The sequence below is a fragment of the Bufo bufo genome, chromosome 2 (genome assembly GCF_905171765.1).
Source record: "Bufo bufo chromosome 2, aBufBuf1.1, whole genome shotgun sequence".
Taxonomy (NCBI): domain Eukaryota; kingdom Metazoa; phylum Chordata; class Amphibia; order Anura; family Bufonidae; genus Bufo; species Bufo bufo.
The window spans coordinates 440,481,064-440,764,566 of NC_053390.1; the positions used below are offsets into that span (position 1 = coordinate 440,481,064).

Genomic DNA, 283,503 nt, shown 5'->3' on the forward strand with positions numbered 1-283,503 from the left:
CTCTGCTCGGTCCCCCCCTCCTCCCTTACATACATTGTGTGCACAACACAGTGCACAAACAGCGATGTCCCTGACAGCCAGCCCTGCAGCCAGGTGAGCGCTCGCTTTCCTCTGTCTGCTGGGGACTGCACTGGCCAATCAGCATTTAGCAGTGCTAAGCTCCTGCTGCTGATTGGCCAGTGTATCGCAGCAGCAGACAGAACTGAGCACGGCACTGCCTTGCTCAGTGAAGCCACTGCACTCCAGCCCCCAGTGTCGCCGGCAAGTTTCACTGCGTGCCACAAAGTGAGTTGTGAGAAGTGAGTGCCTCTATGTTTAAAAAAAAGTTAGTGGGTGGATGGTTAGTGTGGGGAAGTGGTGGCTCTGCTGGGGCAGAAGCAAGCAGAGTTCCTGAGCGGGGGTAGGGGGGGTTGGTCACTCTGTTCTGTATAAAAGGCTTATCATATAGAGAACAGTGTGTCCCTCCCTCCAAGAACTCTGCTTGCTGTTCATACTCATATGGAGGACAGTGTGCCATAGGGCAGTCTCCCCTCACCATGAACTGTGTGGGGGGTGGGGGGCTGGTGCACACTAGTATCAGCAGCAAAAATCTTCAGATGTGGGGGGATGGTCTATGTCAAGCTTTAGCACAGTGGGCACAGGCAGGAGGAGCGATATGTATGCGGGCCCCTGCCCTGCACTCGCTCAGCTGTGCTCACATACATATGGCTCCCTGTGCCCACTATGCTGGGGCCCAAGCCCCAATGCATATGGCCCAATTCTCTAAGTCAACCGACCGCCCCAAACACTAGCACTGAAGACATTTTACTGTATTTGCTATACAGATATACAACAGCAGATACCTGTCACATCCAGTGCCTCCAGGTGACGTCTCTGATGTAGATCTTCTCTGTCATCATCTTCTCCATTCGGTCCGGATAACTTCTCTCAGCGCGCGCCTCGTCTCTGCAGAGTTTGACACACAGACATCTTGGCTTCCTCACTTTTCTGTACCCCAAAATACTATGCTGAAGAAATGAGTGCCTCCATAGTAATAGTGCTCCTCATAGTCCCACCAATAGTAATTCCCTTCTAGAATGCCCCCATTAGTAATACTGCCCCCTACAGTGCCCCAACAGTGATAGTGCTCCCCAAGAGTGCCCCCATCAGTAGAAGAGCCCTCCAGTATTAATCATGCCCTTACAGATCCCCCAGTAGAAATAAGGCCCCTAATTGTTCCCCCAGTGGTAATAAAGCTCTCTACAGACCCTAAGTAGTAATAAGGCCCCCCATAGTGCTCTTAGTAGAAATAATGCAAATCTATAAGTCCCCCAGTAATAATAAGAACGCCTAATGGATTTAAAATGCCCCCCACATTGTCCCCAGTATTTATAATGCCCCCTACTGTTATAATGCTCACCCTGAAGTGCCCCAGTATTTATATCACCCCCTACTATTATAATGACCCCACAGTGCCCCCAGTATTTATATTGCCTCCTACTATTATAATGCTCATCCTGAAGTGCCACCAGTATTTATATTGCTCCCTACTGTTATAATGCTTGCCCTGAAGCGCCCCCAGTATTTATAATGCCCCCTGCAGGGACCCCTGTAGTTATATTCCTCCATTTACTGTCCTCAAAAATTATAATTCCTCAGCCCCTCCAAAACACAGTCCCATGTAAATAACAGCACACCATCTCTCCTGCCCCCTCCAAGATACAGTCCCACGTAAATAACATCACCCACTCCTCAGCTGCCTTCAACATACCGTCCCATGTAAAGAACATCACCCCTCAATATTCAGTCCCATGTAAATAACATCACTCCCTACCCCAGACCCCTTCTACATACAGTCCCATGTAAATAAAACCACCCTCTCCCCAGCCACCTCCAACATGCAGTCCCATGTAAATACCATTACCCCTTAACATTCAGTCCCATGTAATATAACTCCCTCCCACAGCCGCCTTCAACATATACTCCCATGTAAATAACATCACCCTGCTCCAGCCACCTCCAACATGCATTCGCATGTAAATAACATCACCCCCTCAACTTTCAGTCCCATGTAAATAACTTCCCTCCCTTCAGCCCTAGCATACAGTCCCAGTTAAATAACTACAACTCCCAACATTGCTCTGCTTCTCACACTGAGTAATCTACCCCTTCACTTACCTCTCCTCATGTTGCAGACCTCATCACAGCTTCTTCCCAGGACTTCTCTTCACTGCTGAGCCGTTCTCTCCTGCACTGGTCACATGACAGTGACATCATCGCAGGTCCTTTTCAGCTACTGCATTAAGAACTGATCACATGGACTGTGATGTCATCACAGGTCCTTCAGATCTTGCAGGGCTTTAGATTTAATTGTATTGCCATTGTGAGGATGGCAATACAGTTGGACCTATCTGGCAGGCAGTACATTCGGGTCCTGGGACAAAACATCAGGGGCCCAGGCCCTGAATGTTTTAACCTAGCAACGCCCCTGATTAGATGTATATAATTAAGTTAGCAGGTGAGGTGAGTATTATGATGTGTAGTACCAGTTTAACAGTAAAAAACATTTTTTATTGCGTTGAAATAATTAAGAGCAGATATTAGAGGAATAAAGTCAGGAGAATCTTCCGACATACTGTATACCTCAGGCTGTGACATTGTATAGGCATATGGTGGGATACATCAGTAATAGGCTCCCATTAAAAATATGTATACTAAGCAGTGTATATACTTTTGTATGGAATAGCATAGTCGACTACGCTATTCCATATAACAGAAGGTATACTGATGTATGCAGGGTTGATGGAGGGCAAAATTTCAGTACATCACTTCCGTCAAGTTAATATTGCACTATGAATACATTTGGCATGGTGACATTATATATACAATTAATAGCTGTATTATCTGTGTGTACAGTATATTTAAGACAGTAGGTCTAGTGTTGCTACTTGCACTTTTTTAGCACTATTACATACACACTGCAACACTATCATGCCTGCAGTGTATGCCCCCATTTGTTGAGAACGCTGCTATTATATACTGCAGGTTTTTATTCTCTTTCTGCGGTGCTTAAATACTTCAAAACCAGTAATCAGACAGTTCCTGTATAAGAACCATAACTGGTGTATACGCTCTGCTTATCAGATTCTGCTCCCATTTATTGGCAATACTGTGACATATGAAATTTATGAGCAGCATAGAAGGAAAATGATGCTTCAGTGAGCATCGAGAACCCAGTTCAGACATTGATTATTCAAATCTGAAGACGTGTTATTTTTGTTTAGGTTGCGGGTGGTCCCTCAGAATCAATTCCTCTAGTGGGTCCTATGTATCCCAGTCCAACATTGATGATACCCTTTTTAAGAAGCACCACATTTCCTATTTTCTTTTACAGGGATGTCTCTCCTGTGTCCTTCTGAAGCTTTTTCTTTTGCAGATTTTGGATTGTTTGACCAAGTTTTTGTAGCTGTCGCTGTTGTTGTTGTGACATGGATTCAGCCTGAGACTCCAGTTTATACTGCTGCTCTTGGTACTTCCTGCAAGCATTCTGGTATGTCAGAAAAAGATTCCTGCAATTAAAAGGTATACAACTAAGTACAGACAAGTTTCAAAGAATAGACTAGGAACTGTTTATGATAATAGCTAATTACACCGCTAATAAGTTGTTGTTATTATTATTAATATTTATTATTAAAGCGCCATTCATTCCATAGTGCTGTACATATGAAAAGGGGTATACATACATAATACAGACAATTGCACTAAGCATTAACAGGACGAGTTACAAACTGGTACAGAAAGAGAGAGGGCCTGCCCCTGAGGGCTTACAATCTACATGGTATGGGAGAAGGACACAGTAGGTGAGAATGAAGCTGGTCATGGCGGTATAGAGGCAGCAGGGTCACTGGTTGTAGGCTTGTCTAAAGAGGTGGGGTTTTAGGTTTCTTTTGAAGGATTCCACTGTAGGTGAGTAGGGGTTATTATTTCAGAAGACTTAAAGGTAGGCAGACAATGTCATAGAGCAGCAGGAAATGCTAGCAGAATGCTTGGGTGTATAAGGAGAGGCATTACCAGTAGAAAGAGGGAGGTGCTCATACCGCTCTACAGATCACTAGTGAGACCCCATTTGGAGTATTGTGCGCAGTACTGGAGACCATATCTCCAGAAGGATATTGATACTTTGGAGAGAGTTCAGATAAGAGCTACTAAACTAGTACATGGATTGCAGGATAAAACTTACCAGGAAAGGTTAAAGGATCTTAACATGTATAGCTTGGAAGAAAGACGAGACAGAGGGGATATGGTAGAAACTTTTAAATACATAAAGGTAATCAACAAGGTAAAAGAGGAGGGAATATTTAAAAGAAGAAAAACTGCTACAAGAGGGCATACAATGGGCCCCTACACAGAGGAAGGGGGGAGTATACTTATTTAAAATATAACTTTTAATATAGTCTAGAAGTGACAGAATAATAGGACTCACTACACATTGTAGACATACATACATGGATAAGACCAACTTAATGGTGCCTAGCTGGTATAGATAAAAAAATTCTGCTCCCTCGGTGAGGACGCGAACAGTCTTACCAGACCCTTTGTACATAATGGGAAAGGTTCCTTGATGACAGGAGGCAGGAAACACTGGGTGTATGCCGGGCAGGAATAGGTGCTTCTGCTGTGTGGCCGGGTAGATCAGACAGTAGGAATGGTCCTATATAACCCTAACAAGGTGAAGGGGGTTATTATGCTTCTACCTGTCTACACAGAGCACTCACCTTTGAAAAGGCGACCCCGTCCGGTAGCCTGTCCCTATAGTGGACCTGTACCCTAGAACTACAGATAATTTACCAGTGATAGATGGATGATGATACTTCCAGTGGTCTCCCGACGTGGCACGTTTCTGTCCGTGACTTCTTCAGGGGAATGACTGCAGGAGGTAACAGGATAGCCGCAGGTATCTGACAGGATAGCCGCGGCTGGTTCATTACACTGTCACCCTCAACCATAAGGGTCTCATTTGTTTGGGATTACTATATCCCCCAGACCGTCCTGTACAGGACTACCCCTCCTGTGCCACACTGCATCCCACCCTGGGATTGCAGAATACAAGCTTTTATAGCTTGTCCTTTTCCCCAGTGTCCAATCAGCCTAAGGTCAGATACCTGCGGCTATCCTGTTACCTCCTGCAGTCGTTCCCCTGAAGAAGTCACGGACAGAAACGTGCCACGTCGGGAGACCACTGGAAGTATCATCATCCATCTATCACTGGTAAATTATCTGTAGTTCTAGAGTACAGGTCCACTATAGGGACAGGCTACCGGACGGGGTCGCCTTTTCAAAGGCGAGTGCTCTGTGTAGACAGGTAGAAGCATAATAGCCCCCTTCACCTTGTTAGGGTTATATAGGACCATTCCTACTGTCTGATCTACCCAGCCACATAGCAGAAGCACCTATTCCCGCCCGTCATACACCCAGTGTTTCCTGCCTCCTGTCATCAAGGAACCTTTCCCATTATCTACAAAGGGTCTGGTAAGACTGTTCGCGTCCTCACCGACAGAGCAGAATTTTTTATCTATACCAGCTAGGCACCATTAAGTTGGTCTTATCCATGTATGTATGTCTACAATGTGTAGTGAGTCCTATTATTCTGTCACTTCTAGACTATATTAAAAGTTATATTTTAAATAAGTATACTCCCCCCTTCCTCTGTGTAGGGGCCCATTGTCTGCTCGTCACTTCGGAGTGTTCTCATAGCCTGTATTGATTCAGTGCTCTGATCAATCTTTACAAGAGGGCATAGTTTTAAATTAGAGGGGCAAAGGTTTAAAAGTAATACCAAGAAGTATTACTTTACTGAGAGAGTAGTGGATGCATGGAATAGCCTTCCTGCAGAAGTGGTAGCTGCAAATACAGTGAAGGAGTTTAAGCATGCATGGGATAGGCATAAGGCTATCCTTCACATAAGATAGGGCATGGGGCTATTCATAGTATTTAGTATATTGGGCAGACTAGATGGGCCAAATGGTTCTTATCTGCCGACACATTCTATGTTTCTATGATATGTTGGGGTAGTGAGTTCCAGAGTGTGGGGGATGCACGGGAGAAATCTTGGAGGTGATTGTGGGAAGAGGTGAAAAGAGGAGAGGAGATAAAGAGGTCTTGTGAGGATCAGAGATTGAGTGTGGGGATGTGTCGGGAAAGTAGCTCAGAGATGTAAGTAGGGGACAGGTTGTGGACGGCCTTGTATGTATTTGTTAGTATTTTGAACTGAATTTGCTGGGCAATGGTGTGCCAGTGAAGGGATTGGCAGAAGGGAGAGGCAGAGGAGTAACAGGGTGAGAGGTGGATTAGTCGGGCAGCAGAGTAGAGGATAGATTGAAGGGGTGCGAGAGTGCTAGATGGAAGGACAAAGAGGAGAATGTTGCAGTAGTCTCGGCAGGAGATGAGGGCATGTACAAGCATTTTCGCAGATTCAGAGTTGAGGAAAGCGTGGATGCAGGAGATGTTTTTGAGTTGGAGGTGGCAGGTGGTGGAAAGGGCTTGGATGTGCGGTCAGGAGAGGGCAGAATCCAAGGTCACTCCAAGGCAGCGGACTTGCTTGACTGGGGAGAGTGTGCAGTCATTGATCGTGATAGATAGGTCTGTTGGGGGGGTTGAGCAAGATGGGGGAAAGATGATGAATTCCGTTTTATCCATGTTAAGTTTTAGAAAGCGAGAGGAGAAGAAGGATGATATAGAAGATAGACATTGTGGGATTCTGAATAATTAAGTGGTGATGTCTGGACCAGAGAGGTAGATTTGTGTGTCGTCAGCATAAAAGTGATACTGAAAGCTATGGGACTCTATGAGATGTCCCAGGTCAAAAGTGTAGATAGAGAAGAGCAGGGGTCCTAGGACAGAGCCTTGCGGGACACTAACAGAGAGGGAATGAGATGAGGAGGTGGTGTGAGAGTGGGAGATGCTAAACATCCGGTCTGTGAGGTATGATGTGATCCAGGAGAGGGCCAGGTCAGTGATGCCAAGAGATGAGAGAGTTTGCAACAGGAGGGAGTGGTCGACAGTGTCAAAGGCAGAGGACAGGTCAAGGAGATGGAGGAGAGAGTAATGTTTTTTGGTATTCGCTGTTAGTAGGTCATTGGTGACTTTGGTAAGGGCAGTCTCAGTCAAGTGGTGGGGTCGGAAGCCATATTGTAGCTGGTCAAAGAGGGAGCAGAAAGAGAGTTGGGAGGACAATTCTGAATGGACATGTTGTTCAAGTAGCTTTGAAGCATACGGAAGAAGTGATATGGGGCGATAACTGGACAAAGAAGATGGGTCAAGTGAAGGCTTTTTGAGGATGGGTTTAATGGTAGCATGTTTAAAACCAGAGGGGAAGACACCATAGGTTAGTGATAGGTTGAAGAGATGAGTTAGGGCTGGGATAAACACTGTGGTGAGGTTAGGGATTAGGTGTGATGGGATTGGGTCAAGTGCACAGGTGGTGAGATGTGTTCTGGAGAGTAGAGTGGTGAGTATTTCTTCTGTAATGGTGGAGAAGTGGGTTTTGGGAAAAGAGGACTGAGCAGTTGTGTGGAGGGTCTGTGGGGACTGTGTACCGAAGCTTTCTCTGATGTTGACTATCTTTTGTTTGAAGTATGCAGCATTGTACTCAGCTGAGATGAGAGGAGAGGGTGGGGGCGCTGGGGGACAGAGAATGGAGTTAAAAGTGTTAAAAAGTTGTTTAGGGCTGTGGGCCAAGGAAGATATGAGAGATGAGAAGCAGGCCTGTTTTGCATCAGCGAGTGAGGATTTGAATATCAGCAGGGATTGCTTGTATGCGGTAAATTGATCTTTAGAATGGGATTTCTTTCATCACCGCTCAGCAGCCCTGGAAACTTGTCTCAGTTTTTTGGTCAGGTTGGTGTGCAAGGGTTGTCTGATGATTTTTCGGGTTTTGTTGTGTGTGTGGGGCGCAAGTCCAGAGCTGTACTTATTGTGGTGTTATACAGGGTGGTGGCAGCCAGGGCCATCTTTAACGCGGGGCAAAAGGCCCCAGTTGCTCCTGGGGGGACAAGGCAGCTGCCTCTTCAGCCCCGCGGGCCACTGGTGACGTGGGGGGCGGCGGCAGGGCTCATGGAGATGAGCGCTTCCATTGTGGAAGCGCTCATTTCCATAGTCACCTATATCGCCGTCCTCAGGACAGCGATACAGATGGAAGTGCTGCCGCGGGGCAGGGGAGGGAGAGGCTTCTTCCTTCCCCGTTCCTCTGATAGGCTGCAGGCACTAGGTCTGCAGCCTATCAGAGGCTGGTGCAGGCGGCGCAATGACGTCATCGCACCGCCTGAGTCGTACAGCACGGGACACAGGCCGGAAGAGGCCTGCATCGCATCACTGCCAGCCTGATGGAGGTTAGTATACAGTCAGGTCCATAAATATTGGGACATCAACACAATTCTAACTTTTTTGGCTCTATACACCACCACAATGGATTTGAAATGAAACAAACAAGATGTGCTTTAACTGCAGACTGCTTTAATTTGAGGGTATTTACATCCAAATCAGGTCAACGGTGTAGGAATTACAACAGTTTGCATATGTGCCTCCCACTTGTTATGGAACCAAAAGTAATGAGACATAATAATAATCATAAATCAAACTTTCACTTTTTAATACTTGGTTGCAAATCCTTTGCAGTCAATTACAGCCTGAAGTCTGGAACGCACAGACATCACCAGACGCTGGGTTTCATCCCTGGTGATGCTCTGCCAGGCCTCTACTGCAACTGTCTTCAGTTCCTGCTTGTTCTTGGGGAATTTTCCCTACAATTTTGTCTTCAGCAAGTGAAATGCATGCTCAATCGGATTCAGGTCAGGTGATTGACTTCACCATTGCATAACATTCCACTTCTTTCCCTTAAAAAAACTCTTTGGTTGCTTTTGTAGTATTCTTTGGGCCATTGTCCATCTGCACTGTGAAGCGCCGTCCAATGAGTTCTGAAGCATTTGGCTGAATATGAGCAGATAATATTGCCCGAAACACTTCAGAATTCATCCTGCTGCTTTTGTCAGCAGTCACATAATCAATAAATACAAGAGAACCAGTTCCATTGGCAGCCATATATGCCCAGGCCATGACACTACCACCACAATGCTTCACTGATGAGGTGGTATGCTTAGGATCATGAGCAGTTCCTCTCCTTCTCCATACTCTTCTCTTCACATCACTCTGGTACAAGTTGATCTTGGTCTCATCTGTCCATAAGATGTTGTTCCAGAACTGTGAAGGCTTTTTAAGATGTCGTTGGGCAAACTCTAACATGGCCTTCCTGTTTTACATCTTGTGGTGAACCCTCTGTATTCACTCTGGTGAAGTCTTCTCTTGATTGTTGACTTTGACACACATACACCTACCTCCTGGAGAGTGTTCTTGACCTGGCCAATTGTTGTGAAGGGTGTTTTCTTCACCAGGGAAAGAATTCTTCGGTCAGCCACCACAGTTGTTTTCCGTGGTCCTCCGGGCTTTTGTTGTTGCTGAGCTCACCGGTGCATTCCTTCTTTTTAAGAATGTTCCAAACAGTTGTTTTGGCCACGCCTAATGTTTTTGCTATCTCTCTGATGGGTTTGTTTTGTTTTTTCAGCCTAATGATGGCTTGCTTTATTGATAGTGACAGCTCTTTGGATCTCATCTTGAGAGTTTACAGCAACAGATTCCAAATGCAAATAGCACACTTTAAATTAACTCTGGACCTTTTATCTGCTCATTGTAATTGGGATAATGAGGGAATAACACTCCCCTGGCCATGGAACAGCTGAGAAGCCAATTGTCCCATTACTTTTGGTTCCTTAACAAGTGGGAGGCACATATGCAAACTGTTGTAATTCCTACACTGTTCACCTGATTTGGATGTAAATACCCTCAAATTAAAGCTGGCAGTCTGCAGTTAAAGCACACCTTGTTCGTTTCATTTAAAAACCATTGTGGTGGTGTATAGAGCCAAAAATGTTACAATTGTGTTGATGTCCCAATATTTATGGACCTGACTGTAAGTGTTTTTTTTTTTATATTGTACTACTAATGGCACATGATTGGGGTGCATTTATGGGGCACCTATTACTGGCAAATGATTGGGGGGGGCATCTATGGGGGAACCTGTTACTGGCACATGATTGGGGGGCATGTATGGAGGGACCTGTTACTGGCACATGATTGGGGGGCATCAATGGGGGCACTTGTTACTGGCACATGATTGGGGGCATCTATGGGGGCACTTGTTACTGGCACATGATTGGGGGCATCTATGGGGGCACATGTTACTGGCAAATGATTGGGGGCATCTATGGGGGCACTTGTTACTGTCACAGGATTGTGGGGCATCTATGGGGGCACTTGTTATTAGCACATGATTGGGGGCATCTATGGGGGCACCTGTTACTGGCACATGATTGGAAGGCATCTATGGGGGAACTTGTTACTGGCACATGATTGGGGGGCATCTATGGGGTACTTGTTACTGGCACATGATTGGGGGGCATGTATGGGGTACTTGTTACTGACACATGATTGGGGGGCATCTATGGGGGTACTTATTACTGGCACATGATTTGGGGGCATCTATGGGGGCACTTGTTACTGGCACATGATTGGGGCATCTATGGGGCACTTGTTACTGGCACATGATTGGGGGCATCTATGGGGGCACTTGTTACTGGCACATTATTGGGGGCATTTATGGGGGCACATCTTACTGGCACATTATTGGTGGCACTTTTTACTGGCACATTATTGGGTGACGCTATGGGGCATCTATGGGGCACTTCTTACTGGCATATTATTGGGGGCACTATGGGGGCATCTACTGAGACCACAAAGAAGGGGTATTTTATATGGGGGAAGGGGGGAGAGGAACACTATGGGTGCTACTACTGAGGCCACAAAGAAGGGGTATTTTATATGGGGGGCTCTGTATAGGGGCATTTTATACTGGGGCACATTATGGTGGGTACTATGGGGAAGGGGAGAGAGTAGTTCTATGGGCTCATCTATGGGGGCACTAAGAAGAAGTATTTTATACTTGCAAATTATGGGGGACACTGAGGGCATCTACTAGGGCACTATACTGTATATGGGGCATTTTATACTGGCACATTATGGGGTCACTAGGAATAAGGGGGGAGAGGAGCACTATGGGGGCATTTACTGGGGGCACTATATAGTGGTATTTTATACTGACATATTATGGGGGCACTATGGGGACATTAGCTCAATTGGGGGCATTAAAAGGGGGTATTTTTTGCACTGGCACAATATAAGGAGAATTATTACTACTGGGGGCATTATGATGGGCTTTATTACTACTGGGGGTCAATGGGGAACATGATTACTAGTATGGGCACTATGGGAGCATTATTACTTCTGGGGCACAGTGGGGACATGTTGGGGGCACTGTATGAGCACTATTACTACCATGTGTGCTCTAGCAGAGAATTATTCCTATTGGTGGGACTTTTGGGAGCACTATTACTGTGGGGGCACCTTGGCACAGTATCAGCTTACCACAATTATTTTTGGGGGACGTTATGTTTACACTATTAGTGTCAGGAGCACTATTTGCTGGGCGCAGTTATTTTAGGTCACTGCGTGCCACTAATTATTGAAGGGCACTATCTGCATGGTACTACTATTATCAGGGGGTTTATCTGTTTCTGCAGTATAGTATTGGGGAGCACAGCAGCACAGTATTGGGGATGGTAGGATGATTTGTCCAGAAGATGGGAGGATGATGGAAAAGTAGTAAACTAGGATTTTGTTTGTCAAACTGAGATGAGAAATGGCTGAAAAATGGTGGTCTGGTCTGAAGGTCTGAAAGGAAAAGATGAGGAAAGAGAACATCTACATCAAAGAAACATCACTGGATGTAAGAGGTATGTGGCGCTGTATTACCCTGTATGTAGGGGTGGATGGAGGGGTTAGTAGTACAGTACTATCTGCACATTGTAAAAAAAAATAATAATCTGCAAAATACTAAATATTTGTGTCAGAAGTTGTGCTTTTTTAATTTTTAGAATAATGATACAGCCATTTTATTTGATACTTTTTTTTTCTTCTCTATATTAAGGGACACTATAGTCACCAGAACCACAACAGCTAAATATAGTAGTTCTGGTATCTATAGCATGTCTCTGAAACCTTTTTAATATAAAGACTGCCTTTTCAGAAAAAAAGGCAGTATTTACATTACTGTCAAGGAACACCTCTAGTTTACTACTCTGCGAGGTGTGTGGATTTTTTTTTGTGTGTGTTGTGGTGGAGGGCGTGATAGCATGCTAGGCTGTGGGAAAGCAGGATCCAGGAGGCCCAAGTAAATTCTTGCCCAGGGTCCAATCAATATTAAAGACGGTCCTGGTGGCTGCACCTGGGTCTTGGAGAGAACAAATAGCAGAGAGTGGCAGAAGAGAGTCAGAAAACAAGCGAAAGTCGAGATGTTTAAGGTTCCTGCGGGGGGGTGCTAGTGTGTGGACAGGGGGAGCAGCAGAAGAGACCAATGAAAAGAAGGTGAATAGGTTGTGGTCAGATAGGGGCCGAAGGAGGAAGAGAGTGATAGGAGTTTAGAGGCGGCTAAGTGGCAGGTGTCAATAGGGATGTTGAAGTCACCCATGATGATAGTGGGGATGTCGGTAGAAAGAAAGTGTAAAAGCCAGGTAAATGACAGCTATTTGGAGGATGCAGAGTAGATGCGAACAGAGTGTACTTAAAATGAACTGAGCGTAATGAAGGGTGGCAGTGGATTTGGGCTGTAGGAGCAGGTGTCTGATAGGAGAAGACCAACTCCTCCACCATGTTTTCACCCGGGGTGGGGGATGTGAGTGAAATAAAATCCACTATATGAGAGTGCAGCAGGGGAGGAGGTGTCAGCGGGTGTCAGCCATGTTTCTGTGAGACCCAGAAAGGAAAGTTTTCGAGAGATAAAAAGATCATGAATGTAGGACAGTTTATTACAGACAGAGCGTGCATTCCATAATTCTCCTGCAAGAGGAACCAAAGGAGCAGGGGTCAGAGGAATGGTTATTAGGTTTAAGGGGTTGCAGAATGTTGTAGAAGGAGATTTGTAGTGGGACGTTGAGGTGATAGTGGGGATTTGCTGAGGGGGGGCTGGATTTGGAGAGATATCACCAGCAATAAGGAGAAGCAGAGAAAGTGTTAGTAGGTAAGAATAAGAGAGGGCATGAGGTATCTGTGTGTGTTTGGGAAGGAAGTGTTTTACGTTGCCAAACAGGTTTGTGCAAGTGGTCAGATAAGAAGGTAAGATGGAGGGAGAGATGAATAGTTCCTTGCTAGGTGAACGGATGTAGGGGGTTTTCAGGAGGTTTTTGGAAAAGTGGGAAGAGTAAGATAAAAGATTGAAACATTTTTTGCATTAACCACTTCAGCCCCCAGTGCTTAAACACCCTGAAAGACCAGGCCACTTTTTACACTTCTGACCTACACTACTTTCACCGTTTATTGCTCGGTCATGCAACTTACCACCCAAATGAATTTTACCTCCTTTTCTTCTCACTAATAGAGCTTTCATTTGGTGGTATTTCATTGCTGCTGACATTTTTACTTTTTTTGTTATTAATCGAAATTTAACGATTTTTTTGCAAAAAAATGACATTTTTCACTTTCAGTTGTCAAATTTAGCAGAAAAAACGAGATCCATATATAAATTTTGCTCTAAATTTATTGTTCTACATGTCTTTGATAAAAAAAAAATGTTTGGGTAAAAAAAAAATGGTTTGGGTAAAAGTTATAGCGTTTACAAACTATGGTACAAAAATGTGAATTTCCGCTTTTTGAAGCAGCTCTGACTTTCTGAGCACCTGTCATGTTTCCTGAGGTTCTACAATGCCCAGACAGTACAAACACCCCACAAATTACCCCATTTCGGAAAGTACACACTCTAAGGTATTCGCTGATGGGCATAGTGAGTTCATAGAACTTTTTATTTTTTGTCACAAGTTAGCGGAAAATGATGATTTTTTATTTTTTTATTTTTTTTCTTACAAAGTCTCATATTCCACTAACTTGTGACAAAAAATAAAAAGTTCTATGAACTCACTATGCCCATCACGAAATACCTTGGGGTCTCTTCTTTCCAAAATGGGGTCACTTGTGGGGTAGTTATACTGCCCTGGCATTCTAGGGGCCCAAATGTGTGGTAAGGAGTTTGAAATCAAATTCTGTAAAAACTGACCAGTGAAATCCGAAAGGTGCTCTTTGGAATATGGGCCCCTTTGCCCACCTAGGCTGCAAAAAAGTGTCACACATCTGGTATCTCCGTACTCAGGAGATGTTGGGGAATGTGTTTTGGGGTGTCATTTTGCATATACCCATGCTGGGTGAGAGAAATATCTTGGCAAAATACAACTTTTCCCATTTTTTTATACAAAGTTGGCATTTGACCAATATATTTATCTCACCCAACATGGGTATATGTAAAAAGACACCCCAAAACACATTCCTCAACTTCACCTGAATACAGAGATACCAGATGTGTGACACTTTTTTGCAGCCTAGGTGGGCAAAGGGGCCCATATTCCAAAGAGCACCTTTCGGATTTCACTGGTCAGTTTTTACAGAATTTGATTTCAAACTCCTTACCACACATTTGGGCCCCTAGAATGCCAGGGCAGTATAACTACCCCACAAGTGACCCCATTTTGGAAAGAAGAGACCCCAAGGTATTCGCTGATGGGCATAGTGAGTTCATGGAAGTTTTTCTTTTTTGTCACAAGTTAGTGGAATATGAGACTTTGTATGAAAAAAAAAATGAAAAAAAAAACATCATTTTCCACTAACTTGTGACAAAAAATAAAAAATTCTAGGAACTCGCCATGCCCCTCACAGAATACCTTGGGGTGTCTTCTTTCCAAAATGGGGTCACTTGTGGGGTAGTTATACTGCCCTGGCATTCTAGGGGCCCAAATGTGTGGTAAGGAGTTTGAAATCAAATTCTGTAAAAAATGACCAGTGAAATCCGAAAGGTGCTCTTTGGAATATGGGCCCCTTTGCCCACCTAGGCTGCAAAAAAGTGTCACACATCTGGTATCTCTGTATTCAGGAGAAGTTGAGGAATGTGTTTTGGGGTGTCTTTTTACATATACCCATGCTGGGTGAGAGAAATATCTTGGTCAAATGCCAACTTTGTATAAAAAAATGGGAAAAGTTGTCTTTTGCCAAGATATTTCTCTCACCCAGCATGGGTATATGTAAAAAGACACCCCAAAACACATTCCTCAACTTCTCCTGAATACAGAGATACCAGATGTGTGACACTTTTTTGCAGCCTAGGTGGGCAAAGGGGCCCATATTCCAAAGAGCACCTTTCGGATTTCACTGGTCAGTTTTTACAGAATTTGATTTCAAACTCCTTACCACACATTTGGGCCCCTAGAATGCCAGGGCAGTATAACTACCCCACAAGTGACCCCATTTTGGAAAGAAGAGACCCCAAGGTATTCGCTGATGGGCATAGTGAGTTCATGGAAGTTTTTATTTTTTGTCACAAGTTAGTGGAATATGAGACTTTGTATGGAAAAAAAAACAAAAAAAAAACCCATCATTTTCCACTAACTTGTGACAAAAAATAAAAAATTCTAGGAACTCGCCATGCCCCTCACGGAATACCTTGGGGTGTCTTCTTTCCAAAATGGGGTCACTTGTGGGGTAGTTATACTGCCCTGGCATTCTAGGGGCCCAAATGTGTGGTAAGGAGTTTGAAATCAAATTCTGTAAAAACTGACCAGTGAAATCCGAAAGGTGCTCTTTGTGATATGGGCCCCTTTGCCCACCTAGGCTGCAAAAAAGTGTCACACATCTGGTATCTCCGTACTCAGGAGAAGTTGGGGAATGTGTTTTGGGGTGTCATTTTACATATACCCATGCTGGGTGAGAGAAATATCTTGGCAAAAGACAACTTTTCCCATTTTTTTTATACAAAGTTGGCATTTGACCAAGATATTTATCTCACCCAGCATGGGTATATGTAAAAAGACACCCCAAAACACATTCCTCAACTTCTCCTGAATACAGAGATACCAGATGTGTGACACTTTTTTGCAGCCTAGGTGGGCAAAGGGGCCCATATTCCAAAGAGCACCTTTCGGATTTCCCAGGCCATTTTTTACAGAATTTGATTTCAAACTCCTTACCACACATTTGGGCCCCTAGAATGCCAGGGCAGTATAACTACCCCACAAGTGACCCCATTTTGGAAAGAAGAGACCCCAAGGTATTCGCTGATGGGCATAGTGAGTTCATGGAAGTTTTTATTTTTTGTCACAAGTTAGTGGAATATGAGACTTTGTATGAAAAAAAATAAATAAATAAAAAATCATCATTTTCCACTAACTTGTGACAAAAAAAAAAAAATTCTAGGAACTTGCCATGCCCCTCACGGAATACCTTGGGGTGTCTTCTTTCCAAAATGGGGTCACTTGTGGGGTAGTTATACTGCCCTGGCATTTTCCAGGGGCCCTAATGTGTGGTAAGTAGGTAAATGACCTGTGAAATCCGAAAGGTGCTCTTTGGAATGTGGGCCCCTTTGCCCACCTAGGCTGCAAAAAAGTGTCACACATGTGGTATCGCCGTATTCAGGAAAAGTTGGGGAATGTGTTTTGTGGTGTCATTTTACATATACCCATGCTGGGTGAGAGAAATATCTTGGCAAAAGACAACTTTTCCCATTTTTTTATACAAAGTTGGCATTTGACCAAGATATTTATCTCACCCAGCATGGGTATATGCAAAATGACACCCCAAAACACATTCTCCAACTTCTCCTGAATACGGAGATACCACATGTGTGACACTTTTTTGCAGCCTAGGTGGGCAAAGGGGCCCAAATTCCTTTTAGGAGGGCATTTTTAGACATTTGGATACCAGACTTCTTCTCACGCTTTGGGGCCCCTAAAATGCCAGGGCAGTATAAATACCCCACATGTGACCCCATTTTGTAAAGAAGACACCCCAAGGTATTCAATGAGGGGCATGGCGAGTTCATAGAAAAAATAATAATTTGGCACAAGTTAGCGGAAATTGATTTTTTTTCTCACAAAGTCTCCCTTTCCGCTAACTTGGGACAAAAATTTCAATCTTTCATGGACTCAATATGCCCCTCAGCGAATACCTTGGGGTGTCTTCTTTCCAAAATGGTGTTATTTGTGGGGTGTTTGTACTGCCCTGGCATTTGAGGGTCTCCGCAATCATTACATGTATGGCCAGCATTAGGAGTTTCTGCTATTCTCCTTATATTGAGCATACAGGTAATGAGATTTTTTTTTTTCCGTTCAGCCTCTGGACTGAAAGAAAAAAATGAACGGCACAGATTTCTTCATTCGCATCGATCAATGTGGATGAAAAAATCTCTGCCAAAAAAAGAAAAAGGAGGGGAAAGGCGTCTGCCAGGACATAGGAGCTCCGCCCAACATCCATACCCACTTCAGCTCGTATGCCCTGGCAAACCAGATTTCTCCATTCACATCAATCGATGTGGATGAATAAATCCTTGCCGGGATTTTTTTATTTTTATATATATACAAAGTGTTTGCCAAAGCATAGGAACACCGCCACCTCCTCAGCTCGTATGCCTCGGCAAACGTATCTTTTACTGCAGAGGAGAAATCTCGTCTTGCAGCGCCGCATACACCGACTTGCGTGTAATCTGACAGCAGCGCAATGCTTCTGTCCGAATGCACATCAGTGCTGCAGCTAGTCGATCGGTTGGTCCACCTGGAAGGTAAAAAAAAAAAAAAAAAAAGAAAAAACCAGGCCGCAACACAATAATTTTATTAACTTTGGAAGAGAACATATTAACTTTTACTTTTTGAACTAAACATTAACCTTTTTGCTTACTGGTGTTTTTTTTTTTTTTTTTTTTTTTTTACCTTTATAGAACAAACCTCTCCTTCCCCATGGGACAATGTGCAAAGCGCAAATCGCCCAAAGATGTGGCGAAGTACGTTATGCACTTTATCCCAGGTGAAAGGAGAGGTTTGCAGCAGCTGTGAGAGAAAGGGCCCTAATAGCCCTGTGTGCCTGTCCTGGTGAGATGTGATCCCTATGCTAGGTGTACCTGTGTGCGGTACTTCCGGAAACACTCTCCTAAGCATAGGGCAGGGTGGTCCGGACAGTCAGGACAGAAATAGCGGGTGTCACGCCTTATTCCACTCCTGCTACAGACACGACATTTTTTTCAGGGTGGCGGTTGGGTTGAGGTACCAGCAACGACACTGGGGAAATGTCGCTCGTGTAGACGGCTAACTACACTGGTGGATGGTGCCACGGAACCTCCTGGGTAAAGAAGGTTCTCGATGATCTCTTCCTCGAATTTGAGGAAGGATCGTGTTCTCCCAGCCTTACTGTAGAGAACAAAACTATTATACAGCGCCAATTGAAATAAATATACAGACACCTTCTTATACCAGCGTCTGGTTCTGCGGGAAACTAAATAGGGAGCCAACATCTGGTCATTGAAGTCCACCCCTCCCATGAGCGCATTATAGTCGTGGACTGAGAGGGGCTTTTCAATGACACGAGTTGCCCTTTGAATTTGGATTGTCGTGTCTGCGTGAATGGAGGAGAGCATGTAAACGTCACGCTTGTCTCTCCATTTCACCGCGAGCAGTTCTTCGTTACACAAGGCAGCCCTCTCCCCCCTTGCAAGACGGGTGGTTACAAGCCGTTGGGGGAAGCCCACGCGAGTAGTTCGCGCGGTGCCACAGGCGCAAATCCGTTCTAGAAACAAATGCCTAAAGAGGGCCACACTTGTGTAAAAATTGTCCACATAAAGATGGTACCCCTTGCCGAATAAGGGTGACACCAAGTCCCAGACTGTCTTCCCACTGCTGCCCAGGTAGTCAGGGCAACCGACCGGCTCCAGGGTCTGATCTTTTCCCTCATAGATCCGAAATTTGTGGGTATAGCCTGTGGCCCTTTCACAGAGCTTATACAATTTGACCCCATACCGGGCACGCTTGCTTGGGATGTATTGTTTGAAGCCAAGGCGCCCGGTAAAATGTATTAGGGACTCGTCTACGCAGATGTTTTGCTCAGGGGTATACAAATCTGCAAATTTCTGGTTGAAATGGTCTATGAGGGGCCGAATTTTGTGGAGCCGGTCAAAAGCTGGGTGGCCTCTGGGACGGGAGGTGGTGTTGTCGCTAAAGTGCAGGAAACGCAGGATGGCCTCAAATCGTGTCCTGGACATAGCAGCAGAGAACATGGGCATGTGATGAATCGGGTTCGTGGACCAATATGACCGCAATTCATGCTTTTTGGTTAGACCCATGTTGAGGAGAAGGCCCAGAAAAATTTTAAGTTCGGAAACTTGGACTGGTTTCCACCGGAAAGGCTGGGCATAAAAGCTTCCCGGGTTTGCGGTTATAAATTGTGTGGCATACCGGTTTGTCTCTGCCACGACTAAGTCCAAGAGCTCCGCAGTCAAGAACAGCTCAAAAAATCCCAGGGCCGTACTGATCTGAGCCGTCTCAACCCGAACTCCAGACTGCGCGGTGAAAGGGGGAACTACAGGTGCGGCTGAAGTTGGTGACTGCCAATCAGGGTTTGCCAGCACCTCAGGGATTCTAGGGGCTCTACAGGCCTGTCTGTGCGGTGGCTGCGACGGGGTAACTAGTGCACGTGCCACCGTACCAGCTTCAACTGCCCTTCTGGTGCTCGCTACTTCACCATGTTATACGGCAGTGCTGGTACTAGGTCCAGGAAGGGCTGCGCTGCTGGTGTATGCCTCACCACGTGATCCGGCAGCGACAGCCCCACTCTGCTGCTCTTGAAGCGGATCCTGCATAACCTGTGGTCTAGCGACACGGGGCCGGGTACGCCTGGTGCTGCCAGGGACCTCAACCTCCTCGTCCGAACTTTGGGTCAGAGAGCCACTGCTGTGACCGAAATCTCGCGTCTCGCGAGAGGACGCGCCGGCGCGTCCAGGAGGAATGAAACAACCACCTCCAGGACGCGTCTGTGCGTACAGCGGTCCGGAGGTGGTTAACTATGTCTGTAATTACCTTTGATCCCCTTCTGGTTACATTCTGGTATAATTCAGTATGCGCACTTAAAGAGTTGCACTTGAAAGATGTTGCATTTGGAAAGACCAAGGTCTGGAAGACCTACGAACTTAGATTTATACCACTCAGTGTTCAATCAGGTGTGACCAAGAGGGGAGGGGGCTACATTTGGCTTAATCAAGGGAGGACCAGATACAGGGGTGAAATAGTCAATGTAAACAAATACTCAATAAATCCAGCAGGGAAAGAAACATTAAAGTTCAATGCAGACATACCAGGGAATGAGAAGGAAAGATGAGGGGTGTGGACAATATCAGACTGTGGAAAAGCTGGGTGCAGTAGTTAGCAGTTAGGTAGTTGTTATCAAAAGATTTACCTCTCACTACTTCCTAATACTAGTTAAAGAGAAATACATGGCACACCCTATCAAAGTTATTCCACAATATCATAATTTACTGCTCTATTAAAAATGTGCCCTTTTCTATGGGGTTCAAGAGGAACAGTTATAGGAGCAGATGAATGAAAATAACTGAAGTGCCAGATTCAGCACATAACTGACGGGAACGGACCCTACCATATTCCATCGACTAAATGGGATCCATTATGTTTCCGTTGGGAGAACATTTTTTAAGTAGAGAAAAAAGTCCTGCATGACGAACTCTGTGACGGAAGCTCAGAACTGAGCCTCCAATGCAGATGTGAATGTAGCCCTATCCAGAAGGTTTGGGACAGTTCCCATTTTTGACACTTAATACAGAACTCTTGCATACAGCAATTATACATTTATGTGAATGAATAAAGCCTAAAAGTCTTCGCAGTGAAACATCAGATTAAAGTTCTTGTGTCACAGAAAAGGTTGCAGAGCCATGACCACAGCTAGATCTACTGTAGATGGATACATTTAGGCTACTTTCACACTGGCATTTTGGCTTTCCATTTGTGAGATCCGTTCAGGGCTGTCACAAGCGGTCCAAAACGGATCAGTTTTGCCCTAATGCATTCTGAATGGAAAAGGATCCGCTCAGAATGCATCAGTTTGCCTCCATTCCTTCTCCATTCCGCTTTGGAGGCGGACACCAAAACTGATGAAACTGAGCCAAACGGATCCATTCTGACACACAGAGACGGATCCGTTTTCTATGACACAATCTGGCACAATAAAAAACGGATCCGTCCTCCATTGACTTTCAATAGTGTTCAAGACGGATCCGTCTTGGCTATGTTAAGGATAATACAAACAGATCCGTTTTGAACGGATGCAGACGGTTGTATTATCTGAACGGATCCGTCTGTGCAGATCCATGACGGATCCGCACCAAACGCGAGCGTGAAAGTAGCCTAACGTTACATTTTGTCCATACCCTAAGGAACAATCAAGTTTTTAACTAGTCTGATGCCATGCATTTCCAAATAATTGACATTTAGGAGACTACGTGTTTCATGATTAAGGGTCATTGTTTAACCCGAAACGCGTAGACTTTTTGCTACTTTGGATTTTAAGTCTTGGAATAATAAAGGCAGAATTTTTACCTTTGGAAGCTGGGCTCTTTGAACTCTTTTCATTTGGACTAGTGCCTTGTTCCTGGGACCGCCCGTGCATCCACTTTGGATTCAGGTGAGCGCAGCTACTACTTCTTTTTCCTAACCACATGTATTCATACTTATTTCTTGTCCTCTACTAATGGACAGCAAGAGGACAGGCTTCTTTCAACCGTGCAATATACAGACAAAAACTATAACAAAGTTTATCTGTACTGTATGTATACCTATGAGCTTTGAAGAAATCTTTGATTGTATGTGCAGACTTGCCATTCTCAGCACAGACTTTACAGGATAATTGCTCCACTTCTGAGATGAGACCTTCAATTCTTACTTTTATGTCACTGCTCCTGAAATGAAAAGACACACAGAACAGATTATGTAACCCCTTTATCCTAACCCACAAGCAGTACAGACATTTCATGAATTAGGATACGACCACAACGGTCAAATTTTCTGCAGCAGGAAAGTCCACTGCAGATTTTGATGTGTTTCCACAGTTGAAATGTTGCCGCGGATTTGTTGACAATTTTTTGCCGCAGATCTTCGCTGTGAATGCTGCGGATCTTACACACAAAATCCCACTGCAGATAATCCACAGCAGTAGCTGTATGTACCCTTTAAACATATTAGGACCCTGTTTGTTCATGAAGCCCCTGATTTTAAAGCACTGCGGAATATGTTGGTGCTATATAAATAAAGATTATTATTAATGTGGAAAATAATATACATTATCTTGCAAAACTGAGTACATTTTTGTAAATATTTTATTCTATCTTTTCATGGGACAACACTGAAGATATGACTTTTTTTTATATTCGCTTTATTGAACACATAAAGCCAATTATACTGACATTGTTTGTACATAAGCTTTCACATATAATACATCAGCATATTAAAAGTGAATTGTACAAATAACATATACATAACTTAGTGGATAAAACAATTAACACCTGTGCCGTATCGGTGTGCTTACTTCTATCTCTAGAGGGAAGGTTCATATTACTATCAAAGAGAGCAGCAAAATTAGCAACTTAAAGTGGTATATCTAGGTCCACCATGACCCACCTTCTCCGTTCTGTCAAACCTTATAAAAATCTACCTTGTTCCACCCGCAAAGCCTCTGTTAATCTGCGAGCTGAATAGAGCGTTTGTGGTGATGAACACCATACCCCCCACACCTTTTGAAACTTGGGCATACAGCCCCTATTCTTGAACACAATATTTTCATATGGGATAATAGTGTTGACCAGTTGCTTCCATTGCGCTAAAGTGGGTGTTCTATCTCCCATCCATCTAATGGCTATTGCTTTTCGTGCTAAAAATAGTGTTTCTCTCAGGAATATCCTTATATAATGAGAGTAAAGAATCTCATCCAATATTCCAAAGAGGCAAACCTTAGGGTGGAGTGGCACTACACATCCCAGAAAATCTGAAAGTAGAGTCACCACCTCCTCCCAAAACTTATATATGGAAGGGCATGCCCATATAAGATGCCAGAAATCAGAGCGTTCTGACGCACATCTATGGCACCCGGAGTGGGCAAGCCTGCCCATCCTTTGTAACCTTTGTGGGGACATGTAGCTTTGATGTATTATGCATAGTTGAATAAACTTATTGTTTATGGCAGGTGATACTAGAGTGGGGGGATTCAAGAATATCCTCATCGTCTTCATTAGACAAATCCGGAATCATTGCTTTCCATTTTGACAGTGCTTGCATCGGGTTACCTCTCAGTTTGACACAAAGGAGATGGGTGTAAAGTGCTGATATAAAGCCACGTGGTCTTTGAGAACGTATGACTCCAATCATCGGAAAAGTGGACAATAGGGGTATCACGATAATGCGTTTGCATGGTGTGTCTTAGCTGTAGGAATCTGTAGAATGCATTCCTCGGCAACTCATGTCTATGACTCTGGACTCAATCATTAAAAACATTATTACTGTATAGGTTCCCCAACGTGACAACCCCATGTTCCTTCCAGAATGCTCCGTCCCGCAGTACCATCAGGTCAGGAAACATGGGGTTATCCCAAACCGGAGTCTCCAATAGGTCTAGCCCTACATTATGCTTACAAACTGACCATATCTGAACAGCCACCCTATGAATCGGTAACAGCCTACGTGGAAACAATTTAGGTTGTTCTAGAACTGGCCATAGATTAGTAAGGTCTAGGTATTCTGCAAGATGTCTTTCCTGTCTGCAGAGAGTGTCCCCTGGTAATATCCATGTTTTAATATTTCTCAGTTGCTCAGCTGGATAATATAAGTGTATATCAGGCAGGGACATGCCTCCTTCCTTTTTAAAACGTGTCATATTTAATATAGATAACTTCGGTCTATTCGCGCCCCATATAAAGGGTGACATTAAGGAAGTAAGTTTCTGAAAGAATGCCTTTGGGACTATATATGGGGCATGTTGCAAAACATACATATACTTAGGAAGAATAATCAATTTTATCAGGTTGATTCTGCCTGGCGCTGATAGAGGTAATCCCTGCCATACCTACCCTAAATTTATCTTTGCAATACTCTATAAGGGGTTGGATATTCAGAGTGTGAAAAGATGCGGCATCCTTTGTTATATATACACCCAAGTATTTATAGCTAGGCACCACAGGTAATTCTCCCTGGGGGAATGTATCGTCTAGTGGGTATAAAGGACATAGGGTCGACTTGGACCAATTTATCCTTAGTCCTGAGTAATGGCAAAATATTTCAATTATGGTGATTTCTCTAGGGAGTGTGACTTCCGTCTGTGACATGAAGAGCACCATGTCATCAGCATACAAGCCGACCCTATCTTCCTGCTCTCCTATTTTGACATGAAATTGTGAATCCGCTCTGATTTGCATAGCAAGAGGCTCTATAGCTAGAGCGAACAGTAATGGTGACAGAGGACATCCCTGCCGTGTACCTCGCCCGAAGCTGAAACTATCCGACATCAACCCATTAACCAATATACCCGCCTTGGGATGTTTGTATAGCATGGCTATCCATTGTATAAAGTTAGGACCAAAACCAAATTTGTGTAGAACCTGAAACAAATAGGGCCACTCAACAGAGTCGAATGCCTTTGCGGTGTCCAAAGACACCAAGGCCCATCTCTCTCCTTTCTGTATTCCTATCTGGGTCACCACCTGCACCCACCTAATATTATCAGTGGTGAATCTCCCGGGCAAAAATCCAGATTGGTCCGGATGGACCAGGGTACTAGCTACTCTCCCAAGACGCATGGCCAAAATCTTTGCTATAATTTTATAGTCGATGTTCAATAAGGATATTGGCCTATACGACCCACACTCGTCTGGTTCCTTGCCCGGCTTAAGGAGGACCACTATGGTTGCGTCATACATTGATGGCGGTAAACATCTTTTTTGGAATGCATCCTCATACATGCGAATCAGCAATGGGTTGATGTGGGTAGCATATTTGACGTAAACCTCTAGAGGTAGTCCATCGGGACCGGGAGATTTACCCCTAGCCAGCTGTGCTATAGCATCTTCTAGTTCCAGAGTGGGTATAGGGGCTTCTAAACTATCTATTGCCTCCTGTGCTAATGTAGGGAATTCCAGGTCTTCAAGATACTGCATGACATCATCCGTCCCATAATTTACTTTGGTCTCATATAAATCTTTATAGTACTCTTGAAATCTACTCGCTATAGCTTCCGGGTCTGACCATCTAAGGCTTTGATGCGTAATACCATTGGGGGTGCCTGATTCTGTCTGACGATGTGAGCAAGTAATTTGCTGGATTGGTTGCCCAATTCAAAATATGTTTGTTTTGTACAGAACATTTTTCTTTGAGCCTTTTCTTTGAATAGGGTCAGATATTGACTCCCTAATGTTAACCAAGACTCTCTATTCAAGTCATTGGGATCAGCAACATACTCTGCTTCTAATCTAGAACATTCCGCTGCCAGCCTTTCCTCTTGTCTAGCCGCTGACTTTTTAATAAAAGATATAGTAGATCTGAGGCATCCCCTAAGGTATGCCTTCATACTTTCCCAGAGTAGCGTATAATCCATAACCTCTCCATGCCCTTCCATAAAAACCTTCAATTGGTCAGGAATGCGATCAGAAGGTCCAAACAGGGACAGCCAAAAAGGATTGATCCGTGCTGAGCGTCTGATCACATCCCTTCCCAGTCTCAACACCAGCTGTATTGGCGAATGATCAGAAATGCTCCTTGGTCCGTACTCTATACTGTATGTCAGGGAGCACATAGCTGAGTTACCAAAAGCATAGTCTATCCGTGATAGTGTATTATGGCTAGTTGAGTGACATGAGTATTGTCTGATATCAGGGTATTTAAGGCGCCACATATCTATGCATCCTACCTCTCCCAGTAATGCAGCCAGAGAAGTCTTATTACTAGGGCGATTATCAGAAGCCTCAGCCAAGTGGTGTCTGTCAAAATTCTTGTCTAAGGTCATATTAAAGTCACCAAGACTTACTGCACGGGCCGTTGGATATGAGGCTGCAAAACTCACTGCCTGCTGAACAATCTGTAAGGAGAAAGGCGGTGGAATGTATATACCGAGTATAACATATAGTATACAGTTAATGTATGCAGCTATGAACACAAATCTCCCAGCCGGATCTATCTGACAGGCCTCCATTTCCCACCTAAGGGATTTGTGCACCAGCAGCGACACTCCCCTTGACAAGCTGGTATAGCATGAATGTTGTGCCCATTGAACCCAGGGCTTTTGGGTGCGCCTAGTAGTGTCTGCCGTTAAATGGGTTTCCTGCAGACAGAGTATATGTGGATTGAATCTTCTGATTGCAGAAAAGACCATAGTGTGTTTCCTGGCAGTGCCCAGTCCCCTAACGTTCCAGGACATTATACGTATTTCCGACATGTCAATCTTATGAAAAGGACCTTGTTTTCCTCCTGTCTCCCTCTCTGTACCTTACCCTTTCCGATACAGCACAGAACATATAACATTTGAACCATCAGGTGTACACTGATATAGGCGGTGAGTGCCTGCAAGGTGAAACCTTAAACCGTCTATAACACTTTTGACGGTTAAAGACAAAATACTTTGCTTATTGTGTGGCACTTCAGATGAACGGGGTGTGCATATGGTGAGTTACCAGTAGTACCGTATATCTTGTATCTTATATATAAGAGAACTATAACATAGTTACTAGGGACCCAATCCCCAACTTCCAGGCCTAGTACCTGGGTAGTTAGTCCAGAAGGGACCTCTTTTCATTCCCATTGACTCCGCATTTACTAGGCAATAACTGTAGCATATAAGACCTTTACCTTATCATGTCCAATTCCCCTCCTATCCCACTTTCCTTTCCTTTACTAACTATGAACTTGATCATACTATGTCATGTGAGATTTAGCTAAGAACTAGGAGCAAAATAAACAAGAACATTCAAGAGGTCTGATACTTAGTCAGTATAAGCGTCCCCGCAGGTCCCGAGTCCAAGTCCTAAGACCCCCTTTCCTTGCCGTTGGCAGTGATGGACTAAACTGGCTTTCATCTTGGAGGTCTAGCGTTTCTGCCTCTGCCATCCAGCCAGTTTGTGGCCTCTTCAGGATTGTTAAAGAACCGGCTCACTTCCCCATCCACTACTCTTAATCGGGCCGGATACACCATGGAATAGGATAGGTTCTTCTCCCGGAGTCTTCTCTTCACCGTGCTGAATGTTGCCCTGCGTTTTTGTAACTCGGACGAAAAATCAGGGAAAATCATGATGTTGTTGTAGTCATACTTTAATTCCTGCTTGTTGCGTGCCATCTGCAGCACATGATCTCTGTCCATAGAGTTTAGCAATCTCGCAAGTAGAGGTCTTGGAGGAGCCCCCGGTGGAAGGGGTTTGGCGGGAACGCGATGTGCACGCTCAACGATGAAGGCCGATGAAAATGTAGCCTCTGGGAAGGATTTACGGAGCCAAGTAGTTACGAATGCACACGGGTTGTTACCCTCTGATTTTTGAGGTAAACCGATTATCCGCAAATTATTGCGCCTTGTGCGATTCTCATAGTCGTCACATTTCTGTTGCCAAAAATTGACCTTCTGCTACAACTCTTGTATTTTCGTAGGAAGCGGCTGTAAGCGGTCTTCCACTTCTGAGATCCTATTTTCGGTCTCTTTGACGCGTTTACGCATGGCCTGCATGTCATGGCGAAGTAGGCCTATATCCACCTTCACCTCCTCCAGCTTGCCCACCATTGATGTGCGGCAGGTGGCTATCGCTTGCAGCAGCTGCTCGGTGACCTGTTTTAAAGACGGCTCAGCAGCTGCACGCTCCGCTTCTTCATGTGCAGGGCCATCCCTAATCCCATCTGGGGGTGGTGAGCAGGAGCCCACGCCATCTTGATCTTCCACGCGGGCAAACTCTCAGGGTCGGTCAGCGGCCGACTGCGCTCTATTTCGGGCCATGGTTGTACTGCGGGTCTTTCCCGACCTCCTGCGAGATCTGGATGTAATTTTTGCGGCAGATAAATAACAGGATTAGCTTGAAGTTAGGGTATTGGGTCCGGAGCTCAGTTAAGTGCGACCACTCATATCAGCTTCCGGCCACGCCCTGAAGGTATGCCTCTACATGTGGCAGCATACTTTTTGCGGATTAAGCAATGATCAGGTGATAATCCATCCAAGAGCCATTTTTTAAATTTACCCTTTCAACTCAAGTAGCCTCTTTCGACCACAAATTGAGAAAATTTTAGGGTCGAGAAATGAGTGCAAAGGTCATGTTTTTCCTCAGTCTAACACAAAAGTTTAGCCTTAGACTTTTTCATTATCAGAAAAGAAGATTTCCAAAATTCAAGAAGAATGTTAGCATTCCAGACAAATCAAGATAACTCCTCCTCTGTCAAAAGAAAATCAGGTATCCAGAAGTCAGGTATCCAGAAGTCAGAAGATATGACTACATCTTGGTGGGACCTCAGGTGTGAGTCTCAGACTTCCTCAAATGCATGGGTGTCCTCAACCATTCCGAGAGAATTTATCCAGGTCAAGCAGTTCATAAATTGAGCATGTCCCTTCATTCTTCATCTCATTGAAGAATTCTTAGACAAAGGAGCCCTGGAATCAGTTCCACACGATCAGAAACAGAGTGTACTCCCAAAGTATTCTAGTTCCAGAGCCAGACAACAGATGATAGTAGATTTCACTTATCTCAATAAATTTAGTGAAGTAATTCAAAATGGAAACTATCCATTCAGTTTTGTACACTCTTCAACATGACTGTTGCATGGCATGAATAGAACTCACAAATTCATATCTTCATTTACTCATCCCGGAAAAACACAGAAGGTTTCTGAGAATTGTTGTTCAAACCAAGTTAGTTCTTCTTCACTGCCAATTCAAATGTCTGCCAATTAGCATTACATAAGCTCCTTGTGTATTCACAAAGATTGCAGTAGTCCTTATGGCAGCTCTCTATTTAAAAAAAGTTTTTATAGTTCTGTACATAGACGACTGGCTGATCATTGCACCTTCTAGACAAGAACTGCTGCAACATCTACAACTGACCTTCTATTCCCTGAAAAACATTAGTTCCTGTTCAACCTGCAGAAATCCTTTCTTCATTCAGTCCAGGAAATAAAATTCCTGGGCTCTTTTCTCATCACATGTCTATAAAACTGTCACTAGACAGGAGGAGGAAGATCTTTGAAGAGGTGAATCATATGATTTAAGTCCCCAGAGCCACTGTCCATACAGCCATGAAGGTGTTGGGCCTTTTAACTTCCGCAATAGATGCAGTACCTTGGGCCAAGGCTCACATTAATTTCCTACAAGCCAACATCCTTGTCTCATAGGACAAAAAAAGGACATCACTGGACTCTCCAATGTCTGTGATTGCTAACAACAGGAAGGACCTGGGATTGTGAATCCATCCAGTTAGTCCACAAGGGGATACTGTGTTTTCACTACAAACTCACCACCAACAGATATTCCTCACCAAAGATGCCTCCTCCTTGGGTTGCGGTGCGCATGTAGAGAGCCTTTGGGTTCAGCAGGTCTGGCTTCCCCAAGACAAGTTTCCATCCTCCAATCTGAAGAAACTGAGAGCCAAATGGAATGACTTTGTTTAAATGCAGGCAAATCTGGCATCAGTTTATTAAATTAACAGCAAATGGGGTCCTGGGAGTTCTCTTCTATCCAGAGTGTACAGGAGTATAATGTATTGGGCCATATCCAATCTCCTAAGCACCTCAGCTGTACATTAGTGTTGATCACGAATATTCAAATTTTTATCGCGAATATAGGTACTTCGAAAATTCACGAATATTTCGAATATAGTGATATATATTCGTAATTTCGAATATTAGATTTTTAAAAAATTAGATTTTTTTTTTTTTTATCAGTACACATGATCCCTCCCTGCTTCTAGCTTGTGGGCCAATAAGAAGGCTGCAATATACTTGACTTTAGGAGTAGTGTTGTTTTGCTCTATATTCTTTTTTTTCGAATATTCGTTATATTGCTATATATTCTTGTTTTAGCAATATAGTGAATATTCGAAAAAAAACAAATATAGAGCAATTTAGCTAATATAGTGCTATAATCTTTTTTTTTATAGTTGTAATTTTTGTCCAATCTGAACTTCAGATGAGAAAAAAATTACAACTATTAGACAAAGAAGATTATAGCACTATATTAGCTAAATTGCTCTATATTGTTTTTTTTCAAATATTCGCTATATTGCTATATATTCTTGTTTTAGAATATTACGAATATTCGAAAAAACTAAGTTATAGCAATATATAGCGAATATTCAAAAAAAAAACGAATATAGAGCAATTTCGCTAATATAGTGCTATAATATCCTTTGTCTAAAAGTTGAAAAATTCGCAATAAAAATGCGAAAATTCGAATACGAAAATTCTCATATTACACGATCATTATCTTGCCGATTTTTTTTGTAAAAAAAATCGTAGAATATAACGAATATTCGAATTTGCGAATATTCAAAAAATATTCGCAAATTATTGCGAATTCGAATATGACCCCTGGCGCTCATCACTACTGTCCATATATAAGGTTCTATCAATACAACTATGGATTGGCTCAGCTGCAATTTTCTCCACCCAGGAAACTGGAGCCTGAACCCCCTTATCTTCAATCAAATGTCTTGTAAATGGGGGATTTCACCAAGACTGGTGTTCCACTAAAGAAGAATCCACAGATGCTTTAACTTCTGTGCTGCTCCAATTTTTGCAGGAAGGCTTTGACAGAAGTCTTAAGTATAATACTTTGAAGGTCCACTTCACAGCTCTTAATGCACAGCTTAAGGCAAAATTCCCCAATCTTCCCTTAGTAATCTAAAGTCTAATCTAATCTAAATCTAAAGCTGGTCTTGCATAAACCCATTTTTCCTTGGGATCTGTCTCTCATTCTACAAGTGTTTATAGGACCACAATTCAAACCTATGTTGGACACCAGTCTAAATGATATAAAAACTATAAAACTATAAAAAGAGCTGCATCTGGGAGACTATCAGTACTCACTCATCCTCAGTACAATGCCTGGGTTCTGAAAAGTGTGTTCGACAAGGAAAACCCATATCAACCAAGAGATTGCTATTCTGATGTTCTTCACCAATTCAGTGGATGAACAACAAAAAATTCTTCATACTTTTGTATGTTAGGATGGCAGTCCTAAATTATCTGCTAATTACTCAGCCTTTATTTGCCCAACTCTATGGTGGTAAAAAAAAAAGGGTCAAAGGTCCACCAAAGCAACTTTAGCATGCTGGATTATAGCAGAAAATGCTGCTCTATTTCAGGGCAGGAGTCTCCTATACAACTCAGAGCTCTCTCTACTTGTGCCACTTCCACTTCTTAGGCAAAGTTAGGACAAGTACTCCCACATACCAAATATGTGAAGCAGCTACATGGGCTTCTCCATCAAACACTACAGGTAGGACATCTTAACTTAGACATCTTAACATCTTAGAGTTCAGCCTTTGGCAAAAGGGGGCTCAAGAAAGCTGCTAATATCCATTAACCCCTTTTGACTGCCATACGGCTATATACGTCCTATCTGCACATACCCCCTGCAGCTAGCACGTGTATAGACATCATGGCAGCTCTTTAATCCAAGCACTTCAAAACACTTGGATTAAAATTTCTGCCCCTGCTGCTGTCACAGACAGCATACAGTTCAGTAATGCCGGCAAGGGACCAATCAGAGTGGTCCCTTGCCGGCAATCGATCCAATTGGTTAGTCTGTGCAGACTAACCTATCGGATCGCGGCAGTGTAAAAGTGCCTGTTCCAGGCTTTGATCTGTGCTCTGCAGATCAGAGCCTGAAGTCAGGTAATGTGTCCTCGTGCCCCCTGATCTGTGCCCCCTCTGTGCGCCTCCAACCCCGCCCCCTGTGAGCCCTGCCTCTTTGCCGGGCAGGCGCTCTCCCGTTCCGCCATCTGTCCCCGCCTGCCCCTGATGCGGCCCCCTCCTTTCCATATATACTGCCCCCAACTGTGCCCCTGATGCGGTCCACCCCCCATCCATGTATCCTGCCCCCATCTGTGCCCCCTGCCCCTGATGCGGTCCACCTGCTGTTTTTGATGGCAGCGGCTCCGTTCCTGAGCTGCCGCCATCAGCAGCGAGTGTCAGCAGTATGCTGACAGGGCTGGTGCAAGGATTTTTGCCACCCTCGGCAAAAGCTAATTTTGCCACCCCTTGACTCCGCCCATTGACCACGCCCCTTTACCCGTCCCTTTTTTGGCCACTTATTGCATGCAACATTTTACTATGGTCGTGTACCCTGTGCCAGTCTATGGTCATGTACCCTGTGCCAGTCTGACTATGGTCATGTACCCTGTGCCAGTCTATGGTCTTGTACCCTGTGCCAGTCTGACTATGGTTGTGTACCCTGTGCCAGAATGACTATGGTCGCGTACAATGTGCCAGTCTGACTATGGTCATGTATATATAATATCCAGCCATTGTCTGCCACCTAGTACCATGCCAGTGATGCCAATCACTCTGCGCTGTTCAGCAGGTTGGCACACCAAACACGAGCAGTGCCACCTATTTACTGCAAGGCGCCATTCAGCCACTGTCTAAAATCCTGTGCCACCAGGGCAACATAAAACAGTATGCTGCCTTGTGCCCTCTGCCAGTCTGGCACTGTCCTGCACCCTATACCATTCATAGCCCTTTAGACAGTCTGTGCCACCTCCATGTGCCACTGCTGGGCACCCTGTGTCAGTCAGAATCTATGGCCCCTAGTCAAGCAGCAGGTGCGCCCTGACCCCTGTACACAAGTGTGTGCCACCCTGCTGCTCTTAGTCACTGTCCCGCAGCCTCTGACACCCTAGTGCTGGTTGTTAGAGTGCGGTTGCCAGGGATGCTCACCAGGTTCTGCTCCTCGCTGTGCTCCAGGTCCACATTGCCTTGGTTTTTGCTCTCGGAGTCGCTCAGGCCCCCCACAGACAGTGCACAGTCACACTGCCTCCAGCCAGGCTCCATTATGTAATTTTAAATTGCTGCCACCCCCGTACGTACTTGTGTCGCTCGCTAATGATCCTGTAGTCTACTCTGTACTTGCCGCCGGTGTCCCGTGATATTTCCCTACCCGTAATATTTCCATACCCTCGTCACTTCCTATTGTGACGTACCGAATATGACGTTGCATAAGATCATGTGTCTTCGGCGTGTGATCCCGTGAGACCCACCTCGGGAGGTCACGGGTCTCGCGGGATTGCGCGCCAAAGTGACTGAACAAACTCATGCCCGCGCAGACTCGCCCTCGCAGCGCATCCGGCCAGCAAGTACAGGAACAGGAGTCAAGAAGATGATGTCAGATGGATCACAAGTAGGGGGCGGGGCGCGGGCGCTCTACAGCCATAAGCAGAGTGCGCTCTACGCGGTGGCCTACTCTGCTTATGGGTGGCGCCGGCCCTGTATGCTGACACTCTGCTGTAACCTCTTAGATGCCGCGGCAGCGGCATCCATGGGGTTAATAGAGGGAGGGGGCTCCCTCTCTCAACCATCGGGGCTGCCGCGCTGCAATGGCAGTGCTGATGGTTGCCATGGCAACCGGACGCTTTGCAAAGGCGTCCGGTCTTGCCATCTACAGGAAATCGGATATCAGCTTCAAGATCCAAGATAAACTTGATAAAAAAATTTTTTTTTAAATAATAAAAGTTTAAATAAATAAATAAATTAAAATGTCTATAAAAAAAATCAATTGCCTTTTCCTATAAAAAAAAGAAAAAAAAAAGACATATTAGGTATACCCGCGTCCGTAAAGACCGGCTCTATAAATATATCACATGATCCACCGCGGCCGATAAACACCATAAAAAAATAAAAATAAAAACTGTCAAAAAAAGCTATTTTTGTCACTGTACATCACAAAAAGTGCAACACCGAGCGATCAAAAAGGCGTATGTCAAACAAAATGGTACTAATAAAACCGTCACCTCATCCCGCAAAAAATTAGACCCTACATAAGAAAATCGCTCAAAAAATAAAAAAAACTATAGCTCTCAGAACATGGAGACACTAAAACCTCATTTTTTTTACTTCAAATATGCTATTATTGTGTTAAAGTGAAATTAATTGTATTAAGTGTACATATTAGGTATCACCGCGTCCGTAACAACATGCTCGATAAAAATATCACATGACCGTAACAACATGCTCGATAAAAATATCACATGACCTATAAAAAATAAAAGAAAAACAATGCCAAAAAAGCTATTTTTATTACCTTATATCACAAAAAGTGAAATACCAAGCGATCAAAAAGGTGTATGCCCCCCCAAAATAGTGCCAATCAACTCATCTCGCAAAAAATGATACCCTACTTAAGACAATCGCCCAAAAAATAAAAAAGCTATGGCTGTCAGACTATGGAGACACTAAAACATCTTTTTTTTTTGTTTCAAAAATGCTATTATTGTGTAAAACTTAAATAAATAAGAAAAAGTATACATATTAGGTATTGCCACGTCCGTAACGATCTGCTCTATAAAACTGTCACATGACCTAACCCCTCAGATGAACGCTGTACAAATAAATAAATAAAAACTGTTCCAAAACAACCAATTGTTTGGTCACCTTGCCCCTTAAAGTGTAATAATTATCAAAAAGTCCTATGTACCCAAAAATGGTACCAATAAAAACCTAAACTCTTCAAAAAACAAGTTGAAAAATTAAAAAAAATATGGCGTTCAGAAAATGGACACACAAAAACATAATTTCTTTTTCAAAAATGCTTTATTATATAAAACTGAAACAAAGTAAGTAGACATATTTGATATAATTGCATCTGTAACAACCTGCTCTATAAAAATAGCACATGAATCTTGTAAAAAATAGAAAAAAGGTGCCTATTTTTTGTTTACCTTGCCTCACAAAAAACGTAATATAGAGCAATTAAAAATCCTATGTACCCCAAAATAGTACCAATAAAACTGGCACCTTATCCCCTAGTTTCCAAAATGGGGTCACTTTTGGGGAGTTTCTACTGTAGGGGTGCATCAGGGGGGCTTTAAATGGGACATGGCATCTAAAAACCAGTCCAGCAATATCTGCCTTCCAAAAACCATATGGCGCTCCTTTTCTTCTGCGCCCTGCCGTGTGCCCTTACATCAGTTTACGACCACATGTGTGGTGTTTATGTAAACTGCAGAATCAGGGTAATAAATACTGAGTTTTGTTTGGCTGTTAACCCTCAATGTGTTAAAGAAAAAAATGTATTAAAATGGAAAATCTGCCAAAAAAGTTAAATTTAGAAATTTCATCTCCATTTTCCTTTAATTCTTGTGGAACACCTAAAGGGTTAACAAAGTTTATAAAATCAGTTTTGAGTAACTTGAGGGGTTTAGTTTCAACAATTGGGTCAATTATGGGGGTATCCACTATGTAAGCCCCACAAAGTGACTTTAGATCTGAACTGGTACTTAAAAAGTGTTTTTTGGAAATTTTCTGAAAATGTTTAAGAATTGCTTCTAAACTTCAAAGCCTTCTAACGTCCTAAAAAAATAAAATGACATTTACAAAATGATGCCAACATGAAGTAGACATATGGGAAATGTTAAGTAATAAATATTTTATGAGGTATCCCTCTCTGTTTCTCTGTTTAAAAAGCAGAGAAATTGAAATTTTGAACATTGAGAATTTTTCTAAATTTTTGGTAAATTTGGGATTTTTTTCATAAATAAAGGTGAAATATATTGACTCAAATTTATGACTGTCATGAAGTACAATGTGTCACGAGAAAATCTCTGAATGACTTGGATAAGTAAAAGTGTTTCAAAGCTATTACCACATAAAGTGACGCATGTCAGATTTGTAAATTTTGAGCTGGACACTGGGGCATCAATGACCCTTGGTCACAGGGGCGGACTGGGAACTTAAAGTGGCCCTGCAAAAAAATACTAAAAGTGGCCCCATTTTCAGAAATGACTCTCCATCATTTCCGATGGGTGAGCATGTGAGCGTCTGATGTAGGATGCTAGGCTCCGCCCTCCCTCCCCTCTGCTCCGCTAGCCTGCTCGTGTGCTGCTGCCGTCTGGTGTAAGGTGATTGATGGAGGACACCACGCTTGTTGCCGATGACTGAGGTCAGCTGAGGACGCCGAGTACACCGATACTGGGTGGTGAGATCCCTCGACTAGAGGAACGTTGGAGTGTTACCACCTGCTCAGTGTTGATGGGGGCCGGTGTGTGAACGTTTTGACTGGGGTCCGGCGTCCGTAGAAGTTGAAGTTGAAACTTGAGCCTGAAAGGCAGTGTCCTCAGTGATTTCCTGCGCGGTCTAGTGTGGGATCGAGTGCTAAGATTGCTGACCGCTGGTGCGTGGTGTGCTCAGTGAAGAAGATGGTGTATGCGGTGTTCATCTTACAGTACAGAGGCCTCGCTACAGCCGTGTTATACCGCAGATGTTGTAAAGGAGTGGGGCTGGAGACTGGAAATTGGAGGCAGCTGGACATTCTGTACTGTACGATGTACTTATAAGATTATTCCCTGTTGAAAGCAAAGCATGGGAGAGAGGAGGGAAAACGAGGAACAAGGGGTGAAGATATGTTGATGGCGGTGGAACACTTATTTTTTATACAATGGGTGGACTGTGATATAATCACCTTTATACTATGTTCCTGGTTTTGACCATAAGTCCCCTTTGGAATCTCTTGCAGGTCTAATCCCTCCTAACCCTCTGGATTAACCAAGGACTAACTTTTTTGTATATTAACCCTCTCCTGCACCTCTTGTGTCGCCTTAGACATGGTGGATTCGTGGTCTCTTCAATCTTCATCCTCGACTAATATACAGAAAGATTAAGAAAACGTTTTCCGGACAGGTTTTATTCTATTACCTGTGGACACTAGGAATTGTAACAACAACCCCCTAACTGGATTTTTTTTTTTTTTCGTCCCCTGTTTATTAATACTCTGCCGTTCTAAGTAACCTCCCTTCCTTTTTTGGAACCAAGCCGTATGAACGGGTTTGATTGGCTGGACTAACTGTTTGGACTAATTGCTGATAATGTATTAATATTGATAAGTCACTAATACTTCTCAAACAGAGTTCTTATGCTGGTGATAAGAGAATCTGTAATCTAGAGAGAATCGCTGAAAAAGAGCTGAAATTGTTGTGAGAAAGGGAGGGGGAAGAGTAGCAGAGGAGGGAGAGAGGAGAGTAGGAGAAGAGAAAAAGAAAAATATCACAAAAAATACAAGATGCCCCCAAAGAAAAAAGATGAACAACGCGCCCTTACCAGCGCCAGTAGTAGGAGATCAATAACAGGGTTAGAGACTGGGCAAAAACAGCACAGTTTAAATAAATATCTAACTCCTAATTCCCCAGTCTCAACTCCTTCACAGAAAGAAAAAATTACATATACAGAGGCACATATCCTGACACAGGAGAATGGGATTGCAGGCATTACGGGGGATTCAGGAACCCCCGAATTAGCTCCAGAGATGGATGTAAAAATGATGAAGGATATATTTCATACCGTCTCTAGGACGGAAAATATAATGGGGAGCATGGTGACACAGATTGGGGCAGTACAAACTGATGTTAGTATAATACGAGGCGATATGGAGAAAATAAGAGAGCGATTACACGAGATGGAAAAAAGGATTCCCTCTTTGGAGTATTCGGTAGAGAAGTTAGAGAAAGAGGTTGTAAGTTTAAAAGAGATAAATAATAAGATGGAACAAAAAATAATAAATCAAGAAGATAGAGCGAGGAGAGCAAATATAAGATGTGTAGGGATCCCAGAGCGGGAAGAAGGGAATAACAGTGTAGATTTTATGGAGCGGTGGATAAAGGAGAATTGTAAGGAGGGTATTCTCTCGCCCACGTTCTCCATTGAAAGAGCACATAGGGTCCCGGTGAAAAAGAGGGTCCCAGGGGATTATCCCAGACATATGTTGGTGAAATGCTTACTTTCTAAGGACCGGGACGCAATATTGTCGGACGCTAGAGTCTCGAATAAATATCAGATACATGGGGTAAAGATAAGACTATTTCCAGATTACTCAGCCGATACTAACGCACGCAGGAAAGAGTTTATCAGTGGAAAAAGGAGATTAAGGGAGGTAGGTTTGAAGTATAGTCTACTCTTTCCTGCAAAGTTAAGGGTGGAGTATAAAGGAAAGGTTGAATTCTTTCAGACACCAATAGACGCAAATAATGGTTGGATAGGATCGATAGCTGAGGGGGTTGGGGTATGGGGGAAGGTTGGGGAGCCATAATGCTGAGTAATGGAGCTGCCTTGTCTGCTGATCAGCGGAGGGGGAGCTACTCAGAAGGGGGGTGGGAGGAGGGGGGTATTTCGTAGAAGGGAGAGAGAGGGGGTTCTTCTTTTTTTGTTGTTTTCTTCCCCCTCTGCTAGATGGTTAGGTTTGTCTCGCTGAATGTGAGAGGTTTGCGGGAAAGGATAAAGAGATACGCGGTCTTCGAGTGGATTAGGAGGTTCTTGCCTCCAAGAGACACACTTAGTTAAAGACTCCCTCATATGGATGGAGAAGGGATGGAGTGCGGAAGGGTACCATTCCAGAGGGGTTTCAATCTTGGTGCATAAAAAGATCAAATTTGAGTGTGTTAAATGTGAGGCGGAAAACATGGATAGTGGCAATTAAGGACAATAGAGATGAAATAGTCAGTTCACCCGAGGGAATTAAAAAGGTCTTCGTTGAATATTTTGAGGAACTCTATAAGTTTTCATTTACTTTACTGATTGGTCATAGAAGGTTCTTCTATCCACTCATTCCAGATCTTGTCAAATTTCTGTGGGCATTTGTGGTTTAAGTAAAGAATTTTGTAGTAGGGAATGTATGAATTAACCATGTTCATGCCATTATTTTAAGTTTGTGGGCACAAAAACTTGGGAAGACAGGGCTCTGTAAAACTATATTGGGTATTCAGGAATAGTAGAGTGGTCGACCAGAAGTTTAGAGACCCTATCAGAGGACAACACTTGACATGTACTCTGTCCAGTTTGACAGTGAAAGCAAAGGCAGGAATCGGATATACCCAAGGTTCTTAATCTAACATGGGTACAATTGCCAAAAGCACTTGTTATAGACTTTATGCAAAAATGTATATTGAGTGATAAAATATATTTAGGGTACCTGCACACGGATGCAGGTCAACATGCAGAAGATATGCATGCATTTCTATGTGAATTTCTGCACCCAAACCACAATTTGTAATGTTTTTTGGTGTGGATTAGATGCGGTTTTGCCGCAGATCTCACCCTTCATTAGAAAAGGGTGAAATCTGCCGCTAAAACTGCAAACATAATTGACATGCTGCAGATTTCTAAATTTGTTTAATCTCATAAACATTGCTGTTACTGTACTATGCTGTGGTTTTTCCACACGTGAATCGAAGCGGAAAAATGTGTTTTTTTAATCAGAAATTTTATAAAAAATACAATTATTAAGACTCAAGCCACAGAGAAATCCCAGATTGAGATGGTTCTATCCCCTGCTCTTAACATCCTGCTATCTTAAACCTCCATTACCTTGAATACCATTGCCAAAAGGCCTTGAAAGTATATTTATATTGCATTAGTCAATAGATCCCCCTCTTTTCCCTCTTTACAGGCGGCCCAATATAAGAAAAGTCACAATGTCCACGTAATATTTTGCATTTCATATTCTGAACTGAACTCTGTCATTATAGATCAGTACAGAAGGGTGGTTATTTATCAGGCTCCCCAGGAGTAAAGCAAGAAGAGCATTCCAAATTTGTGAAACCTTTCCAGGAACAAATTATATCAAAACATCCTTGTTATAAAGATGTTTAAAATATGCCTGAAAGATTAATTGCCATATACCACTGACTGACTGTAGTGGTCATGTGCATGATGTCAAGGCTGCCCTGGTATGGAGGATCATATCAGTGGCACTTTAGTGAAGAGGGTTCAGAATAGTGTATCTTAATATCTTCCCTGCCTTTATCAATTTTGTTCTACTTGGACAGCCCCTAAACTATAGAAAGGAATGTAGCATACATACATTTTCAAGGAATCTAGCAGTCTTGGCATGGTAGGTGATGAAGTCGATTTCTGACTTTGGCCAGCACACTCTTTATCTTCACCTGGGAATTTCTTTGTGGAGATAAAAATATATATTAATATGTTTTTAAATACTGGTTGGAAAAATTGCAGATTTTACCCTAATTATACATATTACAATAGAGCCTGGTATTGGTTACAGCAAAAACAAAGTTGTAATAAATGGAAAAATATGTGGACAAACAACTGGATATGTTTTTCTCTCTGCAGTGGTGAGGAACCCATTTTAACATGGAGTTCTCCAAATTTTGGCACATAAGATATTTTAATATTAATATTAGTTAGATATTTCACAAGTCAAATTGCTAAAGAGCCCAATGCTGAGGGCTTAATTGATTTCAACACTGATGCGAATACTAAGTTTTCACTATGGAGATGACTTTGCATTTATGAAAACCACTGTGTACAAACAGGGATCAGAGCCTCATAATTTATGAAAGTTGTGATGTTCCCAGTGTCAGGACTCAAACTAATTTGCTTAATATATTGCAACTGTTATACGGAAAATATCCAGAAATCTATACACACAAAAATGGGAGGAAGACCTAAATATTACCTTCACTATGGAGGAATGGCAATCCGCTTTTAAAACCACAGTATATACAAGGCATTCAGATGCATAACATGCCAAGAAGCTACCTTCACAATGTCTCTGATGCAGTACTACACTCCAGCCAGACTTTATAAGATCTATCCAACATGTCTACAAACCTGCTGGAAGAATTGTGGAAACACCAGATCACTTTATTATATACTGTACTTTGGGACTAAAATAAAAAAAAACTCTCTAGTGCATAACAAACTAAAATTCATCTGGCATTGCTTTTCATTGGAATGGACAACCTCCCTCCACCTCCAATTACAATAAAAATAATCATTCACTTACTGATGTCCCCACATTCAAGAGATTAAAAGGGTTGTGTCACTTCAGCAAATAGCATTTATCATGTAGAGAAAGTTAATACGAGGCACTTACTAATGTATTGTGATTGTCCATATTGCCTCCTTTGCTGGCTATATTCATTTTTCCAGCACATTATACACTGCTCGTTTCCATGGTTATGACTAGTGATAAGCGGCAGGGGCAATATTCGAATTTGAGATATTTCGCTAATATTTTGTAGAATATTCATCATATATTCACGAATTCGAGAATTCAAGATTATATTCTTGATTGCAAAAATCGGCAATGTACTATTCACGGAATGCACGTGAAATACCGGCGTGGGTCACTTATGCTCATTTTTCAAGCTGGTATAAGTTTCCTGAGACTGGAGAAAATGATTGGCATGGCAGAACATTAGAATAGCTTTATATGCAGAGTGCTCCAATATATTTGCACTTGCGAATTTTCGTCAATTAATGATGTGCATATTTTTTCGCAATACGTGCAACTTGTGACATCACAGCACTATGTCTGTAGCATATATGTATGGACATCAGAACCTATCACACTGCCTAACACCCATCAGCTACACTATAGATCAATCTAACCTACACTGACTATCTCCCCCTAACTATCTGAATTATATATATAAGTTAACTGTCTAATGTAATAACACAAAGCACAGAGCACAGCAATGACACTGCTGTCTCTTTTATAACTGCAATAAACTTTAAAAAAAAAGCTGTGATAAAGCCTTCTCATTGGCCCACAAGCTAGAAGAAGGGAGGGATGATCACCTGATGTGTACTGTTAAAAACAAACAACAAAAAAAACGAATATTCGTCATTACGAATATATAACACTATATTCTAAATATTAGCAAATTCTCAAAGTGCCGATATTCGCGATAAAAATTCGTAATACGAATATTAGCGCTCAACACTAGTTATGACCACCCTGCAATCCACCAGTGGTGGCTGTGCTTGTTCACTATAGGAAAAAGCACTAGCCTATGTGAGCTCCCACGGTCCAGGCCACCAGAGAGGTTGGCGCTTTTTCCTGTAGTGTGCAAGCACGGCCACCGGTGATGGATTGCAGGGTGGTCGTAACCATGGAAATGAGAAGTGTATAACGCGATGGAAAAATGAATCCAGCAAAGGAGGCAATATGAATAATAACAATACATTAGTAAGTGGCTTGTATGAACTTTCTACATGATAAATCCATTTGCTGAAGTGACACAACCCCTTTAATTTTGCAATGAAATACTACCTGTCTATATGAAAGGATGTTTGCTATTCAACATCACTTCTATCAACAATTTGTCAATGAATAGGATACCTGGATATCATATTCTGGTACTTGAAAACATATCTAAGGCTACTTTCACACTTACGGCAGAGTGATCCGGCAAGCAGTTCTGTCGCCGGAACTGCCTGCCGGATCCGGCAAAACGTATGCCAACTGATGGCATTTTTAAGACTGATCAGGATCCTGATCAGTCTAAAAAATGCCTGATCAGTCAGAAAAATGCATTGAAATGCCGGATCCGTTTTTCCGGTGTCATCCGGAAAAACGGATCCGGCATTTATTTTTTTCACCTTTTTTTTCAGTCTGCGCTTCGGATTCGGCATTCCAGTATTTTGAATGCCGGATCGGCACTAATACATTCCTATGGAAAAAAATGCAGAATCCAGCATTCAGGCAAGTCTTCAGTTTTTTGGGCCGGAGATAAAACCGTAGCATGCTGCGGTTTTATCTTTTGCCTGATCAGTCAAAATGACTGAACAGAAGACATCCTGATGCATCCTGAACAGATTACTCTCCATTCAGAATGCACGGGGATATGCCTGATCAGTTCTTTTCCGGTATAGAGCCCCTAGGACGGAACTCTATACTGGAAAAGAAAAACGCAAGTGTGAAAGTACCCTAAATCACACTCTGCAGTTTCCGAGACTTATATACTGATGACCTATAAATAATGTGTACCTCTTTACTTCCATTGGAGATTTTCATTTTACAGTTTGTAAAATACATTCATGGAATATGTTGCACTTCTTTGTACGTTTTAAGGTACTTTCACACTAGCGGCAGGGGACTCCGGCAGGCTGTTCTGGCGGATGAACAGCCTGTCGGATCCGTCCTGCCGCTAGTTCACGTGTGCCCCCGGAGTGCCGCTCCGTCCCCATTGACTATAATGGGGGCGGGGGCGGAGTTCCAGCGGCAGCACAGCAGTGCACGCCGAGAGGCAGCCGGACTAAAAATACCGTATTTTTCCCTTTAGAAGATGCACCTGATGATAAGATGCACCTCAGATTTTAGAGTAGGAAAATAAGATTATTTTTTTTTTCATTAGACCTCATATCAGCCCACTCAGACCCCCATCAGACCTCATATTAGCCCACTCAGAGCCTTATCAGACCTCAGATTAGCCCATCAGATCCCTATCAGACCTCAGATTAGCCTATCAGACCCCCATCAGGCCTCAGATTAGCCCATTAGACCCCATCAGACCTCAGATTAGCCCATCAGACCCCACATTAGCCCATCAGTACCCCCAGACCTCAGATTAGCACATCAGTACCCCCAGACCTCAGATCAGCCCATCAGTACCCCCAGACCTTAGATCAGCCCATCAGTACCCCCAGACATCAGATCAGCCAATCAGTACTGCCAGACCTCAGAATAGCCCATCAGTACCCTCATCAGACTAAAATAAAAAATCATCTTACCTGTCCTGCGCCGTGGCTCCTCTTCAGCTGTCGAGTTTCCATCTTCCCGGCCTGCGCTGCACTGTCACATGACCACTGTACGGGGTTAGGACAGTGCAGCACAGGCCGGGAAGATGGGAGCGCAAAAGCTGAAGAGGAGCCGCGGCGCAGACCAGGTAGGGTAAGTATTACCTGCGCTTGCGGTGCTTCGCTCCTCGCTCCTAAAACATAATAGTGAGCGCTTCCATAATGGATGGATAGTATTCATTTTATAAGACGCACTGATATTTTCCCCCCACTTTTTGGGGGGGGGAGTGCATCTTATAAAGCGAAAAATAAGGTACTCTCGGCGTGCGCTGCCGTGCTGCCGCCGGAACCCCAGTTCAGGCGCACACGTCCAAGCCTTTTAGAGATTGCTTTTTCATGATTGTCTGTCATGTTAATGGTAAATTTTAGTCAATATGTTTTTCCTTTATTTATTAAAAATATCTCAAAGTTATAAGAATTTTGAAAAATTCCTTATTTTCTAAATTTGAATGTCTCTGCTTTTAAGGCTACATTCACACGACCGTATGTGTTTTGCGGTCCGCCAAAAAAATGGATGACATCCGCATGACATCCGTTTTTTTTGCGGATCCATTGTAACAATGTCTATCCTTGTCTGTAAAACAGACAAGAATAGTACATGTTCTATTTTTTTTTGTGGGGCTACGGAATAGACATACGGATGCGGATAGCACATTTTTTGCGGACCCATTGAAATGAATGGTTCCTCATCCAATCACCCCAAAAAACTAAAAGGACACAGAAACAAAATACGTTTGTGTGAATTTAGCCTAAGAAAGATAGTGATACCTCATAAAATACTCATTAATTAACCATATCACCATATGTCACCATACTTTATGTTACCATCATTTTGGTAACGTTATTTAATTTTTTTAGGACGTTAGAAGTTTTTGAATTTTGGAAGTAAATTTCTGAAATTTTCAAGAAAATTTCCCAAATCAATTTTTTTGGTTCTGAAGTCACTTTGAGGAACTAACATAATAGAAATCACCCAAAAATGACCCCAGTTTAGAAACTACAACCCTCAAACTATTCTGATTTTAGACATGTTGTTAACCCTTAGGACTCATGCACACGACCGTATGTATTTTGTGGTCCGCAAAAAACGGATCCGCAAAAAGTACAGATGAATTTTGCGGAACGGAACACCTGCCCCCTAATAGAACAGTCCTATTCTTGTCTGTAATGCGGACAATATCAGGACAAGTTCTATTTTTTTGCAGAACAGACATACTGAAATGGAATGCACACGGAGTAACTTCCGTTTTTTTTGCGGACCCATTGTAATGAATTTTTCCGCATAAGGTCCACAAAAAAACCGGAACGGACGCGGAAAGAAAATACGTTTGTGTGCATGAGCCCTTAAGGTGTTTCACGGGAATTAAAGCAAAATGGAGGTTACATTTCAAAATGTCACTTTTTTTTGCAGATTTTCCATTTTAATCTATTTTTCCTGTAACACATCGAGGGTTTACAACAAAACAAACCTCAATACTTATTACTCTGATTCTGTAGTTTACATAAATATCCCACATATGGTCATAAACTGCTGTATGGGCACACGGCAGCATTCAGAAGGCAATAAGCGCCATATTGTTTTTGGAGGGCAGATCTTTTTATTAAAAATCTATTATATTTTGCATCGCCATATGCTAACATCCATAAAATTTTTCTTTTTCTGCCAACGTAGATGTCTGGGGGCTTATCTTTTGAAAAAGAAAAGCTGATTTGGTGTATTTTTTATATTTTTTTTACTGTGTTCCCTTGATGGGATAGATCATTTGATATTTTTAAAGAGCCAGTCCTTACAGATGCAGCGATACTAAATATGTATTTTTTTAAAGTTTTACACAAAAAGAGCATTTGTGGAAAAAAAAATCATGTTTTTGTGTTATCATTTTCATAGAGCCATATTTAAAAATTTTCTGGCTATGGTCTTGATTGAGGGCTCGTTTTTTTGCGGGATCAGGTGACATTTTTATTGGTATTATTTTGGGGTACATAAGATTCTTTGATTGTTTGATATTATGTTTTTTGGGAGGTGAGGTGACTAAAAAATAGCTGTCTAGTTTTGTTTTTATTTGTCTTTGTTTGTTTTTTTACATCTGATGAGAAAGATCATGTGATATTTTTATAGAGCCAGACCTGTGTATATAGTGATCTAGAAGGCAGGGAAACAAAAGAACGGTTACTGACTGCGGGCCCCATTGCTCAGCAGCTGCACAGTTAGGCCTCTTGCATACGAACGTATTTTATTTCCGTTTCCGTTCCGTTTTTTTGCGGTTTCTGTTTGCGGTCCGTATGCAGAACCATTCATTTCAATGGTTCCGCAAAAAAAAGCAGAAGGTACTCCGTGTGCATTTCGTTTCCGTATTTCCGTATATCTGTTCCGCTAAAAGATAGAACTTGTCCTATTATTGTCTGCATAACGGACAAGGATAGTACTGTTTTTATTAGGGGCCAGCTATTCCGTTCCGCAAAATACGGAATGCACACGGACGTCATCCGTATTTTTTGCGGACCGCAAAATACATACGTCATGTGCAAGAGGCCTTAGCGTGCAGCTCCAATCTCTGAGATACATCCCGACCCCCAGGATGTTTATAGTCTATGGGTGGTTGTCAAGTGGCTAATATACTTTGATTCATTCTATAAAATTCTATAAAAATTTAGATAAAAAATTTAGAAACCAATTAAAAAGAGAAGCGAGGCATGCATTACCTGTTTTCCAGATCCTTCCTTTGTCCATTCATTTTGTTCCATCTGCAGGTAGTCTCGGATAAGCATATGGGCTTTCTCAAGCTCTTCATGGGTTAACCATTGTAACTCCAAAGCACGTTTCTCTGTCTGAAGTAGTTGCAGACTGGCTTTCAGTTCAGACAGCTTCTTCTAAAATACACCAATACAAGTGAATGGGGAGAGCTGCAGTAACCAGGCAACTTTTTATTGACTTTTTTGAACAGACTTGACAAAAAGCACACTTGTAAAATTACGTCATACAACTTGTGAAAGAGGAAGATGTCAATAGCATAAAAAGTTATGCTCTAAATTTGAATGGTGGATGACATAATCATATTGAAATAGCTTGACTAAATCACTTCTTGAAAAGTGGACAATGAATGAAGTACATGAATACACCTGTGAACATCATCCATAACATTGGGGCTTATTAGACATATATTTACAGAATATTTTTTATAAATGTTCAGAAAAGCTCTAATATAGATGTCTCAGGGAGCCACCTATTGCTCCCCAGCACATCTGAATGTAGGGTAATCTAACCAGGTAACTCATAGTGGCCCGAATGGAGAATATAAGTCCAACAAAAATATTAAGGGGAACTAAGGCTACTTTCACACTGGTGTTTTGGTTTCTGTTTGTGAGATCCGTTCAGGGATCTCACAAGCGGTCCAAAACGGATCAGTTTTGCCCTTAATGCATTCTGAATGGATAAGGATCTACCCAGAATGCATCATTTTGGCTCAGTTTGGCTCCGTTCCGCCTCCATTCCGCTTTGGAGGCGGACACCAAAAGCTGCTTGCAGCTTTTTGGTGTCCGTCTGACGAAACTGAGCCAAACGGATCCGTCCCCATTGACGTACATTGTGTGTCACTGACACAATATGGCATAATAGAAAACGGATTCGTCCCCGTTGAATTTCAATGGTGTTCAAGACGGATTCGTTTTGGCTATGTTAAAGATAATACAAACGGATCCGTTCTGAACGGATGCATGCGGTTGTATTATCCGAACCGATGCGTTTGTGCAGATCCATGACGGTTCCGCACCAAACACGAGTGTGAAAGTAGCCTAAGTCGCAACCTGAGTATTATCCATCCAGGTCCAAATAATTGTCTGGGCATACCCCCAAGGAAGAAGTTCGGTGGGGATACAACACCTCAAATAAAAAAGAGAATACATTTTAAATCAACAAAGCAGTAATGTAATGGCCATTCCTGCCCAACTCTCCCTCAACTATCCTGCAAAAAGTTGGTATCAACGGTTTTTCAGAACCCACTGATTTAGAGGGGTTCTGTAATACCCTTTATGGAGGATGCATGATTAACCCCTTTAGTACACAGCCTTATTTCACCTTAGGATCAGGCCATTTTTTGCAAATCTGACCAGTGTCACTTTAAGTGGTGATAACTTTAAAACGCTTTGACTTATCCAGGCCATTCTGAGATTGTTTTTTCGTCACATATTGTACTTCATGACACTGGTAAAATGAAGTCAAAAAATTTTTTTTTTTTTGCATAAAAAATACCTAATTTACCAAAAATTTTGAAAAATTTGCAAATTTCAAAGTTTCAGTTTCTCTACTTCTGTAATACATAGTAATACCCCTAAAAATTGTGATGACTTTACATTCCCCATATGTCTACTTCATATTTGAATTATTTTGGGAATGATATTTTATTTTTTGGGGATGTTACAAGGCTTAGAAGTTTAGAAGCAAATCTTGAAATTTTTCCGAAATTTACAAAAACCCAATTTTTAGGGACCACTACAGCTCTGAAGTCACTTTGCGAGGCTTACATAATAGAAACCACCCAAAAACCACCCAAAACCACCCCATTCTATAAACTACACCCCTCAAGGTATTCAAAACTGATTTTACAAACTTCGTTAACCCTTTAGGTGTTGCACAAGAGTTATTGGCAAATGGGGATGAAATTTGAGAATTTAATTTTTTTGCCTAATTTTCCATTTTAACCACCTCAGCCCCCAGTGCTTAAACACCCTGAAAGACCAGGCCACTTTTTACACATCTGACCTACACTACTTTCACCGTTTATTGCTCGGTCATGCAACTTACCACCCAAATGAATTTTACCTCCTTTTCTTCTCACTAATAGAGCTTTCATTTGGTGGTATTTCATTGCTGCTGACATTTTTACTTTTTTTGTTATTAATCGAAATTTAACGATTTTTTTGCAAAAAAATGACATTTTTCACTTTCAGTTATAAAATTTTGCAAAAAAAACGAGATCCATATATAAATTTTGCTCTAAATTTATTGTTCTACATGTCTTTGATAAAAAAAAAATTTTTTGGTAAAAAAAAAATGGTTTGGGTAAAAGTTATAGCGTTTACAAACTATGGTACAAAAATGTGAATTTCCGCTTTTTGAAGCAGCTCTGACTTTCTGAGCACCTGTCATGTTTCCTGAGGTTCTACAATGGCCAGACAGTACAAACACCCCACAAATGACCCCATTTCGGAAAGTACACACCCTAAGGTATTCGCTGATGGGCATAGTGAGTTCATAGAACTTTTTATTTTTTGTCACAAGTTAGCGGAAAATGATGATTTTTTCTTTTTTTTTTTCTTTTCTTACAAAGTCTCATATTCCACTAACTTGTGACAAAAAATAAAAACTTCTATGAACTCACTATGCCCATCACGAAATACCTTGGGGTCTCTTCTTTCCAAAATGGGGTCACTTGTGGGGTAGTTATACTGCCCTGGCATTCTAGGGGCCCAAATGTGTGGTAAGGAGTTTGAAAATCAAATTCTGTAAAAAATGACCTGTGAAATCCGAAAGGTGCTCTTTGGAATATGGGCCCCTTTGCCCACCTAGGCTGCAAAAAAGTGTCACACATCTGGTATCTCCGTACTCAGGAGAAGTTGAGGAATGTGTTTTGGGGTGTCTTTTTACATATACCCATGCTGGGTGAGATAAATATCTTGGTCAAATGCCAACTTTGTATAAAAAAAAATGGGAAAAGTTGTCTTTTGCCAAGATATTCTCTCACCCAGCATGGGTATATGTAAAATAACACCCCAAAACACATTCCCCAACTTCTCCTGAGTACGGAGATACCAGATGTGTGACACTTTTTTGCAGCCTAGGTGGGCAAAGGGGCCCATATTCCAAAGAGCACCTTTCGGATTTCACAGGTCATTTTTTACAGAATTTGATTTCAAACTCCTTACCACACATTTGGGCCCCTAGAATGCCAGGGCAGTATAACTACCCCACAAGTGACCCCATTTTGGAAAGAAGACACCCCAAGGTATTCCGTGAGGGGCATGGCAAGTTCCTAGAATTTTTTATTTTTTGTCACAAGTTAGTGGAAAATGCAGATTTTTTTTTTTTTTTTTTCATACAAATCTCATATTCCACTAACTTGTGACAAAAAATAAAAACTTCCATGAACTCACTATGCCCATCAGCGAATACCTTGGGGTCTCTTCTTTCCAAAATGGGGTCACTTGTGGGGTAGTTATACTGCCCTGGCATTCTAGGGGCCCAAATGTGTGGTAAGGAGTTTGAAATCAAATTCTGTAAAAAATGACCTGTGAAATCCGAAAGGTGCTCTTTGGAATATGGGCCCCTTTGCCCACCTAGGCTGCAAAAAAGTGTCACACATCTGGTATCTCTGTATTCAGGAGAAGTTGAGGAATGTGTTTTGGGGTGTCTTTTTACATATACCCATGCTGGGTGAGATAAATATCTTGGTCAAATGCCAACTTTGTATAAAAAAATGGGAAAAGTTGTCTTTTGCCAAGATATTTCTCTCACCCAGCATGGGTATATGTAAAATGACACGCCAAAACACATTCCCCAACTTCTCCTGAGTACGGAGATACCAGATGTGTGACACTTTTTTGCAGCCTAGGTGGGCAAAGGGGCCCATATTCCAAAGAGCACCTTTCGGATTTCACAGGTCATTTTTTACAGAATTTGATTTCAAACTCCTTACCACACATTTGGGCCCCTAGAATGCCAGGGCAGTATAACTACTCCACAAGTGACCCCATTTTGGAAAGAAGAGACCCCAAGGTATTCGCTGATGGGCATAGTGAGTTCATGGAAGTTTTTATTTTTTGTCACAAGTTAGTGGAATATGAGACTTTGTATGAAAAAAAAAAAAAAAATCAGCATTTTCCACTAACTTGTGACAAAAAATAAAAAATTCTAGGAACTCGCCATGCCCCTCACGGAATACCTTGGGGTGTCTTCTTTCCAAAATGGGGTCACTTGTGGGGTAGTTATACTGCCCTGGCATTTTCCAGGGGCCCTAATGTGTGGTAAGTAGGTAAATGACCTGTGAAATCCTAAAGGTGCTCTTTGGAATATGGGCCCCTTTGCCCACCTAGGCTGCAAAAAAGTGTCACACATGTGGTATCGCCGTATTCAAGAGAAGGTGGGGAATGTGTTTTGGGGTGTCATTTTACATATACCCTTGCTGGGTGAGAGAAATATCTTGGCAAAAGACAACTTTTCCCATTTTTTTATACAAAGTTGGCATTTGACCAAGATATTTCTCTCACCCAGCATGGGTATATGTAAAATGACACCCCAAAACACATTCCCCAACTTCTCCTGAGTACGGCGATACCAGATGTGTGACACTTTTTTGCAGCCTAGATGCGCAAAGGTGCCCAAATTCCTTTTAGGAGGGCATTTTTAGACATTTGGATCCCAGACTTCTTCTCACGCTTTGGGGCCCCTAGAATGCCAGGGCAGTATAAATACCCCACATGTGACCCCATTTTGGAAAGAAGACACCCCAAGGTATTCAATGAGGGGCATGGCGAGTTCATAGAAAAAAAAAATTTTTGGCACAAGTTAGCGGAAATTGATATTTTTAATTTTTTTCTCACAAAGTCTCCCGTTCCGCTAACTTGGGACAAAAATTTCAATCTTTCATGGACTCAATATGCCCCTCACGGAATACCTGGGGGTGTCTTCTTTCCGAAATGGGGTCACATGTGGGGTATTTATACTGCCCTGGCATTCTAGGGGCCCTAAAGCGTGAGAAGAAGTCTGGAATATACAGGGAGTGCAGAATTATTAGGCAAGTTGTTTCTGTGTGTGCAGGTGACTATTACTGTGCATAATTATTAGGCAACTTAACAAAAAACAAATATATACCCATTTCAATTATTTCTTTTTACCAGTGAAACCAATATAACATCTCAACATTCACAAATATACATTTCTGACATTCAAAAACAAAACAAAAAACAAATCAGTGACCAATATAGCCACCTTTCTTTGCAAGGACACTCAAAAGCCTGCCATCCATGGATTCTGTCAGTGTTTTGATCTGTTCACCATCAACATTGCGTGCAGCAGCAACCACAGCCTCCCAGACAACTGTTCAGAGAGGTGTACTGTTTTCCCTCCTTGTAAATCTCACATTTGATGATGGACCACAGGTTCTCAATGGGGTTCAGATCAGGTGAACAAGGAGGCCATGTCATTAGATTTTCTTCTTTTATACCCTTTCTTGCCAGCCACCCTGTGGAGTACTTGGACGCGTGTGATGGAGCATTGTCCTGCATGAAAATCATGTTTTTCTTGAAGGATGCAGACTTCTTCCTGTACCACTGCTTGAAGAAGGTGTCTTCCAGAAACTGGCAGTAGGACTGGGAGTTGAGCTTGACTCCATCCTCAACCCGAAAAGGCCCCACAAGCTCATCTTTGATGATACCAGCCCAAACCAGTACTCCACCTCCACCTTGCTGGCGTCTGAGTCGGACTGGAGCTCTCTGCCCTTTACCAATCCAGCCACGGGCCCATCCATCTGGCCCATCAAGACTCACTCTCATTTCATCAGTCCATAAAACCTTAGAAAAATCAGTCTTGAGATATTTCTTGGCCCAGTCTTGACGTTTCAGCTTGTGTGTCTTGTTCAGTGGTGGTCGTCTTTCAGCCTTTCTTACCTTGGCCATGTCTCTGAGTATTGCACACCTTGTGCTTTTGGGCACTCCAGTGATGTTGCAGCTCTGAAATATGGCCAAACTGGTGGCAAGTGGCATCTTGGCAGCTGCACGCTTGACTTTTCTCAGTTCATGGGCAGTTATTTTGCGCCTTGGTTTTTTCCACACGCTTCTTGCGACCCTGTTGACTATTTTGAATGAAACGCTTGATTGTTCGATGATCACGCTTCAGAAGCTTTGTAATTTTAAGAGTGCTGCATCCCTCTTCAAGATATCTCACTATTTTTGACTTTTCTGAGCCTGTCAAGTCCTTCTTTTGACCCATTTTGCCAAAGGAAAGGAAGTTGCCATATAATTATGCACACCTAATATAGGGTGTTAATGTCATTAGACCACACCCCTTCTCATTACAGAGATGCACATCACCTAATATGCTTAATTGGTAGTAGGCTTTCGAGCCTATACAGCTTGGAGTAAGACAACATGCATAAAGAGGATGATGTGGTCAAAATACTCATTTGCCTAATAATTCTGCACGCAGTGTAAATGTCTAAAAATTTTTACGCATTTGGATTCCGTGAGGGGTATGGTGAGTTCATGTGAGATTTTATTTTTTGACACAAGTTAGTGGAATATGAGACTTTGTAAGAAAAAAAAATAATAATTCCGCTAACTTGGGCCAAAAAAATGTCTGAATGGAGCCTTACAGAGGGTGATCAATGACAGGGGGGGTGATCAATGACAGGGGGTTGATCAATGACAGGGGGGGTGATCAATGACAGGGGGGTGATCAGGGAGTCTATATGGGGTGATAACCACAGTCATTGATCACGCCCGTGTAAGGCTTCATTCAGACGTCCGTATGCGTTCTGCGGATCCGATCCATCTATCAGTGCATCCGTAAAAATCATGCGGACATCTGAATGGAGCTTTACAGGGGGGTAATCAATGACAGGGGGGTGATCAGGGAGTCTATATGGGGTGATAACCACAGTCATTGATCATGCCCCTGTAAGGCTTCATTCAGACGTCCGGATGCGTTTTGCGGATCCGATCCATCTATCAGTGCATCCGTAAAAATCATGCGGACATCTGAATGGAGCTTTACAGGGGGGTAATCAATGACAGGGGGGGTAATCAATGACAGGGGGGTGATCAGGGAGGTCTATATGGGGTGATCACCACAGTCATTGATCACGCCCCTGTAAGGCTTCATTCAGACGCCCGGATGCGTTTTGCGGATCCGATCCATCTATCAGTGGATCCGTAAAAATCATGCGGACGTCTGAATGGAGCTTTACAGGGGGGTAATCAATGACAGGGGGGTGATCAGGGAGTCTATATGGGGTGATCACCACAGTCATTGATCACGCCCCTGTAAGGCTTCATTCAGACGTCCGGATGCGTTTTGCGGATCCGATCCATCTATCAGTGGATCCGTGAAAAATCATGCGGACGTCTGAATGGAGCTTTACAGGGGGGTAATCAATGACGGGGGTGATCAGGGAGTCTATATGGGGTGATCACCACAGTCATTGATCACGCCCCTGTAAGGCTTCATTCAGACGTCCGGATGCGTTTTGCGGATCCGATCCATCTATCAGTGGATCCGTAAAAATCATGCGGACGTCTGAATGGAGCTTTACAGGGGGGTAATCAATGACAGGAGGGTGATCAGGGAGTCTATATGGGGTGATCACCACAGTCATTGATCACGCCCCTGTAAGGCTTCATTCAGACGTCCGGATGCGTTTTGCGGATCCGATCCATCTATCAGTGCATCCGTAAAAATCATGCAGACATCTGAATGGAGCTTTACAGGGGGTTGATCAATGACAGGGGTGTAATCATGACAGGGGGGTGATCAGGGAGTCTATATGGGGTGATAACCACAGTCATTGATCACGCCCCTGTAAGGCTTCATTCAGACGCCCGTATGCGTTTGCGGATCCGATCCATCTATCAGTGGATCCGTAAAAATCATGCGGACGTCTGAATGGAGCTTTACAGGGGGGGTAATCAATGACAGGGGGGTGATCAGGGAGTCTATATGGGGTGATCACCACAGTCATTGATCACGCCCCTGTAATTGCTTCATTCAGACGTCCGGATGCGTTTTGCGGATCCGATCCATCTATCAGTGGATCCGTAAAAATCATGCGGACGTCTGAATGGAGCTTTACAGGGGGGTAATCAATGACAGGGGGGTAATCAATGACAGGGGGGTGATCAGGGAGTCTATATGGGGTGATCACCACAGTCATTGATCACGCCCCTGTAAGGCTTCATTCAGACGTCCGGATGCGTTTTGCGGATCCGATCCTTCTATCAGTGCATCCGTAAAAATCATGCGGACATCTGAATGGAGCTTTACAGGGGGTTGATCAATGACAGGGGTGTAATCAATGACAGGGGGGGTGATCAGGGAGTCTATATGGGGTGATAACCACAGTCATTGATCACGCCCCTGTAAGGCTTCATTCAGACGTCCGATGCGTTTTGCGGATCCGATCCATCTATCAGTGCATCCGTAAAAATCATGCGGACATCTGAATGGAGTTTTACAGGGGGGTAATCAATGACAGGGGGTGATCACCACAGTCCATTGATCATGCCCCTGTAAGGCTTCATTCAGACGTCCGGATGCGTTTTGCGGATCCGATCCATCTATCAGTGCATCCGTAAAAATCATGCGGACATCTGAATGGAGCTTTACAGGGGGGTGATCAGGGAGTCTATATGGGGGTGATCACCACAGTCATTGAATCATGCCCCTGTGAGGCTTCATTCAGACGTCCGGATGCGTTTTGCGGATCCGATCCATCTATCAGTGGATCCGTAAAATCATGCGGACGTCTGAATGGAGCTTTACAGGGGGGTATCAATGACAGGGGGGTAATCAATGACAGGGGGGTGATCAGGGAGTCTATATGGGGTGATCACCACAGTCATTGATCACGCCCCTGTAAGGCTTCATTCAGACGTCCGGATGCGTTTTGCGGATCCGATCCATCTATCAGTGGATCCGTAAAAATCATGCGGACGTCTGAATGGAGCTTTACAGGGGGTTGATCAATGACAGGGGGTAATCAATGACAGGGGGGGTGATCAGGGAGTCTATATGGGGTGATCAGGGGCTAATAAGGGGTTAATAAGTGACGGGGGGGGGGGGTGTAGTGTAGTGTAGTGGTGCTTGGTGCTACTTTACTGATCTACCTGTGTCCTCTGGTGGCCGATCCAAACAAAGGGGACCACCAGAGGACCAGGTAGCAGGTATATTAGACGCTGTTATCAAAACAGCGCCTAATATACCTGTTAGGGGTTAAAAAAAACACATCTCCAGCCTGCCAGCGAACGATCGCCGCTGGCAGGCTGGAGATCAACTCTCTTACCTTCCGTTCCTGTGAGCGCGCGCGCCTGTGTGCGCGCGTTCACAGGAAGTCTCGCGTCTCGCGAGATGACGCATATATGCGTGACTGTGCGCAGCGCTGCCACCTCCGGAACGCGATCCTGCGTTAGGCGGTCCGGAGGTGGTTAACCAATTTTTTCCACTAACAAAGCAAGGGTTAACAGCCAAACAAGACTGTATCTTTATTGCCCTGACTCTGCAGTTTACAGAAACACCCCATATGTGGCCGTAAACTACTGTACGGCCACACAGCAGGGCGTAGAGTGAAAGGTGTGCCGTTTGGTTTTTGGAAGGCAGGTTTTGCTGGACTGGTTTTTTGACACCATGTCCCATTTGAAGCCCCCCTGATGCACCCCTAGAGTAGAAACTCCATAAAAGTGACCCATCTAAGAAAACTACACCCCTCAAGGTATTCAAAACTGATTTTTAAAAACTTTGTTAAACCCTTTAGGTGTTGCACAAGATTTAATGAAAAATAGAGATAGAATTTCAAAATTTCACTTTTTTGTCAGATTTCCATTTAATATTTTTTTTTCCAGTTACAAAGCAAGGGGTTAACAGGCCAAACAAAACTCATTATTTATGGCCCTGATTCTGTAGTTTACAGAAACACCCCCATATGTGGTCGTAAACTGCTGTACGGGCACACGGCAGGCGGCAGAAGGAAAAGGAAATGCCATACGGTTTTTGGAAGGCAGATTTTGCTGGACTGGTTTATTTACACCATGTCCCATTTGAAGCCCCCCTGATGCACCCCTAGAGTAGAAACTCCAAAAAAGTGACCCCATTTTAGAAACTACGGGATAGGGTGGCAGTTTTGTTGATACTAGTTTAGGGTACATATGATTTTTGGTTGCTCTATATTACACTTTTTGTGCGGCAAGGTAACAAGAAATTGCTTTTTTGGCACCGTTTTTTTTTTGTTATTTACAACATTCATCTGACAGGTTAGATCATGTGGTAATTTTATAGAGCAGGTTGTCACGGACGCGGCGATACCTAATATGTATACAATTTTTTTTATTTATGTAAGTTTTACACAATGATTTCCTTTTTTAAAACAAAAAAAAGTTTTAGTGTCTCCATAGTCTAAGAGCCATAGTTTTTTCAGTTTTTGGGCTATTATCTTAAGTAGGGTCTCATTTTTTGCTGGATGAGATGACGGTTTGATTGGCACTATTTTGGGGTGCATATGACTTTTTGATTGCGTGCTATTACACTTTTTGTGATGTAAGATGACAAAAAATAGCTTTTTTTACACCGTTTTTATTTTTATTTTTTTACGGTGGTCACCTGAGGGGTTAGGTCATGTGATGTTTTTATAGAGCCGGTCGATACGGACGCGGGTGATACCTAATATGTATACTTTTTTTTTATTTATGTAAGTTTTACACAATGATTTCATTTTTGAAACAAAAAAAATCATGTTTTAGTGTTTCCATAGTCTAAGAGCCATATTTTTTTCAGTTTTTGGGCGATTATCTTGGGTAGGGTATGATTTTTGCGGGATGAGATGATGGTTTGATTGTTACAATTTTGGCGTGCATGCGATTTTTTTGATCACTTTTATTACCTTTTTTGGGAAGTAAGGTGGGCAAAATTTCAATTTCATCATAGTTTTTTATTTTTTATTTTTATGGCGTTCACCGTTCGGGTAAAGTAACATGACCGGTTTATAGATCAGGTCGTTACGGACGCGGCGATACCAAACATGTGTAGGGAATTTGATTTTTTTCATTTTTAATCAGTGATAAATGTGTTTTTTTGATTTTTACTTTATTTTCACTTTTTTTTTTCACTTTTTTTTTTACCCAGACCCACTTGGTTCTTGAAGATCCAGTGGTTCTGATGTCTGTATATTACAGTACAGTACACTATATAGTGTTTTGTACTGTATTTTACTTACACTTTGTCTGAACAGATCTATGCCTTTAGCACAGATCTGTTCAGCACCATGGACAGCAGGATGCCTGAGACGGCGTCCTGTTGCCATGGGAACCTTCCCCGTCTGCTCAGTAGTGGCCAGAACTGCGCAGACGGGGAAGGGTAAGGAGGGGGGCTGTCTGGGGGCTCTCTCCCTCTCCATCGAGGGGCTGCAAAGGCACAGCAGCCCCCCGATGGGAGAGGGAGGGAGCTCCCTGAGCTGTTAACTTTTTCCATACAGCGGTCCGTACGGACCGCGGTATGGAAAGGGTTAAACGGCTGACATCGCATCACAGATGTCAGCCGTTTATACCAGGGTGTCAGCAATGTGCTGACACCCTGGTATACCCACTGGCCACCAACGATTATTCAAGGGGAGGCGGGCGGGGGATCGCGATCCCGCCTGCTGCACCGCCCGCCTCCCGCACCGCCCGCAACACCCCCCCTGCACCACCCGCCGCCATAATATCATTCATGGGTGCAGGGGGGGTGAAACATATATATTTTAGGAATACTAAAGTTTCTGATCGCGGAGATCAGAAACTGCAGAAAGCGCAGCAAACCACAGCTCTGAATATAAGACATGGTAAATTAACCCTTTCCTGACTGCTAACAGCAAATTTACATTTTAAACAGCAGACACCCAACACTAATGTTCGCGACTGGCGGACTTTTAACCCTGCAGATACTGTGGTCAAAATGTGCGGCATCTGGCTGCCCGAAAAAACTGGAAGCATGCGCTTCCAGGTGTGCTCCGGCTCCCCCCTGTCCTCCTGTGTGACAGGAGGCTGCTGCATATTAGTTTCTGTGGAGCCCTGTCTAACGATTGCTTGTTATAGTTTCCTATGGGAACTGTAAAAAAAAAGTGTCAAAAATTTTTAAAAAATTAAAAATATACAAATTCTAATGAACCCCCCCCCTTTCCCCAAAATGTAAACAAAAATAACAATAAAAAATAAACATCATGGGCATCGCCGCATGCGAAAAGTCCATACCATTAAAATATAAAAATATTTTTTCCACACGCCAAATGGCGAAATGGAAAAATTTCCAATTTACCATTTCCAAGCTCCTCAATGGCATATCTGCTTATAATAGATTAGCTTTTATAAACACATATGCCATTCAGGAGCATGGAAAAGCTAGACGTGAATAGCTTTTTCATGCTCCTGAATGACATATCCAGCAGCACTAGTTAACTCCTTGGGGGGTGGCTATACATAATACAGCCATCTATATAGATGGCTGTATATTTAAACTGTGGCCAGAGATGTACACTTAGGCTAAGTTCACACAGCAGATTTTTCACACGCAAACCTGTGCGTAAATCTGCTCAGGGGCGTAGCTATAGGGGGTGCAGAGGTAGCAGTCGCTACCGGGTCCAGGAGCCTGAGGGGCCCAAAGACCCTTGAGGTGCATAAAAAGACACTGGTATTATAGAAAGTGCATGCTGGTCAAGTTACACCTCTGGCTGGAGGGAAGGGATAAGGTCAAAAATTTGTTATGGGGAGGGGGGGTAGTGTGCCATTTCAATTTTTGCCTCAGGCAGCAGAAACGCTATGCACTTCCCTGCCCCTGGCTACAAAGCACTGAGGGAAGGGGGGCCCAAGCTGAACTCTTGCACCGGGGCCTATGAGCCTTTAGCTACGCCCCTGAATCTGCTTAAAAATTACGCATGAACTTTAGTCCAATAGACTTGAATGGGATTACGCAGACCTGTTCACACTTCAAACTTTATGCATGCGTATTTTCACATGTGTAATTTTGCGTAAATTCACACTTTATTTGTGCTATAAAAAGTTGCTCTGCGTTGCGTTTTCATTTTCTATAAAAAGGCCCATTAAAATTTTCTGCACAAAGCCATGACGCTCTTAATCCGGCCCTGACAGCAGTGTGGGAATGACCTTGTATGAGTGTTAAAAAAATGAAGAAAAATGTGGCCAAATCCCCTCTTCTTGTACAGCGGTCAGTAAAATGGTCAAGAGACATTGTTGAACGGCATTTCAGCATCAAGGCTAAGTAGCATACACGGTGTGTGAGCCAAATATTTTGCTGCTATTGTGGCTATGACTGTTGTTATAATTTTGATAGAATAACGGTTGGTAATGGAACCTAGTTGATGTGAATTGATAATGGATGGGAAAATGCATTGAAGTAATTTGTAATCTTGGTTTAACATGGAGATGTGACGATATGATTGGCTTAAAGTTAGTTCTTCTGGTATCAGAAGCAATATTGTAAGGGCATCTGTGAATCGATCAGAGATGATATGGAGATGGTGTTCGTACAGTCTGTTAAAAAGATGTGTGCATCTACAACTAGATAATGGCCACCCATCATTAAAAAGAGAACCTGTTTGTATGCCCGCAAGACTTGCTCTTTAATTGTCGTGTTATAATAAAGTGCTATGACTGGATGCTTTCTAGCTCTTGTGACGTCTCTTGGGAGACCGATGCGGTGTACTCTTTCTATACAAGGTTGAATTTATTTCCAGGGTTTCTCGTACATCGTTGATGATAAGATAGCTTGTAAGGAGATCTTGAGAGATAGTAAAGTGTAAATTGTTCCGTCTTTGGCTACTTTCACACTAGCGTTTTTGCTGGATCCTGCAGGGTTCAGCAAAAACGCTTCCGTTACTGATAATACAACCGTCTGCATCCGTTATGAACGGATCCGGTTGTATTATCTTTAACATAGCCAAGACAGATCCGTCATGAACTCCACTGAAAGTCAATGGGGGACGGATCCGTTTTCTATTGTGTCCCACGAAGGAAAGAAAACCACAGCATGCTGCGGTTTGCTTTCCGGTACGGGAACACAACGAAACAGAACAGAATGCATTTTGGAGCACTCAGTTCAGTTACGTTTTGTCCCCATTGACAATGAATGATGACAAATCGTTTCTTTCCGGTATTGAGACCCTATGACAGATCTCAATACCAGAAAATATTAACGCTGGTGTAAAAGTAGCCTTTCACTGTTCTCTAGTTCATCTAGTTTTTCTGAAACCGCACAAGTAGTACAAGCATTGTCTTTTTATGTAGCAGCTTCTAAGCAGTCAAGAGTTGTTTTGGTCATTTGGGTTCTACTTTACAGATCAGAAGTCTTTTGTGCTTGAGCCATAAGTTGCGATAACACAGTATTAATAGAAGTTTGAATAATTTCCAGGCATTTATCGAAGAGCAGCACTAATATGTTTGAAACCTCTTGGGCCACTTCAATGGCCTGATTTGTTCCTGGGTTAGGTGATGCCGAAGGACTGGAAGAAGGAGACAGATGAGGCTTAGTAATATTGTCTTTATGAAGGAGTTCCTGAAATTGAGATTTGATTGTGACCTTTTGGATGTTATTTTTATTTGTTTGATCATTGTAGGCATTGCAGAGAAGTAGTTGGAAAAGATTATCTGGTCACATGGGCTCTGGGTCAACAGTATTGGTCTGAACTATTAAACACCTGTGTCAACAGTTGCAATGTAGTATGCAGGCGGTATTATATAGAACAGGCTTAGGCTATTTTCACACTAACGTTTTTGCCTTATCCGGCAGGGTTCAGCAAAAACGCTTCCATTATTGATAATGCAACCGTCTGCATCCATTATGAACGGATCCGGTTGTATTATCTTTAGCATAGCCAAGACGGATCCGTTATGAACTCCATTGAAAGTCAATAGGTGACGGATCCGTCTTCTATTGTGTCAGAGAAAACGGATCCATCCCCATTGATTTGCATTGGGGGTCATGCCGGACCTCAGACCTAAGTTAGGCAGTTGAATTCAGTTGGCTGGTTGAGGTCAATCCAAACCAGTTCAGATGAGCTCAGGTCAATCCAATTGAGAGTTTAGTTCAAAGCAATTCTCTCATGAGCCTACGCAGAAAGCAACAGCGATGTAGCTGAATACCTGGAGGGAGGTATATTCCTAGCCTCTCTACTCTGTCCCTGTCGGCTCCACAGCCCAGGGTTAAGGCCTGCAATTATCCTACCTAGAGGTGAGCAATCCACTCCTATAGATCGCTCTTCCAGGGTGACCAATGTCTAAACTGCATGCAGCCGAGTATTTAAGGAATTATCACGTTTATGCAAGACAAAGGATTAGCAAGATAGTCATTACCTGAGGACTTATTAGACACCTTTGTAGTAGGTGTAGGAGACAGCATGAAGCATCCACACCTCCAGTTCAAATCCTGAGGACAGTTAGGCCAACTGTCAGAACAACATTGGAATAGAAGTTTCAGGATTCAGAAAAGTACCTTTAATCAAGGATTAGGATCAGGCCGGAGTTTTGACTAGTGTAAGATTTTCATATTATTACAAGCCTAGTCTGAGCAGTAGCTTTCTTATGTATTACAAGAGCCTGTATTTCATTGAGGATTTGCATTTCCCTTTCCCCATATGTATGGGAGATTGTGCTTAATGCCGGATTGTATCAAGAGACTGTCTTAATGCATTGGATGTACTTTTAGCAGAAGTCATCTTCAGTAAAGTTTCACCTTGAATTTCATCTTGCTCACCTCAGTCTCAAGTTCCTCAATTAACACTATAGTAAATGGTTGTAACTCCATACAAAAGGTACTGGCGTCACGACTACAAGGGACCTTGCCACTGGCACATTAATACAGACCATCAAGGGCACCTCAAACCACCATCTGCCAGTGTCCCTTACACCAGAGTGTGACCCAGAGAATCCTTGTGCCGTTCTCCTTTTCACTTATGAGAGCCTGCCCAGGGACGACATAACCATGAGTAATCAGAACTGTATTTACCTCGGCCCACCTATTGCCTACACCAGGGATTAGCAACCTTTGGCACTCCAGCTGTTGTGAAACTACAACTCCCAGCATTCTCCCTTCAATTCTGTGGGAGGTCAGAGAACAGCCAAACATGTGTGCATGATGGGAGATGTAGTTTCACAACACCTGGAGTGCCGGAGGTTGATAATCCCTGGCTTACACCGTGACCTCACGCATAATTCCCCTGCAAGGTCTTGCATACCGCATTTGTGGCAGATCAGTCTCAAAATGGCGGTAGGTGCAGGTCAGGTCTTGTCTCTTCACTCTTATCGGATGGCCCTATGATGTTACCAGGCACTGTAGTTGACGGGCAGCAGCTGTACAGGCAGCTCTGCACTCTCTCCTTCCACTTACACTCTTCTTCACTGTGCAATGTACAAAAGAGCCACCAGAATCTATGGCAGACCTCAACGACAGATGCAGGTATGACTCCAATTCAGCTTTTGTATTAGCATCTCAGACACCGGGGAAGTAGGACATTTCAGGCTCTCTGTTAACCAATCCTTGCTTGTGTAAATAGTGATAGACAGGGGATGCTAAACGCAGAGATGGGAACGATGCAAGGCAGATCTTGTATGTTGTTGGAGAAGCACTGTTAAAATGCGACCATATTTGATACTCCACCCCTGGAAGTCCCTAAAACAAAATTTCAAGGAAAGTTTTCCTGTATTTGTGCAACTACTTGTATATTTTATCTTATGCCAATGTAATTATGTAATTCCTCAGTTCTAACTGTAGCATTAAATGCATAGTTGCCAACTATCCCAAATTTGGTGGACTGTCCCTGATTTTTAGAGACAGTCCTGGCAAATTTGTGCTGTCCCGGGCCAAAAATGGGTAGGGCTAATGCAAACTCTTCTCATAAGTGGGTGTTCCCGATTGGGCATTCCCACTTAGATACCTCGATTTTACCAACTGAACCATTGGTAAGTATGTAAATGTAATAACCACAGTGAATAGGTAGTTAAAAAGCTATAGAATCTACTGAATCACTACACATCCAGAAATGGAGTAGTAAGACATTAAATAAAGCTACATAAACAATACTAGATATTGCTGGAATCTGAATTGCACAAGAAAGCCACAAGGAAATAACTGATGCAATAGCAACCTGGAACCTTGGTGTGCAAACAGCAATAAAATCACAAGGATGAGGTCAGAAAGGGTATTAAGCTTGGAACAGAAACTACAGTCGGCATCACTGACCTTATTAGGGCATACTTCATAAATGTTCATTATTTATTTTTTGGACAAGAGTTCATGGCACATGAATATGTAATACTTCTGGGGCATATCAAGGCCAAAAACCTGAGTCAAAGTGTGCCACTTTTATTTTTACAGATGAGCTTTTACCACTTTTGAACCATGTAAATCTATTAAAACTGCTATTTGTATGACCTTTGTAGTGCTGCTCTGTGTTAGAGTACATAGAATAACAATTATGGAAGAAACTGGGATTTCTTTGGTGTCAGTTGTACTGCATGAACTAACATCTAAATAGGGTTGGGCGTCACTCAATATCAGGCAATCAAATAGACAGAATAGGATAAAATTATGTCTGAAAATTATTTACGTATATCACACTTTAAAATATTACATGTTGCATAAAACAATACAGTAAAAGTGAAAACAATACATACTAAAATATCATGTTACTAAAACTACTTGAATGGCACTGAGTCTCTGAGGCCCTGGTGAGCCTAACTATTATCAATTGTCCTCAGCAGTTTGAGTTCAGAGGCATATGTAGTGATCATCAGAAATTTGCATAGTGACTATACGTCACACAAAGGTAAAGAGTCGATATTAATTATAATGTTCGCAAGGTACTTTACTGCTCCTATGGACCGCTTGTACTCCGAAGAATTTGCAGTGTAGCGCTCTATTGTGAGCTGCAAGGACCTGTGAATCAGGTCTATCTGTAGAGATCCCCCGTGTTCCTGGATATTAGTTTGCAGCAAACTTGCCGCTTTGGCCTTCCAGGACCTACTTGTGGCGTCCCACGTGGTTTGCTGGATGGTCAGGTGATCTACCAATTCCAGGCGGGGTTTTCAAATTTGTTTTGCGTCCAGTTGTAGATATAAGTCTCTTCCTTTTGCCGTCCCTCACTGTCTGTTTACCATACGCGTTTTGGGGTATAAGCGCCCCTTCCTCAGTGGTACAGACAGTGATGACCAAATGTCCTTTTTATATTATCGTTAATTGGTAGATTGCATGCTGGGACAGTGAGGGACTCAGAAGACCTGGATATGGATTTCGGATTAGCAACAGTCCAAATGTTTATTTGTAGAAAGATGCATATGCGATTTCCATACTTTCAATGTATTCTCCTCATATACAGTAAAACGCATATGCGATTTTTTATTTCTTTATGTTTTCGATCCATCTTTCTAAACATCGACATTTTCAGAACTTTTTATCATCTATTATGTAGAGACTAATATATATCTATTGCCATCAAATAAATATTCATCAAATAAATAATCATGTATCTTCCTAAATGATATATTGAGCCATAAAACAATTTAGATTTATTAATTTAAAAAATCTGCAGCACTATAATATCCGAAAAAAACTGAAAACGCACCTGCGGTTTCAGTGCGTTTTCGTTGCGTTTTTGCTAAAAGTGTTAAAATAATGTTAAAATAAGAATAAAAATAATAATAATAATAATGGTAGACTACAGGTATTATTTTAAAATGGGGTTTGTATATTCGTCCCCATATATGGTCTTTATATTAATCCTCAACTACTGTTTTTGTGTACTGTTGTATCTGCGATGGACTATGGGTATATTTTCGCTCCATCTTTTTAGCATCGACATTTTCATCAAACCTTATGCTATACAGAGGCTGATCTATATATTGCCATCAAATAAAAACAAATTAAGTTTATTAAATAGAAAAATTGCATCATTATAATGTCAAAAAACAAAACAGAACAAAAAAAAAACTGCAACTACGATTTTGGTGCGTTTTCGGTGCGTTTTGCTAAAAAATGTCAAAAGTGGAAATAAGGGTTAAAGATAATTACAATAGTGGACCACAGGTGTTATTCTAGAGTAGGGTTTGTATATTCATCCCCATGTATTATATTCGTCCCCATGTGCTGTTTTTCTATCCTATTGTATCTACGATGGAATGCGGGTATAGTGTATGTGGGGGCGAGGGGCCTACCAGGAAGGGGAGATCTGGGTGCTGATAACAACAGCCTGACACAGATGTCCCATTCGTGATAGACCAACGCCCCTTTATAGAAACCCAAAGAGTTCTATATCTGCATTCAGACCCCTTGGAATAAGGGAGTCTAATTCGAAGATCCTCTTTGATTCGTTTCTAGACATTCGGAGAATATGATTCCCTCCTCTCCATGGGTATTCAACTTTCTCTTGTGCCATATATATAAGGCTGGATGGGTCACTTTTATGGTAATCCCTATAATGTTTAGTTAGGGAGTGCAATTCGTATCTCTTTTTTATATTATTAACGTGTTCCGATATCCTCTTTTTTAGTGTACGCTTTGTTCGCCCTATATATTGTTTATGACATGGGCATTCTATCAGATAAATCACGTTAGTCGAATCGCATGTCAAGCCCTCTTTAATATCCAGAGAGAATGAGTTTTGAGTTGAAGTTACCTGGGGAATGTAGTAATTCTACAATTAGAGCAGCGTCCACATCTATGGAAGCCTTTGAAGGATAGCCAATTTTGTTTATGTGTGCCTTGCTCTTTGTTCTTTATGGAAGGCGCTACCTTCAGTCCTAAATTTGAGGCCCTAGTATTAGTGATCTGGGGTGTATTAGTAAGCATTGATCCAATTATCTTATCCCCAAGCAAATGATGCCAATATTTCCCAATGATCCTTTCCATATTTTTATATTGTGCATGAAATGGTAGGATCATTCTTGTTGTCTCATCATTTGCTTGTTTTTGCCTGGGGACAAAAAAAATCATCTCTTTTCATTATTTTAACTTCCCCCAGTGATCTTTCCAAATAATGGACTGGGTATTGTTTATCAATGAATTTTGTTTTAGGGTCTCTGCCTCTATTTCGAATTGTTGGTCCTTAGTGCAGTTTCGTTTTAATCTTCTGAACTGACTTTTGGGAACATTGATGAGCCACCTAGACAGATGGCAACTCGTGTACAATATGTAGCTATTTTTACTCACCAATTTGTAGTATGTACTACATATTAATTTATTTCCATCCACCTTGACATCAAGATCCAAAAATTGTATATTCTTCGTGTCAATGGTGGAGGTAAATCTTAAATTCAAATTGTTCACATTTATTTCTTCCAAAAAGTCAGTGCGGGCCATCATTGTGTCCTGCCATATAAACACAATGTCATCTATGTAGCGCCGCCATAGTACCAGGCCCGCCCCCAGCCTAGGTTTAATGACAGTGGATTCCCACTCTGTCATGAATAAGTTAGCATAGCTGGGGGCAAATCTGGTACCCATGGCGGTGCCCTTGCACTGGACATAGAAATCTCCATTGAAGGTAAAGTAGTTGTGTGTCAGTATGTATCTGACCCCTTCTATTATATAGAGTATTTGCTCCTCCTTCATAGTGTTACTTAGGACCAATTGTTGTTGAAGCGCCCCTAAACCCTGTTCATGGTCGATTATTGTGTACAGGGAATTAACATCCAATGTACCCAATATCCAACCCTCTTTATATTCCATCTCCTCCAATATCTTGATCACCTCAGTAGTATCTTTAACCACCTCAGCCCCCAGTGCTTAAACACCCTGAAAGACCAGGCCACTTTTTACACTTCTGACCTACACTACTTTCACCGTTTATTGCTCGGTCATGCAACTTACCACCCAAATGAATTTTACCTCCTTTTCTTCTCACTAATAGAGCTTTCATTTGGTGGTATTTCATTGCTGCTGACATTTTTACTTTTTTTGTTATTAATCGAAATTTAACGATTTTTTTGCAAAAAAATGACATTTTTTCACTTTCAGTTGTAAAATTTTGCAAAAAAAACAACATCCATATATAAATTTTGCTCTAAATTTATTGTTTTACATGTCTTTGATAAAAAAAAATGTTTGGGTAAAAAAAAAATGGTTTGGGTAAAAGTTATAGCGTTTACAAACTATGGTACAAAAATGTGAATTTCCGCTTTTTGAAGCAGCTCTGACTTTCTGAGCACCTGTCATGTTTCCTGAGGTTCTACAATGCCCAGACAGTACAAACACCCCACAAAGGACCCCATTTCGGAAAGTAGATACCCTAAGGTATTCGCTGATAGGCATAGTGAGTTCATAGAACTTTTTATTTTTTGTCACAAGTTAGCGGAAAATGATGATTTTTTTTTTTTTCTTACAAAGTCTCATATTCCACTAACTTGTGACAAAAAATAAAAACTTCCATGAACTCACTATGCCCATCAGCAAATACCTTGGGGTGTCTTCTTTCCAAAATGGGGTCACTTGTGGGGTAGTTATACTGCCCTGGCATTCTAGGGGCCCAAATGTGTGGTAAGGAGTTTGAAATCAAATTCTGTAAAAAATGACCAGTGAAATCCGAAAGGTGCTCTTTGGAATATGGGCCCCTTTGCCCACCTAGGCTGCAAAAAAGTGTCACACATCTGGTATCTCCGTATTCAGGAGAAGTTGGGGAATGTGTTTTGGGGTGTCATTTTACATATACCCATGCTGGGTGAGATAAATATCTTGGCCAAATGCCAACTTTGTATAAAAAAATGGGAAAAGTTGTCTTTTGCCGAGATATTTCTTTCACCCAGCATGGGTATATGTAAAATGACACCCCAAAACACATTCCCCAACTTCTCCTGAATACGGAGATACCAGATGTGTGACACTTTTTTGCAGCCTAGGTGGGCAAAGGGGCCCATATTCCAAAGAGCACCTTTCGGATTTCACTGGTCATTTTTTACAGAATTTGATTTCAAACTCCTTACCACACATTTGGGCCCCTAGAATGCCAGGGCAGTATAACTACCCCACAAGTGACCCCATTTTGGAAAGAAGACACCCCAAGGTATTTCGTGATGGGCATAGTGAGTTCATGGAAGTTTTTATTTTTTGTCAAAAGTTAGTGGAATATGAGACTTTGTAAGGGAAAAAAATAAAAAAAAAAAATCATCATTTTCCGCTAACTTGTGACAAAAAATATAAAATTCTAGGAACTCGCCATGCCCCTCACGGAATACCTTGGGTGTCTTCTTTCCAAAATGGGGTCACTTGTGGGGTAGTTATACTGCCCTGGCATTTTCCAGGGGCCCTAATGTGTGGTAAGTAGGTAAATGACCTGTGAAATCCTAAAGGTGCTCTTTGGAATGTGGGCCCCTTTGCCCACCTAGGCTGCAAAAAAGTGTCACACATATGGTATCTCCGTACTCAGGAGAAGTTGGGCAATGTGTTTTGGGGTGTCTTTTTACATATACCCATGCTGGGTGAAAGAAATATCTCGGCAAAAGACAACTTTTCCCATTTTTTTATACAAAGTTGGCATTTGACCAAGATATTTATCTCACCCAGCATGGGTATATGTAAAATGACACCCCAAAACACATTGCCCAACTTCTCCTGAATACGGCGATACCACATGTGTGACACTTTTTTGCAGCCTAGATGCGCAAAGGGGCCCACATTCATTTTATGAGGGCATTTTTAGATATTTGGATCCCAGACTTCTTCTCACGCTTTAGGACCCCTAGAATGCTAGCGCAGTATAAATACCCCACATGTGACCCCATTTTGGAAAGAAGACACCCCAAGGTATTCAATGAGGGGCATGGCGAGTTCATAGAATTTTTTTTTTTTTGGCACAAGTTAGCAGAAATTGATATTATTATTTTTTTTTCTCACAAAGTCTCCCTTTCCGCTAACTTGGGACAAAAATTTCAATCTTTCATGGACTCAATATGCCCCTCACGGAATACCTTGGGGTGTCTTCTTTCCGAAATGGGGTCACATGTGGGGTATTTATACTGCCCTGGCATTCTAGGGGCCCTAAAGCGTGAGAAGAAGTCTGGAATATAAATGTCCAAAATTTTTACGCATTTGGATTCCGTGAGGGGTATGGTGAGTTCATGTGAGATTTTATTTTTTGACACAAGTTAGTGGAATATGAGACTTTGTAAGAAAAAAATATATAATTTCCGCTAACTTGGGCCAAAAAAATGTCTGAATGGAGCCTTACAGGGGGGTGATCAATGACAGGGGGGTGATCAATGACAGGGGGTGATCAGAGAGTCTATATGGGGTGATCACCCCCCTGTCATTGATCACCCCCCTGTAAGGCTCCATTCAGATGTCCGTATGTGTTTTGCGGATCCGATCCATCTATCCGTGGATCCGTAAAAATCATACGGACATCTGAATGCAGCCTGACAGGGGGGTGATCAATGACAGGGGGGGTGATCAATGACAGGGGGGTGATCAGGGAGTCTATATGGGGTGATCACCCCCCCTGGAAGGCTCCAGGGAGACGCCTGTATGTGTTTTGCGGATCCGATCCATCTATCAGTGGATCCGTAAAAATCATGCTGACATCTGAATGGAGCTTTACAGGGGTGTGATCAATGACAGGGGGGTAATCAATGACAGGGGGGTGATGAGGGAGTCTATATGGGGTGATCACCACAGTCATTGATCACGCCCCTGTAAGGCTCCATTCAGACGTCCGTATGCGTTTTGCGGATCCGATCCATCTATCAGTGGATCCGTAAAAATCATGCGGACATCTGAATGAAGCTTTACAGGGATGTGATCAATGACAGGGGGGTAATCAATGACAGGGGGGTGATGAGGGAGTCTATATGGGGTGATCACCACAGTCATTGATCACGCCCCTGTAAGGCTCCATTCAGACGTCCGTATGCGTTTTGCGGATCCGATCCATCTATCAGTGGATCCGTAAAAATCATGCGGACGTCTGAATGGAGCTTTACAGGGGTGTGATCAATGACAGGGGGGTAATCAATGACAGGGGGGTGATCAGGGAGTCTATATGGGGTGATCACCACAGTCATTGATCACGCCCCTGTAAGGCTCCATTCAGACGTCCGTATGCGTTTTGCGGATCCAATCCATCTATCAGTGGATCCGTAAAAATCATGCGGACATCTGAATGGAGCTTTACAGGGCTGTGATCAATGACAGGGGGGTAATCAATGACAGGGGGGTGATGAGGGAGTCTATATGGGGTAATCACCACAGTCATTGATCACGCCCCTGTAAGGCTCCATTCAGACGTCCGTATGCGTTTTGCGGATCCGATCCATCTATCAGTGGATCCGTAAAAATCATGCGCACGTCTGAATGGAGCTTTACAGGGGTGTGATCAATGACAGGGGGGTAATCAATGACAGGGGGGTGATCAGGGAGTCTATATGGGGTGATCACCACAGTCATTGATCACGCCCCTGTAAGGCTCCATTCAGACGTCCGTATGTGTTTTGCGGATCCGATCCATCTATCAGTGGATCCGTAAAAATCATGCGGACATCTGAATGGAGCTTTACAGGGGGGTGATCAATGACAGGGGGGTAATCAATGACAGGGGGGTGATCAGGGAGTCTATATGGGGTGATCAGGGGTGATCAAGGGGTTAATAAGTGACAAGGGGGGGGTGTAGTGTAGTGGTGCTTGGTGAAACATATTACTGAGCTACCTGTGTCCTCTGGTGGTCGATCCAAACAAAGGGGACCACCAGAGGACCAGGTAGCAGGTATATTAGACGCTGTTATCAAAACAGCGTCTAATATACCTGTTAGGGGTTAAAAAAATCACATCTCCAGACGGCCAGCGAACGATCGCCGCTGGCAGGCTGGAGATCCACTCTCTTACCTTCCGTTCCTGTGAACGCGCGCGCCTGTGTGCGCGCGTTCACAGGAAATCTCGCGTCTCGCGAGAGGACGCGCCGGCGCGTCCACCCAGAAGAGCAGGGCCGCCGCAAAGACGCAATCCTGCGTACGGCGGTCCTGAGGAGGTTAATATATGAGGGTATGTTCTTCACAATAGGTTGCAATAATTGATCAATATATCTCGACAAATTGGAGGAGATGGAGTTAATCCCCGATATTATAGGTCTTCCTGGGGGTTTTGTCAAACTCTTATGTATCTTAGGAATACAGTACATTACTGGCAATCTCTTTTCTGTACTCATAATATACTTAGCTTCCTGTTCTGATGAATATACAAACCCTATTTTAGAATAACACCTGTGGTCCACTATTGTAATTATCTTTAACCCTTATTTCCACTTTTGACATCTTTTTGCAAAACGCACCGAAAACGCACCAAAATCGTAGGTGCGGTTTTTTTGTTTTTTTTGTTCTGTTTTGTTTTTTGACATTATAATGATGCATTTTTTCTATTTAATAACTGAGATTTGTTTTTATTTGATGGCAATATATAGATCAGCCTCTGTAATAACAAGGTTTGATGAAAATGTCGATGCTAAAAAGATGGAGCGAAAATATACCCATAGTCCCATCGCATGAACTACAGTACACAAAAACAGTAGTTGAGGATTAATATAAAGACCATATCTGGGGACGAATATACAAACCCCATTTTAGAATAATCCTGTAGTCTACCATTATTATTATTAATTATTATTATTATTATTTTTATTATTATTTTTAACATTATTTTAACATTTTTGGCATAAAACGCAACGAAAACGCACTGAAACCGAAGGTGCGTTTTCTGTTTTTTCGGATATATAGTGATGCGTTTTTTTAAAATTAATAAATCTAAATTGTTTTAATGGCTCAACATATCATTTAGGAAGATACATGATTATTTATTTGATGAATATTTATTTGATTGGCAATAGATATATATAGTCCTCTACATAATAGACGATAAAAAGTTCTGAAAATGTCGATGTTTAGAAAGATGGATCGAAAACATAAAGAAAGAAAAAATCGCATATGCGTTTTACTGTGACTCATACAATATATGAGGAGAATACATTGAAAGTATGGAAATCGCATATGCATCTTTCTACAAATAAACATTTGGACTGTTGCTAATCCGAAATCCATATCCAGGTCTTCTGAGTCCCTCACTGTCCCAGCATGCAATCTACCAATTAACGATAATATAAAAAGGACATTTGGTCATCACTGTCTGTACCACTGAGGAAGGGGCGCTTATACCTCAAAACGCGTATGGTAAACAGACAGTGAGGGACGGCAAAAGGAAGAGACTTATATCTACAACTGGACGCAAAACAAATTTGAAAAACCCCGCCTGGAATTGGTAGATCACCTGACCATCCAGCAAACCACGTGGGACGCCACAAGTAGGTCCTGGAAGGCCAAAGCGGCAAGTTTGCTGCAAACGAATATCCAGGAACACGGGGGATCTCTACAGATAGACCTGATTCACAGGTCCTTGCAGCTCACAATAGAGCGCTACACTGCAAATTCTTCGGAGTACAAGCAGTCCATAGGAGCAGTAAAGTACCTTGTGAACATTATAATTAATATCGACTCTTTACCTTTGTGTGACGTATAGTCACTATGCAAATTTCTGATGATCACTACATATGCCTCTGAACTCAAATTGCTGAGGACAATTGATAATAGTTAGGCTCACCAGGGCCTCAGAGACTCAGTGCCATTCAAGTAGTTTTAGTAACATGATATTTTAGTATGTATTTGTTGAGGAAGGGTTGAAGATGTATGCATATATATCCATGCATGCATGCATGCAAACAAGTGCATGCATGTATGGTATATATGCATACAGTGACCACCATATCATGGGATGATGTGCGCAGATGTGCCCAACATCTGCGCACGTCTGCCCATGGTGGCCCACAGGGGCTCATGGTGGCCCCTGTGGGAAATATGTGCCTCCTTTATAGGTCCCTTGCTCCCCTTAGTGTATATATATATAACTGTGCCCCCTTTAGACGGTGCCCCCTGTAGCTGTGTCCCTTCTATGATATATATAATCATCTGTGCCCCCTTCTATGATGATATATATATATATATATATATGTCATCTGTGCCTTATAGGTATTATACTCCCCCCCCCCTCTCTATACCTCAAACCAGGTGCATCGGTGTGAATGTCCCCTAAGCATTCACACAGATGCAATCTGGTTGATTGCATCAGAATGACCGGACTAAGGTCCGGTCATCCTGATAACTACAAAGGACTCAGATTCAACAGAATCTGAATCCTTTGTTGTAATTATCTTCAGCGCTGCTGGAGATAATTATGCATGATAGAAGGAAGGGAGAAGCCTCCCCTCCTTCTATTATGCGCATTCCGGCATCGAAATTAACATCTCACTGGCCGGAATGCAGAGTGCTACAGGCGGGAGATCAAAGGCTTCTCCCGCCTGTTGGCATGTAGCGTGGCCCCGATGCGCTCGTTCAGGAGATGCATGGGCCGGTGCAGTGATGTCATCTCACTGCGCCGACCCACGTGTCTCCAATGGTGGCGCGCGCGCGCACCACCCTGTGGGCGGTGCGGCAGTGCGGGCCGCCGGAGATAAATTCCGGTGGGCCCTGCACTAAGGGAGAAGAGCTGTGCCGCCCCCCCATAAGGAGACAACCCCCTGGACGAACGAGGCAAACCCCTGGGACAGCGAGCAAATATATCATAAGTATCACCCCCTTTATTAACCCCTATCCCACCAACGATATTAACCCTTATTACCCCTGATCCCTTACCACTATCCCACTAACGATTTAACCCTTAATCACCCTGACCCCCTAACACTATCCCACCAACGATTCTTCCCTTGTTTACCCTGTTCCAGACCCCTACTCCCTTGTTTAACCCATATATTGTTCCTTGTTCCCTGTATTGTTGTGCCACTTGTTGTGCTGCGTCCCTGATTTACCCTTGCTCGCTGATTAACCCTTGTATTGTAGTACCCCTGATTGTGCCCCTGATTACCCTTATACCCTTGAATTTGTTGAGTAACCCTCCACACTCCCACTGTACCTCGCCCCGATCACCGTAATTGTGTCTGTGGTCTGCATACACCCCTGTAAGACCACCGTTAACCCTCGTTGTACCCCATAGGGATAGTAAATAGAACCAGGTGGGTGGGCTGTTAATTATTGTGTGTGTGTGTATTGTATAGTTAGATTGTGGGTGGAATTTGGGAACCGTGTAGGGTAGTTTAGTACTGTATATTTAGTACTGTATTAGTGTATTGCGTGCTTAATGTACTAGGTGTTAATAAATATCTTGCTTACTAGTAACTATCTGTGTAACGTGTAGTCATTGGCGATAGTTCAGTAAGGCGCCTGCAGCTAGTTTAGTGAGTAACGTAAGGTATAGTGAAAGTATTGTGTTATATAAAGGTATAAATAGGCGGAGTCATCAATTGACGGCTCCTCCTAATTTATGAATATTAATTATCAATATTTGCATACATTTTGGTGATTAATATTCCCCCCTTACATATTGTTTTCACTTTTACTGTATTGTTTTATGCAACATGTTGTAATATTTTAAAGTGTGATATAAATAATTTTCAGACATCATTTTATCCTATTCTGTCTATTTGATTGCCTGATATTGAGTGACGCCCAACCCTATTTAAATTCTTTTACTACACCAGCAACAGGGAGTGCCGTGAGGCTGTGCACCTTTTCTATTAGTGGACAGTGAGTGAGCCACCAAACTTTTGTTATCCTATGAACTAACATCTGGTGATAAATTGCATTGTATTTATCTTTGCTTAAGACCTCTTGCACACGAACATATTTTATTTTCGTTCCGCTTTTGCGGTTTCCGTTTGTGGTCCGTATGCGGAACCATTCATTTCAATGGTTCCTCAAAAAAACGGAAGGTACTCCATGTGCATTCCGTTTCCGTATATCCGTTCCGCTAAGAGATAGAACTTGTCCTATTATTGTCCGCATAACGGACAAGGATAGTACTGTTCTATTAGGGGCCAGCTGTTCCATTCCGCAAAATACGGAATGCACACGGACGCCATCCGTATTTTTTATAAATACATATGGTCATGTGCAAGAGGCTTAGAAGGTGAATCTCAAGAAGGAGGAGGTTGCTTCATGCACTGAGCCAGTGATGGTGAACCTTTTAGAGACCGAGTGCCCAAACTGCAACCTAAAACCCACTTATTTATCACAAAGTGCCAACATGCCAATTTAACCTGAATATTACAGTCCAATATGGTATATCTTACATGTACTTTATCATTTCGCTATAACAGCCTACCTACTGTACATTCAATGCGCTGCCTGTGCCGTTCATAGTGCGGCCCTTCACTGATGAATGGCAGGAAAAGTCTAAGGGTACTTTCACACTAGCGTTATTCTTTTCCAGTATTGAGTTCCGTCCTAGGGGCTCAATATCGTAAAAAAATTTATCAGTTTTATCTTAATGCATTCTGAATGGAGAGCAATCCATTCAGTATGCATCAGGATGTCTTTAATTCAGTCACTCTTACGGTATATGGCCGGAGAAAATACTGCAGCATGCTGCGGTATTTTCTCTGTCCAAAATTCCGGAACACTTGCTGGAATACTGGATCCAACATTATTTTCCATTGAAATGCATTAATGCCGGATCCGGAACCAAGTGTTCCGGCAAAACGTATCCGGTTTTTCCGGTCTGGCGAGTGCACAGACCTTTAAAAATGCAAAAAAATATATATAATCGGATCTTTTTACAGATGACATCGTAGAGACGGATCTGGTGTTTCAATGCATTTGTTAGACAGATCCGCATCCGGATCCGTCTACAAATGCTATCCATTTGCACACGGGCTTCCGGATACGGCAGGCAGTTCCGGTCACGGAACTGCCTGCCAGGTCTTCACAACGCAAGTGTGAAAGTACCTAAGGCATATTGGTACACCATAGACGTTTCCAGGGTGCAGGTGCCCACAGAGAGGGCTCTGGTATCCGTGCCATAAGTTCGCCTCCACTGCACTAAGCAGTCAGAGCTTTGAGGTTGTATATTATTTTTGGAGGATTATGGACTTCTTTCTTTACCTTCTCTGGTGCAAAATAACACACTGGAGTTACTGCAAAACAGCTGATTGGTGTGAGTATGGGGCTTCAGACCTCTGCCAATCAGATATTGATGGCCTATCCTCTGGACAGTTTGGCCTCACCTTAGAATACATCAGATCCTGCAGGATCTGGGCTCGAGCAGGTTTCTCTGGGAGACATGTCAAAGCTTCTGTTGAATCTTTTATGGCATCATCCACCTTAGTTTTGATCATTTCAGCGCACTGAGTTACTTCCTTTGCATGTGAAGTGCAAGTAATAAAGTGATCTGTCATTGCAATGGAAGACAGGTCCCACTTTAGAGACTGAATGTAATCTTTCAGCATCTGCTCTTCTTCTTCACTGAGCCATGGGGCATAGGAGCTGTAAAAAAAAAAAGCATACATTATGCCTATGCCTTTTAAAGGGTTTGTCTCACTTCAGCAAATGGCATTTATTATGTAGATAAAGTTAATACAAGGCACTTACTAATGTACTGTAATTGTCCATATTGCCTCCTTTGCTGGCCATCGCATTATACACTGCTCTTATGTGTGCCTATGCATGCTCCAATGCTCCAGCCCACAGAACTGCTGGGCATGTGTGCCTATGTGCGCTCCTGCGATCCAGTCCATCAGAGAGGCCGGCGCTTCTTTCTGTAGTGTGCAAGCACGGCCACTGCTGCAGGACTGCAGGGTGGTCGTAACCCCTGGATATGAACAGTGTATAATGTGAGGGAAAAATTAATGAAGCCAGTAAAGGAAGCAATATGGACAATCACAATACATTAGTAAGTGCTTTGTATTAACTTTCTCTACATAGTAAATGTCGTTTGCTGAAGTCAGACAACCCTTTAAACTGAAGATATGCAACATTATATTTCTGCAGTCTCTGTACTTTGAGTTGTCCATTATACAAATGTAATAGTTAATCCTGTTTGAACCTGTCTATATACAGTACATTTAACCTCCAATACAATAAGTATTCAGGTGGTGATCAGAAATGTTGATTACAAAATGGCATGGCCAATCATTTTATTTGTATCTTAGGTAATATTGTTCTTTTGGCTTACACTACATGTATTACTCTACAGTAAACACTATTATCATAGCATTGTGCAGATGTGCAGAACGCTTATGGAGAAAATCGCAAATATCAGCAGACTTCCTCCATTATAAATTTATGCTCAAATAACTATAATTCGGCTCTCAACATTGCCAAACAAAAGTACTTCACCTCTCTCATCTCCTCACTCTCAAATAACCCAAAACGACTCTTTGACACTTTTCATTCCCTTCTAAGCCTTAAAGTTCCAGAACCTGGCACTGACCTCTGCGCTGATGGCATGGCCACTTACTTTAGAGACAAGATTGGCAGAATTCGGCAGGAAATAATCTCCCAGTCCCCAAATAATTTCAATCCTCCTCCCTCCAATTCCTCCACATGCTCTCTCTCCTCTTTTGACCCTATAACAGAGGAAGAAGTCTCCAGGCTTCTCTCTTCTTCTCGACCCACAACCTGTAGCAGTGATCCTATTCCATCACACCTCCTCTAGTCCCTCTCCCCAGCTGTCATCACTCACCTAACTACAATTTTTTAACCTCTCTCTCTCTCTCTCGCTTCTGGTATCTTTCCCTCCTCTTCAAACACTCTATTATCACCCCACTAAAGAAACCATCTCTTCACCCGACCTGTGCTGCTAACTACAGATCTGTTTCTAACCTCCCCTTCATCTCTAAACTCCTTGAACGTCTTGTCTACTCTCGCTTAATAAGCTATCTCTCTGCAAACTTTCTTCTTGACCCCTTACAATCTGCCTTTCACCCTCTTCACTCTACAGAAACTGCCCTTACTAAAGTGTCTAACGATCTCCTAACAGTAAAAAGAAATGGTGACTATTCTCTACTGATTCTATTGGATCTCTCTGCAGCATTCGATACCGTAGACCATAAACTCCTCCTCACCATGCTCCACTTAATTGGCCTTAAGGACACTGCTCTATCTTGGTTCTCTTCCTATCTCTCTGGTCACTTCTTTAGTGTATAATTCGCTGGCTCTTCTTCTCCTCTTCCTCTTGATGTCGGCGTTCCTCAGGGCTCAGTACTAGGTCCTCTACTCTTCTCCCTCTATACAGCCCTCATCGGACAGACTATCAGTAGATTTGGCTTTCGATACTATCTCTATGCTGATGACACCCAACTATACACTTCATCCCCTGACATCACCCCTGCTCTACTCCAAAACACCAGTAATTGTCTGGCAGCTGTCTCTAATATCATGTCCTCTCTGTATCTAAAACTGAACCTCTCAAAAACTTAACTTTTTTTCTTTCCCCATCTACTAACTCACCTAAACTTGATATTTCAATTTCGGTCTGCAGAACTATCATAACTCCTGTGCAACATGCCCGCTGTCTTGGGGCCACATTTGACTCTGATCTTTCCTTTGTTCCCCATATTCAATCACTTACATGCACTTGTCGTCTGCACCCAAGAATATCACCAGAATCCGCCCTTTTCTTACGGTGGAAACTGCAAAAACTTTTGTTGTTGCCTTGATTCATTCTCGTCTTGACTACTGCAACGCATTAGTAATCGGTCTCCCTCTCACTAAACTCTCCCCCCTTCAGTTCTGTCCTAAATGCTGCAGCCAGGCTCATCTATCCATCAACCGCTACACTAATGCTACTAGTCTGTGCCCAGTCACTTCACTGGTTGCCCATCCACCACAGAATACAGTTCAAACTTCTCGCCCTCACCCACAAAGCTTTAACCATTCCAGACTAGACCAATTAACCCTTTCCCTCCCTCCTGACCAAACCTAATTTTGCAAATCTGATGTGTCACTTTATGTGGAAATACTTTTGGAATGCTTTTACTTATCCAAGCGATTCTGAGATTTTTTTTTCTGACACATTGTGCTCATGTTAGTGGTAAATTTGGCCAATACGTTTACCTACATTTATTTAAACAAAATCCAAACTTGACAGAAAATTTGGCAACATTAGCAGTTTTTAAAAGTGAGTTTCTCTGCTTCTAAGAGAGTTATTTATTAAAATTCACCACATGTCTATTTTATGTTGTCATTATTTTATAAATGTCATTTAAAATTTTCAAGACGTTAGAAGGCTTAGAATTTTAGAATCAATTTTTCCAATTTTCAAGAAAATTTATGCAGATTTTTCATGTTAATCCATTTAGGGTTAACGGCAAAACAAACGACAATATTTATTATCCTGATTTTGCAGTCTACAGAAAAAATATACTGATGTATGGGCATTTGGCAGGGTTCGGAAGGAAAGGAGCGCGATATGGCTTTTGGAGGACAGATTTTGCTGTTATGGTTTTCGAGTGCCATACCTCACTTCAAGAGACCTTGAGGTACCCCTACAGCCGAAATCCCAAAAAGTGACCCCACTTTGGAAACTACAACCCTCAAGGAAGTTAATGAGTGATATACTGAGTGCTTTCACCCAAGAGGCGTTTCATAGAATTTAGAAACACTTGGCTGTGAAAATGAAAAATTACATTCTTCCAATTAAATGTTGCTTTAGCCCTAGATTTTTAATTTTCACAAGGCATAACAGGAGAAAAAAAGGACCCCAGAATTTAGTATGCATTTTTTTCCTGAATATGACAACACCCAATACGTGATCATAAAATGCTGTTTGGACAAACACCAGGATTCAGAAAGAAAGGAGCAGAATCTGGATTTTCCAACATGGAATTTGCTGAAACGGTTTTTAAGAGCCATAACTTTTTTTTATTTATTTTTTGTTGATTTGGCTGTGTGAGGGCTCATTTTTGTGGGACAAGTTGTAGTTTTTATTGGCACCATTTTGGGGTACATTTGGATTTTTTTATTAATTTTTTTCTCTCTTTTTTTGAGAGGTGAGGTGGGCAAAAATTGCAATTCTGTCAGTGTTTTTTATTTTATTTTTTATGAGGTTTACCATGCGGTATACATGATATGATAATTTTATTCTGTGGGTTGATAGGATTCTGGTGATTTATATAGTTTTTTCATGCTTTACTCTTTTTGCATCATAAAATCACTTTTTTTTAAAACAATCAGAATTTTGCATCGCCATACATTAACATCTATAAAGTTTAAATTTTTCTGCCAACGTAGCTGTCTGGGGGACAGATATAGCTTGCATTTTGCAGGACAGACTGTAGTTTTTATTTGTACCATTTTTGGGTATATAAGACTTTTTTGATTGCTTGATATTATGTTTTTTTGTGAGGTGAGGGGACCAAAAAATAGCTCTTTTGGAATATTTTTTATTTTTTATGTCAGTGCAGCTGTAATCTCTGAACAGGCATTCTGAAACATCTGTTGAGAGATAAGTCCCGACCGCCCATAGGCTATAAACGTCGGCCGGTTGGGAGTGGTTAATCACCATTAAATCATTCTGATCTTTGACAAATCAAAGGCTTTTGATCAGTTGGGGTCTGAGCGGCGGGACCCCCACCATTTGTGAAAAATGATAGAAGCGCACACACAGAGAGCTGTCGCTTCTTGCTGCTGAAGACGGACTTGAGACAGGATCATAGGCTTTCTATTGAGTCTGACTTCAGCAGGGATGAGAAACTGCGCTTTGTGCTTTGATCTCCTCATTTTAGTGATCAGTGGGGATCTCAGTGCTCTGACCTCCGACCGATCAAACCTTTGATAATCACTATGAAAGATCAAACATTTTTAAAGTACAAGTACACAAGTACGCAGTCATTGTACCCACTACTTACAAATACATTTTTTTCAAAAATAGTAATTAGTCATAAAGCAAATTTTTTTGTAAAATTTGGCTAAGCAGCCGAATCGAATTTTCCAATAATTCACTTATCTGGGAAAGGCCAAAGTTGACAAGCTCAAAAAAGCATTGTAGGGCAATCAGTAATTTTTCTTACCTGTTTACAGTCAGCTTGACCATTTTCTGTGTTTCTAGATCAGAAATCTTCCCCTCTCCATGAAATACTTTTTTTACTTCCATCAGGAATAGTTTGGTTTTTATCTCCAAGTCTTTTGGCAGCAGTCTCCAACCTTTGAAAGATGCAAAACTATATTTAATCACATAAATACACTATATTACAGGAAGCAACAATAAGTGCTGTTGCCACGCCAGTGTCCCTCACTTATCCAACGCGTTTTGCCACAGTGCTTCCCTTCACAAAGGATTCTGGCGAAATGCGTTGGCTGAGGGATATTGGCGTGGCAGCAGCACTTATTGGTATCAGTATTCACCTTGCTTTGAGTCTTTGGAATTGAACTATCTACAGAGGATCTTTCATTATGGCATTGCTATAAGTGGCCAGGGATCATTGACTATTTTGGAGTGGTTTTCTGGTCATCATTGTGGACATAATTATTGCTACCCCTTACCAGTGGTCCCTCACATTCTTGTTTTACCAATACTAGTTTTCAATGTGTTGTTTAAATAAAGGATATCTTTTTATTGCAATATTGTATATTATGTGATTATTGGGTATACATACAACTTTAGATGTAGGATATGTGTATGCCTATAAAGTTGCATATGTCTGCCTTTGTCATTAAAAAAAGTCTATAGTAAAAGTGCAGTCAAGTGTGTTGTTTAATATAGTGGGAACCTGTTAAATCCTATGTAAAAGTACAGTACTGTACAAGAGCTACTTTCACACCAGCGTTTTTGCTGGATCCGTCATGGATCATCAAAAATGCTTCCGTCATGATAATACAACCGTCTGCATCCGTTATGAACGGATCCAGTTGTATTATCTTTAAAAAAAAACATTATAGATCCGTCATGAACATTATTGAAAGTCAATGGGGGATGGATCAGTTTTCTATTGTGTCCAAGAAAATGGATCCATCCCCATTGACTTACATTGCAGCGTTATTCTGTCCGCGATGGGGACCCAACCAAACAGAACGGAATGCATTCTGGTGGATTCCATTTCGTTCAGATCAGTTTTGTCCCCATTGACAATGAATAGGGACAAAACGAAAGCATTTTACCATGCTATTGAGATCCTATGACGGATCTCAATAGCGGAAAAGAAAATCGCAGATGTGAAAGTAGCCTTAGGCATGTGTGGACAAAATGCTGCAAAGTAAGAATGCTTTCAAAATTAGAAGGGCTAATAGTTTATTTTTTATCAATTAACAAAATCCTAAGTGAATGAACAAAAAAGAAATATAAATCAAATAAAAATTTGGTGTGGCCACCCTATGTCTTCACACAGTTTTTGAAGGAACTTGGCAGGGAAGTTATTCCAAACATCTCTGAGAACTAACCACAGATTTTCTGCTCAAATCCTTTTGTCTCTTCAAAAGGATCAGCCTTATCATCATATAAAACAGGACTCTTTGTTCTTCTTTATGCTGAAGATATCTCTTAACGACTTTGAATGTACTGCATGTTTGGGGTAATCGTTCTGCTGCAGAATAACTTTGGAGACAATCAGATATCTCGCTGATCGTATTACATGATGAGTAAGTATCTGCGTGTATTCCTCTGCATTGAGGACACCATTAATCCTGACCAAATCTCCAACTCTATTTGCTGAAATGCAGCCCTAAACTTGCAACAAGCCTCAACTATGCTTCACTGTTGCCTGCAGGCACTCATTATTGTACCACTGTCCAGCCCTTCGGCAAACAAATTGGCAAATATTTCAAATTTTGACTTCTCAGTCCAGAGGTTTTTGTGCATCGCTGAATCGCTTGGCCTTATTTCCATGTTGAAGGTATGGATTTTTGGCTGCCACTTTTCCATTAAGACCACTTCTGGCCAGACTTCTCTGAATAGTAGATGGGTGTACCTGGGTCCCACTGCTTTCTGCCAGTTCTGAGCTGATGACACTGCTGGACATCTTCCGATTTCGAATGAAAGTAAGCATGGTGTTTCTTTTATCTGCTGCACTAATTTCGCCTTGGCTGGCCAGGCCGACCACTGTGTTTATGGTCCTCAGTTTGACTGTTTCTTTGTGCTTCTTCAAAACAACTCGAACAGCACATCTCGAAAACCAGAAACTACTTTATAATCTTTGCCTGGGAGAGACCTTGCTGATGCAGTATAACTACCTTGTGTCTTGTTGCTGTGATCAGTCTTGCCATGGTGTGACCTGTGACATGAAATTGTCTTCCACAACCTCACTTAAGTAGCAGTTCCTCATGTAATCATACACCTGACTATAATCCTACAAAATCCCTGACTTGGTGCAAGTGTACCTAGAATAATTAATGCTTCTGAGTGATTAGGAATGAGTAAGAGTTAAGAAGCAGAATCTCTTCTCTCACTGTGTAGTCTATGGAAGATATTATAGCAGCTAGTCTCCACCCCGTAGCTCAGGGAAAAATGATATTTAGAGCCTGCATAGGGAATAACATATATAAGTCATATAATTGTCAGATATATACCTACCACTCATGTATTCATACATGGAAGCTTATTCTGCAAAGTTATCTGAAAGTATAGATATGCTTTAAGTAGTACCTGAGGTCATGATATCCCCGGATGTAGCCTGACCAAGCATGACTTCCTGTTTTGCTTCTGCAAGAGCTAGCAGCACACTGTACGTCTTCAGACATCTCTCACTATGAAATGACAGAGAACAGGAATTGCTTCTTGCTGGAAAAGTCAAACAGTACGGCCAGTGCAAAATAAACATACAAGTATACAGGTTTTTTTTACGACGGAACTCTATATTTGACATATGCCACTGTACAGTATCTGTTACTGGCCTCCATCGAACATATACATCATGAGCTTATACCTTTTTAGTGTACTACTGATTTTTTTAGCACAATTTACTTGAGAGTAAATGACTGAGCTACCATGCTACACATTTCAGCCAACCATTGTGTGAAAAATTAGCAATTTTTGTCTGTTGAAAATGTGATCGGCTAGACTTTAAAATTTCGGCGGTATATGGCACTATTGGCTGAATATGGCAGAACATTTACCACTGTTGTGCAATCCACAGGGACTTTTTTTTAATGACTTCCTGATCCTATTGCTGGTGGGATTGTTCTTATTACCAATCCCACAGGCGACTGATTGGTGGCTTAAGAGGTATGCCAGTCACTGAATAATTCTAAAGGCTGGAGCTTCAGTGAGTACCTGTACCCATCATATTCAATTTGTGCCCAGCACAGTCATTGCCAGGCACTGGCCCCAAGAAGGGGCCGGCAGCCAGCTACTTAACATTCTGACACTACCATTGTTGATTACTGTTGGGAATGCTGAATACTTATGTACTTGGCCAGCAGCTGCAGGTTCCCCTTGTACATTTAACTATATCACTGTCCTCAGAATGGTAATACAGTTGAATACTGCAGTGAGGCATGGGTGCAATGGCTCCCTGATCCGCCATTTACTCTGACAAGCCTCAGGATACTAGGCCTGAAGCCTGTGAGGCAGTATAACAGCGCAGGTGATTGCGAAGAGATGACATCATCCTGACCATTTGACCTGTTCTCAGGAAACTTGATGACATCATCACAACTGCCTACGAAGGATGCAGGCACCGCAATGATGTCATTGCGACTTCCTGCTCTGGGAGGCAGGCCTCTCCGACCTGCAGCTTGCTCCTCAGACAGCGTTGGAGAACAGGACTCACTATAGGACACACTATAAGGGCCCAAAATTCCCGAACCACAGGGCAGAGGACGGCGTGAGGATTATGGCGGCCACCGATATAACAGGATGAGATAACTTTACTAACTTGCAATCGCATTTTTACATTTTCAGCTCTACAACCGAACTAAAGTTATTTCAAATTGGTTAAACATCTTATATCAGCCTTTTAATCATCACCGACTGTGGAGACACAAAGCTCTTCCATTGATCCAGCAACGCACTTTATGCACCCTCTACCTGATCATTAAGTAAGCAGTCAGGGGGGTATGGCACTGGTGGACCACCCTGACTGTGGACTAAAAGACACACACACTTTTAAGCAACACTTTTTCCTGCTAAAAAAGTGAGTCTTATAGTCCAAAAAACTGTGTTTTTCTTTATTTTCTTTATTATTTTATATAAATTTTTCTTAATTGCCGATTTCTCCTATAACTGCAACTGATATATTAGCCCTAGTTACAGGGGGAATACAACCCCAAGAGGCTTTACAATGCTTGGTGCTGCAGGGCTATTGCAATTTCCCTCTCCAAACAGAGCTGAGGAGAAGAAGATCATTCAAACACTTCTGAGAGTTGCGACTGGCTGTCACAGTGCTCACATGCCCTGCGGACCATACTGATTGGTCTCTGGAGTAAAACCCGTCATCTCAGGTGTCTGGAGACAGTGGGGGTCACAGAGGTGAAGGTTACATATACCAATCTCCCTCTCTGACCGGTGGTAAGGATAAGGAGATGGAACAAGTATTTGTGAGCATTGTGACTGCCTGTCACAGCAGTCACAAGCCTGGAGAGTCTGTTTTCTGGGAAAAGCTCTGTGCTCTCAGCTATCTAGAAGTGGAGTCACATAGCTCAAAAGCAGCAGAGGGAGTAATCTGCAAAATGTTTTAAAACATCTGCCTGGACGTATTTAGCCAACGGGTGGTCAGGAAGCGATTAAATTCACTTACTGATGATTTTTCAACCACAACTGCTGAAAATTAATTAAGCAAAAAAACTAGGTTTACGATGTGAGTTGTACACAAAAAAACAGTAATTTAAATGTGTCAAACGTGGCATCATTTTATCCAGTTAAAGTAATTTATAAATACTGCAATATTTGCCATTTGATAAATGTGTCTCCACATTTCACAGTGGCTAAAATGATTGCACCTTTTCAACACCAGTATATCAATTTGTAATTGTTTTTCTCATTTGAGAAAAAGTTGCATTTCATAGATGTGTCTAAATCCTGATTAAGCAGTAAACCATGCTTACTTTGAACCTGCTTTTACAAACTGATAGTTAATTAGTATGTCTCAACATTATTCATCATTTTTTGTGTTAAAAACAGTATAAATACATTGATACATTGTGGCATTGAGTTTGTGATAATCCGTCTACCTCTCTTTCCATTTTTAATGACACTCTTGCATGACCAATGAGACCAGTAAATTAGTGTCTGGACATTAATATGAATTTGTTGGAAATAGAGTCACCTGGATTGCAAGGCGAGTCGCAGTGCTGTGCAGGTAGATTCCAGTTTTCCGAGGTGCATACTGAGTTTCTCAGAATCAGTCTTGCACTCCTCTAGAGTCACAGTGAGCTGTTCATTTAGCTGCTTTACACGGTCAAGGTGCCTGAAACACAATTGTTGGCCATATTAAGTTTATACATCTGAGTTGTGTGCATGTTGATCTTAAGAAGTGGAACGTTTGACCTTTTCAGATCAGAAAGGTAATGTAATATTTGTTGTTCTGTAATTTATGACTATACAAGCATGCATAGGAATGTCTTTTATTCTGCTCACCCTTTTAACCACTTCATCTCTGATTCCATGTTGCTTGGATGTATCTCAGGAGGACATGACACTGAGGTCTGGTATCCAGGGAGGTTCTGAAGATATTGAATGACATTTTGCATTGTTGATAAAGGAGCCTACTTAGGAAAAGAAATGCATCCCAGTCAAAGAGAAATGCAGAAGATAGAAGACATCATCGACATAGTTTGCTGGAATGTATACTGGTTAACAAACTGTGCTCCCTGAATTCATGTAGTCCTGATTTATACAAAACATGTTATATAATATGTACACTTCATTAAATGCCAACATTTATCATTTGTTTCCTGCATTTCAGTATAGGTTGACTTCTCAGTCATAGTTCTCTTACCTGAGGAAGCATTAGCTCACTCTGCATATCATGATGTTCAGATGTAAAACTACTATCTTCCAATATAGGACTACCAGGAGGAGATACTGTGGCAGGAGAAATGTCTTGTAGAATGTCTTGTAAATTCTTTATCTAGAAAACAAAACATAAAGGGGCAAAGGTTTTGATTCTACCCAGGCACCAAATCCATGGATTAAATACTCATCTTGTGGTAAATTAGGGTGTACAATTGCTTCAGCATCAATATTAATAAAACCCACCAAGTGTGTACTAATACTACTGTTAGTTGAAGTTATAAAAGGGGAGTATATTATATATATATATATATATATATATATATATATATAATTTACACAGTTTGAGCCTAAATATGATGAACTTAATAGATTATAGCTATAACATGAATCCAGGTCTTTAACCTGAAAGTCACTCTCGACCAAGCACTGTTACATTGCCAAAGCAAGCTTAAAAAAAGACTTAAGGGTAATTTATTAATCTGAAATATGCCTAAATTAGGTGTATTTCAGGTGCAGATTGTGGCGCAAAGGTTAGTTGCACTGCAGTCTGTGACTTCTCCCCACTCACGCCAAGTCTAAAATTGGGGGCGTGGTGGGTAAGGGCAGGCTTGTCTCACAACAGGGCCACTGAGGGAGGGGTCACAAAATTTGCCTGTATGGGGCACTGAAATTCCTGATGGCAGCCCTGGGAAATACCATTAATGCCAAGAGCAAGGAGCAGAAAAAGAGAATGAAAACCACTAAAAACTACACCAGCAGTCTTTCATAGTTTTAAGATACCTTTTGCAGAAAGCTACTGAAATCAATTCAATACAACTGATATTCTTACCAGAGAAAAAAACATAAAATCAGAAGGACAAAGCTAGAAGCTAATAAACTATAAGATAGGGGCACAGAGATTTGCCACTGACACATAGACAGTGTCAGCTTGTTTGTTTCTGGATGACATTATACCGTGACATACAGTACATCACTATTAGAGATGAGCGAATCGAATTCAACAAAGTGGAATTCAATCCGAATTTCAGGATAAATTCGATTCGCAGCGAAGCCAAATTTCCTTGTGCTTCGTGTTAGCGAATCGATTTAATCTGAAATAGTGTAAAAAACAAAAAATCATACTTACCTCCTCCATTTGCTTGCTACAGGCCAGCTGCCGCCATCTTGATTGAAGATCTCGGCCAAAATCCTGTGCGTGGTGACGTATGAGCAAGATAACGGCAGCCGGCCCGTTGTGAGCAAATGAAGGTGGTAAGTATGATTTCATTTTTTTTTCTGTTAATTTTAAACTGTATTATTACTCTAAGATGCCATGATCAGATGGCACTATCGTAGCGCTCTGTCATTGCACCCGCTACTTACAAAGAAAAGGAAAACATTTTTGTAAAATTCGGCAAAGCAGCCAAATCGAATTTTCCAAAACTTCACTCATCTCTAATCACTATAATCATAGCTGCAAAGTAGGCACCTTTGTTTGTAGTTTTTCCTTTTCCTCCTTGAAGACATTGAGTGTGGCTTTTGACCTGTTGAGTTCATTGTCTTTAAGCCTAAGTTTCATTCTCAGTGCTGCATTATTCTCCTGGAAACGTATAATCTCAGATTGTAAAACCGTAGCATCTTCACCTGAAATCTGTATGGAAGAAAGAGTTTGTACTGTTATTGATATATACAGTATCTCACAAAAGTGAGTACACCCGTCACATTTTTATAAATATTTTATTATATCTTTTCATGGGACAACACTGAAGATATGACACTTTGATTCAAAGTAAAGTAGTCAGTGTACAGCTTGCATAACAGTGTTAATTTGGTGTGCCCTCAAAATAACTTAACACACAGTCATTACTGTCTAAACCGCTGGCAACAAAAGTGGGTTCACCCCTAAGTGAAAATTGCCTAATTGTGCCCAATTAGCCATTTTTCCTCCCCAGTGTCATGTGACTTGTTAGTGTTACAAGGTCTCAGGGGTGAATGGGGAGCAGGTGTGTTAAATTTGGTGTTATCGCTCTCACACTCCCTATGAGAATGTCAGTATTCTGTCATTAATGGGGTTCTCCAGGAATAAAAAAAATTTAAATACTTAAATATTATTTTATAATAAATATATTCACAAATACCTGTCACCACCAGACATCTGAGAAGCTCTGACAGACGTCCTTCAGAACCTCCTCCTTGAGGTTCCTTTTGTTTTGCTTTCATTTTCTCATCTCGTTAGCCTCTCTCAGCTGTCATGTAGTTGCACTGATTGCATCCCTTTAAATCCCTTCCCATACTGCATCACTTTGCGGTTTATACAACTTCCTGGAGTATATGCATGCTGGATGCTACTACTGAGTCTTCTACAGATAAGTTTTGTTTATTCATTTGTATTTTCCTGTTTGCTGGATCCCAGGAGACCCTGACTCCCTCCGTATCAAGTGTAGGGAGCCGGTGGTCGTGTCCCCTCACTATTATAGGGTGTTCAGGGGTTATTCAGTCGAGGTACGAGGATATGCGATCTTCTACCATTGAGAATTTTGCATAGGCTAAGCAGTTTAGGGAGAGAGCCAGGTCTGTTGCAGGGCTATCCCTTTGGTTCCTTAGTTTTGGATCCAGTCAGCCGGATCTTCCTTTTGTGTCTTCTAGTTTGCTGTACACCTTCCGTGACAATACCTTTCATTACTTAGAATGGCTTGTTTTGTCTGGGGAACAATCATTAGGAGAAATAAAATGGCCGCCGTCCTATCAGTACACACAAAACCTGTCCTAATCACACAGGAGGACAAGTTACTTCACCACAATGAGCCATAGTGCTGCCTCATCCTCCTCTCTGCTCTGCTTGTCAGGAATCATGATCCTGAATACAGGTGAATCTCTTTGGGAATGGAGATGATGAGGAGACATGAGAGGAGGGTGAGGTGTGGCTAATGAGCAGCAGCACTTGTATGCAGTCTCCATTACCACTGCCCCACATTAGCACAGTCTATTCTGTCTATCCTCTCTGTACTTCATGTCTCCTCATGAACTAAATTCCCCAGAGATTCAGCTAAAGTTCTTATTATCTGTATTCAGGGTCATAATCTCTGACAAGTAGGAGAGGAGGATGAGGCAGCTCTTTACCTCAGTGTTGTAAATTAAATTGTCCTCCTGTATCATCAGGACAGGTTTTGTGTGAACTAATGGGACAGCGGCCATTTTGTTTCCCCTGATTATTGCTCCAAGGTGTTAGAGAATAGTGATGAGCGGCAGGGGCTATATTCTAATTTGCGATATTTCACGAATATTTGTCATATATTCGTGAATTCGAGTTTATTTTCTTTATTGCGAAAAATCAGCAAAGTAATATTCACGTAATGCGCGCGAAATACAGGCGTGGGTCACTTTTGCTACATTTTCCAAGCTGCTAGAGGTTTCCGGAGACTGGAGAAAATGGTTGGCACTACAGAACATTAAAAATGGCTTTATATGCAGTTAGAGTGCTCCAATATATTTGCGATTGCACTAATCGGCACTAATGATGCGATTATTTTGGCGCAATACGTGACAACACATTTTAGCAGGTCTGCATGAATGTATGGATTGGACAGCAAAACCTATCACACTACCTAACACAATTCACTGCAACAGGATATCAGGATATAACCTACACTATATCAGGGTATAGCCTACACTGACTATCTCCCAATAACTATCTGTATTCTATATACAGCCAGGTCCATAAATATTGGGACATCGACACAATTATAACATTTTTGGCTCTATACACCACCACAATGGATTTCAAATGAAACGAACAAGATGTGCTTTAACTGCAGACTGTCAGCTTTAATTTGAGGGTATTTACATCCAAATCAGGTGAACGGTGTAGGAATTACAACAGTTTGCATATGTGCCTCCCACTTGTTACGGGACCAAACGTAATGGGACAATTGGCTTCTCAGCTGTTCCATGGCCAGGTGTGTGTTATTCCCTCATTATCCCAATTACAATGAGCAGATAAAAGGTCCAGAGTTCATTTCAAGTGTACTATTTGCATTTGCAAAGATCAGTGAAGCAAGCCATCATTAGGCTGAAAAAACAAAACAAACCCATCAGAGAGATAGCTAAAACATTAGGCGTGGCCATAACAACTGTTTGGAACATTCTTAATAAGAAGGAACGGTGAGCTCAGCAACACCAAAAGACCCGTAAGACCACGGAAAACAACTGTGGTGGATGACCGAAGAATTCTTTGTGTGTCAAAGTCAACAATCAAGAGAAGACTTTACCAGAGTGAATACAGAGGGTTCACCACAAGATGTAAACCATTGGTGAGCCTCAAAAACAGTAGGGCCAGATTAGAGTTTGCCAAACGAAATCTAAAAAAGCCTTCACAGTTCTGGAACAACATCCTATGGACAGATTAGACCAAGATCAACTTGTACCAGAGTGATGGGAAGAGAAGAGTATGGAGAAGGAAAGGAACTGCTCATGATCCTAAGCATACCACCTCATCAGTGAAGCATGGTGGTGGTAGTGTCATGGCATAGGCATGTATGGCTGCCAATGGAACTGGTTCTCTTGTATTTATTGATGATGTGACTGCTGACAAAAGCAGCAGGATGAATTCTAAAGTGTTTGGGTAATATTATCTGCTCATATTCAGCCAAATGCTTCAGAACTCATTGGACGGCGCTTTACAGTGCAGATGGACAATGACCCAAAGCATACTGCAAAAGCAACCAAAGAGTTTTTTTTAAGGGAAAGAAGTGGAATGTTATGCAATGGCCAAGTCAATCACCTGACCTGAATCCGATTGGGCATGCATTTCACTTGCTGAAGACAAAACTGAAGGGAAAATGCCACAAGAACAAGCAGGAACTGAAGACAGTTGCAGTAGAGGCCTGGCGGAGCATCACCAGGGATGAAACCCAGCGTCTGGTGATGTCTATGCGTTCCAGACTTCAGGCTGTAATTGACTGCAAAGGATTTGCAACCAAGTATTAAAAAGTGAAAGTTTGGACTTCCGGTTCCGGCGCTGGGATGCGGGCGGCAGCGTGAAGGAGCTCCGGTGACTTCCCACCATTTACTAAATCCCGCTCTTTAAAAATCGGCAGTAGGGGGCCGAGACAGGTTCGTCCTGGTCCCTGAACATCCAGAGTCCATAAGTTTATGGAACGCTACTTACTACGGAGCGGCAAAAGGAGGATCTCCAAAGGACGGGGCAGAGCCATTGAGGACATGCTCGACAAGATGGCGGACTCGCGCTCTTCTACTCCGTCTCCGCTGACGCAAGTACTGCTAGAAAGTTGTAAGATTGAAGAGCAAGTTGCTCAGTCGAACCCCTCAATGGACATTGACTATAAAAAGTTGGCTATAGAGGTGGCCAGACATTTAGCCCCCGATATAAGAGAAACGCTTACTATAACTCTGTCGGCCTCGTTACAGCAGTTGCATGAGGCGGTCGCTCAGCATGATATGAGACTGGAGGAACTTGAGCAAAGAGCGTCTAGGGCTGAAAATGAATCAGCTGCTTTTACTCAAAAAGTTAATGAGCTTTCAAAGCAAAATATGATTCTATATGATCGGGTAGAGGACCTGGAAAATCGGTCCAGAAGGAGCAATCTGAGACTGTTGGGGCTACCTGAAAAGTTCAAACCGCAGACTCTGATGGATATATGTGAAAAAGATTTACCCAGGGCACTGGGATTAGAAGGGCGCTGTAAGGTAGAAAGGGCCCACAGAATCGGCCCAGTAATAGAGGATCAGCAGGACCAGACGGGACCGTCTAGAAGCCAGGGCCCTAAACCGCGCCAGGTTATTATGAAATTTCTGGACTATTGCGACAAGGAAGCCCTGCTGAGAGCATATAGGGCTAAGAAAGGTCCATTAAAGCTGCTGGGACACTCTGTACTACTTTTTGGTGACTATTCAGCAGCTGTGGCTAGGAAGAGGAGAGAATTTAGTCACGTCTGCACTTTACTACATCAAAAGGGGCGCAGGTTTCAACTGCAATACCCAGCAAAGTTAAGGGTGTTGCATCCTAATGGATCAAGCACGATATATCATGATCCAACAGCAGCAGAAGAGTGGATTAAATCTATACAGAATCCAGGGGAGCCAGCGGGAGAAGACAAGAGGAGAGGAAGAAGTTCGTCTAGAGTGGAGAACCCAAGAGATCGGGAACGGAGAAGGGAGAGAGAAAGAGAGTATCCAGAACTTGGGATTAGGGGGCGAAGATCTTCAGACCGGAGAGAAGATCCCTACCCAGGGAGATGACTTACGTTTGCCATCTAATCAATAGGGGGTCTATAAGAGATCTCAAAATGCATGTGAGACTGGTACATTTGCTGGTTTGATATGGCAGCACTGATCTGTCATTACATTTAAGTTGAAAAGGTTTATGGTTCAACCCGCCAAGTTATGTTAATACCTTGTATTAAGTGCAGTGCCAATGAAATGTCATGTGTGGGATAGATGATACCAGATGCAGTATAGATGGATACGGGTAAAAGTCTAGCAGGTTTAATGGAGAGACCTCAAGAAGATACAGCAGGAGTGTTTTCCTAGATATCTTGGTGGGAGGTAACCCGCAACCCAGAAAAAAAGGGAAGTTATTATAGTAATTAAAGGAGTAGTATTGGAGGAGAAAGACGATAGAGAAGCTAAAAGTTTGTGACAGTGTCACACAAAATTGTTGGTAATCTAACATTTCTCTGTTCGCTTGTTTGCAAGGGATCTCTCTGGGCGCTTTCGGTGAGTGACGTGGACCTCAGGCTCGGTAGGTTATAATAACATATATATCTGCTAAATTAAAAAATAAATAAATAAATAAATAAAATCTAGGGGACAGACATGAAGGTGATAACGTGGAATATCAAAGGTTTAAAATCACCCCAGAAAAGATGGATGGTTTTAAGGCATCTTAAGAAACTTAAACCAGATGTGGTTTTCTTACAAGAGACCCATCTTGAGGCAAGTGATTTTGACAGAATGAAGAAGCTGTGGGTGGGCAGAGTTATTGGGTCCCCGTCACTAGACCGAAAAGCGGGGGTAATAATGCTTATCAATAAGCAATTGAACTGCCAGATTATATCACAAAATACTGATTCACAGGGAAGATGGGTACATATTGTAATGCAGGTGCAGAATACACAGTATAGCATGTACAATATTTACTGCCCTAACACAGGGAATCCTGCCTTTCTAAAGGACCTGGAATTGCGACTACTAGGAGACTCGTGCATAAATAAGGTGGTTGGAGGTGATTTTAATGCGGTTCTAAATGGGGTGGTGGATAGAAAGAGAAATGAAGGAAGATTAGGAGGAGAGACTTCCCAAGATAAAGCACTACAGCAGCTATTGGTGGGTGGTGGATTGATAGATGTCTGGCGTCAAGCTCATCCCGATGATAGTAGTTTTACTTTCTATTCCCACTCCCAAAACTCCTGGTCCCGCATAGATTATTTATTAGTGGCCCACAATATGGTACATAGGATAGAATCATCAGATATAGGAGACTTAGTGATCTCGGACCATGCACCAGTGACAATAGTGGTGAGGGATGATTTCCCTAGAGGTCCTGACTTCATATGGAGATTCCCCTCTCAGCTCTGCGCAAAGGAAGAGTTCTTGGAAAAGCTCTCTATTTGGTGGGAGGAGTATAAAGCAGATAATGCAAGCCACATTGACACACCAAATCTTTTCTGGAACGCTTCTAAAGCGGTGTTGAGAGGCAGAATCATGGGATACCTGACAGGTCTTAAAAAAAAGGCACAAGCTCAGCTGGAAATGGCAAGCCAAAAAGTGAGGATAACTTACACAGAGTTTAAGCAGGATCCCACAGATTCAAATAGGAAAAAGTGGCTGGAGGAACGTCAAGGTTTTGAACAGTGCATGAAAGAGAAAGAGCTACTACGTAGTTCTGAATTTGAGGCCAAGATGTTTAAATATGGTAATAAGTCAGGGAGACTTTTAGCCAATCTGGCGAAAGGATTGAGACAACCGCAGTATATAAATAGCTTGAAAAACTCTGTAGGGACCACTATTCATGATCCTGCAAAAATTAATTCCATTTTGGGAAAATACTATGAAAAACTATATAGTGATGGGGATAGGGTTGACTTAAGTAACACACTTCTTGACAAAATTAGACTACCTAAGATGACTGAGGAACAGCGACATACTTTGAATGCAGAGGTCACAGCGACAGAATTGCAGGGAGTGATAAAAGGGCTTGGTAACTCCAAAGCTCTGGGACCAGACGGTTATACTGGAGAGTACTACAAAGCCTTGTGCACTCAGCTCTTACCGGTATTGGTGGAGGTTTACAATGGCAAGTTTAGGGGCGCACCGACCCTGGATGGAACTAGCCTCTCCTACATCAAATTGTTACCCAAACCTGAGAAAGACCCTTTATTACCAGGTTCATATAGACCCATTTCTCTGATAAATGTAGACAAAAAAATCCTGTCTAAAATTATTGCTGACCGCTTGGCTAAAATGATGCCATCATTGGTAGGACAGGAGCAGGTGGGTTTCATCCAGGGTCGTGCAGCGGTGACAAACATTAGAACAGTACTTACCGCTATGGATAGGGTGCAACATGATCCGGAGGAAGGAGGGACTCCAGCCATGCTCACACTAGATGCTGAAAAAGCGTTTGACAATGTTAGGTGGGCATGGCTGGAGGCGGTCCTGGATAAAATGGAGATTACAGGGGCCTTTAGGGGAGTCTTGGCACAGATGTATCATAGGCCGTAGGCAAGGGTCTATACGCAGGGTCACTTATCCAAACCATTCGACCTACAAAAGGGGACTCGGCAGGGGTGCCCTCTTTCCCCATTATTATTTAATCTGGCATTAGAACCACTGGCTAGAGAATTATGCGAGTCTAACCTATTTGAAGGGATTAAAGTCGGAAAGACGCAAGTGAAAGTGGCATTGTTTGCCGATGATATTATTTTATTTATGTCAAAGCCACAGGGACAAATAGATAATATCTTTAAGGCATTAGAGAGTTTCGGGAAATATTCTGGATACAAAGTGAACATGTCAAAATGTGAACTTGTACCGATAGGCCAAAAAAATAGGTTTGAGGTAGATAAGAATATAGATATACTGGGCTCCTTGACAAAATCCCAAATCAAGTACTTAGGTATAAAGATTGGACGGACACCACATTCCATCTATCAACTAAATTTTCCACCTTTGCTCAACAAAATTAAAGATGATTTAGTCAGATGGCAGAATCTACCACTATCACTAATGGGGAGGTGCCATTTAATCAAAATTCTGGCAGTATCCAAATTAATGTACCCACTCCAGACCATACCAGTACTTCTAAGACACATAGATGTTAGGAATTTAGAGGGATGTTTTACAAAATTCATTTGGAATGGTAAAAAACCAAGGATCTCATTGAGGAAGCTGAAATTGCGAAGGGAACTTGGAGGACTGAATGTTCCTGACATTAGGGGATATAATTTGGCTTGTTTGAGTAGACACCTGATAGACTGGTTCAATGAGACTTCCCATTACTCTAATTTGAGGTTAGAAAAACAGTTGGCGACACCCTGGGATTTAAAGGCTTTGGTTCATACCAAGCTATCTCAGCTACCACGATTAGCTAGATGCTCATTAATACTACGGGATTCCATTATAGCGTGGAAGAACCTTAGAAAAGTGTATAGATTGCCATATCAGGTCTCGAAACATCTTCCTTTGCACAATAATCCAGCCTTTAGGCCAGGACAGTCGGAGAAGTCGTTCCGTGAATGGAAGATCAAGGGGGTGAAGACGGTGGGCGATTTGTTTCATACTCAGGAGAATAGATGGGCGACTCTACAGGAACTAACAGATAAGTGGGGGCTGTCGGGATCTGATTTGTTCCCATATCTACAGGTCAAACACTATTGTAAGAGCCTGGCTATCAACATGGCTGGTGAATGGATTAGGAATAAATTTGATACACTCATTACCTCTGGCAACAGACAGTCCATATCGCTTTTGTATGGTGGTCTGAGGAACCATTGGGAAGACCCTTTCGCCAAGGGAGTGTTCGGGAGATGGGGGAACAAGTTAGATCTAAAGGAGGTTTACCCAATCGTGAGAAATGGTATAGTAGCTTTGCACAGGACAGTGGTGAATGAAACAATGAGAGAGACCCACTTTAAAATTATACATCATGCCTTATATGGTTTTGACATGCCGATCAATAGTGCAAAACCAGATAGGATAGTGGCATGTCCTAGATGTTCCACCCCCAAAACTGACCTGTTACATGGGCTATGGAGCTGCACAAAATTAGAAGATTATTGGAAAATGGTGAGATTGATCTTACGAAATGGGAGTAATTTTAAGGGGGAACTTGACATCCAAATAGCAATGCTGCATGCAGGAAAACAGATGGAGTCGACTGAAGGTGAAAACGGGCAGAATAAGGGCCTCACAGCAATGGGACATAGGATAGTTCTGGAAGCTAAGAGATGTTTGTTGTCATCATGGCTTGAAGCAGAGGTGCCATCAGAGGCAGAATTTTTGAGACGTCTGAGACATATGCTCCACTTGGAGTGGCTAGAAGCAACAGGCAGAAAGGAAACGGCGGGGAAGAAATTATACAAGATATGGAAAAAATTCATGTTAAACTACATGGAGGAGTCAGAAACAGCTAGGATTATGAGACCATTTATCCTAACAGCTTGGTACCTACAGGAAGACATCAAAGGACGGCTAGGTAGGCTTAAAATTCTGTGATCAGTAGAGATACATGATGAGACAAGCAGGAGGAGACAAAGGGGGGTCAGGAAAAAGGGGTTAATGGTTACGACGAACAAGATAGTGCTCAGAGAGATGTGTTTATTCTTGTCAGATATACCTGATCTGTTATTATTATTTGTTGGATTACATGGGGGGAGGGGGGGGAGGGAGAAGGAAAGGAGGGGAGAAAAGTATAAAAAATGCATAGTATTGTGTTGTCAGCTCTGAACTAGGATATGTCACCTAATATTTATGTTATAGAAGACTTTGGAAGTGTAACTTTACTGTATGTTGGATGACACTGTATTGTTATCTTTTTAAGACCATGACACAATACTAATAAACATCTTTGTTAAAAAAAAAAGTGAAAGTTTGATTTATGATTATTATTCTGTCCCATTACTTTTGGTCCCTTAACAAGTGGGAGGCACATATGCAAACTGTTGTAATTCCTACACCGTTCACCTGATTTGGATGTAAATACCCTCAAATTAAAGCTGACAGTTTGCAGTTAAAGCACATCTTGTTCATTTAATTTCAAATCCATTGTGGTGGTGTATAGAGCCAAAAATGTTAGAATTTTGTTGATGTCCCAATATTTATGGACCTGGCTGTATATATTAGCTATCTAACTATCTATCTAATGTACAGTAGTCTGGAAAGCACAGAGCACAGCAATGACACTGCTCTCTCTCTCTCTCTCAGAACTTTAAAAAACAGTGGAAAATGGCTGCTGGGGAGGTTCTTATATAGTAAGGGGTAGGCAACTTTCCTATTGGTTGCTAGGGATGTTGCTAAGCTCAGACAAAGACATTGCAGCCTTCTCATTGGCCCACAAGCAAGAAGGGAGGTTACTGATGAAAAGAAAATCTAGAATATTCGAAATTACGAATATACACTGCTCAAAAAAATAAAGGGAACACTTAAACAACACAATGTAACTCCAAGTCAATCACACTTCTGTGAAATCAAACTGTCCACTTAGGAAGCAACACTGAGTGACAATCAATTTCACATGCTGTTGTGCAAATGGGATAGACAACAGGTGGAAATTATAGGCAATTAGCAAGACACCCCCAATAAAGGAGTGGTTCTGCAGGTGGTGACCACAGACCAATTCTCAGTTCCTATGCTTCCTGGCTGATGTTTTGGTCACTTTTGAATGCTGGCGGTGCTTTCACTCTAGTGGTAGCATGAGACGGAGTCTACAACCCACACAAGTGGCTCAGGTAGTGCAGCTTATCCAGGATGGCACATCAATGCGAGCTGTGGCAAGAAGGTTTGCTGTGTCTGTCAGCGTAGTGTCCAGAGCATGGAGGCGCTACCAGGAGACAGGCCAGTACATCAGGAGATGTGGAGGAGGCCGTAGGAGGGCAACAACCCAGCAGCAGGACCGCTACCTCCGCCTTTGTGCAAGGAGGAACAGGAGGAGCACTGCCAGAGCCCTGCAAAATGACTTCCAGCAGGCCACAAATGTGCATGTGTCTGCTCAAACGGTCAGAAACAGACTCCATGAGGGTGATATGAGGGCCCGACGTCCACAGGTGGGGGTTTTGCTTACAGCCCAACACCGTGCAGGACGTTTGGCATTTGCCAGAGAACACCAAGATTGGCAAATTCGCCACTGGCGCCCTGTGCTCTTCACAGATGAAAGCAGGTTCACACTGAGCACATGTGACAGACGTGACAGAGTCTTGAGACGCCGTGGAGAACGTTCTGCTGCCTGCAACATCCTCCAGCATGACCGGTTTGGCATTGGGTCAGTAATGGTGTGGGGTGGCATTTCTTTGGAGGGCCGCACAGCCCTCCATGTGCTGGCCAGAGGTAGCCTGACTGCCATTAGGTACCGAGATGAGATCCTCAGACCCCTTGTGAGACCATATGCTGGTGCGGTTGGCCCTGGGTTCCTCCTAATGCAAGACAATGCTAGACCTCATGTGGCTGGAGTGTGTCAGCAGTTCCTGCAAGATGAAGGCATTGATGCTATGGACTGGCCCGCCCGTTCCCCAGACCTGAATCCAATTGAGCACATCTGGGACATCAAGTCTCGCTCTATCCACCAACGTCACGTTGCACCACAGACTGTCCAGGAGTTGGCAGATGCTTTAGTCCAGGTCTGGGAGGAAATCCCTCAGGAGACCGTCCGCCACCTCATCAGGAGCATGCACAGGTGTTGTAGGGAGGTCATACAGGCACAAGGAGGCCACACACACTACTGAGCCTCATTTTGACTTGTTTTAAGGACATTACATCAAAGTTGGATCAGCCTGTAGTGTGTTTTTCCACTTTAATTTTGAGGGAGGCTCCAAATCCAGACCTCCATGGGTTGAAAAATTTGATTTCCATTTTTTTATTTTTGTGTGATTTTGTTGTCAGCACATTCAACTATGTAAAGAACAAAGTATTTTAGAAGAATATTTAATTAATTCAGATCTAGGATGTGTTATTTTTGTGTTCCCTTTATTTTTTTGAGCAGTGTATATCACTATATTCAAAATATTCGCGAATTCTCGAAGTGCCGATATTCGTGATTAATATTCGCGATTCGAATATTCTCGCCCAACACTATTTTCATTTTTTTAATTCCCAGAGAACCCCTTTAAGCTGTCCAATTTAACCTTTCTACCCCAGAGGTTTTTTCATTTTTACATTTTCATTTTGCCCTCCCAGTCTTTTCAGAGTCTTAACTTTTTTATTTTTACATTCTGTGAGACAAGTTATACTTTCCAAGACCAGCATTTAATATTGCATATGATGTAGTGGGAAGCAGGAAAAAAATTCCAAATGGGGTGGAATTGGAAAAAAAGCAATTCTGCCATAGTTTTTTATTTACGATGTTCAATGTGTGATAAAACTGACTAGTTACTTTCATTCTACTGGTCAGTACGAATCCAGTGATACCTTATATGTATAGTTTTTCTTGCGTTTTGATACTGATAAAATAAAAAACTTTTTTTTTGTCCCCATATTCTGACCACTATAACTTTTTTGTAGTTGTGTACGGAGCAGTGTGAGCATGAATTTTTTGCAGGGCCATCTGTACTTTTTATTGATACCGTTCTGGGGTGTGTCTTTAATATTGAAGTTTTTTCACGTTTGCCATATGGGGAAAATATTTTTATAGTATGGCATATCCTGACAATAGGCCATAAATATTCTGAACCCAGAAAACCAATTTAACCTCTTAGTGCCTAGCCTGGTTTACACCTTATTAACTAAATAATTTCATTGCATTCCCTAAAATTTTTTATATTTTTCCATCGATGTAAACAAACGAGGCCTTGCTTTTTGCGAGACAAGTTATACTTTTTAATGGCACCATTTTGGGGTACACATAACTCATTGATTCACTTTTCTTAACTCTCTCTTGGGAGGAGTTTTACTACTTTTGCACAATAAAAATATATAAAAATGATTAAATTCTTTTTTTACTACTTAATAGTTCCACAAGGTAACCTCGACTTGATCACTTACATAATACACTGTATACCATATACCATGATAAAACTCGAAATACCTCTTCCACAGCATCCAATTTCCCCCCGACCCACACATACATACACACACACTGGCAGCAAATTTCTCACTTCTCTTGCAGACTGGCAGAACAGGATAAGACTGGAGCAGTGAGGTTGTATTTGGAGAGAGGGTGCTTCTCCTGCAGTTCTCTAACATATTTTCAGGGGGTGAAGGACCTGTAATGATATCATCACAACCAGGACCTGTAACCCCCTAACCTTGGAACTGAACAGAAACTTAGCATTATTGGTCCCTGTAGTCTTAGGGGATTAAGGACCTATGATGATGTCATCATAGGTCCTTGAGCCTTCCTAGCCTCAAAACTGCACTGATGCTGTAGAGTTTGCATCCTCAGTGCAGTTAGTGTTTAATCATGTCAGACAGCCCCCTGACAGACTATCCCAACAGGAATCTGCCCTGTAAGACAGATTACCAGCCTGGTCCTGGTACAGTGTGATAAGCTGTCCATAAAAATATGACAGGGAATGTGTTAGGCTGTTTCTCTGGCATTGACTAACAGGCATTCAGAGAGGGCAAACCGGGGGCATTCAATAGAGCCCCAGCTGCCATATAAATCGCATTCACAGGGTGCCGATGGGTGATAGAAGGAGCCCCCTCCCTCTGAAACCACTTAGATGCCACAGTCAATAGTGCATCTCTAGGCAGAGAGCATCAAAGGGGTTTAACGGCCAGAAAATTAACTCCACTGAGTACAGGACACCCATGCCGAACTACACCCGCACTGCCATAAAAAAGCCTATGTGCAGGTTTAAAGCCTGCTAGCTAAGGCTAGCAGAGTAAGCAGGAGGTGCAAGAGTGCACAGAGTGTCTTGGTCCCACCCTTAGTTCACTGAACTGTTCATTTGCATATTAATTCAAATACTTTTTCTCCAGAATGAAGCAACAGATCCCTAAGTGAAAGGTATCATTACATTCTGCCGAGCTAGTCCTACAAGGTATTTTGTCTGGTTTATTTAACAGTCAATTTTCTGGTCGCAAACTCTTTTTAAGATCCTTTCATCAGACGAGTATACTAAGTGTAGCTCCCCACGCATACATCCAACGAAAAACTGTATATTTTTGTATAGAATAACACAGTCTACTATGCTCTTCCATACTGCAAAAAAAGTATCACAATGCACAGTAGCCCAGAATATGCCAAAAGGACACTCTTTTGGAATATGCCAGGTAAATGGGGACCTATGGATATGTTTAACATATACCCTGGGAGCTTTCTCAGGACATACACAAAATGAGGGGCCAAAATGAGATGTGAATATGCCTCAAGATATTATTATACACAATGTTACCTGCACTTGGAGTATTAGGTGGTGCCAGGTGTAGAGCTCACATGGGCGAACTGGCCATAGACCCTACAGCAAAATTTCCCAGTGGTCCCATGCCCAAAGGGCTGCCCAAGCCCTCATCTTGGGTGCCAGCCAGGTACGTAAAGATCTGATGCTCTCAGTATTAATTAATATAGGAGCATCAGGCACTTATGCACTTGGCCAGCAGCCAGGTGCCCTCCTGAATTCAACTGTATTTTGTTCTTCACTACGGTGTTGCTGGCCCTGCTTGTTCCACCTTCTGTCAATTTGAACTCACCAACACTATGGGGCCACATTTAGGTTTTTTCCAGGGCTACTTTAAGTTCCCTGGAAAGTGGAAGCTTGTGTCAATAAATTTGCTTTAATTTAACTTTTTTTTATACTTCTAATCCAAAGAGGTCCAGAATATTACATATGATAATAGTATGTAGCCACTCATGAATAGGGACGTTTCGGTCTTAGATGACCTTCCAGTCATGGAAATACTAGACCAAAATAATATACCGGTAATCAGTTCATAGGCCAGTATTTCCATGACAGCTTCACTCTAACCACAGACTCATGTTGCTGAGGAAGGTCGTCTAAAATGAGTGGCTACACATTATTATCATATGTAATATGCTGGACCTCACTGGATTGTGTATAAAATAAAACAAACTTATTGAGGCAAGCTTCTATGGAGTGCTGTGGTATCTTTTATTTGATTGTTATGCCTCAAGATGGTTTGACTAGCATTTACTCCAATTACAAATAACAATACAGAGCTTCACTAAAAGACAACAGTTAGGGCTCATGCACACAAACGTATTTTTCTTCCGTTTCCGTTCCGTTTTTTTACAGGTCCATATATGGAACCATTAATTTCAATGCGGCTAGAAAAAAAAATGGAAATGACTCCATGTCCACATGTCTGTTCCTCTAAAATGAATCGAACATGTCCTATCCTTGTCCGTTTTACGAACATGAACAGGAATTGGTACAATGGATCCGCAAAAAAAAAAAAAAAAAACGGATGCAACATGGACGTCACACAGATGTCATCCGTTTTTTTTGAGGCCCACAAAATAGATTACGCCATGTGAATGAACCCTTAAAGTAGTATTCCGGCTTCAACAAGTTATCCCCTATCCACTGCATAGGGGATAACTCAGATCAGTGGGGATCAGACTGCTGTGATCCCATATAAATGGAGTGATGGTTGAGCATGTGAACTGCCAACTTATTCATCTCTGTTGGACTGCTGAGACAGCCGAATACAGTACTCTGGCTCAGTGGCCTACATAGAAAAGTAAGGGATCTATAGCAAGGATCAAACCAGGCCCCACACACAGGACAGAAGGGATTCCACTAAACACCTTTCACTGACCCTTGGACAATTTTTTCCACTGCCTTATTTGCTAAAGGTTGTTCCTTTAGAGGAATGTTTCCCAACCTGCGGCCCTACAGCTGTTGTAAAACTACAATTCCCACCATTCCCTGTAGTAGGCTGATAGCTGTAGGCTGTCAGAGCATGCTGGGAGTTGTAGTTTTGCAACAGCTGGAGGGCCGCATGTTGGGCATCCCTGCTTTAGAGGGTAGAGTCCTGATCAAGTTTTCACCCCCAGTAGAAGAGGGGATTATCCCAACTGGGCCCCCTCTTGTCCTGGGCCCCATAGCAGTCGCATGGTCTGCCACTATGGTAGTTACACCCAGCTCCGTCTGTCCCATAGATTCTGAATGGAGCGGAGGTTTGTATGCATTCTACCATTTTCATGATGTCCTTCTCCATCCTCTATGCCTGGAGGATGCATTTGTATACATTCTGCTGTATACAAATCACAGATAATAGGGATAACTTCAGCTGCTTATCACTTCAGAAGGTTTGGACTGACACAGTCATTTTCATGGCAGTGCAATATTTATATTTATTTAGCCAGAATGATAATGTGAGATGGTTAAACACTTGAAATTTATATCAGAAAGTGCCTGATTTGATAATCCCGGGATGTCTAACCACCTACCCCAAATAGCCTCAAATTTCAATAAATGATTCCTTTTGAGGTAAACCCAATGCTCCAACCTAATGATATCATTCATTCTACAAAGAAATTCCTGTCCAGTGGGGGAAGGGGAGGGGGGTCAGGGGCAATCCACCTGGCTGCAATAGCTTTGCCCAATTCAACATTCACCTCCACATTGTTCAATTCCAGAATTCCCAGCAGGCATAGCCTCGGACTCAGAACCAAAGCAGTGGAAAATAGTTTATTAACAACGCCAACTACCTTTACAAAAAGTAAACACTGTAAACATGTACTGTCCAACACCATATGTAACATATGAGCATCTATGATACCCCATTTAGGGCAACAAAGGTCCACCCATATACACTGCTCAAAAAAATAAAGGGAACACAAAAATAACACATCCTAGATCTGAATTAATTAAATATTCTTCTGAAATACTTCGTTCTTTACATAGTTGAATGTGCTGACAACAAAATCACACAAAAATAAAAAAAATGGAAATCAAATTTTTCAACCCATGGAGGTCTGGATTTGGAGTCACCCTCAAAATTAAAGTGGAAAAACACACTACAGGCTGATCCAACTTTGATGTAATGTCCTTAAAACAAGTCAAAATGAGGCTCAGTAGTGTGTGTGGCCTCCACGTGCCTGTATGACCTCCTTACAACGCCTGTGCATGCTCCTGATGAGGTGGCGGACGGTCTCCTGAGGGATCTCCTCCCAGACCTGGACTAAAGCATCTGCCAACTCCTGGACAGTCTGTGGTGCAACGTGACGTTGGTGGACAGAGCGAGACATGATGTCCCAGATGTGCTCAATTGGATTCAGGTCTGGGGAACGGACGGGCCAGTCCATAGCATCAATGCCTTCGTCTTGCAGGAACTGCTGACACACTCCAGCCTCATGAGGTCTAGCATTGTCTTGCATTAGGAGGAACCCAGGGCCAACCACACCAGCATATGGTCTCACAAGGGGTCTGAGGATCTCATCTCGGTACCTAATGGCAGTCAGGCTACCTCTGGCGAGCACATGGAGGGCTGTGCGGCCCTCCAAAGAAATGCCACCCCACACCATTACTGACCCAATGCCAAACCGGTCATGCTGGAGGATGTTGCAGGCAGCAGAACGTTCTCCACGGCGTCTCAAGACTCTGTCACGTCTGTCACATGTGCTCAGTGTGAACCTGCTTTCATCTGTGAAGAGCACAGGGCACCAGTGGCAAATTTGCCAATCTTGGTGTTCTCTGGAAAATGCTAAACGTCCTGCACGGTGTTGGGCTGTAAGCCCAACCCCCACCTGTGGACATCGGGCCCTCATATCACCCTCATGGAGTCTGTTTCTGACCATTTGAGCAGACACATGCACATTTGTGGCCGGCTGGAGGTCATTTTGCAGGGCTCTGGCAGTACTCCTCCTGTTCCTCCTTGCACAAAGGCGGAGGTAGCGGTCCTGCTGCTGGGTTGTTGCCCTCCTACGGCCTCCTCCACGTCTCCTGATGTACTGGCCTGTCTCCTGGTAGCGCCTCCATGCTCTGGACACTACGCTGACAGACACAGCAAACCTTCTTGCCACAGCTCGCATTGATGTGCCATCCTCGATAAGCTGCACTACCTGAGCCACTTGTGTGGGTTGTAGACTCCGTATCATGCTACCACTAGAGTGAAAGCACTGCCAGCATTCAAAAGTGACCAAAACATCAGCTAGGAAGCATAGGAACTGAGAAGTGGTCAGGTCACCACCTGCAGAACCACTCCTTTATTGGGGGTGTCTTGCTTATTGCCTATAATTTCCACCTGTTTTCTATCCCATTTGCACAACAGCATGTGAAATTGATTGTCACTCAGTGTTGCTTCCTAAGTGGACAGTTTGATTTTATAGAAGTGTGATTGACTTGGAGTTACATTGTGTTGTTTAAGTGTTCCCTTTATTTTTTTGAGCAGTGTACTTATTTACAGAGATATTCTTAATGAAAACCTGATCCTGAGTGCTCTGGATTCAGACTGGTCTGAAGGCTCACCTTCCAACAAGACTATAACCCTAAGAACACAGCCAAGACAACACAGGAGTGGTTTTTGGACAACTCTGTGAATGTCCTTGTGTCACGGCCTATGGTGTACGCTGTGACACTGTTGCCACACTTGCGGTTGCCCACAGCAACGTGTTGCTGTGAGAGCATGCGGTGGCAGTGTCTCGGCCTTCTGGGTGATTGCCGTGACATGGTTGCCACGCATGCTGTTGCCGGTGGTTACGTGTTTGGTATGCTTGTGTGTGCACTTCCCCTTTAAGTTGTAGCCTCCCTCTGTCTGGTGCTGTAAGGGTTAACTCCCTGACTGGGTGTGGTCACTTGGCTTATATCTTCTGTGGTTTCCTGGCTGGGATCAGTTGTACTTCAGCTGTTGTTGGTGCTGGACCTCTGCTCCAGTCCAGGATGTTCCATCTGTCCAGTGAGGGCCACCCTTGGGGTCATACTGTCATGGTGGGGAATGGGGGAAACCCCCCACCGTGCGGTGTCAAAGGGTAAAAGGGGATCAGCCTGGCCAAAAGGAGTAATAAGGGAGCAGGTCACCTCCTACAGCATCTGTAATCCTCACCGTATGAGCAGACCCCGATGGTAGGACGGCTCATACGCTGGATTCCTAGAGACCCTGAGTCGCCCTGGTAATCCCTCACCAAGGAGCTGGGAAGAGACAACCTGTTCATCCCAGTCATGGAGGAACAGGAGTCTCTATCTGAGGCCAGGCTGCAAGGAGAAGGGAACACATACAGCATATGGAGATGGCAGGTAAGCGAAACCAATAACACACTTACCTGCCACAGACACACTGACTGGAACCCGTGCACTAGTGCTGCTGTCTGAGGTGGACGCAGCATTCAGTGCGGTTTCTCTGGGCTGTTTGGTGGCTGGTGCCCTGGTTTCTGTGTGTTGCTCCAGGGGCTGGCGGCAGTCTTAGAGATACATCCTTGCTCTGACGCTGAATCTTCTTACTTCCCCTTGGACAGCAGCACTTGTGCACGGGTTCCAGTCAGTGTGTCTGTGGCAGGTAAGTGTGTTATTGGTTACCTGCCATCTCCTTATGCTGTATGTGTTCCCCTCTCCTTGCAGCCTGGCCTCAGATAGAGACTCCTGTTTCTCCATGACTGGGATGAACAGGTCGTCTCTTCCCTGCTCTTTGGTGAGGGATTACCAGGGCGACTTAGGGTCTCTAGGAATCCTGAGTATGAGTCGTCCTACCATCGGGGTCCGCTCATACGGTGAGGAGTCAGGGAGAGGATTAGGGTTGCTGTAGGAGGTGACCTGCTCCCTTATTACTCCTTTTGGCCAGGCTGATCCCTTTTTATCCTTTGACACCGCACGGTGGGGGGTTTCCCCCACTCCCCACCGTGATACCTTGAGTGCTACAGCTGGAGCCCTGAATTGAACCCAACTGAACATCTTTGGAGAGATCGAAAAAAATGGATGTCCACCGACAGTAACCATCTAACCTGCCAGACCTTGAGAGGATCTGCAGAGAGGATAGCAAGATGACAAATGTACAGATCTTCACACTTTTTGTATAGCTGTTAAAGATGTGTGAATTTTATTCTATATTTTGTATCTCTAGGACTGTAATGAGTTAACTTTTTCTTCTCCAAGTGCCCACCCACTTGTTTCAAGACTAGAGAAGAGGGGGGGCAAAGAGCTGTGCTGTGAGAAGTGTCTGATTTCTCATCCTTGTCCCAACAAGGGAGCTATATAGAGAGTGAAGGAGTGCATAAGCCAATCATATGGCTTGATGATATGTATATATTATCCACTGCCTATAGAGAAGCACCTCTTTGAAGTGTCACATATGACGTATGCAGTATTATTGTTAGAATAGAAGCCATTACAAAATGGCGATGGTAACCAGATGTTTACATTAGTTCACATTCCAAAGTAGGGCCCAGTGCGCAGATGCAGGTGTATTATCTTCTCTCTCTTATCTCTTCTTCCTTTTTGACCAATGAAACAATGTTTAAGCCTCAGTGAGGACTGCCCTCTTCTGAAGATGTATATACGCTTACCCCATGTAATAAAAGTTAGAGATTGCATTGACCATCTATGTGTCAGCGTCTAGTCTCTCAGCCACGCGTGGATATTAACCCCTGGGGTGGGTACATTGATTTGGAACACCAGAGTGTATCTAAAATGCCCTAATTTAGGGCTGCTTTAACAAATGGCACCCCAGATGGGACCCCAAGGCGAAGGGAGCATCAACAGCAGACACACAAGAGGCCCCAGGACTTGACGAACGGCAGAGAGGAGATGGCCGGCTTTAATAGAACGGTAAGAATACTCTTACCTGCCTTTCTGCCATTTAGTTCGTCACTTCATGTTGGCTTAGTCTGCTGTGAGGTGGTACCCATGTAAGTATAGTAGTCGGCTAATATGCTGAAAGCCTGGGGTCCATAGAACCATATTCTGAATTGATAGATCACTCTGGTGTGTATATGTTTTGTGTGTATCTGTAATTTATGTGAGGAGTGAGTTGAGCACAGACGGTAAAACCACAGACAAAGGGAGGGGACAGTAACCTCCTGGTTTGGAAGGGGGCGCTGTAGCGCCGAGGTGTGGGACAAAGAAACTCCGGCTGACCTGACCAGGGAGACGGTAGAGGCTCATGACCCTGATAAGGGAAGACTGCGGTGATATTCTCTACCTGACCTGACCCCAGGAAGACGCGACGGAGCCCGCCTGACCCCTGGTTTTGGGGAAGACGTGCGGGGAGTCCCAGCTGACTAGTCAGACGTGATAGTCAGATTTGAGCAAACCAGTGGGGAGGGTGAATCCTTTGTCTGCGGAAGAAAGGGCTAAAAGGTGCTGATCACTCCTCTGTTTTGTGTGTGTGTCAGTTTGAAATACTGTTGTTAAGATGGGTCAGTCCCACTCACATGGAGAAGGAGAATATACTGCTCCTCAGATTGTAGCGAGAGAAGAAGGAAGTCAACATGTGAAGAATTATAAGAAGTTAAGGGAGACTATAGGATGTGATATGGAGAATTGAAAGTTAAAATGTGACAAAGAATGTTAGAGAAGTGTGGCCCCGGACAGAAGGTCGCCCGGCTGGCAACAGGGATGAAAATCTGTAAGAAACTGTGAGGTTAGAGCTTACAGACTGTGGGCATCAGAACTCCTGTGATGTTAAAGGGGGAGTTTTAACGAGTGAGAAAACAGAGCAGTGTCAGGATGATAATTGATGGCATTAGCAAGAAAGAAAGTGCCCCAGTGTCTGCAATCAGAAAGGCGCTTGTGTTAAATGTTCAGAAATGAACTGGTTAAATAGGGAAGATCCAAAAAGATGGTCAGTTAATGGAACTGTGAAATAGAGAAATTCATTTCCCCCCCACCTTCACACAGAAACATTCCTGAGATAAGAGGAGCAGGGAAAGGGGGGAGGGAATCATGGGGGCAGGGAATCATGCAGAGTAAGTGATGTTATATGTGTAATATTATTATAGAAGACAAAGAATTGTTCAATAATCTTCTTTCTTCTTTCCCAAGCAGTGTACTGTGGGAATCCAGCTTTTAACAAAATGACTGTATGATTATAACATGTATATTGTCTTACAGCGACAGACCATCAGCAATTCTGGGTGTGGTGTGGCTATCTGTTTCCAGGAAAGCTGTGTTTGTCTGTGCTACAAGTTTTTGGGATGAAAACAGTGTGACTAGGTTGGAAGACATAAATGATTCAGTGGAATGTGAATGGGTGTGGCTTTGTGACTGATGGATGTTTTTAGCAGAGCTGTGAATGCAATTCATATTTTATGTGTAAGGGCGTGGTTATGAGCTGTTAATGAAAATGAGTACATGAAAATGTGAATGCGTATGGAGTACGGTATTTGTTTTTTGAATAATATGCGCATTGAGGATTTTATTTTATTTTTCTTGGAAGTTTTTGGTTTTTATTGGTGCCAACAGCATTGATCAAGCTGTACATTTTTTTTTATCGAAGTCAATGAAAAGTTTTTATGGGCCCTTTGTGTGTTCATGTCTGTATTGTCAGATCTGTTTGTTTCAATGTTTGAAGTTACGTGTAACATGTTAAGTGTTGTGCTTAACATCAGAGCTCTGTTCTTATGGATAGCTGGCACATTACTGACGGACAAAAGGAAGACCACAGAGTCTGACTGAAGGGGGTGGACTTAGATGACTCAGAGCGGAGGGAGGAGGATAGGGGTGGACGTTACAGACAACGACAGCCCTTGTGCCCATCCCCTAATTATAAGACACTCCCATGGAAGATGAGAAGTCCTGTTTTGTTTTCCAGTCTACTAATTCCGCGATAGGAAAAGTTGGATACTTCTGTAAGCCAAAATACAGAGTAACATCAAGCGGCATTGGGTGGTTCAGTGGTGCCAACTATAGGTAGTGTTCCTTTGGCATTGCTTCAGCCCTGATGTCAAACGCCTCATTGAAGTGAGGAAAAAGTAAGTCTGCCACCCTATGATGGGCCTGCAGAGTCTGTGGGACCCAGATCCCAGAAGAGAGAGTGTTGTGCTGTGTGTGGTACTCCTCGTCCACACCACACGAGAGGATTGTATTCTATGTTGACCATGCCCGGATCACTGTCCGTCCCCACAGACACCCATGTTTTTTTGTCATAAGGAGAACACAAAGACAGGGAGGGGGGGGGAGTTAGATCAAGATTAGGAAACAGGAAATCCAGTATCGGCTCTACTTTTAAACATTTTTAGCAGATTCAGTCTGGCCCAGTGATATCCCTCACTCTGGGTGATAAAAAAGTAGTCCCGTTTTTGATTGATACTGGAGCAGCCAAGACAGTTGTGCACAGCAAACATGGCCTCCCCTGATTTACTCTCCAAGGACACCAGTCTTTGCGTAGAAGTGGATGAAAAAGTAGTACCCTCCCTTTTCAACAGAAACCATCCATATTAGATTTGCCCCTAACCAAGATGCGCTTGCCCGTTTTCTGGTCAGTGGTAACGCCCCTTGTTGCCTCCTGGGTGCAGATTTGCTTGCAAAAGTACATTCTGGTATCTCATATCAGGAGGACGGCACTGTGAAGTTTACAGGTGCCCTCAACGACCAGGAACTTTGTTGTTGGCCATTAGTGAAAAAATTCCCTGGTCCATGTTTGTATCAGTACTCCCAGAAGCTGAGAAAAGCAAAACCACTCACCATTGGATGGTACATGACCTATATGCCGTTAATGAAGCCACAGTTTCTAACACCCACATCGTGCCCAATACACACACCTTGTTGGCTCAGGTTCCCATTACCCCTGCTCACTCCACTGTGATTGATTTGTCCTTTAGTCCCTACAGCCTCACAGATGAGGTGGTAGATGCTTTTTATGCCTAGAACTGGCAATTTTGTGTTCCCCCACAATGTACTATCAGATTATTACATTTAGATTGTATTGTTATGAGTTAGTGAGTGGCCATGACTCAGCTGTCCTCACCCAACTGCATGGCCAGCAATAACGCCCCGTAGCATATTATTCAGCCAGACTTGATCCCGTGGCCAGAGGTGCCCCTTTCTGCATCAGAGCTGTAGTAGTTGTACTAGCTATGCTTGATGAAAGCTCGGAGATAGCTCTGAACCACAAAGTGATGGTGATATTACATCTCTCCTCATGAACGTACAATCCAAATGATTGTTTTGTTGCCCGTTATTTGAGAATGCAGTGTTCCATTTTGTTGCCTGACAATGTTGCTCTCCAAAGGTGTAATACTTTGGACCCAGCCACCCTGTTGCCTCTGGACCAAGGGGGGAGGGAAGAGTTAGGGCACCGCACTTTAAACTTTTCTTCCAGATTCAAAGGAAGAGGCTCCTGACTGTTTGCAGATGATGTCACAAGAGGTAGTGAGATTTGGTAAATCAGCCATTAGGTAATCTAGATCATGTGCTCTTTGTGGATGGATCGAGGTATGGCCAGGATGGCAGGTACTACACAGGTTGGGCAGTGGTGATTAAACGTGAACTACCAAACATGTCTGCTCAAGAAGTGGAGCTAAAAGACTCTGAAGATGGCTTGCAGATATGCAGATGGAAAGAACAGCCAACATTTACACTGATTCCAGGTGTGCTTTTGGGATAGCCCATGACTATGGGCCCATATGGAAAGCCAGAGACTCCTTGATCGCTTCAGGTAAACCCATTGAAAATGGGGAAGCAGTGAGGTCTCTGATGGAAGCCCTCTTGTCACTAACATGAGAGGTGATGATAGCAACGAAAGGCCACTGTAAACAGATGCAGAGGAGGCAAAGGGGAAAGCCACGGCAGATCAGGTGGCAAAAATGGCTGCCAAATTACCTAAGCATCCCCCTGTCTTAAGTGGCCACAGTTCAGGTCCCTGAAATAACGCCTCCTGTCTCCTGAAAGTTCTTAAGACCTTACAGAACCAGATGGGGAAGGAGGAAAGGGACTGGTGGATGGAAAAGGGGGGACTACAAATAAGAAGGGAAAACTTTACCTTCCCAGGTCCCTCTACTCCTTGATGGCACAGGCAACCCATGGAGTGATGCACCAGACAAAACTGCTATGTGTGATTTAGTACATAGCATATGGTACGCCCCAGGGTTCAGCACTGTAACAGTCAGACATACTCAAGGATAAATGGTTTGTGTCCAGAACAATGTGGGCAAGGTGGTTAAGGTACCCAAGAAACACATCTTGCTTTTTGTATCTGTTTCAACGTTTACAGACTACCTTCAACTACACAAGGTGGGCATGTATAAGTATGTATTGATATGTGATGACTTGTTTTCAGGATGGCCAAAACCGTACCCAAAGAAGTAAAGAAGATTATGGCCAAAGTGGTGTGCAGGTATGGGGTACCTTAGATCATTGAAAGTGACACAGGTGTTCACTTCACAGGTGAAGTGATGCAGGAGATGATGAAGGTTTTGGGTTTAGGACAAGCCTTACATGCTTCGTACCATCCACAAAGCAGCAGTAGAGTAGGGAAAAGGAACTGAACGGGACACTAAGTTAAAGATTCAAAAAGCCTTAGAGTGCCTGCTGGTAGCCCTCTTTTAGTAAGGTATACGCCTAACCGTGAGACAGGACTTTGTCCCTATAAGGTCCTTTTTGGGTCAGCCCCTAGGATAGGATTTATTTCCCACAGCAGCTTCAGATGCAACATGGTTGTCTGGCAGATTATGTGATCAGTTTGTACAAGCATTTGACTAAAGTACATTTTCGAGTTTTTGCTTCACTTCCAGGTTTTGATAAAGTACCAGGAACCCACCCACTTGTGTCTGGAGATTGGGTGGTAGAAAAAGACACGTTAGAAAAGTCCTAAAACCCTGGTTTGATGGTCCATTCCGAGTGTTGTTGACCACAAGCACAGTGAAGCTCAAAGAAAAGCATAATTGGATTGATTTCAAGGAAGTGTTGAGACTGGTTTTCCCTTGTGTGACTGTTGATCATGACTCAAAAGAATATGGAAAATTGTATGAAAACATCGATCCAGAAAATCAGAAGCATTGATGACCCCCAGTCCCCCCATATAATGTCAACACCAGTTAGGGAAAGATCATCTGACTTCCCCGTGCTCAAATCCAGTGTCACGGGTGGCTGTTCGCTAGGTATGGCTTGTCGTGGAAGCTGGTGAAAAGGATGTCGGAGCATTGGGACAGATGTTTAGGTTTAGGGAGAGAATGAAATTCAAGGGGGGACTGTTAAAGATGTGTGAATTTTATTCTATATTTTGTATCTCTAGGACTGCAATGAGTTAACTTTTTCTTCTCCAAGTGCCCACCCACCCCCTCTTTGTTTCAAGACTGGAGAAGAGGGGGGGGGGGGCAAAGAGCTGTGCTGTGAGAAGTGTCTGATTTCTCATCCTTGTACAGGCGTCCCAACAAGGGAGCTATATAGAGAGTGAAGGAGTGCATAAGCCAATCATATGGCTTGATGATATGTATATATTATCCACTGCCTATAGAGAAGCACCTCTTTGAAGTGTCACATATGACGTAGGCAGTATTATTGTTAGAATAGAAGCCATTACAAAATGGCGATGGTAACCAGATGTTTACATTAGTTCACATTCCAAAGTAGGGCCCAGTGCGTATTATCTTCTCTCTCTTATCTCTTTTTCCTTTTTCACCAATGAAACAATGTTTAAGCCTCAGTGAGGACTGCCCTCTTCTGAAGATGTATATACGCTTACCCCATGTAATAAAAGTTAGAGATTGCATTGACCATCTATGTGTCAGCGTCTAGTCTCTCAGCCACGCGTGGATATTAACCCCTGGGGGGGTACATTGATTTGGAACACCAGAGTGTATCTAAAATGCCCTAATTTAGGGCTGCTTTAACATAGCCATATAGAACAAAGGAGAAATTCTACCTAGAAGTAGTTATGGTAACCAACCTGAGCACATCAGTTCTCTGCAATGCTGGCTGCATTCGGAGAACTAAAAAATGAAGCTGAATAGAAATAAGGTTTACATAAGAGAGTGATTTATTTTTCCTTCTAATACTAACCTGGTGTATTGATAAAAACTATATAACTTATTTAAGATATGTAACAATTTCTGACCTGATTAAATCCATGCTTGATTTTAGGTTCTTCATCAGTACACAGATCAAGGGAGGATGTCACACTTTCTTCCACTGATCTGTTTCCAGGTGGATTTCTCCAGGAGAAGACACATGTTTCCAGGGAAGAGATCACTTCCTGCAGCTGTATGAACAGATCATTCTGATATGCTGAAAAGTAGTTTAAATAGCAAACTAATATTAGTGGATTGGTTCATCCGATAGCATGAGAAAAATAATAGAAAACAATATTACAACTTAACTGAGTTTTCCAATGGATAAATATTACTGTCCTCTGTTAGTTTACAATTGACATAATTTTTTTAAAATGTCTCAGTGTCCAGATATTGCTGTTACATGCTTGTTATAGCGCTCTCTGGAATTCGAGTTCCTCTCAGAATGTTCACCTAATGATCAGTGTTGGTGGTCACACATGCTCAGTAGTTTAGTACCACCGCCTAAATCCTCATGTAAACAGGAGTGTCATCTTCTACAAGTAATGACCAATACTATAAAATGAACATGTTATTTATCACACATGATGAATGCAAAAATATGGCACAATAGTATTATTTTAATCATCATCTTCCCAAAAAATAAAGAAAAATTAATGACTATGAACCCAAAAATTGCAGCAATGAATTTGTTTTATGCAAAAGTAGTAAACAAAAAAAATCATGTTGGTATTATCAAAAGTAAGTGAACTTTCTGAATTATCAAAATGATCTGGATTTCAGCATTGATTACTAATAAAGTGTGATCTGGTTGCTGGTTGTTATCCAGGTTATGGTTGTGACAAATATAGATAATCTAGCTAAACTAGCAAATCTAATGATACATAAACAGTTGCAGCAGCTATTCCTTTAATTAAGAGTAAATATCCACACTGTATGGAGAAAAAGTAAATGAACCTCTGTATTATTGACTTTTATAAGAAATAGTTGGCAAAAGTAGTTTCAAAGAAGATTTTTTGTTTTGAATGGCTAAAACTGACCTTAACCCTATCTAGATGCAATGACATTACCTAAGAGGGCTGTACATGCAAGAAATCTCAAAAATATTGAGAAGCTCTAACAAATTTGCTAAATCCTCCTCGATTTTGTGCAAATCTTATTTTTAGCTGCAAAAATCATTTGGTGGAAGTGATTGCTGTTACAGGGGGATCTAAAGTGTTCATTTACTTTTGATGTTTACTCAATGTGCTTAACCTCTCAGTTTAACTGTTTTAGGCCGAAATCAGATTTCTGGGATGACGATTGATAAGAGAGAGAGAGCCCTCTCCCTCTGAAACCACTTAGATACTGCAGTTACTATTGCCCATGGAATCTAAGGGGTTAAACGCCCAGGAATAGGGGGTATGTCCATGTGCTGAAATGTCTCAATTGGCTGTCCTGTACCACCTGATGGATGTGTCATGGGTCAAAGTTCTTAAAAATGTAAAAGAATATGGCGGGCGCGAATATCGCCATATGTTCGCCTGTTCGGCGAATAGCGAACGAGCAAAGTTAAAGGGGTTTTCAGATGCAGTCACCTTAAATCCTTAGTGACCAAGCAATTATTTTTTTCAATTTTGCATCTGGTTCCAAGAAGTATAACTTTTTTATTTTTTTTGTCAGTGTAGCTGTATGAGGTCTTGTTTTTTTTCAGAGTTTTTAATGTCATCATTTTGGGGTACACAAAACTTACTGATTAACTTTTATTAATTCTTTCCGTGGGATGGGAAAAAAAACAGCAATACTGCCACTGTGTTTTTACATTATAAATTTTGCAGCTTTCTTTTTTTTATTTTTTATACTGAAATGTTTGTTTTATATATATATTTTTTTTATATTATTTTTTATTGTTATGCCACAATTATGCATCATAATCAGAGTAACGATGATAAAACATTACATTGTAAGTACAGTTGCATATTATTTATTTGTTAACAGCAACAGTTAAAATATGGCAAACACAAATTTTCCTTTTTCAACCTCCCCATTCCTCCCTCCCTCCCCTCCCCTTCTCCCCCATTCCTCCCTCCCCCCTTTCCCCCCCTTCCCCCCCTCTCCCCTTCTCCTCCAACCTCCCACCCCACCTCTCTGAATGTCACAGCTCCTCTCCGTGCTTTCCCGATATCACCTGATTGGAATGCCTAACTTTAAATATAGCAAAATGTGTGTCAACAGTCTCAGACCTTTAATTTACCCAGTCGACCCTTCAAATCCTCTTGTAAGTACCAAGCTGTTAATTTAAAAGGTCCCATCAAATCGTTATACTCCGATACTGGTTTATAGCTAAAATGAACTTTCTCCATGTCTTAAATAATTTTTTCCCCAGGGTTTCTTTCCTGGTGATGGCATCACGCCATTCATATTGGAAAATATGTCGAAGACGTCCCAGTAAAATATCCATGCTAGGTACCTCTGCAGACAACCAATTTGCTAATAAACATCTCTTAGCCTCCAACACCACTTTATGTTCTATCATGGTCAATTTATTTTCGTCCCTGCCCCCCCTATTGTCCGATTCCTCTGCCCCATCTGCCTGGAGCACCACTAACATCTGTGTTAGTGCTGATTGTCTGTTACTAATTCGCTTCAGGAGTTCAGATACCTGGTGCCAGAAGTATCCAAGTTTGGGGCATTGCCACAGGCCATGAAACAGGTCAGTCTTTGGGGTGTTACACTTGGGGCATGCAGTAATTCTGTCAGGTTTAGCTGTTGATGTTGGTAAGTCAAATCCATAGATTGCATGATGAAGAAACCTAAATTGAGTTTCCCTCATTTTTTCATTTAAGACTGCCTTATACACACCCTGAAGGCCGGAACGAGCTACTGGCCCAACCTCTGTCACCCCTAATTGGTCCCCCCACTTTTTAAATAAGCTTGCAGATATTTGGTCTTCCCATGTGCTCCTGAGTGAATTGTACAACCATGAGATGGAGATTTTATTTTTGCTCTTTATAAGGGCATCGAATTTATTTTGTTGCCATTCTTTAGATAGATCTTTTACTAGACTCCTACCATAGCTCCTCACCTGCATATAAGGGAATAAGTTTGATCCCTGGAGGTTCCATCTCTCCTCCAATTTGCTCAATGTCACCCATCGTGCCTCCCGCTCATGTAACAGATCTCCTATCTTATTCACCCCCTTGATCACCCAGGACTTAAAGTGTTTATCACTATTCCCAGGGGAGAAATTGGGGTTGCCCTGTATAGGGAGGTGTTTAGAGAATTGGTAGGAGAGACCATATAATTTCCTGATGTTTTTCCAAGTGATAATTGTGTCACGCAAAATCAACGACCTCCTTGCCATACAAGGGAGTTTAGAAATCCCGGTATGCAAGAGGGCCATCAGGTCCCATGGAGCTGCAAGCTGTCGTTCTATATGCAAATTGGAGTAATAGGACATCACATTGGCCCAGTCTATTATGTGTCTACTGAGGCATGCTAGGTTGTATCCTCTTAAATCTGGGACGTTAAGTCCACCCTGTCCCTTATGTAGCTTCAGTTTCTTTAAAGAGATTCTAGCTTCCCCCCCCCCCCCCCCCCCCCCCCCAAGGAAACGGACAAATTTTCCCCTAGTTCCATCACATCTGCATGGCGTAAGAGCAACGGAATAGTTTGGAGAGGGTACATCAGCTTCGCCGCCCCCATCATTTTGATCAGGTGGCACCGCCCCATCAGCGAAAGGGGTAGGTTTTGCCATCTTTCTAAATCACCTTTTATCTTTGATAGCAATGGAGGGTAATTTAGCTGGTAAAAAGAGTGGGAAGATCTTCCTATTTTGATCCCTAGATAGGTGATTTGTGACGAGGCTTTAGTGATACCAAGCCCCAGGGATCTAATATAAGACCCGTCATCGCCCTATGTTAATGGTAACAATTCACATTTGGATATGTTAATCGAGTACCCGGAATAATTTCCGAATTCCTTCAGCAGTTCCATCACTCTCCCCAGATGGTCTTTTGGTTTGGAGAGAAATAAAATTACATCGTCTGCGAATAATGCTGCCTTCACCTGAGCCTCCCCAACCCTAATCCCCTCGAATACGCTAGAGCTACACAATTCCCTAGCTAATGGTTCTAGTGCTAGATTAAACAGAAGGGGCGATAAGGGGCAGCCCTTGTGAGTTCCCTTCTGGAGATTAAAGGGTTTAGATAAAAAACCCTGGGTATATACTCTTGCCTTCGGGTTTTGGTACATCTGAGATAAGCATGTCTTGAAAGCCCCAGAGAACCCCATCCTGTCCAGTACCGCTCCCAGCCATGCCCAACGGACATTATCAAACGCTTTCTCGGCATCTAGGGTGAGCATGGCTGGGAGCTTCCCCCTCTTGGGCAAATTATGCACCCTGTCCAGAACAGATCTACCCCACTTGCAGATCTACCCCACTTGTTCCTTCCCTATCAGTTGGGGCATTATTTTGGCTAGTCAATCTGCTACAATCTTAGCCAAATGCTTGGCATCAACATTTATCAGTGATATGGGCCTATAAGACCGGTCTTTCCCCGGCTTGGACAGTAGTTTAATATAGGACATGTTTTCATTGTCTAATGCTATTCGTCCTTGAAAGACTCCATTAAACAGCTCAACAATAACTGGCGAAATCTGAGTTATCAGTGCCTTATAGTATTCCCCGGTAAATCCGTCTGGGCCTGGTGCCTTAGAATTACCTAAGTGCTTAATAGCCCCCTGCAGTTCTTGTAAGGAGATCTATGAATTCAAATTTTGGAGTTGTTCGTCTGACAGTCTAGGTAATTTGACCTTGGTGAGGAGAGATCCCGTCATATCACATTGCGCCACGTCTTTATATAAGGCTTCGTAATACATTCCCACCATAGAGTTACTTTTCGCTGGATCATGGGTTATGTTACCCCTAGGATCCTTCAGACTCGCAATATGCTGGGAAGATCTCATCCCTTTTGCCAGATTAGCCAATAATTTCCCAGACTTGTTTCCATATTTATACAACCTGGTTTCCATTTCAGTAAGCCTCAAGGACTCTCTGTCTTTCAAACAGTTCTCAAATATCTGGCGTTCTTCAGCCCATCTCTTTTTATTAATCTCAGACGGGTTGTCAGTATAAACAAGATAAGCCTCTCTAACCTTTAGACTCGCCTGATTGAAGGAGAGTTGGGCTTTCCTCTTGATACCATTAACATATCCCATTCCCTCGCATTACCGCCTTAGATGCGCTCCAGAACAAGCCCGGGGTATTCATATGAGCTTCGTTATCAGCCTTGCATTCTTCCCACCATATACTCCGTTTTTCTACAAACTCCTCCCTTAAGCACAAGTGAGAGGGAAAACGCCAAATATAGTCTGGCCCCCTTGGATATGTATCCATTAAAATCAGAGAAACTGGAGCATGGTCAGAAATGACAATTTCCCCAATCTCCGCCAGTTCCACCCTGTGCATCAGGAAGTGAGGTAGAAATATATAGTCTATTCTAGACCAGGAAGATTGCGGGTCGAGTAAAATGTGAAGCTCCGGTCATCCGGGTGGAGTTGGTGCCATGGATCTATCAGTCCAGCGCTCCTCAACAACGGCAGTAGAACCTTATCCTGAGGTCTGTCACCTAACCGTCTCCGATCCTCCATCCCTTTAACCACCGAGTTAAAGTCACCTCCAATAATCTTGTTTATACATGTGTCACCCAGCAAAGACGTCTCCAGGTCCCTGAAAAAAAGACTATTATTGGAGTTCGGGCCATATATGTTATAAATGCTGTACTGAGTATCTTAAATTTGTAAAAGTACCTGTGCCCACCTACCCTGTGCATCCATAGATTGCTGTACAACAGTACAATTCAGTTGCTTATTAATCAATATTAGTACCCCCGCCTTCCTGTGATTTGCCGGAGATCCTATTACTGTGCCTACCCATAGCTTCTTCATACTAGCAAAATCATTCTCCCCCAGGTGGGTTTCCTGCAGGAGAGCAACATCAGATTTGAGCTTTTTGAGATGTCTGAGGATCATCCCCCTTTTATGGGGCGATCTCAAGCCCTTGACATTCCATGAGACTATTTTCATGTTGCGTTTCTTATCACACACCCACTAGTATCCCAATTATCTATATAACAACTAGAGAGGTAAAAATACTGTTAATGTTATTCCCTACCACTAGTGTAACCTTTCCCGCCCTACCCACTCAAATTACTTTCCCCTTAAGTTAGAGCAGCACCTAACTTCAATTTCTTAAACAGAACTTCCTTTTTTCTGGTTTGCGACCCTCCCCCTCCTTTCTGAGCTTTAACTTTGAAACTGAGATACCCAGAACCCCTCAAGGAAATGGACAACAACCACATATGAATAAGAACATAGAACTCCTAACAGAGTCAGCTAACAGTATCATCAGGCTCTCTGTCTCCTAGGACGGCAGATTGGAACCATCTATCATGTGGACATCATTCTAACACGTTATTCTTTCCATGATGGAAAAAGGATATTCGTGCCAGACACCGGCACCTGCTATAAACTAATCAGTCATCTCCTCGGGTCCGAGGAGTCGCCTCTCGTGGGGGATCTTTTACGCCCAGTCCCAGTTCCACGGACTTTGTCTTGGCTGGACTCCTGTCTGCGACGCTCCCCTTTAGATCTATCATGGCATGGTGAACCGGTTCTCCTTGTCTGCTCCGGGTCTCCTGCATTCCTTCGATTTTGCAGTGAGTCTATTATCTCTTCCGCTGCCGACGGATCATGGAAGATAATAGTAGAACCATATGCGTGGGTGACCCGGAGTTTAGCTGGATACATAAGCTGGAATTTTATTTGCCTCTTATGCAGTATAGAACAGACATGACTGAATTCTCTCCTTTTCTTCGCCACCGCTGATGAATAATCTGCAAATAGCAAGACGGCATAGCCCAAGATCTTTAGTGGGCCCTTCCTGATTCTGAATGCTTTAAGGATAAACTCTTTGTCACCATAGTCTAGGAACTTCATTATCACCTGGCGTGGTCTCGGAGCATCACTAGACGGCTCATTATGTTTTCTCGATCGGGACTCAGGCATGGGTCCAATCCTATGAGCCCGCTCCACCTTATGGCGCCCTTCAAGTCCCAATGCCCGCGGGAGGTCCAGTTCACACAGACCTTTTAAAGCCTGCGGTTTAATAGATTCAGGGAGGCCCAGGAGGCGTAGATTGTTTTGCCTCGACCGGTTTTCCAGATCTTCTACTCGATCCAACAGTATACCATTTTGTTTGGTCAGTTCGTTCATTTTATGAGCGTACTTGGCATTGTCTGCCTCTAGAGATAGCGTCCTGTGCTCCAGTTCCTCTATTTTCACACCATGCTGCGCAATGGCCTCATGAAGTTGTTGTAATGAGGCTGACAGCGTTTTAGTTAAAGTCTCCCTGATATCTGGAGCCAGGTGGGTGGCCACTTCAATGGCTAGGAATTTATAATCTATATTAGGGGGAGCAGAAGGCACCGAAGGGTGCACAGATGACTCCCCCCTTTCCTGTGTCTCCAGCACTGGCTCCGGTGAGGGAGGGCGCGTATCCGCCATCTTGCTCTGCGCTTCTCCTGCACTCTTGTTTGAAGTGAGGCTCTGACCACTGCTGCGCAGGAGATACCGATCCATGGAAGGAATACTGCGGTAAGTCAGGGGTCTCGGTCACTCGAGGATTGTCCCCTCCAGTCACTATAGGGGAGATGAGGGCTGTTTGCAGGCGGGCGAGTGTCGGAGCTTCTTCACTCCGCTGCTTGCATCCCAGCGCCGGAAACTGAAGTGTTTTTTATATTTTAATAACTGAACACGGCAAAGTTTATTTTCCACAATGCGGCTACTCTCTGCTGCCTAGGTTCCACCGCAGCTTTCCTTTTTCGGTATAGATAACATGACTTTATTCTCTGGGTCAGTAGGATTACAGCGATACCAAATACTCATAGGTTGTTTTTTCTTTACGTTTTACTACTTTTGCACAATATTTTTTTTTCTTATAAAAAGAGAGTGTTTTTGCGTCACCAAATGCCAAGAGCCATAACTTTTTTCTTTTTCATTCTATGGGCCTGTGAGAGGGCTTTATTTTTGCAGGACGACTTGTAGTTTTCTTTGCAAAGAAAAGGGGGTCAGTCAGCACGTCCCAATGCGCAGGTGCACTCTGCCATGGCTAGAAACATAGAAAAAAATGACAATGCAACAACACTCTGCAAACCAGATAAAGTACAATAATGCCATAGTCACAAAAAATGTTATAGTGCTAATGCTACGCTTATTTATAAAGTGAGATGCTTGGCAAATGCATTTTTTACAAAACTATTTGAGCCCGTCTGCCAATGTTTGGCCTTGACGTTTGGCAGACGGGCTCAAATGGTTTTGTACAAAATGCATTTGCCAAGCATCTCACTTTATAAATAAGCGTAGCATTAGCACTATAACCTTTTTTGTGACTATGGCATTATTGTACATTATTTGAACCTTGTTAAGATCCAGCCATGCTAAAAATGATTTTTTTGCCATTTTTCAAGTGGTCTTAAACTTTTGATCAGGACTGTATGACAGAAAAAATTAGAATGACAAGTATCACTGTGGTACCTTTATTACTGGGAGTTACCAGCGATGACTGACTTTCATTTTCTGATTTGGATGGTTCCTCCATATCTTTACGCTATAATGGTGCCAACTTATTCCATCTTCCACTTTTTTACAAAAGAAAGGCCGTTGGTTCCTCTGATCTCTGTAGAAGAAGCCATATTATCATGGATGCTATTATCAGTTTTATGGAGTTTATCAATCTCATGCACATGAACATTGCTACAACCTATTGAACTAGGAGCACAATAATTTTTTGCTCAAGAGGTTATAAGATTATGATTAAAGTGATGGGTAATATAACAGTATGGCAGATAAGTCTGGCGGAGGGGTGGAGTAATAAAATAATTAACAGTTTAATATACAATGCTATTTATCCTTGGTTTAAGATTCTAACACCATATAAAATTGCTATATACAGTCCTGATCAAAAGTTTAAGACCACTTGAAAAATGGCAAAAAATCATATTTTACATTGTTGGATCTTAACAAGGTTCCAAGTAGAGCTTCAACATGCAACAAGAAATGAGAGTGAGACAAAACATTTTTTGAGCATTCAATTAATTGAAAATAACGATTAAACTGAAACAGGCTGTTTTTCAGCTGATCCAAATTTTAGGACCACATGCCTTTAAAAGGCCAAATCTGTGCAAAGATGTGGATTCATTGTCATTTTCTGTCAGGTAGTCACACGTTGTGATGACAAATGCAAAAAAACTCTCCCTTTTTGAACGCGGTCGGGTTGTTGAACTGCATAAGCAGGGTCTCTCACAGTGCACCATCGCTGCTGAGGTGGGACGCAGTAAGACAGTCATTTGGAATTTCTCAAATGATCCTGAGGGTTATGGAACAAAAAAGTAAAGTGGAAGACCCAAATAAATTTCATCAGCACTGAGCCGGAGGATCCAATTGGCTGTCCGTCAAGACACTGGACGATCCTCGACCTAAATTAAGGTCCTTACTGGTGCTGACTGAAGCCCCATAACCATCAGACTGCATCAGAGACTGAAGGGCTTCAAAAACACCTCGTCTCCTTGAACGCCACAGAACTGCTCGTTTGGACTTTGCAAGAGAGCACCAAACATGGGACATTCAAAGGTGAAAGAAAGTTTTATTCTCTGATGAGAAAAAATTTAACCTTGATGGTCCTGATGGTTTCCAACGTTACTGGCATGACAAGCAGATCCCACCTGAGATGTTTTCTACGTGGCACAGTGGAGGGGGCGCCATAATGGTTTGGGGTGCTTTTTCCTTCAGTGGAACAATGGAGTTTCAGGAAGTGCAGGGGCGTCAAACGGCCGCTGGCTATGTCCAGATGTTGCAGAGAGCATTGCTTATGACTGAGGGCCCTCGTCTGTGTGGTAACGACTGGGTTTTTCAACAGGACAACGCTACAGTACACAATGCCCGCAGGACAAGGGACTTCTTCCAGGAGAATAACATCACTCTTTTGGCCCATCCTGCGAGTTCCCCTGATCTAAATCCAATTGAGAACCTTTGGGGATGGATGGCAAGGGAAGTTTACAAAAATGAACAACAGTTCCAGACAGTAGATGGCCTTCGTGCGGCCGTCTTCACCACTTGGAGAAATGTTCCCACTCACCTTATGGAAACGCTTGCATCAAGCATGCCGAAACGAATTTTGGAAGTGATAAACAATAACGGCGGATCTCATGTTTGGAAGTTGGATTTCTGTTTTGGGGGGGTCTAGTTTTTTTTTGGAGGTGTGGTCCTAAACTTTTGATCAGCTGAAAAACAGCCTGTTTCAGTTTATTCATTGTTTTCATTAAATTGAATCCTCAAAAAATGTTTTGTCTCACTCCCATTTCTTCTCGTTGCATGCTGAAGCTCTACTTTGGACCTTGTTAAGATCCAGCCATGCTAAATAAGATTTTTTGCCATTTTTCAAGTGGTCTTAAACTTTTGATCAGGACTGTAGTATAGGGCTTTAATACCTCTTCAAGTTACTGTACATACCACTTAGGACCCAGTTACGTGGCATTTTTGCCAGTGGATTTTTGTTGTTTAATGCCAGTGGATTTTTGTTTGTTGCCAGTGGGAGGCAGCACTGGATATCGCGGATTGGCGGTTCAAATCTGCATACATACTGAGAACAGACGTGTCCGTCCTTCAGCACTGCCTCCCATTGAAATCAATTGGAGCCAAAAACCACACGGCCGCTTTTGAACTGTTCAGTGTTCTTAGATTATTCTATGAATATGGAGAGGTTATAAAAAATAACTTTGCTGAACACGTCTGTTCTCAGTGCGTATGCTGATTTGAACCGCCAATCTGCGATATCCAGTGCTGCCTCCCACTGGCAACAAACAAAAATGCCACGTAACTGGGTCCTAAGTGGTATGTAGCGTGGGGGGCGCCAGGCAGCAAGCACTTCAATAAGGGCCACGGGAGCCTATGGCTCCCATCCTGTCACGGCGGACAGGATATCATATACACAGATAACAAAACAAACAAGTTTCTAGGCGAGAAGCTGGGGATAAGGTCACCTCCTACAAATCCCTACAGCTCTCCCTATTCTGCTAAGCCCACATTTAGACCCTGAAGGTGGGAATAATGTGTCCTCGTGCCTGGGCTGAGAATACCCTAGAATCCCTGAGATGGTGAAAGGGGAAAAGGGGCAGCCTGCTCCCTCAGCACCAGGAGGGAACAGACGGCACTTAAACAGCCTAGACAGCAAACCAAAGAAATCAGAAACCAACTTATCTTATCAGAGCAGGAAAAGCCAATCCTTCACTCCTTGCTTCCACAGCCTGACAGAAGCTATCACCCGCACGGAACACTGGGAGAGGGAGTAATTTAAACCAACGACCCCACCCAGTGCACCTGAAGGGAGGCGGATCTAGCACAACTCCAAAACAAAACAAAAGACTAGACGCATGCTGCTAATCTGGCAGACCTCCGCACATAGTCTGAGCAGGGCATGACACATCCCCTCTGTTCTTCCTCATAGGCTTCAGGCTAGTGACCTGAAGCCTATGAGGCAGTAGAGCGACTGTAGTGTCTAGAATGGAGCTGATCCTAGGAGGTATGATGTCAGAGGAAGAGGTGGAGTCTCGTCATCCAGGGGGCGAGGCCTAAAGATGTGCGGGGGAGAAAAAGTCTACAGAGCAGGATGTTGGAGAGAGGAGCAGAGGCTGCAGGTCAGTATTGTCACGGAACCATGAACCAGACGTACAACAAGAGATAAATGAAAATAAGAAGGCTTTATTGAAAATAAAGCTGTAAAGCAAAAGTCCAAACGGATGGTGAAACCGAGCAGAGTCTTTGCGAAGCCAGAGGTCAGGAACCAGAAGGGTAGTCAGACGAAGCCAGGATCAGGAACCAGCAGGGTAGTCAGACGAAGCCAGGATCAGGAACCAGCAGGGTAGTCAGACGAAGCCAGGATCAGGAACCAGCAGGGTAGTCAGACGAAGCCAGGATCAGGAACCAGAAGCAGCAGCAGTCTTAGAAGCATGTGAACACAAGAGGACCAAGCAAGGAACTGAAGCCACAGACCTCCTATATATATGAGCTAGGCATCCAGCTCCTCCCAGGGGAAGGAGGAGCCGCAGGGTGGAAGGCTACAAGAAACCCAGGACCCAAGATGGCCGCCAGCACATGTCAAACGAAGGAGAGCAGCAAGCAGGTAAGACCATGACAGTACCTCCCCCTCAAGGGCCCCTCCTCCGCGGAGCACAAAACGGTTTCTGAGGGAAGCGTGCGTGGAAGGCTCGGAGCAAGGCAGGAGCATGGACATCTGCGGAGGGAACCCAGGAACGCTCCTCTGGACCATAACCACGCCAATGGACCAAAAACTGCAACCGACCGCGGACCAGGCGTGAGTCCAGGATATTGCTCACCTCATATTCCTCACGATTGCCCACTTGGACCGGACGAGGCCGAGGAACCGAGGAAGTGAAACGATTACACACCAGTGGCTTCAACAGGGAGACATGAAACACGTTGGAGATCCGCATGCCAGGAGGAAGCGCAAGGGCATAGGCTACCGGGTTTACCCTGCGAAGCACTCGGAAGGGACCAACAAAGCGAGGCGCCAGCTTGGGAGTGGGCACTCGAAGGTTGAGGTTGCGGGTGGACAACCATACACGGTCTCCGACCTGGTAGGAAGGAGCAGGCGCTCGTCTGCGATCAGCCTGGAGTCTCTGGCGCTGCGCAGAGACCTCAAGGGACTTCTGGATCTGTACCCAAGAAGCACGTAGGACGGAAAGGTGATCCTCCACAGCCGGAATATCCTGGCGAGAGAATACCTCCGGTAACACGGCAGGTTGGAACCCATAATTGGCCATGAAGGGAGACGTCCCAGAGGAAGAGTTCACCGCCGTGTTCCTGGCAAACTCAGCCCAAGGCAGGAGGTCAACCCAATTGTCTTGGTGATCGGAGACATAGCAACGAAGGAATTGCTCCAAGGCCTGATTGGATCGTTCTGCGGCCCCATTGGACTGAGGGTGGTAGGCCGAGGAGAAGGAGAGATGAATCCCCAACTGGGAGCAAAAGGCGCGCCAGAACCTGGACACAAACTGACTCCCCCGATCCGACACAATCTCCTTAGGCAAACCGTGCAACCGGAAGACCTCCCTGGCAAAAATCGTGGCCAACTCTTGTGCAGAGGGTAACTTCTTGAGAGGAACACAGTGGCACATTTTGGAAAACCGATCCACAATCATGAGAATGACCGTATGGCCTCGGGATGCAGGGAGGTCCACAATGAAATCCATCCCCAGGTGTGACCATGGGCGCTCCCCGGTGGCTATGGGTTGCAGAAGGCCCAACGGAAGGTGCCGAGGGGACTTACTCTGGGCACAAACGGAGCATGCCGCTACATATGCGGCGATGTCGGAACGTAGGGAAGGCCACCAGAACAGACGTGAAACAGCCCAGGACAGCTGATTCTTTCCAGGATGCCCCGCGGTCTTGGAGTTATGGTAGGTTCGCAACAACCGAGTGCGCAACTCCTCAGGCACAAAACATCTGCCGTTGGGTCTCCCAGAGGGGGCACCAGATTGAGCCGCCAAAATCTGCTCACCCAGGGGAGAGGTCAGGCTGGTGCGAATGGCGGCCAGGATCTGATTCGGAGGTATGACCGAAGTCGGAATCGACTCCTCCCTGGACAGCTCGGAGTACTGCCGTGATAAGGCATCCGCCCTGATGTTCTTGGAACCGGGTAGGTAGGAGACCACGTAATTAAAACGTGACAAGAACAGAGCCCATCTGGCCTGACGTGGTGTCAATCTCTTGGCCTCAGAAAGGTAGGTCAGATTCTTGTGGTCCGTCAGGATGAGAACCGGAACCACCGAACCCTCGAGCAAGTGCCTCCATTCTTTAAGGGCCTGCACGATGGCCAATAACTCCCTGTCACCAATCTGATAGTTGCACTCCGCGGAAGACAGTTTCCGGGAGTAAAACCCACAAGGAAGCAGAGGACCCTCTGGTGTTCTACGCTGAGACAGAAGGGCGCCTACTCCCGTCTCAGACGCGTCCACCTCGAGGACAAAGGGCAACCCAGGGTTGGGATGCGACAGAATCGGAGCCGACACAAAGGCGGACTTTAGGGCCTCAAAAGCTCGGATGGCCTCGAGCGGCCAGACCTGGGAATTACTGCCCTTCCTGGTCAGATCCGTGAGAGGCTTGGCCAGCATGGAAAAGTCCCTGATGAACTTCCGATAATAATTGGCGAAGCCCAAAAAGCGCTGCAGGGAACGAAGACCACTGGGCTGGGGCCACTGTAAGACAGCCGAAACCTTCTCAGGATCCATGGAGAACCCCTCAGCGGAAATGATGTAACCTAAGAAGGTTACCTGGGATCGGTGAAATTCGCATTTCTCAAGCTTACCGAACAGCTTGTTCTCTCGTAACCGTTGCAACACTCGTCTGACATCCAGAATGTGGGCCTCCATGGATTCAGAATATACCAAGATGTCATCCAAATAGACTACCACACACTGCTGCAACAGGTCACGGAAAACATCGTTGATGAATTCCTGAAAGACTACGGGCGCATTGCACAACCCAAAGGGCATAACCAAGGATTCGTAATGACCGGTCCTGGTGTTAAACGCGGTCTTCCACTCATCGCCCGCCTTGATCCTTACCAGGTTATATGCCGCCCTCAGGTCGAGTTTGGTAAAGACCGTGGCCCCTTTAAGGCGATCGAACAGCTCGGAAATCAAGGGTATCGGGTAAGCGTTCTTGATCGTGATGCGATTGAGACCCCTGTAATCGATGCAAGGCCTCAACTCACCGCCCTTCTTTTTCACAAAGAAAAATCCAGCCCCTGCCGGGGACGAAGATTTGCGAATGTGTCCGCGTGAAAGCGCCTCCCTCACGTACTCCTCCATGGCCTCATTCTCCGCTACCGACAGTGGATAGACTTTGCCACGAGGAGGAACGGCACCAGATTGTAACTCTATGGCACAATCGTATGGGCGGTGCGGAGGTAGGGCAACCGCGCGCACCTTATCGAATACATCCCGGTACTCCTCGTATTCAGGAGGCAACAGAGAGTCCGAGGAAGTACACAGCAACTTGACAGACCCATGGATGCAACTAGCCCCACACTGCGGTGACCACGAGAGGATCTCGACCGATCTCCAATCGAAAGTCGGATTATGCTTCTGGAGCCAGGGGTACCCCAAGACCACCGAGTAGTGTGGAGACGAAATAACCTGGAGGCAGACCGACTCTCTGTGAACGGCACCAATGGCTATCCCCACTGGAAGGGTCTCATGAGTCACGTGTGGCGGCAGAAGGGGTCTGCCGTCTATCGCCTCAAGAGCCAGTGGGGAACCTCGAGCCTGCAGAGGAATGGAATTGGCGGCAGCGAACACACTATCAATGAACAAACCACCAGCACCAGAGTCCACCAACGCCTGGGTCGTCACCGAGCCCCCGACCCAGGAGAGGACAACAGTGATCAGTGGTTTGTCAACACGGGAAACCGGGGACGAGGAGACTCCACCCAAGATCTGCCCCCGACAGGATCTCAGGGTACGAGCGTTTCCCGGACGGTTCGGACATGCCAACCGAAAATGCCCACCGAGACCACAGTACATGCATCGGCCCTCGCGTCTCCGGAGTGCCCTCTCCCCCTCTGACAGGCGAGCAAACCCCAGCTGCATGGGTTCACCCCCAGACAAGTCATCCCCAGGAGGCGTGGGAGGAGAGGGAGGCACGGGTGGGACAGCAAACGTAGGCACCAATCTGTTAGAAGACCTCCGCAGGTTCTCCTTAAAGGAAGGTCTCTCCCTGAGTCTGGTGTCAATCAAAATCAGGAAAGAAATAAGAGACTCGAGCTCAACTGGTAGGTCCTTAGCTGCAACCTCATCCTTCAAGGCATCCGAGAGACCATGAGAGAAAGCAGCGACCAGAGCCTCATTATTCCAGCCCACCTCTGCTGCCAGGGTACGAAACTCAATGGCGTATTCAGCTACGGATCGTGAACCCTGTCAGATGGACATAAGGAGCTTCGCAGCAGAGGCAGCACGAGCCGGCACATCGAATACCTTCCGAAGAGAAGCAACAAAACCGGAAAACTCGGCAACCACCGGATTGTTGTTCTCCCATAAAGGGCTGGCCCAGGCCAAGGCCTTGTCCGAGAGCAGCGAGATCAAGAAGCCCACCTTTGATCTCTCAGTAGGAAAGGCATGTGGCAGCAACTCGAAATAAATGCCCACCTGGTTAAGGAAACCTCGGCACTGAGTTGGCTCTCCCCCAAAGCGCTGTGGAAGAGGGGCAGAACCGGTCATACCCCGAAACACCGCAGGCGCAACAACAGGTGTCGGGGTAGACTCTGGCGCAACAACCGGAGCGGCAGTAGGAGCGAGCCCAGGAGCGACAACCGACCCATCGGCAACGGGAGCGAAATGAGCCGTGCGTTCAAGCAGGGTTTGCAACGCCACAGCGAACCGACCCAACAGGTGATCCTGCTGATCAAGTCTGGCAACCAGCGTGGGTAGCGAGGATGGCCCTGTACCGTCAGAATTCATGGCTTGGTCCTAATGTCACGGAACCATGAACCAGACGTACAACAAGAGATAAATGAAAATAAGAAGGCTTTATTGAAAATAAAGCTGTAAAGCAAAAGTCCAAACGGATGGTGAAACCGAGCAGAGTCTTTGCGAAGCCAGAGGTCAGGAACCAGAAGGGTAGTCAGACGAAGCCAGGATCAGGAACCAGCAGGGTAGTCAGACGAAGCCAGGATCAGGAACCAGCAGGGTAGTCAGACGAAGCCAGGATCAGGAACCAGCAGGGTAGTCAGACGAAGCCAGGATCAGGAACCAGAAGCAGCAGCAGTCTTAGAAGCATGTGAACACAAGAGGACCAAGCAAGGAACTGAAGCCACAGACCTCCTATATATATGAGCTAGGCATCCAGCTCCTCCCAGGGGAAGGAGGAGCCGCAGGGTGGAAGGCTACAAGAAACCCAGGACCCAAGATGGCCGCCAGCACAAGTCAAACGAAGGAGAGCAGCAAGCAGGTAAGACCATGACAAGTATGTGGAGGAGAATAGTGACTGTTTTTTTTTTTACTTTGGGGGCTTTTTGCAGGGGCTGAAGGGAGGAGGAATAATCTTTGTACTGGAGACTGTATGTTAGAGGGGTCTGAAGAGAGGGTAGTGGGGGTGATATTATTTACATGGGACTGTATGCTGGAGGGGCTGAAGGCAGGGGGTGATATTATTTTACATGGGACAGTATGCTGGAGGGGCTGAAGGCAGGGGGAAGGTTGTATCTTACATGGGACTGTATGCTGGAGGGGCTGAAGGGGGGCATAAATATTACTATAATACTACAGAGGGGGCCATTCAGTGGCGGATCCAGGGGGGGCAACGGGGCAATTGCCCCCCCCCCCGAGCTGGCGGCGGCGGCGGGACACAGGGGAGATGAACGCTTCCATTGTGGAAGCTCTCATCTCCATAGTCATCTGTATCGCCGTCCTCAGGACAGCGATACAGATGGCTGTGCTGAGGCAGGGGAGGGAGAGGCGTGTCCCTTTCCCTTCCTCTGATAGGCTGCAGGCACTAGGCCGGCAGCCTATCAGAGACCGGCGCAGGCGGCGCGATGACATCATCGCGCCGCCTGAGCCATACAGCGCGGGACACAGGCCGGAAGAGGCCTGCATCGCATCGCTGACATGGAGGTAAGTATGTTTTTTTTTTTGTTTTTTTAATATCTATACAATACTTTTACTGGCACATGGGAGGCTGTTATTACTGGCACAGGGGGGCTGTTATTACTGGCACGGGGGGGCTGTTATTACTGGCACAGGGGGGCTGTTATTGCTGGCACATGGGGGGCTGTTATTGCTGGCACATGGGGGCTGTTATTGCTGGCACATGGGGGCTGTTACTGGCACGGGGGGGCTGTTATTACTGGCACGGGGGGGCTGTTATTACTGGCACAGGGGGGGCTGTTATTACTGGCACAGGGGGGGCTGTTATTACTGGCACGGGGGGGCTGTTATTGCTGGCACATGGGGGGCTGTTATTGCTGGCACATGGGGGGCTGTTGTTGCTAAGACATGGGGGGCTGTTATTACTGGCACATGGGGGCTGTTATTGCTGGCACATGGGGGCTATTATTGCTGGCACATGGGGGCTGTTATTACTGGCACAGGGGGAGCTGTTATTGCTGGCACATGGGGGGGCTGTTATTGCTGGCACATGGGGGCTGTTATTGCTGGCACAGGGGGGGGCTGTTATTACTGGCACGGGGGTGGGCTGTTATTGCTGGCACATGGGGGGCTGTTATTAATACTGGCACATGGGGGGCTGTTATTAATACTGGCACATGGGGGGCTGTTATTAATACTGGCACATGGGGGGCTGTTATTAATACTGGCACATGGGGGCTGTTATTAATACTGGCACATGAGGTGCTGTTATTAATACTGGCACATGAGGGGCTGTTATTAATACTGGCACATGGGGGGCTGTTATTAATACTGGCACATGGGTGGGCTGTTAATACTGGCACATGATTGGGGGCACTATAGGGGCATCTACTGAGGCCACAAAGAAGGGGTATTTTATATGGGGGGCTCTGTACAGTACAATTTTATACTGGGACACATTATGGTGGGTACTATGGGGAAGGGGGGAGAGGAGTACTATGGGGTCATCTACGGGGGGCACTAAGAAGGGGTATTTTATACTTGCAAATTATGGGGAACACTGAGGGCATCTACTGGAGCATTTTATACTGGTACATTATGGGGGGCACTAGGAGGAAGGAGGGTGTGGAGCACTATGGGGGCATTTACTGGGGGCACTACCTCACAGGTTTTTTTTTTTGCCTTCCTCTGGATCAACTTGCAGGATAAAAGGCCGAACTGGATGGACAAATGTCTTTTTTCGGCCTTATGTACTATGTTACTATATAGGGCTATTTTATACTTGCAAATTATGGGGGACACTGAGGGCATCTACTGGAGCATTTTATACTGGTACATTATAGGGGGCACTAGGAGGAAGGGGGAGTGGAGCACTATGGGGGCATTTACTGGGGGCACTATATAGGGGTATTTTATACTGGCACATTATGGGGGCACTATGGGGACATTAGCTCACCTGGGGGCATTACAAGGGGGTATTTTTTGCACTGTCACATTATAAGGAGAATTATTTCTACTGGGGGGGCATTATGGTGGGCTTTATTACTCCCCCATGGTATGACCCCCTAGTAGCAGCACCATCCTCTCCCTGCTCTGCTATTCCTCTGCCCCTTCTCCAAATCCTTATTATGAAATCTTTCTCATTAGGATAAAACACATCAGCTTCACCGAGCCCCCCAGCCAAAGTGTTGAAGCGGTGTCCGAGATCCCCAAGGGCCAAGTCAAGTAATTGTAAGTTTTCATGTGAAATATGTTTGTTATACACATATAGCATACACTGTGTAGTCTGTTCTATAAGCACCATTGTTTTGTGGCGGCGGACAGAAAAGAATCTGAAAGTGCCCCTCCCGAGACCAGGCTCTGGATCCGCCACTGGGGCCATTATAATATTAATAATAATAATACAGAGGAGGAAATAATAATAATACAGAGGGGCCAGTATATATTATAATTATACAGAGGGCATTATAGTTATGGGCACTACGGGGGAGGGTAGGTCTGTTATCAGAGGATGATAGTAAAATGAGAAATCCAAATAATGTTCTGTGAAACTCTACAGAGACAAGACGCGGCTGAATGAAGTTATCATGACGGTCCTATCTCCGAATGAAGATGCTGAGGAAAGTCTACATCACAGGAGATGTCACTGGATGTAACAGGTCAGGTGTATTCTCCTGTATATTTAATAGCAATGTATGTTATGTCCATCCAAATATCATTTTTGGGGGCTGGAAATAGAATTTGGCCCACACTGCCGAAGCCTGGCCCCAGACTTCAGGTCACACTGTGTGTGTTTTGAATTCTGGGGCCTCACTCCCATCTACTACATTATCTGTACTCAGAGAGTTATCCCTGTGTTATCTGTAGTGTTACATAGGACTGCAGGTAACATCTAATACATTATCTGAACTCAGAGAGTTATCCCTGTGTTATCTGTAGTGTTACATAGGACTGCAGGTAACATCTACTACATTATCTGTACTCAGAGAGTTATCCCTGTGTTATCTATGATGTTACATAGGACTGCAGGTAACATCTACTACATTATCTGTACTCAGAGAGTTATCACCGTGTTATCTGTGGTGTTACGTAGGACTGCAGGTGACTGTAAAAAGGGGCATGGTCACAGGTTGGGGGGGAGCGCAATACTTGGCTTGCCCCAGGTACTTGCAACCCACGCTCCGCCACTGCTATCACTGCCCCTAACACTCAGCTACTTTATAACTCCTCCCACCCAGATAGTTACATAATCTCTCCCCCAATACTGCCCCTGTTGCTGTGTTGACATGCCCATGGACATAACAGGACACGAGAAAACTGCATAGACATGGTCATGTGAAATGGATGAGTATATTGTGTTTTAGTTTTTTTTAACAACTGTTGAAGTTGTCCAACAGTTTTAATTACAAGTACTGTACTGTGCAAAAGGAACATGTGGAAAAAATTAACAAAATAGAAATGTAAATCAAATCAATATTTGGTGTGAGCACCCTATGCCTTTAAAACAGCGTCAATTCTTCAATGTTAAAAAAATACAGACAGATACTTATTCATCATGCAGTATTAGCAGGGGGTGTCTGATAGGCTCCAAATGTATTCTACAGCAGAATGATGACCCCAAACACACAGTCAATGTCATTCTTCAGTGTAAAAAAAGAACAAAAAGTTGTGGAGGTGATGATGCATTGTGTATAGGAGGTCCTGTCTCCATATAAACTTGGTCTGCTGTTCTGTATCTCCCTCATGCTTTACACTGCAGCACTGCCTGTTCAATTTAGCTGTTGTGTGTAAGTGGAAGGTCAGTACATGCAGAGATGATTAGGTTACAGTAAGGACAGAAGATTATAAACTACAGGGACCCAAACCCTCAGAGAGAAGAGGACTATAAAGACGCTGCTGTATGTAGTTGGAGGGGAAGGGCATTAATAAGGGGGAATAGCCTGGGGAGGTGCTTTTATCAGTCATTGAGTAGTAAACTCTTGACTCCTTCTCCTGAATGGTGCCGGACTTGCTGTGGGAGGAGAGGTTTTGGGGAAGTTGCTTTGGGGTGTTTCCAAATTTTGCTCGTAGTTATGCCCTTGTGTACAGTAAGGCCCCATAGACTACTTTGGGGACTGTATTATGGCTGCCCACCAATTGCATATTACTCTGGTGTCAATTGGTGGCTGAAATTAAATGGACTCTACAACCCCTTTGTAATCACCAGTGTGGGCACAACACAAAAATACACATCTCATATATTGCAGACCTTCCAAGAAATCAATGGTGGACAGGAATCTCTTCCTTACTTTTCAGAAAAGAGGTTCTGCAGCATCTGCATCTCAAATTCTCTAATTTTATTTAAAGGATTAGAGTGTTTCATATAATATAAAGATCTGACCCTTAATTTGTGTAACTATACAGATTAAAAAGATTATCAGCAACCAATTCAAACTAAAAATGTGAAGCACAAAATGTACTGTAAAGGTAAAAATCAATGTAACATAGTAACATAGTAACATAGTACATAAGGCCGAAAAAAGACATTTGTCCATTCAGTTCGGCCTGTTATCCTGCAAGTTGATCCAGAGGAAGGCAAAAAACCCTGTGAGGTAGAAGCCAATTTTCTCCACTTTAGGGGAATAAAAAATTTCTTCCCGACTCCAATCAGAATAACTCCCTGGATCAACGACCCCTCTCTAGTAGCTATAGCCTGTAATATTATTACGCTCTAGAAACACATCCAGGCCCCTCTTGAATTCCTTTATTGTACTCACCATCACCACCTCCTCAGGCAGAGAGTTCCATAGTCTCACTGCTCTTACCGTAAAGAATCCTCTTCTATGTTTGTGTACAAACCTTCTTTCCTCCAGACGCAGAGGATGTCCCCTCGTCACAGTCACAGTCCTGGGGATAAATAGCTGATGGGATAGATCTCTGTACTGACCCCTGATATATTTATACATATTAATTAGATCTCCCCTCAGTCGTCTTTTTTCTAAAGTGAATAACCCTAATTTTGATAATCTTTCAGGGTACTGTAGTTGCCCCATTCCAGTTATTACTTTAGTTGCCCTCCTCTGAACCCTCTCCAGCTCTGCTATGTCTGCCTTGTTTACAGGAGCCCAGAACTGTACACAGTACTCCATGTGTGGTCTGACTAGCGATTTGTAAAGTGGTAGGACTATGTTCATATCACGGGAATCTATGCCCCTTTTGATGCAACCCATTATCTTGTTGGCCTTGGCAGCAGCTGCCTGACACTGGTTTTTGCTGTTTAGTTTGCTGTTAATTAAAATTCCTAGATCCTTTTCCATGTCAGTGTTACCGAGTGTTTTACCATTTAGTATGTACGGGTGACTTGCATTTTTCCTTCCCATGTTCATAACCTTACATTTATCAGTGTTAAACCTCATCTGCCACTTATCTGCCCAAGCCTCCAATCTATCCAGATCCCTCTGTAGTAGTATACTGTCCTCTTCAGTGTAAATTACTTTACACAGTTTAGTGTCATCTGCGAAAATTGATACTTTACTATGCAAGCCTTCTACAAGATCATTAATAAATATATTGAAGAGAATAGGGCCCAATACTGACCCCTGAGGTACCCCACTAGTGACAGTGACCCAATCTGAATGTGTACCGTTAATAACCACCCTCTGTTTTCTATCACTCAGCCAGTTACTTACCCACATACAGATGTTTTCTCCCAGTCCGAGCATTCTCATTTTATATACTAACCTTTTATGCGGTACAGTGTCAAATGCTTTGGAGAAGTCCAGATATACGACATCCATTGATTCGCCGCTGTCAAGTCTAGAACTTACCTCCTCATAGAAACTGATTAAATTAGTTTGACATGACCGATCCCTCACGAAGCCATGCTGATATGGCGTTATTTGCTTATTTCCGTTGAGATGCTCTAATATAGCATCTCTCAGAAAACCTTCAAACAGTTTACCCACAACAGATGTTAAACTTACCGGCCTATAGTTTCCAGGCTCTGTTTTTGGCCCCTTTTTGAATATAGGCACCACATATGCCACGCGCCAATCCTGTGGGACATTCCCTGTCAGTATAGAGTCCGCAAATATCAGAAATAAGGGTCTGGCTATGACATTACTTAATTCCTTTAGGATACGGGGGTGTATGCCATCCGGTCCTGGCGATTTGTCTATTTTAATCTTTTTAAGCCGCTGATGTACTTCTTCCTGGGTCAGACAGGACACTTTTAATGGGGAATTTATTTTTGCATTCTGCATGTCATCTGACAATTTATTTTCCTCAGTGAATACATTGGAGAAAAAAATATTTAACAGCTTTGCTTTCTCCTCGTCGCTCTCTGCGACTCCCCCCTCATTACTCTTTAAAGGGCCGACACCTTCAGATTTATACTTTTTAACATTTATATAATTGAAGAACATTTTAGGGTTGGTTTTACTCTCTTTGGCAATTAATCTCTCGGTCTCTAGTTTGGCCGCTTTTATTTGTTTTTTACATGTTCTATTTTTTTCCTTATAGTTTTTCAGTGCTTCCGTGCAACCCTCCTGTTTTAGTGTTTTATATGCTTTCTTTTTGTCATTTATTGCTTTCTTTACCGTTCTATTTATCCACATTGGTTTCTTTTTGTTCCTTAACCTTTTATTACCATACGGTATGTACCTCTGACAATGAGTTTTTAGGATGTTTTTAAAGATATCCCATTTTGTGTCTGTATTTGTGAGGACTTTGTCCCAGTTAGTTTGGCCTATGGCCTCTCTTAGTTGGCTAAATTTAGCTTTTTTGAAGTTTGGTATTTTTGTTCCTCCCTGTAGAAACGCTCTTTTGAATGATAATTGGAAGGTTATTACTTTATGGTCACTATTTCCCAGGTGTCCCCCGACCTGCACGTCTGTTGTTCTGTCAGGTCTATTGGTTAATACTAAGTCCAGTATGGCCGTCCCTCTAGTCGGGTCCTGAACCAGTTGGGAGAGGTAATTGTCTTTGGTTATAGCCACGAACCTGTTTCCCTTATGAGATATACAAGTTTCAGTTTCCCAGTCTATATCTGGGTAGTTGAAGTCCCCCATAATAACCACCTCATTATGATTTGCCGCCTCGTCTATCTCGTTTAGTAGTAGATTTTCTGTGGACTCTGGTATATTAGGTGGTTTATAGTAAACTCCTATTAGTAATTTATTGTTGTTTTTAGCTCCATGTATCTCTACCCATAGTGACTCCACATGTTCATGTCCCTCACTTATATCTTCTCGGACTGTGGGCTTTAGACAGGACTTTATATAAAGGCAGACCCCTCCCCCTCTCCGGTTTTGACGATCCTTTCTAAACAGACTGTAACCTTGTACATTAACTGCCCAGTCATAGCTATCATCCAGCCATGTCTCAGTTATTCCCACTATGTCATAGTCCTCCTCACACATCACTAATTCCAGTTCACCAGTTTTATTAGTCAGGCTTCTGGCATTAGTATACATACATTTGAGAGGTTTATGTATATTTTTTACCCTACACCTTTCCTTCTGAATTGTTCTAGTCCCTCCTTCCATTCCTCCCCCATTCTTATTACCTTGCCCCCGGTCTCTATCTGCACTATCTTCCCCTCCTATAACGTAATTACCCTCCCCCCCAGTCCCTAGTTTAAACACTCCTCCAACCTTCTAGCCATCTTTCTCCCCAGCACAGCTGCCCCTTCCCCATTGAGGTGCAGCCCGTCCCTACGATAGAGCCTGTTGCCGATAGAAAAATCGGCCCAGTTCTCCAGGAACCCAAACCCCTCCATCCTACACCAGTTCTTGAGCCACTTGTTAATCTCCCTAATCTCCCATTGCCTTTCTTGTGTGGCTCGTGGTACAGGCAGTATTTCGGAAAATACTACCTTAGAGGTCCTTGCCCTCAGCTTTTGACCTAAATCCCTGAAATCATTTTTAAGGACTCTCCACCTACCTCTAACTTTGTCATTGGTTCCGATATGGACCATGACCGCTGGATCGTCTCCAGCCCCTCCCAGTAATCTGTCAACCCGATCCGCGATGTGTCGAACTCTAGCGCCAGGAAGACAGCACACTGTTCGGCGATCACGGTCTTTGTGACAGATTTCCCTATCTGTTCCCCTAATAATGGAGTCTCCCACTACCAGCACCTGTCTGGCCTGCCCTGCTCTCCTGGTTCCCTGCTTACTGGAGCTGACATTCCCCTGACTGGCAGAGGAAGTGTCTGGCTGCAGCAGTGCCGTCCCCGGACTGACATCCCCCTCATCTGCCAAACGTGCAAACTTGTTGGGGTGTGTCAGATCAGGGCTAGCCTCCCTGGCACTCTTCCCTCTACCCCGCTTTCTAACTTTTACCCAGCTAGCTACCTCACTTTCCTCAGCCTCCTCTCTGTCACCCTCCCCCTCATCTACCCCAAAGAGTGCTTGCTCGGTGAGAAGCAAACTCTTTTGCAAATTATCAATGCCTCTCAGTGTTGCAACTTGCCCATTTAGAGACTCGATCTGCGATTCCAAACGGGTAATTTGCTCACATCTAGAACAAAGATATACACCCTCGAACGGCTGTTCCAGGACTGCATACATCATGCAAGATGTGCACTGGACTGCGTTGTAAATTGTGCAACACATACTAAATGGGGATTACAACAGTAAAAAAGTAAAACAGTATAAATGATTTAGATTTAGACCCTGTCTGCTGTAGTTGAAGGACCACGTAAAATTAAGCCAACAACACAAAAGGAAATTATATCCAACCTTAGTTTCCAAACTCCTTTTCTTAAACTCCTTATTTTTTAACTCCACTTAATAAGAAGCCACTTACAGTCATGTGAAAAAATTAGGACACCCTTTGAAAGCATGTGGTTTTTTGTAACATTTTTAATAAATGGTTATTTCATCTCCGTTTCAACAATACAGAGAGATTAAAGTAATCCGACTAAACAAAGAAAACTGAAGAAAAGTCTTTTCAAGATCTTCTGTAAATGTCATTCTACAAAAATGCCTATTCTAACTGAGGAAAAAGATAGGACACCCTTGCCCCTAATAGCGAGTGTTACCTCCTTTGGCTGAAATAACTGCAGTGAGACGGTTCTTGTAGCCATCTACCAGTCTTCGACATCGGTCTGAGGAAATTTTACCCCACTCCTCAATGCAGAACTTTTTCAGCTGTGAGATGTTTGAGGGGTTTCTTGCACGTACAGCCCTTTTCAAGTCACCCCACAGCATCTCAATGGGATTCAAATCTGGACTTTGACTTGGCCATTCCAGGACTCTCCATTTCTTCTTTTTCAGCCAATCTTTGGTTGATTTACTATTATGTTTTGGGTCATTGTCATGTTGCATGGTCCAGTTCCGCTTCAGCTTTAATTTTCTAACTGATGGTCTCACATGTTCTTCAAGCACCTTCTGATACACAGTAGAATTCATCGTGGATTCTATGATGGTGAGCTGACCAGGTCCTGCTGCAGCAAAGCAGCCCCAAACCATGACACTTCCACCTCCATGCTTCACAGTTGGTATGAGGTTCTTTTCTTGGAATGCTGTGTTTGGTTTACGCCAAACATGTCCTCTGCTGTTGTGTCCAAATAATTCAATTTTGGACTCATCTGTCCAAAGAACATTATTCCAGAAGTCCTGGTCTTTGTCAACTTTATCGCTGGCAAATGTCAGTCTGGCCTCGATGTTTCTCTTGGAAAGCAAAGGTTTCCTCCTTGCACACCTCCCATGCAAGTTAAACTTGTACAGTCTCTTTCTGATTGTAGAGGCATGTACTTCTACATCAACAGTAGCCAGAGCCTGCTGTAGTTCTCGAGATGACACTTTAGGGTTTTTGGATACCTCTTTTAGCATCTTGCGGTCTGCTCTTGGGGTGAACTTGCTGGGGCGACCAGTCCTGGGCATGTTGGCAGTTGTTTTGAAAGCCCTCCACTTGTAGACTATCTTCCGGACAGTGGAATGGCTGATTTCAAAATCTTTTGAGATCTTTTTAAATCCCTTCCCAGACTCATAGGCTGCTACAATCTTTTTTCTGAAGTCCTCTGACAGCTCTTTTGCTCTCACCATGGTGCTCACTCTCACTTCAACAGTCAGGAGCACACTAAACTAAATGTCTGAGGTTTAAATAGGGCAAGCCTCATTCAACATGCAGAGTAACGATCTACTAATTATGTGCACCTGGTGTGATATACCTGTGTGAGATCTGAGCCAATTTAAGAGGGAATACATGTGAGGGTGTCCTATCTTTTTCCTCAGTTAGAATAGGCATTTTTGTAGAATGACATTTACAGAAGATCTTGAAAAGACTTTTCTTCAGTTTTCTTTGTTTAGTTGGATTACTTTAATCTCTCTGTATTGTTGAAACGGAGATGAAATAACCATTTATTAAAAATGTTACAAAAAACCACATGCTTTCAAAGGGTGTCCTAATTTTTTCACATGACTGTAGTAGAGCAAGCCTCAGAAAGAGCAGGCTCTGAAGAGTATAAGTGGCTCAATTTATAGCACCTGGTTGCCCCAGGCACTCGCCTTAATTAAGCAGAGGAGAAAAAAAAAAAAAAACGATTTTAAATGCAAGTACAAAAATACAAACACTTAACTTTCAATGATCTCTGCTGCAATCCACACTCAGCCACCTGCAATCACTCCCACAAAACCACACACAGCTCTAGAACTCCTTATTTTTTAACTCCACTTAATAAGAAGCCACTTAGTAGAGCAAGCCTCAGAAAGAGCAGGCTCTGAAGAGTATAATTGGCTCAATTTATAGCACCTGGTTGCCCCAGGCACTCGCCTTAATTAAGCAGAGGGAAAAAAAAAAAAAAAAAAGATTTTAAATGCAAGTACAAAAATACAAACACTTAACTTTCAATGATCTCTGCTGCAATCCACACTCAGCCACCTGCAATCACTCCCACAAAACCACACACAGCTCTAGAACTCCTTATTTTTTAACTCCACTTAATAAGAAGCCACTTAGTAGAGCAAGCCTCAGAAAGAGCAGGCTCTGAAGAGTATAATTGGCTCAATTTATAGCACCTGGTTGCCCCAGGCACTCGCCTTAATTAAGCAGAGGGAAAAAAAACAAAAAAAAAACGATTTTAAATGCAAGTACAAAAATACAAACACTTAACTTTCAATGATCTCTGCTGCAATCCACACTCAGCCACCTGCAATCACTCCCACAAAACCACACACAGCTCTAGAACTCCTTATTTTTTTAACTCCACTTAATAAGAAGCCACTTAGTAGAGCAAGCCTCAGAAAGAGCATTCTTGATAACTGAAAATTTGCATCCATTAAACAAACACTATCCATATATTTTTGTACATTAACATATTAGATGCTCTGGCTATTAAGTGGTTAAAATAATCTGGCCTTCATCCTGGCAGAGTATTATAATGTCACCACATTTGCATAGAAGTTTCTAGAACTGGGCCTACAGCTGTGATATTACTGGATGACATCACAATGATGAATTTGTGAAGGTGTGACTCCATGTTGGATGCACACAACCTCAGAAAGAATATTGGACGCCATCATGAGGATTCATAGGCGTCGGCGCTATGTTAATCGGGGGCTGCTGGTCAACTCTCTCTCATCCTGCATCTCGATTGGCTCATTCCTTCTGACACGATTCAGGAAATTGAATCAAATATGGAGAACTCTGATAAGGAACTCCAGCTTTCTGGCCAAGAAATTAACCATCATGACACAAGCCAGGAACTTCTTCAGGTCATTTGCCTTAAGACGTGACAACCATGTCATCAGCTATGACACAGCTGAGAAGACACCAACAAATTTTATTGCTGATCCAAAAGTTGCACATGTGGGGCACCTAATACCACAAGGCATGTCCCTGGGAGAAAAAACAGAAAGTGGGGAACTCCCACAAAAAAGACCCCGGGACGCTGATGCTGTGGAGCCATTCCTTGTCCACAAAGCACCACCTACTGAAAAAACACCTAAGAGCTATAAGCGACAATATAATAGATAGACTTAGCAATAACAAGACACAGCAGAGAAGGATGATGTCTCTTAAAATTTTGAGACCCTTAAAATACTAGACAAGAAAATAGCTGAGTCTGCTGAAGACCTTTTGAAGGCATCTTGTGAAGCTTCCCAAGCTAGTCTTAAAAGGAAAGCACCAACCTCCAATGACAGTCAGTCCGGGACATTTCCACCAGCCAAAAGAGCTGTGGCAGAAAACACGTCCGCTCCATCTACCAAAGATGTAGGAAGCCAGGAGCTGGGAACAACATAAGTGGAGATGGCCTATACCGGGAGAGCACAAACCACCTTGTCTCCAAAGCACTTATCCATCCTGAAGAGCAGAGGCCAGGAAGGCATGCTGGTTGATTACATCATTAATCTGTAACGGTCACGTACACACACACACAGGGGGGAGGATAGTGACCACTGCGCTCCACCCTCACCCCTGGCCTTGCCTACTTGCCTCATGAGTCCTGATGACAGGGGACAACTGGACGGCAGTCCCTAATTAGGATACGTGCAGGAAGGACAGACAAGACAAATAACGGATAGTGAATGGACCGGGTCAAAACCAAGAGGACAACGCAGTACAGAGGGATAAGCAAAGAAAGGTCAGGAGAAGCCGGGGTCATAAATACCAGGAGAGTCGAGAAGTACCAAAGGAGTCTGCAAAGAATAGTCAGGTGGAAGCCGAGGTCAATATACCAGGAAGGATGCGCAGTACAGGAGGAGCAGGCAAAGGATCGTCAGGGAACAGGATCAGGTAAGTACACAGGTATCCAACAACTGCCAGGAACCTAAATTAACAGGCAACCTGTGGCCAGCAGGCTGCCTGTATTTATAGTGTGGAGTGAGGGTCATGTGACGTGGCCTAAGTGTGACACGTGCTTGTCCGTGGTACAGGCTGGGGTCTCAGTAAAGTCTGATACTTTACCCACTGTTGTTAGGGAATATTCTGATGTATTCTCATCACCAACCCCGGAGGTTCTACCCCCCCATAGACCTAATGATTGTACTATAGAGCTAGTAGAGGGGGCCAAGTTTCCTAAGGGGCAAATTTATAATCTTTCTAAGCCCGAACGCAAGGCCATGGAAGATTATATTAAGGATAGCCTTGGTAAAGGGCATATTAGACCTTCTGTCTCTCCTATGGGGGCGGGGTTTTTCTTCGTTAAGAAAAAATATGGTGGTCTTAGGCCATGTATCGATTACCAGAGATTAAATAAAATCACTGTCCAGAATAGATACTCCCTCCCATTGATTCCGGATTTATTTAACCAGGTTCTGGGGGCAACCTGGTTTTCCAAGATTGACCTGAAAGGGGCATACAATCTAATCCGAATCAAGGAAGGAGACGAATGGAAGACGGCGTCCAATACTCCGGCAGGACACTTTGAATATCAGGTGATGCCTTTTGGACTCAGCAATGCCCCAGCTGTGTTCCAAAACTTCATGAATGACATTCTTAGGGAGTTCTTAGGTAAATTTGTTATTGTCTATCTTGACGACATTTTGATATTCTCTCCTGACTTCGAAATCCTATGTGTCTCATGTTAAACAAGTATTAGAGGTGTTGAGGGAGAATCAGCTATCCGCTAAGCAAGAGAAATGTGTCTTTGGTGTACAGGAGATTCTGTTTCTAGGGCATGTTCTGACTCCTCACGCCTTCAAGATGGATCCTGGTAAGGTACTAGCAATTAAGGAATGGGTAAGACCTTCATCCTTAAAGGCCTTACAACGGTTCTTAGGTTTCGCCAATTACTATCGTAAATTTATCATGAATTTTTCCGTAATTGCTAAACCGTTGACCAACCTTACTAAGAAAGGGGCAGATTTGGAGAATTGGTCTACTGAGGCCATTTCTTCATTTGAAAAATTAAAAAAGGCATTCAGTAGCGCTCCCATTCTGATCCAGCCTGATCAGGAGAGACCTTTTATTGTGGAGGTGGATGCGTCCGAGGACGGCGCAGGAGCAGTCCTTTCACAAGGTCCTGCTAGCCTCACTAACCTGAGACCATGTGCCTTCTTCTCCAGGAAATTCTCTCCCACGGAGAGAAACTACGACATAGGGAATAGGGAGCTGCTGGCCATTAAATGGGCTTTTGAGGAGTGGAGGAATTTTCTGGAGGGGGCAAGGCATTGTGTAACTGTTGTCACTGACCATAAAAACTTTATGTTTCTCGAGTCTGCTAAGAGGTTGAATCCCCGTCAAGCTAGATGGGCTCTGTTTTTACTCGTTTTGATTTTTCCATTACGTTCAGGCCGGGAAGTAAAAATGTGAAGGCAGGCGCATTATCTCGGAGCTTCCATGCTTTTCAACCTACTGAGGTACCACCTGAATCCATCCTACCAGCAAAAATCTTCATAGCAGCTCTAACCCAGGATATCTCGGCTCACATTAGGTCTGAACAACATCTGGCACTGGTATCCACCCCAACAGATAAGTTGTTTGTTCCCGTACAATTTAGTCTCCAGCTGTTGGGTGAGTGTCATGATTCTGCCTTTTGCGGACATCCGGGTGTTGAGGGCACTAAGGATCTGGTTTCTAGATCTTATTGGTGGCCCACTCTAACTAGGGATGTCAAGTCCTACGTGTCAGCCTGTGAGGTTTGTGCCAGGTCCAAGACACCTAGGACTCACCCTGCTGGTAACCTACGACTCGTACCCATTCCCAGTAGACCCTGGTCCCATATCTCGATGGACTTTATAACTGACCTACCACCGGCGGAGGGTAAGACTGTAGTTTGGGTAGTGGTCGATAGGTTTAGCAAGATGGTCCATTTCATTCCCCTGTCTAAACTCCCGAATGCCAAAACCCTGGCGTCTATTTTTGTGAAAAAAATTGTTCGATTGCATGGTATCCCAGAAAATATTGTTTCTGACAGGGGTGTGCCGTTTGTGTCCAAATTCTGGAGGGCCTTCTATCAAAAATGTCAAATTTCATTGTCTTTTTCCTCTGCCTACCACCCTGAGAGTAATGGGCAGACTGAACGCCTTAATCAGTCTGTGGAACAATTCTTGAGGTTGTATGTTGCTGATGACCAGCAATTATGGGTGAAATTTCTTCAATTGGCTGAATTTGCTTTGAATAACCATGTCAATTCTTCTGCTGGGATTTCACCTTTCTTTTGTAACCATGGTTTCCATCCCCGTTTTCATTCTGGGTCATCCATCTCCTCCTCTAACCCTGAGGCAGATAGGCTCTCCTCTGAACTGTGCACAGTTTGGGCCCGGGTTCAATCGAACTTAGAAAAGGCTCAAAGTTCTCAGAAACTCAAGGCCGATAGGAGACGTTCAAGGGGGGTGAATTTTCAGGTTGGGGATAAGGTATGGTTGTCCTCCAAGAATCTCTCTCTTAAGGTAGATTCTAAAAAGTTTGCTCCTCGTTTTATTGGACCATATAAGATCACGGAGGTGATTAACCCGGTATCATTTAGGTTGGAGCTGCCCGAGTCATTCCACATTCATAATGTGTTCCATAAATCTCTACTTAAAAAATATTTTGAACCGGTAGTACCATCGAAAGCCTCGCCTCTGCCGGTTCTTGGAAATGATGCTGTCGAGTATGTGGTGTCTAAAATAGTGGATGTCAGGAAGGTGCATAATTCCTTGCAGTACCTGATTCACTGGAAGGGGTATGGACCTGAAGAGAGATCTTGGGTACCTGCCAGGGAGGTTCATGCTCCTAGACTTGTTCGAAAATTTCATTTAGAACACCCTGAAAGGCCATCGCCTGAAGTCTTGGGTCCGGTGGCCCCTCGTAAAAGGGGGGGTACTGTAACGGGGTGCCGAAGGCGCACTCGGTCTCCCATCAGCCGCAGACCTGCTGCTTAGCCTTGGGAGCGAGGATCTGTGTTTGACCTCGTTCCCAGGGAGGCTTTGCTAGCTGGGAGGCTCCCTGCTCCTAGGTCTGTTCACTCGGTGCTTGACTGGTTCCCTGCTCCTAGCTGATCACTCGGTGCTCGACTGGTCGGTCTGTCGGTTATGTGACGCTGGCCACGTCACATGACCCTCACTTCCCACTATAAATACAGGCAGCCTGCTGGCCACAGGTTGCCTGTTAATTTAGGTTCCTGGCAGTTGTTGGATACCTGTGTACTTACCTGATCCTGTTCCCTGACGATCCTTTGCCTGCTCCTCCTGTACTGCGCATCCTTCCTGGTATATTGACCTCGGCTTCCACCTGACTATTCTTTGCAGACTCCTTTGGTACTTCTCGACTCTCCTGGTATTTATGACCCCGGCTTCTCCTGACCTTTCTTTGCTTATCCCTCTGTACTGTGTTGTCCTCTTGGTTTTGACCCGGTCCATTCACTATCCGTTATTTGTCTTGTCTGTCCTTCCTGCACGTATCCTAATTAGGGACTGCCGTCCAGTTGTCCCCTGTCATCAGGACTCATGAGGCAAGTAGGCAAGGCCAGGGGTGAGGGTGGAGCGCAGTGGTCACTATCCTCCCCCCTGTGTGTGTGTGTACGTGACCGTTACAGATGTGTCATGGGTCAAATTTCTGCACAATGCAAAGAATATGGCACCAGCGGACATCACAATATGTTCGCCTGTTCAGCGAATGAGCAAAGGCCGTCTCTACCCAGGATCTCCTGCAAAATCAGTTTGAAGACTTTGATGGCCTGCAGCCCACTGCTGCTGTTCTCTTTCTAGGGTACGGTGTGTTAAAGAAGCCCTTGCAAATCCACTACAACGAGGACAAGGTGCAGTGGCTGACCACCTGCTTCAAAAATGGCGACATCCTAGTGGCCAACAGCATCAAGACCAGAAATTTGCCTCTATCTGTTTGCTATCTAGCCTGCCTAGGATTTCAACGCTTTGCAGATTGGAGGTAAGCCAGATTCTTATGGTCAGTAAATACCGTAATAGGATGGGTAGCCCCTCCTAGCCAATGATGCCACTCTTTAAAGGCCAATTTGATGGCCAACAACTCTCTATTCCCAACATCATAATTTATTTCGGCGGCCGAGAGTTTCTTGGAGAAAAAAGCACACGGGCGCCATTTGCTAGGAGAAGGACCCTGCGACAAGACTGCTCCGACTCCCACTTCTGACGCGTCAACCTCCACAATGAAAGGTTGAGACACATCAGGTTGCATCAGAATGGGTGCAGAAGCAAAACATTTCTTAATAGCAGAAAAAGCCTGTAATGGCTCATCTGACCAGACAGAGAAGTCAGCGCCCTTCCTAGTCATATCTGTCAAAGGTTTGACAATGGTGGAATAATTCAGGATTAATTTTCTGTAGTAATTGGTAAATCCTAAAAACCGCATCAGGGCTTTCTAATTCTCCGGTCGGTCCCATTCTAGTACCGCACAGACTTTTTCGGGATCCATACGAAAACCGGAGGCAGAAAGCAAAGTACCCCAAAAACGGCAGCTCCTGAACCGCAAACACACATTTTTCCAACTTAGCATACAATTTATTCTCCCAAAGGATCAATAACACTTGTCTCAAATGATTCTGATGAGTCTTCATATCGGGTGAGTAAATTAGTATGTCATCAAGGTAAATAACAATGAACCTCCCCACCAAATTATGAAAAATGTCATTGATAAAGCGCTGAAAGACTGCTGGAGCATTAGTTAAACCAAAGGGCGTGACTAGGTTCTCGAAGTGACCCTCGGGAGTATTGAAGGCCGTTTTCCATTCATCTCCTTCGCTGATTTTGATCAGATTATAAGCTCCTCTTAAATCGAACTTAGAAAACACCTTGGCACCAACAATCTGATCAAATAGATCCAGAATCATGGGAAGGGGATAAGGATTACGGACAGTAATGAAATTCAGTTCCCGGAAATCTAGACACAGTCTAAGGGATCCGTCCTTCTTCTTTACGAAAAAGAAGCCAGTGGCCAAAGGAGACTTAGATGGTCTAATATGTCCCTTTGCCAAACTCTCGGCAATATACTCCCGCATAGCTACTCTTTCGGGTTGAGAAAGATTATATAACCGAGATTTTGGCAATTTTGCTCCGAGGATAAGATTGACCGGACAATCATACTCTCGTGAGGGGGCAACTCCTGAGCTCCACCCTCCGAGAATACGTCTAAAAAATCGGAAAGAAACTGAGGCAACACCTTAGTGGACACCCCCGAAATAGAGGCACTAAGGCTACTTTCACACTCGAGTTTTGTGCGGATCCGTCATGGACGGATACATTCAGATAATACAACTGACTGCATCCGTTCTGAAGGGATCTGTTTGTATTATCTCTAACATAGCTAAGACGAATCCGTCTTGAACACCATTGAAAGTCAATGGAGGACGAATCAGTTTTCTATTGTGCCAGATTGTGTCAGTGAAAATGGACCCGTCCCCATTGACTTACATTGTGTGCCAGGACGGATCCGTTTGGCTCAGTTTCATCAGACGGACACCAAAACGCTGCAATGGAGACTGAACTGATGCAAACTAATGCATTCTGAGTGGATCCTTTTCCATTCAGAATGCATTAGAATGCAAACTGTTCCGTTTTGGACCGCTTGTGAGAGCCCTGAACGGATCTCACAAACGGAAAGCCAAAATGCCAGTGTGAAAGTAGACTAAGACAGTTGTTCATACAAAATTCACTCTTGTTTGCCAGTCAATGGTAGGGTTATGTTATATCAACTATGGTAAACCGAGAACCATTGGAGCAGGCAAACCTTTCATAACAAAGCAATAAATGAACTCAACATGAGAATCATCCACCCTCAAATGAATATCCTGAACAATATGAGTTAGACATCTTTGCGAGAGGGGGGCGGAATCTATAGCAAACACTGGTAACTCTTTGCTTTATGCGCTAGTTTTAAAACCATGACTTTAAAGAAATTGAAAATCAATAAGATTAACCCCTGCCCCACTGTCAACAAATACCTTTAACTCAAAATTTCCAGAGTCTAGCGCCACCATGGCAGGCAGGAGGAATCGGGTACTGCAGGTAGGATACGAATATGCCTGCTCTGACTCCCCATTCACACTACAAGAGTAAGGGAGGTTTTTTTTTCTTTGAAGGAATCCCCTATTTGTTTTTCATTACCACTTTGAGGTTTAATAAAAGGGCACACATTAACGAAATAACCTTCTTTACCACAGAAGTAACACAGTCTATTCAGCTTCCTAAAATGCCTATTACCAGAGCAAGAAGTAACCTGACCCAATTGCATAGGCTCCTCTCCAGCCCCTAATTCAAGTGTCATAGTACCCCGAGGGACAGGAGGGACTGATTCTTCACCAGGCAGCACCCCCTGCCCGGGGAGAACCTTGTACCTCTCCCTAAGATGTCTATCAATCCGTACGGCCAAAGACATGGCCACCTCCAAAGAATCAGGTTTCATGAAATGCAAGGGCATCTTTTAATCTCTCAGATAGCCCTTGACAGAAATGACTACGGAGTGCAGGATCATTCTACTCCGAGTCAGTCGCCCATTTTCTAAATTCAGCACAATACGACTCAGCAGTACGTTCTCCCTGGCACAAGCTGCACAACGTAGATTCAGCCATGGAGACCCAGTCAGGGTCATCATAAATCAGGCCAAGGGCTCCGAAAAATTGATCCACCGACTAGAGGGACTGTGAACCAGTCGGCAGAGAAAAAGCCCAAGACTGAGCGTCACCTTTTAGCAGAGAAATAATAATCCCTACTCTTTGGTTTTCGTCTCCAGATGAAATCGGACGCAGACGAAAATACAATTTACAGGACTCCCTGAACCGAACAAAGTTATCACTTCCCCCGGAAAACCTATCAGGGAAAGCGACCTTAGGTTCCAGGCAGACCTGGTTTCCCCCGGCGGCGCCAGACGCCAAAGTACTCTGACACCGTGCAACCGAATTGCGGAGGTCAGCTACCTCCAAAGACAATCCCTGCATGCGATCAACCAAAGCATCAATAGTTTCCATTTTGCAAACAGCAAGGGAAAAAATGACGGTATGGCGGGTTATAATGTCACGGTAGGCAAGATAAGGGAAGGAAACAGAACATGACAAGGCAAACAAAACAACTGACTAGGCCCCAAATGCTAGGGAACAAAGGGGTCACCTCCTAGCAATCCCTAAAACACTTTCCCTAAGCTGCTATGCCAATGTGCATATCTCGATGGTAGATATGCACATGCCCACATACCTAAGACTATAACACCCTGAACCAAACCCTCAGCTGTAGGGAAGAGGGAAAGAGACACCCAGCTCCTTCAACAACCGAAGGAGCTAGCGTCACTCTAGAGGCCTAGTAAAAACAGACACAGAAGGAAAAAGGGAAAAGGACTTATCTAGAGATGTGTTGGAGCTGACGATCCACCAAACTTCCAGAGCTTACACAAAGCAGAACAATAACCCGCAAAGGCTATAGGGAGAGGGAGGAATAAATAGCCTCACCAATTACCTAAAGAACAACACCTGGGAGGAGGTGGGATTCAGTTCAAACCCACAACAAAACAAACTGTCAGATCGAATCACGTGCAGCAGTCGGTGACTGAGAGGGTGAAGATTCAGGTTCATCTGCAGAGCTGGGAGAGTAGAACTTTGCATCAGAACTGGGGGTTCAGCACTGGAAATGAGGGGTTCACTTCACACCCAAAAAACACATATTACTGACAGCACAGTCACTTCTCACCTAAAGTCATCGTTTCCACAGAAGTCACTATCATCATCCTCTACACTGTCACTTGCAAGTTGCTTGCAGAGGAATGAAATCCTGACTCCTGTGGCACAGGACACTAAAGTTTCTCTGCTGGGCTGTAGGCAAGCCTATCAGAAGCAGACTCTGCAAGCACTGGTAAAGCTGATTGGCCAGTCCAGCGCCCAACAGCAAGACAACATAGAGCGCTAGTCGGGACTCCAGCGGATGGAAGCGCGGCTGCCGGCATAATTTTGCATTTAGTGAAGCCGCCAGCCGCGATGTATGCACGAGCTAGGGGCTTCACTGAAGGCTAAGTGCTGGCAGCCTGCGCTGCTGTAACTCCTGCCCGCCTCTGATCAGCTGGGAGAGCGGAGATTTCCAGCGCCGAGGTCCTTCCTGCCCGCCCTGGCAGTTTAGGAGCCATTAGTGAGCGCTCTTGAGCTGCTGAATCACCCACACTTAGATAAATATAAAATTTATCTAGGGCTTATTTTTGGAGTAGGGCTTATATTTAAGTCCTACTCCCAAAACCCTGCAAAAAAGGACTAGGTCTTATTTTCGGGGTAGGGCTTAATTTCGGGGAAACACGGTAGTAAGAGAAAGTGCTCACTGGTTACTGCATGGCACATACAGTTAGATCCATATATATTTGGACAGAGACAAAAATTTTCACATTTTTATTCTGTACATTACCACAATTGATTTTGAACAAAACAATTCAGATGCAATTGAAGTTCAGACTTTCAGCTTTAATTCAGTGGATTTTCAGTTGCTGTTCATTTGTGGGCCTTTCTGTCTGACGTTTAGTTTTTAACTCCTTAACCACCTCAGCCCCCCTAGCTTAAACACCCTTAATGACCAGGCCACTTTTTACACTTCTGCACTACACTACTTTCACTGTTTATTGCTCGGTCATGCAACTTACCACCCAAATGAATTTTACCTCCTTTTCTTCTCACTAATAGAGCTTTCATTTGGTGGTATTTCATTGCTGTTGAAATTTTTACTTTTTTTGTTATTAATCGAAATTTAACGAAATTTTTGCAAAAAAAATGACATTTTTCATTTTCAGTTGTAAAATTTAAAAAAAAAAACGACATCCATATATAAATTTTTCTATAAATTTATTGTTCTACATGTCTTTCATAAAAAAAAAATGTTTGGGTAAAAGTTATAGCGTTTACAAACTATGGTACAAAAATGTGAATTTCCGCTTTTTGAAGCAGCTCTGACTCTCTGAGCACCTGTCATGTTTCCTGAGGTTCTACAATGGCCAGACAGTACAAACACCCCACAAATGACCCCATTTCAGAAAGTAGACACCCTAAGGTATTCGCTGATGGGCATAGTGAGTTCATAGAACTTTTTATTATTTGTCACAAGTTAGCGGAAAATTATGATTTTTTTTATTTTATTTTTTTTCCTTACAAAGTCTCATATTCCACTAACTTGTGACAAAAAATAAAAACTTCCATGAACTCACTATGCGCCTCTCGAAATACCTTGGGGTGTCTTCTTTCCAAAATGGGGTCACTTGTGGGGTAGTTATACTGCCCTGGCATTCTAGGGGCCCTAATGTGTGGTAAGTAGTTTGAAATCAAAATGTGTAAAAAATGACCTGTGAAATCCTAAAGGTGCTCTTTGGAATGTGGGCCCCTTTGCCGACCTAGGCTGCAAAAAAGTGTCACACATCTGGTATCGCCGTACTCAGGAGAAGTTGGGCAATGTGTTTTGGGGTGTCATTTTACATATACCCATGCTGGGTGAGATAAATATCTCGGCAAAAGACAACTTTTCCCATTTTTTTATACAAAGTTGGCATTTGACCAAGAAATGTATCTCACCCAGCATGGGTATATGTAAAATGACACCCCAAAACACATTCCCCAACTTCTCCTGAGTACGCGATACCAGATGTGTGACACTTTTTTGCAGCCTAGATGCGCAAAGGGGCCCACATTCCTTTTAGGAGGGCATTTTTAGACATTTGGATCCCAGACTTCTTCTCACGCTTTAGGGCCCCTAAAATGCCAGGGCAGTATAAATACCCCACATGTGACCCCATTTTGGAAAGAAGACACCCAAAGGTATTCAATGAGGGGCATGGCGAGTTCATATTAAAAAAAAAATTTTGCCACAAGTTAGCGGAAACAGATTTTTTTTTTGTTTTTTCTCACAAAGTCTCCCTTTCCGCTAACTTGGGACAAAAATTTCAATCTTTCATGGACTCAATATGCCCCCTCAGTGAATACCTTGGGGTGTCTTCTTTCCAAAATGATGTCATTTGTGGGGTGTTTGTACTGCCCTGGCATTTGAGGGTCTCCGCAATCATTACATGTATGGCCAGCATTAGGAGTTTCTGCTATTCTCCTTATATTGAGCATACGGGTAATGAGATTTTTTTTTTTCCGTTCAGCCTCTGGGCTGAAAGAAAAAATGAACGGCACAGATTTCTTCATTCGCATCGATCAATGTGGATAAAAAAATCTCTGCCAAAAAAAAAAAGGAGGGGAAAGGCGTCTGCCAGGACATAGGAGCTCCGCCCAACATCCATACCCACTTAGCTCGTATGCCCTGGCAAACCCGATTTCTCCATTCACATCAATCGATGTGGATGAATAAATCATTGCCGGGATTTTTTATATTTTTTTATATACAAAGTGTTTGCCAAAGTATATGAACACAGCCGCCTCCTCAGCTCATATGCCTCGGCAAACGTATCTTTTACTGCAGAGGAGAAATCTCGTCTTGCAGCGCCGCATACACCGACTTTTGTGTAATCTGACAGCAGCGCAATGCTTCTGTCAGAATGCACATCAGTGCTGCAGCTAGTCGATCGGTTGGTCCACCTGGAAGGTAAAAAAAAAAAAAAAAACAGGCCGCAACGCAATAAATTTATTAACTTTATAATAACATTTGAACGGAACATATAAACTTTATTTAACTTTTTGAACTGAACGTTAACTTTTTTGCTTACCGGTGTTTTTTTTTTTTTTACCTTTATAGGACAAACCTCTCCTTCCCCATGGGACAATGTGCAAAGCGCAAATCGCCCAAAGATGTGGCGAAGTACATTATGCACTTTGTCCCAGGTGAAAGGAGAGGTTTGCAGCAGCTGTGAGTGAAAGGGCCCTAATAGCCCTGTGTGCCTGTCCTGTGAGATGCAATCCCTATGCTAAGTGTACCTGTGTGTGGTACTTCCGGAAACACTCCCCTAAGCATAGGGCAGGGTGGTCAGGGCAGTCAGGACAGAAATAGCGGGTGTCACGCCTTATTCCACTCCTGCTACAGACACGACATCTTTTTCAGGGTGACGACATTGGGGAAATGTCGCTCATGTAGACGGCTCACTACACTGGTGGTTGGGGCCACGGAACCACCTGGATACAGGAGGTTCGCGATGATCTCTTCCTGAAATTTGAGGAAGGATCCTGTTCTCCCAGCCTTACTGTAGAGAACAAAACTATTGTACATCGCCAATTTAATCAAATATACAGACACCTTCTTATACCAGCGTCTGGTGCATCGGGAAACTAAATAGGGAGCCAACATCTGGTCATTGAAGTCCACACCTCCCATGAGCGCATTATAGTCGTGGACTGAGAGGGGCTTTTCAATGACACTGGTTGCCCGTTCAATTTGTATTGTCGTGTCTGCGTGAATGGAGGAGAGCATGCAAACGTCACGCTTGTCTCTCCATTTCACCGCGAGCAGTTCTTCGTTACACAAGGCAGCCCTCTCCCCCCTTGCAAGACGGGTGGTAACGAGCCGTTGGGGGAAGCCCCGGCGACTAGGTCGCAAGGTGCCACAGCAGCCAATCTGTTCTAGGAACAAATGCCTGAAGAGGGGCACACTTGTGTAAAAATTGTCCACATAAAGATGGTACCCCTTGCCAAATAAGGGTGACACCAAGTCCCAGACTGTCTTCCCACTGCTCCCCAGGTAGTCAGGGCAACCGACTGGCTCCAGGGTCTGATCTTTTCCCTCATAGATCCGAAATTTGTGGGTATAACCTGTGGCCCTTTCACAGAGCTTATACAATTTGACCCCATACCGGGCGCGCTTGCTTGGGATGTATTGTTTAAAGCCAAGGCGCCCGGTAAAATGTATAAGCGACTCGTCTACGCAGATGTTTTGCTCAGGGGTATACAAATCTGCAAATTTGTTGTTGAAGTGGTCTATGAGGGGCCGAATTTTGTGGAGCCGGTCAAAAGCTGGGTGGCATCTGGGACGGGAGGTGGTATTGTCGCTAAAGTGCAGGAAACGCAGGATGGCCTCAAATCGTGCCCTGGACATAGCAGCAGAGAACATGGGCATGTGATGAATTGGGTTCGTGGACCAATATGACCGCAAGTCATGCTTTTTGGTTAGACCCATGTTGAAGAGAAGGCCCAGAAATTTTTTTAATTCGGAAACTTGGACTGGTTTCCACCGGAAAGGCTGGGCATAATAGCTTCCCGGGTTGGCGGCTATAAATTGAGTGGCATACTGATTTGTTTCTGCCACGACTAAGTCCAAGAGCTCCGCAGTCAAGAACAGCTCAAAAAATCCCAGTGCCGAACCGATCTGAGCTGTCTCAACCCGAACTCCAGACTGGGCGGTGAAAGGGGGAACTACAGGTGCAGCTGAAGTTGGGGACTGCCAATCAGGGTTTGCCAGCACCTCAGGGACTCTAGGGGCTCTACGGGCCTGTCTGTGCGGTGGCTGCGACGGGGTAACTATTGCACGTGCCACCGTACCAGCTTCAACTGCCCTTCTGGTGCTCGCCACTTCACCATGTTGTACGGCACCACGCCTCACCACGTAATCCGACAGCGCCGGCCCCACTCTGCTGCTCTTGAAGCGGATCCTGCGCAACCTGTGGTCTAGCAACAAGGGGCCGGGTACACCTGGTGCTATCAGGGACCTCAACCTCCTCGTCCGAACTTTGGGTCAGACTGCCACTGCTTTCTACAGGTTCATATTCTGAGCCGCTAGATTCGTCAGATGAGGGTTCTTATTCCTCATCCGATTGGGTCAGAAGCCTGTAGGCCTCTTCAGAAGAATACCCCCTGTTTGACATTTGGACTACTAAATTTAGGGGTATTCCCTGAGACTACCCAAGAAAAAAAGCAAGCCTATCTTACAAATGGGAGGCTAGCGAAGTACCGGAGGCCCCTGCGTGATTGATAAAAAATATCAAAACTGATTTTTTTTTATCGCCGCAGCGCTTGTAAAGTGATTGTGCAGTGATCAAAAAAAAATCTAATTTTTGTCACTGCGGCGGGGCGGGCGTGGGTGAACGCACGTGTGGGCAACCGATCAGGCCTGATCGGGCAAACACTGCATTTTGGGTGGAGGGCGAACTAAGGTGACACTAATACTATTATAGATCTGACTGTGATCAGTTTTGATCACTTACAGATACTATAAAAGTACAAATGCTGATTAGCTCACTCACTGACGTCACGCGCCTGCGCCGCCTACAAATTTCCAAGTTTTAATTTCTCTACTTCTATAATACATAGTAATACCTTCAAAAATAGTTATCACTTTACATTCCCCATATGTCTACTTCATGTTAGGATCATTTTGGGAATTAAATTTTATTTTTGGGGGACGTTACAAGGCTTAGAAGTTTAGAAGTAAATCTTAATATTTCTCTGAAATTTTCAAAAACCAACTTTTTAAGGACCAGTTCAGGTCTGAAGTCACTTTGTGAGGCTTACATAATAGAAATCACCCAAAAATGACCCCATTCTAGACACTACACCCCACAAGGTATTCAAAACTGATTTTAACAAACGTTGTTAACCCTTTAGGTGTTTCAAAAGAATTCATGGAAAATAGAGATACAATTTCATAATTTCACTTTTTGGCAGATTTTCCATTTTAATATTTTTTTTCCAGTTAGAAAAGCAAGGGTCAACAGCCAAACAAAACTCAATATTTATGGCCCTGATTCTGTAGTTTACAGAAACACTCCATATGTGGTCGTAAACTGCTATACGGGCACACGGCAGGGCGCAGAAGGAAAGGAATGCCATCCGGTTTTTGGAAGGCAGATTTTCTGGACAGTTTTTTTTTCTGGACACATTCTATTTTTAAATACATAAAGGGAATCAACTCGGTAAAGGAGGATAGCATATTTAAAAGAAGAAAAACTACCACAAGAGGACACAGTTTTAAATTAGAGGGGCAAAGGTTTAAAAGTAATATAAGGAAGTATTACTTTACTGAGAGAGTAGTGGATGCATGGAATAGCCTTCCTGCAGAAGTGGTAGCTGCAAATACAGTGGAGGGGTTTAAGCATGCATGGGATAGGCATAAGGCTATCCTTCATATAAGATAGGGCCAGGGACTATTCATAGGATTCAGATATATTGGGCAGACTAGATGGGCCAAATGGTTCTTATCTGCCGACACATTCTATGTTTCTATGTTATACCATGTCCCATTTGAAGCCCCCTGATGCACCCCTAGAGTAGAAACTCCAAAAAAGTGACCCCATTTTAAAAACTACGGGATAGGGTGGAAGTTTTGTTGGTACTAGTTTAGGGTACATATGATTTTTGGTTGCTCTATATTACACTTTTTGTGAGGCAAGTTAACAAGAAATAGCTGTTTTGGCACCGTTTTTATTTTATTTACAACATTCATCTGACAGGTTAGATCATGTGGTATTTTTATAGAGCAGGTTGTCACAGACGCGGCGATACCTAATATGTATACAATTTTTTTATTTATGTAAGTTTTAAACTGATTTCATTTTTGAAACAAAAAAACATGTTTTAGTGTCTCCATAGTCTGAGAGCCATAGTTTTTTCAGTTTTTGGGCGATTATCTTAGTTAGGGTCTAATTTTTTGCGGGATGAGATGACGGTTTGATTGGCACTATTTTGGGGTGCATATGACTTTTTGATTGCTTGCTATTACACTTTTTGTGATGTAAGATGACAAAAAATGGCTTTTTAACACAGTTTTTATTTTTCTTTTTTTACGGTGTTCATCTGAGGGGTTAGGTCATGTGATGTTTTTATAGAGTAACTTATTACGGATGCGGTGATACCTAATATGTATACTTTTTTTTATTTATGTAAGTTTTACACAATGATTTCATTTTTGAAACGGTTAGATTGGTACTATTTTGGTGGGCGTACGCCTTTTTGATCGCTTGCTGTTGTACTTTTTGTGATGTAAAGTGTCCAAAAAAAAATTTTTTAGCACAGTTTTTATTTTTCTGTTTTTATGGTGTTCATCTGAGGGGTTAGGTCATGTGATATGTTTATAGAGCCGGTCGATACGCACGCAGCGATACCTAATATGTCTATTTGTTTTTTCCCCTATTTTTTACCTATTTTTTTTTACTTTATTTGGGGAAAATTACGTTTTTGTTTATTTTTACTTGAAACTTTTAATTTTTGGGGGGGGGGGGAACTTTCTTTTTTCAACTTTTCTTTTCACTTTATTTTTTTTCCCACTTTGGGACTTGAACTTTTGGGGGTCTGATCCTTTACAATGCATTCAAATACGTGTGTATTGGAATGCATTGGCTGTATGAGTAATACAGTGAGTATTACTCATACAGCTTCCGGCCTGTGAGATCCAGAGGGCTGGATCTCACAGGCTCGTCACCGGAAGGCAGCGCTGATGCCTCAGGAAGGCATCGCGCTGCCTTCCATGCCATCGGGTCCCCCCCACAGCCCACGGGGACCCGATGGCACCACCGTCGCCCGCACAATAAAAAGCCGCAAACCGCAGGTCTGAATTGATCACGGGACCCCCCCCCCCCGCGCATTTAGCCGAGGTGCCTGCTCAATGATTTGAGCAAGCACCAGCTTCCGATCACCGCCCGCCGCGCGGCGGTGATCGGAAATACACAGAGCGTACAGGTACGCCCTGTGTCCTTAAGTACCAGGACATAAGGGCGTACCTGTACGGCCTGTGTCCTGAAGAGGTTAACAAGTGAAATGCATGCTCTATTGGGTTCAGATCAGGTGACTGACTTGGCAATTCAAGAATATTCAACTTTTTTGCTTTAATAAACTCTTGGGTTGCTTTGGCTTTATGTTTTGGGTCATTGTCCATCTGTAATATGAAACGCCGACCAATCAGTTTGGCTGCATTTGAGCACACAGTATGTCTCTGAAAACCCCAGAATTCATCTGATTGCTTCTGTCCTGTGTCACATCATCAATAAACACTAGGGACCCAGTGCCACTGGCAGCCATGTATACCCAAGCCATCACACTGCAGATGAGGTGGTATACTTTGAATCATGAGCTGTACCATGCCTTCGCCATACTTTTTTCTTTCCATCATTCTGGTAAAGGTTGATCTTGGTTTCATCTGTCCAAAGAATGTTCTTCCAGAAGTGTGCTGTTTTTTTTAGTCTAGCTTTCTTATTCTTGAGGCTTATGAGTGGCTTGCACTGTGCAGTGAACCCTCTGTATTTACATGCAGTCTTCTCTTTACGGTAGATTTGGATATTGATACGCCTATATTCTGGAGAGTGTTGTTCACTTGGTTGGCTGTTTTGAAGGGGTTTCTCTTCACCATTGTAATTATTCTGCGATCATCCTCCACATTGTCTTCTGTGGGCGTCCAGGTCTTTTTGCACTGTTGAGGTCACCAGTGCATTCTTTCTTTCTCAGGACGTACCAAACTGTATATACCTAATAGTGTAGCAATTTCTCTGATGTTTTTTTATTTTTTTCCGCACATGAAGAGCTCCCCTGTTTTACCTGCATGGAGAGCTCCTTTAACCACATATTTACTTCTCAGCAAAATCTTCAAAATGCAAGCACCACATCTCAAATCAACTGTCACGGGTGAAGTTGCAGATAGCTGGAACTTATAAATAAACGACCGACTGGCTTGATCCCAAACTAAGGAGCATATAGGTGAGCCCTTTAAAACCATAGAGCTCTCCCTGACTGCTAAGCACATGCAAGGGTCTCAATGGTAGACGATTGCATGCCCACGTACCTAAGACTGTGTGACACCTGAAAACCCTATAATAGTGAGGGGACACGACCACCGGCTCCCTGCATTTAATACGGACGGAGTCAGGGTCACCTAGAATCAAGCCAGCAAGGAAACACAATAAAGGAAAAGACTTATCTGAGCAAACAGCAGCAGCAGCCTCCAGCAGTGAACACTTCATCCAGGAAGTAGTATAAACCACAAAGTGAGGCAGTATGGGAGGGAATATAAAGGAAGACAATTAGTCTAAATAAGTGACACCTGGCAGAAGGAAAGGAGATGACAAAGTGAAACCAAAACAAAGAACGTCATACAAGAGGTAGAGAAGAACGTCTGTCAGACCTTCTCACAGAACTGGCGGTGACAGTACCCCTCCCTCTACGGGTGGACTCCGGACACTCAGAGCCCACCTTCTTAGGATAAGACCTATGGAAAGCCATGATGAGACGAGTGGCCTTAATGTCCGCCACTGGGACCCACATCCTCACCTCAGGACCATAACCCTCCCAATGAACGAGGTACTGAAGAGAACCGTGGATAATGCGAGAATCCACAATGCTAGAGATTTACCATCAACAAAATCGGAGGAGGAGGCAAAGAGGAGGGTACAGTGGGTTGGACATAAGGTTTTAATAGGGACCTGTGAAAAACATTATGGATCTTCCAAGTCTGAGGAAGATCAAGACGGAAGGCAACGGGATTGATGACGGACAAGATTTTGTAAGGCCCAATAAACTTAGGACCCAACTTCCAGGAGGGAACCTTCAGTTTGATATTCTTTGTAGACAACCACACCAGATCACCCACATTCAGGTCCGGACCAGGCACACGTCTCTTATCCGCCACACGCTTATATCTCTCACTCATCCTCTTCAGATTACCCTGAATCTTTTGCCAAATAAATGACAAAGACGAGGAAAATCTCTCCTCATCAGGTAAACCAGAAGACCCCTCTCCAGAGAATGTCCCAAACTGCGGATGAAACCCATATGCACCAAAAAATGGTGACTTATCAGAGGACTCCTGGCGACGGTTATTTAAAGCAAACTCAGCAAGGGACAAAAAAGAATACCAATCCTCCTGATTCTCCGCCACAAAACAGCGCAGATATGTCTCCAGATTCTGATTGACGCGTTCGGTCTGACCATTCAACTACGGGTGAAAAGCAGAAGAGAACGACAACCGAACCCCCAATCGAGAACAAAAGGCCTTCCAGAATCTGGAAATAAATTGCGTGCCCCTATCAGAAACGATGTCTGAAGGAATACCATGCAGTTTAACAATGTGATCAACAAACGCTTGCGCCAGCGTCTTAGCATTGGGTAACCCAGGAAAGGGAATGAAATGCGCAATTTTGCTAAAACGATCCACTACCACCAGAATCACAGTCTTCCCCGAGGAACGAGGCAGGTCCGTAATGAAGTCCATGGACAGATGCGTCCAAGGACGGGAAGGAATGGGTAATGGGAGGAGAGAACCCGATGGCCGTGAATGAGGGACCTTGGCACGAGCGCAGGTCTCGCAGGCTGCCACAAAACTCTCAACCGTCTTACGAAGAGCCGGCCACCAGAATCTCTGAGCAATGTGGCTCTATTCCCCGGGTGCCCAGCAAGGACAGTATCGTGGTGCTCCTTAAAAACCTTGTGTCGTAAAGCGAGAGGCACAAACAACCTCCCAGGAGGACAAAGATCAGGAGCCTCTGCCTGGGCTGCCTGAACCTCTGCCTCCAAATCAGGATAAAGAGCAGAGACGACCACCCCATCAGCCAAAATGGGACCCGGGTCTTCAAAGTTCCCCTCTCTCGGAAAACAACGTGACAGGGCATCCGCCTTCACATTTTTAACCCCAGGGCGGAACGTACCAACAAAATTAAACCTAGAAAAGAACAAAGACCATCTGGCCTGTCTCGGGTTCAGACGCTTGGCCGATTCCAAGTAGGCCAGATTCTTATGGTCGGTAAACACGGTAATAGGATGTCTGGCTCTCTCTAACCAATGGCGCCATTCCTCAAAAGCTAATTTGATGGCCAACAACTCCCTATCTCCATCATAATTTCTCTCTACAGAGGAGAGTTTCCTTGAGAAAAAGGCATACGGTCGCCATTTGGCAAGAGAGGGACCCTGAGATAAGACCGCACCCACACCCACCTCAGAAGCATCCACCTCAACAATAAAAGGTAGATAGACATCAGGTTGTACCAAAATGGGAGCGGAAGCAAAAAACTATTTAATGCTAAAAAAGGCTTTAAGCACATCTACCGACCACGAGGAAAAATCCACCCCCTTTTTAGTCATATCAGTGAGTGGCTTAACAACAGAGGAATAATTCAAAATGAACTTTCTGTAATAATTGGCAAAACCCAAAAACCGCATCAGCGCCTTCTGATTCTCAGGAAGCTCCCAATCAAGCACAGCACGGACCTTCTCAGGGTCCATCCGAAAACCAGAAGCGGAGAGAAGAAAACCAAGAAATTGAATCTCCGGAACCGCAAACACACATTTTTCCAGTTTAGCGTACAATTTATTCTCCCACAGAATCAGCAAGACCTGACATAGGTGGTCCTGATGAGTCTTGAAATCAGGAGAAAAAAATCAAAATGTCATCTAGATATGCCAGTACAAATTTCCACATTAAATTATAAAAAATGCTGTTCACAAAATGTTGGAAGACGGCCGGAGCATAACCAAATTCTTGAAATGACCCTCAGGGGTATTGAAGGCCGTCTTCCATTCGTCCCCTTCCCTGACCCTGACTAGGTTGTATGCCCCTCTTAAATCCAACTTAGAAAAAACTTTAGCCCCAACAATCTGGTTAAACAGGTCCGGGATCAGAGGAAGCGGATATTGGTCAAGAAACGTGATACGGTTAAGCTCACTGAAATCTAGACAAGGTCTTAAAGAAGCATCTTTTTTCTTAACAAAAAAAAAAAAACAGCGGCAACAGGTGACTTCGAGGGTCGGATGAGTCCCTTTCTCAGGCTCTCAGAGATATAAGTACGCATAGCGACTCTTTCAGGTTGGGAGAGATTGTATAATCGTGATTTTGGCAGCTTGGCGCCTGGAATGAGATTAATAGGGCAGTCGTACTCCCGGTGAGGGGGCAACTCCTGGACACCACTCTCGGAAAGCACATCAGAAAATTCAGAGAGAAAAGATGGCACAGTCTTGGTAGAAACCTCTGAAAGAGACGCCGTGAGGCAATTCTCTCTGCAAAACTCACTCCAACCATTTATTTGCCTTGCTTGCCAATCAATGGTGGGGTTATGTTTAGTGAGCCAGGGTAGCCCCAACACTAGAGGAGTAGGTAATCCGCTTAAGACGAAACATGACATATCCTCAACATGAGCGTCACCCACAGTCAAACGGATATTGTGAACTATGCCCTTTAACGATCTTTGAGAAAATGGAGCGGAATCGATAGCAAAAACAGGTATATCCTTTTCCAAAGTGCACACCTGGAAACCATGCGTTGTTGCAAATTGATTATCAATGAGATTGACAACTGCTCCACTATCTACAAAAATCTCACAAACAATGTTCTTGCTGTCTAGTGCCACCCTGGCAGGTAGGAGAAAACGGGAACTACAAGTGCAATGAGCAGGACACTGGGTCAGTTGGGGCTGCTATGCAGTGGGTCAGATTTAGATGTAAATAAGTTTATGACGCCAGTTGCAGCTTGCGCAGGTACTGTAAAAGGGCCCTTTAAGATGGTATAGCTCATGTACTAGGATAGGAATGCCAGAGGGGGATATTGTCTCTGTATTGTGTCAACGGTGTCTCCTACCTTAGTACGGCTGGACTCCTGTATCCTGGCTCACATGCAACAAAATTGAGTGCTGTAAATAGGAGTACTGGGGGAATGATGGAATTCCACACAGAAAAGAGGGTCCAACTTGTCTTTACTTGATGTTATAAGAGGCAGCTTTAGATCCATACAATATTACAGCAATAGTCTTTAGGTCCCAGCAGGTCTTGGCATATGTGGCAGGAATTATATCTATATATTCTGCATCTAGTACATACGCCTTTAAGAGTCTGGCAGGTATCTGTCTTCTGCTCTGTCTATCTTCTGCTTTGTTTGGGCCTGACTAGCTATGGAGGTACTTATCTTCTCCTTGTATTTGGAATCTGTACTTACAGGACTGCTCGCAGGGAATGGTGGTTTCTTCCTGGAGATCTAGTAGTTCTGAAGATGGCTGCTTTCTTTGTCATCCAGCTGAGGTAAGGAACTCGGGCTGGGAAGATTGCTTTGGGCCTCAGCAAAGGCCTGAATCCTTGGTTGGGATCTCTGTTTTCTGGGAGCTCCTATTCACACAGCCTACCCCAACAGGGGGTGGCTGGTACACTGCCTAGAACTTTCTGTCCTCCCTCTGAAGTAGGATGTGGGAACATTCCACTCCTCCTCAGGTAGGGGAAAGCTAGCCTAGAATAGTCTATTCCAGTCTAGATATAGTAACTGGCTTTATTCTGTCTACATGTTGCTGCCACCTGCTGGTGTACATTTGGAATTACAGCAAATACATTCAATACAGACATAGAAATGGCATACAATATAAATGCAATGTCAGGTTACACAGGGTGACAACACATCTACACTTTAACATCATGAAGCTGGGTGACAGAGTTTAGTGACATACTCTGGGATGTTACACAAGCAAACGGCAAACCTTCAATTTCCGCATCAACCTTGCCAATAGTATCAAATGAAAAGTTTTTAGAGGATTTCTTTTCTTTCTTTCTTTTTTTTTTATTACCCTCAGAAAACTCCATGAATCTCCTAGAGGGGCAAACATTAGCCAAATGATTTATACCCCCACAACAGAAACAAACCCTCCTCTGAGAGCTGAATCCTCTACTATCAGAGGCAAGCAAACCCAGCAGCATGGCCTCCTCCTCAGAGGTGATTGAGACAGACTGAGACCCCTGCGCACTGAATGAGACAGCCCCACTGTCCTTGGGCTGAATAACACAGGAAAGAGTAGTCTCCTCTCTCTCTCTAAGACGCCTGTCAATACGAACAGCTAGAGACATGACAGACTCTAACGACGCTGGTCTCTCATGAAAAGCAAATGCATCTTTCAATCTTTCCGAAAGACCATGGCAAAATTGACTTCGGAGTGCAGCATCATTCCAACCAGTATCAGCTGCCCATCTCCGAAATTCAGAACAATATATCTCTGCGGACTGTTTACCCTGGCATAAAAGACGCAGTTTAGATTCAGCCAGAGCAATACGATCCGGGTCATCATATATCTGCCCCAGGGCTACAAAAAATTCATCCACCGATCGGAGGGGCCGTGCCCCCACCGGCAGCGAAAAGGCCCAAGACTGAGCGTTATCCCTGAGCAGCGAGATGATGATCCCCACCCTCTGCTCCTCATCACCAGAGGAATGGGGAAGTAGGCGAAAATGGAGTTTGCAAGCCTCTCTAAAGCAAACAAAATTCTCACTACCCCCGGAGAACGTATCCGGAAGCAAGATCTTAGGCTCGGAACAAACTCCATGAACGCCAGCAGAACCGGTCACCTGAAACTGAGACACAGTTTTACGGAGATCTGCTACCTCCAGCGAAAGACCTTGCATGCGGTCAATAAAGGCTGAAACCGGATCCATGCTTAAGACGGTGTTGGCGGTTTATAATGTCACGGGTGAAGTTGCAGATAGCTGGAACTTATGAATAAACGACTGACTGGCTTGATCCCAAACTAAGGAGCATATAGGTGAGCCCTTTAAAACTCTAAGAGCTCTCCCTGACTGCTAAGCACATACAAGGGTCTCAATGGTAGACGATTGCATGCCCACGTACCTAAGACTGTGTGACACCTGAAAACCCTATAATAGTGAGGGGACACGACCACCGGCTCCCTGCACTTAATACGGACAGAGTCAGGGTCACCTAGAATCAAGCCAGCAAGGAAACACAATAAAGGAAGACTTATCTGGGCAAACAGCAGCAGCAGCCTCCAGCAGTGAACACTTCATCCAGGAAGTAGTATAAACCGCAAAGTGAGGCAGTATGGGAGGGAATATAAAGGAAGACACTTAGTCTAAATAAGTGACACCTGGCAGAAGGAAAGGAGATGACAAAGTGAAACCAAAACAAAGAACGTCATACAAGAGGTAGAGAAGAACGTCTGTCAGACCTCACAGAACTGGCGGTGACATCAACTCCAGGCCTTTTATGTGCTTAATTGAGAATGAAATAATGAAGGAATTGGCCACGAAACAGCCTTTAAGTCAATTGTACGATTACTTTTGATCCTTTTAAAAACAGGGTGCACATGTAAAGGAGCTGAAATTTACTAAACCCTTCATCCAATTTTAATGTGGATACCCTCAAATCAAAGCTAAAAGTCTGGACTTTATGTCCATGTCCATTATATAACTATAGTGTTGTAGCTGGCTGGCACCCCACCGTTTCCAGGGATCCGGTGCTCGGTGATGGGATAGAATGTCCCTCAATTATATAGAAAAAATTCACGGCACTGGGAAGTATAATGCAACTTAATATAGAGTATTTATTCCATCCATATGAAATGTATAACAAATAACGCCAACGTTTCGGTCCTCCCGGACCTTGATCACGGTCGGAAAGGCAGGAGTATGCGGTGTGCCTTTCCGGCTGTGATCAAGGTCCGGGAGGACCGAAACGTTGGCCTTATCTGTTATACATTTCATATGGATAGAATAAATACTCTATATTAAGTTGCATTATACTTCCCAGTGCCGTGAATTTTTTCTACATTATATAACTTGAATATGTTTTAGTAAACAGGTAAAAAAACAATATTTGTGTCAGTGTCCAAATATATATGGATCTAACTATATATGGCACCTGAGGGGTTAACTGCCGCTGATCGCAGCTCCCTGTCATAGAGGTCGGGTGCCGGCTATGTGATTCTGCCGCCGGCACCCGTCTTCATTGGTGGCGCTGTGGCAGTTCTGATCGGAGCCCCAGCAGTGTAATCCTGGGGCTCCGATCAGTTACTATGGCAGCCAGAACACTACTGAAGCCTTCCATGGTAAGCTTCCTGCTGCGGTTTGCACAAAGCACACAGCAGCAGGGACAGTGCAAAGTCCTATTCACCCTAATAGGATCCAAAGATCCCAGGTTCTAGCGCATAAGGGGGAAAATTGTTATTAAATCAAAAGTTTTAAAAAAAGTTAAAAAAACACACCAAAATATTAAGTATAAATCCCCACTTTCCCAATTTTACATATAAAATATATAAACAATAAATAAATAAACATATTACATATCACCATGGCTGAAAAGTCCAAACTATTAAAATATTTTAAAAATCTCCTATGTGGTGAACGCCATAACAGAAAAAAATTAAAATAAAAACTGCCGAATTAAATTTTTTTTGTCACCTTGTCCCCCCAAAAAATAGGATAGGACTGTTCGATTATGGGCCGGACGTTCCATAAAATGCAGAATGCATGCTGCTTTTTTGGTGTTTTATTTTTTCGCAGGGTATCGAATGGTATGGAGTATCGCAATACTTTTTTATGGTATTGAAATTGAATCAAAATTTTGGTATCGTGACAACCCTAGTGCAAGCTCGTATTCTACATTACATGATAGACAGAGCATTGTGCACACCCATCTATGAAGTCCAGTGGAAGTTAATAGGGAGTGGTTAGATAATGCAAGAAACAGGAAAATCAAATATCCTGTCTTGTTATAATCGGACATACAGGAGCCTGATGAAAATGAATATAACCACAAATTATATTATATGAAACAGAATTAAAACATACACGCTCAAAAAGTGCTGTGACTTATTATTGTGTATGTAGCAATAGGAACCTTTACAGAGGATTAGAATAGGCTTTACGTTTTTACATTTTTTCTTTGCTTAGAAACAGCTGAAAAGTTGAACACAGCCAACGAGAAAATCCTGTATGTAGGTGAATTCAGTAAGAATATGTTGTGCGTGTGGATTAGTCAGGGGGAAAAAAGAAAGAAGAGCGTACTCATATATGATAGAGACCTACAAAGAGACTTAGAGCAATGAAAGCACTTACATGTCATACATGCTTACTATATCTGCATAGTCTACCAGGCTCATCCCAACAGATAACTTCTACATCAGAGGTGATCGATCAAGGCATATGAACACACTCACCACTACTACCCAGACCATCCAACACCGCCAGCAGCATGTAACACTCTGGAAACAAGAAGAGGAAACAGGACGTGATCTGGAGACAGGGACATTCATTTCATAGCAAAGGGCTTCCTGAGGGAGTAGACAATGTAAACTGTGGCAGGGAGCCTGATACTTCAGGACATCGGAGAAGATTTATCAATTTACAGATTGTTATATGACAAAACATACATTTGTCCTTGTTACCTGAAAGCTGCAAAATAATGCTCCAATACAATGCCGAGAAAACACTGCTACACAATATAAACACGATGGCTAATATGATATGTCTATACAGCGTCAAAACAATAGAACCAAATAAAGCCAATGTATACTCTATATCTATATTACTGTTACCTGAATACAGCGTGCAATGCAACATAACACTCCTATACCATACCTAAAAAATGCTGTAATTCAACATAAAAGCAATACATGACCAATATAATATGTCTATACAGTGTCCAAACAATACTACCAAATAAAGCAAATGTATAATGCTAAATATCTATATAAACAGTCGAGTCACATTATTATGACCACTAGCTAATATCCAGAGTAACCGCCATGTGTGTACAGACAGCAGCTAGATGGGCTGGGGGTGACTCAATAAGGTCCTGGTAGGTGGTCACAGGTACAGCTGCTGGAGGATGCGTGAGGGAGGATCCATGAAGATTGGGGTGGTCCCACAGATGCTTCACTGGGTTCAAGTCTGGGGAATTAGGGGGCCAGGGTAGTACTTGGAAGTCTTGGTCATGCTCTTCCAACCAATGTCGGATGTTTCAAGCTTTGTGACATGTTGCGTTGTCTTGCTGGAAGATCCCATATGCCCCAAGGAAGACAATCAGCATGTATGAATGTAGGTGATCTTCAATAATAGATTCATACTCAAATCGCTTAAGAGTGCCTTCCACATAGATGAGTGGGCGAGAGAATGCCATAAAAACATTCCCCAGACCATAACGCTGCCACCACCAGCTTGTATTATTCCAGCAGTGGTTGCAGGGTGTTTGTTCTCTGATGTTTCTCGCCTGACCACGTCCATCCGTTCGATAAAGCAGAAAATGTGACTCATCGGAGAAGGCAACTCTTTCCCAATCAGCAGAGGTACAATTCCGATACTGCCACGATAACTGAAGCATTTTCTGCTGATGTAACTTCGACAGCAGAGGCGCAATGACCATCCGTCTGCTTCTTAGCCCCACAGTAGGGTTCACTGTTCTGTTGTTTTAGACACACGTCTGGTAGCCCCCTGGTTCTTTTTGGCAGTGAGCTGCTCCACAGTAGCTTGTCAGTCTGCCCTTTTGCACCTTCGTAGCTGACGTTCAGCTCTCACATCAATGGCATATGGTGCTCTACAGTATCCATGTCACTTATTCACAATGGTGCCACTGCCATTTGTCCACTTACACTACACTTTACCACAAACTGTGCAGTTTTAAAAATACTGCCACCCTTGGCCCAAAAGCCAATTATCATCCCCTTTTGCAACTCTGATAAATTGTCCTTTTACCCATGACAGCAACGAGGGATATGTGTGCAGACAGTAGGGTTGTTGTGGGTATCGAAATTTCGATACCCAATCGATACTTCTGTCCCGGTATCGATACGATACCGGGATTTCCATTTTTTCGATACTGGGCTGCGCTGCTGCGCAGTCTAGTATTTCTTAACATGAGAGCGCTGCTCTCAGCACGCACATGTTCCCTCAGCAGCACAGGGAGAAGGAAGCAGTCTCTCCCTCCCCCTGAGCTGCTGCTGCCACCAATGAATGGAGAGAGGGGCGGAGCAGGGGCGGGCGCACTGCGCCATCAATGATAGGACTTTTCCTACACAGAGCGGCGCCCAGAGATGTTCCAGCACTTACTATTATTCCTGGGCGCTGCTCCGTTTGCCCGCTGTGCGCCTGTGCCCCATTACAGTCTCCTGCAGTCCTGCTCCATATGCTAATTACTATCTGAACAATGGGGAGGAGACAGCAGCTTCTCTAGTGGGCGTTCCTTCTCCCTGCGCTGTGATTGGACAGCGCTACAGCCAGGGAAAAGGAACGCCCACTAGAGAAGCTGATGTCTCCTCCCCATTGTTCAGATAGTAATTAGCATATGGAGCAGGAGAGGAGACAGTAATGGGGCACAGCAGGCGAACGGAGCGGCGCCCAGGAATAATAGTAAGTGCAGGGACATCTCTGGGCGCCGCTTTGTGTAGCCTAATACTTAAAGACTACTTTATATGGGTCCAGACTTTAACACATAATACAGGAGGCGGGTGCCGACAGCAGAATCGCATTGCTGGTGTTCTGCCAAATCTCTATACCTTGCCAAAAGTCTATACCGGAAGTGACGCGGCCGCACCGGAAGTGACGAGATCGCCAAGGAATCAGCTGGAGGAGGGTGTGCGCGGCGCTGCGCAAGCGCACATCCACCGGCTTAGCGAAGAATTATTGCAGCGCCGCGATAGAAGTACTTCGTACACCGCGCGTGCGCACTTAGGGGTATAGAGATTTTGCAGCGCAAAATGTTTTATCAGATCTCCCTACTCCTTAGTGCGCAGGCGCCCACAAATCATCAGTTGCAGTTCATCTTTACCGCAGAGCTGAGTGCTGGATACCAAGCTCACCGCATAGTAGAGCTGAACTGCAACTGATGATTTGTGGGCGCCTGCGCACTCAGGGGTAGGGAGATCTGATGAAACATTTTGCGATGCAAAATCTCTATACCCCTAAGTGCACACGCGCGGTGTACGAAGTACTTCTATCGCGGCGCTGCAATAATTCTTCGCTAAGCCGGTGGATGTGCGCTTGCGCAGTGCACACTCTCCTCCAGCTGATTCCTTGGCGATCTCTTCACTTCCGTTGCGGCCGCTTCACTTCTGGTATAGACTTTTGGCAAGGTATAGAGATTTGGCAGAACACCGGCACCCTGCCCCTGGCAGGGAGCTGCGATTAGCAGCAGTTAACCCCTCAGGTGCCGCTGATCTGCCAGTACACGCCTCCTGTATTAAGGGACCCCCCACCCCATTAAAATCATTGGTGGCACAGTGCCCCCTCCCCCCAGTATTAAAATCATTGGTGGCAGTGGCCACAGGGTCATCTCCCCTCCCCCTCATTGGTGGTGCAGTACCAGCAGCGTAAGCTTGGAGCTCCGATCGGTTACCATGGCAGCCAGGACGCTACTGAAGCCCTGATGCCGTGTGCACAGAGCACAGAGCAGCAGGGACAGTGTGAAGTCCTATTCACCCTGATAGAGCTCTATCAGGGTGAATAGGACAAGGGATGAAAAAAATCCCAGGTTCTGGCCCCTAAAGGGGGAAATAGTTATTAAATAAAAAGTGTCAAAAAAAATAAAAAATTAAGTATAAAATGTATAAACATATCACATATCGCCACGTCAGAAAAGTCCAAACTATTAAAATATAAAAAAAAATCTATGCGGTGAACGCCGGAACAGAAAAAAATAAATAAAAACTGCGCGATTCGCCATTTTTTAAAATGCGGAATGCACGTGGCTTTTTTGGCTTATTATTTTCGCGTGGTATCGAATGGTATCGAGTATCGCAATACTTTTTTATGGTATCGAAACCGAATCAAAAATTTGGTATCGCAACAAATCTAGCAGACAACCTGTCACACCTTATATATACCCCCCAAGCCAACTCAACACACGTGAGCTCTGCGGCCCTGTTCCTTCATCATCGAAATCTTGCGCCTGCGCCGTTCACTTCTTTATTCGGCGCAGTGAGTGAATGATGCGCTCCTGGTGCCGGATTCCTTACTGCGCTTGCGCCGACTACGTCACAGTGAGGAAGCCGGCATCAGGAGAGCGGCCTTCACTAACTGCGCCTGCGCCGAATACAGAAGTGAACGGCGCAGGCGCGGGATTTCGTCAACGATACAGCGAACCGTGACATCAATCAAGAGGAGCGGGGCGGGCAGAACAGGGGACCTGGGCGGGATAAAGCGTGAGTAGACTGAGCCTCTAGGTGCTGATTTTACGCCCGCATAGCACCTAGAGGCTCATTAGCATATAATAAAAGTGCTTTTTTTACCAAAACGGCTGCAGGGAGAAATGTCAAAAACATACTGTTATGTAGTGCTGACATTAGAGCGTCGCTAATGTCAGTCAGCTACGTCACAGTATTTCTGCTGGTAGAAACCCTTTAAACACTAATTTGTAGGTCCCATTTCCGCTGATGTAGGAAATCCAGGAAAATGAAAATGTATTTACCCAAAATTTTCATTTTCTGCACAACTTTCCATACCTCTAATCCATCCCTGCTCAGCTTTATAGGGGCCATTGTGAATAGTTAATTGTTTGATTGATCATTACTGCTTATTAACCTGTCTCTGTCTAGTCGTACCTAGGGGGCTTTAGCCTATTCATGACTGTGCTGCCTACGGACTACAGGAAATGAAAATTTCAGGTAAATACATTTTGAACTTACATTTGAACTGGAAAACTGACTGGAAAACTGGAGTGTTAAAATACGTCGAGTGAACTCATAAAACTTTCCATAAACTTGTAAGCAGTATTGCAGTAATAGTAGTTCAAATAAGGCCACATGTAGAAATTGGATCCCACAACTGCCACTTTGCTGTGTGGCATTGTTACCAGCATCGCAATAGGTCTTCCTCTTTTTTCAACCTTTGCATTATAAGGGGCCGTTCACATGGCATTTTTGACAGTTGAATTTGGTGCAGATTCCGCAGAAAAACGTCATGCAGTCACACAGGGGCTGCCTCCCATTGATTCCAATCGGAGGCCGCACTGCCGTTCATGCTGCCACAGTTTATGGCTGCAAGCAAACCAAGCCAACATGTCCTCATGTATTTTCTTGGCTCATTCATGGCTGTAAACCGCTGCTTTCCAGTGGGAGGTGGTTTCCATGTGGCTGCCCACTTTCTTTTGTTGTTGCATGGAATCTGTACTTAAAGGGGTTCTGCAGTTTGTTTAAACTAATGGTCTATCCTCTGGATAGATCATTAGCATCTGATCGGCGGGGGTCCGACACCCGGGACCCCCGCCAATCAGATGCTGATGATCTATCCAGAGAATAGATCATCAGTTTAAACAAACTGCAGAACCCCCTGAATTCAGCATGCAAAAAAATGCAGTCTGAATGGTGTTTGACAGTGACGCGGTTGCCGTGCAATGTGTAGTTTGTGGTTTGCAAGTGGGGATTAAGGTGTTTCCTGGGTGTGGCCGCAAGCTTGATATAAACCTGTGGCTTGCTGGGTGCAGTTGTACTACAGCCTTGCTTGGTGTTGGAGCTTTGCTCCTTGCCTGGGTGTTTCAGCCCAGTCCTTGAGGGCCACCTTATGTACCTTCCTTGTACCTTTAACCTCACTTGTTGTATGTGTGGTGTGGGTTTATGTTCTGGGTGTGTGAAGCATTTTGTTGGTTACATGTCTGGGCTTTTGTTGGTGTTGGTCCCTGCATGTACGCTTTACGTCACCCGGTATGTTTATACCTCCATAAGGGGGCTGGTTTCCCGGAGGGGTTAACCATTAGTCTGTATGCAGTGCGGCCGTGCTCCTTGCTGCATGGGGTCCAGGCAGTATCAGCAGTGCTGGATACCTGTGTGTGTGTGTGTGTGTTGTCTGTACGGTGTCCTGTTTGGTGTGTGGGCACCTGTACTTATGCACCGGTTCCAGTCGTGGTGGCTGTGGCAGGTAAGTGTGTTTCTGGTGTTCTTACCTGCCGATCCAGATGCTGCATATGGTCATTTCCCTTCCACCTGTTACTAGGCAGCTGGAGACTCCGGTTCGTCTGAGTCCCTGAGGAACCGGTTGTCTCCTATTCCTGACCCCTATGCCAGGGACCGTCAGAGTCAACAGGATCCAGGTTCCAGTGCATGAGCCTTCCCACCTTCAGGGTTTGCTCATGCGGTCAGGAGATCAGGGTCAGGATTAGGGCGGCTGTAGGTTGTGGCCTGCTCCCTTCTCTGTAGTCTGGCCTAGTAACAGTTCCCATTATACGGTGGGGAGTTTTTCCCACTCCCCACTGTGACAAGTGGGGTCTGCATTAAGGGGGTTCTAATCTGGGTACTGTATTTCTGCAAGGGGTCTAGTCTGAATATCTTTAGGCCCCTTGCAGACGAGCGAGTATTCCGTGCGGGTGCAATGCGTGATGCGAACGCAATGCGCCCGCGCGGAATCCGGACTTATCCATTTCAATGGGGCTGTGTACATGAGCGTTGGTTTTCATGCATCACTTGTGCGTTCCGTGAAAATCGCAGCATGTTCTATATTCTGCGATTTTTCACGCAACGCTGGCCCCATCGAAGCAAGTGCGGATGCAATGCGTTTTTCACTGACAGTTGCTAAGAGATGTTGTTTGTAAACATTCAGTTTTTTTATCACGCGCTTAAAAAATGCATTAAATCGCATTGCACCCGCACGATAACAACTGAATGCGATTGCAGACAAAACTGAATGAACTTGCATGCGAAAACATGCATTTTTCACTGAACGCACCTGCAGCACATCCGGACACGCTCGTCTGCAAGGGGCCTTAGGGGTCTGCACGTGTTTTTTTTTTTTTTTTTTACGATTTCTGGTAAGGTGTCTGTATAAGTTTACAGGGTCTGGTCTCTCTAATCATTTTGGGGCGTGGTGAAGGGTATTAGAGATACAAATGCTATCGTTTGGGGACGTGCCCCATATAAATGGGCTTACCTGTATACCATTATTGGGTCTGGTCTCGGATCTGTACCTTTAAAAGGTTTGCATTTTTTTTTTTTTTACGTCTCGTGTACAGTCTACATTAGGCTAGGTCTTTTTGGGGGGGGGGGGGCATATGCACTATCTGTGAGTCAAATGTGTTTTTGGAGTGTGTCCTCTATACATTTGGTGTGGCACACAGCATGCCTCCTTTCAAGTCACAGCTGGCATTGTTTCAAGCCAGCCGAGTTGCAGGAGGCTTTGAGAGAAACGCCACATCCCTGAAAGTGTAAACCAGAACCAGAAAAACAAAACCCAGATAAACGCGAATGTTCTTTGTAAACCTGACTGGAATAGATTAGATTAAAAAACGATAGAAATTCCACAGTAGTCAGCCATTCTATGCCACAATAAAAGCTTCCTTCGTGCACCCATCACGGTACCACACCTTTCGGCGCACGCAAAACTACAATTCCCACAATTCCCCACTCGCTACAGGCACTTCCGGGACAAATATGTCTGCATCTTGTGTGAAGTGTTGAAGAAGCCGAGACTCGCGGGACGTAAGCTGCTGCCTCCAGGTGAGCCCGAGGGTCAGTCTGGAATAAGCAGTGCCGCCCGCGGAGTGATCCAGAAGGTGAAGCGGCGGGCTGGCTAGTGCAGGTGGGACTATAAGTCACAGAACAACGTCATACATATCATGTCTCTGGTGTATTGGGTTATCCTTCTCAAACATTCACATACCTAAATAAAGCGCATCCCCTCAGGCTGTATCAGTGCAGTGCCATGAATGTAGGAAGCCTCTGAAACATTTTGTGCTGTAAAGTACCCATGTCCTGTCACCCCTTTCTCTAAAATGACCCCTCCCCATAATAAGTGCACATCAGACAGTAATTTTGAGACAGAATCATCTGTAAAATGTAACCTACAGTGTTATAATCATTAAGTGTTCTGTGTCCGCATTGCGGAACGGGTCCGGACCCATTCACTTCAATGGGGCCACAAAAGATGTTGACAGCACGCCGTGTGCTGTCCGCATCAGTAGTCGCGTTCCGTGACATGGCAAAAAAGATGGATGCCTTGATCACACTTGAAGACAGCATCTAAAGGCTGCAATGTGCGCGATCAACATTATTGCCGTCGAGCGCCATGTTTAAAGACCCCCATTAGCGCCGTCCATGTACTGGTAGCGAAGGGGTTAAAACGTCACTTTAATAAGAGCCTTCCTGTGTGCTAACGATTAAGAAGCGTTACCTACAGTGATGTATTATTACCCTGTGAATGCTATCCAGCATAGAGCGTTGTAGAGAGTACTTGGGAGTGTCCCGTCTGAGATGGCGAGTGGATCCAGTTGGCGGGTACTGAAAGGTCCTGGATTATGGAGCAAGGTCTAAAATTGAATGGGCTCCTTCTTAGAGTCCATTCACACATCCGTAACTATTTGCGGATCCGCAAAACACTGATACTGGCCATGTGTGTGTTCTGCATTTGGCCCGCCCTAAGAGAGAAACTATAAAAAAGTTATGGGGGTCAGAATATGGTGATGTAAAAAGAATATATATATATATATATATATTTTTTTTTTTTAAGTATTTGAACATGTAAAACCTATGCATATCTTGAGTTCTCAGGAGGAAGCACGTGGACCAAATATGGATTAGGCCACGTATTTCTTTGGTGTACATCGCAAGATAGGGGTTTTATGTGTGACCTTGGTTGGAGAGGACGCTAGCCTTTTCCAGACCCGGTTCTGGTCTTTGAAAGATTTGTGTATGATCCGCATGCTATCTTCAGGTTTTATGATAGGGGTCTCTGTGAAGTAGTTCCATCTAAGGGTACATTCACACTTGCGGCAGAGGATTCCGGCAGGCAGTTCCGGCAATCCAGATGCATTTGTGATGCGGATCCGTCTCTCAAATGCATTGCAATACTAGATCCGTCTCTCCGGTGTCATCCGGAAAAAATGGATCCGGTATTTAATATATATTTTTTTGCATTTTTAAAGGTCTGCGCATGCTCATAAGCCGGATCCGTTTTGCCAGAACACTCAATGCCGGATCCGGCACTAATACGCTTCAATGCGGCATTCCGGTAAGTTGTTCAGGATTTTTTGCTGGAGAGAAAACTGCAGCATGCTGCGGTATTTTCTCCGTCCAAAAAAACGTAAGAGGGACTGAACTGATGCATCCTGAATGGAATGCTCTCCTTTCAGAATGTTTTAGGGTAAAACTGATCGTTTTTTTTTTTTCCAGTATTGAGCCCCGAGGACATAACTCAATACCGGAACACTTTAATGCAAGTGTGAATGTACCCTTACTGATTTTCTGGCTACAATCTCCTGACCTGGCTTTGGGAAGGGGACACGTGAGCGTAATTTCCCATTCTGGCCACTGCTTGTTTCTCAAGAGCGCACAGCATTATAATGTGTCTATGCATGACCTGTAGCTACTGAATTATACTGACAGCATTATGCCAGTACAATTCAGTAGATATTAGGCCTTAGGCTCTTATGTTATGGAGCTGGAGGCTGCAGCATATCCCTGCACATGGTGGCCAAGAACCAAGGCTTCTAATGTATATAAAGGGAGCACTGGAGGAGGATATCTAGTGTATATGGGTGGAGTACTGGAGGAGGGTATGTAATTTATATACAGTGCCTTGAAGAAATATTCATACCCCTTGAACTTTTTCCAATTTTTTTTTCACTTCACACCCACAAACTCAAATGTATTTTATTGGGATTTTATGTGATAGACCAACACAAAGTGTGTGAAGTGAAAAGAAAATATTACATGGTCTTCCAAAAATTTTATCAATAAAAATCTGGAAAGCGTGGCGTGCATTTGTGTTCAGCCTCCCTGAGTCAATACTTTGTAGGACCACCTTTCACTGCAGTCACAGCTGCAAGTCTTTTGGGGTATGACCAGTGTCGGACCGGGGTACTTAGGGACCACCAGTAAAATTTATTTTGGGGGCACACCGTACGGATACATTCAAATATAATAAATAATCTAACAAGTTTTTTATGTGGACATAAGCTGGTTGAGGTGCTGTACATTGAATATATGTATGTAGTGTACTAAATCTAATGTGTTATGTGCCCCTTGTGCAGGGGGTGGGAGACTAGGGGCCCACCTTGCTCAGGGGCCCACCGGGGGATTCCCCTGTACCCCTGTGGGCCAGTCCAAGCCTGGGTATGACTCTACCAGCTTTGCACATCTAGAGGCTTCGATTTTTGCTCATTATTTGCAAAATAGCTTAAGCTCAGTCAGATTGGATGGAGAGTGTCTGTGAACAGCAATTTTCAAGTCTTGTCCCAGATTCTCAATGGGATTTAGTTCTGGACTTTCACTGGGCCATTCTAACACATGAATACGCATTGATTTAAACCATTCCATTGTAGCTCTGACTATATGTTTAGGGTCGTTGATCTGCTGGAAGGTGAACCTCCACTCCAGTCTTACAGTAAGTCTTTTGCAGCCTCTAACAGGTTTTCCTCCCAGATTTCCCTGTATTTAGCTCCATCCATTTCCCCATCAACCCTGACCAGCTTCCTTTTCCCTGTTGAAGAAAAGCATCCCCACAGCATGCTGCTGCCACCATGTTTCACGGTGGGAATGGTGTGTTCAGGGTGATGTGCAGTGTTAGGTTCCCGCCACACATAGCGTTTTGCATTTATGCCAAAAAGGTCAACTTTAGTCTAATCTGACCCAAGAACCTTCTTCCACATGTTTGCTGTGTCCCCTACATGGCTTGTGGCAAACTGCAAACATAACTTCTTATGGCTTGTTGTCAAAAATGGCTTTCTTCTTGTCACTCTTTCATAAAGGCCAGATTTTTGGAAAACACAATTAATAGTTGTCCTGTGGACATATTCTCCCACCGAGCTGTGTATCTCTGCAGCTCCTCCAGAGTGACCACGGTCATGCAACTTACCACCCAAATGAATTTTACTTCCTTTTCTTCTCACTAATAGAGCTTTCATTTGGTGGTATTTCATTGCTGCTGACATTTTTACTTTTTTTGTTATTAATCGAAATTTAACGATTTTTTTGCAAAAAAATGACATTTTTCACTTTCAGTTGTAAAATTTTGCAAAAAAAACGAGATTCATATAGAAATTTTGCTCTAAATTTATAGTTCTACATGTCTTTGATAAAAAAAAAATGTTTGGGTAAAAAAAAAAAATGGTTTGGGTAAAAGTTATAGCGTTTACAAACTATGGTACAAAAATGTGAATTTCCGCTTTTTGAAGCAGCTCTGACTTTCTGAGCACCTGTCATGTTTCCTGAGGTTCTACAATGCCCAGACAGTACAAATACCCCACAAATGACCCCATTTCTGAAAGTAGACACCCTAAGGTATTCACTGATGGGCATAGTGAGTTCATAGAACTTTTTATTTTTTGTCACAAGTTAGCGGAAAATGATGATTTTTTTTTTTTTTTCTTACAAAGTCTCATATTCCACTAACTTGTGACAAAAAATAAAAAGTTCTATGAACTCACTATGCCCATCAGCGAATACCTTGGGGTCTCTTCTTTCCAAAATGGGGTCACTTGTGGGGTAGTTATACTGCCCCGGCATTCTAGGGGCCCAAATGTGTGGTAAGGAGTTTGAAATCAAATTCTGTAAAAAATGACCTGTGAAATCCGAAAGGTGCTCTTTGGAATATGGGCCCCTTTGCCCACCTAGGCTGCAAAAAAGTGTCACACATCTGGTATCTCCGTACTCAGGAGAAGGTGGGGAATGTGTTTTGGGGTGTCATTTTATATATACCCATGCTGGGTGAGAGAAATATCTTGGCAAAAGACAACTTTTCCCATTTTTTTATACAAAGTTGTCATTTGATCAATATATTTATCTCACCCAGCATGGGTATATGTAAAAAGACACCCCAAAACACATTCCCCACCTTCTCCTTAATACGGAGATACCAGATGTGTGACACTTTTTTGCAGCCTAGGTGGGCAAAGGGGCCCATATTCCAAAGAGCACCTTTCGGATTTCACAGGTCATTTTTTACAGAATTTGATTTCAAACTCCTTACCACACATTTGGGCCCCTAGAATGCCAGGGCAGTATAACTACCCCACAAGTGACCCCATTTTGGAAAGAAGAGACCCCAAGGTATTCGCTGATGGGCATAGTGAGTTCATAGAACTTTTTATTTTTTGTCACAAGTTAGTGGAATATGAGACTTTGTAAGAAAAAAAAACAAAAAAAAAAAACATCATTTTCCACTAACTTGTGACAAAAAATAAAAAATTCTAGGAACTTGCCATGCCCCTCACGGAATACCTTGGGGTGTCTTCTTTCCAAAATGGGGTCACTTGTGGGGTAGTTATACTGCCCTGGCATTTTCCAGGGGCCCTAATGTGTGGTAAGTAGGTAAATGACCTGTGAAATCCGAAAGGTGCTCTTTGGAATGTGGGCCCCTTTGCCCACCTAGGCTGCAAAAAAGTGTCACACATCTGGTATCTCCGTACTCAGGAGAAGGTGGGGAATGTGTTTTGGGGTGTCATTTTAATACCTTGGGGTCTCTTCTTTCCAAAATGGGGTCACTTGTGGGGTAGTTATACTGCCCTGGCATTCTAGGGGCCCAAATGTGTGGTAAGGAGTTTGAAATCAAATTCTGTAAAAAATGACCTGTGAAATCCGAAAGGTGCTCTTTGGAATGTGGGCCCCTTTGCCCACCTAGGCTGCAAAAAAGTGTCACACATCTGGTATCTCCGTACTCAGGAGAAGGTGGGGAATGTGTTTTGGGGTGTCATTTTACATATACCCATGCTGGGTGAGAGAAATATCTTGGCAAAAGACAACTTTTCCCATTTTTTTTTAATACAAAGTTGGCATTTGACCAAGATATTTATCTCACCCAGCATGGGTATATGTAAAATGACACCCCAAAACATATTCCCCAACTTCTGCTGAATACGGAGATACCACATGTGTGACACTTTTTTGCAGCCTAGGTGGGCAAAGGTGCCCAAATTCCTTTTAGGAGGGCATTTTTAGACATTTGGATACCAGACTTCTTCTCACGCTTTGGGGCCCCTAGAATGCCAGGGCAGTATAAATACCCCACATGTGACCCCATTTTGGAAAGAAGACACCCCAAGGTATTCAATGAGGGGCATGGCGAGTTCATTGAAAAAAAAAAAATTTGGCACAAGTTAGCGGAAATTGATTTTTTTGATTTTGTTCTCACAAAGTCTCCCTTTCCGCTAACTTGGGACAAAAATTTCAATCTTTCATGGACTCAATATGCCCCTCAGCGAATACCTTGGGGTGTCTTCTTTCCAAAATGGTGTTATTTGTGGGGTGTTTGTACTGCCCTGGCATTTGAGGGTCTCCGCAATCATTACATGTATGCCCAGCATTAGGAGTTTCTGCTATTCTCCTTATATTGAGCATACGGGTAATGAGATTTTTTTTTTCCGTTCAGCCTCTGGGCTGAAAGAAAAAAATGAACGGCACAGATTTCTTCATTCGCATCGATCAATGTGGATGAAAAAATCTCTGCCAAAAAAAGAAAAAGGAGGGGAAAGGCGTCTGCCAGGACATAGGAGCTCTGCCCAACATCCATACCCACTTCAGCTCGTATGCCCTGGCAAACCCGATTTCTCCATTCACATCAATCGATGTGGATGAATAAATCATTGCCGGGATTTTTTTTTTTTTATATATACAAAGTGTTTGCCAAAGTACTGTATATGAACACCGCCACCTCCTCAGCTCATATGCCTCGGCAAACATATCTTTTACTGCAGAGGAGAAATCTCGTCTTGCAGCGCCGCATACACCGACTTGCGTGTAATCTGACAGCAGCGCAATGCTTCTGTCCGAATGCACATCAGTGCTGCAGCTGGTCGATCGGTTGGTCCACCTGGAAGGTAAAAAAAACAAAACAAAAAAGAAAAAACCAGGCCGCAAAGCAATAACTTTATTAACTTTAGAACAGAACATATTAACTTTTTTAAACTTTTTTAACTTTTTTACTTACCGGTAATTTTTTTTTTGTTTAGTTTTTTTTACCTTTATAGAACAAACCTCTCCTTCCCCATGGGACAATTTGCAAAGCGCAAATCGCCCAAAGATGTGGCGAAGTACGTTATGCACTTTATCCCAGGTGAAAGGAGAGGTTTGCAGCAGCTGAGAGTAAAAGGGCCCTAATAGCCCTGTGTGCCTGTCCTGTGAGATGCAATCCCTATGCTAAGTGTACCTGTGTGTGGTACTTCCGGAAACACTCTCCATAGCATAGGGCAGGGTGGTCCGGACAGTCAGGACAGAAATAGCGGGTGTCACGCCTTATTCCACTCCTGCTACAGACACGACATCTTTTTCGGGGTGACGGTTGGGTTGAGGTACCAGGAACGACACTGGGGAAATGTCGCTCGTGTAGACGGCTAACTACACTGGGGGATGGGGCCACGGAACCTCCTGGGTAAAGGAGGTTCTCGATGATCTCTTCCTGGAATTTGAGGAAAGATCGTGTTCTCCCAGCCTTACTGTAGAGAACAAAACTATTGTAGAGCGCCAATTGAATTAAATATACAGACACCTTCTTATACCAGCGTCTGGTTCTGCGGGAAACTAAATACGGAGACAACATCTGGTCATTGAAGTCCACCCCTCCCATGAGCGCATTATAGTCGTGGACACAGAGGGGCTTTTCAATGACACGGGTTGCTCGCTCAATTTGGATTGTCGTGTCTGCGTGAATGGAGGAGAGCATGTAAACGTCACGCTTGTCTCTCCATTTCACCGCGAGCAGTTCTTCGTTACACAAGGCAGCCCTCTCCCCCCTTGCAAGACGGGTGGTTACAAGCCGTTGGGGGAAGCCCACGCGACTAGTTTGCGCGGTGCCACAGGCGCAAATCCGTTCTAGAAACAAATGCCTAAAGAGGGCCACACTTGTGTAAAAATTGTCCACATAAAGATGGTACCCCTTGCCGAATAAGGGTGACACCAAGTCCCAGACTGTCTTCCCACTGCTCCCCAGGTAGTCAGGGCAACCGACCGGCTCCAGGGTCTGATCTTTTCCCTCATAGATCCGAAATTTGTGGGTATAGCCTGTGGCCCTTTCACAGAGCTTATACAATTTGACCCCATACCGGGCACGCTTGCTTGGGATGTACTGTTTGAAGCCAAGGCGCCCGGTAAAATGTATTAGGGACTCGTCTACGCAGATGTTTTGCTCGGGGGTATACAAATCTGCAAATTTCTGGTTGAAATGGTCTATGAGGGGCCGAATTTTGTGGAGCCGGTCAAAAGCTGGGTGGCCTCTGGGACGGGAGGTGGTGTTGTCGCTAAAATGCAGGAAACGGAGGATGGCCTCAAATCGTGCCCTGGGCATAGCAGCAGAGAACATGGGCATGTGATGAATCGGGTGCGTTGACCAATATGACCGCAATTCATGCTTTTTTGTCAGGCCCATGTTGAGGAGAAGACCCAAAAAAATTTTAATTTCGGAAACTTGGACTGGTTTCCACCTGAAAGGCTGGGCATAAAAGCTTCCCGGGTTTGCGGTTATAAATTGTGTGGCATACTGGTTGGTCTCTGCCACGACTAAGTCCAAGAGCTCCGCAGTCAAGAACAGCTCAAAAAATCCCACGGCCGAACCGATTTGTGCCGTCTCAACCCGAACTCCAGACTGGGCGGTGAAAGGGGGAACTACAGGTGCGGCTGAAGTTGGTGACTGCCAATCAGGGTTTGCCAGCACCTCAGGGATTCTAGGGGCTCTACGGGCCTGTCTGTGCGGTGGCTGCGACGGGGTAACTACTGCACGTGCCACCGTACCAGCTTCAACTGCCCTTTTTTTCCTTTCACTGGTGATTGACAGGGGCGATCAAAGGGTTAATTGGGGTGCAGGGGGGTGATCAGGGGCTACAGTGAAGTGTTTGGTGTACTCACAGTGATGTCTGCTTCTCTGCTGGATCCAACCGACGAAAAGGACCAGCAGAGGAGCAGAGAAGCCATATAACAGATCATATTTACTAATATGATCTGTTATATGGCTTGTGATTGGATTTTTTAAAAATGGCCAGCCTGCCAGCCAATGATCATTGCTGGCAGGCTGGTGACGAACTTGTTCTTTAACTTTTGCCGGCCCGCGATGCGCATGCGCGCGCCGGCTTGGAGCGAAATCTCGCGAGATGACGCGTATATGCGTGACTGTGCGCAGCGCTGCCACCTCCGGAACGCGAATCTGCGTACAGCGGTCCGGAGGTGGTTAAACACCCTTAAAGACCAGGCCACTTTTTACACTTCTGACCTACCCTACTTTCACCGTTTTATTGCTCGGTCATGCAACTTACCACCCAAATGAATTTTACTTCCTTTTCTTCTCACTAATAGAGCTTTCATTTGGTGGTATTTCATTGCTGCTGGCATTTTTACTTTTTTTTGTTATTAATCGAAATTTAAAGATTTTTTTGCAAAAAAATGAAATTTTTCAGTTGTAAAATTTTGCAAAAAAAAAGACATCCATGTATAAATTTTGCTCTAAATTTATTGTTCTACATGTCTTTGATAAAAAAAAAATGTTTGGGTAAAAAAAAAAAATGGTTTGGGTAAAAGTTATAGCGTTTACAAACTATGGTACAAAAATGTGACTTTCCGCTTTTTGAAGCGGCTCTGACTTTCTGAGCACCTGTCATGTTTCCTGAGGTCCTACAATGCCCAGACAGTACAAACACCCCACAAATGACCCCATTTCGGAAAGTAGACACCCTAAGGTATTCGCTGATGGGCATAGTGAGTTCATAGAACTTTTTATTTTTTGTCACAAGTAAGTGGAAAATGATGATTTTTTTTTTTTTTTTTTCTTACAAAGTCTCATATTCCACTAACTTGTGACAAAAAATAAAAACTTCTATGAACTCACTATGCCCATCAGCGAATACCTTGGGGTGTCTTCTTTCCAAAATGGGGTCACTTGTGGGGTAGTTATACTGCCCTGGCATTCTAGGGGCCCAAATGTGTGGTAAGTAGGTAAATGACCTGTGAAATCCTAAAGGTGCTCTTTGGAATGTGGGTCCCTTTGCACACCTAGGCTGCAAAAAAGTGTCACACATGTGGTATCGCCGTATTCAGGAGAAGTTGGCCAATGTGTTTTGGGGTGTCTTTTTACATATACTCATGCTGGGTGAGAGAAATATCTCGGCAAAAGACAACTTTTCCCATTTTTTTTATACAAAGTTGGCATTTGACCAAGATATTTATCTCACCCAGCATGGGTATATGTAAAATGACACCCCAAAACACACTGCCCAACTTCTCCTGAGTACGGCGATGCCACATGTGTGACACTTTTTTGCAGCCTAGATGCGCAAAGGGGCCCACATTCCTTTTATGAGGGCATTTTTAGACATTTGGATCCCAGACTTCTTCTCACGCTTTAGGGCCCCTAAAATGCCAGGGCAGTATAAATACCCCACATGTGACCCCATTTTGGAAAGAAGACACCCCAAGGTATTCAATTAGGGGCATGGCGAGTTCATAGAAATTTTTATTTTTTTTGGCACAAGTTAGCGGAAATTGATTTTATTTATTTCTCACAAAGTCTCCCTTTCCGCTAACTTGGGACAAAAATTTCAATCTTTCATGGACTCAATATGCCCCTCAAGGAATACCTGGGGGTGTCTTCTTTCCGAAATGGGGTCACATGTGGGGTATTTATACTCCCCTGGCATTCTAGGGGCCCTAAAGCATGAGAAGAAGTCTGGAATATAAATGTCTAAAAATTTTTATGCATTTGGATTCCGTGAGGAGTATGGTGAGTTCATGTGAGATTTTATTTTTTGACACAAGTTAGTGGAATATGAGACTTTGTAAGAAAAAAATAATAATTTCCGCTAACTTGGGCCAAAAAAATGTCTAAATGGAGCCTTACAGGGGGGTGATCAATGACAGGGGGGTGATCAGGGAGTCTATATGGGGTGATCACCCCCCCTGTCATTGATCACCCCCCTATAAGGCTCCATTCAGATGTCCGTATGTGTTTTGCGGATCCGATCCATGTATCCGTATAAATCATACGGACATCTGAATGCAGCCTGACAGGGGGGGTGATCAATGACAGGGGGGGTGATCAGGGAGTCTATATGGGGTGATCACCAGAGTCATTGATCACGCCCCTGTAAGGCTCCATTCAGACGTCCGTATGCATTTTGCGGATCCGATCCATCTATCAGTGGATCCGTAAAAATCATGCGGATGTCTGAATGGAGCTTTACAGGGGGGTGATCAATGACAGGGGGGTGATCAGGGAGTCTATGGGGTGATCAGGGGCTAATAAGGGGTTAATAAGTGACAGGGGGGGTGTAGTGTAGTGTGGTGCTTGGTGCTACATATTGCTGAGCTACCTGTGTCCTCTGGTGGTCGATCCAAACAAAAGGGACCACCAGAGGACCAGGTAGCAGATATATTAGACGCTGTTATCAAAACAGCGTCTAATATACCTGTTAGGGGTTAAAAAAAATCACATCTCCAGCCTGCCAGCGAACGATCGCCGCTGGCAGGCTGGAGATCCACTCGCTTACCTTCCGATCCTGTGTGCGCGCATTCACAGGAAATCTCGCGTCTCGCCAGAGGACGCATCGGCGCGTCCACCCAGAAGAGCAGGGCCGCCGCAAAGACGCAATCCTGCGTACGGCGGTCCTAAGGAGGTTAATTTCTAAAAAAAAAATTGAAATCCATGTATCATTTTCTTTTCACTTCACACATACTTGCTACTTTGTGTTGGTCTGTTACATAAAATCACAATAAAATACACTGCTCAAAAAAATAAAGGGAACACAAAAAAAAAAATTCCTAGATCTGAATTAATTAAATATACTTCTGAAATACTTTGTTCTTTACATAGTTGAATGTGCTGACAACAAAATCACACAAAAAAAAATTATGGAAATCAAATCTTTTAACCCATGGAGGTCTGGATTTGGAGTCACCCTCAAAATTAAAGTGGAAAAACACACTACAGGCTGATCCAACTTTGATGTAATGTCCTTAAAACAAGTCAAAATGAGGCTCAGTAGTGTGTGTGGCCTCCACGTGCCTGTATGACCTCCCTACAATGCCTGTGCATGCTCCTGATGAGGTGGCGGACGGTCTCCTGAGGGATCTCCTCCCAGATCTGGACTAAAGCATCTGCCAACTCCTGGACAGTCTGTGGTGCAACGTGACGTTGGTGGATAGAGCAAGACATGATGTCCCAGATGTGCTCAATTGGATTCAGGTCTGGGGAACGGGCGGGCCAGTCCATAGCATCAATGCCTTCATCTTGCAGGAACTGCTGACACACTCCAGCCACTTGAGGTCTATCATTGTCTTGCATTAGGAGGAACCCAGGGCCAACCGCACCAGCATATGGTCTCACAAGGGGTCTGAGGATCTCATCTCGGTACCTAATGGCAGTCAGGCTACCTTTGGCGAGCACATGGAGGGCTGTGCGGCCCTCCAAAGAAATGCCACCCCACACCATTACTGACCCAATGCCAAACCGGTCATGCTGGAGGATGTTGCAGGCAGCAGAACATTCTCCACAGCGTCTCCACCTCTCACGTCTGTCACATGTGCTCAGTGTGAACCTGCTTTCATCTGTGAAGAGCACAGGGCGCCAGTGGCGAATTTGCCAATCTTGGTGTTTTCTTGCAAATGCCAAACGTCCTGCACGGTGTTGGGCTGTAAGCACAACCCCCCACCTGTGTATGTCGGGCCCTCATATCGCCCTCATGGAGTCTGTTTCTGACCGTTTGAGCAGACACATGCACATTTGTGGCCTGCTGGAGGTGATTTTGCAGGGCTCTGGCAGTGCTCCTCCTGTTCCTCCTTGCACAAAGGCGGAGGTAGCGGTCCTGCTGCTGGGTTGTTGCCCTCCTACGGCCTCCTCCACGTCTCCTGATGTACTGGCCTGTCTCCTGGTAGCGCCTCCATGCTCTGGACACTACGCTGACAGACACAGCAAACCTTCTTGCCACAGCTCGCATTGATGTGCCATCCTGGATAAGCTGCACTACTTGAGCCACTTGTGTGGGTTGTAGACTCCGTCTCATGCTACCACTAGAGTGAAAGCACCGGCAGCATTCAAAAGTGACCAAAACATCAGCCAGGAAGCATAGGAACTGAGAAGTGGTCAGGTCACCACCTGCAGAACCACTCCTTTATTTGGGGTGTCTTGCTAATTGCCTATAATTTCCACCTGTTGTCTATCCCATTTGCACAACAGCATGTGAAATTGATTGTCACTCAGTGTTGCTTCCTAAGTAGACAGTTTGATTTCACAGAAGTGTGATTGACTTGGAGTTACATTGTGTTGTTTAAGTGTTCCCTTTATTTTTTTGAGCAGTGTACATTTAAGTTTGTGGGTGTAATGTGGAAACGTTCAAGGTTTATGAATACTTTTTCAAGGCACTGTCGCTATATATATATATATATATATATATATATATATATTACTGCGTGCAGAATTAATAGGCAAATGAGTATTTTGACCACATCATCCTCTTTATGCATGTTGTCTTACTCCAAGCTGTATAGGCTCGAAAGCCTACTACCAATTAAGCATATTAGGTGATGTGCATCTCTGTAATGAGAAGGGGTGTGGTCTAATGACATCAACACCCTATATTAGGTGTGCATAATTATTAGGCAACTTCCTTTCCTTTGGCAAAATGGGTCAAAAGAAGGAATTGACAGGCTCAGAAAAGTCAAAAATAGTGAGATATCTTGCAGAGGGATGCAGCACTCTTAAAATTGCAAAGCTTCTGAAGCGTGATCATCGAACAATCAAGCGTTTCATTCAAAATAGTCAACAGGGTCGCAAGAAGCGTGTGAAAAAACCAAGGCGCAAAATAACTGCCCATGAACTGAGAAAAGTCAAGCGTGCAGCTGCCAAGATGCCACTTGCCACCAGTTTGGCCATATTTCAGAGCTGCAACATCACTGGAGTGCCCAAAAGCACAAGGTGTGCAATACTCAGAGACATGGCCAAGGTAAGAAAGGCTGAAAGACGACCACCACTGAACAAGACACACAAGCTGAAACGTCAAGACTGGGCCAAGAAATATCTCAAGATTTTTCCATTTCATCCACCATGACGGCCCACATTGAGATTGACCCTTGACCTCTGTAGGGGCAGGAACACATAGAGTTTAAGAACCCCCCCACCCCTCCACCTCCTCAGTGCTTTCCTGCCCCTACAGGGGCCAACATGTGGAGAGTTCCTCCTTCATGGAGGAGAAAATAACCTTATTATTCTTTATAGGTTCTCCAGCTGGCCTCCCGCGGCAGGGGCTAAGGCTGGCCAGCTAGGAGCATCGAGGACCCTCGTCTTGGCTTATGCTGAGGCCTGTGGTCCTCCCCATACCTTCATACTTCCTTCACTCCTTTAGGAAGCAGTTGGAGGTGCCGGCTTCTCGGACCATCGCGCGCTGCGCTCGGCGTCCTTTCCTTCTGGAGGAGGGCCGAGCACTAGCGTCCGGCAGGGGGAGCAGGTGCGGCGCATGGAGCGTCTCTATGGGCGGGCCGGGCGACGCACGTACCTCTTAGTAGGCTGGTGCGGCGCAGGCCTATGCCGTCTAACAGGGCGCAGCTAGATGACGTCAGACGCCGGGATTTTTAAAAAGAGAAGACCGCGGTTCCTTTCGGCCCCTCGCCTGCTACACAGCGATGTCTGAGACACCTGCTCCCCGCCAGGAAGGTCCTGATCCTTCTGCCACCAGTACTGTGAGTCCCCTTCTGGGGGGTGTATATTTCAGTTCTTTAATCTGATTTACTAATGCTGGGATATCTGGTTGCTTCCTTCTGCAGGGCAGCAAGGAGTTAAAAACAAAAACAAAACCCTTAAAATGCTGTGCTTGTTCCAAGCGTCTCCCTGAAAATTATAAAAAGAGGCTATGCAAACCGTGCACTACGGAAATTTGGAAGGAAGAGCAACCAGATATACTCTCGGAAATGAAGTCTTTTATTTCAGACGAGATTAAGTCCTCTTTAGCCACTTTGTCTACCCCCTCCAGCAACCCCATCCCTTCTAAAAGACGCAAAGTATCCGTTATTTCTTCTTCTGAAGGCGAAGAGGTTGAAGTGGCCTCCGCCTCATCCAGACAATTTCCTAATGAGGAACCCTTGTCGGACGGAGAAATTCTAGAAGAAGATAAAAAATACTTTTTCTCGGCTGATGAGATGGAGGAGTTGCTACGTGCGGTCAGGTCCACTATGGGCATTGAAGATACTCCTAGGCCCCGTACGGTGCAGGATGAGATGTTTGGGGGTCTCAGATCTAAGTCTTCTATTGTTTTCCCCATTAATGAAAATATAAAAGAAATGATATTGGAGGAGTGGTCAGATCCAGAAAAGAGGCTTGGCGTTCCCAAAGAATTCAGGAATAGGCTCTGCTTTGACCCGGCTGAAAGCAAAATATACAACCAGACGCCTAAGGTCGATTTACAAGTGGCCAAGGTAGTAAAAAAGAACGCCCTACCCTTTGAGGATTCCTCTCAGCTAGGCGATCCTATGGATAGAAAGGCAGATGGCCTCCTAAAAAAATCCTGGGAGTCAGCTATGTTTGGGGTAAAAACTAATATTGCTGCTACCTCCGTCGCCAGAGCGATGTATATATGGCTAGGAGAGTTGGACGAACATCTAAAGAATAAGACTCCAAGAGAAGAGATCAGGGACTCTCTCCCCCTTCTCCGCTCCGCCACAGCTTTTTTGGCCGATGCGTCTGCAGAGTCCATCCGGTTTTCCGCCAAGGATGCTGCTCTCTCTAATGCAGCCCGACGGGCTTTATGGATGAAAGCCTGGTCTGGAGACAAGGCATCCAAGGCCAAGCTTTGTTCCATCCCCTTTTCAGGGGAATTTGTCTTCGGCCCCACTCTGGATAAAATCCTAGAGGGAGCAGCAGACAAGAAGAAGGGTTTTCCAGAGGACAAAGATCCAAAAAAGAAGCCCTTTCGTCAGTACCAACCCCAACAGAGATCCTACAGGGGGAAAGGGAAGTCTGGCCGATGGAGCTATCAGACAATGGGCCCCAAAGGCAGGAGGGGGGAGTATAGTTATTTAAAATGTAACTTTTAATAAGGTCAAAAAATGTCAGACTAATAAAACTCACTACATAGATAAGACATACATACACAAGGACAACCAATAATGGTGCCTGGCTGGTATAGACAAAATTCTGTTCCGTCCGGGGAGACGTGAACAGTCTTACCAGACCCTTTGTAGATAGTGATGGAGGTCCTTAGGTACAGGAGGCAGGAAGCGTTTCAATCAAGCCATGTGGGGATGGTTGTGGTTGTAGAACCGCGTAGATGGAGCGATAGGAAGTGTCCTAAATGGCCCTGCCTCAGATGAAGGGGGCTATTATGCTGCTACCTATCTACACGGAGCACTCGCCTTGAGAAAGGCGACCCCGTCCGGTAGCCTGTCCCTATAGTGGACCTCACCCTAAAACTACAGGATTGATGCCAGTGGATAAGATGATGCGAATGCTTCCGGGGGTCTTCCGACGTGGCACGTTTCTGTCCGTGACTCTTCAGGGAAAGACTGCAGGAAGACAGTAAGTGGAAGGCCGCAGGTATCTGGCCTGTGGCTCAATGACACACTGGGGATAAAGGAGACAAGCTAAAAAGCTTGTGTTCTGCTATCCTGGTGTAGGATGCAGTAATGCACTGGAGGGATAGTCCTGTGCTTGGCGGTCCGGGGGACACAGTGGTCCCAGGCTACAGAAACCCTTCTGGTTTGGGGTAAAAATGCAGTGAACCAGCCGCAATGTTGTACAGCAGTACTGGGTTTTAAATAGTCGCGCCCCAGGTCCTTCGCCCCTCCTCCTCTGTAGCACTATCGCTGCGCAACGCCTACCTGAGGCGCCGCTCAGGCCCGGTCACGTGACCCCCGCGTCAGAGAACCTGCGCCGAGGCCGCATCAACAGGACAAGGGCGGGCGCCGTCGGTGACGTCATGCGTCAACAGCACCACGTGGGGTGGGCGGGCTCGCGATAGGAGATGGGCGGGATCAAGGATCATCAGCCAATGGTCATATGGTCTGATGATCGTGTGGAACGCATAGTATATGCGTCTCCCTTGGTAACAACCACAATGGTAAAGCCTTAAATCGGCAACTGGCATTTAGTGCAGGAGTCATAGGCAGGCAAGTAATCAATGCAGCAATTGTTGTCGGAGCGACACCGACAGAATGACATGAGGTCAAAGGTGAATGACAGTGTCACGTTTACACGGACACCATGCATTAGAGGCCAGGTACTGACCTAAGGAAGCGCTCTTCAGGCTAGGGTCGCGCAATACAAAAGCAAGCGCTACTCAGATTAGTTCAAAGGAGTGCTCCATAGGCCAGGATCGCACCTAACAGAAGCAGGTGCCAATCAGCATGTCATGAGCCCCTGCAAATGCCACCATCAGGGTCCAGCTGCTAGTAGCAGTCTAGACCAACTAACAAGGGTCAAACTAAACTAGAAACAGACACAGAAAGCCGTATGCGCATTACACAGTCAGGTGCAAATCAAAATGATTTTAAGGAAGCGCTCTGCTGGCTAAAATCACACATTAGACAGTACAGAGGCTGGCGCTAATCAGGATCTCATGAGCACCTGCGTACGCCGCCATCAGGAACAAGGCGCTAGTGACAATGTAAACCAGCATGACCCCATGTATGGCCAGGGTATATGCCAGCCTCAATGTGTGCGCAGCGGTGTACAGAGGAGAGGGTGCCCCCCACACAGTAAGTAGGCGCAGGTTTAGCGCCGTATGCGCTAGTTGAGGTGCCCAGAGCCCTGGGTCAACATCAGAGTGATGACAGTAATGACAGTAACCATGTGGCACAGAGTGGGACCACCAGCTATATGACGATTAAACGCTGCCCCGGATCTTCCATCGAGCAGTAGCACCATGGTAGATGAGGCATAAAAGTTTTCATTCTCAAAGAAAACAGGAGAAATTCAATCTCTCATTCATGCCTAGAGGTGCCGCTGTTTTAAGATTGAAGATCCAGCGTGCTTCGCGCTGGAGGAGGCTCTTATCCCAGTCCCCCCCTCTTGGAGGGGGTTTTACGAGATCAATGCCCATGAATTTCAGCCGGGCTTTGCCGTTGTGGTCGGTGTGCACATGTTTCGACACCGGGGTGTCCCTCTTGTGTGTCACGTCCCCCATGTGCTCACCGATCCTCCTCCTAAATTCCCGTATGGTCTTTCCGACGTATTCCAGACCGCACTCACAGAGGATGCGATAAACCACACCTCTAGATTTGCAATTAATAAAGTGCGGGATGGAATACGTCTTACCTGTGACCGAGCTGGTGAAGAATTTTGTAGTCATAATGTATTTGCAGGCAACACACCTGCCACACCTATGGCTACCCACCAAATTGGACCGCAGCCATGTTGGCTTTGTACTGATGGATGAAAAATGACTGCGAACGAGTTTATCGCGCAGATTGGTACCTCGTCTGTATGTTATCTGTGGACTATCTGCTAATGTGTCCAAAAGGTCGGGGTCCATTTTCAGGATCCCCCAGTGGCGTCGTAAGATGTCCCTGACCTGACTTGAACCTCTGTCAAAAGTCGTGATGATACGTGACAGTTTGGTTGTGGGAGTGTTCGGCTGTTTCTTAATTAGTAGGGTCGGTCTCTGTCGTGCTAAGGCCACTCTATAGGCGGCTCTTAAGATGTAGTCCGGGTACCCCCTAAGTAGAAATCTGGCCCTTAGGTCGGCTGCCTGCGCCACAAAATCCTTTTTGTCCGAACAGTTCCTCCGTAGACGGAGGTATTGTCCTCTTGGTATCCCTCTCCTGAGTGGGAGAGGGTGACTACTCTCCCATCTCAGGAGAGAGTTTGTCGCATTAGGCTTTCTGTGAATCGAGGTATTCAGTTCACCCCTATCATTCCTGGTAATTTTAATGTCCAGGAATGGTAGACAGGTTGGGTGGGTCTCGAATGTAAACCTCATGCCAATGTCGTTCTGGTTTAAGTGGAATAGGAACGACTCGAATTGAGAGGGGCTCCCGTTCCAGGTGATAAAGATGTCATCTATATATCGCGCCCACAGTCCAATTCTAAATATATCGTCCGGACTCCTATCCCCGAATACCAGGGTCTCCTCCCACCAGCCCAGGAATAGATTAGCATATGACGGGGCACAGGGACTCCCCATCGCGGTACCCCTGAGCTGGTGGTAGATCTTATTATCAAAGGAAAAGAAATTCCTGTTCAGGGTGAATTCTAGGATCCGGACGATGAACTGGCTGTGGGCGCGATATTGGCAGCCCCTGGATTTCAGGAAGAATTCAACTGCCGATAGTCCCAGCTGGTGCGGTATGGAAGAGTATAACGCCTCCACGTCTATGCTTGACAGTAAGCATCCACTCTCAAGGGTAAGACCCTCCAATTGTTTGAGGAGGTCCGTAGTATCCTTGAGATGGGATGGCAACGTGGTTACAAATGGAGCTAAAACACGGTCAATGTAGATTCCCAGATTTTGATTAAGGTTATCCACCCCTGACACTATCGGCCTTCCTTTCAGTGGGGAGGTCCCCTTGTGGACCTTTGGAAGGCAGTAGAAGGTGGACCTACGGGGGAAGTGAGGTAGCAAAAATGAATACTCTTCCAACGAGATAATATTAGAGCCCTTGGCCTCATCTAGTATGGATTTGAGTTCACGTTTATAGACGTCCGTGGGGTCTCTCTCTAGGATCTCGTAGGTTGCCCTATCTGAGAGAAGGCGCATGCACATCTCCCTGTATTGCACAGAGTCCATGACCACGATATTGCCCCCTTTATCAGCAGGTTTGATAGTAATCGTGGGGTCATTGCCCAGAGATGAAATGGCAGTGGTCACGGACTCTGTGCAATTTGCGTGATGTGAGGAGATCCGCAGACCCTCCAGGTCCTTTGTAACCCTGTTGAGGAAAACGTCTATGCACGAAACCTCACCAGAGCTAGGTGGCATCTTTGTACTTTTGCATTTGAGATCCGTGAATGGCCCCAGCCCTGACGTCGAGTTATCCATCACGGATATAGAATTCAGCAATTGGACATCAGCTAGCATCTCTGCTGGGATGCCAAGTTCAAGGCATCGGCGTCTGTCAGTGTATTTAAAATGCTTATGCCATCTAAGCTTGCGGATGAATAGATTCAGGTCTTTTACGGCCATGAATCTATCAAACCTAGGGGTAGGTACAAAGGAAAGTCCCAGTTCAAGGGCTCTGGTCTCGTCTGAGGAGAGAGGGCGTGAGGACAAATTAATCACCTCTGGTCCTGTGATTGAGTTGGCATTTGGGGTGTGCGACTGCGGAGTGGGTAGCCCAGAGTCTGACTCGGTTGTCCTAAAAAACGGTTATCTCTTCCTCTATATTGACCCCTGGATCGGCCCCTTCTAGATGAACCCATGTTTGGGTGTTTGGTAGTTTGGGGTCCCGTATCTCTTTCTGAGTCAGAGAGGTCTGTTTCAGTCGAGGACCTCTCTGAATTACTGGGTCTAGTGTCCCTTTTTCCGATGTTAAGGGAGGAATAAATCCGGTTCTCCTTAAAATCGGAAAGGTCTCGTATGAATTGACGATGTTTTCTTTCTTTGAGGTGGTACTGGTACTTCTCAAGGGTCAGTTGTAGTTGTTTTTCCCTATTTGAAAATTCAGTCTCCTGCGAGAAGGCCCGTACCACCTCAATTTGTTCAGACAATTTCTGATTCAGAATGGTCAATGTGTTCTTCTCCTCATCCACCAGAAGCCTCATCAATCTAAGGGAACTATCGGTAGCCTCTTGTTCCCACTTAGTCATAAAGCCCGGGTTGCGTGACCGAGCTACCGATAGTTCCCTTAGATTGGTGGGTAGCCATAGGTGTGGCAGGTGTGTTGCCTGCAAATACATTATGACTACAAAATTCTTCACCAGCTCGGTCACAGGTAAGACGTATTCCATCCCGCACTTTATTAATTGCAAATCTAGAGGTGTGGTTTATCGCATCCTCTGTGAGTGCGGTCTGGAATACGTCGGAAAGACCATACGGGAATTTAGGAGGATCGGTGAGCACATGGGGGACGTGACACACAAGAGGGACACCCCGGTGTCGAAACATGTGCACACCGACCACAACGGCAAAGCCCGGCTGAAATTCATGGGCATTGATCTCGTAAAACCCCCTCCAAGAGGGGGGGACTGGGATAAGAGCCTCCTCCAGCGCGAAGCACGCTGGATCTTCAATCTTAAAACAGCGGCACCTCTAGGCATGAATGAGAGATTGAATTTCTCCTGTTTTCTTTGAGAATGAAAACTTTTATGCCTCATCTACCATGGTGCTACTGCTCGATGGAAGATCCGGGGCAGCGTTTAATCGTCATATAGCTGGTGGTCCCACTCTGTGCCACATGGTTACTGTCATTACTGTCATCACTCTGATGTTGACCCAGGGCTCTGGGCACCTCAACTAGCGCATACGGCGCTAAACCTGCGCCTACTTACTGTGTGGGGGGCACCCTCTCCTCTGTACACCGCTGCGCACACATTGAGGCTGGCATATACCCTGGCCATACATGGGGTCATGCTGGTTTACATTGTCACTAGCGCCTTGTTCCTGATGGCGGCGTACGCAGGTGCTCATGAGATCCTGATTAGCGCCAGCCTCTGTACTGTCTAATGTGTGATTTTAGCCAGCAGAGCGCTTCCTTAAAATCATTTTGATTAGCACCTGACTGTGTAATGCGCATACGGCTTTCTGTGTCTGTTTCTAGTTTAGTTTGACCCTTGTTAGTTGGTCTAGACTGCTACTAGCAGCTGGACCCTGATGGTGGCATTTGCAGGGGCTCATGACATGCTGATTGGCACCTGCTTCTGTTAGGTGCGATCCTGGCCTATGGAGCGCTCCTTTGAACTAATCTGAGTAGCGCTTGCTTTTGTATTGCGCGACCCTAGCCTGAAGAGCGCTTCCTTAGGTCAGTACCTGGCCTCTAATGCATGGTGTCCGTGTAAACGTGACACTGTCATTCACCTTTGACCTCATGTCATTCTGTCGGTGTCGCTCCGACAACAATTGCTGCATTGATTACTTGCCTGCCTATGACTCCTGCACTAAATGCCAGTTGCCGATTTAAGGCTTTACCATTGTGGTTGTTACCAAGGGAGACGCATATACTATGCGTTCCACACGATCATCAGACCATATGACCATTGGCTGATGATCCTTGATCCCGCCCATCTCCTATCGCGAGCCCGCCCACCCCACGTGGTGCTGTTGACGCATGACGTCACCGACGGCGCCCGCCCTTGTCCTGTTGATGCGGCCTCGGCGCAGGTTCTCTGACGCGGGGGTCACGTGACCGGGCCTGAGCGGCGCCTCAGGTAGGCGTTGCGCAGCGATAGTGCTACAGAGGAGGAGGGGCGAAGGACCTGGGGCGCGACTATTTAAAACCCAGTACTGCTGTACAACATTGCGGCTGGTTCACTGCATTTTTACCCCAAACCAGAAGGGTTTCTGTAGCCTGGGACCACTGTGTCCCCCGGACCGCCAAGCACAGGACTATCCCTCCAGTGCATTACTGCATCCTACACCAGGATAGCAGAACACAAGCTTTTTAGCTTGTCTCCTTTATCCCCAGTGTGTCATTGAGCCACAGGCCAGATACCTGCGGCCTTCCACTTACTGTCTTCCTGCAGTCTTTCCCTGAAGAGTCACGGACAGAAACGTGCCACGTCGGAAGACCCCCGGAAGCATTCGCATCATCTTATCCACTGGCATCAATCCTGTAGTTTTAGGGTGAGGTCCACTATAGGGACAGGCTACCGGACGGGGTCGCCTTTCTCAAGGCGAGTGCTCCGTGTAGATAGGTAGCAGCATAATAGCCCCCTTCATCTGAGGCAGGGCCATTTAGGACACTTCCTATCGCTCCATCTACGCGGTTCTACAACCACAACCATCCCCACATGGCTTGATTGAAACGCTTCCTGCCTCCTGTACCTAAGGACCTCCATCACTATCTACAAAGGGTCTGGTAAGACTGTTCACGTCTCCCCGGACGGAACAGAATTTTGTCTATACCAGCCAGGCACCATTATTGGTTGTCCTTGTGTATGTATGTCTTATCTATGTAGTGAGTTTTATTAGTCTGACATTTTTTGACCTTATTAAAAGTTACATTTTAAATAACTATACTCCCCCCTCCTGCCTTTGGGGCCCATTGTCTGCTTATCTAGTTGGAGTGTTTTTCATAGCCTGAACTGTTTCGGTGCTCTGATCAATTTATACCGATGGAGCTATCCCAAAGGAGGGAGAGGAAGAGGAAGAGGCTTCATCCTCAATCCCCAGAATAGGCAAAGTAAACAGCAATGACTCCAGGGTCGGGGGGCGACTGATGGGTTTTCTATCCTCCTGGAATCAGGTAACTTCGAATCCTTGGGTGTTAAATGTAATCTCTCAGGGTTACAGGATAGAGTTCACATCAGTCCCCCCGAGAAGATTCTGCATCACACCTCAGTGCAGATCAGATCTTCCAAAAATCTGGCAGGGCGTCCAGAACCTCTTAGAGCTAGGGGTAATTCAAAAGGTTCTTATCTCAGAGGAAAGGAGAGGATTTTATTCCAGTCTTTTTTTAGTAAAAAAACCAGACCAATCCTTTCGCACGATAATAAACCTAAAACCCCTAAACAGGTCTATTCTATACAGGAGGTTCAGGATGGAGACCATCCCATCCACAATCCCTCTGATTCCAAAAGGGGCGTTCATGTCGTCAATCGATCTAAAGGACGCTTACTACCATGTCCCCATCCATCATCTTTCCCAAAAATATCTAAGATTCGCTCTAAGAGGACCAGACAGGTCTATCCATCACTTCCAATATGTCGCCCTCCCTTTCGGTATTTCCTCGGCCCCCAGGGTCTTCACAAAAGTCGTGGTAGAGATGGTGGCCTACCTTCGTCAGGAAGGAATCACAATCATTCCATATCTCGACGACTTTTTAATTCTGGGCAAGACAGAATCCGAGAACCGTTTGGCAACCCAAAGATTCTCGGAATTCTTAAAAAACCTTGGCTGGATTATAAATACAAAAAAATCCACCCTAACCCCGTCCATGAGAATAAAGTTCCTGGGTGTGGAATTAGATTCGTCCCTGTTGATGACCTTCCTCCCTCAGGACAAGGCTACTGCACTGACAGAGAAAATCAGAACATTCCAGAGGGCTCGCAATTGCTCCATCAGAAAGGCCATGAGTCTCCTGGGAAGCCTAACCGCCTGCATTCCCTCGGTGGCATGGTGCCAAAGCCACACAAGAGTAATCCAAAATTGGATCTTAACTATTTGGGACGGAAGACAAGTAAGTCTAGACAGGATTTTTCGGATCCCTCAGGCCGTAAAAACAGACTTGGATTGGTGGAAAGTAAAAAGACGACTGCTAGGAGGCCTTCAGTGGCGGAACCATCCCGCCGTGCAAGTAATCACGGACGCAAGCCTCGGAGGCTGGGGAGCAAAGATAGGAGATCATCTTCTACAGGGTACCTGGCCTGCCGAGATAAAACACAGATCCTCCAACTACCGAGAACTATACGCAGTCCTGGAGGCATTATTAAAGGGAGAGTGTCTTCTAAAAGGGCGACACCTAAGAATAATGTCAGACAATACCACAACGGTGGCTTATCTGCGTCACCAAGGAGGGACAAGGTCACGGCCTCTTGGAGAGATAGCAAAAAGAATTTTCTCCTGGGCAGAAGAGAACGCTTTATCTCTGTCCGCCATCCACCTAAGGGGCTGCGAAAACGCAGTAGCAGATTTTCTGAGCAGAGAGACAGTAGATCCAGGAGAATGGTCTCTGAACAGGAATATCTTTCAGAAGATCTCAGAAAGATGGGGCTGTCCAGAGGTAGACTTATTCGCCTCCAGAAGAAATGCGCAGGTAAAATGTTTCTGCTCCCTAAACCCAGGAGACAGTCCATGGGCAATCGATGCCCTGTCAATACAATGGAAATGGAAACTAGCCTTCGCCTTTCCCCCAATACCACTAATACCGCGGGTCGTCCAGAAGCTCCTGGAGGAACCGACTACTCTCATCCTGATAGCCCCTCTATGGCCAAAGAGAAGTTGGTACTCCACTCTAAAACAGCTATCGCTGGAAGATCCGTGGGAGATTCCCTTCCAGAGGGATATTCTAGTCCAGGGCCCTCTTCTTCATCCAGACCCAGGTATATTCAGACTGTCAGCCTGGATCCTGAGAGCGAGACATTAAGAAGCAGAGGACTTTCGGAAAAGGTGATACTTACTCTGAGGGCGAGTAGAAAAAAGGTGACCTCCTCCATCTACCTTAAGATCTGGAAGAAATACTGTTCCTGGTTAGGAGTTGAGCACCCAGACACCACCTCTCCTCCCATCAACAGAATTTTGGACTTTCTACAGTGCGGCCTTGAGTTAGGCCTGAGACCTAGTACTCTGAAGGTCCAAATTTCTGCCCTCAGCTCCTTCTATGACTGCAGCCTGGCCAACCATAGATGGATCAGGAGGTTCTTCAGAGCAGTTTCTAGATTGAGTCCCTCTCTGAGATCCAGAGCTCCGACTTGGGATCTTAACATCGTCCTGGAGGGCCTAACAAAACCTCCATTTGTACCGTTATCTGAGATCTCTTTAAAACACCTTTCTCTAAAAACTGCCTTTCTGATCGCTATCACCTCAGCCAGACGCATTGGAGAGATCCAGGCCTTTTCTTGTAAAGAGCCCTACCTCCAAATTAGCAAAGATTATATCCGTCTAACTCTCGACCCAGGTTTTCTCCCTAAGGTAGTCTCACCTTTCCATCTAGAGCAGGAGATCTTCCTACCCTCTATCCCTAGGTCCGAACATACAGGGTCTAGAGATAGGTTACATCTCCTGGATGTTAGGGACATAGTTATCCATTACCTGGATTCTACCAGAGATTTCAGGGTGGATAACAACCTTCTTATTCAGTTTTCAGGAAAAAATAAAGGAAAGAAGTTAGCCAGGTCTTCCATAGCCAGATGGATCAAATCCACTATTGAATGCTGCTACAAGATCCAGAACAAACCCAGTCCTGGTAATATTAAAGCCCATTCTACTAGGGCCACTGCCTCTTCTTGGGCCGAGAAAGGAGGGGTCTCGCTGGACCAGATCTGTAAAGCCGCAACCTGGTCTAGCACTAATACTTTTGTAAGACACTATCGTCTTAATCTTCTGGACGCGAATAAAGCTCTTTTCGGCCGGAAGGTTTTACAGGCGATATCCCCACCCATTTAGTTATCTGATATGTCTCAATGTGGGCCGTCATGGTGGATGAAATGGAAAAACCGCAATTAGACTTACCGGTAATTCCGTTTCCTTGAATCCACCATGACGGCCCATACTATTCCCCTTCCCAAAAAAAAATTAAAAAAAATGTTTTTTGTATATAAATTGCATATACATGCAGATGATTATTTAGGAGTTTAAGGGTATGAATCAATATCCTTTTACTTTTGTTCCACCTTTCGGGTAATTGTAAAGCACTGAGGAGGTGGAGGGGTGGGGGGTTCTTAAACTCTCTATGTGTTCCTGCCCCTACAGAGGTCAAGGGTCAATCTCAATGTGGGCCGTCATGGTGGATTCAAGGAAACGGAATTACCGGTAAGTCTAATTGCGGTTTTTCTAAGGTTTTATGGACTGATGAAATGAGTGAGTCTTGATGGGCCAGATGGATGGGCCCGTGGCTGGATTGGTAATGGGCAGAGAGCTCCAGTCCGACTCAGACGCCAGCAAGGTGGAGGTGGAATACTGGTTTGGGCTGGTATCATCAAAGATAAGCTTGTGGGGCCTTTTCGGGTTGAGGATGGAGTCAAGCTCAACTCCCAGTCCTACTGCCAGTTTCTGGAAGACACCTTCTTCAAGCAGTGGTACAGGAAGAAGTCTGCATCCTTCAAGAAAAACATGATTTTTCATGCAGGACAATGCTCCATCACATGCGTCCAAGTACTCCACAGCGTGGCTGGCAAGAAAGGGTATAAAAGAAGAAAATCTAATGACATGGCCTCCTTGTTCACCTGATCTGAACCCCATTGAGAACCTCTGGTCCATCATCAAATGTGAGATTTACAAGGAGGGAAAACAGTACACCTCTCTGAACAGTGTCTGGGAGGCTGTGGTTGCTGCTGCACGCAATGTTGATGGTGAACAGATCAAAACACTGACAGAATCCATGGATGGCAGGCTTTTGAGTGTCCTTGCAAAGAAAGGTGGCTATATTGGTCACTGATTTGTTTTTGTTTTGTTTTTGAATGTCAGAAATGTATATTTGTGAATGTTGAGATGTTATATTGGTTTCACTGGTAAAAATAAATAATTGAAATGGGTATATATTTGTTTTTTGTTAAGTTGCCTAATAATTATGCACAGTTATAGTCACCTGCACACACAGATATCCCCCTAAAATAGCTAAAACTAAAAACTACTTCCAAAAATATTCAGCTTTGATATTGAGTTTTTTGGGTTCATTGAGAACATGGTTGTTCAATAATAAAATTAATCCTCAAAAATACAACTTGCCTAATAATTCTGCACTCCATGTATATGTGTGTGTGTGTGTGTGTGTGTGTGTGTGTGTGTGTGTGTGTATGTATGTATGTATGTGTGTGTATATATATATATATATATATATATATATATATATATATATATATATATAGCAAAAATATAAACGCAACACTTTCGGTTTTGCTCCCATTTTTGCATGAGCTGAACTCAAAGATTTGAAACATTTTCTACATACACAAAAGACCCATTACTCTCAAATATTGTTCACAAATCTGTCTAAATCTCTGTTAGTGAGCACTTCTCCTTGGCCGAGATAATCCTTCCCACCTCACAGGTGTGGCATATCAGGGTGCTGATTAGACAGCATGAATATTGCACAGGTGTGCCTTAGACTGCCCACAATAAAAGTCCACTCTGAAATGTGCAGTTTGATCACACAGCACAATGCTACAGATGTCGCAACGTTTGAGGGAGCGTTCAATTGGCATGCTGACTGTAGGAATGTCTATCAGAGCTGTTGCCCCTGTAATTTTCAGAGAATTTGGCAGTAGATCCAACCGGCCTCACAACCGCAGACCACGTGTAACCACACCAGTCTAGGACCTCCACATCCAGCATGTTCACCTCCATGATCATCTGAGACCAGCCACCCGGACAACTGCAGAAATAATCGGTTTGCATAACCAAAGAATTTCTGCACAAACTGTCAGAAACGTCTCAGGGAAGCTCATCTGCATAGTAACATAGTATATAAGGCTGAAAATAGACATTTGTCCATCCAGTTCGGCCTGTCATCCTGCAAGTTGATCCAGAGGAAGGCAAAAAAAAACTGAGGTAGAAGCCAATTTTCCCCACTTTAGGGGAATAAAAAAAATTCCTTCCTGACTCCAATCAGAATATCTCCCTGAATCAACGACCCCTCTCTAGTAGCTATAGCTGTAATATTATTACACTCCAGAAATACATCCAGGCCCCTCTTGAATTCCTTTATTGTACTCACCATCACCACCTCTTCAGGCAGAGAGTTCCATAGTCTCACTGCTCTTACCGTAAAGAATCCTCTTCTATGTTTGTGTACAAACCTTCTTTCCTCCAGTCGCAGAGGATGTCCCCTCGTCACAGTCACAGTCCTGGGGATAAATAGATGATGGGAGAGATCTCTGTACTGACCCCTGATATATTTATACATAGTAATTAAATCTCCCCTCAGTCGTCTTTTTTTCTAAAGTGAATAACCCTGATGTTGATAATATTTCAGGGTACTGTAGTTGCCCCTTTCCAGTTATTACTTTAGTTGCCCTCCTCTGGACCCTCTCCAGCTCTGCTATGTCTGCCTTGTTCACAGGAGCCCTGAACTGTACACAGTGTGGTCTGACTAATGATTTGGAAAATGGTAGGACTATGTTCTCATCACGGGCATCTATGCCCCTTTTGATGCAACTCATTATCTTATGCTTGTCGTCCTCCTCTGGGTCTGGACCTGACTGCAGTTCATTGTCGTAACCGACTTTAGTGGGCAAATGCTCACATTTGATTGCGTCTGGCATGTTGGAGAGGCGTTCTGTTGACGGATGAGTCCCGGTTTTCACTGGGGCTCATGGCAGATAGCGTGCGTGGTGAGTGGTTTGCTTACGTCAACGTTGTGGATCGAGTGAGCCATGGTGGCGGTGGGGTTATGGTACGGGCAGGCGTATGTTATGGACAACGAACACGGGTGCATTTTATTGATGGCATTTTGAATGCACAGAAATACCGTGACGAGATCTTGAGGCCCATTGTTGTGCCATTCATCCACGACCATCACCTCATGTTGCAGCATGATAATGCACGGCCCCATATTGCAAGGATCTGTACACAATTCCTGGAAGCTGAAAACATCCCAGTTCTTGCATGGCCCGCATACTCACCGGATATGTCACCCATTGAGCATGTTTCGGATGCTCTGGATCGGCGTATATGACAGTGTGTTCCAGTTCCTGCCAATATTCTGCAACTTCGCACAGCTATTGATGAGGAGTGGACCAATATTCCACCGGCCACAATCAAAAACCTGATTAACTCTATGCAACGGAGATGTGAGGCAAATGGTGCCCCCCCCCCCCCCCCCCCACCCCGTAAGGCAAAACTGTGCACATTTCAGAGTGTTCTTTTATTGTGGGAAGTCTAAGGCACACCTGTGAAATATTCATGCTGTCTAATCAGCACCTTGATATTGTGGGAAGTCTAAGGCCCCTTTCACACAGGCGAGTTTTCCGGTCGGGTGCAATGCGTGAGTTGAATGCATTGCACCCGCACTGAATCCGTACCCATTCATTTCTATGGGGCTGTGCACATGAGAAGTGATTTTCACGCATCACTTGTGCATTGCATGAAAATCGCAGCAAGCTCTATTTTGTGCGATTTTCACGTACATAGAAGTGAATGGGGCTGCATGAAAATCGCAAGCAAGTGCAGATGCGGTGCGATTTTTCACGCATGGTTGCTAGGAGACGATCGGGATGGGGACCCGATCTTTAATATTTTCCCTTATAACATGGTTATAAGGGAAAATAATGGCATTCTGAATACAGAATGCATAGTACAATAGGGCTAGAGGGGTTAAAAAAATAATAATTTAACTCGCCTTAATCCACTTGGTGATGGATCATGTGACGGACCACGTGATGAGCGTAGTGACATCAAAAGTCCTATTCCTCACAGAACAAGACAGAAGAGATGCAGGCTGTGCGAACCCCTCCAGCCCTATTGTACTATGCATTCTGTATTCAGAATGCTATTATTTTCCCTTATAAACATGTTATAAGGGAAAATAATAAAATCTACACAACCTTGAACCCAAACCTGAACTTCTGTGAAGAAGTTCGGGTCTGGGTACAACATTCAGTTTTTTATCACGCGCGTGCAAAACGCATTGCACCCGCGCGATAAAAACTGAACAACGGAACGCAATCAAAACTGACTGCAATTGGGTACCTACTCGCGCGGGTTTGCCGCAACGCATCTGGACCTTATCCGGACATGCTCGTGTGAAAGAGGCCTAAGGCACACCTGTGAAATATTCATGCTGTCTAATCGGCACCTTGATATGCCACACCTGTGAGGTGGGATGGATTATCTCGGCAAAGGAGAAGTGCTCACTAACACAGATTTAGACAGATTTGTGAACCATATTGGAGAGTAATGGGTCTTTTGTGTATGTAGAAAATGTTTCAGATCTTTGAGTTCAGCTCATGCAAAATGGGAGCAAAACCGAAAGTGTTGCGTTTATATTTTTGTACAGTGTATATCAAGCTGACAGCTCAGGGGACGTGTCTTTTCTGCTGCAGCTAAGGAGGCGTGTCCATGCTCTACCTATCACAGCTCAGGCGGTAGTTGAAGGCGGAAACTGCGAGCCGGACAAAAAAATAAGAAACAGGTGGCACTATACAGATAAATTTTATTGAATAAATGAGGTGCTGGTTTGAAGTAAACAGTAAAATATATTTTTGGTGGGACAACCGCCTTAACCGCTTGCCGCCACGCTAACGCCGAAAGGCGTCATTGCGGCGGCTCCCCCAGGCTACGCTAACGCCAATAGATGTCATCTCGCGTGAGCCGAGATTTCCTGTGAACGCGCGCACACAGGAACGGAAGGTAAGAGAGTTGATCTCCAGCCTGCCAGCGGCGATCGTTCGCTGGCAGGCTGGAGATGTGTTTTTTTTAACCCCTAACAGGTATATTAGACGCTGTTTTGATAACAGCGTCTAATATACCTGCTACCTGGTCCTCTGGTGGTCCCCTTTGTTTGGATCGACCACCAGAGGACACAGGTAGCTCAGTAAAGTAGCACCAAGCACCACTACACTACACTACACCCCCCCCCCCCCCCCCGTCACTTATTAACCCCTTATTAGCCCCTGATCACCCCATATAGACTCCCTGATCACCCCCCTGTCATTGATTACCCCCCTGTCATTGATTACCCCCCTGTAAAGCTCCATTCAGACGTCCGCATGATTTTTACGGATCCACTGATAGATGGATCGGATCCGCAAAACGCATCCGGACGTCTGAATGAAGCCTTACAGGGGCATGATCAATGACTGTGGTGATCACCCCCCTGTCATTGATTACCCCCCTGTAAAGCTCCATTCAGATGTCCGCATGATTTTTACGGATGCACTGATAGATGGATCGGATCCGCAAAACGCATCCGGACGTCTGAATGAAGCCTTACAGGGGCGTGATCAATGACTGTGGTGATCACCCCATATAGACTCCCTGATCACCCCCCTGTCATTGATTACACCCCTGTCATTGATCACCCCCCTGTAAAGCTCCATTCAGATGTCCGCATGATTTTTACGGATCCACTGATAGATGGATCGGATCCGCAAAACGCATCCGGACGTCTGAATGAAGCCTTACAGGGGCGTGATCAATGACTGTGGTGATCACCCCATATAGACTCCCTGATCACCCCCCTGTCATTGATTACCCCCCTGTAAAGCTCCATTCAGATGTCCGCATGATTTTTACGGATGCACTGATAGATGGATCGGATCCGCAAAACGCATCCGGACGTCTGAATGAAGCCTTACAGGGGCATGATCAATGACTGTGGTAATCACCCCATATAGACTCCCTGATCACCCCCCTGTCATTGATCACCCCCCTGTCATTGATCAACCCCCCTGTCATTGATCACCCCCCTGTCATTGATCACCCCTCTGTAATGCTCCATTCAGACATTTTTTTGGCCCAAGTTAGCGGAATTATTATTTTTTTCTTACAAAGTCTCATATTCCACTAACTTGTGTCAAAAAATAAAATCTCACATGAACTCACCATACCCCTCACGGAAACCAAATGCGTAAAAATTTTTAGACATTTATATTCCAGACTTCTTCTCACGCTTTAGGGCCCCTAGAATGCCAGGGCAGTATAAATACCCCACATGTGACCCCATTTCGGAAAGAAGACACCCCCAGGTATTCCGTGAGGGGCATATTGAGTCCATGAAAGATTGAAATTTTTGTCCCAAGTTAGCGGAACGGGAGACTTTGTGAGAAAAAAATTAAAAATATAAATTTCCGCTAACTTGTGCCAAAAAAAAAAAATTTCTATGAACTCGCCATGCCCCTCATTGAATACCTTGGGGTGTCTTCTTTCCAAAATGGGGTCACATGTGGGGTATTTATACTGCCCTGGCATTCTAGGGGCCCCAAAGCGTGAGAAGAAGTCTGGTATCCAAATGTCTAAAAATGCCCTCCTAAAAGGAATTTGGGCACCTTTGCGCATCTAGGCTGCAAAAAAGTGTCACACATCTGGTATCGCCGTACTCAGGAGAAGTTGGGGAATGTGTTTTGGGGTGTCATTTTACATATACCCATGCTGGGTGAGAGAAATATCTTGGTCAAATGCCAACTTTGTATAAAAAAATGGGAAAAGTTGTCTTTTGCCAAGATATTTCTCTCACCCAGCAAGGGTATATGTAAAATGACACCCCAAAACACATTCCCCAACTTCTCCTGAATACGGCGATACCACATGTGTGACACTTTTTTGCAGCCTAGGTGGGCAAAGGGGCCCATATTCCAAAGAGCACCTTTAGGATTTCACAGGTCATTTACCTACTTACCACACATTAGGGCCCCTGGAAAATGCCAGGGCAGTATAACTACCCCACAAGTGACCCCATTTTGGAAAGAAGACACCCCAAGGTATTCCGTGAGGGGCATGGCAAGTTCCTAGAATTTTTTATTTTTTGTCACAAGTTAGTGGAAAATGCTGTTTTTTTTTTTTTGGTTTTTTTTCATACAAAGTCTCATATTCCACTAACTTGTGACAAAAAATAAAAACTTCCATGAACTCACTATGCCCATCAGCGAATACCTTGGGGTCTCTTCTTTCCAAAATGGGGTCACTTGTGGGGTAGTTATACTGCCCTGGCATTCTAGGGGCCCAAATGTGTGGTAAGGAGTTTGAAATCAAATTCTGTAAAAAATGACCTGTGAAATCCGAAAGGTGCTCTTTGGAATATGGGCCCCTTTGCCCACCTAGGCTGCAGAAAAGTGTCACACATCTGGTGTTGCCGTACTCAGGAGAAGGTGGGGAATGTGTTTTGGGGTGTCATTTTACATATACCCATGCTGGGTGAGAGAAATATCTTGGCAAAAGACAACTTTTCCCATTTTTTTTTTTATACAAAGTTGGCATTTGACCAAGATATTTATCTTACCCAGCATGGGTATATGTAAAATGACACCCCAAAACACATTCCTCAACTTCTCCTGAGTACGGAGATACCAGATGTGTGACACTTTTTTGCAGCCTAGGTGGGCAAAGGGGCCCACATTCCAAAGAGCACCTTTCGGATTTCACTGGTCATTTTTTACAGAATTTGATTTCAAACTCCTTACCACACATTTGGGCCCCTAGAATGCCAGGGCAGTATAACTACCCCACAAGTGACCCCATTTTGGAAAGAAGAGACCCCAAGGTATTTCGTGATGGGCATAGTGAGTTCATAGAAGTTTTTATTTTTTGTCACAAGTTAGTGGAATATGAGACTTTGTAAGAAAAAAAAAAGAAAAAAAAAATCATCATTTTCCGCTAACTTGTGACAAAAAATAAAAAGTTCTATGAACTCACTATGCCCATCAGCGAATACCTTAGGGTGTGTACTTTCCGAAATGGGGTCATTTGTGGGGTGTTTGTACTGTCTGGCCATTGTAGAACCTCAGGAAACATGACAGGTGCTCAAAGTCAGAGCTGCTTCAAAAAGCGGAAATTCACATTTTTGTACCATAGTTTGTAAACGCTATAACTTTTACCCAAACCATTTTTTTTTTTATCAAAGACATGTAGAACTATAAATTTAGAGCAAAATTTCTATATGGATCTCGTTTTTTTTTGCAAAATTTTACAACTGAAAGTGAAAAATGTCATTTTTTTGCAAAAAAATCGTTAAATTTCGATTAATAACAAAAAAAGTAAAAATGTCAGCAGCAATGAAATACCACCAAATGAAAGCTCTATTAGTGAGAAGAAAAGGAGGTAAAATTCATTTGGGTGGTAAGTTGCATGACCGAGCAATAAACGGTGAAAGTAGTGTAGTGCCGATTTGTAAAAAAGGGCCTGGTCTTTAGGGGGTATAAACCTGTGGTCCTTAAGTGGTTAAGTCAGTTACCTGTAGGGGTGGGCGATATGGCCTAAAATATATATATATTGCGATATATTATTTTCTTTTTTATGTATAAAAAAAATACAAATTACAAAACTTTTCAATAAATTTTTAATATGTGTATTGTGTAACAGATCTTTTTCCAAACAATGTAAAGATGAAGTCTAAGTGTTAGTAAAACACAAATTTCATACATGTCCCCCAGAGCCAGTGCCATCATCATCATACATGTCCCCCAGGGGCCCAGTGCCAATGCCATCAGCCCCAAAGCATTTGCCATCATCATCATACATCTCCCTCAGAGCCAGTGCCATCATCATACATGTCCCCCAGTGCCATCAGCCCCATTGCATTAGCCATCATCAGACATGTCCCCCAGAGCCAGTGCCATCAGATCAGCCCCATGGCCATCCTTTGCAAATAGATTCCCCCCCCCCCCCCCCCCCCCCCAGAAGAATCGCTGTTATTATACTTACCTCTCCTGCAAGGTGCTCGGCAGCAGCTGGCTGATGGAGTCCGCAGGTGTCGCGTCGTCTTCCCAGCATGCATTGCAACCTGAAGCAACACAGGCAATCCCTAAAATTTCTTATGTTGAGTCCCAAACCTGGAATATTGTGCTGCTGAGGCATTAAACATGTGTATTGAAATAGCTAAATACAGACACAGAATATCAGGTCAGACGATTTTCTATATTTCCCATTGCCAAGCAACAAATATGGACCCAGGCCCCTGGGGTTGTCAAGATAATCGACAAAATCAGAGAACTCCTATCATAAAACATGTGATTCAGATGAAGATACATGAGGTAAGGTGTGCGTATATTTGGTAAATTACACAATGTTAGATCATACTTATCTTGCAATTATAGGGTCAGTATCCCATTTTCTTGACTTCGGTTATTGGTTCAACACCTGTCTGCAAAGCTGGATAACCCTGCAGAGGAGACATGTAACATGGATACCTCAGAACCTGCAGATGATGTCGAAAGAACACTGGAACAGAGGCCTCGTACACGGTCCAACCCTGAGGGTGCTGAAGACAGGGGAGTGCCACCACAGCCTATAGTAGGCAGCCGAAGTGAGGGAGAGGGCGAAGCGGCACAGGCAGAGGATGCTTCCCAACCAGTCACTGCGTCCCCAAGTTGTGTCCTTCCTCCTCCTGTGGAATTCCAAGTCAAAACTCCAAGAGTGAACTGCCCAGAAAAAGTGGTGTGTAATCCATCAGATAATGTTGTATTTAGAAAGCAATGGTGCTTAGGATAGAGAGTTGACAAGTGGTTTCTGTGAACTTAGCCCACGCAAGTAGACATGTGGCTTGTACTTGTTACTGCGACAAGTCATTTTTCCATCCCAGCTGCTGCAGAACATTTTTGTGAAGATAAAAGGATTCCCCATTGGTTAATTGTATGGAGCACCCTAACATTCTTCTCAAGAAGGTTCATTGGCTGCTGAGCAGTGCATTGTAAGGTATGGTAGGAACACAGAGCTATCTATCATGGCAAGCTTTCATTTAGGGCTCATGCATACGACCGGATAAAACACGGATACCAGTTGTGTGCATTCCACATTTTGTGGAATGGCCAGCCTCTAATAGAACAGTCCTATTCTTTTCCGTAATGTGGACAATAGGACATGTTCTATTTTCTTGTGGAACGGACATATGGAGTCATTTTCATATATTTTTTTGAAAATGCAGGAAAAAAATACATTCGTGTGCATGAGCCCTTATTGGAGGACCCCAAACTGGGGGGGTGCTGATTTGCTTTACTTTCACAAAGGAGAAGACTCAGTTCAGTTCCTGTTGTGTAGGCATACAGTGGCCTAGGTTTTCCATAGGTTTCACATTAAAACATGCACACATGTGAGATGTGTAGTTTTTTTTGTTTGTTTTTTTCGGGGGGGGGGGGGGGGGGGTTGTATATCAGCCCTAGTGGAAGCAAAAAGGACACATCAGATGAATGGAGGCCTATAGATGCATTTGATGTAAGCCTGAGGAGCAGTGTGAGGGTCATAGCATTTTGTCACGTTGTCCTGTAAGAAACTGGCTGTATTTCTTCTTATCTCATTTAGATCATTTGCCTGGATTTGTCAGAAGAAATGTCCTCTCAGAAACTGGAGTCATTCAATGGGTAGGTTTTCTATGAAGGGGTTTTCAGAACTCGTTTTTTTTTTGTTCTTTGATTGGACTTTGTACTGTATTCTTCTTTTTTTTTTTTTTTTTCTCCTAGAGCCAAAACCAATGCCCTCAATTCTTCACAAAAAATGATTGAGATGTTTGTCCGTACCAAGCACAAGATTGACAAGAGACATGAATTTGCACTTGTGGTTGCAAATAACGAAGCTATGTGGGTAGGTGAAAGCACATGAGGCTAATATTTTACGCGAGGGAACAGTTACGCAGCTGAATAATAGGCTTACAATATTAAAGGGAATATACAGTGGGATGCGAAAGTTTGGGCAACCTTGTTAATCGTCATGATTTTCCTGTATAAATCGTTGGTTGTTACGATAAAAAATGTCAGTTAAATATATCATATAGGAGACACACACAGTGATATTTGAGAAGTAAAATGAAGTTTATTGGATTTACAGAAAGTGTGCTATAATTGTTTAAACAAAATTAGGCAGGTGCATAAATTTGGGCACTGTTGTCATTTTATTGATTCCAAAACCTTTAGAACTAATTATTGGAACTCAAATTGGCTTGGTAAGCTCAGTGACCCCTGACCTACATACACAGGTGAATCCAAATATGAGAGTATTTAAGGGGGTCAATTGTAAGTTTCCCTCCTCTTTTTTAATTTTCTCTGAAGAGTAGCAACATGGGGGTCTCAAAACAACTCTCAAATGACCTGAAGACAAAGATTGTTCACCATCATGGTTTAGGGGAAGGGTACAGAAAGCTGTCTCAGTGATTTCAGCTGTCTGTTTCCACAGTTAGGAACATATTGAGGAAATAGAAGACCACAGGCTCAGTTCAAGTTAAGGCTCGAAGTGGCAGACCAAGAAAAATCTCGGATAGACAGAAGCGACGAATGGTGAGAACAGTCAGAGTCAACCCACAGACCAGCACCAAAGACCTACAACATCATCTTGCTGCAGATGGAGTCACTGTGCATCGTTCAACCATTCGGCGCACTTTACACAAAGAGATGCTGTATGCGAGAGTGATGCAGAGGAAACCTTTTCTCCGCCCACAGCACAAAAAGTGCCGCTTGAGGTGGGATAAAGCACATTTGGACAAGCCAGCTTCATTTTGGAATAAGGTGCTGTGGACTGATGAAACTAAAATTTAGTTATTTAGCCATAACAAGGGGCGTTATGCATGGAAGAAGAAGAACACAGCATTCCAAGAAAAACACCTGCTACCTACAGTAAAATATGGTGGTGGTTCCATCATGCTGTGGGGCTGTGTGGCCAGTGCAGGGACTGGGAATCTTGTCAAAGTTGAGGGACGCATGGATTCCACTCAGTATCAGCAGATTCTGGAGACCAATGTCCAGGAATCAGTGACAAAGCTGAAGCTGTGTCGGGGCTGGATCTTTCAACAAGACAACGACCCTGAACACTGCTCAAAATCCACTAAGGCATTTATGCAGAGGAACAAGTACAACGTTCTGGAATGGCCATCTCAGTCCCCAGACCTGAATATAATTGAAAATCTGTGGTGTGACTTAAAGAGAGCTGTGCATGCTCGGAAGCCATCAAACCTGAATGAACTAAAGATGTTTTGTAAGGAGGAATGGTCCAAAATACCTTCAACCAAAATCCAGACTCTCATTGGAACCTATAGGAAGCGTTTAGAGGCTGTAATTTCTGCAAAAGGAGGATCTACTAAATATTGATTTCATTTCTTTTTTGTGGTGCCCAAATTTATGCACCTGCCTAATTTTGTTTAAAGAATTATAGCACACTTTCTGTAAATCCAATAAACTTTATTTCACTTCTCAAATATCACTGTGTGTGTCTCCTATATGATATATTTAACTAACATTTTTTATCGTAACAACCAACGATTTATACAGGAAAATCATGATGATTAACAAGGTTGCCCAAACTTTCGCATCCCACTGTATCACCGAGATTTTACTTCTTAAAGCCAGGCAGTGAAACATATCGGCTTACATTTTCCTATGTAGGTGCACTGATACAATGTCATAAATTGCTTCAAAATCAAGTTTTGAGAAAATACTCTGCACCTTGCTCAATAAGGGGCCGGGGCGTAAGATGGAACGTTTTAGACCACAATTCTGGCATGTAATTCTGTCACAAATTAAGCCAAACCAATAGTTTGTGTAGAGTTACACAGAAGTTTAAAGCACTGCACCAAATTTATCATCCAATTTGGGCTACAGTGATAAATTTGGTGCAGGTCTAGACATTCTGTCTTAAAGTGTAACTGTCATTCTTTTTCTATTTTTTGTAATCTGTAGGGGCAGTGATACTGACCATTTTTGTAATATACTTTAATTACTAAAATCATACATTTTTATTAGAAAAATAGCTCTAAGTGGCCCATTTTGTGCCTTAGCTATGCTCCCTGTAATCTGTTTACTTAACTGTGGAGACACGCCCCACACTGACTGCTGCTGCCCTCATTGCCTCTTCCAACTGTCCCAGATCTGGGGAGACAGTCCTGGATTTTGGTGGCTGTCTAGATTTCAACTGTATCTGTGTCCTGAGGATGTAGATACAGTTGAATGCAATGGTGGAGCATTGAGCTCCCTGCTCCACCATTCACCGGCCATATCTCTCCCTAGCAGAAGGCACGATATGGGTAACACATCACGCCTGCTGAGCTGGTAGGAAGAGAACAGAGGCTGGGAATCATTCCTCGGCCAAGGAATCAGCCAATGCTCTCTTCTTCCCAGAACAGGTCTGATGACGTCACCACGTTGCACCTGCTGTCGGATCAGGATATTCTTCATTCACCGGGAGAATGAGGCAGGTGAGTAATTTATTTTTATATATCCACTTTGGGAGCATGAATTCTGTGTGAGGGCACTAAACGGGCATTCTATTATGAAGGGGGCAATAATAGGGCTTAACTACTGTGTGTGGGCACTTAGGGGGAATAACCTCAGTGTGGGGCACTAAAGAGACTGGGCAGGATTGGGGCGTGTGGCTTGGTGTCAATAAAATTTGCCACAACATGTGTAGCCCTCCTTGGGCTTTTCAAAAGTTGACCGGTATGGAAAAGGGCAAGATTTTGGGATTATTTATAATATAGGTCATAGCTATGCGAAATAGGCAAAACATCAGCAAATATGGTCAAAAAAAATGTTTAACATACTTCATTTAAACAATCATTTTCTGGTGATGCATTCCCTTTAAGAGATTACGGTACTTCTTTACCTTGATAAAGATGCACTAGTCCTACAAGGGGACTAGTGTGAGGATTGCTATATACTTCAGTCTAGATGATATACAGGTGGAGGACCTGTAAGCGCAAAATACAATGCAGTCTGAAAGCATTATGTTATAGGGCTGGAAAAGCCGAGTAGATCGATATATATTTGTGTGGGAAAATATTCAGTAAAACCTGTCATTTATGTTTATACCAGTTGTTGGTGTGTTAGTTTTTCGCAGGGCTGCAAAAAAAAAAAAAAAAAAAATCTGTACAGGGGAGAGGTGTCAACAGTGATTGAGAGCATTGTGTGTGTATACAGAGATAGCGGTCAGTCACTGGTTACTCCTCTCTCCTGTACCGATAGCTGTTTACAGGAGGTGGAAAAAGCTAAGATATAACTGTATAAATTACAGGTTTTACTGATTCTTTTCCCAAAATATATGTATCAATCTGCTCGGATTCTCCTGCTCTATAATATGGTGCTTTCCGATTGCATTGCATTGCATTGCATTGTGTGGTGACAGGTCTCAATGTTAGGCTTCTATTGCCCCAAGCTAAAAAAATAAAATTTGTGTGTAAAACTTCTTTGGATCCCCTTTTTTGAACCAACGTTATGTACGACTAGTAAAGAGGACTACTTCTTCTTATTTATTATAGTAATCCATTACTCATGACCTTCAAAAGCATAATAATACCCGTAGGAGTATTCTTAGTGTCACACACAAAATCCAAATTTACAGGGTCAGAAAAAAAGAAAAGTGTGTACATACAGTTGCAAGAAAAAGTATGTGAACCCTTTGGAATTATATGAATTTCTGCACAAATTGGTCATAAAATGTGATCTGATCTTCATCTAAGTCACAACAATAGACAATCACAGTCTGCTTAAACTGATAACACACAAAGAATTAAATGTTACCATGTTTTTATTGAACACACCATGTAAACATTCACAGTGCAGGTGGAAAAAGTATGTGAACCCCTAGACTAATGACATCTCCAAGAGCTAATTGGAGTGAGGTGTCAGCCAACTGGAGTCCAATCAATGAGATGAGATTGGAGGTGTTGGTTACAGCTGTCCTGCCCTATAAAAACACACACCAGTTCTGGGTTTTCTTTTCACAGGAAGCATTGCCTGATGTGAATGATGCCTTGCACAAAAGAGCTCTCAGAAGACCTACGATTAAGAATTTTTGCATAAAGCTGGAAAGGGTTATAAAAGTATCTCCAAAAGCATTGCTCTTCATCAGTCCACGGAAAGACAAATTGTCTATAAATGGAGAAAGTTCAGCACTGCTGCTACTCTCCCTAGGAGTGGCCGTCCTGTAAAGATGACTGCAAGAGCACAGCGCAGACTGCTCAATGAGGTGAAGAAGAATCCTAGAGTGTCAGCTAAAGACTTACAAAAGTCTCTGGCATATGCTAACATCCCTGTTAGCGAATCTACTATACGTAAAACACTAAACAAGAATGGATTTCATGGGAGGATACCACAGAGGAAGCCACTGCTGTCCAAAAAAAACATTGCTGCACGTTTACAGTTTGCACAAGAGCAGCTGGATGTTCCACAGCAGTACTGGCAAAATATTCTGTGGACAGATGAAACCAAAGTTGAGTTGTTTGGAAGAAACACACAACACTATGTGTGGAGAAAAAGAGGCACAGCACACCAACATCAAAACCTCATCCCAACTGTGAAGTATGGTGGTGGGGGAATCATGGTTTGGGGCTGCTTTGCTGCGTCAGGGCCTGGACAGATTGCTATCATCGAACGAAAAATGAATTCCCAAGTTTATCAAGAAATTTTGCAGGAGAACTTAAGGCCATCTGTCCACCAGCTGAAGTCAACAGAAGATGGGTGTTGCAACAGGACAGCGACCCAAAGCATAGACGTAAATCAACAACAGAATGGCTTAAACAGAAGAAAATACGCCTTCTGGAGTGGCCCAGTCAGAGTCCTGACCTCAACCCGATTGAGATGCTGTGGCATGACCTCAAGAAAGTGATTCACACCAGACATCCCAGGAATATTGCTGAACTGAAACAGTTCTGTAAAGAGGAATGGTCAAGAATTACTCCTGACCGTTGAGCACGTCTGATCTGCAACTACAGGAAACGTTTGGTTGAAGTTATTGCTGCCAAAGGAGGTTCAACCAGTTATTAAATCCAAGGGTTCACATACTTTTTCCACCTGCATTGTGAATGTTTACATGGAGTGTTCAATAAAAACATGTGAAAAGCAAACCCAGAACTGGTGTGTGTTTTTATAGGGCAGGGCAGCTCTAACCAACACCTCCAATCTTATCTCATTGATTGGACTCCAGTTGGCTTACACCTCACTCCAATTAGCTCTTGGAGATGTCATTAGTCTAGGGCAGGGCTGGCCAACCTGCGGCTCTCCAGCTGTTGCAAAACTACAACTCCCAGCATGCCCAGTCTGCCTACAGCTATTAGCCTACAGCAGGAAATGGTGGGAGTTGTAGTTTGACAACAGCTGGAGAGCCGCAGGTTGGCCAGCCCTGGTCTAGGGGTTCACATACTTTTTCCACCTGCACTGTGAATGTTTACATGGTGTGTTCAATAAAAACATGGTAACATTTAATTCTTTGTGTGTTATTAGTTTAAGCAGACTGTGATTGTCTATTGTTGTGACTTAGATGAAGATCAGATCACATTTTATGACCACTTTGTGCAGAAACCCATATCCTTCCAAAGGGTTCACATACTTTTTCTTGCAACTGTATGTAGATAGAGAGATAGATAGCGGTATATCTATGTAATTATATTCACTAACACTTGTGGTTGGTAAAAGATGTCCTGGTTGATTTTAGCATTGCTGACTTTGTTTATAATTACAATTTTTTTTGCTGCTAAGTGGTTTCTATACTTTAATATTTTCAAGCTCTCTGGATTTACTTCAGACCCCCGGGAAGTCTGTAGCTGCCTTTATGATCTGGAGACCAACGTCTGTGAATCATTCAGTATCCTTTACGTTTTTTATCTGTTGCCTAAAGGAGTTGTCCGACGGAAAAGGCAAATTTAATAAGGACCGGGAAAGTGTTTAAAATAAAGAAAAATGGCGCTCACCTACTCAACACCACTTTTTTCCAGTACAGGGGGTTGTGTCCCCAATCCTTCCAGTCACCTGTGGACCTGAAGTGTGATGTCCCATCTGTGGTCGCGTGGTGACCCATCATTGCTAAGGCCACTGAATGGCCAGTGAACACTTTCCAGCCCTTATAAAATTTTCTTTTAGGATCAGACATTTTTGTTATTTTTTATTTCCTGATGATTATACAGTGGAACATATTCCACACATCTACGGTAAATTTTCTATAAAACACACACATTGACACTGTCCGTTTCAGCAGAAGCCAATTAAAGTGGTTGTCTACGGACATACAAAAAAAGACTCACTTATTCGTGGTCTCCCTGCTGCTCCGTTCCCAGATGCTTCGTGTCCTCGCAACAGCTCGGGCTGTGACAAAGCATTCAACCCACTGTTACCGCTAAAGCCTGTGACTGACCATCATGGTCATGGGACCTTGCTGCTTTCTGGTCCTGCAGAGACCGGAGCAGCAGCAGGACTGCGGACAGATAAGTCTTTTTTTTTTTATGTTGAGAGGCACACGTCCGTAGCCTAGGGGTTGTTGGCTCCAAGGCCAGACAATCCAATGAACATATTAGTATGTTTTTTCAGTGGGGGAGAAACCCATACAAACATGGGAAGAATGTACAGACTCCATGCAGCTGCTGCCCTTAGTCTAAAAAAAAATGCAAATCTTGTATCCCACATATTTAGAATTCTTTTTCTAAGCAAAGTAGGTAAATGTTTCTGAAAACATGTCTTGTAATAGTTAAAAAGGACCTGTCACCACTCCTGACAGTAAATAAATGTATCCTATGTATACAACCTTTTATTATGATTAGAGATGAGCGAATTTCATATTTTGAAACTCGTTTGTTGGAAAAAGGTGAATTGCGTTATGGATTCTGTTACCATGGTCTGACGAAACGCATAACAGAATGCCTTTTAATGACAGGGGAGTCCTCTCCTGCATAACGGAAATGGAGCGGATTCGCTTTGCAGCCCATGGACTTCTATTTTGACGGAATAAATAACGGAATGCCTCTAAAGGCATTCCGTCATAGAATTGCGTTATGATCCGTGGTAACGGAATCCATAATGCAATTCATCTTTTACCAACAAATGAAGTGTGAACGAATTTCAAATTCGCTCATCTATAATTATGATTCTATATTGTACAGTGCATCTGTTATTCCTACTAAAAGTTTATCAGTGAATTGCCAATTTGGTGTTACCAGTTGGGTGTGTGTTCCTGCTCAGTCTGACAGTGTTCAGTCATTGTTGGCAGTGGCAGACTGCTGAGCAGGGACACACCCCTTTGACAAGGGGAGTAGTAATACTTATTTGGCAATTAGAACCCCATTACAGATTCCACTATGTTTGCTGAGAAAAAGTTTGTTGCGTGCAGCGCCGTTTTTCCAATAGAATGTTACAAGTTAACTGTAAGTCAAGAGGGTCTGTCAGTCGCCACTGGTGTCCCCTGTGTGATGGACTCTACAAAACATTGTGGCTCCTGTCAAAAACTGATCTGAACAGAGCTTGACTGCAGTTGTATCATGTTTCCTTAATTCGGTTGTACAGACCTTGAAGGCCTTTTTAACTTAATGTAAGTTATTAATATAACCCTCAAAGTTTAGATAACACTTATAAACACGTAATCGCTTTGAAGCAAGAATTGCTTAAAGGGATTGTCCAGCCTTTTTTAAGTGATTGCACCAACTTTTGGCATCGGAGCTACACAGAACAGCTGATCGGCAGTGGTACACTGCAGAATTACAGCACTTATCAATCACTTATTAGTAAATAAGTGTATGCCCATGAAAATATAGTTCTGGGACATTGTTTCTTAGAAATCTATTGTGCCTGTGGTGTGTCTGTTATTCCTCCTGGACATTCATGAAGAAAAAAAAATTGATAAAAAAACATTTGCATTCCTCTATCACACACACGGTCTGACACACCGTTGGGACACCTGGAGACGTTGCGGAATACTCCTGTGCGGAAAAACCGCAGCGTAGTACAGTACCAGCAATATGTATGAGATTAAACAAATCTCATGTATACTTTGCAGATTTTTTTCTGGGTCGAAATTGGCCTGCATTGCAGATTTAAAATTCCGCACCATGTCAATTATGTTTGCAGTTTTGTCTGCGGATTTCACTCTTCTCTAATGAAAGGTGAGATCTGCTGCAAAACCGCATCTAATCCACACCAAAAACCACTGGTAGAGAGTTTTTTCTTTGTGTGGTTTGGGTGCAGAAACGCACAGAAATCTGTACCGATCTTCTGCACGTTGACCTACACCCATTTGCAGGTAGCCTTTAAGGTGCTCATAAACCTTCAACAGCTGTCCGACAAACATTGTTCAGCCAACGGTTATCTCCTCTCCCCCATACACTGTTGGTTCAGAGGTCGTTGTATGTATTTTTAGTGGTAAGAAAGGAAAAACCTGCTGCCAGACATCTTTTGGTGGCAGATTTTCTCCCAGGATAACAAAAGAATTCTAAGTGCCCGATCCTTTCTCCTCCCCATCATCATCTGTCGAGGGACAGTTAGGAGGGCCATATACACATGTCTAATGTGCATGGGGTGGGGGGGGGTCTTAAGAGTGTGTAGTGGTAGTGTCAACTTTTTATAGTAAATGTATTTATTTGGCCAGAATAATAGGGGAGTACAAGAGTCTGGTAGGTAGTTTTGTTATAAAGTCTAATTTTAAAGGTTAGGCATATAATACTGCAGTCTGAAGTCCTAAGGGTGGAGGATTGGATCACTTATTTATGATGGTAATTCAGTCTACATTTTTATGCAGACAACACAGAACAGAATTTCCAGTTACAGATAATGTGCAGACTATTCCCCCGCCTTATGTAGTGAGGATAATCTTGATCTACAGCCGCCCAGCTTCACAGCCTTCACTCACACTGACAGAAGCCATGAAGGTAAAGATCTGTGCTCTATGTGAAAGCTCTTCCGTTTTCTGCTTGTGCGCCTCGTGTCTCAGGAATAAAGCCATACATTGCAATCATAATCTTGATTTTCTCTTACAGAAAATGCTGCAGTGCCCATATTTTTTCTTTGATGTTGTGTACATCCATAATGGGTGTGATGAGGAAGATATAAGCTGGAAAGTAAGTGTATTCTCCATCATCCAGATTGCTTTGATTTATGTATAACTGAATCTTTGCACAAATTAAAAGTGGGATTTTTAAAACCTAAGTGATTGTAAGGCCTTGTGTGGCCGTATTACGGCTCCAATTAAACTCCCAAGTTGTAGGGGTCGGAGTGGGGCTCCTATACGATTTTCATACAGAGGGTTTTCTTCTATCAGATTCTGTGTTAAGATAAAAAAGGAAATGTGGCATGCTTCTGTTGATGCTTGTTTACCATGGTTCTCTGCCCTAAAAGCACCACTTCTATCGGGCAATAACCCTGTATTATGGCAGCACCATACAGCGTATGAGGGCATGCCTTGGCTCTGTAGTTTTACAGTAACCTGGCTTTTAATTTAACTACTTTGTAGGTGTACTCTTTAAGACCATGATTATCCTATAGTTGTCATTTATCAGTTTCTATAGGAGATGACCCTCCACTCCCCTCTGATTGTGCCGATTAGGGAGGCTCCTTGGTGCATATGGGGCTGTCCACAGACCTTTTACAGTGTCCATGTTACCTCTGCCCACATCATAAAGCACCTACAATAGGCGTGTGAGCATCAGAATAGGACCATGGCGCAATGGAAGACCTGTCTGATAAACCACATTTTCTTTTACATCCTTTGGATGGCCGGATGTGTGTAGGATATGTCATAGGAAGAATGCAAGCCAAAAGAGGCCATGTGATGCTGGGAAAGCTTGGATCCTGACATGTAGATTGGGGCTACACTGAGACATGTGTGGCACAACAGCAAGTGTGCAGCTTGATGTCTACTATTATAGAACTGTGATTTGGCTGTAAAAACATGGCAAAGTCACACATGTAGCCAAAAATCCAGCAGTGTTGGTTTCTCTGTGATTGCTGCTTTGTAGTTGCAGCATGTTGCATATTGACCTCATTTACCCATTTGGCACTTACCACCTACCTAAACATTGTTGCAGACCAAGTACACTCCATGATGGTAATGGTATCTTTTAGCAGGATAATGCTCCCTGCCACACACACAAAGGGCCAGATTTATCATTAGCTCAGGTCAGAATAATGGAGTGAAAAAGTCCCAAAAAAAGTCCCAAACGCTAAAACTGCGCACAAATTTGCGACTTTTTTCTGCTCTGCACTATGCTCGCCAGTTTTCTGAAAGTGGGCGTGTTTTCTTATGTAAATGAATCTCTAGACAGATTTACTATTGGGACTATTTAAAAAGTCGCAAAAAAGTCGCAATTTCACTCCAGTGAGGACCATGCTTATCTTATGAGACTTTTTAATAGAACGTGCGACTTTTTCATAAAAACGTGCGACTTTTTCATAAAAACTTGCGACTTTTTCGTAAAGCTGCTTACTGACGGATAAACTGCTACCGTCAAACCACATTTATTACAGTCTTAAAGGGCCGATCATAAATCTGACTTGGCTAAAACTGACTTTAGCCATATGTTAAAGTGGAGTGAGCTGTCAGAGTAATGATAAATCTGGCCCAAAGTGTTCAGTAATAATTTTAGAAACCTGAGAAAGAGTTCCAAGTGTTGACTTGGTCTCAATCTCGCAACCTACAGGACTTAAAGGTTCTACTGGTAATGTTTTGCTGCCAGATACAACTGGACACTTTCAGAGGTCTTGTGGAGTCCATGAGTGAAAGTGGTCAGAACGGTTCTGGTGGCACGAGGTTGACCTACTGGTGTATACGGCGAAACATCAAGTGTGTTATTTTTCCAAACATTTTAAATTGGGAGTTCACAGTAGTGCTTCTAAATGGTATGTCTTCCCACTGTTAATTTACTGCATATATGAATGTCTCTTTGGCAGGATGTATTTGGCTTCTTCAGCAGTTTGGATACTAAAGGCACAAGTTACAAATATGAGGTGTCGATAACAGGACCCGCTCTGGAGCTTCACAATTGTATGGCAAGACTGCTCGCTCACCCTCTTCAGCGCCCATTTCAGAGTCATGCCTCTTACAGTCTTCTAGAGGAAGAGGAGGAGAGTGCAGAGTGTGAAGTCACTGTCTAAAACAAACGGATTTGAATCACAAGTTATCATTTTAGTGTAATTAATAAAGTAACCCTTTTTTTTATCATGGTGCATCAGCCTTGAATAGGGTTATGTGTTTATTCTGCAAACTTTATCAGTTCAAGGAGTTAAACATATCAATGCATTTTGCAGTTGGCAGAAATAATGACTTGCTTGAAAGATACACACCTATCTGAAATGGCGCGGCTGTCTGTTTGTGAGTTCCCAGCGTGCATGTCCATGTGTTGTATTTGAACCAGTTGTCCAAGGCACCAGACTCAAATTCACCCTGAAATTATAGCTCTATTCCCAAAGGCACCGAAACATAATATAAGCAATACTTGGACCATTCAAGACCTCTGGTAAGACATATATTAACACACAAACATCAAGTTTATAAACGGATATCAGTACCATTAGACTCCACCCACAGGTGCTCACATTAAAATTATATAATAAAACTATGTACATTGATTTTAAAAAGGTTTGCACACAACAAATGTTTATCCCCTATATACAATATAGGGGATACAGGTAAGTGTATGATCGGTGGGGGTCTGAGCACTAGGTTCCCTAGCATTCATAAGAGCAAGGCTCCCCTATTCCCTGTGTGAATGGAAAATTGGTGAACATGCATGACCAAGACTCCTTTTACTTCTATGTGACTGCCAAGTAATGCACTCTGCTATATCCAGCAGTCCCATAGAGGTGAGTGCATGGGGGTAATGCATTTGCACTACTGCTCTATTCACAGGGGGAACTAGAGACCTCTGTTTACATGATCGCTGGGGGGTCATTAATAGAACATATCAGCTTAAAAATATTATAGGATTTTTTTGTGTGTCCCTATTAAATATTACATAAGTCATAGGGTAGTGCAATGACTGAGCCTACTGGCTCCTGTGTCGTAAAGCTTTAGGCTACATTGCAGGCTGCCTTTTTCCTGATTAGGCAATTCACACAGCATCTTTAGAGTTGTCTGGAATTCATTTTCTCTATTCATATGAATGAAAACCTCAATGTCAGTCTCATAGAGAGACTGATTACCTGTCCACACTAAAGATACTGATGGCTTATAATACTATGATACAGTGGCTGGAAAGCTTAATTATTGCGCTACCCTATGCAATATTAGTATTCAAGCGGGGACAACAATATAAAATAAACAGAGTGCTTCTTTAACCACCTCAGCCCCCCTAGCTTAAACACCCTTAATGACCAGGCCACTTTTTACACTTCTGCACTACACTACTTTCACCATTTATTGCTCGGTCATGCAACTTACCACCCAAATGAATTTTACCTCCTTTTCTTCTCACTAATAGAGCTTTCATTTGGTGGTATTTCATTGCTGCTGACATTTTTACTTTTTTTGTTTATTAATCGAAATTTACAGATTTTATTTTATTTTCTTTGCATAAAAATTACTTTTTTCACTTTCAGTTGTAAAATTTTTCAAAAAAAACGACATCCATATATAAATTTTTCTCTGAATTTATTGTTCTACATGTCTGATAAAAAAAAAAAAATGTTTGGGTAAAAGTTATAGCGTTTACAAACTATGGTAAAAAAATGTGAATTTCTGCTTTTTGAAGCAGCTCTGCCTTTTCTGAGCACCTGTCATGTTTCCTGAGGTTCTACAATGCCCAGACAGTAGAAAACCCCCACAAATGACCCCATTTCGGAAAGTAGACACCCTAAGGTATTCGCTGATGGGCATAGTTAGTTCATAGAACTTTTTATTTTTTGCCACAAGTTAGCGGAAAATTTTTTTTTTTTTTTTTTTTTTCTTCCTTACAAAGTCTCATATTCCACTAACTTTTGACAAAAAATAAAAACTTCCATGAACTCACTATGCCCATCAAGAAATACCTTGGGGTGTCTTCTTTCCAAAATTGGGTCACTTGTGGGGTAGTTATACTGCCCTGGCATTCTAGGGGCCCTAATGTGTGAGAAGTAGTTTTAAATCAAAATGTGTAAAAAATGCCCTGTGAAATCCGAAAGGTGCTCTTTGGAATGTGGCCCCTTTGCCCACCTAGGCTGCAAAAAAGTGTCACACATCTGGTATCACCGTACTCAGGAGAAGTTGGGCAATGTGTTTTGGGGTGTCATTTTACATATACCCATGCTGGGTGAGAGAAATATGTAAAATGACACCCCAAAACACATTGCCCAACTTCTCCTGAGTACGGAGATACCACATGTGTGACACTTTTTTGCAGCCTAGATGCGCAAAGGGGCCCAAATTCCTTTTATGAGGGCATTTTTAGACATTTGGATCCTAGACTTCTTCTCACGCTTTAGGGCCCCTAAAATGTCAGGGCAGTATAAATACCCCACATGTGACCTCATTTTGAAAAGAAGACACCCCAAGGTATTCAATGAGGGGCATGGCGAGTTCATAGAATTTTTATTTTTTTTTGGCACAAGTTAGCAGAAATTGATTTTTATTTTTTATTTTTTCTCACAAAGTCTCCCTTTCCGCTAAATTGGGACAAAAATTTCAATCTTTCATGGACTCAATATGCCCCTCACGGAATACCTTGGGGTCTTCTTTCCGAAATGGGGTCACATGTGGGGTATTTATACTGCCCTGGCATTTTAGGGGCCCTAAAGCGTGAGAAGAAGTCTGGAATATAAATGTCTAAAAAATTTTACACATTTGGATTCCGTGAGGGGTATGGTGAGTTCATGTGAGATTTAATTTTTTGAGACAAGTTAGTGGAATATGAGACTTTGTAAGAAAAAAAAAAAAAAACAATTTCCGCTAACTTGGGCCAAAAAAAATGTCTGAATGGAGCCTTACAGGGGGGTGATCAGGGAGTCTATATGGGGTGATCACCCCCCTGTCATTGATCACCCCCCTGTAAGGCTCCATTCAGACGTCCGTATGTGTTTTGCGGATCCTATCCGTGGATCTGTAAAAAAACATAAGGACGTCTTAATGGAGCCTTACAGGGGGGTGATCAATGACAGGGGGGGGGGGGGGGGGGGGTGATCAGGGGTTAATAAGTGACGGGGGGGGGTGTGTAGTGGTGTTTGGTGCTACTTATTACTGAGCTGCCTGTGTCCTCTGGTGGTCGATTCAAGCAAAAGGGACCACCAGAGCACCAGGTAGCAGGTATATTAGACGCTGTTATCAAAACAGCGTCTAATATACCTGTTAGGGGTTAAAAAAAATCGCATCTACAGCCTGCCAGCGAACGATCGCCACTGGCAGGCTGTAGATCCACTCGCTCACCTTCCGATCCTGTGAACATGTGCGCCTACAGGAAATCTCGCGTCTCGCGAGATGACTCATAGATGCGTGACTCTGCCTGGAGCTGCCACCTCCGGAACGCGATCCTGCGTTAGGCGGTCCGGAGACGGTTAAAGAGTATTAGTGGGGGGCGTGGCTAACTGCCGACATGAGTGCACGCACTTGAAGTCTTCTCCGTACCCCGTACTGAATCCTGCAACATCCTGACATACTGGTTGCTCCGAACATCGAGTGGCAGGTGCAGAGGAGGAAGAGAAGACCTGGGAAGTCGATGATGGGCCCCAGCAAGGCGCAGTCAGCGGCTGAAAAGCTTAAAGAATATGTGAGGCAAGAGGCCCAAAATGGTGCCGCCGCTCCTGCTAGACCGCGAGCGGCGGTCACGCGAGGTTAAGCTGCACATCAGACAGAGGCGGAAGGATCGGGGAAGCCAGAGGTAACCAGCACAGCAATCTCCACCTGCCAGACATCGCTTACCTGCAAAATAGAGGAAGTGAAGGTGGATTTGGGCCTGCTGAGGCAAGATGTGCAGCAGCTCAGGGAGCGTGTGCATCATACAGAAGACAGGGTCTCGGCTCTAGAAGATCTTACTAGGCCACTTGCAAGCAGAGTGCATGATGTGGAGAGGTCTGTGAGCTTACGGCAGCAAAAGTGTGATGACCTTGAGAACAGAGCCCGACGTAACAACGTCAGGATCCTGGGGCTACCAGAGAGAGCGGAGGGCTCAGATCCGGCTACTTTTCTGGAACTTTGGTTCAAGGCACAATTTCCTGAAGCGCCATTTTCTGGCGCCTACGCCGTTGAAAGAGCGCATCGGGTCCCCGCCAGGCCTCTCCCTCGGCCCCTATTGGCGCGAATGCTTAATTGGAAAGATAGGATAAGATCTCTAAGTCAAGCAAGGAACAAGCGCGACATCAAACATGAAAGTGCGAATATATCGCTGTTTCCTGATTTTTCAGCTGAGCTGCAAAAGAAAAGAGCCACCTTCATCTCTGTTAAGCGTCGACTCCATGATCTGAACCTGCAATATTCCATGGCCTATCCGGCACGTCTTCGGGTGATAGATGGAGAGAAGACTTGTCTTGTTTGTGGATCCTAAGGAGGCGGAAGAGGCCAAGCCGTCCAGGCCCTCGCTGATACTTTTACCACCGCAGATGCCGCAAGTATCCTGTTCGCACTGATACACTTGCCTGCTAGATGCGTTCCGCTGACTTTTACATCATTGTCCGGGACTAGGGAGGAATTCCCTCAGCTTATACTAGTGACGTGATTGAGCTTACAGTATTTCATGTTGATGTGTTGGTGGAGACGCCATTACCCTTTTCTTTTTTTTTTTATCCTACCCCTCATTGCTTCATCCCTTCTCTCCTTTATATTATTGTTACATGTGCACGCATTATCCAGTATTATCCTATTCCTACGGGGTTGAGCAGACACCTGCATAGGTTTAACATCATATTGCACTATGCAGGTCTCCGGTAACTTAGCCATAGTACAGGATGGCAGTGATGTCATCATCTATAGGTTCATTCAATTATCTGTTACTCTACAATTAAGTTATATACTGTTTATTCTGTTAAAGGCATGGTACACTAATCACAATATTGCAACGCAGAGGGTATGCAAGAGAAGGTCTGAGGAAACGGGTCCTGATCTTCCTGGAGGTGGGGTGTTGGTTTGTCTGGAGAATAGGCTGCTGAAACACAAATGGCAGATTTAAATGTTGTATCTTGGAATGTAAGGGGATTGGGCAGCCCTAGGAAAAGGATTGCTGTATTCTCTCATCTCTGGCAATACAACCCCCATATCTTGGGATTGCAGGAAACCCACCTGACGCCAGAAACAGGCAATAGAATTAAGAAGCCATGGGTCCAGTAGTCTCTGAATGTGTTTGGATCAACGCACTCCAGAGGAGTAGCTATACTTGTTCACAAGAACATTAGATGGGAAGTCCAGCAATCAGTGGTAGATCCTGAGGGGCAGTATATTCTTGTGTATGCATTCATCAATTGTGCTCCATATGTTGTGGTTAATATATATAAACACCCCCCTGCCACTATAACCATATTCCAGGTGGTGATGAGCTTCGCTGCGCAATATCCCAATGCTAAACTCCTCTGCATGGGGGATTTTAATTTAGTGATGCATGAAGACATGGATAGATTTCACTCAGCGGGGAGAGAGGGTGAGCACACTCAGCACGCCACTAACCTATCTAGAATGATTAAAGAACTTGGATGGCTAGATATGTGGAGACTGCGGCATCCACTTCAGAGGGAGTACTCCTGCTTCACTCCAGCCAGGGGCGCACTGTCCAGAATCGATTATCTTCTTGGCAGTGCCGCAGTATACACAGATCTCAAAGATATTGGATATGGATCACAGGGGCCCTCGGACCATGCACCGTTTTTTGCTCAACTTAGACTTTACGATGGTATCAAACAGAGTGCCAAAGTGCGTGTTCATCCATTCTGGTTGTCTCTTATGACCACGAACGATAGAATTCCTGATCAGCTTCAGATATTTCTGGACGTGCAGGATGAGATGACGGACGATTTGTTACTCTGGGAGACATTGAAAGCCTATTTGAGGGGATGCCTCAAATCATCCATATCCTATATCAAAAGAGATTCGGCACGCAAAGAACTGGAATTACATGCTAATTGCAAGGAGGCAGAGAACTCCTTCAGGTCTAATCCCTCTGAATAGGCAGGATTGGATGCTTAAAGGAAGGCTCTACATGATGCACCGCAGGGAAAAGAGTGAGCGTAAATTATTCTTTTTAAAGCAGCAATCCTTTGAATCGGGCAATCAGGCAGGTAAATTGCTTTCTCACATTGTACGTAGTAATAGTATGTCCCCTCCGGTCATCAGAATAAAGAACTCTGAGGGCGCGGTGGTAGAATCAGTCGGCGATATACTGGAATGCTTTAAGGGGTTCTACCAAGATCTCTACAAGTCCGCGGCTCACTACACCACCCAGGAGTTGGGGCTTTATTGAGCGCAGGTAGCGCATCCCCAGCTTAGTGATGAGGATAGGAACCTACTAGAGGCTGATATTTCACTAGACGAAATTCAAATGGCAATAACGGAGCTGCCAGCGGGCAAAGCGCCAGGCCCTGACAGGATCCCGGTAGAAGTGTACACTAAATTTGCTGACGTATTGGGGCCCGAACTTCTTAAGCTATACCTTGCTGCTCAGCAAAGGCATAAGCTACCAGAATCTATGTATGATGCTACTATAGTGGTGATCCTGAAGCCAGATAAAGACCCTTTGGAGTGTGGGTCTTCTAGACTGATATCGCTCCTGAACCTAGATTATAAAATACTCAAGACTACTGGATACTAGATTAAACAAGGTAATCACTATAGTACATAATGATCAGTCAGGATTTATATTGGGTATGTCGACATCTGATAACATCAGGAGAGCGCAGGCCATTGTGCAGATAGGTGTGGTAAGGGACAAGCACTGGGTCTTGGCTTCGCTGGACACAGCCAAAGCCTTTGATTCAGTGGAGTGGGTGTACTTAATAGAAGTGTTACAGAGTTTTGGATTTGGCCCTAAGTTCGTCAAATGGGTGGAGATATTATACCAACTTTCCAAAGCTAACATACTGGTGAACGGATCGCTCTCGGAGTCCTTTAAACTACATAGAGGCACTAGGCAAGGATGCCCCCTGTTGCCGCTTTTGTTCGCCATAGCGATAGAACATCTTGCCTTAAGAGTCAGGCAGGATCAGGTCTTTAAAGGGGTGTGCATGGGAGACAGAACAGATAAAGTTGGACTATACGTGGATGATCTCCTTCTCTTTATGGATGAACCTGACACTACGCTCCCCAGAGCAATTGACATAATAGAAAGGTTCGGGGAATACTCGGGTTTGCACATAAATTGGATGAAATCAGCACTTATGCCCCTATGGACACATACGTGGCCCTCGCAATACTGTAACTTGCCGGTTGTAGACCACTTCAAGTATTTGGGAATTGGGATTACCAGGGACCCCCAATTGGCATATTCATTAAATATAGCACCCCTGGAACCCCTGTTCACTGATAAATTCAGAATATGGAGGACCCTACCGTTATCAACCATGGGGGGTTAAAATTATCCTCTTACCTAAAGGGCTATACCTCCTAGCGCATGCATGCACACCGGTATCACAGGGTTTCTTTGGTCGCATCCATTCACTGGTGGCTAATTTCATCTGGGGGGAGTCTAGACGGAAACTTTCCCTTAATCTCCTGCAGAGATCCAAGCTAGAGGGTGGTGCTGCCCTGCCTGATTTCTTCCTATACTATTTAGCTGGTAAGTTGATATTCTTAATCCCCTGGATTCTAACGTCAGAATTGCCAAATGCAGAATACTACCTCAGGGAATATTTAAGCATGACCTCCCTGTGGCCAGTACTGGAAGGATCACGCTCCGTTCCTACGCGCTTGCTCCCTATACACAAATTGGCCCACCAGGTATGGAGTGCTGCCAAGATGCAATCGTTTAAGGATCTCCCGGATGATATACCGATATGGGACAAGCCTATGTTTTAAGATCACAGGGTCCGAGAGGTATTATTTCTGTGCTTTATACGCATCTGCTCAACAATCGAATGCTGATGAACCCTCTTGCTGTTGAGGGGAAGTGGAGAAACTCAATACCTTCCCTAACGGCTGATGACTGGAATGAAGCCCAGATGGCTCCAACAAGGGTCTCGCCATCAATTAACAGGCTGATCCAGCTGTTTATCTTGCACAGAAGTTATCTCACTCCTACTAGACTACACAAAATGGGCAGAATATCACACAATAGATGCCTGCAGGATGGTGCTGATTTCTGGCATCTCATGTGGGATTGCACATATTTAAAAAGCTTCTGGAAAGCAGTAATAGAGGTGCTGTCAACTATGGTTCCCACTGCAGTGCCGTTATGCCCTAAAAGCTGTGTTCTTGGAATATTAGATGAAGAGGTTTGGGGACATCACCACAGGGTTTTCTTGAGTGAGACTCTATTCTTTGCTAGAAAAGCCATTGCTCTGAGATGGATGGCTGATAGAGCACCTACACTAGGTCAATGGAAATAATTGGTCAATCACGCTGTGAGTATGGAAAAAATTGTATTTATTCACAGAAAATGTCCACAAAAGTTTCACAAGGTATGCGGAGAGTGGCACTCATCTCCTTTGACATTGCACAATGCATGTATGTATTCTGTGGCCGATATCAACCATATGCCTGCTGTATGATAATGTGTGTATTTCGAGCCCTGGATTAATGCCTCATTACTTCCACTGTTTCTTGTTTCTGATCGAGATGGGATTCCTCTTCAGACCTGATGCAAGATTCTTGAGTTATATTATGGTGTCAATGTATCTCCTGCGTGGGATTTACCCCTGTTTTGTCTTGATGTAACATGCCTTACTTGTTAAACTTCAATAAAACGAGTAAGGCCTCTTTCACACTTGCGTTGTCCGGATCCGGCGTGTACTCCACTTGCCGGAATTACACGCCGGATCCGGAAAAACGCAAGTGTACTGAAAGCATTTGAAGACGGAACCGTCTTCCAAATGCGTTCAGTGTTACTATGGCACCCAGGACGCTATTAAAGTCCTGGTTGCCATAGTAGGAGCGGGGAGCGGGGGAGCGGTATACTTACAGTCCGTGCGGCTCCCGGGGCGCTCCAGAATGACGTCAGAGCGCCCCATGCGCATGGATGACGTGATCTATGTGATCACATGATCCATGCGCTTGGGGCGCCCTGACGTCACTCTGGAGCGCCCGGGGAGCCGCACGGACGGTAAGTACACTGCTCCCCCGCTCCCCGCTACACTTTACCATGGCTGCCAGGACTTTAGCGTCCCGGCAGCCATGGTAACCACTCTGAAAAAGCTAAATGTCGGCTCCGGCAATGCGCCGAAACGACGTTTAGCTTAAGGCCGGATCCGGATCAATGCCTTTCAATGGGCATTAATTCCGGATCCGGCCTTGCGGCAAGTGTTCCGGATTTTTGGCCGGAGCAAAAAGCGCAGCATGCTGCGGTATTTTCTCCGGCCAAAAAACGTTCCGTTCCGGAACTGAAGACATCCTGATGCATCCTGAACGGATTTCTCTCCATTCAGAATGCATTAGGATAATCCTGATCAGGATTCTTCCGGCATAGAGCCCCGACGACGGAACTCTATGCCGGAAGACAAGAACGCAAGTGTGAAAGAGCCCTTAAAAAAAAAAAGAGTATTAGTAACTTACACAAAAACAGCAAGTAAAATTGATTGCCCTAAACCCACACGGCGTCAAGTAGTGCATCAAGATAAAAAGAAATCAATGCAATCCATGGTTTGAAAGTAGCTGATATTGTTTTCAGAATTCAGATTAGTTAATCTAATTAACCTATTGCTGTGGTTAGAAAACCTGTCACAATCAAGATGCTCGTACATGAGTAATCACAGCATCAGAATTAGGGCATGACCAGAAGGCACGTCACTGTGACCATAGTAAAGTATACGTTTGTAGCAGCACCTTGTATCCTCAATAACATACTACAAAGGAACACACTTAAAAGTAGGATTCACCCACCCATACTCTGTAACTATAGATGCTATCTTCCTATCTAATGACTGCAGCAAATATTAAGTTCATGCTCATACTGGCACCTTGTATCCAAACAGTGCAGTGTCACCACAGAGACTTAGGGCTCTTTCACACTTGCGTTGTCCTTTTCTGGCATAGAGTTCCGTCGTCGGGGCTCTATGCCGGAAAAATCCTGATCAGGATTATCCCAATGCATTCTGAATGGAGAGAAATCCGTTCAGGATGCATCAGGATGTCTTCAGTTCCGGACCGGGATGTCTTCAGTTCCGGACCGGAATGTTTTTTGGCCGGAGAAAATACTGCAGCATGCTGCGCTTTTTGCTCCGGCCAAAAATCCTGAACACTTGCCGCAAGGCCGGATCCGGAATTAATGCCCATTGAAAGGCATTAATCTGGATCCGGCCTTAAGCTAAATGTCGTTTCGGCGCATTACCGGATCCGACGTTTAGCTTTTTCTGAATGGTTACCATGGCTGCCAGGACGCTAAAGTCCTGTTTGCCATGGTAAAGTGTAGTGGGGAGCAGTATACTTACCGTCCGTGCGGCTCCGGGGGCGCTTCAGAGTGACGTCAGGGCGCCCCCACGCGCATGGATCACGTCATCCATGCGCATGGGGCGCTCTGACGTCATTCTGGAGTGCCCCGGGAGCCGCACGGACGGTAAGTATACTTCTCCCCCGCTCCCCACTACTACTATGGCAACCAGGACTTTAATAGCGTCCTGGCTGCCATAATAACACTGAACGCATTTTGAAGACGGATCAGTCTTCAAATGCTTTCAGTTCACTTGCGGTGTTACGGATCCGGCGGGCACTTCCGGCAAATGGAGTACACGACGGATCCGGACAACGCAAGTGAGAAAGAGCCCTTAGCCCCTAAATACACAAATAAATGCATATGAACCTGTATACAAATGGCTCAGCAAATTGTCCATTACATCATAGCTATATACAAATAATGTATCACATCCACACACTCACAATGCAGTTTGGCAAATAGAAAGAAGAAAAATCTTATAATTGTAAATATAATTAAAAGAAAGACAAATCATAATCTGTATGGGGGACCCTGTGGTCCTAATTTGTTTATAACCATGTCATTTTGTTTTTTCCCTAAGGCTAATTTTACACTAGCATTATTAGTTCTGGTAGGATGTTTTTGCACGCAGTAGTTTTTGTACGGTCGATACCTGGCATATTTGCCAGTTAGCGGCCAGATCTCTACCGGTTCCGATTATAGGTCGACAGGCATTGCGGCAACATCAGGCAATGCTTGAGTCAGGGAGCTCCAGCAGGCTGTTCTCAGCCAGAATAGCCTGCCAGAACTAATACCGTTAGTGTGAAAGAAATCTTAGTAATTTTTCCACCACAGTCTCCACCTTGCCATAAAGAAAGTACCTCCAACATAATCAATGCCACAGAAACAAAATTATAAATACACTACAAATGTGGTATTACACAATTGGAATTGTGGGCATACATAAGTTACATGTGATTTGGACGTACAGTTATGTCCAAATGCGTGAAGGAGTTAATGAAGTGTACCCCTTTTTTTTTTTTAAATAAAGCTTGCAATATTGTAATGGAAGATATGCTTGCTGGACAATTTTCCTTTGGATTATTCTCACAAAATTTGAGAGACAGAGACTCCTCTGCAGAGCATCAGCAATCCGGGTAGCCCTAGGGACAGATAACTATATAGAGGGAGGCCAAAAATAAATACCTATAAAGCCCTTTTATATGGCCAATTATCTGCATTTATACAAATGCTTGTTCACAATCATTGCCCAGTGGAAACAGGACAACGATCAACCAAGAAACAAGAAAACGCTTGTTTTGTCTAGTAGTGCATTGGATCTTTGAGGCCTCTTTCACATTTCCGTTTTTCACTGATGTGTGCTCTCCACAAAAAAAGACCGTTGACCCATCTTTACCATCTGCGGCCTTTGAGGCCTCCACATATCCGGCCTAAAGTTTTGGCTTGAACGATCGTCGCTCACTTGAATAGCCGACCTGCCAGGCCCACAATACGACCGGACCTACGGCATCACACCCCGGTAAAGCCACAGTCTCCCTACACACCTGCACACCGGTGAGAAAGCGCCGTGCCCGCCGAGACCTGACGGGGAAGCTGAAGACCGGTAGTGATCTCACCACCTGAAAGAGCGCTGAGAGAGCCTGCACATACCAGGCCGAAGGACCTCCAGCATCTCCTACCTGGAACCCACGTCGGTCAGTCGCTCGCTCGCTAGAGGATCTGCTGACGACAGATAAGAAAATCTCTGATCTGGTAGGCTCGGTCACACTGCTGGCCCGTACCTATACCCCAATACACCTCCACATTATAGCCACCCTGGGTGAATCTTTACCTTTCTCCCTTACTTAAGAGATGAGCTCTAATTTTCTGGACTGTTCACTGGTCTACATACCTGCTTATACGATATCTTCCTTCTGCCACCCACCAAAGTGGCATCCCTGATGTAATATTATCCTGAGGCTCAAAAGAGACCCAACATATTTAGGCCTCATGCACATGGCCGTTGGGCGGCTGTGGCCATAATGCAGCCGGCAAACGGCGGGTCGGCAATCCACAGCCGCTGGCCGTGTGCATCACGGATGCGGACCCATTCACTTGAATTGGTCCGCAATTCCGGAGATGCAGAACGGAGTCAAGGAACGGAACACCGGAAGCACTACGGAGCGCTTCCGTGGTGTTTCTTTCCGTTGTTCCGCACCACAAATAAATATGACGTCATATTTTGTTGCGGTGCGGACAGACCACGGACCCAGTCAAGTTGAATGGGTCCAGCCCGCTGCACGGATGTTGCCCATGCATTGGGGACCGCAATTGCGGTCCCCAATGCACGGAACGGCTGCACAATGGCCGTGTGCATGAAGCCTTATAGCTCCTGGGCAAAAAAAAAATGGTTAAAATTGGTAATTCTACGCCTAGAGAAACCATTACTAACCAAAAATCTACTGCCATCCAAGGAGAAATGGACAAATATATGAAAAAGAAATGCTTAACCAAGAAAATGGCTACACCATCTAAAGACATCCTCCCCATGACACAGATGGACACTGGTGAGGAGTCAGACAGTGAAACAGAGATTTCTCTAAATCAAGACTCACTACCAATCTCCCGCTTGTTTCTGAAAATATCCCCAGAAAAAGCCTTGGCTTAGGACTTATATCCTCTCTATACAAACTAAGAAGACAGGTTGGCATTAGCAGAAGGTGCTTCAAACCCACATGCAGTTGTGCATATATATAGGGGAGCAAATCCTGCACTTGTGGCCCGTTGCTAATGGCAATCCCCAGCAAAATGCATACAATGGAGGATGCCCGCGGCGAACCACAAGTACCACAATAGACATCCTACACAAGGTAACCTGTCTTCTTAGTTTGTATATATAGATTCCTGGAGGTGTATAAACTCCTATTTAAATGTGCCTGTTTTCCATCTACAGGTCACATTTAGGTGCACCTGTGAGGCCTGGGACATATCAGCAAGTCTTGAGTGGGACTCACAGACTCCTCCCTCCTCCCATTGCAAGCATGGCCACATGCTGGAGGTAACTCGTGAGTTGTTTGTGAGTCGGCCTTATGCTCCTGTAATTTGCCCACTGGCTCCTGGTATCGCCCATACGGCTCAGGTAGGAGAGTGTAGGGTCCCGGGCTACTTGAGAAACCTTGTCGCGGTGTCCGGGCTTAAACATGTTCTACACCGTAGGACATGTTGACTAATCTCTCAATTTTAAAATCAGTTTGAGGATTTACTGATACTGCAGAGTGCACCTGTGTTTGTTATTGTTTTGTTATATTCTTATATCCTCTCTCCAAAGATCTCCAAGACATAAAACAAGAAATGAAACAGATAGGAGCCAGAGTAGAACAACTGTAAACAGCACACTCTGCTATCTGCAGTTTCAGCTCCTCTGTTACCGCCAGCATTTCATCATGCCAAAATTACCTTAACGCGGCTTTTGATGCTATTGAAGATCAAAAAAAACGCGGGAGGCAGAATAACTTGAGAATAAAGGGACTTCCAGAATCAGTAGACCCTGCTGCACTGCTCCCAACTACTGTACAAATATTCCATTCTATCCTGGGGACTCCTTTACAGAAGACATAATAATTGAATGGATCCACAGGGCTCTGCGCAGAAAACTCAAAGAATCCGAACCACCACGCATTGTAATATATCACCTTTTGAATTTCTCTGTAAAAGAAGAGATCCTGTGCTTAACAAGATCAACTTCTCATATTGATTTTGAGGGCACTCATATACAGATATATCAAGATCTATCCCCACAAACACTACAAAAAAGAACCCTAAAACCGTTAACAGAGGCTCTTAGAGCTAAAGGCATACAGTACAGTTGGAGGTTCCCGTTTGGACTAGTGTTCTCGTCCAGGTGTAAGAGAATTCTGGTCCAATCAGTCGCTGACCTTCCAGGCGCATACAAGGCTTTGGAGATCCCGGACTGGGTGGTAGTGAAAGACCTCGCCAACTTACCTCAGATTCAACCACCTACCCCCTGGGAGGAAGTCTTATACAGCCGCAACGCAAAGTCCGGGAAGAAGACAGGGAAGCTAACTCTGAAGAACATCATCCCGGACGACACTTGATCCGAAATAGCAGCAGAAGTCTGTACACCATCGCTATCCCGCCTTATTGTTAGGCAGTAAAGTATTAATATTAGTGCCGATTGGCAACGTATATCTCTAAGTATTCCTGTGCATTTTCTGTCTATTTCGACATACTCTATCCTGATCTCTTACAACTCCATTATTCTATTCTAAGTACTAAACTTCGGTCCTTTGAATGGATTTCACACTTTATATCTCTCACTCCTTTCTAGGTCCTAATAGTAATGACAGTTCTTCTACCGCAGTCATTATTGATCGTTCTCTTTTAAATAGTGACGCACTGTATCATAATACTCACCTTCTCGACCTTTCTCCACCTCCTGATAGCAAAGATAACCTTTCTCTATATTCTCACCCTCTAGACATTTCTTACCCGTAACTCCAATTTCTTCTCTGCCCATAACTAATACATCTTAGTTTACCAGTTGGGTCTTTACAGCCATGAGACCATTGGTTGCTATCCTTGGGATCTCACTATAGGACGTCTGTTATGTCTCAGCTTTACCATGTTATATTGTGACAGTTCACATTATTTCTTTAGTATTATTGTGTTACTTACATTGACTTACTGTTTTGTTTTGCTCCTTTATCTCGTCCACCTCCCCTCCCCACTCTTCCCCACCTTTCCCCCTCGAGACCTTGGCATCTGGATGACAACACAGATGATAGATTATTCACCCAGTCACAGGCATGTCTCATCTCAATATATCATACAATGTGAGAGGACTGAATTCCCCTTCCAAAAGAGGACAGGTGATGGGTTTCCTCAAGAAAAATAAAGCAGACGTTTATCTTCTTCAGGAAACACATTTCAAGACAACCAAAATTCCCAATATGAATAGAACGCACTTCTCTACCTGGTATCATTCTGGATCAGATAATAGTGCATCTAAAGGAGTCAGCATAGGAATAAGCAAACATATCCCCTTCACAACAATAGACAATCACAGTCTGCTTAAACTAATAACACACAAATAATTAAATGTTCTTATTGAACACACCATGTAAACATTCATAGTGCAGGTGGAAAAAGTATGTGAACCCCTACCAGTGATGTCGAACCTTTTAGAGGCCGAGTGCCCAAACTGCAACCCATAACCCACTTATTTATCGTAAAGTGCCAACACAGCAATTTAACCTGAATACTATAGGTCAATATAGTATATATTCCATGTAAATTATCATTTAGCTATTAAAGCCTGCCTACATTCAGTGCCCTGCCTGTGCTGTTCATAGTGCGCCCTGCGCTGATGAATGGCAGGAAAAGTCTAAGGCATATTAGTACACCATAGACTTTTCACAGTGCGTGTGCCCACAGAGAGGGCTCTGAGTGCCGCCTCTGGCACCCGTGCCATAGGTTCGCCATCACTGCCCTAGACTAATGACATCTCCAAGAGCTGATTGGAGTGAGGTGTCAGCCAACTGGAGTCCAATCAATGAGATGAGATTGGAGGTGTTGGTTACAGCTGCCCTGCCATATAAAAAACACACACCAGTTCTGGGTTTGTGTAACATCCCAGAGTATGTCACTAAACTCTTTCTCCCCGCTACAACATGTCAGGTGCATATGTATTGTCATCTTGTGTAGTCTAACTGTGCATTTCCATTATGTGTATTTTCCAAGCCTGTTATATACATATTTTCTGTAATTTCCATGTACACCAGCAGGTGGCAGCAATGTGTTTAGTTCAGTTTAGCATATCTAGACCGGAATAAGTCCATTCCAATCTAGCTCCCCCCTCTTTGAGGAGGAGTGGAATGTTCCCACATCCTGCCTCATGGAGAGGAAAGAAAGTTCTAGTTAGTGTACCAGCCACCCCGGCTAGGGGAAGGCTGTGTTAGTAGGAGCTCCCAGAAACAGGGATCCCAACCTAGGATCCAGCCTCGGTTGAGGCCTAGATCACTCTTCCCAACCTCAGCTGGTTGACAAGAAAAGCAGCCATCTCCAGCCTCCAGGAAGAAGCATTCCCTGTGAGCCAAGCTGTGAGTACATATCCAGAGACCAAGAGAAGCCAAATTCCTCCTCAGCTAGTCAGGCCCACACCAAGCAGAAGATAGAGCAGAAGATAAATACCTGCCAGATTCTCCAGGCATATAGTATAGGAGCAGAAGAGGGATTAACCCCTGCCATACATTGCCAATACCTGCTGGGACCTAAAGATTATTGCTGTACTCATATGGATTTATGCTGGACCCAATCATTCAGTAAAGACAAGTTGGATTATATCACCAGTCTGGATCTCATTTACTATTACCCAAGTTCCTCAGCTGCTCCTATTAACAACATTCATTTTATTGCAAGTGAGCCAGGAAAAATAAAAGGGAAAAATAAGGGGAAAAAAATAAGGGGGAAAAAATAAGGGGGAAAAATAAGGGGGGAAAAATAAGGGGGGGGGAAATAAGGGGGGGGAAATAAGGGGGGGAAAATAAGGGGGGGAAAATAAGGGGGGGAAAATAAGGGGGTGAAAATAAGGGGGGGGGGAATAAGGGGGGGGGGGAAATAAGGGGGGGGGGAAATAAGGGGGGGGGAAATAAGGGGGGAAAATAAGGGGGGAAAATAAGGGGAAGGGAAAAACAAGACTGAAATGTCTAGACAGAGGGTAGGAAAAAAGGGGAGAGCTCAACTAGAATTAAACATCTCGATCTCTCTCCTAGGTTTAAGAGAGCAGAAAGAGCGAAACAACAATTATTGACTATTACAAGTGGACAGATTAGCCCTCCTAGGAGGAAGCAGGACAATATATCCCAAATTCAGGAGGGGGAACCTCTTTGTTTGATAGAGAATGCTAGGAGATTGTCTGCTGACGAATTCCAGCCTGGGGAGAGTGGTAATAAACAGTTAAAAGATGTGGAGAGAAGCATGCCTACTCAGGAGGAGCAGGTGCCCAGCCTGCAGGACATATTTCGAGAAATAAAAAAATGTAACCTGGCAAAAAGTATCTCCAAAAGCCTTGCTGTTCATCAGTCCACGGTAAGACAAATTGTCTATAAATGAAGAAAGTTCAGCACTGCTGCCGCATTTACTACTGCCGGTTTTTGCAGCCTTATGTGATGCAGTATATGCCTCTTTAATCCGTGCAATTGGAAGATAAGAATTTCAGAGGTACTTCCCTTCCCCCTCTGAGGCCAACTTTGTCTGTTGCTATTGGAACTTTAAGAAGATTGGAGTATTGTAAGATCTTAGACCTTTTTCTTTTTTTTTATTTCCCTTTATGTGTATAGCTGTATTATTTCTTATCCCCTTATTAACAGAACTGTGGACCAATTGAATTCCTCAATTTATCGCTTGATCTGGTGGATTGAGGCCTACAATCTGGCGACCAGTCAAGGCTGAGTTGTTCTTGAGGAACTGCTTCTGAATGAATTGTGTTATGAACTATCATTAATTTATGAACATTATTTGTACTGTTTTTGTTTATAATTTATTGTAATGATTGTCTTTGTAGAAAGTTTACTCAGACTTTGTATTGTCAAATTGTTTTTAATTTTGTATTATGAAATGTTAATAAAAAATTATTTAAAACAAAAAATTAAATAAAATTATGAACATTGAACTGTTTTTACTAATTTATCAATTTGCTAATTGTAAATAGCAGATTAATAATTTATTTGCTATAGAAGCGATAGTAAAACAAGGAGGGGAAAAAATAAGGGGAAAAATAAGGGGAAAAATAAGGGGGGAAATAAGGGGGGGAAATAAGGGGGGGAAATAAGGGGGGGAAATAAGGGGGGGAAATAAGGGGGAAAAATAAGGGGGGAAAATAAAAGGGAAAAATAAGGGGGAAAAATAAAAGGGAAAAATAAGGGGGAAAAATAAAAGGGAAAAATAAGGGGGAAAAATAAAAGGGAAAAATAAGGGGGGAAAATAAAAGGGAAAAATAAGGGGGGGAAATAAAAGGGAAAAATAAGGGGGGGAAATAAAAGGGAAAAATAAGGGGGAAAAATAAAAGGGAAAAATAAGGGGGAAAAATAAAAGGGAAAAATAAGGGGGAAAAATAAAAGGGAAAAATAAGGGGGAAAAATAAAAGGGAAAAATAAGGGGGAAAAATAAAAGGGAAAAATAAGGGGGAAAAATAAAAGGGAAAAATAAGGGGGAAAAATAAAAGGGAAAAATAAGGGGGAAAAATAAAAGGGAAAAATAAGGGGGAAAAATAAGGGGGAAAAATAAAAGGGAAAAATAAGGGGGGGAAATAAGGGGGGAAAATAAGGGGGGAAAATAAGGGGGGAAAATAAGGGGGGAAAATAAGGGGGAAGGAGGGAAAAGGGGAAAAAATAAGGGGAAGGGAAAAACAAGACTGAAATGTCTAGACAGAGGGTAGGAAAAAAGGGGAGAGCTCAACTAGAATTAAACATCTCGATCTCTCTCCTATGTTTAAGAGAGCAGAAAGAGCGAAACAACAATTATTGACTATTACAAGTGGACAGATTAGCCCTCCTAGGAGGAAGCAGGACAATATATCCCAAATTCAGGAGGGGGAACCTCTTTGTTTGATAGAGAATGCTAGGAGATTGTCTGCTGACGAATTCCAGCCTGGGGAGAGTGGTAATAAACAGTTAAAAGATGTGGAGAGAAGCATGCCTACTCAGGAGGAGCAGGTGCCCAGCCTGCAGGACATATTTCGAGAAATAAAAAAAATGTAACCTGGCAATACAGGATCTCTCTCTCCAGACTGGAAACATTAAGGAGACGGTGGGACTCCTCAGGTCAGATTTACAAAAATATAAAGATAGGCTAGTAGAAGTAGAGAAGAGAACATCTGACTCTGAGTACCTGCTGCAGACAATAGTTAAAGGGACTCTGTCACCACTTTCTAACCCCCCCTTTTAAAAGTATTGTTCTCTCCATGGCGCCCTTGTGATTACAAAGGTGTTGTTATAACATAAATTCGCCGTCTCGTTTTGATAAAAATACCTTTTATCTAACCTGTCAATCTTGTGGATAAGGTGCCCAGGGCGTTTCTGAATGTCTGAAGCTGCCGCCCGCCGCCGTTGGTGCCCAGCTCCTCCCCTGATCCTTTCAGCGCCGCCTGAATGTAAAGAAATCCGCCTCCGGCTCTCGCTCAGTGCCCCCTCCTCCTTTTCAAAGATCCCGCGCGTGCGCACAGGCCTGTGCCTGATGCGCCCGTGCGGACATTTAGAATCAGCCTCATTGAGCGAAGTGCGCATGCGTGCACTTCGCTCAACCTCCTCACAAGACGAGCACTGCAGCCAGCCACTCAGAGCCTGCGGCTCCATACAGCGCTTGGCAGGCTCTGAGTGGCTGGCTGCAGTGCTCGTCTTATGAGGAGGTTGAGCGAAGTGCGCGCATGCGCACTTCGCTCAATGAGGCTGATTCTAAATGTCCGCACGGGCGCATCAGGCACAGGCCTGTGCGCACGCGCGGGATCTTTGAAAAGGAGGAGGGGGCACTGAGCGAGAGCCGGAGGCGGATTTCTTTACATTCAGGCGGCGCTGAAAGGATCAGGGGAGGAGCTGGGCACCAACGGCGGGCGGCAGCTTCAGACCTTCAGAAACGCCCTGGGCACCTTATCCACAAGATTGACAGGTTAGATAAAAGGTATTTTTATCAAAACGAGACGGCGAATTTATGTTATAACAACACCTTTGTAATCACAAGGGCGCCATGGAGAGAACAATACTTTTAAAAGGGGGGGTTAGAAAGTGGTGACGGAGTCCCTTTAAAGAAAAAAGCATCTTAAAGGAGGAAAACAGAGAACTTAAAAATTAATTACTGGATTTGGAAAATAGGTCCAGGAGGTCCAATTTGAGATGTTTGGGGTTTCCGGAGGGTGTGGAGGGACGAGACCCTTGTGGCTTTATACAAACTTGGCTAAGGGAACAACTGGGTCAGGATATTTCAGATTATAAAAATTTTATAGAGCGAGTTCATAGACTGTCAGAAGGCTGCCTCCCCTGGGTACAAGACCACGACCAATTATAATCAATTTTTTATCGGTTAGGGACAAGGAGGAGGTAATACGCAAGTCAAGAAACAAAGGGAAGCTAGAATATGCGGGTACAATAATAATGTTATTCTCTGATTATGCAAAAAAAAAGGCAATTTATTGATGTAAAAAAATGTTGCGCTTAAAGAATGTAAAGTACTCAATGATGTTTTGAGAGGAGGGAGTAATGCAAGAGAGAGGGCCAGGTTTGGATGCTATCCTGGGCCATTCAGGAAGGGTGGGTTGGGGGGGGGGGGGGTTTGCAACCTGTTGCGGCGTTCATTCCTGGGAGGGAAGTAAGAGGAGGGAACTTTTTTAAAAAAAAAAAAATTATTTTTTTTTGGTTGCTCCTCTCCTTTCTTTCTCTTCTGCCCCCTTGGTGCTCGGAAGACGGGGGATTTCGGATCACAATTCAATTATTATAGATATAAAAACAAAAAAATAGAGGGAAGAATAGTAGGATGGATTAATATAATGGGTATTCACAATAAGATATTGAAAGAGATTAGGGAATATTTTGAGATAAATGAGGGTTCAATCGAAAATAATACTGTATGGGATGCCGCAAAGGCCTTTATAAGAGGGATTATCACTAAATACACCGTAATATATAAGAAGGGAATAAGAAAAAAAATTATGGATTTAGAAAGTCAGGTGGAAAAATCTGAAAAATATATATCGACAACCCTATAGCACAAAATTATAAAGAATGGACAGATAAAGCAGCCAAGTTGGAAACTGATCTGCTTTTATGGGCAGAACAACAAAAAGAGAACTATGTAAGGGATAATTACATCTATGCACATATATCTGGTAAAAAGTTGGCAGCCTTGGTGGCAACCCAGACAAAAAATAATAAATATATTCATTGTCTGAAAGATAAATTTGACCATAAAATTGTTGAACAAACGGCTAAAATAGAGCTTCTTAAGGAATATTTCAAAGATATGTATAGCAGTAAGATAAATAAGAGTGCGGTGGAATTACAACAGTTTTCAGGCAAAATTACTATTACTATGTTAACTGCAGTGCTGACCAAAGAGAAAGCCGAGAAGCCCCTTTAGACTCTGTAGAAGTGGAGGCAACTTTGTCAAAGATAACCAAGAACAAGACCCCAGGAATAGATGGTATTCCGTTCGAAGTTTCTGCCCAACATAAAGAACTATTAATTCTGAAAATGCTCACAATGTGGACTGTCTCGAAGGAATTAGGAAAACTCCCAGATTCTGTGAGAGAAGTTTTGATAACACTTATTTTAAAACCAGGGAAAGATCCAATACTTCCGGATTCATATCGTCCTATTTCATTAATTAACACTGATAATAAAATATTAGCAAGGATCCTAGCAAATAGACTCGGGAGCGTGGTCCCTGGGATCATCCATGAGGATCAGTCGGGCTTCATGTCAGGTAAAACTAAAACTGATAATATAATTAGATATTTTACCCAGTTGAAACCCACAAATTGTGGTGAATGTATGATTGTAACTATAGATGCATCAAAAGCTTTTGATACAATAGAATGGCCCTTCCTATTCGCTACATTGAAGAGAATGGGATTTGGAGATAAATTTGTAGTGTGGGTTAAGTTACTATATACCGAAGCCTCTGCAAGGGTAATACTGAATGGCGAACACTCGGATAAAATACATATTGGTAGGGGGGTTAGGCATGGTTGCCCCCTATCCTCTCTGCTATTCGCCATAGCTATTAGCTATGTAGCTTTAGCTGATTTGATTAGATAAGATAAAGAAATTGTGGGCTTCAGGTTTGGGGTCCACGAGGAAAAAATTTCATTATATGCAGACGATATTATGTTGTTTGTGGGTTCTCATGGCTCACTTATGAAGATTTTTCAGGTATTTGAAGATTATAGTAATTACGCTGGACTGAATATAAACTGGTCCAAATCAGCCTGTATCCCGATTGATCCTCTGAATGTTTTTTTACCAGGATTACTGGACATTAAAGAGATGCAAGAATCGGTTAAGCACTTAGGTATCCAGATAACATCTAATCCCAGGGACTATGTACAGTTGAATGTGCTCCCTAAAATACAGGAGATGCAGAAAAAAAAGTCTGGAAGAAAATACATATCTCGATGGCGGGTCGCATTTCATTGGTGAAAATGTGTATATTACCCTCTTTGAATTACATGTTTTGGAATGCACCGATAAAAATCCCTAAGAGAACCTTTAAAACAATAGTTACTTTAATAACGGACTTGATATGGCGAGGTAAAAAAACGAGAATAAGAGCACAGATATTGTATATTCACGAGAAAGAGGGCGGATTATCAGTTCCGGATCTAGATCTGTATTTTATTGTTGGACAGATTAAAAATATGATAACATGGAGTAAGTCAAATAGATACAAGAGTATGGTAGCAGGGATTAACAAAAATCAGGAAAACTGTAGCATTTTTCAATTAGTAGAAGCGGATATTAATAAAATACCCCTATTTGAGTTGTGTACTAAATCATGGAATATGGTGAAAGAACTGTGGTCTCAGAAGGGAATACATTCAGACACCTTGTTATGGAATAATACTCATTTAAGGGAATTAAAATCAATTGAACAAAAAGTCTGGTGGAAATACGGAATTTTCAAACTGGGCCAGATATGGAAAGAGGGAGATATAATCACCTATCAAGATCTTAAAAATGAATATGTAACGGGAAACAAAGATCTGAGGTTTTTTTTACTTACAATTGAAACAAGCTCTACGAGCGGAGATAGGAAAAGGAATGCAAATTGCTCCCCTTCCACTATCCTTAGTTAATATTTCTAATTTAGTAGCAGGGAGGAAATTGATTTCCAAAATATATGGATGTCTGCTATATCAGAAGACAAATAAAAGAGCTGTTATTACCTTAAATCATAGATGGCAAGAGGTCCTAAATTTGCAACGGGAAGAATTTTGGGAAAGGGACATACGGTCTAAAAATGGGGTATCAAATAACTTCTCCCATAGAATTACTCAATTTAATATACTATATTGTTTATTTTATTCCCCTAAGATATTAATGAAATGTTATAAATCTAAACAATTTAGTTGTAAAAAATGCGGGGAAGAAGGGGTAGACGATGTTCATATACTTTGGACATGTATAAAGATACAGCAATTTTGGAGGATTGTGAATGAAAAAATAGAGAAATACCACTTGTTCAAAGTTCCTACTTGCCTCGAGGTATGTATTTTGGGAGCGATGGATAAAATAGACACCGTTAAAGATCGAGAAATAGCATCTAAATTACTATTTTATGCGAGAAAATGCATTGTTGCACATTGGGAAGATAGGGCGGTACCTACAATTAAGGAATGGGAGATTTGACTAGACTCTCGCTTGTCAGAGAGGAATTTCACTTGGTGTCAACTAAAAATATATATATATATATATTTGCTAAAAAATGGCAGAAGTGGCAGAAATAACGGGCTATGGCTGGGGGTGGAATTGGGGGGTGGTTGGGCGGGGGGAAGGGCAGACGAGCAGAGGAGCAAGTGTTGTTTTTTTTTTTTTTTTTCTTCTGTCTCCTCCAGGAGTGGACCAAGTACCAGGGAGGGTATGGAGGGGCATGCAATATGTAATGACACTTACTGTTTATACTGTAAATGAAAAAGAAAAACAGAAAAAAAGGGAATGTTTGAATATTTGTACTAAATAAGTAATTAATAAAGATTATTTAATAAAATAAAAAAAATGAAAAAAGATATATTACTACCTTATCTGAATAAGCTATATAACGCAGCACTATCAGGTATCCCTTTCCACAAACAGACCTTTTCCACAAACAGACCTTGATGGCCCAAATCACCATTATTCACAAAGATGGGAAAAACCAAAACTTCTGCAGAAACTACCGCCCCATATCTTTGCTAAATGGATCTCAAGATTTTTGCAAAAATACTGGCTCACAGACTGCAAAATATACTCCCCTCCCTTATAGCACCAGATCAGGTGGATTTTGTACCTGGCAGATAGGGGAATAACAATATTTACAAAGTGTTGCAACTTATCATATACGCAAAACTTACAGCCAGCCCATTGATCTTACTCAGTACGGATGGCGAAAAGGCGTTTGATAGAGTAGACTGGGAATACCTATGTGCTTCATTGAAAGCCTTTGGTATACCATCTATATTTGTGAACGCCATCTTTGCTATGTACAAAGACCCATCTGCTAGTGTATTAGTGAACGGTGTGCTGTCGCCTGTGTTCCAAATCTCTAATGGAACCAGACAGGGATGCCCACTATCCCCTCTGCTCTTCGTATTGACTATGGAGACTCTGTTGCAAAAAATAAGACAAGATTCCCGTATAAAGGGAGTTTGGTGTGGAGGGAAGGAACACAAGGCCGCAGCATACGCTGATGACCTTCTACTAATGCTAATTAATCCTACTAAATCCCTGCCAATTATTGAACATATATTCTAGGAATTTGGCACCCTGTCCAACTTCAAAGTAAATATGAGTAAGTCCCAAATACTGAATATAACCCTACCCAAAAACCAGCTCCTTAAACTATCAGGGAACTCACCATTCGATTGGACTCAACCATATATCAAATTTTTGGGTATTAAAATCTCCCCTGCACAATTATATAAAAATTACTCTACTCCTTTACTACAAGAAATATACAAGACCTTATCATCGTGGCCAACCCCATATTTATCTTGGTTCAGACGGAAAAACATAGCCAAGTGCCTTATTTGGCCTAAAATAACTTACATGCTTCAGGCATTACCTATTGGTATCCCTAACACCTTTTATCTGCATCTAAACAGAATACTGTCAAAATATATTTGGAACTCCAAAAAACCTAGAATAAAGTACTCTACTCTTCAACTCCCACAAAAATTGGGCGGAATAGATCTTCCAGCTCCACAGACTTATGTACGCACTGTACTCTTAAACAGGATAGTGGATTGGGTCAGAAAACCACCACATAAACTGTGGGTATCCATAGAGGAAGAAATTCTCAGATTCCCACTTAGACATATTATATTTTCCGACCATGCCTCCCTGACTCCCCCTTTGATACACAATATTCTCACATCTGAAACCAGAAGAGTGTGGTGTATGGAGGGCGTTTGCACAGTATGTGCCCCTTTTCCTTCCCCCCTACTGCAAGTTAGAGACATAATAGACATAATACTCAACGGAGACGCGAACTTTAATAGCAGCATACCGAAAGAAATAAAACTTAACAACACTACTGTTGACTCTCTAATGGCGTCAGGAACAATCCCTTCTATTAAGACATTATCCGAACACCTACTCTGCCCTTCTCTGTCATCATTGTTACATAACAAATTTGCCTTTGCCCTTAAGCAACATCTACGTAAAGGAGATCTAAATAGACCAATACCAAGGTTTTAACCTAACTCAATTTAAAACTCCCAAGAAAGTTGTATCTTCTCTCAGTAAGATATTATCAGCCCCCACAACAACTATTAAACATTCATTTATTAAGGCTTGGGAAACTGACCTCTCCAAGAGTTTTCTGAGGAAGACTTACAAAAACTCTTCGCTGCCCCAAAACAGACCTCCAAATGCGTAAGAATGCAGGAAAGTGGCTATAAGGTACTAATAATAACCCCAGTATTATTGAATAAGTACAACTCCAATTATGACCCCAGCTGTTGAGGGGCGGACAATTATCAGGCACATCCTTCCAACTTTGGTGGACATGCCCACGAATTGTAACCTTCTGGTCACATATTTTATCTCAGATTAACCTAATCACAGGATTAAATTTGTCGCTATCACCTGAAATTTGCCTACTACAACTATTCCCAGTAAAAATTCCCCAAAACTTTCTGAAACTAACTAGACATTTACTAGCAGCCGCCAGAATACGGATTCCCTCATTATGGAAATCAGATTCCCCCCGACATATAGACAGTGGCTGGAGAAAGTAGATTCCATATATCGTCTTGAGGAACTTGCCAGTTGGGAGACCAAAACACACACTTTATTCCAGTCCACTTGGTCACCGTTTACAATTTAGATGCTTTTCCTCTTCACAATAATTATGTTTCCCTCTCACATACCTTTACATAAGCCTCAGTATATTGATAATATTTACATTGCATTACATAATATATGACAAGGATGCCTACACCCCTACCCTTGAACCCCCCCCCCTTCTAGCACAGGTATTGTTCTTAATTGTGCAGTTTAACTACTTGGATTGCTTCACTACAAGTTTATTTACATTATTACAAAGTTACGCTTTTGATCTGTTCGAAACTTCTTTACTTTACAGAAGTCGGTTGTCTTAACTGACAGGTGCCAAGACGCTTAATTATGTGACTATTTATGCTTGTACTCCTTACATGTAATCTCTATGTCATCCTTTGCTCGTTTTCCATACCTGTAATATGACTTTATCTTTGCTTTATTAATGTCCCTGTTATAATTTATAATAATAATAAAAATAAAAATAAAAAAATATACAAATAAATGAAAATAATAATGAATAATTGATCACAATGAAAATTAAGCGAGGATCGTTTGCTACTATGTATTTTCTTCCTAAGTTCACGTTTTCTGTGGAGTGAAATAAATATGGTATGAGTCACAATATACATTTATAAAAAGCTGCTCAATTCATAATCACGATTCCGGCCTCTTGGTTCCAGAGTCTGCAGCTTATGTATCCAATAGGCATCTCTCTTTTTTTGTAATTTAATTCTATCACCGCCCCTAAGTGGTTGGGGTATGTGTTCAATTATTTGAAAGTGCAATTGTGCTATGGTGTGTTTGCATTTATCAAAATGATGGGGAATGGGAAGAAGTAGATTATTCTTGCGGATAGAGGACTTATGCTTAGAAAATCTATATTTTATGCGCGTCAGTGTTTCCACTACATACAATAGCCCACAAGGGCTTTTCAAGATGTAAACAACAAAGTTACGATCAAGCGAGACAGTACTTTCTATTGAAACTGCCTACAGTCTCGAACTCGGCGGATTGCTTCTGACCCCTCATTCTAGCGATCGGTGGGGGTCTCAGCTTTAAGACCCCCACACCGATCAACACTTCTGATATGTCCCTATGACATATCAAATATTGAAAAAAAGTGTAGTTACTCTTTAAATATATTTATGCACCTCCCCAATCCAATCTCTCCACCCCATCCCAGTGTTAAAGGTATATTTAGATGGACATTACATTCAGCTCATAACATACAGGGTTATACAGCACTACATACCTATTAATCCAGTCATGTCTCCTCTGATGCAGATATTCTCTTTCCTCACCCTCTCTATTGGGAGCTATCTTTCAGCTGCGTCATCTCTGCAGAGTTTACCACACAGACATGTTAGCTTCCTAACTTTTTTATCATTCCCCCTACAGACCAGACCCCAATGTGCATAGGATCCCTATTCAGACCTCAGATCAGACGCCAATGTGCATAAGACCCTAATTCAGACCTCAAATAAGACCCCCATATTAATCAGAAAGCAGTGTAGACAAACAAAAAATTAATTAAAAATAAACGTACCTCTCCTGCTCCGGACACCGCCACTGCTCCTCACAGCCAGTGCTCTTCATGTTCTTCCTGCCATGTGCTGTGACCCGCCGCTCACATTGTACACAGTCACACCACAGCAAGTGGCCGAGGAATACCAGGGAGCAGTGAGTACAGAGTCAGGGGAGCGCTGCATTCAACGATTCCCGGTCCTCCTGTACTAATGAGCACTTCCCATAATGGAAGTGCCCATAAGACGCAAAGATATTTACCCCCACTATAAGAGCGTCTTACAGGGCGAAAAAAACGGCACTTTAAAATAAAAAAAATTAGCTGAGATTACCCAAATCGTAGTTATAATTTCTCATTTATGTCTAATACCTGTAAATGTCATCAGCTTTACCCTACAGATCTAATTCTGCTATGATACTATAATATAATACTATGAGGTCCCTGGATTGCCAATCTAAAACTGTTAATCCAGAAGAAGGACACAGAAGGAAAATTCTTTCCTGACCGAAAAAAATACAAGTATTAGTACTATTTCTATTATTATAAATTCTGTCCCTCTTCATAAACCTGTTAATCCAGAAGAAGGCAAAACCCCCTGGACACATTCAACCAATTTGTGCCTTCTTGACCCTGGGAAAAAGCCATCAGTTCGAGAACCCTGGATCAAACCTAACTGCTTATACTACTGTTATTATTATTTTTTCTTTCAAGATTATTATAACCACAATATTAACATTTTATTATTCTAACATTATTACCATTATAACTGTTATGCTACCCTTTATAATAATAAGGGTAGCATAACAGCTATAATGGCAATAATGTTACAATAATAATAATCATTCTACATTTGGTATGAATAGAATCCCTATATCTAAACTTGTTGATCCATAAGAATGCAAAAAAAAGCTCTGGACACATTCAGCCAATCTGTACCTCAGGGAGAATAACTTCTTCTTGAATCTTCAACTTTCCATTGGCCCCATAGAAATCAATGGGAGAGATAGCTGCACAAGAGCGAGCACTTGGTTTTTGCAACTGCTCCTGCTTGACGTATTTGGACCCTGATTGGACTGCTCATATTTGACCTAGGCTTGGTATTGTATTGTACTCTGTATTTCAATTTGGCACAGTTTGCTTTTTCCTGGTTTTGACTTTGAGACTTTTATTTTCGTTTTTGTTCTCCTGTGCCTGCCTGTCACTTTGTTTGTTGTTTTATCCTTGGTTGTGTCCCTTATAAGCCTCGGCTCTTAGTTAAGGAGGGCCTGTTGACCAGTTGTGGTCTGCTGTTTAGGGCGATCGTGCAAGCAGGCAGGGACAGAGGTGTGGGTGGACTCCAGGGATCACTTTATATCACCCCCTGACAATTATGGTATTGGATTACTTAACCTCCTCAGGACCGCCGTACGCAGGATTGCGTCTTTGCGGCGGTCCTGTTTTTCTGGGTGGACGCGCCGGTGCGTCCTCTCGCGAGACGCGAGATTTCGTGCATTGCCGGCCCGCGCATGCGCATCGCGGGCCGGCAAAAGTTAAAGAAGTATTTCGTCACCAGCCTGCCAGCAACGATCATTGGCTGGCAGGCTGGCGATTTTCAAAAAATCAAATCAGAAGCCAGATAACAGATCATATTAGTAAATATGATCTGTTATATGGCTTCTCTGCTCCTCTGCTGGTCCTTTTCGTCGGTTGGATCCAGCAGAGGAGCAGACTTCACTGTGAGTACCCACCAACACTACACCTTAGCCCCAGATCACCCTCCATCACCCCCATCACCCGAATTAACCCCTTGATCGCCCCCTGTCAATCACTTAGTGAAAGACAAAAAGTGATCAGTGTAAACTGTCACTTTTTTTTTTTCACTAGTATTGGCTGTTAGGTTTTAGGGATAGTTTAGGCCCCTTGGTTAGGTAGTTAGCGTCAGTTAGCGCCCAGCCCACCGCACCGCAGTCACTTTTATTCGCTGATTAGCGTATCGCTAATCAGCATTTGTACTTTTATAGTATCTGTAAGTGATCAAAACTGATCACGGTCAGATCTATAATAGTATTAGTGTCACTTTAGTTCGCCCTCCACCCAAAATGCAGTGTTTGCCCGATCAGGCCTGATCGGTCGCCCACACGTGCGTTCACCCACGCCCGCCCCACCGCAGTGACAAAAAAAATTTTGTTTTTTGATCACTGCACATTCACTTTACACGCACTGCGGCGATAAAAAAATCAGTTTTGATATTTTTTATCAACCGCAGCGGCCTCCGGTACTTAGCTAGCCTCCCCTTTGTAAGACAGGTTTGCTTTTTTTCTTGGGTAGTCTCAGGGAATACCCCTAAATTTAGTAGTCCAAATGGCAAACAGGGGGTATTCTTCTGAAGAGGCCTACAGGATTCTGACCCAGTCGGATGAGGAATGGGAACCCTCATCTGACGAATCTAGCGGGTCAGAATATGAACCTGTGGAAAGCAGTGGCTCTCTGACCCAAAGTTCGGACGAGGAGGTGGAGGTCCCTGATAGCACCAGGCGTACCCGGCCCCGTGTCGCTAGACCACAGGTTACGCAGGATCCGTTTCAAGAGCAGCAGAGTGGGGCTGTCGCTGCCGGATCACGTGGTGAGGCATACACCAGCAGCGCAGCCCTTCCTGGACCTAGTACCAGCACTGCCGTACAACATGGTGACGTGGCGAGCACCAGAAGGGCAGTTGAAGCTGGTACGGTGGCACGTGCAGTAGTTACCCCGTCGCAGCCACCGCGCAGACAGGCCCGTAGAGCCCCTAGAATCCCTGAGGTGCTGGCAAACCCTGATTGGCAGTCACCAACTTCAGCCGCACCAGTAGTTCCCCCTTTCACCGCCCAGTCTGGAGTTCGGGTTGAGACGGCTCAAATCGGTTCGGCCCTGGGATTTTTTGAGCTGTTCTTGACTGCGGAACTCTTGGACTTAGTCGTGGCAGAAACAAATCGGTATGCCACACAATTTATATCCGCCAACCCGGGAAGCTCTTATGCCCAGTCTTTCCGGTGGAAACCAGTCCAAGTTTCCGAACTTAACATTTTTTTGGGCCTTCTCCTCAACATGGGTCTAACTAAAAAGCATGAATTGCGGTCATATTGGTCCACGAACCCAATTCATCACATGCCCATGTTCTCTGCTGCTATGTCCAGGACACAATTTGAGACCATCCTGCGTTTTCTGCATTTTAGCGACACCACCACCTCCCGTCCCAGAGGCCACCCAGCTTTTGACCGGCTCCACAAAATTCGGCCCCTCATAGACCATTTCAACCAGAAATTTGCAGATTTGTATACCCCCGAGCAAAACATCTGCGTAGACGAGTCCCTAATACATTTTACCGGGCGCCTTGGCTTCAAACAATACATCCCAAGCAAGCGTGCCCGGTATGGGGTCAAATTGTATAAGCTCTGTGAAAGGGCCACAGGCTATACCCACAAATTTCGGATCTATGAGGGAAAAGATCAGACCCTGGAGCCGGTCGGTTGCCCTGACTACCTGGGGAGCAGTGGGAGGACAGTCTGGGACTTGGTGTCACCCTTATTCGGCAAGGGGTACCATCTTTATGTGGACAATTTTTACACAAGTGTGGCCCTCTTTAGGCATTTGTTTCTAGAACAGATTTGCGCCTGTGGCACCGCGCGAACTAGTCGCGTGGGCTTCCCCCAACGGCTCGTTACCACCCGTCTTGCAAGGGGGGAGAGGGCTGCCTTGTGTAATGAAGAACTGCTAACGGTGAAATGGAGAGATAAGCGTGACGTTTACATGCTCTCCTCCATTCACGCAGACACGACAATCCAAAATGAAAGGGCAACCCGTGTCATTGAAAAGCCCCTCTCAGTCCACGACTATAATGCGCTCATGGGAGGGGTGGACTTCAATGACCAGATGTTGGCTCCCTATTTAGTTTCCCGCAGAACCAGACGCTGGTATAAGAAGGTGTCTGTATATTTAATTCAATTGGCTGCATATAATAGTTTTGTTCTCTACAGTAAGGCTGGGAGAACAGGATCCTTCCTCAAATTCCAGGAAGAGATCATCGAGAACCTCCTGTATCCAGGAGGTTCCGTGGCCCCATCCACCAGTGTAGTTAGCCGTCTACACGAGCGACATTTCCCCAGTGTCGTTGCTGGTACCTCAACCCAACCGCCACCCCGAAAAAAAATGACGTGTCTGTAGCAGGAGTGGAATAAGGCGTGACACCCGCTATTTCTGTCCTGACTGTCCTGACCACCCTGCCCTATGCTTTGATGAGTGTTTCCGGAAGTACCACACACAGGTACACCTAGCATAGGGATTGCATCTCACAGGACAGGCACACAGGGATATTAGGGCCCTTTTACTCACAGCTGCTGCAAACCTCTCCTTTCACCTGGGATAAAGTGCATAACGTACTTCGCCACATCTTTGGGCGATTTGCGCTTTGCACATTGTCCCATGGGGAAGGAGAGGTTTGTTCTATAAAGGTAAAAAAAACTAAACAAAAAAAAAATTACCGGTAAGTAAAAAAGTTAAACGTTCAGTTAAAAAAGTAAAAAAAAAGTTTCTATGTTCTGTTCAACAATTAATAAATTTATTGCGTTGCGGCCTGGTTTTTTCTTTTTTGTTTTGTTTTTTTTACCTTCCAGGTGGACCAACCGATCGACTAGCTGCAGCACTGATGTGCATTCGGACAGAAGCATTGCGCTGCTGTCAGATTACACGCAAGTCGGTGTATGCGGCGCTGCAAGACGAGATTTCTCCTCTGCAGTAAAAGATACGTTTGCCGAGGCATATGAGCTGAGGAGGTGGCGGTGTTCATATACTTTGGCAAACACTTTGTATATATAAAAAAAAAAAAATCCCGGCAATGATTTATTCATCCACATCGATTGATGTGAATGGAGAAATCTGGGTGAGAGAAATATCTTGGTCAAATGCCAACTTTGTATAAAAAAATGGGAAAAGTTGTCTTTTGCCAAGATATTTCTCTCACCCAGCATGGGTATATGTAAAAAGACACCCCAAAACACATTCCCCAACTTCTCCTGAATACGGAGATACCAGATGTGTGACACTTTTTTGCAGCCTAGGTGGGCAAAGGGGCCCATATTCCAAAGAGCACCTTTCGGATTTCACTGGTCATTTTTTACAGAATTTGATTTCAAACTCCTTACCACACATTTGGGCCCCTAGAATGCCAGGGCAGTATAACTACCCCACAAGTGACCCCATTTTGGAAAGAAGACACCCCAAGGTATTCCGTGAGGGGCATGGCGAGTTCCTAGAATTTTTTATTTTTTGTCACAAGTTAGTGGAAAATGATGATTTTTTTTTTTTTTTTTTCATACAAAGTCTCATATTCCACTAACTTGTGACAAAAAATAAAAACTTCCATGAACTCACTATGCCCATCAGCGAATACCTTGGGGTCTCTTCTTTCCAAAATGGGGTCACTTGTGGGGTAGTTATACTGCCCTGGCATTCTAGGGGCCCAAATGTGTGGTAAGGAGTTTGAAATCAAATTCTGTAAAAAATGACCAGTGAAATCCGAAAGGTGCTCTTTGGAATATGGGCCCCTTTGCCCACCTAGGCTGCAAAAAAGTGTCACACATCTGGTATCTCTGTACTCAGGAGAAGTTGGGGAATGTGTTTTGGGGTGTCATTTTACATATACCCATGCTGGGTGAGAGAAATATCTTGTCAAAAGACAACTTTTCCCATTTTTTTATACAAAGTTGGCATTTGACCAAGATATTTATCTCACCCAGCATGGGTATATGTAAAAAGACACCCCAAAACACATTCCTCAACTTCTCCTGAATACAGAGATACCAGATGTGTGACACTTTTTTGCAGCCTAGGTGGGCAAAGGGGCCCATATTCCAAAGAGCACCTTTCGGATTTCACTGGTCATTTTTTACAGAATTTGATTTCAAACTCCTTACCACACATTTGGGCCCCTAGAATGCCAGGGCAGTATAACTACCCCACAAGTGACCCCATTTTGGAAAGAAGAGACCCCAAGGTATTTCGTGATGGGCATAGTGAGTTCATAGAACTTTTTATTTTTTGTCACAAGTTAGTGGAATATGAGACTTTGTAAGAAAAAAAAATAATAAAAATCATCATTTTCCGCTAACTTGTGACAAAAAATAAAAAGTTCTATGAACTCACTATGCCCATCAGCGAATACCTTAGGGTGTCTACTTTCCGAAATGGGGTCATTTGTGGGGTGTTTGTACTGTCTGGGCATTGTAGAACCTCAGGAAACATGACAGGTGCTCAGAAAGTCAGAGCTGCTTCAAAAAGCGGAAATTCACATTTTTGTACCATAGTTTGTAAACGCTATAACTTTTACCCAAACCATTTTTTTTTTACCCAAACATTTTTTTTTTATCAAAGACATGTAGAACAATAAATTTAGAGCAAAATTTATATATGGATCTCGTTTTTTTTGCAAAATTTTATAACTGAAAGTGAAAAATGTCTTTTTTTTGCAAAAAAATCGTTAAATTTCGATTAATAACAAAAAAAGTAAAAATGTCAGCAGCAATGAAATCCCACCAAATGAAAGCTCTATTAGTGAGAAGAAAAGGAGGTAAAATTCATTTGGGTGGTAAGTTGCATGACCGAGCAATAAACGGTGAAAGTAGTGTAGGTCAGAAGTGTAAAAAGTGGCCTGGTCTTTCAGGGTGTTTAAGCACTGGGGGCTGAGGTGGTTAAAGAGGACCTTTCACTAGAATAAAACATCTAAACTAACTATACAGACATGTAGAGCGGCGCCCAGGGATCTTCCTGCACTTACTGTTATACCTGGGCGCGGCTCCGTTCGCCCCGGTATAGCCTCCGGTATCTTCATGGTTAGGCTCCACCCAGGGGACCCTGCCGGCGTCTCATTCTCCCATGCTGTAGCGCTGGCCAATCGCAGCGCTCAGCTCATAGCCTGAGAGAAAAAAAAGCCTCTCAGGCTATGAGCTGAGCGCTGTGATTGGCCAGCGCTACAGCATAGGAGAATGAGACGCCGGCAGGTTCCCCTGGGTGGAGCCTAACTATGAAGATACCGGAGGCTATACCGGGCGAACGGAGCGGCGCCCAGGTATAACAGTAAGTGCAGGGAGATCCCTGGGTGCCGCTCTCCATGTCTGTATGCTTAGTTTAGATGTTTTATTCTAGTGAAAGGTCCTCTTTACGTAATTCTAAATATTAATTAGTATTTAGATTTTTGTCCTTTCACTATTTTTATTGTATTATAACTATTCTACCACTGCAAATATTATAGCTATAATACTATTACAATACTATTGTTACTTTTAGCTCTAACTTTTAATACTGTGGCTACACTGTTGATCCAGAAAAAACCCTGGACACATTCAGCCAATTTGTGTCACAGGGGAAAATTCCTTCTCGACCATGAGAAAAGGCGATCAGTCCTAGAACCCTGGATCAAACCTAATTATGGTACTGAAATTCATCTAAGGCCTCATGCACACGACCGTTGTTTTATTCCGTGTCCGTTGTTCCGTTTTTCGTGATTTTCTGCGGACCCATTGACTTTCAATGGGTCCGTTAAAACTCGGCTAATGCACCGTTTGTCATCCGCATCCGTGATCCGTGGTTCCAGTCCGTCAAAAAAATATAACCTGTCCTATTATTTTCGCGGAAAACGGTTTGCGGACCTATTCAAGTCAATGGGACCGCTAAAAAACACGGAGGCACACAAGATTGTCATCTGCGTCTGCGTCCGTTTTTTTCCTATCATTTGCATGGCAAACCTGTCTTAGATTTTTTTTTTACTTTCCTTTATGTCTGGTGATCCTCCAAAAATAAATGATGACACACGGAAACCAAAACGGAAACGGATCACGGAACAACGGAACCCCATTTTGCAGAACGGAACACAACAACGGTGGTGTGCATGAGGCCTAATGATTACATCACAAATATTAGTTCTGCTACTGATTAGTATTATATATTTTAATTTATTACTTTTATTGTATTATAACTATTCTATGATTGCAACTATTATTGGTATCTTAGTATTACAATACTTGTTCTGTATACTGTATCTTTTAATATACTGTACCTATGCTGTTGATCCAGGAGAAAGTGATAAAACCCAGGACATTTTAATTATAATCATATTTATCTACTTACTGCTAGCATCATTATTAACATTATAATTGATAACTTTCCTTGTTATGACATATTACTATGTATCATTTATACTATTGCAACTAATTTATTCATTTTATACTATTAATTTTAATGCTATGCCCCTAACTATTAGAGAGATCCCTGTCCCTAAGGCCTCATGCACACGACCGTGTTTTGTTTTCGTGTCCGTTGTATTTGCGGATAGGATGCGGACCCATTCATTTCAATGGGTCAGCAAAAAATGCGGACAGCACTCTGTGTGCTGTCCGCATCAGTATGTCCGTTCCGTTGCCCCGAAAAAAAAAATAGTGCATGTCCTATTTTTTTCTAGTTTGCGGACAAGGATAGGCATTATTACAATGGATCCGCAAAAAAAAAAAAACGCCATACGGAATGTCAATTTTTTTTTGCAAATCCGCAATTTGCGGACCGCAAAACACATACGGTCGTGTGCATGTAGCCTAAATCTGTTGATCCAGAAGAAGGCAAAAACCCTGGGACACATTCAGCCAATTTTTGTCACAGGGAAAAATTCCTTCTTGACCCCGGGAAAAGGCGATCTGTCTTACAACCCTAGATCAAACCTGTTATTATAACTACTAATGTTGCTGCTGTTTTTTTTTTTTTTTTTTTTATTATTACTAAAATAGCTACTATTATTACTGTTGTACCTACTGCTATTATTGTAAAACAAAACATACAATGCAACAGCTCTCTGCAAACCAAATAAAGTACAAAAATGTTACTATATTACTACATCCCCATAAATCCTTTATGGATGTCATTAAAAAAATCTTTCAAAAAGACAGCAGAATAAGGGCTCATGCACCCGACCGTTGTTGTTTGGGGTCCGTTTTTCACAGATCCGTTGTTCCGTATCTGAGTTTTTTTTTTTCTCTCTGAATTAAGTTCTCTTCCGTTCCGTTACTCCACAAAACATATTCGTATGGTTTCCGTATGCGATCCGTGTTTTGCAAACACATGAGCGATATGGGCTGGGCATAGCATTTCTACAGTATGGATCCGCAAAATATGGATAAAATACAAATGTGTTCCGTGTGCGTTCCGTATTTTTTGCGGACCTATTGACTTGAATGGGGCCTCGGACCGTGATTTGTGGACAATAATAGGACATGCACTACTTTTTTGCGGAATGGAAATACGTAAACGGAAAAGCGCCCGTGCAGACTACTGGCACCGGCTTCGAGGAGTCAACTGCGCATGCGCCGGCTCCCTCTGAGCGAGATTACGGCACTGAGAACCGACGTCAGGGATAGTGGAGTGAATAAATTAAGTGATAGGCGGTGCTGGGCTCCAGATCGATGAGCACGGCTGGGCTCCAACATATCGTGGGACAACCCCTTGGGCTCCTGACAGAGGTAATTTACATATCAATAAGATCGTTTTTTATAAGAATCTAACACACACAGAGCAGTAACAGTGGGATCATTTTAAACACTGCATGGAGACTAATGGGCACATATAAATATCGCTATATCGTTAATCCTGGTGACAGAATCCCTTTAAATGGGTATCAGATATTCTATTATTTTACTGTGTCCTTTATGAAAAAAATATATAAAATGCACAACCCCTTTAAGCAGTCTGTAGTCTTGATAAACATTAGAGAAACTGCAGTACATTTGATTTCCTTCTCTTCAATAAATCTGGAGTTCACACTGGTGCTGTGGGTTTCTGTCAAGCTTGCTGGTATTTCTAAAGGCCAAAACAATGCAGTCTGTAGTGCAAACCTGACAGAACCCATTAAAGTGAAAGTAAGTTAAAGAGGACCTTTCACCGATTATTACACTATGAACTAACTATACAGACATGTAGAGCGGCGCCCGGGGATCTCACTGCACTTACTATTATCTCCGGGCGCCGCTCCGTTCTCCCGCTATGCCCTCCGGTATCTCCGCTCACTAAGTTATAGTAGGCGGAGATTCCAGTCACTAAGTTATGGTAGGCGGAGTCTGCCCTTGTTCTGCTCTAGCGCTGGCCAATCGCAGAGCTCACAGCCTGGGAAGTTATTTTCTCCCAGGCTGTGAGCTCTGCAATGCGATTGGCCAGCGCTACAGAAGAACAAGGGCAGACTCCGCCTACCATAACTTAGGGAACGGAGATACCGGAGGGCATAGCAGGAGAACGCAGCGGCGCCCGGGGATAATAGTAAGTGCAGTGAGATCCCCGGGCGCCGCTCTACATGTCTGTATAGTTAGTCCATAGTGTAATAATCGGTGAAAGGTCCTCTTTAAGTAAAGCCATAGAGCACAGTGTGAGGAATAATACCTATAAAGAAAGTCAATAGCCATATGCTTTACTAATTCTGTTTGTGGCCTTATTTTTTATATATAAAATATAACTTTATTTAATTTTTTTTTAAAGAGGAATAATAAAAGAAAAGGGAAATTTAGAAAAGCCCTCTGTGTAATTAAAACATACACACAGCATTTAGTTTGGCAGGAAAATATGGTTTTATATTTTTTTCAGCCAGGCAACCAGCTGCAAACTGTATACCAGGAGGTATATGCATTCATACCTGTGGTTGCAGATGGAGAGAATGTATCTATTTGTGCTTATTTAGGGTACTTTCACACTTGCGTTTTTCTTTTCCGGCATAGAGTTCCATCCTAGGGGCTCTATACCGGAAAAGAACTGATCAGGCATATCCCCATGCATTCTGAATGGAGAACAATCCGTTCAGGATGCATCAGGATGTCTTCAGTTCAGTCAGTGTACGGCGTTTTGGACGGAGGAAATACTGCAGCATGCTGCGGATTTTTCTCCGGCGAAAATGCCTGAAGACTTGCCAGAATGACGGATCCGGCATTAATGTCCATTGAAATGTATTAATGCTGGATCCGTTCAAAAGAGTTCCGTCGTTTGCCGCATGGACGGATCCTGATTTTCATTCTGGCTTGCGCAATGAAATAGGAGGAGCTGTGGTCGCAGCCGGCTTCCTGTTTGTCTCTTCGTTCCAGCCTGCGAGGGAGAGGTGAGGACGGCATTGAAGGGGAGTATAAAAGATTTTTTTTTAATTTATGTTGGGCAAGAATAATAAAATATAAGCAGCTCCTATGTACTTATACATAGGAGCTGTATAGGTGATGCTAAGAGTAGTAGTACCTAGGACTACTACTCCTAGCATCCACTATGTACTTGTTCCATCTGTGGTCCCTATGTACTTTTGCATAGGGACTGCTGGTGGATCAAGTACATAGTGGATGCTAGCGGTAGTAGTACCCAGGTCTACTACCCCTAGCATCCACTACATACTTGATCCACCAGCACTCCCTATGTACTTTTGCATAGGCACTGCAGGTGGATCAAGTACATAGTGGATGCTAGGGGTAGTAGTCCTGGGTACTGCTACTCCTAGCATCAACTGTGTACTTGTTCTACCTGTGGTCCCTATGTACTTTTGCATAGGGACTGCAGGTGGATCAAGTACATAATGGATGCTAGGGGTAGTAGTCCTGGGTACTACCAATCCTAATATTTTTTTCTAATGTAGGCCCAAAAAAAATAAATAAAAATAATATCAGAGTCTGTCTACAGCCTGCCCCCCACTATAGCCATATTGACTGACACCTTTTGTGACATCAATAAAGAATGTCGTGGCCAAAAGTTGAGAATGACACAAATATTAGTTTTCACAAAGTTTGCTGCTAAACTGCTTTTAGATCTTTGTTTCAGTTGTTTCTGTGATGTAGTGAAATATAATTACACGCACTTCATACGTTTCAAAGGCTTTTATCGACAATTACATGACATTTATGCAAAGAGTCAGTATTTGCAGTGTTGGCCCTTCTTTTTCAGGACCTCTGCAATTCGACTGGGCATGCTCTCAAACAACTTCTGGGCCAATTCCTGACTGATAGCAACCCATTCTTTCATAATCACTTCTTGGAGTTTGTCAGAATTAGTGGGTTTTTGTTTGTCCACCCGCCTTGAGGATTGTCTTTGTCTTGAGGATTGACCACAAGTTCTCAATGGGATTAAGATCTGGGGAGTTTCCAGGCCATGGACCCAAAATGTCAACGTTTTGGTCCCCGAGCCACTTAGTTATCACTTTTGCCTTATGGCACGGTGCTCCATCGTGCTGGAAAATGCATTGTTCTTCACCAAACTGTTGTTGGATTGTTGGAAGAAGTTGCTGTTGGAGGGTGTTTTGGTACCATTCTTTATTCATGGCTGTGTTTTTGGGCAAAATTGTGAGTGAGCCCACTCCCTTGGATGAGAAGCAACCCCACACATGAATGGTCTCAGGATGCTTTACTGTTGGCATGACACAGGACTGATGGTAGCGCTCACCTTTTCTTCTCCTGACAAGCCTTTTTCCAGATGCCCCAAACAATCGGAAAGAGGCTTCATCGGAGAATATGACTTTGCCCCAGTCCTCATCAGTCCATTCACCATACTTTCTGCAGAAGATCAATCTGTCCCTGATGTTTTTTTTGGAGATAAGTGGCTTCTTTCCTGGCCTTCTTGACACCAGGCAATCTTCAAAAAGTCTTTGCCTCACTGTGCGTGCAGATGCGCTCACACCTGCCTGCTGCCATTCCTGAGCAAGCTCTGCACTGGTGGCACTCCGATCCCGCAGCTGAATCCTCTTTAGGAGACGATCCTGGCGCTTGCTGGACTTTCTTGGACGCCCTGAAGCCTTAACAAGAATTGAACCTCTTTCCTTGAAGTTCTTGATGATCCTATAAATTGTTGATTGAGGTGCAATCTTAGTAGCCACAATATCCTTGCCTGTGAAGCCATTTTTATGCAACGCAATGATGGCTGCATGCATTTCTTTGCAGGTCACCATGGTTAACAATGGAAGAACAATGATTTCAAGCATCACCCTCCTTTCAACATGTCAAGTCTGCCATTTTAACCCAATCAGCCTGACATAATGATCTCCAGCCTTGTGTGTATATATAATGCGCATATATAAGGATCTATTGTGGTATTCAGGAACAGGCACCCCTGAGGAAGCCAGCAGAGCCTGGCGATACGCGTTGGGCTTGTTTCCTGACCACCACACATACCCCCACTACGTCATCTTTAATGATAAGTATTACAGCTCTCCAATAATTTTATTGTTGATGGATTACATGCATTCTACTTCTCTATCTATTTGTATGTGTGGGGGAATGTTTATGGTGTTGTGGTGAGTCAGGAGGGCATATGTATATGATTAGCGCACATGGCCCAGATTCATTGTATACAATGTTTTTAATTATCTCTTGTCGTGTCTGTTGTCCTTAATAAATTTGATACTTTTTTAGATGTGCAGCTATTATCTCGGTATTCTTTTCTCTTTTAAATCATACAGTGTGTTTTATACCGTGTGCCGGCACTCTTACCCCTATTTTGATGTGCCCCCGTTTCTTGAATTACATAGATCTCCAGCCTTGTGCTCGTCAACAGTCTCACCTGAGTTAACAAGACGATTACTGAAATGATCTCAGCAGGTCCTTTAATGACAGCAATGAAATGCAGTGGAAAGGTTTTTTTGGGATTAAGTTAATTTTCATGGCAAAGAAGGACTATGCAATTCATCTGATCACTCTTCATAACATTCCGGAGTATATGCAAATTGCTATTATAAAAACTTAAGCAGCAACTTTTCCAATTTCCAATATTTATGTAATTCTCAAAACTTTTGGCCACGACTGTACATTTTTTTTATACAGGCACTTCATCTTCAGGTGAGGCCGGGATCTCTCCTTCTACGCGACATGATACCGTATGTCCAGTTTGGAAGCATTCCCCATTGTAATATTGTGACATTATTGTAAAGATTTTCTTTTTTTCCCCCCACAGTCATCATCTAGGGAGGAGATGCTTCCCGGGCCAAGAGACAGCAGGAGAGGAGGAAGTCAGGGGTGGAGGACAGCAAGCTGTAGGTTTTTTATTTAAATAATTTTTTTCTGTCATAAATATGTTGTGTATTTTTCGAAAAAGAGAGATTTTTCTAATCAGAGAGAGGTCGTGGAGCCTCAGCCAGAGGAAGTTGGGGAGCATACAGCGGTTGTGGTCGTGTGAGTATTTTCAAACAAATTCTTTTTATTTCTAAAGGTTTACAACATTATGTTAATATATATTTTTTTTTTGGATTCCCGAGCCTCTGCCAGAACGGATGAGGAGGACGTCGGCAGTTTTTGGATTGACAACGACCTCCTCATCCAGATGGTGGAGGAGGTAGAGATGAGACCAGACCGACCGCCGCCACGCAAACCATCACGCAACCCGGCTCCTCTGGCTCCAGAGTTGTGAGGCTATTGTGCGTAATTGGGACGACCTCAATGACAGTCAACGGGATGAGTGCCGTAAGTATATCGTAATTAATTTCTGTACGGCTTTACACGTCTGCTTTTTTTTGTCAAAATTGGTTTTCGGTCTGTTTCAAGTGGGTCACTGCTACCGATAGTTAACAACAATTTTTTTTTATTGTTGTTGTGGCAGGTTAAAACAAATTGTAAACCTTTTTTGATGTCCAAAAAACTTTTATTTAAGACTAATTTATTTTTATTTTTCTTGGTGCCAGGGATGACTGTCATGGTGCGGTGGCGGTCAATGAGGGATCGCTTCAAGAAGGACTTCAACGAGGAGGTTAAGCACCCGAGTGGGTCTGGAAGAACCCGCAAGCGGACCTACAGATATTCTGCCGTATTTGTGTTCCTAAGACTGTGAAGGGTACCTACAGCTGTGAAGGTAAGATATAATGTTTATACTAATTAGGAATTTAGATCTCTAATGTATGTGTGTGGCCCAGGCAGACTGTCATTTGGCACTCTGTCCGGGACATCCATATAGTATTGGGTGGAGTAGAGATGAGCTGCTACATCTGAAGTTGCTTATATAAAAAAAAAAATCATACTGTACATACTTCTCTGTACACTACAATAATGTATGGCCTCTATCTTTCTACAGTATGTTTAATTTTTTTGGGAAAAAAGTCCCTTTTCTCGCCTCTATCCAGAGTTTCTCTAATTACTAAATTAATATTTTTTTTCTTTTCTTTACAGCACATCAAGCAGTACTCGGGTGCCCAAAGCTCCTCGTAAAGTCCTACCGGAGGCGGTCCCTGAATAGCCGCCCACCGCGGGCCCCTCTTGTCCTGCTCAAGCAGCTGGTCAGGACCTCAATGTTCTCCTACATGTGCCCTCTGGCGACACAACGATGGCTAAATTAGCCCTGCTTTTTGAACCCTCATGCGTCTCCTGAGGACCAGTGGGAGCCATCAGGCGGACTACGAGGATCTCACCTGGCTCGTTTACGAGTCCTTGATGGGATTCACCAAGAGAGTTGCCACCTTGGAGGACAATGTGCAACGTCTGCATGAGGGGGCAGTGCTGACGTCGCAGATGGGTCCGGCGCATCACTATTGGTCATCGTTGCTCCCAGTGATGGAACGGTTTACGCCCGACCAGCTGTTTGAGGCCAAAAGACAGGTGGACAGCGTCTTGTGGCAAGTGCAGCACCGCCCCAGACCTATCCCCGTCCATGCCCTATCCCCCAGCCCAACATCAACATCCCCCTTCCCAACCTCCTCATCCCCCTTCCCAACCTCCCCAACCCCCATCCCCCGTCTCAGTCCCAAACCACCGTGCTCTTTACTCCACAGTTTACTCTCTCTCCTCCTCCTCAATACTTTTCTGCAACCACTTTCACCAATCAGTCAACTCTTGCTCCGGAAACTACATCTCCTGCCCCATCCTCCCGATTGCACACTCCCTCTGTTGCACTTCCTCCAACACGCAGTTATATGTCCACAGTGGCACAAGAATAGGACAGAGGGGGATCGAACCGTGATCTGCCCTCCACCTACCAACCTTCTACTCCATCTATGCCTTCTTATAGGCAGTTGTATTATTTCTTTTTGTTCTTTTTATTTATATATTTATTTTGTCAAAAATTGTATTTTCAATTAAATGTATTTGTTTTTGTGTTTCATTTAAAGTGTAAACGAAGTGTGCATTTATTAATTGTAGAATAGTGATGTACAAATCGCCTTGTCTCATCAACCAGATTTCTACACCTGAGGGTCTTTTCCCACAACTTAATATTTCCCCCGTCCCCTGAGATTTCAGCCTGGAACTGACAATCTTAAGCCTGTGCTGCAATTGTGGAGGCTTTGCTTCCGCTTCTGAAGCAGTGACTGCGCATGTACTGCTATCTGGAAGTGTAGCGTCACAAGCTCGAGATTGCCAGGGCTGGTTGAGAAGTCCAGCCCTATCAAACAGCCTGGGGAGAATGATCAACTATGGGGACAGCCCCTCACAGCTGTATAACTCTAGTTAATGAGTTGAAGCGATTCATAAGAATCAACTTGCTCATCTCTATTATAGAAGCTTTGCAATAAAAAAAGAAAGGCACAATAACTGAGGCCAAAATATACAGTGCTGGTGACACTAGAAAATAGCCTTATTGTACACTTAATTGTAGAGGCTTTGCAACAGGTTTTTGAAAATAAAAGGTGCAATCACACAACGTATCCAGCTAAAATATATACTACCAGTGATGCTGGAAAATCCGCTTATTATTTGTAGAAGCTTTGCAACAGGTTTTGGGGGGAAAACATGCAATTTCACAGTGCCCAGTTCAACTATGATGATTAAAATATCATAAACCAGTAGATTTTTTTTTTATTATTAATAGGAGTGCCACGTTGCTCTTGTGAAATCTTTCACCTGTATGACTTCTCTTTAGAGATGAGCGAATTGATTCTAAACAAATCAAATTTGTTACACATTTCCCAAAAATATACTTTACTGCGATTTGGTTTAGATGGTTAGAGCAAAGAGACTCACCTAAGACTGTTAAGACCACTAGTATTAGTGTATTTGCCAAAATTATTTTCAAATGCAATAAATACTGACCTTGTGATGTAATATATTCACTGTAGATGGTGGTGGCATGTGTTATAAGTTGAAATATTAGGTATATTCTTCCCATTGGATTAACTGTGTATGCTTTGGGGTCATTACCCCACCTGCTGGCTGTTTGGCTTTCTGAGCAGGTTTGGGGCAGTGCTCCAGTCTTAACACAGAAGTTATGGGGATCTTTACACTGTTGTTCTCCTGGCATCATGGTACTGCCAGGGGCGTAGCTATAGGGGAAGCGGCTGCTTTGGGGCCCTGACCCAGAAGGGGCCCATCCAGGAGGAGGACAACATTTTTTTGTCAGGGCCCCCTCAACAGTATTACACAATTAAATTATATACAGTGACAGTATAGAAAATGGATGGAACAGCTGCCAGGCCTGGTCTGAGAGAGCGATCTTTACTAGCCACAGGAATGGAAGGGGTTGTGAAAAAATTACTGGGGGAGGGAGGGGGGGCATTCAAAAATTAGCTGTGGGGCTCAGTCATTTTTAGCTACACCACTGGGTACTGCCCAGGAATGCGTTGAACATCATTGAGTCCCAAGTAGCTGAAAGTATGCTTCCACGTAATGCTACATTGGATGTTGTTGATTAAAGTGACCGAAGCAGCAGTGAATGCCATCAGGAGTGCACATGGACCTCATTCTCTTCAGAATACTCATGACCACAAGCCTCGTTTCAGGATATATCCACCTTGAATAAGCCCACTTCAGAGTAGACATAGACTGATTTAGGGCTGAAACGATTACTCGATTGAATCGACTAATTCGACACAAAAAAAAATCCTTTGATGCAAATTTTTTGCATCGAGGATTCGTTTGTGTAATGTGACCACGGAGCGGGAGTGAAGCGCTTGCTATTACTTACCGCTCTGGGGTCACCCTCCGGCCCGTACCGCGCTGCACTGGATCCTGAGCCATAGTTAGGTCATAGTACACATAAGCGCGCACTATGACCTGACGCTGTGTGACGTCAGGATCCAGTGCAGCACGCGGAGAAAACGAGGAAGGAGCTGTGGAGCGGCACCCCTACAGGGAAGGTATTTTATTTCACTGGCGCTGGGGACATGGCACTGAAGGGGGACAGCTGGCAATAGATGGCATGGAGAGCCAGATGGGAGTGGGGGACATGGAGGGGCTGCACTGATGGCAGTGGGGGACATGGAGGGGCTGATCTGATGGCACTGGGGGAGTGGGGACATGAAGTGGCTGATCTGATGGCACTGGGGACATGGAGGGGCTGATCTGATGGCAATGGATGGCATGGAAGGGCTGATGGCTCTGGGGTGGGGGAGAGCTGAAGGCACTGGGGGAACGGAGCTGATGGCACTGGGGGATAGTGGAGCCGATGGCACTGGGGGAACTGATGCACTTGGGCTGATCGCACAGGGGGGAACGAAGGGTGTTGGGGACTGATGGCAGGGGGTCTGATGAGTTTTTATAAAAGGAAACAGGTCTATTAATGCATTTTTTCTTATTGTTTTACTCGATTAATCATAAAAAATAATCAATATAATACTCGATTACTGAAATAATCGTTTATTGCAGCCCTAAATTGATCTCATATTTTTTGCACCCATATCAGGGGGCATTCACGTGACTGTATTTTACGGCCCGTAAAGCACAGGAAGCAGTCGTGTGCATGCCGCATCATGTTGAGGACCAACTGACTTCAATGGGTCTTTCAACCGCATGTTGCAGCTAAAAATAGGACATTATTCTATCTTTTGAGGAACGGCCACACAGATACGAAAGCACACGGGAGCTTTCAGTGCGTTTCTGCATCCATGCGGCCGCACCACAAAAGACAGGACATATCCTACAGTTCCCCACAACATGCAGAGCACAAACCAGTATTTGTGTTTTACTTACGGATGTGTAAATGCACCCTTACAGCCACAATTTCCAGACCAATCATGATGCTAATGGTTCAATCAGATCATTAGACCTATAGCCAGCCTGGGACTTGAGGACACATTTCCGGCTGTTTAAGGCATCTCCCTGACGGCAGAGGAGGAGGATGCCAGGCACAGCTTACAGGAGGAGTAAGCAGCAGGGAAGCGCTGCATCAGTGATATTAACTACAAACAGAAACGACAACGGCATCTCTAGCATGCTTCGCCAATGTTCTGCTGGCCATTGCTGATAGTTTATTGTATGAAAATGTGGTGACAGACTCCCTTTAAGAACAGCATTTTATAAGGCAGTCTTAATTTGAGGACAGCTTGAGTCAGATGCACCACAATAATTAAGAGGTGCATGCCTCTTAATAATTATAGCACATCGTGGGTGCATGTGTGACACAACTGGAATCTTTCAGGTGTAAGTTATAGTAAATATGTCAGGCCGTCTAGGCCCCACCTTGCAATTTATTTTTGTAAAACGGGGCTTGCACAAAGTTTGCAACTTTTTGGCACCAATATACTGGTATAGGTGGCTTAATAATCTTCCCCCTCTCTTTTTCAATCCAGTACTGGCTTTGACTTCAAAAACCGCATCAAAAAGCCTGAACCTTGAAAGTTCACATTTTGGATACAATTTTTTTTTTTCGTTTTGTGGTTTTCCACTATCATGTCAAAACACAACTGCCAAAATTCAGAAACCACATTGTGGTGCAAAGTGTGGACTTTAATGTGTTGACTGATTTGGCATAAATTTTTAGACGTGTGCTTAGTAGACCTTAACAGAAATAATCACATCAGACAAGGCTACTCTTGGATAAATTTATTTCATAATTTTTATATAAACAGTTAATTGTTGAATAATTTACACTCCGCGCTTTTCCTTTTAATAGTCAAAGATACTTTCTGTACATGACGGTTTTAGCTCTAATATGAAAACATTGAAAAAATAAACCGCTTTTTTTTTTTTTTGCTTTTGTTATACTTATTTATGTCTAGGATTTTTTTTTTCAATTTCCTTTTCATAAACCATGGCACATAGATATACTTTTTTTTTTTTTTTTTGATCCTTATATTGAATTTTAACTACTCCCCTACCAGAGACAGAGAGGGTTCACCTGACAAATCTCCTCTGGTAGCTTAGGAAGAGCTTAAAATGAGGTATTTGAGGAGGGTGGGTAGGGATGGAAACAGGGTAAAAATAGCATTTTTAAGAGTTTAAGCACAAAAAAGCAGCAAACAAAAGAAACCTATTTACTACATAAGTAGTGAAGAGGTTAAACAGAAAATGACAATATGTGTGATTGGCAGGAACATTGCAGAGCTAAACTAATTTCACAAAGCTGTAAAAGGGCTGTATTTTACTGTTCATAATACAAGCTAAACAGTTGGATCCAACAAATAGTTTTATGGTGAATAAAGTGTAAGGGTCCATTTACAAGTCTGTATGTGTTTTGTGGTTCCGCAAAACACGGACATCGGCAATGTGCATTCCGCATTTTGCAGACTGTACATCGCCCCCACTCTCATACAAAATGCCTTATTGCGGACAAGAATAGGACATGTTCTATATTTTTGCGGGATGGAAGTGCGGATGCGGACAGCACATTCCAGCCCCATTGAAAATGAATGGGTCTGCACCTGTTCCGCAAAATTGCAGAACGGATGCGGACGTGTGAATGGACCCTAAATGTTTCAATGTGACTTTTCAGATTAAGCTGTCATATATGTAAATGTGAAGTATGAGTAGCACTAATTCTGGCTATTATATGACTTGTACTCTGCATTTTTAGCAGTGTTCCACTCAGCAAGCTCCATATGCAATTCTCAGTTTTCCCTGAGCGTTTGGATGGAAAATAGCTATTCCTCCCATAAAGTGCACATGGAAACAGGAAATTCTGCTGCCTCGCTGTAGCACACCTTCACAGGCAGCAGTACTAATAAAGATCATAAAACAGAGCTAAGCAGTTTAGATGTGAAACCAGCAGTAAACCGCTTACTAGCCAGTAGCATGGTATGTGTCTCTCTGTGTCTGTCACTTTCAAGCAGCTCCCATAGACTTCTATGGAATCAGAGGCTTCTGCGAACTCTGATTAAAAGGGATGGAGCAGCTTATGCGCAAACAAAAGGTTTAGTGAAACAGGTGGTAAGTTGGATAAGTTGAAAAAGATGCATATTTCTGTAATAAGATATATTACGAAGTTTCTTATATTCACTTGTACTAAGAATTTACGGAAAATAATTTTGACAGTTAATATTTTAAGTTTAGTTCAGTAGAACCACATAGGTCCAAGTGTTAGAACCTTAATATACGTGCTAAAATGCGGCCACATTACAGCTATGTAAAACCAGTCTTAGGCTTCATGCATACGACTATACAAATTTTGCACTGCAAGCCAGGGGGGTGCAAAATATGGATACCTTAAAAGTGCATTCCACATTTTCCTCACTTGCATCTATAGAAAATCGCTATTCTCATCTGCAATATGGACAAGAAGAGTACATGTTCTATAACTTGCGGAACAGTCACACGGATCTGCCAAAAAATATGGACGTGTGCATGGTCCCATAGAAGTTAATGGGTCTGTGTGCTTACTGCAAATGATGCAGAAAAATATGGTCATGTGCAAGAGGAATAACCAATTCCAAGTCAAATGCTCTAGTTAAAAGGAAAAAAAATTTAAACCTAAATTTACATAGATCACATTAATAGTCATTAAAGATGCAGAATTAAGAAAGGCAGTGAGTGAGATGAGGCCAATAATTCACAAGACAAATTCCTAGTTAACATCCAAGAATATTTATAAATTAAACCAGAGAGTCCATTGTTTATGGGTACTTGGACTGATAGCAGCACACAGATGAATAGTAGTGATGGTTCAGTGAAGCACAGTGAATTGAACTAAATGAAACTCACTTGGTAGATCAGAGCTACATCCAAAATAAGTCATTCCACCTCACATCTTTTTTCCCCGTTAAGTTTACTTATATGGAAGAATCGTGTACTAAACAAAAACATAATTTTTTTTTATTGAGCCTTGTGCTTGCCCACTAATACCATACGGATCCTCCCCTATTGTATGGTTTCATGTTTAAAAATATTTTATTAGAATTCATTGTGTATTTTAAGCTCTCACCCTATGGTGTACCACAAAGTAAAGCGTCATAGAACACGGACATTAAATAAAAAAACAAACAAACAATATACCATTATATAAAGCCAGGGAACAGAGATATCCATGGTCGAACAGTGTGAATGAAGCCTATAGTGTAGCCCAGACATTAGTTTTTAACATATCACTCAAAACTTGGCTCAATATTACAAGAAATATGTAAATTCTAGAACTACTTTAATGCTGGGAACATACAGATTCATGGACTGTTGCAAGAATAGTAAGGGTTTGCCCTAACAAAATATATCTTACCATCTTCAATTATCTTAGGATGCTAGAGTCTCTTCAGGATCTGACCATTTTGTCAGAATAGCCAAAGGGGAGCATAATTTGTGTCCTTACATAGAATATCCAAATAAAGGGTCACACGTCCCAGATCTACTCAGGTTCCGGAACATTGGAGGAGAAAAAGGGATAATCGTGTTTAGAAACTTAATACATGCCTGTAGAGACCTTTACCCAATGTGATCTGGTCTGCATGGGATACAAGGGATTATTAGATAGGTAGTATATATCCATTCTGGAAAGCAGAAATTCACAAGATATGCTTAAAACGACATGTTAAAAGGGGACAAACATCAGTTGCCCGTATCACAGAATACATGATCACAAGGCCAAATGTACAAATCAAAGTTCATCTTGGCCAAACAGCTAGATTTCAATTGGCACACCCTACTGCATGTAATACTTTTCCTAACTTTCCTGTTGGGATCAGTAGTTTTCCCATCTGCGGGCATGACAACAATTCAGCAAATGCAGTATGGATAATATGCATCAACCCCTTCTATAAGCAGTTCATGGTCATGTTCAATCTGCCAATAATGTGCAGGGGATGTCCCGGATCAAGTCTTGAGACCAAGCAAAAAGTGAAATTCTTGTGACTTAGTGGCACCTCCCCTTAAATGATGTTCACTCCCTTCCTGTAACAGTCAAAAGAAGTTCATTTTTATATCCCTGGTGGAAGGGAAAAGCAGTAAGGTGCATCTATAAATATAAAAAAAACATAGCTGGAAGGGGAAGCAGTTCAAACACAGTGGGGGAGATTTATCAAAACTGGTGCAAAGGAAAATTGGCTTAGTTGCTCATAGCAACCAATCAGATTCCACCTTTCATTTTCCAAAGGAGCTCTGAAAAATGAAAGGTGGAATCTGATAGGTTGCTATGGGCAACTAAGACAGTTTTGCTTTGCACCAGTTTAGATAACTCTCCCCCAGTGTTGCACTGGATAATATTCAAATGTTTAAAGGAAAAATCCAGCCTTTGCCAATACGCTATTAATGACTTGTTCATTGCCTGAGGGGGTAGACCAGGACAAGGATTCAGAGGACACAAAAACAGAGAACGCCTGAGTCATGCACTACCCTCTCAGGCCCTGCACTAGCAATAACAGAGTAGATTAGTTTTGCCACGGGTTTTTCTTTAACAAGGACTTTATGTGGAAAAAGGTCTAACATTAACATTACAATGCACAGACAAATATACATACATTACACTCCTTTAGAAAAAACAGCCATCTTTACATAATGTTAGGAGTCTTAGCAAAGAAAAGGCTCGGTTCAACAGTTAAGGCCTACTTCAGGAGGCAACACACCGGCAAAACTATTTTAACCTGCTTTGCCAAATATGTCACATAAGTTGTGAATGGGTGACATCAACCAAATTTCTCACTTTCATAACAGCATACAGGAAGTAAAGGTGATTTGGGCTAAACTTGAGAAAATGCACAATTAAAAACACCTTGTTGAAAATGTAATTAATAGATCCAAGAGGTCATCTGTTTTTTTTCCCTATTTTCTAATAAGCTAATATCAACCGGCGCAAACATTAAAAATAATTATAATTACATTCACATTAATTATACTGCAACAACACAAGCACTTAACTCTGCAAAAAATAAAAGATGCTACCGGGTACCACATGCAATCAGTTCTAAAGCAGCAGTACTGTAAAGGAAAAACTCCTTACACCCGTTACCACAATGTTGTGGATTAGAACATACATTAAAAAGTACAAAAAAAACACTAAAAACTCCAATTCAGAGTGTGCTCACTGGTTAGCGGTAATTTTTCTCTATGTTGGTTTGCAAAGAAACTAATAAAAAATGATATGACCAGTTTCTGCAAATCAGGGTGTCATGTCATCATGTGGTATCCTTTTCTAAACAAGAAGTGATATCAGTCTTTATCTGCACTATGGAAAATTCATGTCACAGTCTGTGAGTACTGCTGCTTGGAAGGAAAACTTCCAATTAATACAACAAGATTTTGGCCTTCAGCGATGGCTAAATTATTTCCTGTTCTTGTCCTTTAAGGGATTTTACAGTACTTTTATAATGATGGCCTATTCCCAGGATAGGTAATTTGCATTTGAAATGGGGTTTCAACACCCCACACCCCCACTGCTCAGCAGTAGCTCCATCCATTGTGTAGGGAACAGCGTTGCGGCCGCTGCTGCCGAAAGGGCACAGAGCTGCAGTAACCAGCCGTGTCCGCAGTGCCAACTTTGCGCATTACTGCGGAAAGGCTGATCACTAAGCGTGCGTGGGGGTCGGATCCCTGATGATCAGATACAGACTGTATCCTGAGAAAACTCCATTTAATCCCCGATGCGCGCATAGATTTATGGAGAACTGCTCAAAAAGATAGAGATCTTGTATAATGGAAAACAGAAATAAAACAAAAATGAATAAAGACTATACCATATTTAATATAAAATATTAAAAATGAGGAACCAATTTCTGATTCACAGCCTATGTAACTGTGTACGTCAAACATTTATTTAGAGGGAATGTAACGTGTATCTGATTTTAATTGCTCTTCCATAAAGTAGCAATTTCCAAGATACATTGTAGAGGGTGCATGCCATATTTAATTATACCTATGTGCCTTAGAAAAGTTTCATACTTTTCCCAGTAATAATGATTGAAATTTTTTGTTTAAGTGTGCCACTTGTGACAATACACAAAACTAAGAAGAGTCAGATAAAACTGATAAACCCCAAAAACACTTTACTTTCCCTTGAAAGCTTTGACTGGGTATGAGACCCCCCACGATCGCTAAAATGAGAAGACAGAAGCGCTCACACAGCGCTCTCTCTCCTCAATGCCGAAGACAGGCTCATAGACTGTCTACTGACCCAGTCTTCAGCAGGAAGGAGAGACAGCACTCAAATACCTTATTTTACCGACTGGTGGCATCTCAGCACACAAACCCCCACCGAAAACCTTTCATATTTTACTATGACATCAAATTCTGTTCTGAAAGTACAAATACACTGTTGCTGCCCATACACATAAAAGTCAACAAAGTAGCCGATTTTGACTCTCTCATTGTTTGAGAACTATAGGTTAACGACAGTTCGCAATGGCTATCAAAGAATTGTCTCCCAAAATTTCAATCTGTCAGGTTGGGTTTTCTTGGCTGAAACTACTAGCGTGTGGCATGATCTGGTGAAATTTTCTGATCCCTGTTGTTTTTATAAGCTTTCTCCCTGATCGGCTAGTTTAGTCTGGTATGCCAATGGTTGGTTCATTTTATACAAAACAATCCTACAGACTACTAATCTACCATATTCTCAATAATCTTATGTGTATACCCAGCTTTATCCTGCACTGGGGTCTTCAGTCACAATGGGTCACAATAATAAAGGGACTGCTGATTGTTTACCTCTGCACTGGACTGCTCAACTTGAGCCTTTTGATTTAAAGTCACCTCATCCTAACAGAAAGCTTCTAAAATTCTTAGGCAGAGTCAATTCTTAGCCCTAAAGTGTACATATTTCATAAACCGTATACAAAGACTGTATTCCTCATAATATGCAAACGCCGTTGTAGTTCCAAGGAAGTACTTTGTCTTCCAAAATTGATTCTTTTGCATTAGTCAGACTTGATATACATATTATTATGCGAATATGCAAAAGACAGGAAATGTACTTCTGATATCAATTATGTTAAGCCATCAATGTGGCAACTGGACTTTTTTTTTTTTTTATAAAAACAACAACCACCTGTGGCTAGGCATGCAGAAAACCTAATAGACAATCATATCTTGCATTCATGATCAAAAAGATCACCAGTAAATTAAAGTGGCCATGCTGATATAAGTGCAGTTCTCCCGGTTTATATAGTAGAGAAAGAGGAAACTAGGCTTTGGGAAAAGTGAAAAAGAAAACTGAAATTGGGGGACGGAGAGGACAGGGGTAAAAATTTACTTTATCGCTAAAAGGGTGAGGTGTTCTTGGACAATACAAAGTCAATAGAAGTGCCTTCTTGTTAATTTCTAATACCCCTTAAAATTTGCATCTCTACAAGTTTTTTTTTACCCAATAAAAGAAATACTTCAATTCTCTTGATAGTGACTGACTTAAAGGGGTTTGCTGAGATTTTTATACTGATGAGGTATCTTTAGGATAAGTCAGTTTTAAAATCTCAGAAAACCCCTTTAAGGTTAAAACAGTGGCTAATTTATCTTTTATTTAATCGCCCATTTTTAGCAATAGGAGCAATCTTTACTGAAAGAAATTTAAATCTTCTGACAAAATCGCATCAGTGGAATTTGTAAACTCAGGTAATTACCAAATTCCAGAATGAATGTGCTGAGGTGCTTTCTAAACTTCAACTGAACCCCCGGAAACACCCCCCTTACAAATACTGGAGACTATAGGGACTTTGGGACACGCTTCCTAAACCTGAACATGTAGACAGTGTAAACTTAGACTATACACCAAAGACATGCCACATTTATCACAGTAGCTAATGACAGATGATGAATCTGGTGCAGCTTTAAACTTTATAGTCTACGTTTATATCACCTTCTTGTGGATTTATTGTAGGCCAGAAGTTTGGCGCACACTATCACATCTTAAGCCACATCCCCATGTCAAATGAGTTGAAAAAGTGTCCAAAACAATAAATGTGGTACAAAGCATGTAAGCCATTTTTTGTGCAAATTGCACCCAAATTCTGGCACTTCTAAATAAAGCATCATTTATCTAAACTCATCTATAGTAAGAATGTTGTAGCCAAGGTCTCAGAGCAATGCCATTCCAGAATGTGATCTTCTGTCATCTAAGACATGTTGGAATATCTCTTTTTGGACATATTTTCTATTTCAATAACCTGTGTCTATTAATGGATTGGCAGGTACACCTGAAATTAGTGACAAAAATATCTGCTGACGTGCAAATTATCAGATTATTCCTGCAGCTAAAAAAAAACATTTGGAACCTTTTTTTTTAAGGGAATTTCCTTCTTAAGCAGCTCCAAAGTATAGCCTCATTTAAAACATCTTCATGTCTAAAGTCATGTTAAGTCTTCAGATACATCTTCTATAAACGTATGATTACTATTAGGTACTAGTCTTCCTAAAACTTAAAACCATTTCCAAATGCACAAGGCTATTTTTCAATAATTGGATTTTGCCCAGTACCTCTATATTAGGGGCTAAGTCTTTGAAGTCATTGTAATGGCTGACAATTAGTGTGGTAATGGCTAAGCAGGTCAGGCAGGACCAATGTTCTTTGTCCCCTTTCCCTACTTTCTTAATAAAAGAATGACATTTCTAACATTTTAAGTCAACAATAACGAGTTCAGTCACGGAGAAAACTAATTTAACCAACCGCCAATACGCTTTCAAGTACTTAAAAAACCGGGGCCAATTACCATATTTAGCAGGAAATGTTTTGCAGCAAACACACTCCTAATAGAACATATCTGCTATAATCTAAGTATGGTGGTTCACACTGGTGATTCGAAACTCTGTAATCTCCATTGGGCAAAAAATGTGAAACAACAAGCTATAAACGATATAACACCTATCCGAGGGAATTTGCAATATACATAGATAACATCTTGACATTTTTATCATCAACCCAAATCAATATATAATTTTTCAAATAATCAGCAATTTACAAACTTATAATTAAAAAGCTTAAATTATTCATCCATAGAAGAGACATCATCTTTAAGAGTGCCAAATTTTAGAAGGTGTTGGATGCTGGAGTGCTCACAGCCTAGACTGATTCAACCATTTTTATTCCCTCTGAATACAGGGTTGTTAACAAAGAAAAAAAAGAAAAACAAAAAACAAAACTTGAGGTGCTTTAATAAATCCCCTAGTCTTCCAGCACAACAGGGTTAATTTTATCGATGTATAATATATTGAGGTAGATAGTGTGCTAACACAAACACAGATTAAAAATAAAATTTAAATCACTCCTCCAGCCCCACATATCCATTAATAAAAAAAATGTACATGCGCTTATATATATACTCATCTATATATATATATATATATATATATATATATATATATATATATATATATATAGAAAGAGAGAGAGAGAGAGAGAGAGAAGAGATTTTTTACTATCAAAGCTAATTATTTTCTGTACAGTGATCTTCATTATATTAAAATAAATACAATTTTCTCTTAAGAAAAATCTGTTGAATTACAAAAAGTAACCTGACAATATAAACTATAATTTCTGCCATTTTCACTAAATGTGTAGTGTTTTTTTTTTTTCATTTTATTGTACTTTTTAATTTTTTTTTTTTTAAATACAATTTTTTTTTTAGGTTTCATTTTCAAAGGGGAGGGGAATGAATTTTCAGATAAATTAGAGTTTAATGTAGAATTGATAGGCACTGTAAATGAGGCTGAATGTTGTAAAGCAATATTGGGACTTGCAGACTTAGAAACAAATGAATTTTAAGGAAGGTAGAATTTAAAATGAACCTACCACCACAAAGTTCAGTGTAATCTGCAGACAGCAAGCTATAAAGCACAAGGTACTGAGATGGCCCATTTGGCTATCATTAGTGACAGATCGTATTCTCTATGTAAATGCCTTTTCAGACTACCTGATGTTCAGGCAGAACGAGTACCAATGGATGATGAACACCTTCCTCGTTGGCGCTTGTTTACACCGGCCTATTACCACAGTGGTTCTTCCCTCATTCAGTTCTACCGATTAGCGGTAACACACCCCTGATTACACAGACATGTGTCGCCGATAATTCTGATGAAAAATGCAAATCAAGCGAACTAGCATTTGCTCATTTATCTGATTAGCAGCACAATTATACAGGTCAATTATCAGGAATTAGCTTGTTCCTCATAGTTGGCCCTAAAATTATTTGGACTAATAGGGCCCTAAGTGTGTATACAGAGACAGCTATCCGTCATTGCTAAAATGGCCCCTGTGTACAACTGAACTCAGAGAAAGTAATTAAATGTATAACATACAAGTTTTACTGAATCTTTTCCCACAAAACTATACATCAATCTGCTCAGCTCCTCCTGCTCTATAACATGCCGCCTGCATATTGTACTGCATTTCTTTGCAACAGGTTCTCTTTAAGATGCCCACAGCTGAAGCTTAGCTTTAGGGTGCCCATAATGGAAAGCTCAGCTTTGGCAACATTGAATACTATTCCTTTAGCATTAGGTGTAAGATTGTCTGGTAAGGGACCTGTTAAGTATAACTGCAGCAAATGGAAGTGTGGCAGTGTTAACAAGGAACTGTTTGAGGATTTCTTATTTTGTAGTAAAACCTATAAAGTGGAAAATACACCGTTATTACTTAATAAAATTGTAAAAGTCCTTATATAAAGTCAAGACAATGAAAAAGTGTGGCACATTATATATATATAAAAAAAAAAAAACAGAATACCTCTGCTACTTACAGAAAGATTTTTCTCCCATTGTTAGACCAGTACAAACATGTAGTAATTGGACATTAAAAGTAGAAAATCATTTGTAATGATTGGTGGTACCCAGTTTAACCACAAGTTCTGTCTAACTCACCTTACAAATTGCTCACGTCATTTCTATAAGAAAAGCTACACTGTGTATAGACTAAAGTACAAGCATTTGGCTGAAGTATAAGAAAAGGCTGTCATGACATAAATGGTAAGGTTATACAAAGCATAACATTATAAAAGTGTGAGGGGGTTTCATGGACCTACATAGTCCTGAATATGGTTATGTAGCCAGTATCAATAGAATGTAACGCCAGCATTAGTAGTAAAATGTAAATATACAGAGAATATCACAAATGTGCTAAAAAAAATAATAATAATAAAAGGGAAAAAACTTTGGAGTACTAGAACTTAAGAGCAGAATCTCTTCAATCAGAAGAGAAGGTTGAAGTTAGCAAAAAGCCATACATGACTTAGAGGACAACACGAAATGTAGGTGTACATCATAAGTCGGAACACAATGAATACTACTAGACTATACACAGTGATGGGAGACTTGAGGGGCACAAAATCGTCTACTTTAGATCAATACAAAATGCTACGAGAAGTGCCATTGTAATCGGCTTT

General features: G+C 43.5%; 2 protein-coding genes across 8 annotated transcripts; one reads left to right on the plus strand and one right to left on the minus strand.

Annotated features, from left to right (window-relative positions):
* Nucleotides 1-2,406: 2,406 nt before the first annotated feature.
* LOC120989401 (colorectal mutant cancer protein-like) lies at nt 2,407-170,269 on the minus strand. Of its 6 annotated transcripts, none has more exons than XM_040417475.1 (14): nt 170,214-170,269; nt 123,932-124,073; nt 115,405-115,574; nt 88,775-88,936; nt 87,290-87,421; nt 86,929-87,056; nt 86,618-86,758; nt 83,998-84,098; nt 81,431-81,563; nt 76,646-76,904; nt 46,464-46,631; nt 40,018-40,109; nt 21,785-21,907; nt 2,407-3,548 (listed from the first exon to the last, which is right to left on the minus strand). In XM_040417475.1, the coding sequence occupies exons 2-14, from the start codon at nt 123,993-123,995 to the stop codon at nt 3,368-3,370; spliced, it is 1,854 nt and encodes a 617-aa protein (XP_040273409.1). In that variant the 5' UTR covers nt 123,996-124,073; nt 170,214-170,269; the 3' UTR covers nt 2,407-3,367. The 6 variants fall into 6 exon arrangements, 5 of the variants coding, with proteins under 5 accessions (XP_040273409.1, XP_040273410.1, XP_040273411.1 ...); XM_040417476.1 differs by having other exon boundaries at nt 123,932-124,071; nt 170,130-170,215; XR_005776261.1 differs by lacking the exons at nt 2,407-3,548; nt 21,785-21,907 and adding exons at nt 28,332-28,608; nt 29,469-29,591.
* A 7,098-nt stretch (nt 170,270-177,367) lies between these two features.
* BABAM1 (BRISC and BRCA1 A complex member 1) lies at nt 177,368-225,247 on the plus strand. Of its 2 annotated transcripts, none has more exons than XM_040417481.1 (9): nt 177,368-177,473; nt 212,434-212,773; nt 213,635-213,693; nt 213,793-213,913; nt 219,817-219,895; nt 221,584-221,608; nt 222,812-222,941; nt 223,050-223,130; nt 224,959-225,247. In XM_040417481.1, the coding sequence occupies exons 2-9, from the start codon at nt 212,519-212,521 to the stop codon at nt 225,160-225,162; spliced, it is 954 nt and encodes a 317-aa protein (XP_040273415.1). In that variant the 5' UTR covers nt 177,368-177,473; nt 212,434-212,518; the 3' UTR covers nt 225,163-225,247. The 2 variants fall into 2 exon arrangements, with proteins under 2 accessions (XP_040273415.1, XP_040273416.1); XM_040417482.1 differs by having other exon boundaries at nt 177,433-177,555.
* Nucleotides 225,248-283,503: the final 58,256 nt, after the last annotated feature.

Coding starts and splice junctions, on each gene's coding strand:
- LOC120989401 (XM_040417475.1), bottom strand. CDS start 123,995: ATGGAGGAACCATCCAAATCAGAAAATGAAAGTCAGTCATCGCTGGTA. Junction 88,937..115,404: donor TCAAGCATGGATTTAATCAG/GTCAGAAATTGT, acceptor TCTTCCATACAG/ATTTCAGGTGAAGATGCTAC. Junction 46,632..76,645: donor AGGATCTGATGTATTCTAAG/GTGAGGCCAAAC, acceptor GGTGTATTTTAG/AAGAAGCTGTCTGAACTGAA.
- BABAM1 (XM_040417481.1), top strand. CDS start 212,519: ATGGATACCTCAGAACCTGCAGATGATGTCGAAAGAACACTGGAACAG. Junction 219,896..221,583: donor CAACGTCTGTGAATCATTCA/GTATCCTTTACG, acceptor TCGGTTGTACAG/ACCTTGAAGGCCTTTTTAAC. Junction 222,942..223,049: donor CACTGACAGAAGCCATGAAG/GTAAAGATCTGT, acceptor TTTCTCTTACAG/AAAATGCTGCAGTGCCCATA.